The sequence below is a fragment of the Chelonia mydas genome, chromosome 22 (assembly GCF_015237465.2).
Source record: "Chelonia mydas isolate rCheMyd1 chromosome 22, rCheMyd1.pri.v2, whole genome shotgun sequence".
NCBI classification, from domain to species: Eukaryota; Metazoa; Chordata; order Testudines; family Cheloniidae; genus Chelonia; species Chelonia mydas.
In genome coordinates this window covers 6,564,659-6,809,011 of record NC_051262.2, presented here as the reverse complement: position 1 = coordinate 6,809,011, position 244,353 = coordinate 6,564,659, and the positions used below count along the sequence as shown (strand labels likewise).

Sequence of the window (244,353 nt, the reverse complement as noted above, 5' to 3'; positions counted from 1 at the left end):
GTATCTTTACCAAGCTGCAAACTCCATTTCGAATGTGGGGCTAGTCGTTGTCTTCTCTGTTGTGCCGTTGCCTTCTTGTTGTTCTGAAATTCCAACATGTAGTGGCAAAGACCTGATAAGAGTCATTAAACATTGACAATCCTCCATCTAAATGATACGGAGATGGCTGCTGCCCAGAGCAAACTAGTTTTTTTAATCTGAACTCAGGGAGATGGTCACATGGGCAATGAAGTCACTGGCAGGGATCCGATCACCTGAGGGCTGGTCTACACTTGAAACGCTACAGTGGTACACTGCAACTGTGCTTCACTGTAGATGCTACCTACGCCAAGAGACAGGTAATCCTAGCGGGACCAGGTCGATGGAAGAATTCTTTCATCAACCTAATACTGTCTGCACTGGGGGTGTGGATGTTTCACAGCCCTGCGTGATATGGCTGGGTTGACAAAGGGGGGGCTGAAAGTTATAAAAGGGCAGGAGCTGCTCTACTCTGGGGGACTTTTTCCTCCAGCGAAAGAGGAGGGAAAAGCAACCCAGCATGGAGAGCCTGATGAAGCAGGGGTCCCTGCCTACTTTCCTTAACATAGATGGACACCGCGCAAAGGTGAGCTAGCGAGTGGCTTGCATTCAGCATATTTGTTGCTTTCTATATGAGCTGTACTCTGTGTATTTCTCAGACTATTAAAGAGCAACACAGTGTTTGAGTACTATGCAAAGTTGGTATGTGTTGTGTGTCACAACTCCCCTGGACCCATTGGAAAGGTAAACCAGAAGGCTCACCTTGTCAGGTAGAACAGAGAGAGTGTGTTTAATCTACTGGGGTATTCCAGGGATTAGTACTGGTCCTAGGGGCCTACAGCAGGTGGGCGGAGGGGCGCCATTTCCGTGAAGGGGTAGCAGACATAGTCGGCGCCCTGGGATTCCCTTCACAGCAATCTGCTGGGCCGCTAGCAGGGAGAGCCTGACTGTATCTGTGACAAGGTGCAAGTGAATTAGAGACCCAAGTTCTTAACTGCAGAGAAACAAAAGTGCCTCAGCTAGAGCGAAGTACAAAGGTCCAGTTTTAACCAAATGCTATAGATGACCCCAGCATTTCCAGCAAACAGTGAAAAAACATGGAACATTGTCTGGTAGGAAAGACCTCTTCAGAGCAAACCTAAGAGTAAAGCATCAGACTTCTACAAAAGCTCTCTGGGAAGGGGTATCCCCTCTCTTATCCTCAGTGCAGGAAATAGGGTAGGCTTGAAAGGATTAGATGGTTGGTAAATATCAATTTCACTGTTTTCAGTGTTGTAGCCATGCTGGTCCAGGACAGTAGCAAGACAAGGTGAGGGAGGTAATAGCTTTGTTTGGATCAACTTCTGTTGGTGAGAGAGACAAACTTTTGAGCTACACAGAACTCGTCCTCAGGTCTGGGAAAGGTACTCAGTGTCGCAACTAAATAGAAGGTGGAAAAGACCATCATAATTCAAGGGACCATTCAAGGTGAAGTGGCCTGTTAACACCTCTCCAGTCACAGGGAGGAAAGGAAGAAAACAAAACCAAAGAATAGGGGTGAGGGGTTTAAGTGGAAGGATTGTCGGAACAAACCATAAACCCACAATCCCACATGAGTATCAACTTCCTGGAAACCACAATCAGCTTCAGCAATGGAACCCCACAAACAACTATAAGCAAGAAAACTATGGATCACCACATCTACCTTCACAGATCCAGTAAGCACCCCAAAAACACCAAGAAACCAGGCACTCAGCTACCAAAGAATATACTCCAACAAGGAAGTCTGGGATATGTACCATAACACACTTAAAAATGCCTTCACCAATCAAGGACACTGCACCAGAGAAGTACACTGTATCATGGAACAGGCCACCCAAATACCCCAGGAGAACCTGCTTCAATACAGAAATAAAACCCCCTTTGACGCACACTCTTAGTTGTCACCTACCACCCCACACTGGAAATCATCAAACAATTACAACCCACCTTCGACGGGGACCACATCCTGAAAGAAGTCTTTTCTGAATCCCCTCTTCAGGCCTTCAAACCACCCCTCAAGCTCATTATCAGAAGCAAGCTCCCCACAGACCAGGACACACCAATTCAAAGCGGCCCCAGACCCTGCCAGAACAACAGGTGCAAAACCTATAGATGTATCTCCACTACTACGATAATCAACACCCCCCAAAACACAACTTTCAAGATCCATGGGTTCTACATGCGCCTATCACAACATGTGGTGTACCTCATCCAGTACACGAAATGCCCCAACAACAACTATGTGGGTGAAACGAGACTGTCACTATGCTCTCAAAGAGCTCACACCGAAGAATGATAAAAGACAAACACCACATCACCTGTGGGTGAACACTTTTCACGAAGTGATGGCTCTATATTTGACCTCTCAGTCCACATCCTCAAAGGAAACCTGGCACAGCTCCTACAAAAGATGAGCCTGGGAGCTTAAATTAATAACTTTGCTCGATACTAAGAACATGGACTGAACAGAGACACTGGATTTATGGCTTATTACAACAATCCGTAACCCATCTCTCTCTCTCCTGCCCCGCCCCTCCACCTCCCTTCTATGACTGGAAAAATGTTAACAGGCCACTTCACTTTGAATAGTCCCTTGAAATAGGAGTTAACTACCTATGCTATGCACTCTATTCTATTCCGCCTTGTAACACGGAGTTCATTTCCCAGACCTGAACAAGAGTTCTATGTAAGCACGAAAGATTGTCTCTCTCATCAACAGAAGTCGGTCCAAAACTCACCCATCTTGTCTCTCTAACTTCACGGTACGTACACACACACGACAAAAAAAAAATTTCCACTGATAAGAACCAAAGCAGACAGATCGGCAAAGAAAGAAAAGTGCTGCTTGAGAACGTATTGAAGTTTGATTTAAGGATATTTACTTTGTACATTTTGACATATTGACAATTGGTGTTTTATTGGTTATAAAGCTTTAAACTTTTGAATATCAACATCTACGGTCATTAAAATATTGTCCGATCCCCCCCATTACTTCCCATAACTATGAAAATTTAAAATGATAAAAATAAAAAAAAATGCTTAAAGATAAAGGTTGAATTATCCATTGAAATTATTTTTTAAAAAGTGATTTGTGCCAAACCGAGAAATAGGAGAGGAAAACGGAACATTTGTCTAAACTGCTAGAATGGTTTGGCGAAAAAACAAACAAAAAAATTGTTGGAGAACTTGGTTTGGTGAAAATGGCTTTCAAACTCTCCCTGGGCAGGTAGAGCCGATGAATGCTGCATGGATACCCCAAGTACCTTGAGTGGAGGAGTCAGTTTTAAACTGACTGTAAACTGTTCAGGGGAGGGGCCATCTTTCCACTGTGTGTACACAGTGCCCAAAGCAACAGGGCCCCGATCCTTCACATGTAGGTTCTAGGTGCTACCACAACACAGATGATAAATAACTTATCTGTGGCACCAGCTGGTGAAAGGAAAACAAGCTCAAAACCATCAAAAATAATGGGGGCAAGGGTTCAAGAGGGTGGAGTTTAATAGAGCCTGGCTGGCCCTGAGTAAACCCCACCTTCTGCACAGCAGAGGGTATCTCCCACCACAATAATGCATCTGGTTTGATGCTAGGGTACAGCTTTTTTCCCCTGTGTAATGCCATGAGTTCCAGAGTTACAAACCACATCTAATTACCAGTAACAGGCTACACTAAAGCCGCAGGGCTGCACACTCTAAAAAAAGACATTCTGCACGTCTCCAAGGCCTGAGACATAACTCTGTTAAATATGACTAGCAAATGGGGATTACCCTGATTTGGGATAGGATTTATATATAAAAAAAAATTCAGGTGTATTGTGGATAGCACCTCAGTTGAGCTCTATATTTGACTAGCTTTGGTTACCTGACTGAGCTAAACTCAGGTTAAAGAATTCAGCTTCAAAACCAAAAGACTTCCTGTTCTCCATCCTGAAGGAAAAGGGACAAAGACGCAGGAAGTGACTGATATGGGGATGGGGGCGGAAAGGCAGCTTTATCTTTCCAGATCTTGTTAATTGCACAGAAACCATGATTCAAGAGAATATTTTCAAATACTGCATTTAGGTACCTAGCTCTGCTCAAATGCAGCTGCCATCTGCCTCCTGATATATTTTTTCTATCTGATTTTCCCAAGTGGGTTGGCTATCGTTTTTAAAAAAGAGTGCATGACATACAAGGTCTCAATCTAAATTCGATCAAAAGCCTCATGCTGCCTGGATCAACAGTACCTGAGCCAGCAATGACTAGCTACAAGTGAGGCTTTCAAGCAGAATTGAGCCTCAACAATTCAGCTAAACATTGGAAGATGGTGAATAGCAGGGCTTTCCTTTTTAAATAGACTACTTCAATGATGGTATCAATCACAGGCAAAAACAGTGTATTAAAAAAAACAAGAGGAACAACGTTAAAGAAACCCTCTTATAAATGTAGACGAACCGTGTCTATTAGCCCTCAGCAGATCAGATGATCACACTGCTTTTCACAACAGTAGGACAGAACTCTTTCCTTGCCAAAATGAAATGGTCTGTCTAGAATTGAAGGGAGATGGCAAGTTGGATTTAAGTGGGAAGGTAGTTAGATCTCTGGAGCATGGGTTGTAAATAAAACTGCTTTCTGCATTGTTTTTTTTTTGTACCCGGACACTTCTTCTAGACTCATTCAGAGAAAGCATTCCAGTGATGTCAGAGTTCGGAGCAGAAGTCAGTTCATCTCCTGATCTGTAACATGCACAATCCCAACAAATTGTATATCAAGAAAAATCGGAGACAGATAAAAATCAAATAAGGACAGGCCAGCATCAACATAGGTTAAAAGTAAAACACTTCTCCTGCTTGAGTCAGAGTGAATGCAGCGTGGACAAAACTGAAGGCTTGTTCTCTTTTTCTTTTAAACAGGCCGTCGTCTTCTCTGGCTGATGATTGAGTCACTGAGAAATGTAAGAAGGGAAATTCCCTGGCAGACTTTTCTTCCTGTGTCCTTGCTCTGAGCTCATTCACAGCCAGACCCTCAGACATGCAGATTTCCTCCCACCAATAGTTATTAGCTATTTTACAGCAGAGGTTTTCTTCATCAGGCATGCTATGGGACAGGACTCTCCTCTCTGGCCTTTGCAAGGATAACAAAGGGAAAGTTTCTCCAGAAATCTGAGATGGTGGTGGTAGTTGGGAAGTGAAAGCAGAGGTCTTAAAAAGTTATAAAATAAATAAATATATAGAATTTGTATTACGTACAGGTTAAGCTGCAACAATAAAATCAGCCACCAACTACAGCCACCTCTACAGGATATAAAGGGAACTGACAGCTGGACTTCAAGACCAAGAATGAAGCTTGTCCATGACTTCAGAGAGTCACCAAATCCCTCTTCCTTCACCAGTGAAACTTGCTGCTAGGGGAAGAACCCAGGCTGACTGCCTGAGGCTAACCCAGAACATAATGCAATGACAGCAAAGGACACTGCCATTTGCAAAAGGGGCAATTAGAATGAGAAGCGAATAAAAACGCATAGTAAAATTTCCAATTAGTCACTGCTTAGAGCTGGATTTTACAACTCTGGACTGAGATGTTTAGATTCTTAAGTACAGAGTCTTGTGTTGCTGTACTGAGGTTTCCAGTGGATAGCACAGTTCTGCTTCCAGGCAAGCCATGTTTTGCTTTTGGCACAGGTGGGGCTCCAGTCCAATCTCTGGATGGCCTGTGTTGGCACCTAAGAAGCCCTGACTGGTGATGGATAGGGGGAGGATAATAAGGCCAGGGAAGCTCTTGGAAAGTGATTCCTTTTCACAGCTGATGGTCACTGTTGATCCTGTGTCTGTTTCGGAGATGGTGCTGTTGTCACAACAACAGTAGAGACTGCTTTGGTAGAGCCCGACACTGTTCCCTGCTGGAGATGGGAGGCCGATACTGTTTGAATTCGCACCTGTTTGAAATGAAAGAGCATTTAATTCACACCAGAGCACAATAGGATATCACACTGCATGCACAGCATCAATCCCAGTGGGCCAGCAGCATTAATTCAGGGCAAAGACTTCACCTGATTCAGTCTCAGCCAGCATTAAAGTTAGTCCAAAAGTCACCCATACGAGCAATACTGAAAGCCACTGACTGCACAGTTTGTCATCAGCAAGTTCAAAGCATCCAGCGACGGTCTGGGACGGTGCAGTGGAGGAGGGATGGGTGGCGGGGTAAGAGACAGATTCTAGCGAAAAAGGATTCATCACCAGTTGGAATAAAATCCCAAATCTCAGCAGCTTTCAGATTTTCAGAACAAAGGCATTTGATCTGTTGGATACTTTGGACTTCTACAGGCCTCATATCATAGGCTCTCGAAGTACCCTGCAACTTCCCAGTCACTATTATCATACTGAATTTATGGATGGGAAACTGATGCACAAAGACTGATGTGATTTGCCCTAGGAGACAGAGGGAGTTCAAGCTGCAGATCTCTGGCTGGAAGGTGCTAGAGAAGAGCAAAAGTGTAAGATACAATCTTTTTAGCCCTAAGCCACCACAGAGGGAGAAAAGCTGGCTGACATTAATATTGTTCTTTTTCTTCATCCTTACTATCCAGCAGCCCATTTTGTTAAAATTTAAAACATAAATCCAGATGCTATATAAATAGAAGTGGGGCGATGAACTAAATATGCTCAATGCAAACACCAAAGACATACATTTGCAGATTGGGTACCAATGTCCATGGAACCTTGTCTCTTCAAGGGCAAGACCTTTATGGAGATGTTACTGCAGTGAAGACCAGAAGGGCAGACCTATAGTTCTTACCTGCGTGGCCTGGCCTTGTTGCTGCAGCTGTTGTAGCTGTTGAGCTGTCAGGAAGCTCACTGGTTTATTCCCAGCAATCAGTTTTGTCCCAGCTGGCATGGTAGTCAGGATGATATTCCGACCCAGTCCACTGATGCTAAAGACAGAAACCAATTGTGAAGTCAATAGTGATGCAGAGGGCTGAATCAACTGGACTCAGTGACACAACCTAGGACTCCCCATATAGCCCTGCATGCAGCTCCCGACTTAGCTCTGAGCGAGACAGTGGGACCACCCTGGCATTTAAGAGTAACTATCAAATTCTGGTTATTTTCAAAAGTAGCTGGAAATGCAAATGATAATATGGTTCTGTTGTAGCGTACCTGTACTTAGCTAAATGCAGTAACTGCTGATTTTGTAAGAAAGTATATGTGTTTCTGTGACTAAACTGCTCTTCAGCTGCTAAGAGATGAAAGCCACGGACTCATTTAGCACTGGTTTTAAGTTTGTCATTTGACTATATTGACAGAGGTTAGAACAAATCAGCTATGCTAACATTCACCATGCTGCATGGCAGAAGGAACGGCATGCTAGTCATCTGACTGCAACACCAGCAGCTCTGAGGGTCACCCCTGCTTCTTGTCCGTGGGTTAGTCTAACCAGATGGTGGGTAATGAAACACCCTCCTAGATAACGCAGAATGCAATCAGCATGTGGAATTTCCTGCCCTGGATGTGCTGGCTAGAGTAACGTGACAAGGAATCTAGAAATGAAAATGGACCATTACTTGCATGCTGATGGGATCTATGTTGATGCAGTTACACTTGTGACCTAGTTTCTCTCATGTTGACTGGGCCTCAGATCATGAATAGGATTAGATACTTCATCAGGGTGATTCTCGCTCATGTGCGCAGAGCTGAGCTGATAGCTAAGTTCAGAGTAGGGAACAAATTCTCCTCCAGGACAAAGACCTTGGAGCTGTGGTGGGCAACCTGCGGCCCATCAGGGTATTCTGACTGCAGGCCACGAGACATTTTACTGACATTGACCGTCCACAGGCAGGGCCCCACACAGCTCCCAGTGGCTGCGGTTCGCCGTTCCTGGCCAACGGGAGCTGCGGGAAGTGGCGGCCAGCATGTCTCTGCAACCTCCTACTGTCCGCAGATCCCATTGTCCAGGAATGGCGAACCGTTGCCAGAGAGCTTTGCGGGGCGGTGCCTGCAGACGGTCAAGGTCAACAAAATCAGGGTCAACGATCAGATTATCCTCCTGGGCCACATGTGGCCCGCAGGTTGCCCACCATGGCCTTGGAGGAATTATCTGGAAGTGCCTTCCTCTGGAGCACTGAGCAGGAATCGTGTTCAGATCATGCAAGATGGGCATATCCCCTCAAATTTCCTGTGATTGTGGTGTGTCCAGTCTCTATTTCTAGATCTCCATGAACCCAACTGCTCTCTATGCGAGAAGGAGAGATCCAACAAATGGAGATGCTGCTCACTGGAAGGATGCACATTACTCACTTGGCCCCGAGGTTGCCTTTGATGATGGGGGCTGTCACCACATTCTTGCCTTTCACCGGCTGGCTGATCACTGACAGCGGCACCGTGATTCGAGCTGGCAGTTTACCCTAGGGAAGTGGAAGAACATTAGACAATATTGGGAGTTCAGTGAAGAGCCTGGCAACATACAGGTGCCACTTGCAGTCCTGGTGTAGAAAGCGACAGCAGTTCTCAGCTTTGCTAATGAAATCTGTCTCTCGTTTCTGGCTCTTTAAAATGCACCCTACCCACCCCACCTCACAGCTTGCTCACCCTTATGTCTCTACAGCAGCATTTCTCAGGGAAGGGTTGTTTGGTTAACATTTGGGAGCCTAAAGTTGTCATCAGACCACTTATTTAGCTGCCTTTACGGAGATGTTGTTTCAGGTGCTTATCTTTGGGCATTACAACTCAAAAAGGGCTGGCGTCAACTTTTCCTGAACTCCCAGCTCCACACAGGCAGCACCTCATGAATTTCCAAAGCGGACGCCATTCTAGGAGGTACATGTTCCAGAGATCTTATTAGGCGCAAAAGAGGCTTGTGTGGCTAAGTGACAAGATAGAGGATTTTAGGCCACTACTGCAGTAAGGACAAACTTGTCACAGAGAAAACTTACCGTAACATGAGAAGGAAGACCCTCTCCAACAGTGTTTTGAAGGCAGCTTTTAGCCAAGACCAAGCATATTTCAAGGTTCTGCAGCCATGGTATTAGCTGCACAATCACATTTTATACTATAAGCCTCCATTAAAAAACAAACAACAAAAAATGCATCCGACGAAGTGGGGATTCACCCACAAAAGCTCATGCTCCAACAGGTCTGTTAGTCTATAAGGGTGCCACAGGACTCTGCCGCTTTTACAGATCCAGACTAACACGGCGACCCCTCTGATGCTTAGCAACAAAAAAGGTTTCTAGCCTTTATGGTTGCAAAAAAAGCTTTCCAAACATGAACCAAGAATACGCCAATGCAGTTATGTCTGCCAGAGTCTGCTGAGAGCCTGAGCAATGGGATCTGAGAGCTCTAAACTGCCCCCATTCACCTCAGTAAAGTATTGATGTTGAATTTAAAGGTGGAAATGTTATTGTCAAATCTACTTATTATTTCACTGCTGATTATTTTAACATCCAGGTAACAGGGACTGTCACACTGACTGCCTCTCATACTACCTCTGATGCCCACAACCCCATCCGTACCCTACCTTACCCAGCTTCCCAACCTTCAGCTTCTGCAACAGCTTCAATAATAGTTATGCAACTTTTATATAAAATTCTTTAGCATATAAAAAAATCAACTTTGTTGGGCAGCATAAAATAATACTGAATTGAATATTAAATTAAACAGGATGGAAAACTGCAGTGACTGGATTATTTCTTTTCATATTGATTTCAGTGAAAACTTCAAATTTTTCAGTTTATCCAAAGCTGACACAGCATCTTCAGCCTACTGCCCTGGTAGACTGCAGAATCCAGGGATCTTGCCACATAATTTCCACCCAGCTTGCAGAGTACATGGGGCCTTGCTTGCCATCTTGCTGAGGATATTTTGCTGGGGCTGAGAATCAAGTTGGAATAATGTGCTGACAGTTTGGAAAAATCAGCATCAAGTCTTCTCCCTGCAGCCCACCTTGGCTCTGGATTTTGTCCAGACTAAGGAGGCCTATCTGGGACAGGGTGGGGTGGGGAAAAAAAGCGACTATAAACTGCAGCCAGAGATGGGTTATCATTAGAACTAGTTTAGCAGATTCATCCTTAGTCTCTTAACTCCCTTTTGTACCTTTTCCCATCAACATTGGTTACTGATGACTGGCACGCTTTATAAACTTGTATCCACTTTTCTACAGTTGAGCTCCCAGGTAGGGTAGACCTGTGAGACCCTATCTTTAAATCAGTTCTTTGTTGAAATGGGAGGAGGAAAGTAAATTCAGCTCCCATCTCCCTCCCCTTGACTCAGGAGCTCTGCCAACCTTCTGACCACTGGTATGGGACTGGGATGGGTAAGACCCCTCCCACCCCTCTAAATCTTACTCCATAACCTACACACTTACAAGCGAGGGCGCCTTCCTGCTTCTCACCCAATTCTAACCTGCAGGCTCCTGGCCTGAGGGGAGAGTTGGGAACCAGCAGCGGGGGCAAATGACCTAACTGAACCTGCCTCCTAGTGACCAGAAGCCATCCCACTTCCTGGCACAATGCTTCTTAGCAGTCACTGTGTAACTCTTATGAGCTGGTTAGTCCTTAAATGCTCTATGCTTTAAGTTCAGCTAGTGCCCTAGTTAAGAGGGATCTGGGATGTTTCAGCAGAAAGAGGGAATGAGACTATCCCCTCTCACCCCAACCACAAGGGACAGCATGAGCTACTTACGGCCTGGGATGTGGATACGACTGTGGTGCTCACTGGTACCTGCCGCACAGCAGTGGCTCCTGTTCCTATGGTTATTGGAGTGCCAGCTGCCCCGGAGGCCACAGCAACTGCCTTGGACACCCCAGCACTCATGGTTGGTAAAGAAACAGCTGATGTATGAACTGTGCCAGGTATGCTCACTGAAGAAGAAGAGGGCACTTGCTTGGCATGAGTGGCCATAGTAATCGTCTGCCCTGCTTTCGGTGGCATAACCCCCAGTCCTTGCACAATTCTTATGGTGGCAGCTGGCTTAGCCTCAGTGGATGCCACTGTAGTAATGGCTTTGCCCTTCTGATCTGCCATAGTCATGCCCAGAGCGGGCATCAGTCTGAAAGCTGAACTGGTCGACTCCGCAGTCTTTAAGTCAGGTGTCACTTTAACCACCGTGGTCCCAGCAGGGCTGGGAGAAGCAGAAGTGGCTGTGCTAGTCTTGGCTGGGGAATCAGCAGACTGGACAGGATTGGATGTCACATGCAACGTTGCAGAGATGCCCTTCCCACTAGTGCTGCTTCCAGCGGCTGCTGTGAAGAGGTCCTGAGTCAATTTGACTGTGGTGACTTGGGACTTGGCAAGGGTGGCCATCATGTCTGGGGTGATGCGCAGTACAGTCTGTCCCTTGGCATCCGTGGTGATGGAAGAGGGAGGCAGGCGCAGCACATCCTTGCCTTGGATCCGGAAGTTAGCAGCTGTGAGTGGGATGCCACTTCCAGCCTGGGTCTTCATGCCAAGTTGCCCTGTAATAGCCACCTGGAAAACCAAAAAGAGGTACAATCCTGTTATATCCAGTGAAGAAATGGCCCGAGACGCAGCCGGACACAAACAAAACTTCCCAACAGGTGGATATTACTCAGCAAATGCTGCTCTTTTTACCTCTTCCCCCATCAGAATTGAGCCAATTCTCCAACAAAGGTTCTAGAGAGCACTGTGCTGCTGGAAATGGTGTAGAAGACTCATTAGCTGGCACCTCTTTCCTCCCCTCACATGCCATACAAGAGATTGAGGGACGATAGATACTAGTTCCCTTCAGTCAAGCTCAGGAAGAAACATCCAAGCCTATCCGTCTGGTTACCAAAGGGGTCAAAAACGTCCATTTGGCGTCTGCATGTTCCACACACGCACACCCCACATCTACACTTGCAGTGTGACCAAGTGCATACACTGGAATTTGAAAACATGGTCCAAACACAGCAAGCCTTCAACTGCTTGAACCTGCACAGGCAACAAAACCTTCCAGCGGTAATGGACTTGCTGTAGTTTTCCACTAGCCTTTTACATCTGGATACCTAAGCCCTCTGTTAAGCTAAAAGGAATAGAAGAATGAGTCACAGTCCAGCTCCCCATTTGTGCCTCTCACCTGCTTAAGGATATTCTGGCCAGCTACGTTCTGGATGACAGTAGCGGAAGAGGAGGAGGTTGGTGCAGAGCTGCCTGGAGAGCTGGTTGCTGGCTTTGCAGTGGGGCTGGATGCTGCAGAGAGTGCTGTCACAGCGATACCTGCCTGCCCTGTCACAGATGCACCTGGCCGTTGCACCTGCACTGGGCTGGTTTGGGCTTTCACTGGTACGGTCATAACAGCCTAACGTAAAAAGTGAAAGCAAAAGACGCATGGTCACGGGCAAGATATTCACTTCCCCATTGTGCCCTTCTGCCACTCACCGGCACACTGTCCAAGAGACCTGGGACCCTTCTCCCTGCCCTGACCCATATGCCTCCATTCATCACATTCCCTCTTGAAAACTGTTCCACCTCAGATGAGATGGCTTGTTAGCAGCTAGTGAGTGATTCGTATATATCATCTCCAGAGTGCTATGGGATCTATCAGAATGAAAAGTACTCGAGAGCTGGCTCACCATTTCTACATGGCTATTCTCACCTGAGGTGGTACTTTTGTTTGTGTGGCTGTCGCACGGATCTGAGGCACTGATGCAGGTTGCTGCTGCTGTGTTACCACTGGGGTTTGCTGAGACACAGGTGGGAGGCTGGACTGCGCAGTGACCACACGGACCTGCGGGAGTCCTGAGGAGGAGGCGGTATGGCTTACCACCCTGGTTGGAGGCGGCTGTGGCCCAGCCTGCGTCTGTGCACTCTGACCTGTGGAGAGCAGCGTCCCAAGCTGGGGCATGGGAGGAGATGACACCAAGAGAACGCTATGGAGAAATGGAAAGTCAGTTGGTTAAAGAAAGACAACAAGAGAGACCAACAGTGCCCACAGTTCATGCATTGAACTTGTTCTCTGCTAACACTGGAACACCAAGGAGCACAGGGAAAGCATTACCTTTGGCTTGGCTTAGCTGGCTCCGGTCCAACACTTGGAACAGTCTTGCTAACCACAGAGACTGGAGGAGGTGAAATGGGTGTCGCTGGCAATGCCGGTGTGGTGGGCGTCACTGGAGTCACAGGGGTTGGTGGCATGCTGGAGTCACTGAGGCTCAGCTGGCTTGGCTCTGAAGTGCTGCTGGGGAACACTTTCACTGAACTCTCCTTGCTACTAGACTTCTGCAACAAAAGTACAACTGGAGTGAGGGTCCCTATGGAAACAAGCGCAGTAGTTCATTGCACAGGGATATTGTGGGTGAGCCCTTAAAAATGGAGGTACGCTTCTTTTTGCGGACGTAAATGAGCCCTTAAAGCACCTTCCATAAAAGCAGAACCTTGAGGTTAGAGGCAAATGATTCTCCTCCCTTTCCAATGTGGCACAGGGTGACTGCAGCTGTTTGGCTGCTGATGCTTTTAGGGATGACTACATTTCAGTAGCAGTGGATGTATGCAGATTTCTTAGGTCTTCTATTTCCACTATGTCAGACAGACCTAAAAATCTCATATCTCCTGCTGCCAACTGGCTAGTTTGCTAACTAGAAATTATTTTGCTCAAAAATTAATTTTGTGCTAGTAAAAAAATGCTGGTGTGACAGCCCTAGAGAACGAAGTCCTCTATTTAACCATAGCTTAAGTACAGCAAGGGTAATGGCAGGACAAGCGTTACACACACACACCATCCTGCCAATGAGCCTCAACCTAGGGAAGGATGCATAATTCCATTTCATTGGCTTCTCTGCTGAGCCCACCACCACCACCGATGAGTATTAGTGCCAACTGTGGTGTGGATTTTGTAGCATGGATAATTGTCCACTGGGAACTGGACTGAGACTCACCAATTCATTCTGTGTGTGTGTGTGAATGTAACTCCAAACAGATGGTAATGATTTGAAGCCCCATGAACAAGAACTGAATTTGAACCAATAGCCTCAACCTGAAAAGTTCGGTGTCTCAAAGCCATCCTATCCCTTGTATTCTTTGTGCCACATACTTGCACAAAGCAACTTACTGTCTTGGCTGGAGGTTTCGGTTTCTGCTGGAGGGCTTTCTTGGCCTTTGCTGCAGCAGCTTGAGCTTGGTGAATCCGTTCTGCAGACAGGAACAATTGGGGGACAATCCCCGGATAAAGAAAAGCTGAAATAGCATACTTGAATGGCTATTCACCAACTTTAGATTCGTCTTGAGAGACACCACATCAAAAGCTGTCAGTTGCCAATCAACAAAAAATAAATCTGACTGAAAGACCTGAAAGTTTGGCCAAGATGATGGAAATCCATGTGAAAAAAATGTGCACAGAAACACACAGACAATTGCACATGCATCTACCACAGCTGTATGTACACCTGAACACTTTTCTTGCACATGGATCATCCCTTTTCTGGACAAACATTCAAATCTTTCAACTTAATATATTATTCTGTTGATCAGTGCTCAACAGCAAATGGAGTGGTGTCAAAGACCAGAAAGTGACTAGAAAGGGAAGTGAAACAGACTATACTCATTTCATTACACAAGATGAGCAACAGCACCAAAGATGAAAATAAGATTTTTAGCATTTTCTAATTCCTAATCATAGAAGAGGTATTTCATAGATTCCAAGGCCAGAAGGGATCACGGTGATCAACTAATCTGACCTTTTGTACAACACAGGCCATAGAACGGTCCCAAAATAATACCTGGAGCCGATCTTTTAGAAAAACATCTGATCTTTGATTTAAAAATTGTCAGGGATGGAGAATCCACCAAGACCCTGGGTAAAATGTTCCAATTATTCCACTGTTAAAAATCTGTGCCATATTTCCAGTCTGAATTTGTCAAGCTTCAACTATCAGCCGTTGGTTTGCCTTAAACGTTTCTTTGCTAAATAGAAGAGCCTATTATTAAATATTTGTTCCTTTGCTTTGTTATGTTAAATAGATTGAGCTTCTTGAGACTTATCAGACATATTTTCTAACCCTTTAATCATTCTCATGGCTCTCCTTTGAACCCTCTCCAAATCATCAACATCCTTTTTGAATTGCGGATACCAGAACTGGCCACAGTATTCCAGAAGTGCTCACACCAGTGACCAATACAGAGGTAAAATAACCTCTCTGCTCCTACTTGCGATTCCCCTGTTTATGCACCCCAGGATCCCATTAGCTCTTTTGGCCGGGGCATGACACTGGGAAGCTCATGTTCAGCTGATTATCCACCACAACCCACAAATCATTTTCAGAGCCACTGCTTCCCTACTGCTGTAATAAGCCAGGACATTTTTAACCTCACACCAACCCTTGCAAATATTCATCTAGAGATTTTAAAGTATCACAAACAAGTCCACTCCAAATGCTATATGGCTCCCTACAGCAAGCACCTACCAAACTCCTCTTCACTCCTGTCCCGGTGCAGGTATATCCACAGTTTGCGTCCGATATCGTACTTCACACAGGGATCCTTCTCATAGTGTAGCCGGTCCAGGGCACCGCTCACAACTGTATTAACCTGAAAAACAGAACTCTCAGTAAGCTAAACGTGCCCAAACTTTACCCAACCAATGGTCATGTTCGCAAATGGCCAGGAATTTAAAGGCTGAACCTATTTAGCATAAAAATGGAAGCGACTATTAGCGAACCTCATTTGAGCAAGGAGGTGCAGCCTTTGGAGAAGACGGGTTCCAGCCTATGCTGCTGTTTGTCTACCCAGATCAAGAGACCTTCAGCTCTGTAGCAAAGATGAGAGCAGTATGAACTCTGTGGGCCACATTTGACATGCTAGCTGTATTTTGGCCATCAAAAGCTCGGAGGGTGCATGGGTGCTGTAGTAGCCCAATAAAATGTATACAGCTCCCATTTCCACCTCCATGAGCCACAAGGTACTGGGCCTTACGTCAGTCACCAAATAGTGCCTATCTTCCCAGTGGATTTTTTAGGAGGGGATGGTGGTTTCTGGGGCTTAGGAATGGCAACTATCCCTACATGGACTTTTGTCATCCAACTTACTTGGGCACTGGTGACATCGGGAGCCAGGAACTGGGAATCTTTAAGCAGCTCACAGATTTCAGCACGTGTACCCTCTCCATTCGGAAGGCGGGCCGCAGCATCGCGAACTGAGATGACAGGAAAACAAGGCTTAGTCAGGGCTCCAGCTGCAAATCTAGGCAGCTGTCTTCAAGCCCTTCAATTTATATTTTCCTTTTTTGTTTCTCCATCTCATTCACAGGCTCCCCATCATGGGCTCTTTCCTTTGACTGAGGAGAGCCTCCCACGGATACCTTCCCAGAATCCACCATACTGAGACTGGCATAGATGGCAAAGGGCAGCTCCAGTGCAATATGCAGCATCTTCAACCCCTGGGGGCCTGTGGGCTGGAGGGACTAACTCAGGGGTGCAAATTCTGGCTCTGCCACTCAACTTCAGCATCCAAACTTTGCAATACAGAGGACCAATCTGGCAACTAGGTCAGAGCCCAAGGGTTGTACCTAATCTGCATGTACTCTTCTATAATGGTTTAAAGCAAAATACCTTCTGCACTAACATTTGCGCCTGGTTGAAACTTCCCTCGTAAATCAGTAGAGGTTGTTTCAGCAATAGAAACCTGCAACTGCTAAAGACTGTCTTGAAACTGTAGGTACAGGGAAGGGGCAGCTCTGAGTCATGGCTATCTCTGCCTGTACTGTGGACTAAGCCTTCGGGCCTTCTGCCAGAAGACTTAACACTCCGCGTCGTGAAGAGGCAGTACCATAGCGCATTCAGGCATGAGTTAAATCCCCATGGCTAATAGTTCCTAACAGGCTCCTTCCAAAACTAAGGGCTGATCTGTAACGGATCCATATCCCTTTCTTCGTGAGGCATAAACATGCAGAACAGAAACACTGTCAAAAATGTTATCCATGGGAGCATAAGACAAGAGCCAGCTTTCTAGAACGAAGCTGGATTCACCTCCACTCTACATCTTTCCATCAACTTCTCTCACTTCGGCTACTGCAGCCCCCCTTCTGTAATGCCTGAGTCCAGCATGTGCAGAATGCCGACACCCACCTTCTCACTCCACACTGCCCAACAATTCCCCTGGGGTCTCTTTATATCAGGATCCAGCCCAAAATACCTCTCCCGATTTCCAACCAGCCTCAAGGACCTCATCTCTCCTTCTCTGCTTTCCTCCCCATTTCCTCTGTCTCTCTCAAATGAAAAAAAAAATCTTCTCTTCTGCTGTTCCTGACACCTGGAACAGCCTCCCTGAATCTCTCCAGCTCCTTATCAGCTCCTCATTTGAAATTTTTTTTTACCCTTGCATAGGTCACCCAATTCCCCCCTCCTCCTGCTAAGATTTCACTGTGTAAAGCCCCGAGGCAAGTTGGTAGGAAAGATTTTAAAAAAGCTTGTATTGCAGTGCACACTGCCACCTTACCAAGAGACAAGATGGTGACATATGCCGGCCTGTCGGATCGCAGGAGAGAATGCTCCCGAGCTTTGTTCAGCGAGGTCTCCTTGTCAAACACTCCCTTCACGGGACCAACCACTGACTCAAAGCCATGCATGCGGAAGGTGAAGGCCCTGTGGGGCTGGCTGTAACGGTAGCGCTCCTGGATGTGGGGAGATGGGAGAGAACACAGCTCAGCAGGAGGTATATGGTGAAGGAAAAGGTCTTAGCACATTTGACGATTAGCCGTGTATCTAGAGAGCAGAGCATCTGCACTATAACTTGAGTGAAATGACTATCATGCTTCAGGGTGTGAGGCAGTACCAGTCAGGTCACAAAGGAATAACTTCCGTGATTCAATACCATGCACTATGAAGTGCAATAGTGGATTTGAAGCCTCTCCCTGAATCATCTGCCAACTGGTGCCCTTGGGTCCTAATTTAATATAACATCTCTTACACAAAGGATTATTTTTAATACAAATGAAATGTATTGTGTTTGAATTGGCTAATCTAACCACCCATTAGAGTCAAGGGGGCGGGGGGAGGAATGTGAAGTGTGGCAGAAATTAAGCAACTATCACAAGTGTCAAATCCTTTAGAGATTCCAAACATGAAAGGTGAATTCCACCAGTTTATTTCCTGTTTAGTGAATGGAGTCAGTACAGGTGACAGAAACCATAGTACATCCAGGTGGCGAGGATTCTCATGCAAATGTATACCCCACCATGCCATAAGTGGAAAGCAAAGGACTCAGTCCACCCCTTTCATAGACCTGCTGCATACAGGTCACACTGCTGAACGCAAAATAAATATGAAGCATACATATGGAAGAGGTGAAGAGAAATTCTCCTCGTTCACAGGCCCTTACATGGACTGCCAGCCTGTAAGATACGTTGAAACCAACAACATCTTCTACACTGAATACTTCCTGGTGTGGGCAACCATGATCCATGGCCTGCAGGTGGCCAGAATCACACCTGTTCGAGAGTATTGATTAGGCAATGCTCAAGAGGCAGGAAGCTGCAACATGGATGCAAGCCTTAATATTACTGATTTGAATAGATTCTCTCCTTTATCCCACGTGGGAAGCACTAGTGTATGCAGAGCTGAAAGTGCTGGGCTCTATTCTCAATGAAACATGCTTTAAGCCAGCAGGCGTGAAGGCAGCACAGATTTATTACAATGGTTCTCGTTTTCACTGTAAGTGGTTTGCAGAAGATATTTGTCTCCTGTTCTAAATTATCCTACGTGCCAGCTGACTTTTAAGCACATGCATGTTGAAACAAAAATGGATTCTCCCCTCACCTGCTCCTGGAAAACGCGTTTCTCCTCCCCCGTGCTGGGACGGACCACGTAGTCAGTCCTTCTGAAACAAAGATTAGTGTCAGCCCTCAGTGACTGCAGTCAAACTGCAGGTCCAAAGGATATCGAGCAGGACTAGCTACACACAGCCTAGCTGCAAATGTATCTCGAACAGGAGGAATAGATTCTGAATGAATCTACATTAATACAGAGCCTTTCATCTTTAAGGATCTCAAAGCATTCTCCAGATTGTATCCATGGAAAAGCAGTATCATTTAAAGGCTAGAGCAGGATTCTGGGAGTCAGGAGACTTGGGTCCTAACCCCAGCTCTGCCAGTGAAATCCTATCTGGACTGAGGGAAAGGTCACTTCACCTCTCTGCACCCCCATTTATGCGACAGTATTTGTACATGGCTCACAACCCCCCTGCGAGGTAGATTTCTTAAAATACAAAGAGCTCCGAGACAAAGAGGGAAAAGGTGCTACGGAAATGCACATGGTCTGTAATACAGGGACCATCAAAACGCTGCTACGGCTAGAACGGAATGTAGCGTCTGTCTAACAAAGCACAGTCAGACGACACAGAGTCTACGACAGGAAGCAAAGAAGAATTCCCCCATCTAACTTAAATGGTAGGGGGAATTTAAGGAGGAAGAGACTAAATTGCCAGAGTAGGAATTTGGCCAGGACAACAAACTACACCTGAGATCTGGAAACCGAGCTGTGGTCCGTAGTGAAGATTCTATGGTCAGAAATGCACAAAGGAGCACAGAATCCAGCTCATGCTCCTGGTGCCGTACTGGCTCTGCAAGACTTACTGATAAAGGTTTGTTTACGTCATTATTAGAGTCATCAGCAAAGATTTTGAGTAAGTGGCCCTTACAGAAGCTTTACCAAGAGAAAGGACAGCATGTGGTGATGGCTGCTCCAGAAGCAGGGGTTCAGTCCCAGAGGCCTGGTGACTGAACCCCACAGCTTTAGCAGGCATCACAGGCCCGGACTTTCAGGCTCTCTCATTGCCCAATACTTACACCCGGGGAATCGGTGTGGTGGCGTCTGAGCTGTCTTCATTTTCCTGTCAAGAAACAAAGAGAAATGTCAGCCTGTGGTATCTGCTCGTACCTGAGCTACAACCCCGCAGGTAACCGTGCTACGAAAGGAGAGACTGCCTCACCTTGAAAAAAGTCTGGTCTTTGGTCTCCAGCCAGAGCTGGAAGAGTGCTACCAGTTCCTTCTCGTGGTCTTGGGAAGAGCCTGGTACAAGAAGTCCAAGAAGAAAAAATGGTTCAGAGAAGTTCTTTATTCTTTATGGAGCCAGCACCCTCCTACCTGTATACCCTGATCAGTTCCCACCACCTCCCCCCACTCTGCATTCATTCAGCTCCAGAGCAACTTCCACTTACAGATAAGTCACTCTCCATACATACCATGATAATGCCAGAGTTAAATACACACAGACTGTTCAGGAAGCCCTAGGTATCCCATAGGTGGGTACAGCAGTACAGGGAAGGAAGACAACAGTCAAGATCCAACTCCCCAAACTTCAGCAATGGCAGGAAAGATTGTGTGGGATAAGTGCATCTGATACTGACAGATGACCCTCACTCAGTGCTTCAAGTGAATTCCAGAAAAGTGAACCCCAGTACCCCAATCCCCGAGCAGAAAATTCCCACGCCAAAATTCTGAAGTGAGTGCAGGAGTACCTTCCTGAGTCCAAAGCTCACAATCGGTTTAAGCCTGTGAATATGAGCAAGAATCACTGTGGTTAAGGACAGGAAGTTTTGCCTGGTGGCTAGAGCACAGAACTAGAAGTCGAGAGATCTGGACCCTCTTCCTGGCTCTGCCATTTACTTACTGACACCCTGGGTAAGCATCTATCAAGCTATGCCTCAGTTCCCCCATCTGTAACAACACAGACCTGCCTCACAGAGGTCTGCGGAGCATAATTAACGTCTACAGAATACGTTGAGATCTTTGGGAGGAAGGCACTATAGAAGTGCAAACATGAAAAATGTTTTAGTCACGCTTGAAGGATGGAAGTGAAGGTCAGCAACACAAAGAAAGATGCTCCATCCCCTCTGGCCACTTACTCTACATAGCTGTCCCGTGTGTATCATTGAGACTTTACTGATGGCACAAACAAGACTTCCCTCTTGTAAGTCTTGCAGGGTAGAGATACCTTGCCATAGCTAACAGTAGCGAGAGTAGCCGACTACTGAAAGAGCTGCTCTTCTCATTTCTCCAAGCTGCAGCAAATTGGGAAGGAAACACCTGGAGAAAACATCTGATCTTAACTATTTAGAAAACATGGTATGAAACAAGTTACCTACCAAGCAATTTCCACTGCTGAGTTTTTTCCTTGAATTCAACAAAGGGAGAAAAGCTGGAAGGAACATCTGCAATGGAAAAGACAAAGGCGTTTCATGCCCATGTTCCAAGGATATCTTACAAAGGCACACATGCAAACTTTTACTACTGTCTTTCACGCTGCAGTTAGTCTCATGATGAAAAATAAAGCACTCTAACAGATTAAGTCACTACATCTCTAAATATGGAGTTGATGAAGGGTATTTTAGCAGGTCAGGGTGGCAGTGGAAACCTCAATAGATCAGAACAGAACACCGAGCCTTTCACTTATAGGTTGCCAGTTTGAATCCTGTTCAGAATGAAAGAGACCAGAAGTGACCATATGATGGCTGCTTTTTGGCCAACATGAAATGAATTTGGGAAACATCAGCCCAGTTCCCAGTGAAGAATCCACATTGCAAAGACTATCCTCACAAATGATACTACCTGCTCCCCTTTTGGAAGCCTCAGCTAAGGAGCCAGGGACCAAATGGGCGATGGAGACCGAACTCTCTTTGTGCCCCGAGCGTTGGAGTCTTAATGGAAGAAGCCTGCACCGCCACTACCCAGGTCGTACCTGTTCTGTGGATAATCAGAGAACTTCAGTTCCCTGGGCTCTTTCAGGCACCTTTCACCAGCACTCAGCTCAACATACAAAGTTTATACAGAGATCAGGAACCAAGCTGGACCCCAGGCACTGTGGTAACAGGATACAAAACAACTGCAACACCACTCAACCATGCTGCAGAACCCCTATCAAATGTGCAAGCAACACTGGCAATGACTCAGTGCTTTTGTGAATTAATTGCTGACTGGGGTTAAAATACAGACCAGCACAGATTAAAAATAGTAATGTTGTTTGTACTGGCATTTGAGTATGAGATTTTTACCTCTGCTGTCACCTGTCAGATATTGCAGAGCAGGCAAAACCAGTTCTGACCAGTTAGGGGCAAAGGAGAACCAGCTGTTCAGAGTGCTCGCAGGGGAAGACTGCCAATCCAGAACTTTATCCTCAAGCTTAAAAAGAAAACAAGATGCATTTATAGTGTCTTTCATACAAGCGCTAAAGGTTTAATATGTAAGATAATAGAATATACAGCAGAGAGAAAGAAAGGGCAATCAAAAAAGAAAAAGATGTGACCACCTGTCATAAATATAAAGGGAAGGGTAAACCCCTTTAAAATCCCTCCTGGCCAGAGGAAAAATCCTCTCACCTGTAAAGGGTTAAGAAGCTAAAGGTAACCTCGCTGGCACCTGACCAAAATGACCAATGAGGAGACGAGATACTTTCAAAAGCTGGGAGGAGGGAGAAAAACAAAGGGTCTGTGTCTTTCTGTGTGATGCTTTTGCTGGGGACAGAACAGGAATGGAGTCTTAGAACTTAGTAAGTAATCTAGCTAGGTATGTGTTAGATTATGATTTCTTTAAATGGCTGAGAAAATAGCTGTGCTGAATAGAATGAATATTCCTGTGTGTCTTTTTTGTAACTTAAGGTTTTGCCTAGAGGGAGAGTCTATGTTTTGAATCTAATTACCCTGTAAGGTATCTACCATCCTGATTTTACAGAGGTGATTCCTTTTTACTATTATTAAAAGTCTTGTAAGAAAACTGAATGCTTTTTCATTGTTTTAAGATCCAAGGGTTTGGGTCTGTGGTCACCTATGCAAATTGGTGAGGATTTTTACCAAACCTTCCCCAGGAAGTGGGGTGCAAGGGTTGGGAGGATTTTGGGGGGAAAGACATGTCCAAACTACGTTTTTTCAGGAATCCAGATAAAAGTTTGGTGGTGGCAGTGGAAGTCCAAGGGTAAAATAGGTTAAAACTTCCCCAAGGTACAAACTAAGCTGGTAAAAGTAAGCTTAGGAGGTTTTCATGCAGGTCCCCACATCTGTACCCTAGGGTTCAGAGTGGGGAAGGAACCTTGACACCAGCTAAATTGTGAAGAGACACACATAGGAAAAGGATATGTCAGACAACAGAAGCTGCAGAGGAGAAAGCTCTTGCACCAATGTGAATGAAGGCTGCACATGTGAAAAACAAGTTGCTCCCCCCTCATCTATCGTTAATATATGAACAGGAAGAAAGGGAGAGACAAGTTCTACAGTCAGATGGCTTCAAGTTTATTATGAATGGTGCAAAAGTTCACTTTCCCAGAGTTTATGAAACACACATTTAAAACCAAGAAGGGTATCTAAAGGCTTGTTCACTTGATTCAGGAGAATCACTGACATGTTTAACTAGCACAAAATTCCACAATTTTGCTGAGTATACAAAGACTTCTACAAGACCTATAAATTAGTAGATCCTTACCACAGAGAGACTAGCAGGTCCTTCTAGAAGGAGGATCTCCAGAAGAAGAGAGAAGAAGCTGGAAGAGATTTCATTTACTCCAAGACATGGCTTGATCTCTTCAAGAGGTCTTTGAATGAAGAAAACAAACAAACAAACAAACAAAAAAAACCACAAAATATTAAATAATTTGGGTTTAAAAACATTTTACCAGCATACTCAACACGGCTTAGCCATGCCACTGCTTCCGCTGCTCTTGCCATCGTGGCTATACTACTATTGATACCCACGCTACCTCTCAGTGAGATAATGCGAGTGTGTGTTTGTGAGCTGGGAATCATGTCCTTCGCTTGTAGAATAGCTATAGCCTGTCTCTCACTCTCTCTCTATCACACTCACCCGTCTATTCACTTTTTTGGAAGCCACTTACTCTTCTTTAACAGCTGACAGAGCAATGGGGGATGGGTCCTGTGGTATTGGTGGGATTCCATCAGCATTGCTAAACGAGTCGGCCAAATCTTCCACCTCAGATTTAATCACCTTCAACTTTTTTTTCTTCTTTTCTTCCTTTTCTTTCACCTTCTTCTTCAGGATGGCAAGGTCAAACAAGGCTTTGGATAAGAGGAGACAGAACAAATCTCAATGAAACACTTCAGTTTATAACAGTAGGGATCAGAAATGAACTAGATACTCAATTATGTATTTGGAAATGTATGCTACCACCAAATTATTCCACTGGAATATGGACTAACTTCTTGGAGTGACTATTTTTATATCTTTATGGGTGTTTGAATAAGTGCCCTGTGGCACTAACTGCTTATTTTGCAGCAGTTTTGGGCGAGATGCTGTTGTATGGGGATATGTGTAATGTTATACAATCTTCTACATTATTTGTAGGGAGATTCTGCGGGAAATCCCCTCCTCTTCCTCAATGTACTGGTCTTGACTAGAGAAACTCTTTAGCTGGGGAAAGGGGTGCTTAAAAAAAATAGGTGACATCAGAGATTGGGAGGACTGGCATATTTACCTAGATATCTAACATGCCACAGATTGCATTTAGCCTCAGCTTTTCTTGTGCACATAATCTCCTGCGTCTACATTATTTATATCCACTAGCTTACCAAGTAATCATTAAATTAGGGTTATTTTCACGAAGGAAATTTTTTCCAGACCCAAATCTATAGCTATGTTTATTTTTGTTAATATTTTGAGCTGTTTATTGCTAACAGACAAACTGTACTGTAAGTTGATGGACAACCACTCTACTTCCCTCTGGAGAGCTGCAGCAACAGAAAGCCAAAGGGGCACATTCCCATGACAACACTGACCTGCCAAGGAGCCCTTCCGGCCAGCATTCACACGGGTCATGATGTCATCAAGAGTCAGGTCCCCTGTCACTAGATCAGGGTGGTCCTACACAGGACAAAGAGGGATAGGGGAAAGAGGCACAGGAGAAAAAGGGCAGTGTGTTAAAATAACGAAGAGGCCATGGCAAAGACCTAGAATGTATCTGTGGATTGCCTACAGAAACTCAACTTCCTGAAGGTGAACCTAGGAAACTACTTAGCCCTTGGGGCACTCTGTACCTCAGAGCATCCCCCTAGAACCTCCACATTCACCCCGACATATAATTATGATATAGTTCATACAAAGCATGGCATACAGTCCACAAACATTTAATCTCCCCATAACACATCACTGGTGAGTTCTAGGAGACCTCTGTAGATGTCAGAATAAAAGACAAAAGGTACATATCTATGTAGACTTAACTGTAGAGCATGATAAAGGTTAAACTGGTTATGCTTTGACAAGTGACAAAGCCCTCATGAGTCCAGATGTATTCTCTCCCAGGGATCCCAAATCAAACTGCAGTTTAAAACTCAAACATTTAACTCCTGGCATCTCAATGCTGGCACTTTCAGGGACCATGCCTGCAAAGCCATAACTCCCCAACATTCTGGGATTTGGAAACCAAGATGAATTCTACCTCTTCCATCCTCAAAGATTCCAAAGCCACAACCTAGCTGACAATTTTGCTGAGGATGCATGAGGAAGAATAGAAGCCAACTTGGGTCTCCCATAGCCGTTTTGACTTTGAGGGCTGAAAGTCTCTCTCATTGTGGGGGGCGGGGGAGGGAGACAGATATGACAGATGGAAAGTAGAGGGGCTGTATGAGAAGGGCCCATAAGAAATTACAATAATTTTACCAGCCATAACTGCACTATACCTTACAGCTGACAGACAAGCTAAAAAACAAACAGAGGTAATTCCCAGCCCCGTGTCTCCTAGGTGTCTTACAGGCTGACGTTTCCGTTTCTCATGATGCTTCTTCAGCATCATCTTCAGGTCATTCTCCCCAAAATCAAGTTTATCTGTAATGAAATAAATCCAAGAAAAACTATTACCAGAATTCCCCGTCAGTCTGTTATTACAGTAATTTAACATACCTTTTCCTTATCCATCCCCGCCTTCAACAATCTTCAAGTTTTAATAGCTAAGCGCAACTTGACAGCTTGAAATTCAGCCTGTGACCCAACTAGAGCAGGTCATGAAAAGCCACCACAACACTTTCTTAACCAGCTTTTCTTGGTGGTTTTCTTGGGAGTCGTGTGTAAGAGTAGTGTGCAGATTTGACTAGACAGCCCTAGGATTAGCTCTCTTGATATACAATACCGTTCAACTTGCATTATGGGGTGCTGCTTTATCCACTAGAGAGTGAACAATGATGAACCTACACAACACAGCAACAGAGAGGAAGGAAGGCTGTGTGTTAACATACTAGCTTGCCTCAACAGAAATTCAGCCTTGAAACAAACCGGAAGGAGTATATCTAGAGACCTCACGGATCAAGAATAAAGTGAAGCATTACAAAAGATCATGTCCATGATGTCATTAACTTTCAGTACTTGACTTTTCACAAGGGACTGGAAGGAATCACCCTTTCTGAATAAAGCTATGTCTATACTAGAGAGCATACAACAGCACAGCTGTACCGATAAAGCTGCACCGCTGTAAGATCTAGTGTCGCCGCTTTATGACGACGGGAGAGAGTGTGTGTCACTCGGGGGAAGGCGTGGAGGGGACCATGTTTCACACCCTTGAGTGACATAAGTTTTGCCAACACACATGGTAGAGTAGACATGGCCTAAGTAGTTCCAAGCACCTTCTGACTACTTCACTTGTGCCTTCGCTCAGTTCTCACCTGCTGTTTTCATATCCAGAGTTGACAATGTGGGAATCACTCTCAGGGGAAGAGCTGGACTTGGGCAATGTGCTGGAGAATTTGGAAGCCAGGAACTTAGATCTGAGAAAACAAAAAGCTGTAAAGTTAATTTTTTTCCCCGACAGGGAATGCTGCCCAAATAGCCAATTAACTCTATCCCCAGGGTTCAAAGGAGCCAAGCCAATGAAACATGAATCCAATAGCTACCTTCCTGTCAAAAAGACACTCTCCACATCCCCTCACTTCCCTGGCAGCTTCCCTTCCACCAACTGGACTGGTTATTTAAACAGCCATTAAAAGCAGACCTGAATTAGAGGAACAGTGTTTTAATAGTCTGGTAGTTGAGTCTCCGGGCTAATCCCAACACCGACACGGATGCGGTGCATGGTTTTGGCCAAGTCACTTCATCTTTGCATGAATATTTCAATTTCCCTTTCTTATCTCTTTAACAGCAATATTGCGAGGCATTACTACTAAAATTTTGTCTAGAGCTCTGAAAAAAAATAAGATGTTATTGATTCCCCCAGAAAACAAACAGTCTGAGTATGCACCCCAGTACAAGCAGGAGAACCATGGTCCACCCGTTTCCCAACCTGCACAAACACAAAAGACTGTCAGGGAAAGAAAACATATGAACTTTAAAAGTAAATAAAGGTGATTGTTTCCATGACGTGCACGCCTATCCACTAGGAACCTGACTCGCAACTCCCACCTAAGCATAATTTCTGTCAGAAGGTGGTACACCATTGATTACTACCACCTTGGGCACCCCTGGAACCAGGAACCCAGAGCTGGAAGTCTGTATTATCAGTTATCCATCAGTTCCCTGAGCCATCCGTTGCCCCGTGTAAGGCAAGTTTATGTCAGAAACGTATTGAGGAAGGATTTATTATTCTCCAATAAAAAGTAAAACTCCTAGGAAATAGTGACTTTTCCAATGTCCAGTTCTGGCATCAAGGCCAAAGAAGGCTTTCAACTGTGCCAGTATCTGCAGAGAGCTTTTCAGACCAGCCCACACCCCTATCTCTCTCATGCTATTCCTGGAACACATTGGCTACATTACCTTCTTCATCAGAGGATAAAGTGGTGTCTCCACATTCCTCCTTCACCTCCCTCAGAACCTTCAGGTAGCGCTGATGTGTCCGTCTATCCCGTTCTTCTGGGCCACATGGAGGGGATGGATATTTTTTCTTAAGGGTCAGATCAGGGCCACCTTTCCTAGCCAGATCCAGCAGGTGCTGTAGTAAAGAGACAGACATCTACAACAGATGGAAGACTCTGGGATGCAGAGTCCAGCTTTGAGGGGAATGAGTAACTTATACCCACCTACAGGTCAATTTAATTAGTTAAAAAAATTATAACATATACCATCATTACATGGTTGCTGGTATTACCTACCCAGTTCTTTATAAGCTAACTAACAGCATTCTAGTATTTAGTATGTAGGGAATCCCAAAAAGTATGCCAGTACTTAATAAAGGGGAAGTCTAATAACTGATGGTATTCCTGCATCGCTTTCCATTCTCATTATCCCTTCCTATTCTCGTTCTGTATGATCCATTTTGTCAAGTACAGGCTTTTCATTGTTCGAAAGAGCACCTGAAGAGGTTTGCACCCCATGAAGTTTAGCACTTCAAAAGAAAAAAGTAGTTTAACCCTTAGGATAACAAAGAAGAGATATTTGATCCACATGCAAACTCCACCTCCCAGCTCCCATTCCCATCCCCAGTGTAAGAGCTCCCGTCCCACTCAACAGGTAGAACAATTCAGTCCCCCTGACTATCTAACCTTAGCCAGAAGCCACCATCATGGCACGGAGCCCAGTAATCATATGCTTCCAGCCTACATTGCTGTTGTGACATCTCTTCTCTCTGATTCCTGGCCTGAGGGAAAGGCAAGATGCTTCAGGAGCACAGACTGAGCGATCTTCCCAGTAGAGGGGGGTAGGAGTGGCCCTTCCACGAGTCCAGACCTGCTCTACCTACCAGCAGCCAGAAACTCTCCCTACTCCTTACCTCAGTACTTCCACTGCACTGTCTAGTTTCCCTCAAACTAGAGCTTCCAAGGACTGCTTCTTCAAGAGACAGTGAAGTTTAATTGGTGTCTGTAAAATGCTTTGAGATCCTCAGATTAAAGATCCAGGAATCATGTACTTAATTAAGGACTGCCTAAGAAAGGTGAGACTACTGACTGACAGCAGAAGTGGCGACGTTGGTACAAATAAATGGTTTATTTGGAAGATAGTTCCTCTTTCCTTATCTACCAAGAGACTCAAGTTCGGGTTCTGGGTTTCCCCTGCTAAAGGGTATGGCATCAGTAACATCCAAGTGGATAAGCTTAGGTTTTTGTGACCACTTACAAAAGAAACTGGACACTGAACTCAATCTCAGCAGGAGAAAAACTGTCCAATTAGCCTTCAAACAACACATGCAACCAGCTTTAATACAAGGCGAAAGATATATACAATCTGAAGAGAAACTGTATCTAATGTTTAATACAGTAGTATTTTTTCATGACTATTAACAACTTAATGAAAACATTGTTATATTAAAAAATAACCTCAAACAATACTTCACTGCACTTCCAGTCAGATACATTTAGAAGCCAAGATACCAATGCCTTAACGAAAATGGAATGCACACTAATGGTTAGAGAAAAATAGTTGGAGTCAGTACTAGTGGTTTGCTATCACAGGTGACAAGAAGTCAGCATTGGGAATGGACTAGCCCAGGGAGTCCGAACTATCTGGTTCTATTCCCAATGTTGACACTGAACAACATGATGTTGGGGGAAGTCACTTGACCCTCACTTTGCCAGCCCATAAAATGACAATATTTATTTTGCTGGGATGGAAGGGGGTGAGGGAGAAAGGCTGAGAGCTAAATATAATTGGTCTCTATATTTGGCCTTGGTGCAACTGCTGCTGGAATACTAGGTCCAGTTCTGGGGCCCATAATCCAAGAAGGAGGTTGATAAATTGGAGAAGGTTCAGAGAAGAGTCAAGAGAACAATTAAAGGATTAGAAAACACCTCTCTCGTGACAGACTCAAAGCTCAATCTATTCAGTTTAACAAAGGGAAGGTTAAAGGGTGACTTGATTACACTCTATACATATCTGCATGGGGAACAAATATTTAACAATGGGCTCTTCAGTCTAACAGAGAAGGTATAACTGGCTGGAGGTTGAACCTAAACCAGTTCAGACTGGAAATAAGCTGAAAATGTATACCAGTGGGTAACTACCTTGTCATAAATATAAAGGGAAGGGTAACCACCTTTCTGTATACAGTGCTATAAAATCCCTCCTGGCCAGAGGCAACATCCTGTTACCTGTAAAGGGTTAAGAAGCTCAGCTAACCAGGCTGGCACCTGACCCAAAGGACCAATAAGGGGACAAGATACTTTCAAATCTTGGGTGGGGAATCGCTTTTGTTTGTGCTCTTTGTTTACTTGGTTGTTCTCTCTTGGGACTGAGAGAGGCCAGACAGAAATCCATCTTCTCCAACCCATCCTAATCCAAGTCTCCAATATTGCAACCAGTATAGGTAAGACAGGCAAGGCGGATTAGTTTATATTTCGTTTTATGTGAATTTTCCCTGTGTTAAGAGGGAGGTTTATTCCTGTTTTCTGTAAATTTAAGGTTTTGCCCAGATGGGGAACCTCTGTGTTTTGAATCTGAATACCCTGTAAAGTATTTTCCATCCTGATTTTACAGAGATGATTTTTACCTCCCCCCCCCCCCCCCCCCTTTTTTTTTTTTTTTTAAATAAAACCCTTCTTTTAAGAACCTGACTGATTTTTCCATTGTTCCAAGATCCAGGGGTTTGGGTCTTTGATGATTTTGTAACCAATTGGTTAGGATATTATTCTCAAGCCTCCCGAGGAAAGGGGGTGTGTAGGGCTTGGGGGGATATTTTGGGGGAAGACATCTCCAAGTGGTCTCTGTCCCTGTTTCGTTTAAAACGCTTGGTGGTGGCAGCATACGGTTCAAGGACAAGGCAAAGTTTGTACCTTGGGGAAGTTTTTAACCTAAGCTGATAAGAATAAGCCTAGGGGATCTTTCATGAGGGTCCCCACATCTGTACCCTAGAGTTCAGAGTGGGGAAGGAACCCTGACATACCTCTTGAAGAATCTACCAAGGGTCATGCTGCATCACCGGCAATTTTAAAATCAAGACTGGATGTTTTCCAAAAGCTCTGCCCTAGGTATTATTTTGGGGATAGTTCTATGGCCTGTGTTTTACAGGAGATCAGACTAGATGATCACAATGGTCCCTTCTGACCGTGGAATCTATACATTATTTATAAAACAATGAGGTTCTCATGGGGGAAGGAAAAAAAGGGTGGGGGGGGAGGGTGCTGCATAGAAGAGTAAGGCATCTGTGCAGGTTCAGGGTAAGATAGATACTTGTCAAATATCTGCGTGAGCATCCAGAATCCTTTCAGCAACTTTACATTTAGGGACCAACCAAGCCTCAAATCAAAACAACTGCAGTATTTAATAAAACATTCCAGCAGGGAATAGTGGCTACATGACCACCACCAAATCCTTCAACAGACAAACTTAAACCATGTTTTTCCATGTAATGCATCAAGTAACTCACTGCACCTTGCAAGAACTTACGTTGCGGGAAGCAAGGATCTGCTTGAGCAGTCGGTAGAAGTACTGCTGCTGGGAGTTCAGGTAGCGTTTGTATTGGGACTTGAAACAGAGCTGTCGGTATTTCACAACTTCAGGATTAAAGTGCCCATCTGTAGAAAAGAATAAAAACTGTTTTGACTTCCCTTAGCTACAAGCTGAAAGGAAACCTTTTTAAAAAGTTTTTAGTTTATTTTCTCTACATAAATAATCCAGATGCCACAGCAGCCACGACCTGTTGAAAAATCAAGTATAATATCAAAGAGATTACATTTCTCAGAGGTGACACAAGATCTGGAGCTTTGCTGTTCTAGGTCAGATGACCAAGAGTTCTTGTCACATTACAGTGGCCTCTGAGAAATAAGTCTGGAGGTCTCAGCAGACAAGTGTACACATCACAAAAAAGGCACTAGTTGATGCCTTGTTGACAGTCTCAGCAAACAGGTCTGTGTTGTACCAAGCCCATGAATAAACAGAGCTCCAGTCTCCTTCTCGATCAACCTGGCACCTTTCACCAGATATACATTCAATAAAAAAAAATTAAAAGCAGAATGAGCTGACACTGACCTCGAAAGAGTTTCTGGGCAATGTGCAGTGGGTTTCCAAAGCGGAAGTTCTCTCCGCTGAACAGCGCTGGGATGAGCTTGTTCTGGTGCTCAGTGTTGTTTTCCGGGAAATGGGGCAAGAACTTTTTTAGGTGGTCTCGCTGTGAGTCTGTCAGCACCTCCTGCCACGTAGACAGGCTGACAACTTCAAAAAAGATCTCAGGCTGAAGGAGACAAAGACAAGAATGAAGCAAAATACCTTTCAGCATCTTTAACAAATCTTTATCCCTCAAGGGTTTCCAGAGTTAAATATAAGTCACAAGACACTGTCTGGTGCAGACTGTGGAAAGTGGTAGTGTAAAACACTGAAAGGCCAACGTATTAAAGGATTCCAGTCATGAGGACCCATAACAGATGGAGAGAGAGATCAGGAGGTATAAAAGTAACAGAAAGATGTTTTAATATTAGATCTGAGAAGACAGTGAGAGTCACTACGTTTACTAGATAAAGAACAGACTAGGAAAAAAGGGGGCTTTTAAAATAGATTTGGCTAACATGACTTGAAACACCACTCAGCACCTTTAAAATCATGTTTAGCTAGCTATGCTGTAATCTAGGAAGGAGCCCAGGCTACAAGATAACAAGCTGTCAACCACTAGCTGTTAAAATGTCTCTATACAGGTGTCAGGGGAAGGGGGAGTTCCAATTGTGTTAAACTAACCAGACTGAGTCAAGTTGATTTCAAAACCCACCTTTTTTCAGCAGGGCCTGGGACGCCTGGGGATGTTACCCCTCTTTTCCCCCACCTCACAACTGCTCTGACATTCCTCTGTGAAACAGTGAGAATAATATCCACAACCTCCTTGCGAGGTGAGTAAGTAGTTACGTTTGACAAACACTCTGGAAATGGAAAGTGCTCTCATTATTACTTACATCCTCTAAGAGGTCCTCTGGCAGGCTAACTCTTGTTGTTCCCAGCATGCAGTCCTCCATGATCCGTGTGCCATTTCCCTCCCCGCATGGTCCCAGCTCCAATGGGTCTGTCAGCATGTGGTCCAGAGAATCCATTCTGCACTGTACTCTCAGTCCCTGAACAAAAGAAACTATCATCTACTGGCATAAACTTGCCAACAACGAAGTCCAAAATTCTCAGATACAACTGAAGATGTCAGTTTTTTAGAAGGTTTGATGAAGAAATTATTTTAACAGAATCCATTCAAGTTCCACAGAATTGTGTAACTGCCATGTGAATTTACTAAATAGTGAAATAGACAATGCAGATCTGATAGACGTACTCGGGACTATCACTCTTTCAGGTGACATGCCAGCACACAAACATACACAGAGTATATATAAACACCACTAGGGAAACAGAAATGGACATTAGCTGATTAATAGCCATAGTTTTACATTTTTCTTACCTGTTCCACTTACTACACTAATAATTTACTTTTTACTATATATGCAATTTATATTTTGCCTGTCACTAAACTTTAATAATAAAGACTGGCCTGGTCAGCTTCACTTTGAGTCTTATGCACTACATCATTCCTGCAATATTTGGGATGAAACACTGTTGAGGAATGTTTAAATACACATAAAAAAAAGTGTTTTTATATACAAACTAATTTGGAGGCCTAAATTTAAATCACTTTTACATTAAATTCACTCTTACAACATGGTTTATGGTTCATGCTCAGAAGCCTCACAACCCAAGATTCTGAAGAGGGTGAAACCTATAAGTAGAATAATGCAAACTACGAGAAATAGAAAAACCCAAGACATGGGGATAGATGACAAGTGTAAAAAGAATGATGAAGTAAGAGCTACTGGAATTAGAGGGTGTTGCCTGCTGAGCAAACCAGACCTCAGGCTACAGGTCTGCAAAGATACTTCAAGGCTCTGACCAGATGCGAGATCTGTAAATATTTTCCCTTTATTTTCCATAGCAGCCTGAAGCTTTCTTACAAGTGAGTTAAACATTACTCTCATGCCTCCACTCTTGAGCTCTCTGCCACCATGCAAAATATGCCACAATAAGATGATGTAGACATGAAAGAATTCAAGACTTTGCTTCTGTGGTTGTGACTTCAATACACCATCTACAAAGGGCCAACTACTCAGCAGCATCAGGCTTGTCCAAACAGCAAACATTAAGCCATTCATTAGTTTGCCCTACATGTGAATCTCGATTCATGTTCAGCCACTGGAACACTGAACGTAATTAATTTTGAAATCTCATTTCTATTCCAAGCCATAGTGCAGTTTGATTCAATATATCACAGGGGATGAGTTCCTTTTCAGAACTAAATTGGTTCAGAGGAGGAATTACCTCTTGCCTGCAGAAAGTGTGGACACTCTAGCCAAGGATTAAGAACATTAGAGAAGCCGGATTAAAGTATGTGAACTGAAGTCATCTCAAATGTACCTGATCTGTAAATAAACAGGAGATTGAACTTTAATCAATAAGAGTAGAAAAATGGGAATACGTTTACTTTTTTAAAATTAAAACGCAAGTTCTAGGACTTTTAGCTTCATAAATAATCTGGTTAAACCATGTGAATTCATCATAAATTGGAGAAACAGACAACTACACTGCCAATAAAGACAATTATAATCCAACATGGTCAACTAGCATTTCAATGGGGTTTACAAAATATACTCTATAAGCTTTGTGAGGTATGGGAAGTCATACTAGTTCTACTATACAGGGAGAAACTGAGGCACAGAAATTAAGGGACTTTCTTAAGAGCCAGTGGCAGTCAGGAATAAATCTCAGCAGTCCTTGCTCCCACTGCCCAAAAGACCGTCTACACAGCAAATTCAATGCTTGACCTACCATTCCCTATTAAAAATATTACAATCATGATACTCTACACTAGCTACTATAAGACACAGAGTTACCTAATTCTTCCAGATCACCCTCATTTATTTTTAAAAGGGCTTACCAAATTTATTTAGATCTTGCGGCCTATACCAGGCTCAAAGCACTTACAAAATATAACATCAACCATTGATAAAATGAAAACAAAACAAATACTCAAACGCAAACCACATAGACTATAACAACATACACCCACTAACAGGGGTGGGCAATCTACGGCCTGCTAGCCATTTTAAGCCAGCCCTCGAGCTCCCGCTGGGGAGTGGGGTCTGGGGCTTGCCTTGCTCTGGCGCTCCAGCCAGGGCAAAGGGTCTGGAGCCACTCCACACGGGAGCCGTGGCATGGCCTGGCTCTGGTGCTTCAGCAGGAGAGCAGGGTTGGGGGCCGATCCACGCAGCTCCCGGAAGCTGCAGCGTGGCCCCACTCCGGCTCCTACACGCTCCAATGGTCCCCTCCGGCGCTCCAATGGGAGCTGCAGGGGCAGTGCCTGCGGACAGGGCAGCATGCAGAGCCACCTGGCTGCGCCTCCCAATAGGAGCCAGAGAAGCGACATGCCGCTGCTTCCGGGAGCCACTTGAGATAAGCGCCGCCCGGAGCCTGCACCCCTGAGCCTTGCCCCAAGCCCCAACCCCCTTCCCTGATCCCCCTCCCGCCCTCCAAACCCCTTGATCCCAGCCCGGAGCACCCTCCTGCACCCCAAGCCCCTCATCCCAAGCCCCACCCCACATCCCCCTTCCCCTCCCCAGCCTGGAGCCCCCTCCCGCACCCTAAACTCCTCATTTTTGGCCCCACACCGGAGCCCTCACCCCCTCCTGCACCCCAACGCCAATTTTTGAGCCTTCATAGCCTGCTATACAATTTCTATTCCCAGATGTGGCCTTTGGGCCAAAAAGTTTGCCCACCCCCGTGCTAACATATCACATAACAAAACAAACTCCTCAAATGGCACCCATCATCACCCTCTAACCATCCCTTCCAAAGAGCCCTGGGAAAGAAGGATGGACATAGACAGATCTGTTTGCAATGGCTAGGTATTTCTTCAGGGAGTGCTCATCCCCCAAAATAATTCAATGCTTTTTCTGCTAACAACAAAAGTTGATAACCAAAGTCAGCAGCAACACTACAAACAAACAAACAGTAAGTGCACAGGATGGAGGAAAAAATAGCCTGGCTGAGGACACATGTCCACTTAAGGGATCAGAAGCCGCTGGAAAGGAATACGGTTACCCGGGTCACAAACAGTGGCTTGGAGGACGTTGCCAAGCACCCCCAACAAAAAGCCCCACTCTCTGCACGGATCACCCCGCCCCCCAGGAACCCTCACACCATGCTAGTAGCTCATCCCTGGGAACCCAACCACCCCGCCCCATGGGCCACCCAGCTCCCCCCTGCCAGGAGCCCCCCCCCCCCAAGGAGCCCCATGGACCACCCAGCTCCCCCCTGCCAGGAGTCCCCCCCCACCAGGAGCCCCATGGGCCACCCAAGGAGCCCCATGGACCACCCTGCTCCCCCCCCAGGAGCCCCCCCCCCAAGGAGCCCCATAGACCACCCTGCTCCCCCCCCAGGAGCCTCATGGACCACCCAGCTCCCCCCCCCCGGACCACCCAGCTCCCCCCCACCAGGAGCCCCATGGGCCACCCAAGGAGCCCCATGGGCCACCCAGCTCCCCACCCCGGCTACTGTCCCCCCTTCACCACCCCCCCGCAGGCCCCTGTCCCCCCGTTCCCCACCCCCAGGAGCCCCCCTCACCTGTCCCGCGCAGCCGGCTCCAGGCCGCACGCGGCTCACCCAGCTCCCAGATTTCGGGAGGGGCGCAGCAGCCAGGGAGTTCGCGGGGTCACGGGGAGGGGAGGGGAGGGGCAGGGGCGCGTGCGCGCGCACCCTCTCCCCAGAGCGCGAGCACGGTGCCCGGAAGGCGGAGCCCCCAGCTCAGCCTGGCGAACCCTTCTCACGCATGCGCACCTGCCCTTCCCGGCGGCCTCAGCGTGATGTCACGTAGTGGGCGTGGCTCTGGGTGGGTGGGGTTAGCGCAGCGCGGGGGGCGGTACCGGAAGAAATAGGGAGCAAGGTTTGTTGCGAGGAAGTGGGTGCCCAGGGGGGTGTAGCTGCGGGTGCCAAGGTGAGGGGGAGGGGCGCTGGTGTGGAGGGGGCGGATAGACGTGGGGGGGCGGGGCACTGGTGTGGGGGGGGGGCGGATAGACCGGGGGGGAGGGGCACTGGTGTGGGGGGGGATAGACGTGGGGGGGCGGGGCACTGGTGTGGGGGGGGGATAGACGTGGGGGGGCGGGGCACTGGTGTGGGGGGGCGGATAGACGTGAGGGGCGGGGCACTGGTGTGGGGGGGGCGGATAGACCGGGGGGGAGGGGCACTGGTGTGTGTGGGGGGGATAGACGGGGGGGCGGGGCACTGGTGTGTGGGGGGGCGGATAGACGTGGGGGGGCGGGGCACTGGTGTGGAGGGGGGCGGATAGACGTGTGAGGGGAGGGGCACTGGTGTGGAGGGGGGCGGATAGACGTGTGAGGGGAGGGGCACTGGTGTGGAGGGGGGCGGATAGACGTGTGAGGGGCGGGGCACTGGTGTGGAGGGGGGCGGATAGACGTGTGAGGGGAGGGGCACTGGTGTGGAGGGGGGTGGATAGACGTGTGAGGGGAGGAGCACTGGTGTGGAGGGGGGCGGATAGACGTGTGAGGGGCGGGGCACTGGTGTGGAGGGGGGCGGATAGATAAGTGTATGTGCGGGTCTGATAGCTTCTGAGCTTTTCTCAGTATTCTCCTTGTAGGGGTGACTTTGCACTTGCTAGTTCCAAGGTCTCTAAACATGCTTGATGCGTTTCTGCAGCCCAAACTGGTTTATCACATGCTGTGGTTGAGCCGTCTGGACAGCTGCCAGATCAGGTTAAACCTGGCTTTAAAACCACATATGAGGCTCTTTAATGAGCGCAGCTCTTTGTGGGGAATCAGTTTGGCTGCAAATGCAAATAGAAAACAGTTATGTAGGTGGTCCCTCAATCTTCTCTTCTGGAATCCATTTAATTCCGTTTTCCCCACCTTAGTTCCCACTTACACCCTTTAAGAACAGAGGAGTTGCCACGCTAGCTCAGATCCATTTAATCCAGTATCCTTTCTTTTATAATTAAGGCTATGATTTTGGCACTGGTATTATTATCAAACGTCACTGACGGGATGCCGACAATAAACAGTAAATCATGGATTTATTGAAGCCAAAGCCTGAGCCCTGCCACCCAGGGCTGAATTACTGGAATTTTCAAGAAATCACAGAGGTTTCATAAAATCACAGAATCCATGACAGATGTGTAGCCTTACTTACAATGTCTGTTGCCAAGTGCTTTGGAGGAAGGAATTGTCTCTATAGTAGACAATTATGCAATAGCATGACCTTAGGGAAAGTTCTTTACTAGCTCCCATCATTAAAACACACAATCAGACCACTTTTTACAGTGTGCAAGTTTTCATTTTATTTCCCTTCCTCACTGCTCAGTCCTCTGAGTCCCCCAAGACCCTTCTTCTCCCCTGCTCCTCTTGTCCTCCTCGACCCTGGGTCTGCATTTCTCATGCAGCCAGCTCTGTTCCTCAAATACTGTTCTGAAAGATCATTGCCTAAAATGTCAAAATGGAACTGCATCAAGAATACATGGAGGTAAGTCATGTGGTGCTGATGTGATGCTAAATCACTAAGTAACACTTCTCTCTCCTTGGAATTAACCACTGTTTGCATGGCCAGTTCATACATTCACAGCAGTGATGGGATTAAAGCCCCTCTGATTTTTCAGATATGAAGTCCTTTCTATTATATTTCTGAAGGACTACATTAACAATTTCATCATTGGATCTGTACATCCTTCTGCAGAAAAGATATCAAGAGGCTAGTATGCCCCGTGCGACTGTGAGTGAGATACAGGGATCCTTCCATTTCTTTTTAGCTCACTGAGTGTAATCTTCAGTTATACCAGCATCGTCTGTATTTCATTTTTTTTGTCTAGGCCTCAAAGTTTTGTAAACACTTCAGTTATGGGGTTCCCATCTCCAGCATCTCTTACAGAACCATGAGGACCTCTTTCCCGGTCCCCATCCCCACTCATCATACCCTGTATCATAGCTACCATCTCTCCAGTCCCAAAGGCCCAATTGTACCTTCAGAATCTGCCCGATCCTTGCTGGCAGGGCTGCTGATGAGGAGTATGTAGTGCTCACGGCCCCTGCCAGGCTGTGGAGCAAGAAAAAACAAAGTAACTTATTTTCTTTCCTATCACTTAATTTAGTTTTGGTGAAAAGGTGCCAGATTGACAGTGCAGGAACCTCATGTCTTCAGATTCTCCACAGCACAGATGCAACTGCAGCTGTACAAGCTTTTCCACACTGTGTGGTCAATGTGCTTGAACCCTAACTTAGAGGGATCTGAGGAGGAGTGGGTCGGTGTCTCCATGGCCCATTCCATTCATACTGCTGAGACTGCCAACGAGGGTTGAATATGTTTTTTCCCCATGTGTTGGAGACATCTGTCATGAAGAACTGGACTGACACCCATATTCACAAAGGCCACCAAACAATCATCACATGGTATCAGCCATTAGCCACTAGAGACATAGGATGGATTTGAACGGCTCCTCTACTGATTTCCGATAGCCACCACGCTATGCTATGGCTATTACTGCTTGTTGGGGGTGGTTTAATTACGTCAACGGGAGAGCTCTCTCCCATCCGCATAGAGCGGCTACACGGGAGATCTTACAGCGGTGCAGCTGCGCCGCTATATAACGTCTGTAGTGTAGGCATGGTCTAGCTGTATGATCAGGATGCCGCCAAAAATGTAATGACACAGTGGCTATCTATAGAATAAAGAATCCCAAATTACGCTGCTAGCATGATGGTAAATTGGGTCCTGAGGAAGGATTTGATCAAGGCAAAGACAGTGGCCTTGCATGTGAACTTAGGGTAGACATTCCATGCAGAGCAGGCAGCATGGAAGAAGATGAGAAGGTGTTTATTGGAGAATTATATGATCAGTATATTGCAAAGTGGAGGGTAATACAAAAAGTCCCAAGGGCAGAAGTATGGAGGGGCAGAATTATGCAGCACCTTGGAAGTTAGGGGACCTGGAAGCTTAAGACAAGTAACTTACTGGTGTAAGCTGAATCATATTTGACTACAACAGCTGCTGCTGCAATCATCATGAATGCACAAATCATGTTCAGTATTTAAAAAAGAAGAAAAATTTATTAATTTTGTTTTTACACCTGCCAGAAATCACAATACTATTAACACTATAACGGTCACTGAATGTACAATAAACAGACACATTTAAATAACAGAACAGGGTCAGAATGATGCAACTAGTATGTCAGCTTCAGTGTCTCACGAAACATCCAGATTTAGTTCCAGGTTTTTTAATAGTTCTTGGAAAGAAGCAAGTAAGATTCTTTTGGAGAGTACAGAGTCAGGGCCAACTTCTGCGCTCAGATGCAGCATGAGCAGGGGGCCCCAATGGAAGCCAAAGGGAGCACCGTAGCTCTCAGTGACAATGAAGGGTACTCCAGAATTAAGCTCTGATGGGACATTATTTAGGAGACAGAGATCTTTGGGCTGGCTCCAGCAAAAGAAAAGAAATTCATATGTTTTCTGCACTGCAGGTCTGCACACAGCCATAGAAACAGATTTTCTTTTTTAAGAGGGGCCCTGCACTACAGACCCAACTGTAGGACTATTTTTCACTACCAAATTTCTGTTCTCTCCCCAAATCTGTATAATCATTATAATTCATTACCTTGGAATGAATATGCATGATGTTTAATTCCCAGGGAAGATTATGTCTCTCTTTGTATATACTGTATTGTATTCTCATCCATCCATTAATTTGGGACACAAAGTGAACCACCACTTTGGTTTATGGCTGGTGGTTTTGTGCGTGGTGCCTCTGTGAGACACAGGACAAAAATCCTTGATAAACAAGATACAAGTTCAAAAAGGCCATTTTCAAACTGCATTCCATAACAACTGGCTTGTTTTCAACTTGAAACAACTGGTACAAGAACAAGTGTCCCCATTTAGCAATGTTTTCTAAACAGAGTTGAAGAAAACATTACTTTTTAAAGCCTACATTTGCAATGCTTTAAAGGCTTATTCTTCATATCTGGAAACTGGACCTTGAAAGACTTTAAAAGACTCCTGTAAAACGGTAACTATTTACCATGTGACATTTTCTGATCTCCTACTTCTCATTATCTGTAGTACCACATATCTGATTTTAAATTTGTAGAATTGTGTAGAGGAATGTGTATACCTACATTTTTAGTCAGTAGATCGTCTGGCAATCTAAGAAAAGCCCCCCTTTTTTGAATAAGAAGCTGTGAGGCAAAGTCAGGGCAGTTAGCTTCCTTCTTTTCGCCGACACAACAACATACCAAAGGCCTGATTTTCAGAAGTGCTCAGCATGTACAACTCCAGTTGAAATCAACAAGGATGACCGTTGTTCAGCACCTCTGCAAAGAAAGGGCCTGATCCAAAGCCCAATGAAGTCAATGGAAAGATGCTCATTCACTTCAGTGGGCTTTGGATCAGGACCCAAGCCCCTCACTTGTTAATGCCCCAGCATTTCGGAACAGTCAAAGCAGGAAGATCCCAGGTACAAATTTAGTCTACATTTTGGCCAATCACTTCAAAACTACCCTAAAGCAATGCTGAGCTGGCCAATATTTAAACAGGGTTTACCTCCTCGTGCACGGTCATTATTTCCACTCCATATGAACGGATATGTTATTTATCACAGCAATATGTGTCACCAGGCTTCGCCATCAAGTAGTCGTCCAGTTACGGTTTTAAATTGTGATTTCAGTTTAAGGTTTGGCATCATCGGGAACTCCTACACACACTCGCAAGTAGCCCCACCAAAACCAGTGGGGACATGTGTATAAGCCAGGGATCTTCAGTGCAGCACGAAAGAAAAGTTATTCAGAATAGAGATCTCATCTGTTAATTATTATGTCACAAAAGGCCATTAAGACCAAAGTTTACAATGTATCCTATTAGACACTGACACTTTGGGGTAGCTTTTCAAGTACAGTCACTAGAGATTTAGGCATATTTAGTATCTCCCATCAACAATCAGTGGAGCTGTGGTGATATTCTCCTAAGTACCAGAGTAAAAATTACCCCTTCCCCTTAGTTTAAAAACAAACAAACAGACCTTTAAAGGGGAGCAATGTAAGAAAAAATAAACTGCTTCAAAGACACAGCTTCCCTTTCTCCTGGTCCCAAACCATAACACAAGGTCTATAAAAGACCAGGTCTGCCGGATCAAGCAATCCTTTGAGATGGCTTTCATTGTCCTATAATAGTGGTCCACTAGCATTCTTTTTTTTATGTTTCCTGAGTCCAAGGCTGGTCATTTTATGAAACAGTCCATACGAATTGCAGCACAAGGTACGTGGAAAATCAGAGCAACCAACTTTATCAGCGCAACCAACTTTCCATTCAACCTTCATGGGGAAAAGAAATTAAATTTTGAGGCAGCCCTAGAGATAAGTATACCACATTTGCAAAAAGTGTGTACACAGGGAGCAGATTACAAAGGTTCTCTTTTGACATTGCAGGTTAAAGTGAGTTTCAAACAGCAATTGTAAGGCACAGAGTTCGGAGTGCCTTTTTACTTTAAAACTACCAAAGAAAAGGTTTTTTTTTAAAAAAAATCAATTTCTTTAAACTCCCTCCCCCCATTCTCATTAGGGGTCACAGCACAAAGCTACTATTCAGGTTTAAGCATTACTGAGCCTTTTATTGGTTTACAAGGGAAAAGAAGAGTTCCCTGTGAGTGCAGGGGAAACACAGTATAGGCTCAGTGTTACCGTCATGTGCTATTAGGGTTTCAATTCCAAACATTGAGGTTTCAAGACTGCATCTTTCATTCTCCCCAGAACTTCTTGGCAGGGCAGCGCAGAGAACATGTAAACAGTTCTAAAAGGTTGCTAAAATAATAATTTAATTGACTGCTTGTGCACAGTTTCACAGCTTCATTGTTACATCTGTCTCTCTCACACTCACGCACACACAAGGAGTCACCGATTTGCTGCTTCTTTCCAGGCGGTCTGCTCTTTATCTAGCTGGTATGTTCCCTTCTTCCTTGGCCATTTAAAAATAAAGACACAGGGAGCAGTTCTGACATACAGCGAATACCACAGGCAGTTTATATGATGTCTTTTTGTTTACCTGTAGATGGTGGAAATGTACATGGGGCATAATCTGCCATTAGCTAATTGTTTGGCAAGTATTTTCTCCCATCTTTATAATAAATGTTGTATACTGTGATACTTCCACAAAGGGAAAATAAGGGTCATCAGACATGCCAAAAAGCAAAGTTCTGGGCAAGCAGTTTCCGCTTCTCACTTTTTCCTTTTCCTTAAAGATTTGCATAAGATGGCACCATTCCCAAAGGGTTTTGAGGGTATTTTTTAGTTGTTGCTGTGACTTAAACCCCCTTATAAAGCATCAACAAGAGCGCCAAGATTCTAGCTGAAGTTATGTGAATGAATACTTTAAAACATAATGAGCTCCAGGACACCCAGATGTTTTGGGGGAGAGATTGTCCTTAAAGTCAGGGGACACAATGGGATTTTTTCATTCGTGCTCTGCGGAGAAAGTTCTTGGTTTAGTGATGTGCACTTCACTGCCCCCATTCCCGTCGGTGGTTGTAGTGATGATGTACTGCGTGGTTTGCTGTTGATTGGTTGGTTGTGATTCCAAGGGGTCACAGTGCGCTGATGGCTGAGACACACCCACCTGCACCCCACTGGAGAGTGAAGAGTTCTGTTTTACATCCAGATCGGGTTGACCTTCAGATATCACATAATGGGTCTGCACAGAGAGTAGAAGCACAAGTTACGGTTGTGTTTCAGACCCGCTGAATAGCCATCTTTCTCTCACACCTTCTTATTACAACTTTTCTGTCTCAGCACTGGGGGATATTGTCTATATGAATGGGCGATTATAAAACTAAACTGTATTGCATTTAAACTTTGACAGAAAAAAAACACAAACAGGATACTTTCAAAGTTGTACGGCTCATTTAACTACTATTAAAAAAAAGGGGTTAATTTAACATTGGCTAAAACCAACTGTATAGTTAACCCACCCATGCAAAAAATTAAAATAACTAACTCACTTTACAATAACTCTGAAAATCTCCTATTTTGCCATACATTCCAGTGGGAGCTGTATTTTCTGTATTCTATATCAGTATGTTGGATCTCCTGCTAGACAATATGAGTATCATGGCAGCTTTTACTGAGTCCATTCATACCATTCAGTTATGCAAAGAGTTTAAAAGTTTCTAAAACTGTTTTGAAAATTAATTTCTGTCTGTAGCCAGCTTTAATAAATATTTACTTATCTGAAGTATTATAACTAATCAATACTACTAATTTGGGCCCTGATCCTGCAATCATTAATGCAAGGGAATAGTCCTGGACTCAGTTTGATGAGCTAAATGAAACTATTTGCTCATGTAAAGCCACTCACACAACTAAATGTCTGCCACACGGTGGCATCAGACTGTAAATGCATTGGTACAGGGTTCTTCATTTTCACTTGTGTGTAGCAGGGTGATCAGCATATCCAACTAAGCAGCAGCTAATGATTGGCTTTGATTCCCAGCTCCTACCTGCTGGGCTTCTCCTTAGGCCAGGGCTTGCTGCTCCCTAGCTCTGCAGCCCCTTAAAGGGGCAGATCACCTTGCCACCCCACCTCATAGGGATTGTGGTACGACATAAAAAATTAACTATGTTTTCCCTTGAAGTAGATGACTGACACTTTCCCACCAAATAGATCATTTCTTGCCTCCTGGAGCCTAAAGAACAACGCCACACTGCTCCTCAGCTTTGGGCCTCCTGAGTCCCAGCATGTAACGTAACTACGGGTTGCAAGCGTAGCTACGGACACTGCCCCAATATGGTACTTGGTACAAGTGTTGCAGAAGGCCTGTGACCTTTTAGATCATACAATTCTATCTCTCTGTCACTTACACACACACACACACACACACATTCAGTTTTCATCAGTTGTAAGGCACATTAGCTCCTAACTTCAGAAAACACCTTTACATGTACCCTTGGTATGACACCACCATGTTTCCTACTTTGGCCCCCCTGACATTTCTTTTGGTGTTTCTTTAATGTGTTCAGACCGAGCGCTTTATGTCTAATTCATCCTCCCAGAACAAAGACTGCCATCCTTCTGCTTACCTGGGTGACTGCTTTTACTTGCCCTGTGTTCACTGTGGTGACAGGAGTGCCTACAGAGGTCTCTGCGATCACATACTGACCCTGTGGGATGGCCATCATCTGAATTTCAGATGCTAGAAAAGAGGATGAAGAATTATAGTTAAAACACTCTCAGAGGTTAGTATGGAAGACAATAATAAGGGTGGCCTGAGGGTCAAATAAAGCCTGGGAGTGCTACAATAGGGCCTGAGACTATCCCCATTTTAACGCAGAGGTAAGGCTGACTGGCCAAGAGTACAAGTTTCAGCATGAAGTGCAGTGCGGCTGCTTAAATCAAGATGGAAGTTTCATGCTGGCACCCAGTCTCCAAGGGCTGCAAGATTAGGCAGCAACTGATGCCGGATCATGCAATTTAAGTGTTGGGCTTCTGGTGAGTTCTCAACACAGCCTTCATCTGGGCAAAATTTGAGCTCCCGTGGAAAAAAGAATCAGACACTTAGGGCCGGATCCTCAGGTGGTGAAAATCTGCATAGCCCTATTGACTTCAGTGGAGTTACACCAACTGACATCATCTCAGGATCTGGCCTTTAGTTCATAGCCATCATATCCCATCGTTGCCACATATGGAAGTATTCCTCAAGGATGTGTTGCTCCAGGATTCATAGAGGGTTGCTGGCCAGAGTTGCACAGGAAGGTACTTGACATCAGGTGTGAAAAGTCCATTTTGTGTCACCCTCTCCTAAATGAGCCTTTTCGGAATGCGTTCGGGCTTTCCTCTGAATTTAAACAATCCATTCTCCAAGTCAGACTTATTCGTGCCAAATGCACTCCCCTTGGAAAAGAGAAGCCAGCCTGCTAAAACAGACCACTTAAAACACAAGGGTGTGACTCCAGCCTGGAAAGGGGAAAGTCCAATAATAATAGTTTGTATTTATATAGCCCTGTTCCTCTTCAAAGAGCTTAATGAACATTAACTAATGAATCCTCCCAATCCTCTGTGAAGTAGGGAAGTATTACACTTCCCATTTTACATCTGGGGAAATGGAGGAAAAGGGCCTAAGAGACTTGAATCTAGTCCCAAAAGGAGTTAGTGTGATTGCTGACCTCCTCGCATTTCTGATACTTACGGTAGCTACGAAACGAGTTCCATGTGCTGGGTAGATACGTGTGCTGGACCGAGGATCCTTGCTGTTGCTGGAGAGTTTGGCTTGGTGCTGATGTGGTTGTTTGCATTTGGGAGGGGCTGAGTTCCTGCTGAGACTGTTGTGATGAGGGACTCAATGGCTGAGCTCCCACCTAGAACAACACCATGAAAACAGACATAATTATTTATCTGCCAGCACGGTAAGGCTTACACGCATTTGTACTGCTGGAGATACATTACTCTTAGTATTAGGATACTGTCGGACTAATCCTTTAGTTGACAGTGCAAGCCTCAGCCCAGATCGGCAGCGATCAATAGTTATTGCACATTTGCAGCTGTCTTTTGGTACAGGAATCAGTGGGTTCCCTGCGTCATTCCTAGTTGAAAAAATGTCCGTATCACAACCACTCCCACAACCGGCAGTCTCAGAAGAGGCCGAACTCTGAATGAATGCGCGTGGAGCATGAACTCCTTTCTCATCCTCAGGTCTCTTTCATACCAGGGCAAGGGTGGCAGAACAGTATGGGAACATCTTCCGCTGCTGCCACCCATGCTGCCCCTGTTCTGTGGACAACTATAAACTTCGTTGCATGTTTACAATTAAGTCCTGCTCTACCACTGGTCACTGTAATAATAACAGGCAAAGAGTCACCCACGAAAGCTCATGCTCGAATACATCTGTTAGTCTTTAAGGTGCCACAGGACTCTTTGCCGCTTTTACAGATCCAGACTAACACGGCGACCCTTCTGATGCTGTAATAATAACAGTGCTTTGACCTTCTATAGCACCTTCCACCCAAAGAGCCTCACAACCTCTTTGTGTGCTCAGTCAGTACTATCAGACCCAGTTCCGAGATAGGTAAACGGAGGTAGAGAGATGTGATTTGCCCAACGTCACGCAGCAAGTCTGGGGCAGGGAGCCGGGATCAGAACCAGAAACAGTACAAGTCTTTTAACTGCTCAGAAACTGAACACTCTCTGGGGCAACAAGAGTTGAATTTTGAACTTTCTGATGCTTAGGAAAAGGGCTTTAATTCTTCTTCAGATAGTTTCAATGTGTAACAGAAATAATTCATTATTGGTCTCAGAGCCTGGGAATTAACTGCCTGGGAATACCTCTGCCATTAGTCATCACTGCTTTAAAACAAGTAGCCAGAGAGTAATGTGGGGGCTGTACCTACCTTCAAGGCTGCCTCTCTACATGATCCCCTGGCTTACATCAGAGAGGGCTGCTGGCAGAGCATTTTCAGTGAAGGGCCTTGGAGTTTACCTCACTCCTGTGTCTGCCACAGCCTGATTTGATGACTGCAAGGCCTATATTTTACCTCAAGCTTTTCTGAGGGAGGGATGAAGTCAAATACGGTTTTAGGACAGATGACTGGGAGACTCCTGAGAATCCTTTATTGGCACCAAGCCAGCGTGTAAATGCTTTTGTTTAAATACTATGTTAATCTTGTACATACAGCAAGAGACTTGCATTTTTAAAAAGAAACTGCCCATTTAAACAATCTAAATAAATAAATAAATCATTATCCATATCTCTCATAAGCTATCTCTGCATTTCTAAAATACCCACCACCATTGTACGTGGGCACTTTATATTTTCAAATATGCACTCTAAGTATCATTAGCCCTATTATACGGATGGGAAAACTGAGGCACAGAGAGCTGGTTAATGGCAGACCAGGATTAGAACTCAGGATTTGCTAGCCTCATGCCGAGTCCATAACGTCTCTCTAAAACGCACATCTTCCCATGAGCTCCCTTGAGGATGGCCAGTATTCGCAGATCTGTGAACTTCTTTCATCCCTTTAACCATATGGAGTCATAAATATGTCCACCTAAGTGTCTTTACACCCCTACCTTGCATATGCTGCGATAAATGGGAATATCTGGGAACTATTAAATAATATCAAGGTCCTAATGCTGCAACGGCTCCACGTGCAGTACTCTAAAGGATTTAAAGGGGAGTCCTACGGACAGAGCATCAGCTGCATAGGGCTGTATAAAACTCCAGCTTGAGCATCCTGGCACGGAGAATGCTCTTTGCATGGAGAGCGTGGGATACCTGTGATGACGACTGCGTTGCTGGGGCTGGCTCTGTGACCTGGATATGCTGCACCTGGATGGCGTGCTGGGTGTACGTCTGGGGGTCATGCAGCTGTCCAACGTCCACCGTGGAATGCTGGGACTGGTGAGGTGAGGTAGCCTGGGAAAATCAAAGCAGAGTTGTGGACTGTAAACTCTCTGGGGCACGGACTGTGTCTGTTTGCATAGTACCCAGAGCAATGGGGCCATGATCCTAATGTTGGGCACTATCATAATACAAATATTAAACAATAAGCAACACTTGGATTGATCAGTAGCCTGCATTACAACAGGGTTGTTGCTAACTTGTAAACAGGGCTAAAAAATTGAGTCATAATGGAAGGTAAATGATAAATTTAGTGGCGCAAAGAGACAGTTCTCTAATTATTAAATCTATCCATTTATATGGTGCCAATTACCATAGCATCTGAGTGCCTCACGATCTTTAATGTATTTATTCTCACAACACCCCTGGGAGGTAGAGAAGTACACTGTACAGATGGGGATCCCAGGCACAGAGAGACTAAGGGCAAATCAACATTTCAAAATTAAGTCGACCTAAGTTTGGTCGACGTACAGCCACTACAGTAATTCAATCGCTTTTGCATGTCTACACTACGCTCCTTATGCTGGCGGTGCACATCCTCACCAGGAGCACTTGCACAGATTTAGCTGTCAGTGTGGGCATTGTGGGACGGCTTCTCACAGGCAGCGCCAGACAGTGTAAGCAATGCAGTTTCTACACCGACACTGTGTCGATCTAACTACATCAACCTAAGCGCTAAACCTCTCGCAGAGGTGGAGTTATCCATCCAGTCGGTGTAGTGGGCGAGTTACATTGGTGGGAGCTACGTTTTAGTGTAGATGCTTACAGAGTTAGGTCGACATAAGCTGCCTTACGTCGACCTAGCTCTGTAGTGTAGACCAGGAGTAAGTGATCCGCCCAAAATTACACAGGAATCCGTGGCAGATCAGGGACTTGAACTCCCAAGTCCTAGATTAGTGCCCTAACTACTGGACCATCCTTCCTCTCTGTAAATGTATGTGTTCATACATTCCAGAACTGCATATCCATGCTCTGATTAGATACAGATCTATGTTAGGGGAAAGAAAAGTGAAATTTCCAGTGTCTTACCTATTAAAGACCCTTAGAGGCACCAATTTCTACTTAATTATAGTAATTTAATTAGAGACATCACACCTTGTTAAAATCAATGCAAAGCTGCAGGCACCAGAATCTCAGCAGCTAAATCATTAAAACTTCATAAATTCATGTCAAACGGTGCCAGTATTTAGGCCACCGTTAACAAGGGGTGCAGCATTGCTAAAAATGAGCGACAAAAGGACAGGAAACAGCTCCCCATTTCAGGCTCAAATATAAGCTGTTTGACACTTTCAGATCCACCCAAGCAATCAGAGGCTGAAGGATGTAAAGGAGCTGATCTGGCTGTGCAAAGCTGTCTGAAATCCATTTCCCCAGCTCCATTAATCCAGTTATCCTCTCTATTTATTTTTAAGGGGGTTACTGAATGTCACAGAGGACGAACACCCTAAGAGTTAATACATGGAGAAAGCAAACACTTGCCAAGCTTTCAGATTTTGGCTCCAGGTCTCCGGGAGAAAAAAGAAGTTCAAACTGCTCCTCCCAAGTGCAGAAGTGGGTCACTCTCTGACTCACTTTGTCAATTCCCGAGGGGCAGCCCCTGGAGCAGCACCGGAAATTTAGCTTGAGCTTCCGTCTCCAGGTGAGACCTCCCCAAACCTTTCACCATCATAACATTTTGTTTAAAGTCTTCAAAACCATGGCGTCACTTAGGCTCGGGGAGAGATCTAAGATACATCCTCAGTAGATTACCTACCTGGGCCACTTGCACAACCTGCAGCTGTATGTGCTGGGGCTGCTGCAGGCCAGCTGTGGATTGTGACACAGGGATGTACTGGATGCGCTGATAATCTCCCTGTGGGGTTCGATAGTCTGTCGTCAGGGTCTGGGACAGTTCTGTCATTGCTTGCGTCAGCAGATCTGTTGTCTGAGGAAAAGAGGCACAGTGCATCGTGCAATGTTATCTCTTGGGCTGAACACTTTGCACGTTTGTACTTAACCTAACCTAAACCACTGAAGCCTGGTCAGTAATTTAGAAGAGCTTACTGTGTATGGAGCTCCGCTTAATGAGATTCTGTCAGCAGTCAGGCCAGTGGGAGTGCTCTGCTCTACATCGTGGGGGACCCATATTTTCATGCTCACTCTCTTTCCTTATCACTGGCAGGGACAAGGCATACAGGAAGGAACATCACACTCTCCCACGTTAAGATTTACTCTCCTGTTACTCAGTACAGCTGTACTCAGCTTTTAATTGCTGTGGGCCACCTTCCCAAAGACTGACATTTCAGACAACCACAAAATAATCACATCTTGTGATGGGGCTGCAATGGGTGTGTCATGCTGGCGAATAATTGTGAGAGAACAGTTCATACGTTCGTAGAGTCTAAGGCCATAAGGGACCACTGGGATCATCTAGTCTGACCTCCCGTCTAGCACAGGCCAGAGACCTGCCCCAGAATAATTCTTAGAGCAGCTCTCTTAGAAAAACATCCACTGTTGATTTAAAAATGTCCTGTGATGGAGAATCCACCACGACCCTTGGTAAATTGTTCAAATGGTTAATTATTCTCACTATTTATGCCTTATTTCCAGTCTGAATTTGTCTAGCTTCAACCTCCAGCCACTGGATTGTGTTATGTCTTTCCCCGCTAGATTGAACAGCCCGTTATTAAATATTTGTTCCCCATGCAGCTACTTACAGACTGTGATCAAGTCACCCCTTAACCTTCTCTTTGTTAAGCTAAATAGAACTCTTTGAGAGACAAGATGGGTGAGGTAATGTCTTTTATTGGGCCAACTTCTATTGGTGAGAGAGACAAGCTTTCAAGCTTACACAGACCTGAAGAAGAGCTCTGTGTAACTCAAAAGCTTGTCTCTCTGAGCAACAGAAGTGTCCAATTAAAGATATTACCTCACTCACCTTGTCTCTCATATCTTGGGACTGACACGGCTACAATAACACTGCATACGAGCTCTTGGAGTCTATCATGATAATGCATATTTCCCATTCTCTTGGCTCTCCTCTGAACCCTTTCCAATTTATCAACATCGTTCTTCAATTTGGGCACCAGAACCGGCCACAGGATTCCAGCAGCAGTCATACAGAGGTAAAGTAACTTCTCTACTCCTACTCAAGAGTCCCCTGTTTATGCATCCCAGGATTGCATTAGCTCTTTTGGCCACAGCGTCACACTGGGAGCTCATTTTCAGCTAATTTATCCACTGTGACCCTCAAATCTTTTTAGAGGCACTGCTTCCCAGGACAGAGTCCCACATCCCGTTAGTACGGCCTGCAATCTATTCTTTGTTCCCAGATGTATACATTTACACTTCGCCACATTAAAACACATATTGCAGTGGTTCTCAAACTTTTGTACTGGTGACCCCTTTCACATAGAAAGCCTCTGAGTGTGACCCCTCCTTATAAATTAAAAACACTTTATATATATTTAACACCATTATAAATGCTGGAGGAAAAGCGGGGTTTGGGGTGGAGGCTGACAGCTCGTGACCCCCCATGTAAAACCTTGTGACCCCCTGAGGGATCCTGACCCCCAGTTTGAGACCCCTGACATATTGTTTGCTTGCACCCCGTTTACCAAGCATCTAGGTCACGCTGAAACATTGACCTATCCTCTTCATTATTTACCACTGCTTCAATTTTAGTGTCATCTGCAAACTTTATCAGTGATGATTTTATGTTTTCTTGCAGGTTATCGATAAAGATGTTAAATAGTGTAGGGCCAAGAACCGATCCCTGTGGGACACCACTGGAAACAGACCTGATAGATGATAATTCTTCATTTACAGTTACATGTTCAGACCTATCCGTTAGCCAGTTTTCAATCGATTTAGTGTTTGCCAATAGTCTTGCTATTTTGTACAGCTGGAGTTTCATAAGATTGTTATCACATCTCTACTCCCTTTCCACCCCCAGCTCCTGGGAACAAGGGTTCCACCTCCCTTCGCCTTCCCTAGCTGTTGGAGAGCAGGGATTTAATTCTTGCCTCGCAATAGGCTGAGGGACCCAATAGTTTCCTTCTTCCCACTGCATGGAAGGGAAGCAGGGGAATTCAGCAGCTTCCAAAGCGGTGGTCAATATTCCTCATGCTGCCTGGCACTGTGGAGAGTGCCTCTGTGATTGGCATTGTGCCCACTCTGCCCATTTAGATTGGCTCAGGAATCAAAGGCTGAAGCTCTACAGTAACTCCTCACTTAAAGTCATCCCGGTTAACGTTGTTACATTGCTGATCAATTACGGAACAATGTCGTTTAAAGTTGTACAATGCTCCCTTGTAACGTCGTTTGGCAGCTGCCTGCTTTGTCCACTGCTTGCAGGAAGAGCAGCCCGTTGCAGCGAGCTGTGGGGGCTTGGAACCAGGGTGGACCGGCAGCCCCCGTATCAGCTCCCTGCTCCCCTAAGCTCCCTGTGCAGCAGCCGCCCAGCAGGCTACGATTGCCGGCAGTTCAGCTGTCCCTCCCCCCACTGCCATGTGCTGCTCCTGCCCTCTGCCTTGGAGCATCTCTCCAGAGCCTCCTGCTTGCTGTGTGTGTGTGGGGGGGCCCTAATGTCAGGGTGTCCCCCTCCCCCCTGCTCCTGCACCCCGCTTACCCCATCTTCCATAGAGCAGGGGGGACACACGACAGGGCTCAGGATGGAGGGAGCTTCCTGGCAGCAGCTGCTGTCTCAGCTTGCTGATTAAGGCAGTGTATTTAAGAGTGGGGTAAGCTTACTTAAAGGAGCAATTCTCTCACACACAGGGTGTGTGTCTTGGTCTCTCTCTGCCATGCTGTCTCCCCTCCCTCCACTCATGCTGCCTTGTAGAGTGTGGGGCTACATTAACAACGAGTTAACCCTTGAGGGCTCAGCCAAGTGCTAGTTCATCATTTAGCAGTAAGGCATTCCCAGGGAAATATCCCACCCTCTGAATTCACCACCTCAACCAAGCTTCACAACCATCATCGCTGTGTACCGGTATTAAATTGTTTGTTTAAAACTTATACTGTGTGTGTATATATATATAACATAACTACAACATTAAGTGAGGAGTTACTATACACTGACTCTTGCTACCTATGCTAGTGGGTTCCAAACTTAGTTCCATCCATTCCCAGCTACAGAACCTATGTTGGTGATCCTCAGCGCCCCGCTTAATTCAGCCTTAGCCTCACTCAGCCATGTGCAGAGAAACCCCACATGCCAACATCACACTGTTACTATCTTCATTCACAAGCCAAAAGAGATCTGGATTTGCAGCTGGGAAATGTAACCGTTCGTCTTTGGAACATTCTGAAAACCTTCCTGTTGGTATAACTGAACTGAATGGTAAGTGCCATCCTTATGATTTACAGGACTGCGAAGCAAGAGAGGGTCCTAGGCAGCCAGAGATGAGTTTATTCCCCATCTGTTCCAGCTGCTGAAGAAGCAGATAAGGCAGCTTTATGAGTTACAGATCTTCCTGAGATTCATATTTCCCCAAAGAGCAGGATGCAAAGTGGCTGTTTGTTTTTCTCTGCTTGCACCAGCCCTGTCAACCAGAAAATGATTTCTACAATAATATTTTAAGGTTACACAAAAATAAAGAGGAAGTTCTGCTCCTTGCAATTGTAGCATTTTTATTCAAGTATTGGAGCAAACGCGTGCATCAAAAGCCCGATCGAGAAAGTCCTATTCTAGCATAAGGCACTTAAAGTGGCAGTTAGGCACATAAATGCACAATTTACACATCTTAATGCAGATTTAAGTGCCCAGATACTAGAATGTGATATTGTAATGAAGCTGAGACCTGCTCTTTGCTCTGTGTTTATACAGCCATTAAGCACAACAGGCCCAGATCCTGTTTGGTATTCTTAGGTGTCATCATAATAGAATGAACAAATAATAAATATATAAACAAAAAATTGTATCCACAAGCTCTGAATTATTCTTTATAGAAGCAGAAATGTTGTCCTTCCAGGAGCCTGGTCTGCGTTTCCAGGTTGACTAATCATTTCTGCAAATATATTCCAGCTATCCTACCTACCTAAGTGAAGCAGTGCTGCTCTGTGCTATTGTATTTACTAAACCTGAAGAAACAATTAACACTTGGCTAATCTGATGTATCAAGCCAGAAGCATCAGGAACATTTTCTGCTAGTACAGTGCCGAGCACAATAGGGTTCTGGTCTGCCACTGGTGCTACGGTAATATAAATAATAATAGTAATTATGGACGAGTTTGCCCTCTCTCAAGCACACACTGGTCACTGTTATTTACAGTTTCAGTGAACAGTCTTGAAATAAAGTTTAAAGTGTGGATGACATTTTTTTTAAATTTTGCAGGTGGTTGGTCCTTTGCCATTCAGGGGAGACCAGAACAATTTTCTGGTCTCTGCTATTCGCTGACTTGGCAGCTGGGAGTGTTGTGAAGGCAGTACGCTTCACCAGTGGTGATGGAGGGAGCTGAGATCACTCAAATAACACCCCACCCAAATGATTAAGGGGTGGCTTTGATTAGCTCTAAAGGGAGTATAATCCCGTCCTCGGCCATTAGGATGGAACAGGAGATTTTCCAAAGCGCTAAAGTGATTTAGGAGCACAAGTTCCATCGACTATCACTGGAACTTGTGCTCCTAAATCACTTAGGTGTTTTTGAAAATACCATCTGGAGTCCATAACATATGAGTAGTGAGGACAGGAGAGGGTGGGGTAAGGCTAGTGGGCAAATCTTTAGATCTTTAAACAGGGAAATACAGACCCTCTAGAGGAACAACAGTAAATTGCATAGATTCATATACAGAAGTGATCTATGGGAATGTCTCAACATAAGCCTTGTAATACCAAAGTGATGGGAGCCAAGCAAATGCTAATAATCATTATAATCTAGGATATCTGACTGTTTCACTCAGATGGCCTGATTTACCATCCTTCGCATTCTTACCACAACGGTCTCTCCAGTAGTGCTGTCAGTGGTTAAAACGGCAGGGGTGGAACTGATGACGGCTGCTGCCAAGGGCGTGTGTATCGTGTTAGGGAGCTGAGCAAACTCAGGGTGCTTCTTGCGAATGTGTTGTACCATCTTGGTCTGTGGAGGGGTGCAGACAAGAGGGTTAGGGAGATGGCCAGCGAGATTCCTCAGACCATGCGATGCTCCGGTCACCAGTGAGAAAACACAAAGACCATGGAGTTCATATGAATTAGACTTGCCTGATGATGAGCTTTTGCTTCTCAAACTCCATGGCCCCATGGACCAATCTCCCCCACACCGTCAATGTTTTGAGTACTTGTTCAGAAGAGAGCAGAAAGTCTCTTCTGTCTCTGACTCCTTCCTTCCTCTCTGTACTACCCATCTCATAAAAAAAGACCCATCAAAAGAAACCTAAGGGGACAGTTTTGAAAAACCCACAAACAACATTCGCAAAAGTGGCCCTGATTCTGGGTGCCTCAGAGTTTGGGTGTCCAACCTGGGACACGCTGTGCCTGATTTTAACAGGTGCTGAGCACCTGCAACAACCGTTGTCTTCAAGTGGAGCTGTGAATGCTCAGCACCTCTGAAAGTCAGGCCCAAGATGTCGCAAGTGACCATCCCAAAATGGAGGCGTGCAAAATGAGAGGCCACTTTGGAAAACCTGGCTGCCAGTGTTTAAAAAGCAGGAAATACTGTGAGCAAAAGCTCTGCGTGTACCATGCGAGGCCCACTCCTAGAAAACCAGGAATTCATCAGGACTCAACCCTGGAAAAGGAAAAAAAAAACACTCTTTTAAACTCATGTACCCAGGAGGGGCGTAAGTATTATCTCCTTTGGCTAAGGGATGTTTTTCCGGAATATGGTAGGGTCTGAATGTAAAGTGCTATAGCTATCTGGAATAACACTCTGTGTAAACAATTTTATTCTGTCATAGAAGTGTCTACATGGGAAGGTATTCTGTACGAGCTTATTCCACAATAGCTATTCTGGTCAATTTCCACATATAGACAAGCCCTGACACCCAGGCAGATAAAGCAATTTATCCAGCATCACACAGCAAATCAATGACAGGGCTTGGAATAGAACCTAGGAATCCTGACAACCAGTTCCCTAATCTAACCACTTAACACTTCCTTTCTTTGTAAATCAAATAAACAGTGTTCACATTGTTAGCACTCAGTTAGCTTGAAATCAGCTGTCTGATTCATGATGAAAGGGCTGAACCCCTGGATTGACCAATGCAAGATCTGTGGTGGAACAACCTCACAAGGGAGGGGCTCTGTTCTGAGGCAAGGAGACACTCACAGTACCTTACTGCTGTACTGTTTGGAACAGTGAGGACAACAGACTGGTGGAGTGGCTATAGTGCCCGTGAGCTGGGTGTGAGTACTCAGCATGGGGTCTGGCTCTCCCGGTCCTGCTGGGCGCAGTTTCCGGATACTTGGAGGTAGCTCAGCACCAGGATGGTTCTTCAGAATATGGGCTTTGCGTTTGCTGGCACTCTTGTACACCTGTGGGTCAAAAATTTGGAATGAGAGCAGCATAACACCAATGGCAGTGCCCAAAACAGATGGAGTTTGTGTGTCTCCACCCAGAAAATTCACATGCCTCTTTTAAGAGGGATTTGTAGAACAATTTTATATAATCGTTGTTTCTCTCTGTCTCACACACACACGTATCACTTTACCAGCCGGTGAGACAAGTATCTCCAGGATGGAATGTAATAACTGCTTGACACTGCACAGAAACCCAGCGCTACACAACTACTTAGGTCAGGAATTGAGAAGGAAAACCCTATTCAACTGACAATGGGAGGCAGAATGTAATCACCTGAACTGGAATTTGCCTAGGCTACTAGGATTAACATCTCCACTCTTGCTCAAGCATCACTGGGTCTTTAATAACTACAAGAGATCAGCAAGTCTGTTTTAAGTCTAGTTTCTTTAGACACATCTTAGGAGCTCCAGTTAGAGAAAAACAGCAAAGTAACCCTGTATACTAATGTTAAAAGAAGAAGAAAGCTAAACAAAACTAAAGAAACCGTCAGCAAGGAGCGGGATGCTCTTCTCAACCTCAGATAGGAGGCATCAGTGAACCACATTATGAAGGCAACTTTTCCAGAATAAATAAAAGTCCGTGTCAGGGAGAGAGGCCAATGAGCAGGTCGTACTCAGGGAAAGCAGAGGCACCCACCAAAGGCAAAGGAGAAGAAGCTGCAGGCTACAGAACACTGGGAATCACTGGAATGTGGCTGAGAAGTGGATAGCTCACAATAAAAGGCCAGATCCTTCAAGATAAATAGGTGCCTAACTCCCTTTTACGAGTGCTGAGCACCCACAGCTCCTGCTGAAGTCAAAAGCAACGGCGGGTTCATGGCACCCCTGAAAATCAGACCTTTAGCCACGTGGGCTCCGACAGTGCAAGGAGCTCATGGTGTGTGAAAAATAGCTGAGCCTACACACGCTACGAAGTTCGCAACCCCCTAATTGGACTGGCAATCTTCAACAACGAGATCAGACACGGAGTCCTTAGAACAGGCTCCAAAACAAAGTGGAGAAAAACAGAACTGAAATGTCTGGTTTGCATTTAGTTGCCTTAGCTTCAGTGCATTTCTGCATGGACAGAGCTGGTACGAATGCTGCTGGCCAGCTCAGCAAGGTATTATCTCAAGAAAATCACAAGTCCTGCCACATGTTCATACACACAAATTGGTTGCAAGAAGGTAGAGGGTTGTGCTCTCATTGGTGACTTCCTCACATACCTTATCACAGTACTGGCAGAAGTAATCTCTGTTGGGTTTGATGATGGGCAATGTTAGCTCTGGCACCTCCTCTATTTTCATGTCTGGATGTCTCTTTGATAAATGATTCACCTGAGAGAAAGAAGCAAATCAGAAGAAGAAAATACGTTACAGCTGGAAGCTAAACAATGGACTCTTCTCTTGGTCACGGGAAGTATGGATTCCCCAGCGCACTGCCCCACCAAAACATTGCTAACCAGCCACGCCATGCCCACCTGAGGGCACTGGGCTTCACGTCCATTTGTGGTCAGTTGCTGAAGGTGAACCTAGTCACCCTGCATCCCACTTCCAGTTTGTTGAGCTGAAAGACTTGCTGTTGGAAAAAGCAAAAATGTACTCACATGAATTTCCTTTGGTGAACGTTCCTGATACATGCTAGTTTAATTTTGTTTGAGCCAGTGCCATGGAAAATCCGGGGGGGTGGGAAGTGTCTGATTCAGACTGATTTTTCGCATTGCTCCAGAATTTGCTGGCTCCAGGCAGCAGTACAGTTTGTGTGTGTAACAAGGTTCCCAATGCACTGAGCATCCTTCCCCACTAATCTCACAGGGACGGTTTCCCGAAGAGGCATTTTATTTCTTGTGGGGCAGATACTAGAATGTGCATGCCTGATCCACATAAGAGGAGAAGAGGGTCAAACTCTCCAGGGCTGGGAGCAAGGTTTTATCACCAGAAGCCCCCTGGCTATGTAACTCTTTATTAGCAGAGATCGCAACCACCCTGAGCCAATGTGGCGTACAATACAGATGTGTTTGCACAAGCTTTCCCTCAGTGACAAAGGCTGGTGAGGTCCCACACAGGAAGGAGAAAAAAAAGAGAAAAGAGAGAGAAATAGTAATGGGGACAGAGGAACAAAACAAACTTCCTACTAAATAATAAAGGAACATCTGGAAACTGAGCGGTGGAGCCTCCCTGTCCCATCTGGACCATGCAATTGTATTACTGATCTCAAACTTGGTGCCCAGACAGCAGGATGATGGATGTATTATACATCACAATGCTTATACACCATGGGGACAGGCCAAAAAAAAGAAAAAAGGAAAGAAACAAAAAGAGGACCCTTTGGAAGAACTACAATTCCTGCAGTTCTTTCTCAACATTCCTCTGTTCTTATCACCTGAAATTTGCAGGCATTTGTTTTCCTATTCACTAAAGCTAAATACAAAAACTATCTTATGTAGTAAATCATGCCTAATCGACAAAAGTTCACTGGCAGAGATCTCAAGAGCATCAGGACACTAACCAACATGCCTCTCCTCCGGAAGCCCATCATGCACAGTCGGCACTTGAACATGAAGCTCTCGTAGTCGGTGGAAGCTATCCGAGGCTTGAAGGTTTTGGAGCGGCTGATTCGATCAGCTTTCTTAGCTTCTCTTTCTGGATTATGCATCCTTTGCATGTGCTCTCGGAGCTTGTCTTTCCTCTGTTTAGGACAACAGTCAGAGAGGAAGAAAAATCAATTTTACAGCATTTGTTTGTTAAAGGGGTGGACAAAATGCATACCACAGAGAGGTCCATTCTTGGAACTGTCATCTCCAATAATGGAGCAGGCAGCTAAGATATGGATGGAGCATGACATGCTGGGAACTTTTGCTTCTGTGGGCTGCACTTCATTATTAAAGAAGCTGACTGGAGAACTGGATCAATAAGAAGCTATAGAACCTTTCATTTCTAAGTTTATGGTTGGCAGGCACTGAAAGCTGTTACCTGGCTAACGCTAATTCACTGGTCTCTGAGAGATGAGCTGGTGGGTCTCAGTCCAGTTCCCAGTGGCAAAGGGTTCCCATGACTACAAGTTGGCACGAAATGTAACCCTTGATGACAGAGCCCAACTGCTGACTAAGCTGTAGAGGCCAAGTTCCCCCCTCCCTCCCTAGAAATAGTTCCTCAAAGGCAGAGACAAGGCTTGTACCTCCACTGGCTATATCTGGGTAGAGGTCTCAGGGCTGAATTATGGGACTTTTCACAAACACATGCAAAACATAAGGGGAAAATACAGAGGGCAGCTGCAGTTTGCTCTGTTCAATGCAAAGACGCACATGTATCCATTTCTAGTTATCTTCCTGACTTCAGTGGGAGTCCTACTTAAAAATGATCTCACTAGGTGGCCCACTGTTGTTGTACATTTTTTCCACCCAACCCTTTCCATTTATGCACCTCTGTCCTGCACTCTGCATAATGGTAACAATAGCTACTAGGGCTGATGTTATCCATGCTGTGAAAGGCTTTATAATAATAACAATGTTGTAATATTTTGCACTTTTGCAGCAGCTGTCATCTCAAAATGCTTTACAGGCATTGTTATCCTTCTGAGGTATCATAGGCTCTATACTATTACACCCATTTTACAGATGGGGAAACTGAGGCCTAGAGAGATTAAAGTGACCTGCCCAAAGCCACACAATAAACCAAGATCACAGCTGGTAATGGAAGCCTTGAGTCTCGACTCTTGGGCACAGCCCATTACACAATACTTCCTCTCATAAACAGAGCATTTCCGTCACTTTTCCTCTAAAATAACCCTTTCCCTAGGCAGCATGAATGCCATTATTTTATTTGTCCTTCTAGTTTGATGCTATGATCACATTTTGCTACACTTCTTAACTTTTCAGAGGCTGAAGCAACTTACAGTTTTATGCAGTGGTGACCAAACTCACAACATTATTGTAGTTTGGATCTTACCAGAAAACTCTCACACGTGTTTATTAGATTTCTGCTCCCCTTTGGTCCAGTTCAGTTTCATACTGTCCCTTTAAAAATCTCTACACCAGTTTAATTCCATCTGTTCTATACTTAAAGTTCTAATTTTAAGATCAGATGTCCATTGCCACTTATTATAACTTATTTCTTGTGGCTTGTGTGGAATATTAGTCCATTGGTGTAAATGGATTTCCAATAAAAAAGATTTCCGAAACCAAGTAATGGGAAGCACAATGTTGGTGGCACTTTGCACTAACGCTGTGCAACAAAGTGACTCTACAAGAGGATGGAAGGAGGATGGACCTGCCCGTTGGTGTTAACAAGCTGATTACAAGCAAGAGCTCAATAGTTTGCTCAGGCCAGAGAGAGTAATTCAAAAATGTATGCTGCAGCACGCACACTGCATAGATTGGTGCATGCAATCTGCATGCAAACCTAGCATGTCTACAGGTGCTGATTGCTTCTGTTTCTGGGAAGACAATCTTGCTGACAAAGGAGGGAGAAAAAGCTGTCCCGGTATCACTTTGGGAACACCACAGCCTAGTAGATACGTTACCTTGAACTGCTTGCCACAGGTGGAGCACAGGAAGTCCTTGCGGTCCGAGTGTCGCAGCATGTGGAGCCGCAGCTTGTCGGGACGGCAGAAAGCCTTGTCGCACTCCGTACACTGGTAAATCTTCTCCGAATGGAAGCTGCGCACGTGCTTCTTCACCTGGCAGTGAAGACCACAGAGAAAACTCAGGGCACTCAAGATGTGGAGCAAACAGACCACGGAACCGTCGCAGCAGCTCTTAGCAACGCCAGGGGGAGACTTGGTTACTGCTGAAGCTCTGTTCTTTGGATAGAATCCATCAGCACAAGAAACTGAACAGCCTTGAATAACAGTTTCCAAGAAAACGTTAGACAAAGCAGTTCCCTAGTGGTACTTTGGAATCCTATTCTCTTGCACACCTGGGAGATGTGGAGATGGGCCAAAAGAGTGTTTAAGAGTTCTCTAGTCTGTCCTAGGGAAACCTCAATTCTTCAGTGGTTTACCAGAATACTTGGGGTCCTGATAATAGCTTAACAGATGCTAACAGCATAATGAATGAATCCTCATAATCTTTGTTACAGATCTGCATGGACACTCTGATCTCCCGAGGAATGATTCTCGAAGGCACCTGCAACTGCATGACTTGGTATTCTAAAGACGATAAAAAAGGATGGCTGACGTAGTGGCAACTTTTACCAGACCAACATCTTCGAGTTACACAGTCAGCTGATGCTCATTCCCTCTATTTCTTTCATTTGAAGGAAATTTGAGAACACAGATTAATTCCTTTTGATCAGAAAGAATTAGGTGGCGGTTACAATACGCATGGGACTTAGGGAGCAATTCATTTTGAACACCTTCCGGCGTGCAGTTTCCTTTGCATGTTTTAGGAATGTCCTTTGCCTGGTCAGGTGCACAGCAAGATCTGTAATAAAACAGCTAGTAAGGCTTGGAATTCCAAATCCCAGCATGAAGAGAACAGGATCTTTGATGCAATCCTTATTTTCCTCCTGCACCATGGAGCCACTTGGTCTTTATATCTGCTCAACAATAATTACTCAGGGACGTAGACCATGATTTCTGATTATTAATTCCCAGAGTGACTGGACTTAATTATTCATACAACAGCATATGAAAAAAGTGGAAAGAATTTGGTAACCTTTCTCTTACTAGATCAGTTTAACTGGAAAATTGATGGGGGAGATGGTCATAGCTTAGGTAACTAGCTTGTTATTTTCTTTCTGCTCCATGTTAACAGAGGCTGGATTATTTTGGGGATGGAGGGTTGTATTAATAACCCCCCCCACACCATCTTTTCTTCTTTGAACTTTTGGATAATGCCTATCAGTTCCTGGATTTATCACTTGACTTGAAACTGGATTTCCATGTTTAGTCTCGGGTCACGGTACCTTTGTGAGATATATGTCATCTTCTTTATTCCTGTTAAGTGTAATGAATGTATGTAAGGTAGGTTTACGTTTTTCTCACCAAGCAAGAAAACAGTACTCTAAAATGTCTATAATGTCTTTCATCTTGAAGGACTCCACAAATTGCACAAACGGGTTACATCACCCACCACTCAAACGCAGCTACTTCTTGCATGGAATGTGGAATTGAAGAGGAATATACTCAACTGAACCTACAGGAGGAAGTTAGGGAAGCAGAACATACTGAAATGCTCTGGAATTACTGCCCTGGACTCAACAGCATTACTCTTGCAAAAAAGGCCATGGGATTTTAAACATATAATGCATTTTAATATACAAGTTCAGCAGTTAGGGACTGTCATAAATATAAAGGGAAGGGTAAACACCTTTAAAATCCCTCCTGGCCAGAGGAAAAATCCTTTCACCTGTAAAGGGTTAAGAAGCTAGGATAACCTCGCTGGCACCTGACCACAATGACCAATGAGGAGACAAGATACTTTCAAAGCTGGAGGGGGGGAGAAACAAAGGGTCTGGGTCTGTCTGGGCGATGCTTTTTGCTGGGGACAGAACAGGAATGGAGTCTTAGAACTTAGTAAGTAATCTAGCTAGATATGTGTTAGATTATGATTTCTTTAAATGGCTGAGAAAATAAGATGTGCTGAATGGAATGGATATTCCTGTTTTTGTGTCTTTTTGTAACTTAAGGTTTTGCCTAGAGGGATTCTCTATGTTTTGAATCTAATTACCCTGTAAGGTATTTACCATCCTGATTTTACAGAAATGATTCTGTTTACTTTTCTTCTATTAAAATTCTTCTTTTAAGAAACTGAATGCTTTTTCATTGTTCTTAAGATCCAAGGATTTGGGTCTGTGGTCACCTATACAAATTGGTGAGGATTTTTATCAAACCTTCCGCAGAAAAAGGGGGGTAAGGTTTGGGAGGATTTTGGGGGGAAAGACGTTTCCAAACGAACTCTTTCCCAGTAACCGGTGTTAGACGTTTGGTGGTGGCAGCGAAAGTCCAAGGGCAAAGGGCAAAATAGTTTGTACCTTGGGGAAGTTTTAACCTAAGCTGGTAAAAGTAAGCTTAGGAGGTTTTCATGCAGGTCCCCACATCTGTACCCTAGCGTTCAGAGTGGGGAAGGAACCTTGACAGGGACAAGTGTACATTCTGATGTCTGCTGCATCCAGCAAGAGGGAAGAACCTGTTGTGCCATGCATCTCAAACAACCATGTGCGATCAAGAATTCTGTTTCACGTTGTCCAAAAGACTGCACCAACACCACTACACCATGCTGGGGTATTGGGTCACTACTGACTGAGAGGGAAAAGTGCCATCTACAGAATGAACATTACCACTTCCTGCAATGCTGTCAGTTTTCCCATCCATAAACTGATCCTTGTAAGAGCATAGAGACTTATAGCATAAGCTGGCCTGAATGGAATCAGTACTGAGAAGCATTACACGTGCCCAAGGTCTGGAAGCCATTGCTTGTGGTCAGCATGGCACTCACCTGGATAAAATCGGGAAAGCGCTTTTTACAGGTAGGGCAGGTGAAATAGCCATCATTGACATGGATTGCCACGTGATCTTTAAGCAGGTCCAAGCGGTCAAAAGATTCAGGACAGAAAATACAGGAATATGTTTTCTGGTCCAAGTGGAACTTCATGTGACTCTCCAGAGCGCTGCTGTTGATAAAACCCTTATTGCAAATGTCGCAGGTCAGAGGGCAGTTCCCCTCCCGCCCATGAAATCGCAGGTGCTGATCCAGCTTGTCCTTCTCCCGGAACGCCTTCCCACACTGCAGGCATTTGAAGGGACGGAAGGACTTTCGGATGAATAGATGCTGAAGAGCTGCATTCTGAAAGACACACCCAAGAAAGAACATCAGTGTTTATTATCACATACAGACTTTACATACAAGTATTGTCAAATTTAAGTGAGCCAAGATGTTGAGCAGTTAAATCTCAAAAGACTCCTTTTGAGGTAGAAATGTATTATCTCCATTCTACAGATGGAGAAACTGAGGCAGAGAGTGATTCCCAGACTTGCCTGAGGTCACACAGAGAGACAGTAGCAGAGCCAGGAACAGAACTCAGGAGTCCTGAGTCCCCATGCCCTGCTCTAAACACATTTTGACACACAATTTTTCTGTAACATAAACTCACTCTTTCCTCTCCAGGGTGGGCTTGAGCCTGAGAGGTGTTGGGCACCTGCAACTGATCTCTCAGGACGAGGCTCTGTGTATTTATATTTGTAGATGAGCCACCACATCGAGGCATCTCCCAATTACTCATATGCGTTGTCTGTTAGCAGAGCCTCTGGGAATCTGCAGCCTTTTGGGGGGTCAGTTTCTGCACCACGGAGCATCAGAGAGATCTGCAGCAGTGGTTTAGCATGGCCCCAAACTAATAATGCTGGATCAAGTGGATCTCTGTGCTAACCTAAACCTTCTCAGTATTATTAAAAAAGAGGAATGGGAGTTTCAAAACCATTACAGCAGGGCCAGATAGGCAGCTTCAAGAGCAACACGTAATATCTTGTGAGGAACCCACACAATTCTACCCTTAAACGCACACTGTGTGTGTGTGTTTGTGAGTGAAGTAGAGAAGTGAACACACTCACAGAGAAACACATATAGAGTTCTGGTAAGAGCTTTGGTAGAATTTTGTGGGCCAATCAAAGGTATTTGATTATATCTAATCAAGCATTAATTGCATTTTTATTCATTACAATGTTTAGACATTAAACTCTATTAAATACATATTTTAAATTAACTTTCTAATGTATCTCCTGCTATTGTTCTTCCTTCTCTTTCCCTTTTCCTTCATTCCATTTTTCTTTCTTTCATTCTCTTTCTATCGTATATCTTTTCTTCTCTCTCCCTCGCCCCCTCTTTCAGTGTCTGTTTTCCTTTGATCTAGTTTTCCTATAACATTTAACAACTGCTGTTTCTTTCCTTCTCCTGCCTGCTAGATTAGACAAATCCAGCGAAGCCCTGCTCAGCTCCTGATCTCTGCTCTGGCTGCTGTAGAAGCAGTCACAGCTGGACTTGCAACCTGTGGAAATAGTTGGTTGCCCAGTGGGCCTGCATTTCAGTAGTGGCCAGGAACTTTTTATGCTGGCTGGCAGTGCATATGGAAGCAGACTACACTGACAAATATGAAATCTCATATTACAGTGCAGAAGACTGAAATGGCCTCGGGATTCTGCCATTTCTCTCGCGGTGCTATTAACATCTAAGGAATTTTACACTCCTTCAAGACAGGATCTCCCGTCCAGTGTTTACTGTTGTCTCCTTTCCACTCAGCTTCTCTAATTTTTTTTTTAATCCACATCCATGCTAGTCAGGGAAACAAGGCTAGAATGCTGCTAGTTACTGTGTTTGAACATGCTGGTTGTTATTAGCATGCTTTAAAGTAAACGGAGTCTTAAAGAACAAAATTCCCTGGTTAAAACCATCTCCACTCTCCTTTTTTTATGGGACTTCTTGGCTGGCATGCGCTGCTACTCTTGAGTCAGTGTCAAAAGCAGATACTGATGAAGCAGGGTTCAAAGCTGCTCTGTCAGAATTAGAAGACACCTCGGCAGTTATTCTGGAGTACTGGGCTACAGACACATGAAGAGAATCTGAATGGTTCTCTCCACTGTCTAAACTGTAAAAGGAGGAAACCATGCACTCTTTCCAGTAAAAGAGAAACATAAGAGCAACTGTTTATAGAAAACTAAAAAACACTATATATATATATACACACACACACACATTTCCCTTTTCCCAGGTAATCTCAGACACCATCCCATGGCATAAGGAAAATTTCTAGTCACAATCAGATGATTTGGAATGTTCAGCGACACCAGTGATTAATTTAGCTGAAATCCCGAGTGCCTTATAATGGACTTCACTGGAGTTGGGAGTCACTCTTATACTGGAGGCATGTTGCTCTGTTACTGAGTCAAATTTTGGAGTGGTTGGTCTTTATTTTAAGACACAATAATACCTCAAATTCCTATAGCACTTTTCATAGAATCATTGACATATGGGGCTGGAAGGGACCTCAAGAAGTCATCAAGTCCAGCCCCCTACAGTGAGGCAGGACCAAGTAAACCTAGACCATCTCTGACAGCTGATTGTCCAAACTGTCCTTAAAATCCTCCAGTGATAGGGATTCCACAACCTCCTTTGGAAGCCTATTCCAGAGCTTAACTACCCTTCTAGTTTGAAAGTTTTTCCTAATATCTAACCTAAATCTTCCTCGCTGCAGATTAAGCCCATTACCTCTTGTCCTACCTTCAGTGGGCATGGAGAACAAGTGATCACCGTTCTCTTTATAACAGCCCTTAACATATTTGAAGACTGTTACGAGGTCCCCCCTCAGTCTTCTTTTCGCAAGACTAAACACGCCCCCTTTTTTTTTTAACTTTCCTCAGAGGTCAGGTTTTCTAAACCTTTTTATCATTTTTGTTGCTCTCCTCTGGACTCTCTCCAATTTGTCCACATCCGTCCTAGTGTTGCACCCAGAGCTGGACACAATACTACCAGGGGAGGCCTCACCAGTGCTGAGTACAGCAGGACAATTACCTTCAGTGCCTTACATGCAACACTCATAAAAAACACACCCCAGAATGATAATAGCCTTTTTCGCAACTGCATCACATTGTTAATTCATATTCAATTTGTGATCCACTATAACTCCCAGATACAACAGTACAACCACCTAGCCAGTTTCCCCCCATTTTGTCATTATGCATTTGATTTTTCCTTTCTAAGTGAAGTACTTTGCACTTGTTTTTACTGAATTTCATCTCGTTGATCAATTCTGCAATTTGTGAAGGTCATTTTGAATTCTGATCCTGTCCTCCAAAGTGCTTGTAACCCCTCCCAGCTTGGTGTCATCCGCAAATTTTATAAGACACTCTCAACTCCTTTATCCAAGTCATTCCTGAAAATATTAAACAGTACCAGACCCAGGACTGACCTCTGAGGGACCAAATTGGACACACCCTCTCAGTTTGTAAGCGAACCGTTGATAACTACTCTTTGAGTATGATCTTTCAACCACTTGTGCACCTACCTTCTAGTAATTTCATATAGACCACATTTCCCTAGTTTGCTTATGAGAACGTTCTGTGCAACTGTGTCAAAAGCCTTACTAAAATCAAGATATATCACTGCTTCCACTTGGCCAGTAACCCTGTCAAAGAAGGAACTTAGGTTGGTTTGGAATTTGTTCTTGACAAATCCATGCCGGCTCTTCCTTATAATCCTCTTAACTTCCAGGTGGTTAGACACTGATTGTTTACTAATTTGTTCCAGTATCTTTCCAGGTATCAAAGTTAGGCTGACTGGTCTGTAATTCCCCGGGTCCTCTTTGTTCCCCTTTTTAGCCAAGGATCTCAAGGCACTTTGCAAATATGAGAAATTACACCTCACAGTGTCCCTGGGAGGTGTTGTTATCTCCCCTTTACAGATGGAGGAACAGAGGGAAAGGAAAGTGAGGTGATTTGCCCAAAGTCACACAGAGGCAGAAACAGAACCCAGAAGTGCTGACTCACCGTCCCTACTTCTAACAACTAAAACCATTTCTCTTAAGAAACACTGGGCCAAATTCAGTCCTAGAGTAAGCCGGTGTAACTCCCTATGTGCACTTACACAGTGATTCAATTTGTCCCATAATCTTGGGTTTACATGTTTCTATTGTTTGTATAACAATTTACTTGTGCTTTGAAATAAAAAATGCATAATTTTCTGCTAGTTACAGGGATTTACCAGGAAGTCAAACAGTCTGGACAGATGCAATTCAAATTTCTATCTCCTCTAATACTGTTTCTTAATGTATTTAACCCAAATACTTTATCAGAATGGCAAAACAGAGGCCAGACCCTCATCCAGAATAAACTGCCAAAGCTCCATTGATGTCAAAGACGCTATGCTCATTACCCCAGAGGAAGCTCTATAAACAGGCTTTTGCGTACTTTTATACTCTCCTCCGTTTATCTCTTAGAAGTTTAAAAATCGTATTTCTTTTCTTATCACTTCTGTCCTTTCCCTTTTTCACCTCTAAGTGTAATGAACTGCAGAATTTGAAACAATGAAGTCACACTCTACATGGTTGTACGCAAGTGTTACAAAAGATCTACCCTCAGTTAAAGAAAACCATAGACAGCTACAAGGTGGGGGAAGTAACATATTTTGTTGGATTTTATTTTATAGATAGCTATATCATTCAGATTCCTCACCCACTGCCAATGAGGCTCTTCCTTGATGGGGTAATATGTAAGATGTGACTGAGAACTGAAATGAACAAAGTCTTTTAGAAAAGCAGTCAGGATTGGCTTTAATTTCAGAGCAAAATTCCACTCTCAGAGCAGCCCACTGCATCTTGATTCAGATTTTGCTGCCCTTATATTCATGAATGTCGTAGCAGAGGCGATCAATGTGGGCCAATAGTGATGTAAACACCTGTTCACTGGGAACTGGACTGAGACCCATTTCATGCAGGCCAAAAAACATGTATAAGATGGCAACAAGTCCCTTCTCCAGTTTCTTCTGATCAGGTTTGATGACCGAGAAGGTCATCAAATTTGGAATAGATGACCAAGAAGGGGGAAAGGTTCTGATTCCCAGCTACCAATTCCATGATCCATCCCGTTTCCTTTTCATATGGTTTAATGGAGCTGGGTGTAAGCCAATCTTTAATTATTAGAAATCAGGATGAGACCTAATGTGGGGGGAGCAGATTGCCGCACATCTGTGGGATTTTTACACCTTCTTCTGGTACTCATATTGTATTTGAGACAGAATATTGGACTATCTGGACCCTGGGACTGATCCTGCATGGCACTTCCTGTATACTACTCTGTACGTACAATTATATCATGACGATGCCAGATCTGCTCTGGAGATAGTTTGTTAATTAAAGAACTATTGTCAAGTAGTTATAAACCCACACTTTAGATTTTGAAAAAGGTAAGGGGATTTACAAAACCTATGATCAGCACATATGTTTCTCTAGTTGGTGGTGGTGGTTTTGTGGTTCTTTGGGGCTGGAGAGGGGACTGCTTGTTTGTTTTCCATTTAGTTTTGAATTTCAACGTTCCCCTTTCACTATGTTATAAACACAAACACTGCCCTAAGGTGCTAGTGCCATGAGAACCAGAAAGTGAAACTGACTGGAAACTTAAGTGATATTGACCAGACTAGTCTCAGCCAAAACTGAGTGATGTGCACAATTTTTGTATGTTATTTTGTTATTTAATGAATGTGTTATTTCTGTAAGTATGCTTAAAGATATTTGATAAGCATATTTTAAAATATAAATAAATACATAATATTTTGCATTTACATTCAAAGTAAGTAAACAGCAAATAGTAAAAGTATACCTGATTTTTTAAATTCTCAAGGTTGTAATATCTGTAGTTGTTATTAGTAACATAGATAAGGGATTTTTTTTTTATAAATTAGTTTTATGTTGACCAGTGTCTCTTTAATTATTGCTAAAGAACCCAGGGTGAAATCTTGGCTCTATTGAAATCAATGACAAAACTCCCATTTGACTTGAATAGGTCCAGGATTTTACCCCCAAAAGTTTCAACAATGAACGTTTGGGAGTAGTTGTTGAAATATATTTATCAACAACCAAGTGATGCCTTTTTAAAAGCTATTTATTTAGAGGCATTACTATGGAGCTTATCACCACAATACCTGTTAATAGTCATTACAAGAAATGCTAATTCACTAGAAAACTAGATATTTAGATGAATCTATATGACTGAACACCAAATTTAAGGAAGTTTTAAGGTGGGTAAAATTTGGGACCCAAGGTACTTGAAAATGTTTCTTTCAAATTGCATGCAACTCCATATTAGGTATTTCCTAAGTGGGAACTGTTAAAAGCACTAGACAGAAAGGTTTAAAATATATTGTTATGGTGCCCATTCTGCCAGACTATTAAAGCCACCGAAGACTAACATAAACTACCAAAATCAGGTACACAGAGGTGCACCAGACAGACTTGAATCAGGTTCTGAGGCCACAAAGGAACAGCCCATTAAATACCCAGCTTAAAGTTTTGGATGATCCATTTAAACATCTTTTAAAGAGCTAATTATTATTAAGTCCTTGCAGTGGATCAGTCTGAAGGGGACTAAGAGAAACTATGCAAACAATAGTTATTGGGATGAGACTCAGTTTTGTGCATGATCTGTATACAAAAGAACAAACACAAGACAATCAACAACGCAGATTCCATCTGGAGACATTAAGCAGAGGTTGCACAAAATGACATGGAAGGCAATTTTGTTTCGTTCCATTAGGTTAGACACAGGATAAAAACCAAACCTACCTGCAGCTCCAACTGAGCAGGCAGCATTGGGGGAGAGAAAAATATTTATGTTATGAAATGGACCGTAAAACAGAAGACTTGACTTCGGCAGTCTCCTGTGGGTCATTCTCAGTCAGGGCCAGATCTGGAAGTCCTAGCTCAGTCTTCACTCAGGCAAAACTCCCAATGAGAGTTTTGCCTCAGTAAGGACTAAGCAGGGAGTTCAGGATTTGCCCTTCCGTTAATAACTGCCTAGAAGGAGTTAAAGGGTGAAGATGAAAATCACAGATAACCTTTAAGACACAGTGTCTTTCTGCCTTTCATGTTTTGTCAGATATTGTGTTTATTAAAAATTATATGAATATAAATTATAAATTTATAAATTAAATTTATAATTTATAAATTAAATTAAAATTAAATTTATAAATTATATAAATTATATAAATTAATGAACCCTGCAGAGTCTCAGTGAGAATGAAATGTGCCTGGCAAGAGGTGGTAGCTATGGGAAGATAAAGAGGTTATGGATGCCAGGATCAGATTGCTGGGAAGTAACGGGTAGTGATTTATTTAAGTGCTGTCCTACTGGTCGATACTCGTCAGAATTTAATAATGTCTTACATTTCTATTGTGCCTTTCCGCCTGAAGGATCCCATTGTGCTTTACAAACTGCACCTCTGCCCTGCAAGCTGTTCTGCAGGAGTGCAGGGCATCATCCACACGGAGCAACTTTCAGGACCAAGCCTCGGTAAGTACAGCCATTTCTGAACTGCATCCAGAGAGTGGCAACTAACGAACACATTGGATGGTGCACAACAGTGGGCAGGAAACATTTATTTTGGCCAAGGACAATGATGTAATCCCCCATGTCACAGTTCAGGGCAACTGCACCTGTATTCTCCCCCTATGTTTCAGCAAGAGCACCCACTGGCTCCCCTGGGCATCACCTCTCTTGAAGGGAGATGTGCATCTCATGTCCTTCTGAGAGGGCTATTTCCAGGCTGAACAGTTCCCTGCCTTCACCATGTTACTCCCAGCAGAGACAGGCGGCTCAAGCTGGCCTGCTGGCTTTCTCTTCAGAGATGGCTAACAGTGTGACTGCCCATAGGTATAGTTACCACAACGCTCTTTTTATGCAAGCCTCTTTTATTCTTTAGGTAATAGCACTACAGACAAAACATATTACAAACAATAAAAGAACCTACGCACATGCTAACAGGCTATCAGAGATCACCCCAACTCTAAAATGGGCTCCGGCAGGAGCAGTCCTTCAGCACCCCACCAAGGTTTCAAGTTCATCACAGCTTCATCTCAGAACAAGCACCCGGTGTTATGGTGTCTCATTAGGCCCAGTTCTTCCAGCCCTTCCCTGAGGATTGGGACCCGCCATGGGCCAGGGGTCCTGTCTAGTTATGGTATCAGGAAGAAAGCCCTGGGCCTGTGTAAAACCAGGCTAATTATCCAAAAGTTGTTTCTTTGTCTGTTGGTCCCTGAAGAATCCAATTTGAACTAGTATATCTGAACCTTTCCAGGGGGGAGCTTCAAAGAGCTGATAACCAGAGGAATTACATTTGCATCCCCTTCCTCCTCGAGGAGTTATATGTGATTCCACAGTAACACATTTTTAATACAATGGACCCCAAAGGTATTAAACCTAATTCAATAAGGTTTAAATTCATTCAGTAAAGTTTATCTTAATTCCATAAGGTTTGTCCAGGATATTGTCAGGCTGTCACACCCTACTCTTACAAAAAGTGTCCCACAGGATCTTTAGTGTCCGCACAAAACAAGGCAGGACCTCAGTGTTTAAGCTCTGATCTCAAGTCTCCCACAGAGTAAACTCCATGAACTCTACAGAAGAAGGCATGTGTTGACCCTACCAGGATTTGAACCTACAGTTCCAGTGAATCTCAGTGTTTCAAACTAGAAATTTAAACCATTAAGCCATTCCCTCTGACTTATAGCCTAAAAATTGTAGCCTTCTTGGTAAGTAGATTTGTACCTTCCCAAAACATGCAGGATGGTCCTGATTTTGACAGGTGCTTTCCAAATGCAAGCCTTATATTTATATTGATTGTTGTAACACTGTGTTATGACAGCTTTGTATCTTTGCCATGTGATGTTGCACAAGTAAATGAAACAGAAAATGTCTCAAGAGAATTATTTACTTCATGGAATACATTCAAAAAGGTGATGTCCCTCCACATGTCTACTTCAGGCAACAGGTTCTAGAATTGCAAAGGCAAATCAATGCCAGAGCTGTAAATAAGAAATCCAAGAGAGGACAGACAGACAAATCTATGTACTTCCTTCAGTGTGGACCTGATCCAGCAACCATTGAAGCCAATGGAAATCTTTCCATTGACTAATGTGGGGGCTGGATCAAGCCCTACATGCATAGTGCTCTCTTCTGGACCCACTGCCAGCCTTGCAGATGCATAGGTTTATTTTACTATGTTTTTCTCAAGAGACTGCATCCTACAGGATGATCTAAACGCTAATGCAATGGTACAAGTGTGAATAGCCATTAAGAGCTAGTTTATTATTGCTGTGTATTGTAATTCAGAAGTCATTTTTTGTTATTTAAAATACAAGAATATTGCTCCCCTTTGTTGCAGATATAAAAGAATCGTGTGTCATTTCTAAAGAATGTCAATTCACTGAACAAGGCGCCTTCAGTTACATCTAGGATGCAAATGTCTCAACATATGTAAAAGCTTTATTATTTTTTTAATATTACTCATGCTCCAGGATACCGTTTTATGTTTAATTTCAGAGTGCAACAGAAGGAGACATAGTAAAACTGAGGTTTGTGCCTAATAAAGGCTTGGAAAAAATCACACAAGGCCTCTTCATGACAATTATTTCTTTTAAATCTTTGACTGGAATTGTTTGCCTGAAGAGGGGCAGTCCTACCATCACCTCATGCTTTATTCCTTTCTTAGAAAGGTAGAAGAGGTTCACAAAGCTTGATTTATAAAAATAAAATTACTTTCATGTCTCTTATACAGTTTCTCAACTGTCAGGTCAAGACAAGCGCCAAGTTATTGCTGTTGAGTAAGAAATACTATCTAAGTAATCAGCGTGACTTACAGCTACCTAGGTCCAGGTCCCAGTGGGTAGCCACAAATTTTGTACCCGTTCTTTAAAAATAAATGACATTTTACATATTTGAAACCATAACTTTGGCTTCCCTTTGCTGGTTTATGACATTTCCTAGCCACACGCTGTGATAACAGGGTGTAGTGAATTGCACGCACACATTGGAAGAGTAAGTTCTGACAAACTGTCACAGTATGGTGTGAATTTTCATGGTTAAAATCCAAGGTTGAATGACAGAACTGCTCACAGTCTAACATAACCTAGGCAGCCTCTATGCAACCATCCCACATGCAATGCCCACATCCCTTCCAATGCCCTTTGAGTTGAAGAACCTCTGCTTTTAAGAACCATACATCTCTAGGGCTCTGCTAATCAAGGGTTGCCAAATGTGCCAATCTGAAAGGGGAGCTGAGGGAGGAGATCTGTGATACAAACATGTCACTGAGGAATAAATAACCACCACACTCATCTCACTTGTGACCCAAATTCAGGTTTCCAGGAAACAGGCTAATGCATGAGACAAACCAACTCCATCTCTTCCCCGTTACCTCCAAACCAAGAGTGAGACCTTCAGACCTTGTTAAATCCAGTAATTAAAGAAATCCAATGAAACCACCTCTCCCCATCACACCCACAGCTGTACCTTTTAGGACAGAAGTTGTACTACTGTATCTTATGCAAAATGAATCAAGACCCACTTGGGAACTGGTCCAATCCTATTTATTGTCAGAGCTTCAGCAGCTGGCTCCTTACTCTATAATAGTTTGACCACCACTGTCTGCTCCTACCAGCCATGTTCCCAGTGTTCTTGGGTTACAGCTGTCTGGTGCCTTACATAAACACACCATTTCAAGTCTAGTGTTTTCAACAGAGAGGAAGATCGAAAGAAAGACCACTTCACAGAACAGTGACTCCTAGATGCCAAGCATTTTATAAGTTTCACACACATGCATTTTTAGTGTGACTCGGCCAAATTCTACTCTTAGTTAAGTCACTGTATCTGTTAAGTAACACCATCAATGCAGTCACATATACATTGGTGTACAGAGAGTAAAATCTGGCTCAGTGTCCCCCTATAAGAATCATGCATTGTCTCCTTTTTTAATCCTCTCTCTCTATTTCGCTCATCCCCTAAAAATGAAGTCTCAACTTGTTTGCAGCTGTTTCCTTCTGTAATCAAAATTTTACACATGGAGGAGGGGAAAAAAAGATTTTAAGCTACATAAACCAATCTCACAATTACATTGCTTGGAGGATTATTTGCCTGAATCATTTCCCTCCCACACATGGTGGAAAAAGCAGCTCTCTCAGCTGCCACAAAGCACAGGTTCAAAGTGTTTGCGGTTGGTATGTAAAGTTCTCAGCATAGCTTTTACCCTCATAAAAGGAGGAGGTTTCCTACTCCAAGAAATAATTTTATAATTAAAAATCTTCATCTTCATCATCATAGGAATGAATGGACACAATGCTTCTTTGGCAATGACTTCTAAAGCCAACACATCTGCGAGACACGCAGATGGTGCTCTGAACAGGCCATTAGTCCATGCCACAGCACTATGATTCGGCCGGCTGTTCAGAGCGCTCCTGCCTGCCAACTTGGATGGACTATGTTTCTATGAAAGAATTACTGTGCTGGAATTGAACCAGCTCCAACTGGTGACCAAATCTCACTAGCATCTCATGACACACTAACTCTTTGTATTAGGTTTGTCTTACTTTCTGAGTGAGGGAGTTTTCTGAGCTTGAGACGCTGTGTTTGGGATTTGAAGACGGACACCACACTGGAGAAAAAGACCAGCTGTTGCCTAACTGGCTAACCAAGCCTTCCACTGGCTAAAGCAAAGTCAGAGGGCGGAAGAGGGCATGGGCCACCATCATCTTCACTTACCCGAATGCGCTTTGCTCGCCGCATATCATCTGCTGTCATGGTGCTCTGCGTAGGCACCGGGCTCTCATCATGCTGCTGCTGGAGTTGCAGTGGATGGCCTTCTGGCTGTTGACCCAGTGCCGACTGCGTCTCTGGTGGCACTGGGGTCTGCTCCTGCTGTTCCAGCCCATTCAGTGTAGCCTGTCCAACCTCATCAAACTGCCCCTTGCTGGAAAAATCCAGCAAGTCCTGAAATTGCAAATCACACAGCCAGTGATTATTTCCCTCACCCAGCGAGAAAGGCTCTAATAATACTCAATTGGCAGGTGGTTGGCTTTCTGCATATTGTAAAATGATCACACTCATTACACTGGTCTGTACGAGTCTTTTTCCGCTAAAATTTCCCATTGCTAACAGCAGCTCAGCTCCACCAGTGGTAGCAACATTGGGAGCAGTGGTGTAGCTGGTGCTGCTGGTGGAAGCCCGTGTTCTAACCATCATGTTGTCCAAGCCTGCTCGTGACACAGGGGTTAAACCACAGGGGGCCTAGCTACATTAGTGCCCTACCATTCCTATCACCAAGGGAGATGAACCTGTTAGCCATAGTGGGAAATTTTAAGGAGAAGTCCTAGTTTAGATGAGGCCTCAGGGGAAATACAGAGGGTCTCTCTCTTGTGCAAGTTAATTGTCAAGTGAATTGAAATATTATCATGTTGTCATGTGCACAGTTTGCCCTATCCAGCAAACGAACAGGAGTGGTGAAGCTAGGCGTAAGACACTAGGACATAAAACTGTGCCCTGTTTATTTTCATCTCTGACTCTCAGTCTCCACCTCTCCAGGCAGCAGCAAAACCAAACTGTGTGTTGAGTTTACATCTGTTACACAGCAGAGCTGCTTTTCTGTTTCTCAGAACCAGTTCAGAAGAGGAGGGGATGTTGGGAATGAGAAGCAGAATGCCCCAATCCCCACATTCTCTTCCCTGACAAATTTCAATAAATATTCTGGGATGGAAGATTCCAATAGCTTTAGAAAAATAATTAATTGTTATATTAACTGCTTACAAAACAACTAAAGAAATTTGAGTAAGATGAAAGCCATGAAATGGGGAGCCAAGGGCATCTAAGCTCAAGAGGTGTCCTCGCAAAGCTCAGCAGTAGGGGGAGGAGAAAGAGAGCACTGCAAGGAGCAATGCATCCAGTTACAAGCCCTGAATGCTCAGTCAGGGGAGACTTTTAATTTGAGGATCCAAGGTTCAAATCCAGGTTTGGTTGATAAATTCCCACAAATTGCTGAACTTGATGAGGAATTCCTGGTTGAAGTTCTGCGCAGGAAGTCAGACTAGATGATGACGATTGTCCTTTCTGACTTTAAAATCTATGAAAGGCTGGGCAAGACAATTCGTTTGAGCAATGGATAACACGCAGCACTGAGTTGAGTCAATGTGAGTCAGGAGGGCATCAGGTCTCTTTCACTGTGCTCCTCAGGGTCATGGCAACTCTCCAACTCTACCACAGCTATAGTGGCTGCAGAGTTTGAGAGCCTCCTATATAAGATGCTGTATTACACCACGTCCACCTCTCCTCCCTAGCAGCGCTGTACACAGCAGGCTCCTATGGCACTCAGAGTTGACATGGCGCAGTGTTCACAGGGTGCCAGTTGTAGAGTGTAGTAGCATTTCCACCCTTTGGACCTACTTAATGATATTTATCAGTGGCCATACCACCTTGAGCCTTGCCTGCTACGACAAGTAGGGTTGTGCCAGGTCAGTACTTGGATGGGAGACTTAGACTCATTTACTTTAAGGCGAGAAGGGACCATCATGATCATCTCATTTTCCCTCCTGAGTATCGCAGGCGACAGAACCTCACCCAGTGACTCCTGCAATAGGCCCATAACCTCTAGCTGAGCTACTGAAGTCCTCAAATCATGATTTAAAGACTTCAGGTTACAGAGCGTCCACCATGTATTCTACTGCAAAACAGCAAGTGACCCGTGCCTCATGCTGCAGAGGAAAGCAAAAAGCCCCCAGGGTCTCTGCCAATCTGACCGAGGGGAAAATTTCTTTCCGACCCCAAATACTGTAATCAGTTAGACCTAGAGCATGTGGGCAAGACCCACCAGCCAGACACCTGGGGAAGAATTCTCTGTAGTAACTCAGAGCCCTCCTTTTCTAGTGTCCCATGTCCAGCTGTTGGAGATACAGCAGAATCCCGTTTATCCGATCTAACTGGAACTAGGGCCAGATCGGATAATCAAAAATTCAGATAATCTGGACAAAGGGAAATTGCAAGGCTGCAGTGCCATCTTGTGGCCACAGGAGAGATTGCCCGCTTCTGGACCTGTGTGCGCTGGTTGTTCGGTTAATACGGAGAGCTGGATAATGGAGGGTCGGACAAAGAGGGTTCTACTCTAATAGCTAATAGCGCCCGTGGATTGGCCATACGCCATTGTAGGCAACCTCATCGTACCATTCCCTCCATAAATTTATCACACTCGGTCTGACAAAAGTTAAGTTTTTTGCCTCTCCCCTTTGAAGGCTCTTCCAAAATTTCATTCCGCTGAGGGTCAGAAACCTTTGCTTAATTTCAAACCTAAACTTGTTGATGGCCAGTTTATACCCATTTGTTCTTGTGCCAACGCTGACCCTTAACTTAAATAACTACTTTCCCTCCCTGGTGTTTATCCCTCTGATGTATTTATAGAGAGCAATCATCTCTCCCCTCAGCCTTCACTTTGTTAGGCTAAACAAGCTAAGCTCCTTACGTCTTCTCCTGTAAGGCAGGTTCTCCATTTTTCTGATCGTCTTCCAGTAGCCCTTCTCTGTACCTGTTCCAATTTGAATTCATCTTTCTTAAATACAGGAGACCAGAACTGCACACAGTATTCCAGTCTCAACAGTGCCTTGTATAATGGTAATAACACTTTCCTGTCTCTAATGGAAATACCTCGCCTCATGCATCCTAGGATTGCATTAGCCTTTTTCATGGCTACAGCACATTGACAGCTCATAGTCATCTTGTGATTGACCAATATACCCTGATCTTTTTTCTCCTCTGCCACGTCCAACTGGTAAATTCCCAGCTTATAGCAAAAATTCTTGTTGTTATTCCATAAACTCATGACCTTTCACTTTGACTTATTATTATTCCATTTTTAAAGGTCATCCAAATCTTCTTGTATGATATTCCGGCCCTCCTCCTCATTGGCAATACCTCCCTACTTTGTGTCATCCACAAATTTTATAAGCAGACTCCTGCTTTCTGTGCCAAGGTCACTAATGAAAACATTAAATAAGATTGGTCCCAAAACCGATCCCTGAGGAACTCCACTAATAACCTCCATCCAGGCTGACAGTTCATCTTTCAGTATGACCCATTGTAGATTCCCCTTTAACCAGTTCCTTACTAACCTTTCCATTCTCATATTAATCCCCATCTTCTCCAATTTAACTAATAGTTTCCACTGTACAAACTGCTTTACTGAAATCCAGGCAGATTGGATCTGCATTTCCTTTGTCTAGAAAATCAGTTCTCTTCTCAGAGAAAAAGATCAGGTTGGTCTAGCACAATCTACCTTTTTAAAAGCGAAGACGTACTTTATCCCAATTGCCATTTACTGCTACCTTTAATGACTCTATCTTTCACAATATGTTCTAACATCTGGCATGCCACGGGGCTCAAACAAACAGGCCTGTAGTTTCCAAGATGACTTTTTTTTTCCTTTCGTAAATATAGATACTTTATTTGCAGTTCTCCAGCCATAGAGTACAACCCCTGAGATTATGGATTCATTAAAAATCCTTACTATTGGGTTTGCCATTTCGTATGCCAGTTCCTTAAATGTTCTTGGATGGAGATTATCTGGGACCCGGATTTGGTCCCACTAAATTCTTGAGTGTGGCTTCCATTTCTGATGTGGTCGTTTCTACTTCCATATCCTTGCTCCCACTAGCCACCCTGCCACTACCCACAAGCTCCTCATTACCCTTATTAAAAACTGAGGCAAAGTATCCATTTAGGTGTGGGCCCATGCCTAGATTATCTTTAGTCTCTACCCTATCCTCAATGCTCAGCTGTCCACTTCTTTCTTCCTTGTTTTCTTCAGATAGAGTTCATCCCATGAGAACAGTCCTCTGTTTGAGAATGCCTCCCAGTGGATGAACATCCCAAAGCCCCCTTTATAGCACCATTGCCTGAGCCATCTGTTGGTCATCTTAATCTTGTCTCGCCTTTGCTCTCCTCCTCTAGGGATAGGTAGAATCCCACTAAAGATCACCTGAGCCTCCATTTCTTTAAGCATCTTCTCCAGCCTGGCATAGTCTTCCTTAACACATCCCAGTGAGAATCTAGCAGTATCATTTGTTCCCACATGAATGACAATCAGTGGATTCTTTCCTGCTTTCATTAGGATCCTCTTCAGCCTCAGGTTCACATCCCATACCTTAGCTCCCTTCTGTTCTCCAGATCAGCTCTGGTGACATGCCTATCTGTTCTTCGTAGTTAGGGAGTCCCCAATTAGGCAGACCTGCCTCTTCCTCAGTGTGGCTTTAAAAGATGCAATAGAGTCATTTGTAGTCAACGTATGCAATCTTCCCTCTGAGTCAGTACTGAACCAATGCCCCAGCATCACGCCAAAGGGCAGATCGTTGCTCCAGATGTCGGTTTTCATCTGAGACAGAAAACTGAACCACTGATCACTTTTGACACTTTTCGTAAAAGAAAGGGCATTAACTCTAGGCCTGATCTGCACTAGGAAGAGTTTGCTGGCATAGCTATACCAGCAACACTCCCCACCTCCCAGGTGAGGTGCACCTTCTCCTGGCAAAAGAGAGGGTCTTTTGCAGGGATAGCTTATATCAGTTCCCCAAATGAAACAACCTGTACCAGAAAAAGGACCTTTTATGCTGGTATAACTGGATCTAAGGCTTTTGGCTGGTACAAAAATATTGTAAAGAATCACACCCCTAACCAACATTATTATATAGCAAGTTTCTCACGTAGATCTGGCCCTAGTGTCCCAGCCAAATTCCACTGCTGACCTAAATTCCCCCTGCAGTTTCAATTGGAGCTGACCTTTTCCATTGTCCACCCTACACAGCTGTGTAATGCCGTCACTACTGTTGTATTGTTAAACAGCTGCCAGGTTCCATCCCATAGCTGTTTTCCAGTAAGGGGTGAATTGCTTTGGGATAAAAAGTGCTGTAGAAATGCAAGTTAGAAATAAATTTCTGTGCTTTCCCCAGGCTGAGGTGCCACTGCCAGAACAATAAAAACTAGTGGCTGAATTCTGCCCTCAGTAACACAGGCATAAATCAAGAGATTACATCGTAGATGACATTTTTCTCCCCCGCTCCCCCAAATATACCTGTGTTCCTTCTTCACACTTTTCCCCATTTTCACTGGTTACTTCCAAGCGCATGAATTTCGGCGGGCGCCCTGGCCGTCTGCCTGGCCCAAACCTCCGCTTTCCTCGCCCGCGACCTCTGCCTCTTGCTCTGCAGAACACACAGCGCTCCGAGTTAGAGAAAGAGGACATGGATTTGGATTCCACTCTTTTCCTGCACCTTTTCTAAGCAATCACCCCTGACCTACCCAGACGGTTCAGTAATAATGGCCTCCAGTATATTATAAAATGTGAAGAAACCTTGGGAGCAAAAACTGAGTCTCTGGTTGGTGCATATTTCTACCACCCCTCTAATGGAAATAAAACCCCATGCCAAACAAACATATGTCACTTGATGTGGGACTGTAGGGACAAGCAGCGGAGCTACTGGCTCTTATCAAGTCCTCTACAGTGACAGCCAGTCGCAGCCCTCTTGGCATCCTGGAAAACATTAAAACCTGAAAGCATAACATCTGTCCCAAGAAAGACGCTGCTCTACTGATATCAGACGGCAATCGGAGGGGGTCCATTTTTTACATGGATGTTTTAGCTCCCACTTGCTAATGAGACACAGGCAATCAGGTTCGGAAAAAATAAGAGATATTTTCCCTCTTTCCTGCTGACCTGCCATCCATTTCTAGATTCAAACCTTTCGAGGTTTAAAATGTTTGTGGATATCTTTCTCACTTGTAATTTTTGGACATTTCTGTACTTTCGATTTCTGACCCAACAGGGAGCTGATGCACCAGAAATATCATTAGAAAGTTGGTTCTCTTGAGATTTCTAGCCCAATTCTGTAGACTCAAGAGGTCAGGGTAATTTCAATAAGCATTCAAACGGCTAAAATCCTGGCCCTGTTGAGGTTAACGGCAAAACTTGCACTGACTTCAATAGGACAGGATTGTACCGCTACTTCCCACATAATAAGTGCCCTTCCCTTCCTTCATATCACTTCTTATACAAAGCCACCTATGCCAATCACTTCCCCAGTGATATCTCCCTATATTCTTTTGCCTGAACCATTGTCCCATGTTTGTCTGCGTGGGACTGTAAATTCCTGGGCGTCAGAGGCCCTTTCTTTTACCAGTTCTGTAAAACACCTCGTATATCTACAGTGCTATATAATTGATAATAAAGCCAGATCTTTTGAGATTGACCTATCATTAGTGCTATCAATATACAGGACGTAAAGTGCTGGGAGTTGGGAAACTCAGTTTCTGCAAAATCATAAATACCTGCTAAAGAAGTCCAGCTTCTCATCATGGGAGTTGAGGTGCTGTTGGAGCTGTTCTGAGCTCATGAAGCGACGATTGCATTCATAACATGGCCAGTTCTTCTCTTGGTCTCGGAGAACTATATTAAGTTGGAAATATCAATGACAGCATCTCAGTCATCAACAGTTAAATGTCCCAAGTTTTCTCCAAGCCCTTTTGTCCCCAGTAGTCTCTGTGGGACACATTTCCATACTGAAGATTGTGTCTTGCAATCACTCTACCATATAGCTCTATGTGGCTTGCAAGCTTCTCTCTCAGCACCCCTGATCTACAGGCTGACATCAGCTGATTGCAGAAAAATGCAGAGGGTAGTGAATGGGATTGAGGAACATTTATATTGAAGGCCAGAGACAGATTAAATATTTACACTGCTCTCCTAACAAACTCCCTATATTAAGTTGCATTTCTAAATAACAGATAAGTCTTTCAAATAAATAATTACAAAAATACAGTCCAACATACCCAGAAACTTAAGCTTGGCTTATTGGACCAGCAAAAATCAATTCCTTTGGAGATGTGGTTAAACCTCCTTGAGACTCTGAAGGAGTTATTTAAGACAGGAGGTTGCCTACTGAGGATGTTCTCCTTAGTTTAGGTTAGGTTTTGTTGTATTTTACACTGTCCAACAAAACTTCCCAGAAAAACAACTGCAACACAGGTATATCATACCATTGGTACTTCGAGTACAGGACTCCACCGCCATCAGTGACCTGACGTTTCAGAGAAAAGCAACCCCCAGTAATATACCCATATACATGGGGGGAAATTCCTTGCCCACCCTCTGGTAATAATCTGAAGCCCTTAAGCATGAGGCTGAATTATCCTGATTTCAGCATGTATAACAGCAAACGGAGGGCCCCATACTGGAGCTCTGGCATAGGTAAGATTCCTATTTGAATTTTTGCCTGAAGGATTGGGACCACCATAATGGGTTATAAAGTTAGCTGCCTCTTTTTAAAACAAAGGCCACAGAGAAGGAGGAAAGAGAAAAGAACCAACTACCTTTCCTTTCCTCCTCGGATATGTCATGGATCTTCTGGTTCACAAACTCTGCATAGGAGGCTGCATACCACACCTGGAGCAGACACACAAGGCAAAAAGGCATCTTCTTAGATGAACCCCGAAGTGAGGGGAATTCATTGGAGACTCTCTTAAGCACTGCATTTAGTCCTCTCATCTGACCCAATAACTTGTATTTCTCCTCTCACCCTCGATAAAGCCTGCTGAGTTCATTGTGCCCCCGCTGAGGAATAAAACAGCATTGCTCACAAAGTGTATCCATTTAATTTTCAGGTACCGTTTCCTAATACGAATCTTCATCTCACACATGGTAACCACTACTTGGAAAGGAAATGAGATTAATCTTAAACTTAAAAGATGGAATAAATATTTAGCAGGGATTCTTCCAGAAGAGATGGTCGCTTTTCTCTTTACAGACAATATGCAGCATGGCATGCAGAGATTCATTTAAAATGTGTCTAAGGTAATAATGGATTGGAGCATCATGCTCCTCCTTCCTAAAGAAAAACCTGGACTCCCTGTAATTTAGAGACTAGGGATTTAGGAAGCCTAATGAAGAGGGAAGAGCCCTAAGAAAGACAGAAAATTACTACAGCTTGGATAAGGATTTCAGTAGAGGCAGGGTCAAGGTCAGGATTCAGAGGTTACCAACCCATCTCATTAAAAAGACTGAATTTACAAATGGCTTGTTTAGATGAGCCTTAAACAGGATTTTAGGCTATGTCTACACTAGAGAGCTTACAGCAGCGCAGCTGTACCGATGCAGCTGCGCCACTGTAAGATCTCTGGTGTAGCTGCTCTATGCTGAAAGGAGAGCGCTCTCCCATCGACATAATTAATCCACCCCCAATGAGCGGCGGTAGCTATGTTGGTGGGAGAAGCTCTCCTGCCGACATAGCGCTGTCCATACCGGCGCTTATGTCGGTGTAACTTATGTCTCTCGGGCAGGGGGTGGGGTGGTTATTCACACCCCTCAGTGTCATAAGTTCTGCAACATAAGCTGTAGTGTAGACAAAGCCTTTAGAGTGAAAGACTTGGGACACGTTTGTGTATTTCACTTCTGGGAGGACCGAGTACCTTTCTATAACAGAAGCCAAGCCTAAATGACGCTCTTGTTGGAGTCATGAGCAGGTATTTGTTATTTCCCAGGCACCTCACTGAGAGGACAAATATTTCTGGAAAAGGGAAACTAACAGTTTTAACGACCCTCCTGGCTCCATTCTTACACCCAACTTATTGTTTCATGAATGCCTAATTGGGGAAAGGAAAATATACTATGGAGATGTTTTAACTCTCTGTTATCAGCCTGATTTTTACCCCCAAATGGCACGACTAAACCATGAAACACAATTAAGGGCTTGTCAACACGCAGATCTGTGCTGGTTTATCCACAGTGTGATTTCACTTTGATTTAGGGCTTGTCTACACTTACATTTTATAGTGCTCTCACTTGCTGGCTCAGGGGTGTGAAAAATCCCAGTGCTCGGAGCTATTCCCCTGGTGAAGGTGGATTACCAGGAGCACTGGGAGACCTCTCTCCCAGCACTTGGGTGTGACCACACTCATACTTCAAAGCACTGCCATGGGAGCGCTCCCGCGGCAGAACTATGAAGTTTCTAGTGTAGAGGTAGCCTCAGTTAAACGGGAACAAAAGGCCACATTGACACTCTTAAACTGATATAAACCAGGCTTATATTGATTCAGCTTAAAATGATTTGGAACAGATTTAAAACAAAAAATGTCACTCTTACATCAAAATAAAAGTGTCTCAACACAGGGTTTTGCACTGATTTCAGTACTTGGGTTTAAAACAGATTTATGTTAAACTATTGAAACTTCTGCGTGTAGACAAGGCAGGCAATTGGGGGGTGGGGGGGGGAGAAGGACACAGACAAAAGCAAGAAAATTCCTGACAGCAGCAATCAGCCTTCTAATTAGTTCTCAGAATAGATGTTTGAAATTAAAGCAGCCTCTCCCAACCATCCCGCACTAAGCTCAATTGAATTAAAATGTTTTCAGTCTGGGACAAAAAGTAACTTCAACATATTCTTAACCAGAAACCTAAAAATTAGATTCCATGTGCGGAGTGTAAGTTTAAAAAGTCACAGGAAAGTTGAGTGAAGTAAGAGACCTCATTAGTTTACAGAGCACTAGTACACCAGCAGCCAATGATGTTCATGTGCGGGTGGGACGAAGGGGAAGAGGAAAACAGAGCATAAAGCTGCTGCAGTACTAGTTAGGTTATAATCAGAGGAGTACAAGTCAAGATGGCTGCTAGGAGTACACTATGAGAGAGAGAGAGAGATCATTTGTATACATTTATTTTAAGCTTCCTCACTTAGGGTCTGATCCAAAACCCATTGAAATCAATGACAGTCTTTCTCCTGACTTCGCAAAAAGAAAAGGAGTACTTGTGGCACCTTAGAGACTAACAAATTTATTTGAGCATAAGCTTTTGTGAGCTCAAATAAATTTGTTAGTCTCTAAGGTGCCACAAGTACTCCTTTTCTTTTTGCGAATACAGACTAACACGGCTGCTACTCTGAAATCTGTCTCCTGACTTCAGTGGACTGTGGATCAGGTCCCATATGCTTTAGCAAGCTAAAAAGGTTAAGAAATTGCTCAGACTATTTTAGAGCAATAAATGCTAATGCTTAAGGCTTTGTCTACACTAAAGTAACAACCAAGTCCAGGGATAACAGGGTTTCAATTTGTAGCATAGGTGGGATTTTAACTGCATTGGGTATTTGGGTTATTTTCTACAATTCAATTTACATTCTTTCCCACTATGAAGGGGAATCATGATGGGTGAGCACTGAAGTCTCTTACCTTCAGTTCCTGTTTGGGCTCCACATTCTTAATTGTTGTATAATAAATATGGTGGCCATACTGGTATGCCACCAGGTTCTGCTCCAGGTGGTTCTGGGCTGGACGCACAAACATCATCCAATTACAAAGCGCCTCACTGGACAGCTCAAACCACAGATCCTCTTGTAAATCCCTGTCTTTTCTGTCACCTTTCTCAAGAGACACCTAAGGCAAAAACCAAAATACACAGAGTAGTCGACATTCCACAGTGGTCACATAAAACAAAGGAACCTGAGCCCTTAAAAATCTGTTCTGACAATGACAGCTTCTCCATGAGAAAGGTAATGCAGCTAGAGCTGAGATTTTCACTTTCCCCACAGGACTCCGGCAACAGATGGAACTTAGGAAGGAGCTTAAAAATAGACACAGATGGGATCCATGATTATAAGGGACATGCAAAGACAGTGGTCCCTTCCTCAGATGGTGAGTGAAAGAAGTATGTTCATTCATCTATACCTGATGTACCTCTGCAAATGGGCCATGGAAGCTGGAGATGGCAAAGACCTAATGTATTAGGTTATATGGACTAGTGGTCGTCAGTCGGTGCCTCTACAGAGTCTCAAAGCTCTTTGTGGCCTCACCTCCACTGAATACAGGAGTACTCCCTGCATCCAAATCAGTGAGCAAATAGATCAGAGCCATTCAAATCCCTCCTCTTTTATCCAAACAGACTTGAAAAAGGGAGAAAATCCCCCTTCTGTCTAGAAGTCAGGGGAGGAAGAGGCAGAAAGGAGAAATTTTGCCAACTGAAGTCACAGCATGCCACAAAGCAATGGCTGCAAAATGTCCTGAGACGGAGTTGCAACGTTTGTGTTGACACTCTGCTTTCAGTCTACTCACAGTGAATCATGTGTGTCACAGCACAATAGAATCAGGATGTGGACCTTGACTATTTTGTGGCTCCCTGCAACTACCTTGGATGACTAAGTAGCTCTCTGGCTGTACATGGTTGGGAACAGTTGCATTGCAGTAAGCTGAAGGTGTCAGGAGAACACCTCTGATAAAGTCAGAACAACAGATTCTAGGGCACGAAAAACAAGTAGGTGTAAGGTGTCTCTCTTTCTCTCTCTCTCTCTCTTTCACACACACACACACACACACTCTCAGAGTGTTACCTTTAAATGGATGTAGCAGTCTTTCAGTTCAGTTTGTCTGACCAGAGGTCCCTCCACGGGGCCAAACTGTGTGCGTTTGGGAATGCGTCTTTTGGAGAACACTCCCCCCAGGAACCTGTCTATATAGAGCACCAGGGGGAGGCTGGCTCTTGCTCTGGTCAGCACTGGCCGGTTTGGGATTGGGTGCAAGGGTCCATGTTTCGGACACACCGAGGGATGTGAGTTATTACACTCTTCACACCCTGCAACACAGTCAGAGAGGAAATCAATAACTGACATGAATTCCCATGCACTGGCATAAAGAAAGGCCCTTACACATAAGATATGATCTCCCTTTAACCACCTCTGACCTGAATATTTGCCAGAAACTGATGCAGGTACCACAGCACTCAGGCCAATGGTCTCTTTATGCTTTAAGAAGGTTGTCATCTTAAAGTGAAACATAGAAGAGAAGCCTCCCATTTTACTTATAAGCAAACAGTGCACTCACTCCTTGAAAGCTTCTCAGAGGCCCCAGCTCATGGAGAATGCAGCTGCCCACCATCAAAGTCAGATAGGCTGGTGTGGGTATATATGCTTCTAGGTGCAACCTGAGGTGTTGGCTATGACCTCTAAAGCCCTGCATGGTCTTCGACTCCACTTACCAAATGGTTGAGAAAGGTAAGATTCCTATTTGAATTTTTGCCCGAAGGATTGGAACCACTATAATGGGTTATAAAGTTAGCTGCCTCTTTTTAAAACAACAGCCACAGAGAAGGAGGAAAGAGAAAAGAACCAACTACCTTTGGGGGAAGAGGGCAATAAACTAAATGCTTCCTTTTACGCTTACACAGATCATGGGGGTCAAAGGGTCGAGGTGGATCTGGGTCCCATTCATCCAAGTCGGTGTCTTCCCCGTCTTCGTCTTCATCTTCATCATCCTCGTCATCGTCATCATCTTCCTCTTTCGTTTCCATCCTCCCCATTGGGTTCTGGAGAGGTGCTAAAGGATCAGAACTATCCACTGCCTCCATAGGAGGTAATACCTGGTTATGCACTGGTAATGATGCCTGAGGAAAGAATTCACAACACAGAGTTAGATGGCTCTCCTATCCAGAGGGGATCAAAGCTCACAATTAGATCATCACCTCTATCACAAAGGCAAGAAAACAAGATTACTGACAATCTATTCTTCACCTGTTTGTTTCCTTTGGTAACAAACAGAGAAGGAGAGAAAGTGAAATCATGTGTATATCACTGCTGAGGCTATGTGCCCTGTAATGCTTCACTGTTCATAGTACTGTGAACCTTGCCCAGTAGGCGCATTGTGAAAATATCTACCTAACCCCATAAAAGAGTGACATGTGGGGAGGATGCACCAAATGAGAGGAATTTTGAATCTTCACAGAGGGTCTTAGCAACTAAACAAATCCCACTCCCTATCCGTGCTTGAAGAAAGTAACTTGGGTCTCCACGGTCTAGTTTAATTTATTTTGATTTATAAAATGCAATTATTCAATGCTCTGGCACATGATCTTCTCCCTCCTCCCACGAAAGCAAATGAAAACAACCCCTTACATACACACAGAGGCAATGTTCACACACTCTCTCTCTCTCTCACACACACACACACACACTTTATCTCACATGCACATGTGTACACACACAGAGGCAGAGCTCAATAAGGCAGTAGATAATTAAGATCTAAAACCCTAACAATATAAGATAATGAGGCTGATTCTTAATAGCTAAAGGGTATTTGGTTTTAGCTCTGATTTTAATGAAGATTTACTTTCTCTTCACCCACACAAAAAAGCAGAGGTAAATTCTACACAATGTACAAAAATATCCAACCTCCAAAACAGGTATCTCAGACAGAGAACAAGAAAGATTATATATTGTAAAACCTGTCTTAACAGACTACCAAAAGAGACCAACAGACACTGGTCACATATAATAGCAGGGATTATTAAATTTGATACTCAAAGCCTTTGGAGAATACTTTAAAGCAGGGGTTCTCAAACTTTATTGCAACGCAACCCACTTCTGACAACAAAAATTACTTCCTGACCCCAGGAAGTGGGACTGAAGCCTAAGCCTGCCCGAGTCCCACCGCTCCGGGCAGGGGGGCCGAAGCTGAAGCTCAAGGGCTTCAGTCCCAGGCAGGGGGCCTGCAGTCTGAGTCCTGCCGCCCAGGGCTGAAGCCCTCAGGCTTTGGCTTCAACCCTGAGCAGTGGGGCTTGGGCTTCAGCCAAAGTTTAACCCAGCCCTGGTGACCCCATTCAAAGGGGGTCCCGACCCAATTTGGGGTCCCGACCCACAGTTTGAGAACCGCTGCTTTAAAGTGATTGCTTCAGATAGAACAGTCCCTAGAACATGTTTCACTATACATTAAACAAATATCCCCCACCCCCTCAAAAAAGTCCCACATTGCATGACAAGACAGTGGAATGCTGTAGAAGCCTTCACTAAAACTCTTTTTGCATCGCTTCCTGCATCAGGACATATTTAATCATCTGTTTCCATGGAGCAGTGAAATCAGAGTACCTTTACATTTAAAAGAAATGGGGTCCTGGCAACTTACTCTGTCTGCTTGTGGACCCTGCTCCAGAGCCATTTGCTGCGGGGATTCGGCAACGTTGCCGAGCACGGAGAGGTTGGTGGAATTCATGCTCTGAGCAGCAGCAGGCAAGAGCACAGTTACCTAAAATCATAGGCACTCATTTTAGCACTGCAGCATTTCCATCAGTCACTTACATATGGGCAGTGCCCTGCGTACAAAGCTTCTTGGAGCTCTTCACAAGATGAAAAAAATGCAGAGTTCTAAAGGTGTTTTTGGTGGCGATGATGGGCCTGAACAAAGCACCTGGACCCAAGCATTCCTGAATTTGAGGGAAAGGGTTTTGAATCCAGATCTGAATTTTGCAGCTTCGGAATAGTCCATCTCCAGCTTTCAGCTTTAATGTAAGGTCCTTTCCAGTCTGGGATTAAAACCACGCTAGCTGCAAGTGTGCCTAAATGCCCTTTAGCTAGCTGGTTCCTGCTAGAACTAGTGCACCAGGGACTTTATTTTTTCTTTTGTTCTTCCCATATACACACTTTTCCCTCCCTTTTCCTTTCCCTTGCAACAAAGACTATAGCTCCCTAATTTCTATTCTGTTTCTTTTCCTTTAACAAGCCAAGGGACAATACGTTAAAGAAACTAGTAATAATGAGATTAAGTTGAGAGATGAAGCCCTCAAAACTCGGGATTCCAGAAGTTAGCATTATCTACTGCCCCCCTTAGTTGGCCACATGGCATGTGCAGTATTTTTCTATTCTTTTTTCCTTGTTATAGTAACGCACATCTTAATTTACAGTATTATTGAGTGTATTAATTTTCCTCTCCCATAGAACAATTTAGCTGTGTAAAACTGCTGAATTAACATTACAGGAATGACCTTTCCTGACTTCTGAGTGCTGCTTTCTACTTATCTGTGCAGGTATTTTACATGATCTTCATCACTGTCCTGTCTGAACTTTCACCTTTCTTAACCATTAACACTGCACTGGAGCTAGTGTTGTATATAATTATATAAGCAGTCTTTCAACTGAGACACAAACCCTTGTCCATCTATAGAGAGGCCTTGAGAGAACTAAATGATGATCAAAAACCAGATTAAAGGTGTGCAGTCAAGAGCAGAGAGGGAGAAAGTCCCTCTTATAGATATATACATGGAGGTGGTATATGTTTTCTAATTCTAGTTCTGCTCTAAAAGAGAGAATATTAGAACAGCCCAGGCTTCCCTATGGGCTAGAGTGGGCACAACAGAATGGATGCATTGGCTAGTATATTAGGGCTTGTCTACATTACACGCAGGATCGACAGGCAGCGATCGATCCAGCTGGGTCGATTTATCGCATCTAGTCTAGATGCAATAAATCAACCGCTGTGCACTCTCCCGTCAACTCCGGTACTTCACCGGAGCGAGAGGCGCAGGCAGAGTTGACGGGGAGCATCAGCTGTCAACTCAACGCAGTGAAGACACTGCGGTGAGTAGGTCTAAGTTCGTCGACTTCAGCTACGTTATTCACGTAGCTGAAGTTGCATAACTTAGATCGATCTCCCCCCCTCAGTGTAGACCAGCTTTAGAGAGCTGTAAATTAGTGCAATTCCCCAAAAGGCTAAAAAGTATTCTCTCAGGGAACAGACAAAAAAAAAAAAAAACAACCCCAAAATACATGGATACTCAAGTTCCTAGTTCCTTTGAGTTTGTTGTTGTTTTAATTGGTCTAATTTATAAAATTGCTTTCAAATTAGGGCTGCAGAGAACAGTGTGAAAATGACCAGGATTCAGCCAAGAAGACAGCTGAAATTAACTGTCGGGTATTGACATTTCCTGATGCCAAATGGCAATGCAATAGGCATCATTATTCAGTGACATGCCTCCAGACCTGCCAGCAATGAGGCGTTCACACAAAGCTTGTGTCTGTGCATATATCATATTAGCACCTCCATATATATCACACTTCAAACACATTGTTACTCTCATCTTCATTACACGCATTGTAAGGAATCAACATTACTTTTAAAAAAAGCCTTGGAATGGCCCTTTCATACCAAGTTCTTTTGAAAGACAGGAGGAGCCTTCACTATCATTTTAACTGCTATGATTAGTTCAGATTTCACACAGGAAATGTGTATGTATAACACTCGCAGAAGCAGCAGCTGCTCTAATGATATGATAATGGTTCACAAAAAACATGGAAGTCCTATCCTGGGAAAATTATGATATTAAAAGATGTTGGTGTAGGGACGGGAACTTGGTGGGAGGGTTGGGGATATAGAGATAAAGTGCTTAGTGCTCACGTGGCATATCCTGTCATTATCAGGAGATACCGTATGTGTGGGGATGGGAGCCAGTATCTTTGCTGTGTTTTAAGTGTATAACTTGCATTGTGTACATAAGGTTTCTGATTTTAAGTTTGATCATACATTTACAGCTAAAAGCCTGCTGAAAAAACACAGATTAAACAGACAATAATAAGGGTGGGGGATGTTTGTTATTTTTAAATCTGAATCCAATCTAATAAAAAATGCCAGACTGGCAACTATGGACTGCAATCCTCTATTCACAGAATAGGTGGAGCACAGACAACAGCACTGAAAGCTTTCTTCACATTCTACCAATGTGCCTCAACCCTGATTTGGAGGGTCTCCTTCTAGCAGTGAGAAAGGACCTTGTTCTCTGTCTCCGTTCATTCCTTCGAGTCTCTGCTGAGGCTGTCAACAAGGTTGCAGGATAGAATCAATTGTAGTGGTAGCTTTTATACTGTGGAACTGATTGAGATCTACCATTTCACTTCATATAGGTCACGAAACAGCTATCAAATGGTAATGATTTTTAAATCAGTAATGACTAGGGCTGACTTTGAACCAATAACTTAGAAGTGAAAGTATCCATATCTTATTACCATTTCCTTGAACTATCCAGTCCCTAGATACATATTAGATACAATGAAAAACAATCCTTCCCCACCCACCCAGAAAAAAAATCTTACATCATCCAGCCTTCACAATCACAGTTCTCAATTTCATGCTGCTCCCAGTCAATTTCAAACTGGTGAGCACATCAAGCAGAAAGTCTGGAATACACATATCAGACATGGACCAAGTAATTTAACTATTTAGCCCTTACAATTATTTTCCTAAGAAATACCTGAGAAATGTTTGGCAAATTAAGAACTGGATCCATACTCCACTGACATCAGTAGAAAGACTCCATTGACTTCAATGGTCTTTGGATCAGACCCTGTATGAGGAAACTTAGAAGCCCTGGCTACCTGTGACTACACTAAAAACCAAAAGAAGTAACAAAACAAAACAAAAAAATCACACAGATCGATTCTCCCATTTAAAGGGACACTGTCGAGGGATTTTTCATAATATTAAGGAGAAACAAATCAGAGTAGTAGTAATATAACTCATTTAAAGCTTAAAATTGAATTCTGCTAAAATTTTTCTACTCATTTACACACACATTGGTCAAGATAGCACTGGCTTGTTATTGTAAGGTTGGTTGCTCGTGATCACCAAGAAGCTGGTACTGAATGACTGAAAGAGAACACGATTTGTTTTGGACATAACTCAAAGTACCACAGTCTAATAGACAATCCACAGTAGAATACACAGTGCCCCTTTGCATTCCCTGAGAATTCCCTCACTGTAGTATTCAGGATCCAATAGAAAAAAGTGCTTCTCACCTGCTGTGTTGTGGCATCCTGCTGGACATAAGCCACTTGGGACGGGTCTGTAAACAGAGTCTAAACAAAGCGAAAAAGGCTTATCAATCAGGCCTCAATTTACTACCAAATCACACAAGGAGAATTACTGTCCTGTTAAGACGCAACCTATGTAAGAATTATTTATTTTATTGAAGTTCTAAAGTGCATATTACTGTGGCAGCTGTATTCAATTTATACCAGTAACCCTATGTATGTAGAAATTAAACTGAAACTAGTGGCCTCCATATAGACTAGTGGCAGCTCCATAAAAGGATAATAATTTTACATTAATATAGCACCTTTCATTCAGATACCCAACAGGTGTTTACAGACTTTGCTGATCGTATATATGGAATAATATTTTTCTCCATTGCTAAAGGGTAACAACCTCTAGGATGAAATACAACAGCTGTTTAACAGTACACAGCAACACTACAGAACAATTTAGGGCAAGAATTTAGACATAGTGGATTCAACTGAAATTACAGGGGGATTTAGAGAGGTAAAATGGAATTGAGCCAGGATCAAAGAAGTTGGAGACTACTAATTCCATCATTCTGCAAGCGTGGGAGAAGATGTATCAAATAGCTCCTATATTTAAACAATCTTTAATGGCGACAAGTGGTCAGGAAGTTGGGTTTTAGTCTCATGTGAGAAATGACACCTCCAGCATTGTTTTGATAACTAGAAGGAGTGTTACCTAGTGAACCACGATCACTGCTTCTCACAGCATCTGGGAAGAGAAAACCCTAGGAAAACTAAGTACTGACCAAGGTCAACTCTGCTTGGCTTCTGAGATTTAAAAATATCACAGCTTGAAGGGGCCTGGCTGCAGGTTGAATAAACACAATACTGTAAAAACTCAACCCGTGCTTTATAATGCACGGTGCTCAAATTTAAGTTACTGACTTATTTGCAAACTACAGCATCTAAGTCTGAGGGCCTTTTGAGATCCATGATTAGTAACTTTCTAGGCAATTTCCACTCGTGAGCCATCTCCTCTCAACACCTCAGTCCCTCACTACTTTGTTCTCAAACTGGATGGGACTTGAAGATGCTGGCAGCCTATGCACCATAGTATGAGAAACTCTGTATATACTAGCTCTGAGCTGTATGACATAGGTGGAAAATGGGGAAAAAGGCAACGCTGGTGTTGCCCCATATACCAAATACAGTTCCTTTACAATGCTAATATGAATGCTGCCATAGCAGCAAAGGCATTAAATGCTCTTGACAAGGACTCTCTCCCTTTAAATATATTATATATACACATGGAGATTTAGATACATACATATATATATCACATAAAATATATACTATCAGGAACAGCAGTTATTAGATATTTATTTAATCTAATAATTATGCAGGACAAAAATCAGGCCTCTGAAATCAATTCTTTTGCCTAAATAAGTATTACTGGGTTAGAGCCAATGCTTTCAGATCCTATGACAAGAAGTGCTGTGCAAGTGCAGACTCTATTATTATTAATTACCAGAACTGTGCTGTGCAAAATAAGGAGACTGTTTCCAAGAAAAGCATGGATTAAGCAGCACCTCTTTCCTCTCCTAAGTATTCACAGCCTACAGCTTTTAGCATTTTATACATATATCATGCAGACAGAATTTCTACAGCGATTAAAAACACCTTTGATTTAATTACAGTCCAGTCTAACTGAAGTGCAATAGCCAGTACGTTGTGGTTAATAGCCCCGACATCCCTTGATTACCACATATGCAGAGTTGACTGGAATGAACAGTACATACTCCCTCTTCACCAATGGTTAGAGAGAGGTGGCTATGCACAGCTGATGGCCATTAATACAAACCACATAACTTTGCAGGTAGCTGGCTTTAATCCTGAATTAAATTATTACTCTGTACAGCCCACAGGGGGCAGAAAGGGGACGGATGTGGAACAACACGTGCCTGCGTAGCCTCTACAGGATGGATGTAAACCAACGTGTGCTCCGAGGTGTCCACTGAGGTGTAAGAGGTGCCATCTGCTGTGTAGACCACCTGCTGCGGGGGACGGTCCTGATCATCACTGTACACAATTTGTGCCACTGTTCCACCTTCAGGGACAAAGTGCACCTGGAGAAGAAATGCAGATGATATCCTTAAATAAATGTCTCTGTGAAAGTGTCCACAAACACACTCAGAATAGCCAAATTCATCATGTAAAGGCCTCCTGAGTCCATTCTACATAGCCAATTGTTATGGACATAACACAAAAATCATTGTATAATTTGAACTGAGAAGCCTAATCTAAATGCCAGTGAGGTAGAAACCTGGACATAAAAGTCACTACAACTTTTCCTTTTTACTCTGCATTTTAACTAGAGACATAAATATTTATACACAGCCATCCCTAACACTTAGTTCTTGGATCATTCTTCTCCCTTCTGCTTTTTGCAAAAAGAAGTAGATATGATACAGGACAAGCCTTGTTAATTGTTTATATACTTCTTCAATTTATTTTAATACAATCTTGTGGATTTACATTATTTCATTCACTCAGTTTTGTATTTGGATGGTAATTATTTAGTTCTTATTTGAACAGCTAAAATAGTTCATTAACTTACTAATGCTGCTGCAAATGATACTACTATATCTGTGATTTTGGAATGTGATATGTGGGACTGTTTCCCTGTAAGATGTACATGCATAAAGCTATTTGAATGGGAAAAAAATATAATCGCAAAAAACTATTTGATAGCTCCTAAAGCTGCTAATGGGATATAGAGACTGCACCTCCAGGCCAGCAGTTCATATCTACCCAGCTAGTGACTGGAAATTGTTGTCCACGGTGGCCCGTCTGAAATGAGCTGTTCTCATTCTTGTTGCCAGTAGGCAAGTGTTCTCTTCTTGACAACTTTGAGCTGAAGTGCTCAGCATTTTTGAAAACTGGGCCATTTATTTAGGTACCTGAATATGGAGTGAGGAACCTAACTTTAGGTCTCCATTTCCAAAGTATCTTAGCCAGAGTATACGCAGGTACTGCACTTTCACAGAGTTTGAAATAAAATTCATCTTATTTTAATAAAACTTGTTATAAAATAATTGATTTTGTTTGATCTTTTGGGATATTTTTTCTAAGAAAAAACATAAGCATCTTAGTTTAGGCACTACTGTAGATCTTGTAAAATAAAATGCCATTTCAAAACTAATAACAATGATGAGACTAATACATAGTATGCATACAGAGCCTTTCATTTCCAGGATGCTGTGAAAATACTAATGAACCCTCACAACACCCCTTTGCAGTAGCCAGAGGTAGTAAGTATTGTTATTTCTATTTTACAGCTGGAGGAGCTGAGGTACAGAGAAATGCAGTTTCTTGCGAAGTCCAGAGAGCAAGTTATTGGGACAGCCAGGATTCCAAGGCCTTACTCACAATCCTGTGCAAATTTAGCTCAACAAAAATTGAATAATTGTTTTTAATGTATATTTTAAAGCATTCCTTTGCACTGCTGAGACTCTGAGCAACAGTATCTTACTAATATTTGAGAAGTAAACATGAAACTGATTTGAAACTAATGTGAAACTAATCAATCTCAGTTTTGCTGTCCAAACTGAGTGGAATGCAAAGAGTGAAACAGAAGCAATGTAAAGTAAATGAGATTTTTATAAATCTAAGGCCCCAAAGTAACCATGGTTTAAAAAAAATCTGTATATACGATATTACTCTTGACAGTGATGCTTTGAACTGATCCACATTGGTGCTAGAAAATTAAAGAAAAGAGGATGTGTGATGTGACTTTCTGTTATGCTTACAACGAAAAAATGGCAGTAGGAATCCACTACATATGTATTATGGTCTTGTCTTAGTCATGTGACTAATCCTACTGACATCAGTTGGACTAATTTAATGAATCCTTACACATAAAAGAAGGATTTGGTTGTAGCGGTCACTAGAAATTACATATTTCCTTTTGGCATCAACCCCTCCTGCACTACCACAAAACTTTAACCATAGGTCCAATTAGAAAGAAAGAAATTGTGGTTCTTTTCCAAGCTTCCACGCATGCTTCCAAGCCCAGCTATGTCCACTTCTGATGCCTCTACCAGCAGATTGCGCAAAGCTTCTTATGATTGTCGTCCCCCTGCCCTGTGTGCTTATACTAGCAGTGAAATTGTGAACAATGTTGACATTTAAATGACCATTGGTAGGCTCCAGAGATCACACCCCTCAAAATGAATAGAGATAGTTAATATCTCTCAGAGCTATTGTTTCAGGCTGTCTGCAAACTCAGACAGACTTCACAGCATTGGCTTACACTCAGTTCAATTGCTAAAGCTTTACTTTGCAAACATAGGGGCTAGGCTTCGATTTCTTTTCAAGCTTAGCTTCTGGAGCACAAGATGGCAGGCTCCGGAAAAAAAGTACGAGCTTGTTGACCTGCTGCAAGCAAGCCCAACTCAATCCCTCACTCTAAGAAATAATTAGAGAAATTTCTAGGAGCCACTAGTCACCTGAGCAGTATTCTGTTCCTGCTCAGTAGATTCAGACCACACCTGTGGACTTTCCTCTTTTGAGTCCATCTCGTCCCTGCTGTGGTGCTCCATGGTGACAGCTAATTACAGGAGCAGTGTTTGGCTGAATAGATTCATCTGTTCGCTATGTCTCTACTCACACAAGACAAGGTGATCTTCTGTAACATGGCTATAACGAGAGAAAAGAGACTCAAGATATTAAACAGCCGAGTACATTGCAATCAATTTCAACTGTAACAGAAAGGCAGCTGAAAGGTGTTACTATCTACCACATGCAGGGATGTGCTTCTATGACAGAAGAAGTCTTAATTTTATGAACATATTCTTTCTCAGTTCTCTTTCCCAAATCCTGCTGTACAGTATTTTCTATCTACAGTAGATGAGGAAACAGGCCAACAACTGCAAACGGCAGAGCTTCTGAGGAGGCCTGGGAGAAACAGATACATATGGAGCAACCCTCCCATCCTGCAGCACTGAATGTGATAATCATTGCAGAGCAGAGAGAGGAGTTTAAAAAAGATCCATTTCCCTTTCCTCAAGGTCATCACATTACAGAGACCATCCATCAGCTTAGGGTTAGACTGGATTCCCTTTGAATCCCATCACTACTGCTCCCGCACTGGTTAGAAGGGGTTTGTTTCTTCCTGGCAACAAGGTGTCCGTCTACAACTTTCGCAGCCTCTAATGGCCTACGGATCAAGAGACAGTGCTGGGAATTGAACCTCAGTCTTTCACAAAAATAATCATTATGTTCAGAGGCAGCCATTGTTTTCTTAATGTATTTGTTTAATTTTTAGTGCAACTGATCCTGCGTTTAGAGGCAACTCTCCACGTGCACAGGTCTGCAATCCCAGCTGGCATTTCACATACTATTAAATTAGACATTTTTTTTAAACAGAGAAAGAGAAGAACAATGAAGCTTAAATTCTAATCGATGTAAGCCTGGAAATCCTGACAAATTGCTTCCATGCTCGGTTTTATTCACCCCTTGCGATTTTATCGGAGCCTCTCAAGCTGCCATTGGGAATCTCAGAAGTGTAATTTACAGCTCTGCTGATTGGTTTAGTCAGTCCTTTAGCACCTTCCCAGTCCTTCGTCTCCAATGTCATATTAAATCATAGACTGAGGAATTAGCATGAGGCTGAGCCCATTTGATTTTTCAGCAAGTCCAATTAACTTTATTTTATACTGGCTGTCTAGTTGGGCTGATCTGATGCCAGCACCTGCCTGTGCAACAGGAAGAAAGCAGAAGGTCCCTGTCATAAATATAAAGGGAAGGGTAACCACCTTTCTGTATACAGTGCTATAAAATCCCTCCTGGCCAGAGGCAAAATCCTTTCAACGGAAAAGGGTTAAGAAACTAAGGTAACCTAGCTGGCACCTGATCCAAATGGCCAATGAGAGGACAAGATACTTTCAAATCTGGAGGGGGAGGGAATAAAGGGTTGGTCTGTCTGTGTGATGCTTTTGCGGGAACAGATCAGGAATGCAGACTTACAACTCCTGTTAAGTTAGTAAGTAATCTAGCTAGAAATGCGTTAGATTTCCTTTTGTTTAATGGCTGGTAAAATAAGCTGTGCTGGATGGAATGTATATTCCTGTTTTTGTGTCTTTTTGTAACTTAAGGTTTTGCCTAGAGGGGATTCTCTATGTTTTGAATCTGATTACCCTGAATTTACCATCCTGATTTTACAGAGGTGATTCTTTTACCTTTTCTTTAATTAAAATTCTTCTTTTAAGAACCCGATTGATTTTTCATTGTTCTTAAGATCCAAGGGCTTGGGTCTGTGTTCACCTGTACAAATTGGTGAGGATTCTTAACAAGCCTTCTCCATGGTGTAGGGCTTGGGGGGATATTTTGGGGGAAGACATCTCCAAGTGGGCTCTTTCCCTGTTCTTTGTTTAAAACACTTTTTTGGTGGCAGCATACGGTTCAAGGACAAGGCAAAGTTTGTACCTTGGGGAAGTTTTTAACCTAAGCTGGTAAGAATAAGCTTAGGGGGTCTTTCATGCAGGTCCCCACATCTGTACCCTAGAGTTCAGAGTGGAGAAGGAACCTTGACAGTCCCCCACTGATGCTATCCTTGATTTACATTTTAAAGGCAAATTATTATAGTCATAATTCATTCCCATAAATTCTGACATTCGGTTTGTCACTGACAAGCTAGAAAAAGAAAAGGGAAAAAAAAGCAGGCATTTTCTGCCTTCTGTTAATCTCACAAACAATGAAGGAGCCTTGCAGGACCTGAGCACATACATCCTACACAGGCCTTCCCTACAATGCACAAAGCAATAATTCAGGAAAGCTTTACTATAACGTCACTCCATGGAGTGATGGAAAAATTAACACCATCGCCACACTGAAAAACAACAAACGGAGGAAAGAGGCTTTTGTGCTTTATTAGACAGTATGTCATGCTATCATCACTGGTAACAGCCTCCCACTGACTCCCTCATGCTAAGAAACACATCGCATGCATGTTTTGCTCAACCCAAGGGGTGACGGAAGAAAGTAGGATATGTCATGTGACTTCATAAACACTCATGCCGTTAGACTCTGGGGAAAAGAAAACAGAAATGTTACATTCATGAGTGATGGTATATATATCCTAAAATATAACCCTAAAATCTGGGCAAAGAGCTGAAGAGGTAAGAAAAAATGCAATGCCAAATCAATGAGTGACACTTTAGCCAGGGATCTTACTAGTAAGAAAAAAACACTATTAGCTGCATTGAACAATGGTCAGTGCTGAGAATCATCTAACACTGCTGTCCAAGAGGCTACATTATAAGGTGTTAAAGAAAGAGTTTACTATAATAAATAATAATACAGAGTATTTTGACCTTCTATAGCATCTTTCATCCAAACACCTCAAAGTGCTTTGTAATGTAGGTAAGTATTATAAGACTTTCTTCTTATTCTTATCAAATCCTTCCTTTAACTGAAATAATTCACTGATTTTCTTAGCCCTATGATCACCAGGGTGTATATAATGGATAGTGTAGCGCATGACAGTGTTCAGAATATTAATAACAAAGTCTGAACAAGACAGCGTTTAGCTGAATTTATCTTAATATCATAACAATCTTTCTTGCACTCCTTTTCTATCAATTTATTCTAAGTTTTTGGCCGTCAGTATTAACTGAATTAATTAATTGCATACCCAGTATTTTAATCAATTATCCAATAACTACCTGCCTAAAACAATCAAAATGGATCAAAATAAATGCTGAAGTTTTATTGTTTGGTTTATTTATTCTATTTACACCCATACACGAGAGAGACAGAGACAGAGAGAGATTTGGTTACTAAGAATCTGATCAAGTAAACCAAGCATTGAATTAAGTGGAAGGCATGAATATAACCAATTAACAGATGGTGTAACAGGGTGGCAGAGTTTTTTGACTGACTCCCCCTTTAAACAGGTGTTGGAATCTTGAAGGCAGATGCTGATTCATTCCTGCTGGCTCATGGTGGTAGGAATAGCTCTTCTATGTTGAATATAAGGGAGGCTGGGTGACTCTTTGGCCCCAAACTGAACTTTACAATATAATCACAGCAGGAAAACACCAGGAACAACCAAGCTTAGGGAGAAAGCATAGAGTGTAGTTTAAATTTTTGCTGTGGCTCTGAGTTACTGATAAAACCAAATCTCAGGAAGAGAGGAAGTTTGTTCTACATTCAGTGGGTCACAGACTCAGCTTCTATCGACTGGCATAGTTCCATTATAGCTCCAGTTCAATGGAGCTATGCGGTTATACGGTGGCTGAAGATCTGGCCTGATGTATTTAGATTCTGTTCAGAGAACAGTGAAGATTTCACTGCTTACAGATGAAGAAATTTTGCTTACACCATAGCTGAACTGAGGCAGAGAAGTTAAGTGATTTGTCCAAGGCCACATATAGAATCCAGGAATACTCAATCCCAGTTACTTGTTGTAACTGCTAGCCCACGTTGGTTCTGAAAACCACCTTCTTTTGAGAATCTGCAGAACTTGTTCGTGCCTTTGATTCAACTAGTGTAAAAGAAATCTGGTAAGTTATTGTTCGATTTGAATGGCTATATAGCTGCAATACATGGCTATCAAAAATTGGTTCTTCATTAGTCTTTTTATCCTTCCATTGTAATAATCAGAATATATAGCAGAACACCTTTCCCTGGAACAAGGCACAAGTGAATTTGCAAGTCTCTTTGTAACCACTGCAGTGCATTTGCGCCAGTGCTGCTAAATTGGAGCAAAAGACTTCTAGTGGAGACAAGGCCTTTGAGAAAGAGTCCACGACTTCAGAAAGTTTGAAAATGGTTTAGTTAGAAGTCACTTTCCACCCTGAGACATTGAAGGCGAGAATGCCAGGAAATGTAAATACCTGAGGGTGTCTACACTACAGCAGCACAGCTATGGCACTGTAGCTTTGCCATTATAGCGCCATCGTGTAGACACTTCCTACATCAACAAAAGGGGTTTTTCCATTGATGTAGGTAATCCACCTTTCTGAGAGGTGATAGCTAGGTAAACAGAAGAATCCTTCTGTCAGCCTAGCTGTGTCTACCCTGGGAGTTAGGTCAACCTAACTATAGACTGCAATTGCATGGGCATGCAAGTTTTCAAAGCCCTGAGCAATGTACCTAGGTCAACTTAAGTTTGAGGTGCAGACCAGACCTGAATAAGTTTTATAACTGAGCTCATAGAAGGATGCTAAGGGGACAGGCTGAAAGAAGTTTCCTTGCTGATCCTTATGCATAGGTGACCCTCCTTGAATTAATCTGGGAGGTTGCTATTCTTCCCTCCAAATGCATCCTCAAGATCCACTCCAGCTTTCTGACCTATAAGAAATAAGTGCTAACGTCTCTGCACTTCAGGGCTCCCCTATGATCTTTTCTCAGTTCTCCCAGCAGTACTGGCTCAGTGCACAGTGGACTAACAGATATCCAACTAACAGATACCCATAGCATGTGGCTATGGAACTTTTAAAAGGCAGTGACAGTTGGGTCAAGTCATCTACCAAGGAAAATTCTTGACATGTGTCCAGTCTCCCTCTGACTCATTACACCCAACAGAAATGTTGCGTTTAGATTAGCTGTTGAGAAAGGGTGGTAACTGAGTGAGTTGACAGTGACTTCACAATGGCCCAACTTAAGGGTTACATGAACTGTTTACTTTACTGTCTGTAGCCTATATAACAGGGGTGGCCAAATTGTGGCTCGCGGGCCACATGCGGCTCTTTTACCATTAAAGTGTGGCACGCAGAGCACCCCAGTCCCATCCCATCCGCCCCCACCCCACCCCACCATTCTCCACCTACCAGACTTGGGTGGGGGAAGCTCAGGACCTCTGCCTTGCAGCAGCATGGTGTGGTAGGGGCTTCTGCCCAGCGAGGAGGGGGGGTCTTGGGGCTTCAGCCCTGAGGGGCGCTCCTGCCAGGGCTCAGGGCTTCAGCAGGAGCGGGGCTAAAGCTCCAACCCCCAGCTCCCGGCAGGTGTGCCCTGGCTCTCGAACTTCTGAAGATTGTCATATGTAGCTCAGAGGGCCAATAAGTTTGGCCACCCCTGCTATAAAACCATAAAAACAAGACACAATTCTCCTAGTTTCTTCAAATATAGCCTATGCACAAGATTGCAATTAATTTTAATTATATGGAAAGTTTGTCGAATCTGTGCTAGTCCATCATTCTGACTGGTGCCTCCATTAAATTATAGATGAAAGATCTTTTCTTGGGCTTCTGCATATTTTAGACGGTGACTTGCATGGGCCTTGTCCTTTGCCTGGGATACCCAAACATCTGGCATAATGAGGGAATACTCTCTTCTATCCATGCTACCTGTCTACGGATCATTCTCTACATGTATACATTTCTCTTTCCAAATATTTTGGGGGCTTTTCCACACCACGTGTAGAAGTTTGACACCTTAGGAATACAGGAATATCCGTGCAAATATGCCAATGGGAGATTTTGCTGAGTCAGAAGGGATGCATGCAGATGCAGTGTGAACCTGATGTAACTCAATTACTTGCATTTCTATAGCATCCCTGAGACCTATATAGAGCATAAGCAGCATGTTAAGCAGTATGCCAATGTGCAATATGCTAAACCATTTACAGCACCCCTGAAGAGAGCATTTTCCTCCTCAAAATAGCAGCCATGCCTCACTCAGTATGGAATCAGGTGATGACACAAGGGCTGCAATGCTAATGGGTAGAAATACATCATATCATCATCCTTGAGTGTGAAAGAAACAGGATACCAATAGAATGCAGCATAAACAACACAGCAGGATATGGTGTGAGGTGAAACCCACACATTTCCCTTTATTAGGTCCCGCCCTCCAGATGCCAGCACATGTAGAATGCAGTTGCCTGTCTTCTCAAATCTATAAAGTGCAACCCCATCAGCAAACTCCTCAGACGATTCCACTGGCTCCTCATTCATTTCAGGATACAGTTTAAAATTGCCCTACTTTTGTTAAAATCCTCTGGGGACACCTGCAAACCTCACAGACTCTGTCCCTCTTCTCTTCCAGCACTTGCTTCCTCTTTGACCTTTCCAAAATCTCAATGTTGCTCCAGTCTCTTGCCTCTACAATTCTCCATCTCTTTCCAAGCCTCATGTGTAAACCTGCCTTTATTCCTTTGATACCTTCTCATGTCTCACTTCTTCCCCTTGTCATATATTGTCCGTAACTGCAACGCTATTATTAATTCTTCAACTTCTTTTAAACAATCATACACAAAATAATATATTATTCCATTGAGATTCCCCAAAATTGGAGGGAAGATTGGGGCAAGACAAAATGCAGGTGTGCACCTCAGCAGCAACTTGGAAAACTGGAAATGTACAAAATAATGAGCTTAATTCAGGGATTCTCAAGTGAAGGGGCTTGACCCACACCACAGGGTGGTTAAAACTCACCAATTACATGGAAAAAAGAAACTAGGGGTAACTGGACTCAGCAGGGGTAAGGACAAAGAAGGGAAGGAGCAATTCCCTCCCCCTTCCTCCTCCCCTCACCTTCTGTGGCTGCCCCCACCTCCTCCCTGTTCTGCCCCCTCCCCTAACCAATTTGTATTCAGCTCTCACATTCACAGCATGCAGCTCTGGGGGAAACAGAAGTGGCATGGCCCAGAGCTAAGCACTGGGCATAGACAGACGCACCTCATTCACAACTCTGCACCCAGCATCAACCCCATCATGGGCCCTGCTATCCCCAGCATATGAGCTACCCTCACCCAGACTTCTTAGTCAGTTCCCCATCCAAACACTATCCTCCCTAACAGCACCAATCACCCTCAATCTCATCCCAACCCATACCACCACCCAACACCATCAATTAATACCCTCATAATAAAGCACTTGTTCCACGCATACTACCCAGCAATAGCCCACCTGCATCAGGACCCATATACCAGTCATAGTTTCTTGTCATGAACCCAAGGACAGGTACACAAAAAACTGTAGGATTTGGTTTCAGAGTGGTAGCCGTGTTAGTCTGTATCAGCAAAAAGAAGGAGGAATGCTTGTGGCACCTTAGAGACTAACAAATTTATTTGGGCATAAGATTTTGTGGGCTAAAACCCACTTAGATTGGTTACAGCAAGATGCCGTGGCTAGTTTCTGGGTTCCAAGTGGTAAAAGGTTGAGATTTGCTGGCTTAAATTGTTTATTTGACATTACTTTACATTGTAAAAGGCAGAGAAGGAAGAATTTTAGGATAGCACATTTGAAAGACTAAAAATATTAGCATGAAGGGAACTTTTAGTGGTTGGACGGAAAATCCTGGATCACAATGAAACCAAAAAGTGTTCCTTTTTTTGATACAATAAACAAAGATCCCTCAGTGTCCACTGTGTAGAAAATACAGAAAGAGGAGAGCAAGCAGTATCTCCTTTACAGACCCTGCGCTAAGCAGACAGTTTTAAGGAGCTCCTGATGCACAAGCAGCTGCACTTACATTGATTCAGTCATGCCCTTAGTCTGAGAAATGTTCACTAGAAAATAAAGCTGCTCAACCATTTACTGATATGATGGATTTTGAATTAGAGAATGACAAATAATCTGTCACTTGGTATTTCTGTTACTGCAGTGTCAGGGCCAGGAGCTGTTTCGTATACTGGTTACTAAATTTTACAAATGTAAAATTCTTAATTTGTCTCAATTTATTCTCTGAATAACAGGGGTCTAACCTTTTACTTGCAGAAAATAACCGTTCAGCTAAGAAAGTCATTTGCACAGGGACAGTGGCACCTTTATAACAAATACAGAATAATAAATACCCTCTAGTTTTGTACACCAGTGTAACCTCACCTCAGAGTGAATTCCAGCAGCAATGTCTGTCATTTATATGAAAATTGATGTTTCTATTTGGTAAATATCTTCCATAACACAAAATGTCTTTAACCAAATTAATAATTAAAAAACAAACAAACACACAAACCTTTTTAAACACTTGGAAGGCTTCAGATGCGGACAGAAGAGAACAGTGTTCTCCATTTCTAGACCACCAGTTTGAATCCAGTTTACAACAGTAGCGACTAACTTATTAGCACCTCAGGGCAGCTCTAGTCGAGGTCCACGGGTGCAACTGCACTCACAGAAATCAGGCCCAGACCAACCAATATGCACTCAGTGCACTTGCACAGGACCCCTATCTCAAGCTTGGCCTAGCTGTCCCCCCATCACGATGCAGGCGCTGCCAGGCCAAATTTGAGAGAGTGGCACTGTGAGCCCTTGTGCCAGGTTGCAATGCCATTTACTCAAATTCAGCCTGGCCACCCCTCCAACGAAGGGTCGGTTTGTCCTGGTCTGATGGAGGGACAACCAGGCCAAATTTGAGTGAACGGAGTTGCAAACTGGCGTATGCAGTTTCAGCACCAATCAGGCTTGGCACCTGCCATAGGTAGTGCAGGGAGCAACTTGCTTGTCCCAGATCCCACTATCACCACCACTGGCATCATCATGCTGGGCCCAAGTCAACCTGCCAGGGCAAGAGCTCGGCGGTAGGCGCAGATTCGGGGATACCGCTCCCATCAGCAGTGGGTCTGGAGCTCAGGGAGAGATAGAACTGGAAGCAGACCCCCAGCTGCACGCAGGGCAGAGCCCCCCATCTCCACAGGGAAGACAGCAACCCCAAAGGCCTGGGCCCTCTCTTACCCCCCCAGTTCCCCACCCTCCAGTACTCATTGAATCAGAAGTCTACATCAGCCCCTGTATCATCAGATCACTGTGAAGTGAGTTGCGGATGGGAGGTGAAATCCAGCCCCACCAAAGTCAATGTGAGTTTTGCTATTGGCTTTAATGGGATTCTCAGTTCAAGTTCCGGTGGACAAGTATCCATATCACCAAAACTGCAGCTTGCATTCTTGCTGGCAGCCTCAGAACATACATGAACTACGGGTCTAGCCAAAGCACTGGTTTTCCCTGCATGATGTTATTACTGGGGTTTCCTAACTTTTTGAGAAGGAAGGTTTGAAAACTCCATTATGATGAATCCACTCACTTCCAACTGAGCTAGAAGACAGTGGTAAAGAGTTCCCTTTCAGTATCAAAGACTTTCAGAGAGGCTGTATTTATTTCTGAATACCTGAGAAAGTACATCACTTTCTTGTACAAAGAATGAGGTTTGGTGTCCCCCAGCTGGCAAGCGAAGGCCATGGTCATAGTATTGGCTATAATGAAGACATGCTGATAATTTTACCTTATGAGAGCTAATGACATACCTTAGTTCTGGAAAGCTGATGCTGCAAGAGTTGGCCCCTGCATTAACTGATTGTTTGAATGGTCTCCCCAGTTGAAAAGACTGGTATCCACTGATGTGGATCTGGTCAATTCGATTTAGGATGAACTGCTTTGACCCTGTGCTTCTCAGTCCAGTAAACTAAGCAGATTATTGATTGGGGAACAGTGATATTGAACTGGGGATGACTCAGAAATTCTGGAGAAAGAGATTTAAATCCAGAATTCCCAACTCCACCAAACTGTTTGAAAACCAAGAAGGAAGAGTTGACTTCCTGGTACCTCTCTTTCCTTAGAACAACTTCTATTTCTCCAGTCTGAACTAACCTCCTGAATCTGGAGTTCTTGGGGAAAATGGACAAACTGAGAGGAGGGAAGAATTGATTATGAAGAGGTTGAAGGGAGGGAGGGTGCTAAGAGATTCTGTTGCATACTCCTTACTACCTGTTCAAAGCAGAAGCCCCAGGAGTTGCAAAGTTGAGGAGTCTTCCCCATGGGACACAGATCTTTAGGCAGGCAAGGTGGTGAATCATGCTGAGGTCATGTTACAGCAAAGTGCTCTGAAATAAGTTGATTCTGAGTCAGTTCCGAGGTCATCTTATGGTAAGTACTTGTTTTCTGGTCCAATGAATATGGAGGCAGAGAAGCCCCACAAGTAGGGCTTATTTCTATGAAATGACGTATATATTTCCATCTGCTTAGAGGAAAAAGATATCTGCTCCTTGTCCACTGCCTATATTACTGCTTTCTTGAGAGGCTCTCCTCCTCTCATATGATTCCATTTCTTTTCTCTTCTATTTAGGTTCTTACATTACAATAATTGCTATGGTGTTTGAGCACAGGACATTCGCTTCACATTTTTTGGGGCACAGATAGTGTTGCTTGTTTGGTCTGGATGGTTAGCCAATACATAGGGCCTTGCAGTGTTGTTTCCATTAGGCAGAGAAACTGATGAAACACTCAGCTACATTCTTTGGTTCAATCCTATTTATTTACAAAGAATATACATAAAGTCTTGCATCCCTGAATACAGTAGAAACAAAAAAACAGCAGGCAGTTTCCTTGCTCACTATTTCCAAGTCTGCTCCTCCAGTCAGTTCTGTGCTCAAGGAGCTGTCACTCTGATCGTTTTCTGGGTCACGCTCATGACTGCTTCGCTGGTTGTCTGCTGGCTCTCTGCCTCTCACAAAGAGCCTGTCAAAACAATCTTCTAGCCCCTGCATTTACAACCAGTACCAGGGAAACCCTCTTACTCTCCCAGGGTTAGTTTTTTCTCAAGCCTTGTCATGTAGCCCACTGCCTTGGCCGGAAGCTTCTATAGTTTTCAGTTATCTCGCTTCATAAAGGAACATTTAATTGCTCCTTCCAGCCAGCCAGAAAGAAGGATGTTTAGCACACCCATGACTTTAACCAGGTCTGTGATTGTCTATAGCAGCGGTTCTCAACTGGTGGTCTGTGAGCCCTTTCGGGGGGGCTGTGGAGCCTCATTACTGAAACCCAATTTCCCCGAGCCCTAGCACTGAAGCCAGGAGCGGCGCAGGGCTGAAGCCGGCACCCCCTCCCCCTCCCAGCCCAGGAGTGGTGCAGGGCTGAAACTGATGCCCCCCCCAAGCCAGGAACAGTGGATGGCTGAAGCAGGGAACCCCAGCGCCTCCCTCCCCGCTGAAGCTGGGAGCCACACTGGGAGCCCCCCAACCCGTACACAGGCCCAACCTGCCCCCTGAGCTACCCCCAGCTTGCAAACACCCCCTAGCTACCCCCTGCCTGCACACAGCCCATAGCTACCCCCCGCCCGCACACAGCCTCTAGCTATCCCCCTCCCTGCACCCTGAGCTACTCCCCTCACTTCACACAGCCCCTAGCTACCCTCTGCCTGCACCCTGAGCTATTTTCAAACTTTTTGAACTGAAACCCCCCAGCCCCCCGGAGTTATATTTTTGGTTGCATCCCCGTACAGCCCAGATAGGCTGGGTGGCCTCCTGAGTGAGTCAAGGGATGGAGGTGGCGCTCCCTCCCTACACCCTGCTGTGTGGAGTTGGCTCAAGCCTCACCAGCCCTTGCCCTCTTCTCCCCCCCCCCCCCCCGCATAGAAGTAAAATTATGCCCAAGGGTCCCCCTGGCCCAGAGGCTCACGCTCTCCCCCCCACCCTCTGCCAGGCCCTGGCATTTTTATAGCATATTGGGGGGGGGCCTCTGCAAGAAAAAGGTTGAGAACCCCTGGTCTATAGATCAAAGACCTGCCTGATGGCATCCATTAACAGCTTCCACCATACCAATATCTTCTGGCCACCACAGTAATTCTTTCTTCACCTTTTTTTCAGGGAAGCAAAGAAGGAGAGTGATTTCTTTCATCTCCTTATGAGGAGACTCAGGGCATGGCTACACTAGAGAATTTACAGTGGTGCAGCACCCCTGTAAGCTCTCTAATGTCACCACGCTAAGCTCTCCCGTCGACTTAATTACTCCAGCCCCCGTGAGCAACAGAAGCTATGTCGGTGGGAGAAGGTCTCCCACAGGTCTCCCACTGACAGTGTTGTCCACATTGGCGCTTATGTTGGTGTAACTTATGTTGCTTGGGGGGTGATTTATTTACCCCCCTGAATGACATAAGTTATACCGACATAAGCTGTAGCGTAGACATTCTCAGATCAGAGTCGCTGAGCTGGAAACCGTGGCTGGAGGTAGCATTTTTCTCCTGGGAACAGCTGGGCTCAATATATTTTGGTTCTTCTTCCACAGGGATTTTTGATATGGGGGTTCCTGAAGTGGACACACATACAAAATACTTAACAGTGTATGTATTTCAAGGGTGTTGCCCTTTTATATTCCTGCTGTTGGGGAAAGGGCACCTTTCCTCAATGGTGAGAATATGCAGAAGACTCTGATAAATGGAGAGGACAGATTCTGCAGCAGGACCCTTGGAGTTAAAGCAGTGCCCCCGCTGAGCCCAGCTAGGGAGATCCCACAGAGAAACCAACATCAAGGGGTTTCCAAACATTCTTTGTTGCCCCTGATCTGACAGGATAAAGATGGAAGAAGACTGGAGCTATGCAAGTGTAATGGTCCACCTCGCAGCTCAGAGAATCACAAAACCATGGCAATATCTCAAACGAGAATCCCTTTATAATATTGGCTGCATAAAAGGGTTGCTTTGATTTACTCAAGGGTACAGAAGAAGTTTGCATGCTGAGGTTCCTTACAGCAAAAACAGGAACGGCTATTAGCTGAATGCTATTGGTGCTGAGCATTGAATACTCTCTATCACCACTAATCATATACAAGGACAGCAAGATCATCATGCAAGGTGGGTTTTATACTAAATTATGCTGTGAATTGTCATCCAGCTTTTAATATCAAAATGGTTTATTATGCTCAAAAGTAGGAACCCATGTGTCTGTAACAAGCTGTATCCTACACTTAATTATCCCAGCACACATGGGAGGTAAGTCAGTAAATTTTCTGAGAACCTTTGGAAGAATTTGCTCGCATGGCAGCAGGAAGGCTGGAAGGTGCAATATGTTTAACCTCACTGACTACTGAGTCATGACTGCTGTCTTTTTTCTGAATTTTCATTCATCAAAAACGTAGTTATTTCAAGGAACTCTGGCTCTAGTGCATTCTGGTTGGATGTTAGTAATCAGGTAAAGTAGGACCACAAGATTTATATTTCACTGGTGGAATAGAGATGGAAATCACACTTACAGCTAGGACACAAAAGTCTATTTATTTCCAGGACAGGAGTAATGGTTGCAATTTATTTAACCATATAATAGAGAGAATAATTTGGCCAAACACAAACAAATCTTTACTCAAATTGTGTGGAATAGATCTATCTAGGTTCTTATATCACATCCATCATCATATTATCTGATCATCTAAAATCTCATTATGATGTTCCTAAATCGTTTCCCACAGTTTATTAGATTGAGCTGCTAAAAATCTATTTATTTTAACCATGGAGTATAACAGGGAATCAACCATTCTGAATGAATCCCAGGACAGCGTAACATTCTGATGCTTGAATTTTCTCAAAACGCAATCATACCAACTGACCATGGGTTGCAAATTATAACAGGAATCTTCTACTAAGAGAAATGTGATTCCTTTTACAAACTCCCGACTGTAATTTGCACCCAGATCTGTCTATCAAAGAAACAGTCCTAGTCTTTTTGACTGGACTACAATGACTTCATCAAACTCCTACCTAAATCTGTGTCCTCATTTCATCCTCCACCTCCTCTTGTCAACTAAGCTGCTACACATCAGCTTCTCTAACTACTCCCTTTGTCTTTCTCCCATTCTTGGCCTTCTAGTCTTTATGCTGCCCACTAAATTTGGCACAGTCTCCTTCAAACTTCCTTCTTTCACAAAGATTTCTTGCTCTAATCTTATTAAGATACTGCTTTGCCTTCTGGTACTAAGACTGATCTCCCACACATCAAACTACTCAGACTTAGGGCATGTCTACCTGTACTGTGCTTCAACAGTGCGTCTGGTGAACACGCTCTATGCTGACAGAAAGGAGCTTTCCTGGTGGCATAATTAAATCACCTCAGCAAGCAGCAGAAGCTACGTGGGCAGGAGAAGCACTCCTGACAACATAGCGCTATCCACACTGGCGCTTATGTAGGTGTAACTTACATCGCTCAGGGGGTTCACACCCCTCGGTGACTTAAGTTCTGCCGACATAAGCTGTAGTGTAGACACAGCCTATTAGATTCTAAACAATTTGAGTCAGGGCCCTTGCCTGTTAAATTGTTCGGGAAACAGCAACATACCCTTACAGTGTTATGTAAGCAATATGTGTAGTAGTAAAATAAAGCTACCTAACAAAAAAAAAAATCCAGAGGCCTCAGAAACTGAAAAAGATAAAAGCAAAATAAGGGCCTTTATCAAAGTACATGTGCCACAAGCTGACATGTACAGAACATCCAGGTACAAAGCATTCTTAGATTTCCATAAAGGGAGGTGACAGAAACATATCAACACTATAATACTGCTTGGGTTCGCCCCAGCCTACATCTGTCATTTTGTTGTATTCCTCCTCTTGCTCACCACACTCATCCCAAAGTTTTATCTCCTAATTGCTCCAATTCTGTATTTCTTTCTCCTTTCCTCTACTAGTGTTTCTATCTTTTTGCTAAATCTCTAGATTAAAGTATCATGCCATTTTAAACTTCTCAAAAGATTTGGGAGACAAAAGCTGGCTCTATGACAGAGATCCCAAATTGTCAGCGTATCTCAATATAGTCCCATTTCAACAGCCCTCCCCGGTGATTTAAGGCCACAGTCGTGTCCCATGAGCTAGGGAGGAAGGATCACCCCCAACAAAAAACCGCACAGTGCCAAAAATGCTGGGCTCGGTAGTCACGGTAAGGTAGCCCTGCCATAGTATTTCGAGGACAGCGGTCGCTTAAATGGAGAAATCCTGAAACGTTCCTGTCCCCCGAAGTCAAATCTGGGTCCCGCACAGGTTGCTGCATGGCAACTCCTTCGCATTTCGATCGGGAGAGGCCCCGCGTGCTGCGCTGGCACCTCCCAAGCACCCACAAGATACCTGCCACGCCCCGGCTTCTTCCCTCAACCTGCATGCCGGGCAACCCTCCAGGCTCCTGCGGGGCGTGGGGAGGAACCCAGTGGGCCTCAGTCCCCAGCAGACCAGGAGCGGGCACCAGCCAAGCCCGCCCTTGACAGCCAATCACGGGGGCGGAGGCCAGGGCAGAAAAACAGCCCCACCAATAGAACTGGGCTCTTGCAGCCCCATGGGCTCCCCCACTCCCCAATCGGAGAAGGGGGACAAGACACACCCCAGCCAATCAGAGTGGGGGGCAGAATCTCTCCCCCGCCCCAGAGCCTAACGGTCTCCCCAACATGCACACAAAGACACCCCTGGCACCAGCCAATCAGAGGAGGGGGCGCGACCCCCCGTCCCCCCCAGGGTCCAAGGGAGACAGGGGTGCGAAGCCTCTGGCCAATCAGAACAAGGACCTCTCCACCGCACAGACTCCTCTCCCCTCGACAAAGCGTGCGGCGCAACAGCCCCCAGGGCTGGCCTGGCACCCAACGGTCACTCAGCCCCAACCACTCTGGGACTGGGAGGGGGGAAGAGGCAGAGAGGTTGCGCCGCATGGGCTGGAGAGGAAGAAGACCGAAGCCGAGGGGAGGGGGAATGATCCAACCACGGGGGCAGGGGAAGATGAACGGGCCACACAGGGGCAAAATGCCCAGCGTGTTGGGGGGGGGGGGGTAAAATGGCTCCGACACCCACCCCCCCCCCGTTAATGAGGTGCCCGGGTCCGGACTGTACCATCCAGGAGGGGGGGAAGTCGGGTGGGGGCAGCCCCTTACCCCCCTGTTCGGGGCGGGTGGGGGATCCCGATCGGGGAGGGGGGGAAGAAGCGGACTGTACCTCTCCTGCAAGTGGGGGGGAAATGACAGCGCCCTACTCCCCCCCACCCGCGGGAGCGAACGGTTTGTCCCGGCCCCAGCGCTAAGGAGCCGCCGGCTCCGGCGCCATCTTGGGTGCGACTAAAACAACAAGCCCAAATCCCTGGCATGTCTCCGCGGTGCCCCTGGGCCGGACTCCCCTCCCGGACCGTCCCATCGCGTTACCTGAAGGGGTCCCATGCGGATGCCGCGCCCCGGCCGCCGCCGCAGGCGCCGCCGCTGCCCCAAACCCCCCCACCTGTCCTCACCTCACAATGGTAGCTGCAGACCAGGAGGGGGGGCGGCCGCCCGGACCTCATTACCATAATCTGCCTGGCAACAGCCATCAGTGCCGCATGCTGATTGGCCAGGAATCCCTGGCCCGGGGAGACCGGGCAAACGCACCCCCCTCCCACAAAAGCACAAAGCGGCCGGGTCCCCAGGGGGAAGGTGAAGCAAAGCCCCCCCTCCCCCCAGTCCACAGGAAAGGGGGAACCCTTGCCAGGGCTTCCACCCCAGCCCAGCACCACCCACCAATCACAGCGCCGCTCTCATCCAACCGCAGCTCCGCCGGGGGCCTGCTCGCCAATCACAGTGTTCCTCTCAGCGTGGTGCTCCGCCCTCTTGCTGTGGGTGTGGGGAGGTGAGGGGAGTAGAGCAGTGCCCCCTGTTGGCTAGATGGGGAGAGGCGAAGCCCAGCAGCGCCCCCTGCTGGTGGGGGGAATGACCCAAGGGGTAAGGGGAGCAAATAGATGAGTACAGGGAGAGTTGGGCTGGCAAGCTCGGCAGTGACAGAGCAGGGCGTGGAACTCAGGAGTCCTGACACCCAGCCCCTCAGCCTATTCTCTCTTCTCTAGGCCCCCCACTCCAGGACTCAGCCAGCCCTTCATCCTCCAGGTAAACTGAGTTCAGTATCACTTGCTGTGTGTGCGTGCGCGCGTTTCAGGGATGGGACCTTCCATCCTGTGTCTCCATCTGCTCTGCCCATGGGGCATTTCTTGTAAGAGGGGGCTTCTGCCTGGTACTCTTGGTCTACATTTCCCCGCCCTCCCCACTGCGCACTGGGGTGCAGCCCCCTGCCATGGAGAGGTGGCTGCACTTTTGAGTCAAAGGCATTCTTGTGCCTGCATCATATGTAATGGGTTGTTAGACTCTTTGAGATGAAGGGTGCTGTATAAGTGTAAGGAATTATTATAGACATAATAAAGCACATGTGCACATGCTGTAGGGATGCTTTATGGAGGGAGGAACTAGATGACGTAATTGATCCTTTCATCTTCACTGTATTATTCTGTAGGGGAAAAAATAAATTTAAAATCTAACCTAAACTCACTTTTTGTTTGAGAATGTTGGTTTTCTTTTTGTTGTTGTTTTTTGTGGGGGTGGTCAGTTGGCTTCTGTTGTATAATAAGGACATTGATCCTAGTCCATTGACACTTTATATTTTTGTATAGCATCTTTAGCACAGATGTGAACACAAAATGCTCCACAGGTGTTTATAAAAAAACATGTAAATACAAAATTATTAATCTAATGCACATTTTACTCTGAGTTTTGTCTAGCCTGGCTGAAAAAGGTGGTTTTTTTAAAACATTACCACTATCTGCACTCTCTCAAGATTCTTTGGGAAAGGATATTTGCAAATTATAAAAGAAACAGCAATGTTTGGTTTGTTTCTTCATAGACACACTTAGAATTGGTATTCTAAAGTGAAAACTATAAAATGTTATTGGGTAACTTCAGTACACAAGGAAATGCATGTTCAATTGGGGGTGATCCTACCTGACTATTAGATAATGCCCTGATATACTCTGGAAACTCCTGCATTGTTTGTCTCATTTACTGCTACTTTCTGTTCATGTGTTATATAAGAAATTTGAGTTTTAAATATCATTTAAAAGAAATCAAGGATAATAATTGACATCGTTCAGAAACTTGACCTAGCCATTTGATATTCCAGTTTCTTTTGGGGTTACCACTGTTCTTTCTAAGGGGGGAAAAAGACTTTGTATTGGTTATGGGACAGAAAAATACTCTTTTTGCTAATTATCTTAGTGTTTATTTACCACATACCCAGAAAGTTTTTTATTTGGCAAGTTCTTTTTTTAAAAAGAATACTTCCTAGCAGCTTTCATTCTCATAATCTTCCAAATTGCTTTACAAATGATATATTTACAGCGCCACTGAAATGCAGCCGCCTTGTGAGCAGTTATATCTTCAGTGGAGTATGGCAGCCAACTGACAGAGCAGGGCAGTGGGGGAAGGGGAAATTTTGATCAAGGATGCAAAGGCAAAGCATTACTCTTACAAAAAGTGCCACAGAAACGCAATATCTTAGGAGAGCACAGAGAGGACTGGATCCTCATCAGACATAAATTGATGTAGCATTATTGACTCAATAGAACTGATTTTCAGGTGTGGATCTAGTCCAGAACCTCTATTTTTAAGATGTATGATACTCAGTTTTTCTATGCGGGAAGGGCTAATGGGTATATACTGAAGTAGTCTCCTCAAATGTTGAATGTTCACTAGATTATTTAAAGTTAAAACCAACAGGGACACTGTCAATTTAAAAATCATATATGCACATTGCCTACCCTGTATCAATAATTTCACCTGAGATTATTAAAACTAAAATAGTTTTAAAAATTGAAGACAGTAGGATTACTTGCATGAGTAAAGGGAGCAAGATTTGGTCTGTTTTGCTTTTCTCCACTTATACTGTGTGCTTGCTTAGACAATTAAAAAGGTCATCTTTTTTTCCTTTATTATTATTATTATTATAGTCAGTTTCATACTTTCACACTGACATGATGCTGAAATGTTTGAGTGGCAAACACAGGAAGGGAATGTTTAAGAACAAAGAAAAACAGGTTCATTTTTCATTTTATTTTAACTTCATGAAAACATTTTAATCATACTAGTTTTGTAAAGAAAACAAATATTTTAAGCAAATCTGCATTTTAGGCCTATGGTTCCTGATAGTGCCTTTTTAGTGTTCTGGACTGGAGAATAGGAAAGTTGTTACTTAAATACACATATGCTACTGTGTTATATTTTCATGCAGACATGTCTTGGGTTATAACTTGGCACATAAGAATATGCAGCATTGGCTCCATTCTTTCCCTTCCTCCTGCACTGGCCACAATCCAAGGGTTATTTATGGGTATTTGCTTCCCTTTTTAGCGGAAGAGAACTATTGGGCCTAAGCATACAGTACATCATATGATATAATGGGCTGCCAAATGCAGAAAACCATGAGTCATCAACTCTTGTGTTTGAAATCAGAGGTAAAGCCTACATTTCCTTTCTTTTAATCCTTTTTGTTTCTGGTGTTTTGATGGAGAGCCCATTTATCTAGTGTCCTCATGTTCACACACAGATCCCAGAAAGAAAGGCCTTCATTGTCAAACCAATGTATTTTTCTAGGCACCCAGAATAAACTACATTAATTAATTCCCCATTTTCCTTAATTGTGTGGAATATTGGTGTAATCCTTGATCCTGCACTTTTCCCCACATCTCTGCATTATCACCTTGGTATACTGCTGCCTCAATAGTACTTCAGCTGAATTTCTTATCCATTCCTTCATCTTCTCCTGTCTGATCTATTGCAATTCCCTTCCCTGTGGCCTCTGCAAGTCTCTCAGATGCCTGGAGAGTGGTGCTCTCTGCCTTCTCAGATGTACAATACACCCACATCCTCCTAGCAATTCTGCTTTCTTCTTTTTCATTTCAAAATCCAGTTAGAAAGTGATCTTGTGGCTTCTTTTTGGCCCATTGCCGTGTATCAGCCTACTTCAAAAAACTTGTGTGGCTGAACCCCGCTTGCTTATTGGCATACCGCTCACACAAAGCCGCTGTCAGTACAAGAACCTTCTCCTCTGCAACTCCAGCCATCTGGAGCAGCCTTTTCCTAATGCCTCCAGCTCATCAACTCTCCACCTCATTTCAAATCTAATCTAAAGATACCTCTATTCTCCCCTGCCTATATCTCTGAATTCCCTTCTTTGCTATTATGTATTTGATTCTTTTTTGTGATACTGTCTAATTCTGTAAAGTATTGTGGGTTACAGATTATATAATTTGTATGGAGAACATTGATCTAATCTTGTAAATCCTTGTGATTTGTTACGTAAGTAGTCTTTACATTAGTAGCTTCATTGACGTCACTGGGACTACTCATATGCATGATGATTACTTACATGAGTCAGGGTTTGCAAATTGAACCATAAATCGGATTGTATATTCCATCACTAGTTTGTCTGTACTAGTACTCCCCTGCTGCCCCTCTGTGTCTGTCTGTAACCTAAATAATTGGATGATGGGAAAATTTCAACTCTATCTGAATTATTTACATATGACTGACCACCTCTGAACTGTTTGAATACACTGCACTGTTTTATACCGTAAGGGTAGAAGACTAGATATAGTGGAGGTGTTGGTATAAGATTAATAATTTAGAAAGAAGCCATCATAAATTTAGATTAAGGGGATCATCGCATCAAAAGACCATACAAATAAACAAAGCTTTTCTCCTTTATTGGTTCTTCGTTTTTTCCAAACCAGTTCAATCTCTCATCGTCACAAACCAACTTAGTCATATTTGTCATTCTCTAATAGAAAACTTAGAGTTATGCAGATGTGTGATATAATAGTGTCCACTTAACGCCCACAAAACTTCTACACTTTGTTTTACAGAAGACCTGTACCTTTTTTTTAAAAAACCTGCACATCTAGACAGTTTTCAGATGAGCAAGCCAATTCCCCACTCCCATCTTTATTACTGCTGATGGCCACTTCACCTGGTGTACTCCACATACAGCCATAATTTTGCCCTCTAATATTTGCAAAAATGTGTGCAAAGGTCAAAATAAGAAATGAGCAAGAAAGTCCAATTCCCATTCAAGGGATCCATTTTCAGTACAAAAGTTGCAACATTACTTACGCAAAAAATGCAGGTTAATTTCTAGACAGTGTCAAACTAATACAAGCTTGGAGACTCCACGCTTATAGACATCATCATATAATCAGCACACTTCAGAACATCAGACAGATCATTCACAAAAAATATTCCAGTCAAGCACATCACCCTATGAGAATGTATAGAACTCTGACATAAATTAATACGCTCTAAGGCAATGGGCCAGATCTTCAGCTCATGGAAATCACTTCAGTGGAGCTATGCTGATTTACGCCAGCTGCGGATCTGGCTACATAATCCTTTCAAAAATCTCCATTGCATGCTTAATAAACAATATATCAAAGGTGTAGGGAAAAAGGTGAGTTTTACAGTTTCCCCTGAAGGTCTGCATTAACAACGGCAAGCTCTGGTGTACCAACTGGAGGAATGTGTTCAGTCAAGCATCCCCTCATGGAAAATGCCTTGCCACTAGCCTGCCAATATTTCTGTGGCTCCAATATAAAATTATAAAGCCTGCTGCCTAAGGTGGCATTTACGAAGTCTGCCAGGGGCTCAGGACCAGACAAAATTGCCAAGTGGGTTTTGTGTGTTATCTTGCTTTGATACTTCTGATAGACCCCATCTTAAATTGTAAGCTCTTGCATGGCAGGGACCATTTTTTTGTTTAGAGTCTGTACAGCGCCCAATACAGTGGGTCCTAGTCCATGATTGGGGTTCCTGGGTGCTACCCCAATTTAAATAATAATACATTACATGGAGGGCACACAGGGTAGAGTGCATAAAAGAGTAGTGAAGTATTGGCATTTGTATTTCAAGATTTTTTAATAACTGGAGCTTTTTCCAGAAAACTACAGTGAACAATTCAGCTTTAATTCCAATTTAACTAAATTCTTTTGTCTGGGATTATTTATCAGTTTAGAGCATTGTTGTCCCTTGCCTAGGAAACTCTTCTATTTAAAATGTTTGGAACCCTGTTGGCCGATTTTTATATCAGCAGATCTGATTACATTCCTTCAATGTTGATAGTGGCTATCTTTGTAGGAGCCACAAAAATCTGTTGTGATCTTGGTTCTGCAGAAGCAGTAGATTAATATTGTTCCCAATGAGAGCAGTTGTGTACAAACGACGAAGGAAATAAAAGTCATGTTACTTTCAGCTCCATTAGAAAGACAGGGCTGGGTGAATCAAAACCTCAGCAATGAAACATTTTGAAGTTTCTGAATATGTTACAAATAAACAAGTTGAATTAACAAGGAAAACCTTAGTATTATACTACCTTAGTTAAATATTTACTATATTGAAGTACTTTTAGTGTGTCCATCATTGTAGTATTTAGATTTATTCTATAAGAATATCTGTTAAATTAATTTTCTGCCAACTTTTTAGAAGTCCCTCTGACTGTTTTGGTATTTCCATGATTGTGAACAGTCTTGTCGATGAGAAATGTCAATTTTTAAGTTCTTCCCAGAATAACAGTAGGGAAAACTCCCACATTTTGACATTTGTTTTCATCCTGAATCAAACAAGTAGAAATATTGAAAAAAATTGCAGAATGATAAGTTCTGAAAAATTTCAATTCAGAAATGAAAAATATGACATTTCTCAATTGAAATGTAATATTTTTATATTGGAAACTGAAATGTTGATTCAAAATGAAATGTTTTGTTTTGGAGTGGTGCTTCAGAATTTTTTTTCCTTTTCCTCTTCTTTTCAAGAATTGATGATTTCCCGTGGAAATTTTTTGGCCAGTTCTAGTTTTTAGCCACCAAGGAGCTGATCCTCTGAGAAGCATAGCACCTTTAATGCCCATTAACTTGAGTGGGAGCTGCAGGTGCTTGGCACCTCACCAGGTCAGACCTTAATATGGTTGTATCAGTGCGTTTGCACTGGTGCAAACCCTAGTATAGATATAATTTGTACTGCTGCAACATATCCCAGCTTCAGACCAGTGTAAACCATGCACCAGTGTAGCTACATTGATGGCTAAAAAAACACTGTAGACAAGGCTTTATTCACACAAAAGTCCCATTTTGAGGCAATGGTTGTCCGTGTAAAAGATCTCAGAATTTGACCACGGGTGTTACTGCCATCACCAAGCATTCAAACATCATGAGTCAGGCCCCTAAAAATCATGAGGTTGATTTAAAGATCATGAGACAAAAAATAAAAATGGGGTTCCCTTTATTTACCTTTTGGCTTCTGAGGCTTTAGGGATCAAGTTTTCATGATTTTCTCCACATTGATGAGGGCTCGAAATGTATTATTTTTAAATGAAAGCTGAGATTCTCAACCTAGGTGCTGGGGTTTTAAGAAAACAAACTAATTATTGCAAAAGTTGGCAGCACTGCATATGTCATCTACATCTTACAGTATCCAGACTGCAGCTTCCTGTGTGAATTAACTGATCCTGCAATGAACTCAACAGCAGCAAACACCTGCATCCACACAGAGCCCTACTGATTTAGGCCGCCTTATGGATTATTGTCAAAACACTTTTACTGATTTATTCTTTGCACTTAAATGTGTTTGGATATATCCTCTAAAAGATACTTGTCTTAGTAGAAGAGAATCTGATCTTGGTGAGTAGTTTAAGGGAATGAGATATTTTGCAACAAAACTGAGTTTGGGAAATGAATATATTCCACCCTACGTACAGACAGACACCGAAATGTGTTCAAAAGCAAATGCCTTAAAAAAATAGTAGGTATTAAATGGAATGAATTTATGACAAATGCCAAGATCCGTCTGAGTTCAGCAACCCCATGTCTCTGAAGATGTCCAGGAAAGAAGATGGGAATATTTGGGGCATGTGTTAAGAATGAAGCAAAAGTGTCTGCCATGACAGGTGTGCAACCAGAAGAACGTGGAGAAGTGTCTGACTGAAAGACTCCCTCCTTCGAACACTACTTGGAGAGGAAGAATGTATGGGATTTAACACAGAGGAGATGCAAAGAGCAGCCCAGGATAGACAGGGCTGGTGGACCCTTGTTCGAAGCAATGTTTGATGGCAGAGGAACGTTTCAAATTCAGACCCTAGCAGCTAATTATACTAAAGATTAAAATGTGTTAATCTGGTTCCTGATCTCATCCTTCCCTTTTTTTCTTTGCTTTTTGGATTAGTTTATATTCAATAATTATATTTTTAGAAAATGTGGACATTCTGTTGTCATCAGAGTTCATTTCATATCACTCAGATGCATCCAAGCGCTATATGATGTAGGCATGCCCAGAGTTCAGGCCAGTCTTGCACTGGAGGCTGGAGACCCTAAGGTCAGATGTTGTCTTCAAGGACGCAGATTTAGAATGCAAGTAATTATCCCTTCTTGCAACCTCAAGTGTGCTAGAGCTCAGCATTTCTCCACAATTATGGAATTGTAAATTGTTGCTTTGAACTTTTGTAATCCCAGTTTGCAATCACTGGAACAATTCAGGATTTATTAGATAAGTGCATGGAGGATAGGTCCATCAATGGCTGTTAGCCAAGACGGTCAGGAACGCAATCCCATGCTCTGGGTGTCCGTAAGCCTCTCACTGCCAGAAGCTGGGACTGGATGACAGGGGATGGATCACTCAATAATTGCCCTGTTCTGTTTATTCCCTCTAAAGCATCTCGCACCGGCCACTGTCGGAAGACAGGATACTGTGCTAGCTGGACCACTGGTCTGACCCAGTATGGCTGTTCTTATTAGGATTTGCTTATACAAGCCTGAGTTTGTAGTTCACGGATGTTCAAACTTACAACCAACAATGTGCTGCAGTTCCAGCTGAAAGTGCTTGTGTATCCTGCAGCACAGAACATGGAATACATCATGGATTTTATGAATATTTTTGACATCTCAATGGAGCCGATTGCCCCTATCTCTAACTATGACACAAAGGCCTATTGGTGCCAGTTGGCAAAGGGTTCACTGCTCTATGTCAGCAACTCCTAACAGTCCTGACAAAGTCACTACATCTACCACACCATTTTCATAGTATCTATCCATAAAGAAAATCACATAAGGTATCTAATCAAAGCTTATGTCAGATTGATCCTCATAATCATTGCAAGATATACGTATGGATGAAATTTAAGGAGTTGTGTATATGTACTGAAAGCTGGGTCGACAAACAGGTTTTGCCAGACAAAGGGAAGTAGATTCACATCTGCCTAGGTTCATATGTAGATTAAGCATTGGAACCCCATTTACATGCAGGGAGATGGGAAGTCAACAGGAAGAGAACAGCAGCAGGGGTGAAGAAAAGAGCTTTGTCTAGAGGTGCACTTCAGAGGTTTATTAGACTATAACTGGAGGACAGGGAATTGGGAAAGCACCCTGTTGTCCAACACTGAGGGAGGAAAAAGAACAGCACTTTATGCATCCATGAACGGTAGTTCCTGGGCATGTAGATTGAGGACACTGGGAGATTGTTTTAGGTGAGAAACTACTTTAGACAAGGATTGTAGCCTGTTACAGTTAAGTTTAAACTCTAAGGAGCATGTTATACTTTTTGTTTTCTATGTAGCCATTTCTGTTTCCATTATCCTTAGTATCTCTTATAGCTGAATCTTTGATCATAAACTTATGATTGTTTCACTGTAAATATATCTCTGTGCTGTTATGTTATAAAGGACCTGATTCTGAATTGTACCAGTCAAGATGTGTGTACACTGTTCTCTTAGGAACAGTAAACCTGGTAATTACAGGAGCTTTCAGAGGGGCTCAGGGATTGGGTTGCACCTATTATTACCCTGTAAAGTAAAGTAAGGGCTGGCAGAGATCCGAGAAGATTGTCTGGGTGGCTGACAGATAGACTGGTGGTGGCGGGGAGCTTGACACCCACACCAGAAAAAGTGTCCTCTCTCGCTGAAGCAGGGGGAGTAACAGGGTGATTCACATTTTTGGGCATACCGAAAGGAACCATCACCCTAACCCATTTTATAGTTTCTGTCAAATGAATCCAGATGCTTTACACTTTGGATCATGCATAACAATTAATCCTCCAATAAGTTCCTAATTACATTCCTAATACTGTATTGCTTAGACTTTTCTTACGTATAGTTGGGCAATAGCAACACTGAATTCAAGGTTAAGACTCACTTACTGTTTAACAACCAGTTTTTCTAAGTGCTCTAAAATCCACATGCCTAGTCAGATTGTTTTAAAAATTGCTGTTCCTCACGCAGATCTGGGGTAGGGTTAGTGGTCTTAATTTCAGGTAATTTGAGCAAGGGGTTCTTGAGAGATAGCACTCCCCCTAAAATCATATGACATCAACATTTTATGGTTCTTATAACTTTTTCTCTGCACAGCTGAAGCTTAAACTATGGCTCTAACCCTCCCCAAACTTATGCCACCTGTTTGGGATGGATTTCAGCTAATATCTGGAACCTAATATTAAAAAAAATATTCAGGTTAAAAGTTGGATCTACTAGGGGTCTTGAGTCAAGTTAACAGGCCAGAGAAGTTTCAGAGTGGTAACCGTGTTAGTCTGTATCAGCAAAAACAACGAGGAATCCTTGTGGCACCTTTGAGACTAACAAATTTATTTGGGCACAAGCTTTCATGGGCTAGAACCCACTTCATCAGATGTCTGGAGTGAAAATACAGGCGCAGGTATAAATACATGAAAGGATGGGGGTTGCTTTACCAAGTGTGAGGTCAGTCTAACAAGATAAATCGGTTAACAGCAGGATAGCAAGGGAGGAAAAATAACTTTTGAAATGGTAAGAGAATGACCCCTTACAGACAGTTGACAAGAAGGTGTGAGTAACAGGAGGGAGAAATTAGTATTGGGGAAATTAAGTTTAGGTTTTGTAATGACCCAACCGCTCCCAGTCTCTATTCAGGCCTAATCTGATGGTATCCAGTTTGCAAATTAATTCCAGTTCTGCAGCTTCACGTTGGAGTCTGGTTTTGAAGTTTTTTTGTTGAAGAATTGCCACTTGTAGGTCTGTTATTGAGTGACCAGAGAGATTGAAGTGTTCTCCTACTGGTTTTCTTGCAAGTCAGAGGGTTTGCAGGCAGCCTGATGTCAGAGTGAGTGAGTGTCTGTATGGGATATACTGTGTCCATTGAACCTAAGCAGCACCTATATACTATGAACTTGAGTCCTTTCCTAGGTAGCTTCTGAGAATATGTGTCACGCAGATTAGGTGCTCTCTGCCTGTATTCAGCATGGCTCCTGGAAGTTTTGCCCTGAACCCAAAGCTGCTGGTTTAATATCTGGCATTTCAAAGTGCTCTATAATCCACATGCATTGGGACGTTATCTTGAAAACTGCTGTGTTACAACAGGTGCTGGTGTTGAGTTTGGGGTGCAAATTTGGGGTCACTTGATCTTTCGCTTCCCAATATTCATCCCCTGATACTATGTGCTCTTTTAAGTGTTTAAAATCTATCTGATGTGTATAATGAATTTATCTTGAATATTGGTATGCCACAACAGGTGCAGGACTGGGGTTTTTTGGACATTTGGAGTCCTGTGGTCAAGAGTTTGGGGTGCATGTAGATGAATGAGAAAGTACAGTTCTGTGGGACACAACACTTCATATAAAATGGCACGCTTACCTGTCTCTGCCTATTGTAGGGCAGCCCTGACTGAAACATACCCTCAGTGGATCTCGCCAGCTCCAGGGACAGAGTTAAGGTTGTGTACTGTGACTCTGTATTTCCTGGTTTGCAGTGGTTTAAGTATTGGTGTATTCAATGTTTTGGAAGGACAGGAGGCACACACCATTAACTCTTAAAGAAATTTTTGGGAAGTGAATTATGTTATATTTAGTAATGTCAGTTCAGTCCCTGGGTTGGGAATAAGGATGAGGCAATCTGGAGGTTCTAAACAAAAGCCATTTCTCTGCCTGTCTGCAATTTTGCTGATTGATTTTTTTTTATTTCTCTGTGCCACTGACTTGTCAGGTGGAAGGTAAATATTTCATAACTAATAATAAAAGAAATGCATTATAAGTAGTCATAAAATATTCTGATATCTACTTTTTAAAAGGCCCTGACTGATTCATTTGTCTGCATCGTCTCTGCACTGCAGCTATACAATTCATTGCTTTGGAAAGCTTGTAAAATAAAAAGCTTATGGCAAAAGGGTTTAGGGGCAAATGAGGATTTAGTAACAGATTATTCTAAGACAGGTGCTCTGTGGATAGTGCCATAAAAGAAGCTGCTCCAGGAACAAATGGGCTTTGAACCCAAGACTGCAGGTCTAGGGTAGAAATCCTGAACTAGAGAATGTTTTGGTAATTCTTATTCTTTGCTTGATGTATACAATTGTTCCTGAGAAGGGAACATGGCAAACTGGCCCTGTGTTTTTGTTTGTTTGGCTTATTGGTTTGTCAACCTACAGTGTTATATATCTGAAAGGCGGAGACAAAATATAGTCTTAATAGCTGTATTACCTAGCCAGATTTTGAAAAACAATTTCTATTTTCCTGTAGTCCTATATATACTGTGTAACATGGCAAGCAGTGCACTCTTTAGGTTCTAATTCCATTTAAACAAGAAATGTTGAGCTTCCATCCTACACAAGAATTAAAATTGGGCCTGATGGTCACATTGTATAGGATCATATTGGAAAATATCACAGAGAATGTGTCTTCAATGCAAACTTAGCCAGGATGTTGCCCATAAGCATCCCTCCCATCTATATACGCAAATCTCTCACTTGAGTTTGGTGGTGCCTTCAATCCAGGCTAGCTGGCATGGCAGGGGTGGGTGGGTTAGAGCCCAGGTTCCACTTTCACTCGGCTATATATATATTTAAAATGCTTTTACCATTGTTACTAATAATTCATGATTATTAAAACTGAAATTTTTTTTTTTTAAGAATTTGATTTACTTTTCATCCTTTGGGGTTTTTCTTTGATGTTTACATTTTACTTAGCTTTGAAAAATAAAAATAAGCATGAGTTTTGTTTCTAGTTAATTTTCCGATTCTCTGGCACTTTGTGCTACCATGTCTAGCTTGCATACACTGCAGGGAAATTTAATACCTCAACAAAATGCTCTTTTCATTGAAATAAAAAAACTCCACCATGGTATAAAAGCATATCAACAGCATAATTTAGGCCTAAACAACTTTACAGCACTCCTTTAACATACACTAAATGGCTTTATTCACCTTGAAGTTATTATAGTTTCATGCTCTTTTATCAGGTTTTTCAACATCTGGCTGCTTGATTGATCTGCAATAAAAGAACCCTCTACCACACAGAAGGTGAGGTGCTGTGACTATGCATTACCAACCAGTGAATCATATAATTATTGAAAAACCATAGGCAAATATTTGAGACACAGTAAATAGGACAATTTAGTGTGCATGTCTGATTTCTTCATCTGTATTAAAAGAAGAAATTTCAGACTGGAACAAACTTGAATGAAAGAGAAACCATTTATACAAAAAATAAACTAACTTGGTCATTATGCCATGTCCACACTAGTGACCTTAGAGCAGCACAGCTGTAGTGATGCAGCTGCGCCGCTGTAAGATCTCCCACGTAGCCATTCTTTGCAGACGTCGACATTATTAAACCACCCACAACAAGTGGCGGTAGCTGTGTTGGCAAGAGATTGTCTCCTGCCGACATAGTGTTGTCCACACCAGCGCTTCTGTCGGTGTAACTTATTCCCTCGGGGCTGGGTTTTTTCTCCACACCCCTGAACGATGCCGACAAAAGTGCTAGTGTAGACATAGCCAAGGGACAACCTGTGAGGAGATGGATGGATGGTTTGCGGCAGATCACTGGGAAGTCAGCTACTGAGTGCTCGAAGTTAGCGATGGATCAAGAAGGCTTCCAAGAATTCTGCTTTGAGGTCACTGATATTCAGCCAATGGATAAATGGATTTACTTACTTATTATGACTTCTCAAATTCACCATTATGAGCTGAAACCTTCTCTGTAAGCATATGCCTGAAAAGCCACAGCCAGAAGAGGTGCAAGTGTCATGTCCTGGTTCTGGAACCCCAGAAACCTGCAGAGAGGATGCTCTGGGGGGCCCTCAGCAAGAATTAGGAGGGCAGGATGCACAGATCTTAGCATGTATATGCCCTGACTCAGACCCATTCAGCCTGTGTTCCATGTCAATTATTCCCACTCCTGGCAGGAATAATCTGACTGGGAATAGGGGATGCTCGATGCATTAGACAAACCTACTTCAGGCTTCACTGCAAAAATTAGATACGAGGGGATTGGCTGGAAGAGAGCAAGATTTTGCAGCTCATTGTCAGTGGGAGTTAAACACATAGAAACTAGAGATGCACTCAAACTATAAATTTTAGATCCAAGTGTGGATTTCAAATACCTCAGAGTTGGGGCTTTTTTAAGATTTAATGCTTTGATTCAAGCCAGTCTCTAGCGCTAAAGAGAGAAGAGAACCTCAATAGCTTAGATACTAAAATAGAATGTAAGAACCTCTTTGGGGAATACTTTCACTATTAACTAATTGTTCAGGTTTTGGGATTGCAGGTATTATTTAGTCTGTGACTCTGCCAAGGGATCTGTTATGGGATTTAACTTTTTGCCCATTGAAGTGAACGGCGCCCTGCATGTGCACAAGGGTCCATGCTAGCCGAACCCATTGCCAGATGAGGGCCTTAGATACGAGCGGCAACTTTGGCCCAGATCCTGCCCTGCTTTAGGGTGTTTTTGAGTCAGTGTCTTATACAAATTAGTCTTAAAACTGGCTTCCCTTGCTACCCTCCAGTACAGTGGAATCCTTGGGTGGAGCGTTACTGCAGTAGCTCTTATGCTACCACCCACCACTCAAAGATGCCAGTGTGGGGATAGCCAGAAAAGGAGACATGGCAAGGGCATCCTGGCAACCCCCAGCTGCCACAGTGGCCCCTTGCCCATTGGCAGCAGCCACCATGATTAAAATAGCCTATAGACTCCTCTGGTTTATGCTACAGAGCAGCCTGATGTCCTTCCTGAGCTGTGCAAATGTTCTCCAGCCACAGCTCAGGATCTGTGCCCTGTCTATAAAGCACCATCTTGGGGCTATCCAAATACTGTATACTTTTGTAACTTGATATTGTTTGTTAATATTAGACTGCAATGGACATTTAGCTTTGTCATATCTTTTTAGAAAAAAATTTCATTCACCTTATGCCAAATAAATCCATTTTTGGAGTCATGAATGGGATTAAAACTGTTGTATGTGTACAAATGTATCTTTTTGGAAGGGGTTATATTAAAATGTGAGAATCAAATATATTTTCCAGGAGATGGAACAAATAGCAGATACAAGGACTCTAGTTTAACTACTTAGAGACCGATCCTGTGAACATTCTGAAGGCCCAATGACTTCAGTAGAAGACAGTGTCATTTAGCACGCAGAGAACTGGACCCAAATTGTCTTTACAAGGGTGCAGATTTTTTTTTAAACATAATCTGGTTCAAGGGCATAAGTGTTTTCTGGCTTATTATTATTGAGTTCTCTTATGTTTTATACTTGAAAAGATGGCAATTACTGAAAGTGAAATGGAAGAATAAGATGGCAACTTTCCCTTCAGAAAAAATTAAGGAAATCTCACTGTCACTTCATTGTTGGATAGATGCCTGTTTTGGAGAGCCTGTCGTCTTTGAAGCTGAGATTGAGTGTGTGTATAGTAGGTAAAGGAGGCAAACAACTCTGTTAGCTGGTCTTATTTTCAGGATATACATGCTGAATTTTTAAGTTCTCAAAAAAAGCAGAATATTTAAGTATGACTTCTTTTAATGAGAGGAATACTTGTGGCACCTTAGAGACTAACCAATTTATTTGAGCTGTAGCTCACGAAAGCTTATGCTCAAATAAATTGGTTAGTCTCTAAGGTGCCACAAGTCCTCCTTTTCTTTTTGCGAATACAGACTAACACGGCTGTTACTCTGAAACCTGTCTTTAAGGAGAGGGAAATTATTGCACTAATATATTTAAATGTGCTGATGTATAATTTTTACAGAGTAGACAACAGGGTCAAATTTCACCTTCATACAGACGTCATGTGTATGTCTACACGTCAGTGAGGTTTCACCAAGGTGGATGTTGGGGCAGAATTTGGACTAAAGCAATGAGTTATGAGTAACCGTGTTTCAGTGTACTTCCACCTGTTGGTGAAGGTGCTTAAAATCCAGCTGAATAAAGATAACTAACTAGAAGTATCTGTACTCATGTAACCATGTTTCTTCATCCACGCTACAGGGCTTTCTGAAATCTATTTTAAATTCAGCTGTTAGATCCCAAATGGGGAATTAACTACCAGCTATTTGCATTTTAAAGGGAAAACCAAACCCCCGTAGGGCTCTACTTAAGACATCCTTTGTGTAACTTACCAGATAGCTACATCTCAGCGTAGTCCGTAAGGATTCAAACTAATGACTGAGACAAGTGAGGAAAATTTAGAATCAGAATAATCCTTGTAAGTCTGTTTTAAAACTGCAGGTGTTATTGATATCTGTGTTAAAAATGCCAGCTTCCACTATAGCTTGTCTTTGTGCAATGGTATTCCTTTACTGCTCAGAAAACAGTGCCCCCAATCTCAAGTGAATTGAGGATGTTGGAGGCATAGGGCTGCTGTATCTCATACACAGAGGAACACGGTAATAAGAAATTGTAAAACACTTCAGCAAAGAACCTAGCCACCCAAACTAGATACATTTTAAATTCAGTTCATTTCAAGGCAGGTGCAATAATAAGCAAGCTATCGGAGAAGTGGCTTGGGCTTTGGAGAAGCAGAGACCTCCATGGGGGCGACCTCTCTTCTGCGACATCAGAATACTTCAGGAAAGAAATGAAGTCATCTGATTTCCCTTTAAGGCTCTAAGTTTGTGGACGTAAGCTGCAGGAGAACCACTTCTTCTGATGGAGATGCCAGGGTCCATTTCCTGGCCAGCTGTCTCAGTCTCTCCTGGGCGGCCTTACTTCGTCAGCATGAAGCACCTTCTCATTGGGCGTCATATTCAACTGAAACTCAGAACACCTGCATTTCATGTGATTACTAAGAGCATTTGTTCTTCTTTTCAGCCTTTAGGGCCTAAAGAATGCTAAAGTGCAGCTACTTTTAGGTTGTCATTTGGAAAGCCACTGTACAACAGGTGGAAGAAACCCACACAGGAGAGTCATATTTTCTAGGAAGTGACTATATTAACAGGGGCTCTATGCTAGTGGTCCAGTTGCAAGACTGGGGCCTAACGCAGTACAAAACTGCTTGGCTCCTGCCAGAAATGTGATACCATTGCTAGCACAAAGGACTGAAAGCCAGGACTTGTGGGTTCTGTTCTTTGCACTGCCACTAACTCACGATATACCTTGTGCAAATCACGTAACAGTGCAGATTCCCCATGAGAGGAATTGTGAGAAGTATTAATATGGCTACAGTATGAATGAATTTGAATTGGGAAGCTCCATACTCCCATCAAGGCTGCCAATTTAATGATTTTAACAGGATAAACAGCTTGATGATGACTATCAAAATGGGACAGTCAGAGATGTAGTCACCGATTCAGATCTCAAACCAGTGTAAATCAGGAATAATTCCATTGATGGGGGTACATTGGTGTAAAAACAGAATGAGAGAAAAATTAGCCCTAAGTATCAGGTATAGGTGCAACTGATGCAGAGAACAAGACCTGTTAACAGAAAAGCTTTACAGTATCATGATGTAATGTCTGCTGGACTTTACTTGTTCTTGTGTGTCATATTACCACTTAACACACCCTGCTGCTTATGAACCGAGTAACCACACCAACAAATGATGAAGAATGAAAGGGCAACCTCAGGGTGCTGTAAAAGAGCTTGTTAGCGTAAGTTAGTTCCATAATGGCTGACTGAATATGCACTGAATCACACCTGATTCCCCCCGCCCCTCCCTCTCCCCGCCAAAAAAAAAAAAAAAAGGTAGGGTGGGGGGAGAAAAACCACTTCGTTTTTATTGTGCTGCAGATGATCTGACATATTTACCAACAGGACAAGTTGAGGTTTTTCACATTCCATGTTGCTTATTTGCCATGTCATTTGTTTAGGTGATTTCAGTTTTAATCTATGAGTGAAAACTGAACTCTATTATGAATCAGATCACTGCCTTTGCTTGTAAGTAGTCCAAGCCATTTTTTATTTTCATTTTCACGTTTATTTTACTGCAGAAGGCAAATAAATGTACATTAATAAAGTTCAAATCTCTCCCATAAAGTAACTTCTACATCAGTGCTCACCTTCCCATCATGTGTGAAGTCATTAACAATCCAACTGTAATATTTTACATTTATATAGAATATTTGGGCCAAATTCTGATCTGGGATAAATAGGTGCAATTTCACAGACTTCTGTGGAGTTACCCCCGCTTATACCAAGTCTGAATTTAGCCCTTTCATGCCGAATACAGTAATGGCATTCTTCACTACTGAAATACCATCTTCTTTTGGGTGAAAACTGACAGGCAGAAGTGCAAAGAGGATGAGCAATTATGTCCAAGGACACCAGGGAAAATGCTTTCTGTGGAAGTGTCCATGAGATCTTTAATGTCCATAGAAAATAGACTGGACTTGGTTTTTAAAGTCTCATAGGAAAGACCCCTATACAATAAACTTCTTGCTATTCAATTTATCTAGCTTGGAAAGACAAACAGTTCAATTGACCCTTCTGATATCGAGACCCTTTGTTCCAAGTAGTCTAGGGGCTAATGATGCCTGCTCTTCACAGGTGAACTAGAAGAGAAAGGGTCCAACAGTCATTGTTGTTAGTTCTCGGATAACAGCCACAGCCGCTTATCATGCAGCTGCAGTTTGAAAAGTTAATAGAATGTTAGGAACCATTAGGAAAGGGATAGATAATAAGACCGAAAATATCACAATGCTGCTATATAAATCCATGGTACACCCGCCCCTGGAATACTGTGTGCAGTTCTGGTCACCCACATCTCAGAAAAGATATGTTTCAGAGTAACAGCTGGAATTGGAGGAGGGTAACAAAAGCAATTTGGGGTATGGAACAGCTTCCATCGGAGGAGAGATTAAAAAAGCCTGGGACTCTTCAGCTTCTAAAAAAGACAGTTAAGCCCGGATATGAGAGAGACCTATGAAGTTATGAATGGTGTGGAGAAAAAAGTTAATAGGGAAGCGTTGCCCTTTCACGCAAGATGAACCGGAGTCACCCAATGAAGTTAATAGGCAGCAGGTTTAAAAAAAACCCAAACAAAAGGAAGTATTGCGTCACACAACACAGTCATCCAGTGGAATTCATTGCCAAGGGATGTTGTGAAGGCAAGAAGAATAACTGGGTTCAGAAAATTAGATAAGTTCATGGAGGATAGGTCCATCAGTGGCTCTAAGCCAGAATGGGCAGGGATGCAGCCCCATACTCTCGATGTCTCTAAACCTCCAACTGCCAGAAGCTGGGACTGGATGTCAGCAGATGGCTCACTCAATAATTGCCCTGTTCTGCTCATTCCCTCTGAAGTATCCAGTATGGCCACTATCGGAAGACAGGATACTGGGCTAGATGGACCACTGATCTGACCCAGTGTGGCCGTTCATATGTTCACAGTGCATCTGCACAGCAGGCAGGCATAATCTGTTCCTCCATGCTCTGATCAACAAGGGAGGATGGGAGGCTAATACAACCTGCAGTGCAGACTGATCCCAGAGGCACCATTTCTAGGTCAGGCTATGTCCCCTGTGTGCCAGGAAGAGTACTTTGTATAGCTTTTTGAAAGCGTGTCAAGATTCATCCTGCACTGTGATCCCCCCAGTGCCCAGAAAGCACAATTCCTTTCAGGCTTTCTTCACTACTTTTGCAGCAGGGAGCTCTGGGCCTCCAAGCATGGAATCATCTTCACTCAAGTGATGTGCAGGGGCCATCTCCATCCCTGGGTAGGGTACCATAGAGCAGTGTGATTTAGTCCAAGTGGGGAATCCTTGTATCTTTTCAGTCACCTCTTTGTCTTGGGATGCCTTCTTCCCTAAACAAGTACATTGTCCCATCAAGGTCTCCAGGATCCCTGTTCTTGTTCTGCAATTAGGAGATGATTGGGGAACCCTAGTCCTTCCACATTTCCAGGATGTTAAATAAGTATATCCATACTATTGAAAAGGGCAGCACCTTTCTTCATATTGAAATGGTTGCCAGGCTCCTGCTAATTAAAGGATGCTTAAGCATGAGACACAATCCAGCTTCCGTTTGCCAGGGCCAATGTGGTCATGCTTCAGCTAATCCAAGACACAAACTTCCCAACTTGCTTTAGTTTATTCTGGAGTCTACTTATGAAAGGATCAGAACAACATGATGGTCTCTTTATAAGAGTGTTCTACTATGTGAGACAGGATCTGACTAGAATCCATCAATAAAGCAGACAAGATTTACATTGTGGCTTATGTTAAAAAATTGTTTAATTAAAATACCTGCCTAACATTATGTGAAAGCCAAATTAACGGTACATGTTTATGTGCAGAATACAGAGCAGTAGAACTCAAATGCTAGGGATCCTGGAGATAACTCAAGATAGACTCCATGCCCCGTAAAGATTTGCAGGCCAGTGGCCTGCATCACCAGCTCAGGGGAAAAACTCAGTGCCACATCCAAGTCTTTCAGGTCCTCCCCACAGGGCACCGTTTATTAATGCCAGTACAAAACAGGCAAGACATTAAAACGAAGCAGTTCCTCTGCCCATCCTGGGCTACATCTCCCAGAGGCTTTTCTCTCTTGCTTCTCTTAGGATTAATAGGAAGATATACCCTTCCCATCAATCCCCCTCCTTTGGAGTCTGCTGCAGGAGCCCATCTCCCTCCTGCATGGTACCTTTCAACTGTACTCTCAGCCCTTTGTACCTGACCCTTTCCCAGCTGGGTTTTCATACTAAAACAAGGCTGGCTGGTCCCAGATTGCTGGCACGGAAAAGGGCTGTTACAATAGCCACGTGTGGAGGGACAGAAGGAGTTGTCACTACCCACAAATACAGCACTCTCTCCATTCTACCACATTACTTCCCCTCCTCAGACCGCTGCATTGGCTTCCCTCTTCTCAGCAGCAGCATCTTTCATGTCTTTATCCTTGTCTTCGAAGCACAGCTCCACCCCACTTACAATATGTATTTATTAGTGTTTCCTCCCTCATTCCCTAGGCTTCTTAAGAGTTCTTGTCCTTTTTACTCTAGTAGAATTATGCCATTTTTCATAGTTTAAGGCCTCGTCCTTCATACTGCCCCTCAGTCCTTGGAGCAGCCCCTTGTTCCCCAAACACCAGGAGCCCTCTCCTTCAACCATGATTTAAAACCCACTTCCTCAGCAAAGCTCACTTCATTGCTGTCCTTACCAATGAAGTCTTTGCACCTTTTGTCGCATGTATTGTCTTTGTGATTTAGAATGTAATCACCTCAAGGGCAAGTTTGAGTTCTGACTCAATACGAGCCTTAGACCTTTTCTGAGCAAGTTCCATTGCCAAATTCAAGTGACCAGTGTCAAGTATGAGTGGTGACTTTCTACTGGAGTCTACTGTTTTTCAGTTAACTACCCACCCAAAGGCTATTGTGTAGCTAGACTTTGGATCAAGCTGTAGGGCCCAGATCCTCAAAGACATTTAGGCACCTAACTCCCAGTGATTTAAAAATGGGAGATAGGCGACTAAATACCTGCGAGCACTTGGGCTTAGCTGACTTGTAAAGGCTATGTCTACACCACATCTCTTCACCAACCTTGTAATCTGGGTGACCCTAGGTATGGCTGCTGCCCATGTACAACATAGTTAATAAATTGTGGTAGCTAAGGCCCAGATTTTAAAAGTAATTTAAATGTTGCTTCACTCAGCATTGCAATGCCTAATTGATTAGTAGCCTAAATCTCATTTTCAACAGTAATTTAGACACTTAATCTGAATCCCACCTACTGTCAATGGAATTTTGGCTTCTAAGTGCCTAAATCCCTTCTGAAAATGAAATTTAGGCATTGCAATGCTGAGCACAGCAGATGCATACCTTTAAAAATCTGGACCTAAGTGTATTTGACCCTTGTCAGATGGTTCGGGTGGCACATGGTTTCCTCTGAAAGCAAGTTGTAAGGTTATAATTGCCACATGGTAGGACCCCCACTGTGTGCCTGTATAACCAGTTTGGCCAGTCCTTCCTCCCAGAGTGCGTTACCCCACATGCTTCTGGTGCTGCTCTGCTTTCATGTCCTCAAAACACTTTATCCCCTGCTGAGGCATTAAGCGATAGCTGCCCAGATTTTCCAGAAACAAACACAAGCAGCAGAATAGGTATGCCCAGAGGCATCCATTTGACTGGTAGTTGCCTTTTGAAAAAAAGCTGCTGTGTTTGAACACAACTTGGCCATGTTTCTTGTAATTGGATCAGCTGAGCATCATGAACTCTGTTAACAGAGTTTGAAGCCTGGATGGGACCAAAGGTGAAAGGCAAAAAGGCTTTTCACTCATTCTAACATCTACTGTAGTTGCCTTTGTTGGAAGAAAGTTATGTACAAAGTATTTTTACATGGTGTCTTTGCAAAGCTGCTTAGAGGACTGACAGCTGCAAGCATCTTTACACCTGCTAATTTTCCTTGTTCGGGTGGTATTTTAGCTCCTAAAAATCAGATTTGGCTCAGTTCTACCTCTGCAATTTCTAGCTTGCATGGAACTATCATTCACCACTATTACAAATGACATAATCCCATTTAAATCTTCCATCAAGATTTTAATTAAAATCCCCATATAATACTACTATTTGAAGGCTAGTTCAATTACAACCTTTCAGTTGCAGAGTTGAGGAGAGCAGAGGGAATATTCAAGGGCTTTCCGATTCTCAGACTCATTCTGCAAGGATGAGTCTGATTCTGACAAATGCTCTTGGCACAGCTTGCTGCTGCCAGTGCCTCTACTGGAACAAACCACAGGCCCCTCAACCTCTTCTGTTCTGCCCCCAAGGCATGTTAAGTCAATTGGTAAGGAAGGAGATCTTTTCAGCCAGGAGTAGCCTCTTTCCTTTAAACAGCTGTGCAGACTCACAAGTTGTAAATAACAGAGACGGTTCCACTAGAACATTATTTACAGGAAAAACACAAACAAGGATTTTTTCCTTTAAAATAGAAGCTAACTAAAGACACAGGGTGAGAGCGGCTGCTCTGACACAAGTACACTGGGTAAAATGCCCAGAGCAGCAAAAAAGTGGATTCTGAAAGCCCTGGATCCAATTGGAGAAAATTCCCCTGGCACAGAAACTAATCAATACAATAGCAGGCTGTTTTCCAACCCTGGCTCTCTTCCCCTCCCCCTCCACAAAGGCCTGTGGTAGGTGACTGTGCTGGGGATAGGAGAGGTATATGAGGGTTGGGCCGCAGCACATAGCTGGGGTGACCAGATGGCCTATTTTTAAAGGTACAGTCCTGTTTTTTGGGACTTTTTCTTATATAGGCATGTGATGGGGTTGGGACTCACCACCACAGCACCTCCTGTTGTGGATTCTTGGAATTAGCTCAGTCCATGTAGAGCATCATCCACTGGTGGTGTCCCATCCATCTCTTGCCCTCTGTTAGCATCTGGACCTGCACTGCTCCCTTCTCGCAGGGTCCTCTTCAGGACACTGCTCTGTGGCAGTGCCCCCTAGTCCACACTCACCCCTTTCTGGGGGGGGGGGGGGGGGGAGGAGGAGAGGGAGGGCAGGGGGGTGTTATCAGTAATTCTTCCCCTTCACCCCAGCCACAATGGCCAACCACACCCCAAAATCTAACCCCTTTTGGCAGGGGTCTGGTGCAGTCTGTAACAGCACCTCCTAACAGCCAGGTGTAAGTGCAAGGGGGGGAACCTAGGTCCACCTGCTTCTCTGGGTCCCAAACCAGGGATCCTTTGGCAGCAGCCTTCCTGCCTACCCTCCTTCTCTCCCTTTGTCCATCTCTCTCCTTGGGCCATTCCCCCTGCAGCCCCTTTGCACCAGCTAAGCCCTTTGCTCAGGACCTGCAGCCTGGCAAGTAACAGGTTGGAGTTTCCATCTACTCTCCCCAGGTGCTGGTCTCCTCACACAGAAGACACACCTTCACCCTCTAAAGACCTAGTAGAGACTACCTGCTGCTTGCCTGGGCAGCCTTTATATAGAGCCTAGCCTGGCCCTGATTGGCTGCCTCTTGCTCAGCCCTGATTGGCTCTCCGCAGGCCCTATCTGATTAGCTGGCTGTCCGTGAAGTCACTCTGGCCTGCTGTTGCCCAATCTGGCCTGGGGGTGGGGCACCGCACCACCACACAGCACCTATAACCCCCCACCCCCTGCCCAGTTTTTTCACAGTTGCTATCTGGTCACCCTACATATAGCAGTGCTTTGGTTCTGGGTGGCTGTGCTGTCCATAGGTACTATAGGCAGCCCAGCCCCCAAGGCTGTCTGCGTTACAATAGAGATCACTCTGACCCCTGGAACAATCCGGAATAGCAGGGCACAAAGGTGGCTTTCCCCCACCGGTCCATGGGCTATGAGTTCTGTGGTGTACCCCTATGTACAGCACAGAATCTCACCTCTGATCTACAGAGAGTTTCTGCTACTATCATGACTAGACTAAAACAAAGTAGAGTTAAGAACTCTGTAGAACTGTAGGCAATAACATAGATGATAATTAATATTTTCACTTACAGAGAATCTTTCATCGGAGGTTTGGAAACATTAATTAAAGCTTCACTCACTCCTTTGAGGTAGACAGATATTACCTCCATATTACTCATGGGCAAAATGAAGTAGAATTTGAGTGATTATCTCAAGGTCACACAGTGACAGGGCCAAGAATTAGAACTTAAGTGTCTTGCCTCTCAGACCCTTGTTCTTACCATACAGTCATATGGTTGTCAATATAACAAACAGTTGGCCGGAATCTCATGCCGCCTCACTCATCTGCTTTCCACAGAACTCCCTTTCACTTCCTGTTTTTACCCACTTCCCCGCCCATTTCACAACCTTGACTTTATAAAGTAAAGGGGACATTTTGCATGGATGGGTCATGGTGATAGCAACTGTCCCTCCTTGAATTCTGGGCTTGCCGAGAGCACTGTAATACTGAGCTATAAATAATCATCCTCTTCACACTTACATTTCTTGATAAACTCAGCAAAGGCAATCATCGAAATCTGCACCTAACTGAGCTTTAGCAAAGTAACCCCAGAAGATGATAATGTCGTCAGACTATTTTTATAGAGAGCATCTATTAATTTTATCACAAGCGATTTGGAAACTCTGTCCCCAAACTACTTCAGCTGGGTGGGTTTTTAAGCAAAAGCTTTATTTTAAAAATTCCTTCTCTCCTAGGAGTTCCAAACACCGCTTTCTGCACCACATGTCATTTGCAAACTGTTACACTCCATTCCTTTTTAATTAGGCTGCCAGATGGATATCTGGTCTTGTGATACTGAAATATCAGTTTATCATACCTACTGTCAAACCACCATGCTATACTTTTTAATGCATTTTGGGCTAATATTCTCCCCCTTCTAGGTAGGCTTGGTGCAAAGAGATTCTGCAGCTGCTGAAGGGAAATTAATCCTCTGCACCGGGCGTTAGACAGGTAGTCAAATGGAAAACACTATTATGGCCCTTTCTAGACCTCCCCACTTATACCCCCCCAATTCCACAAGAGGCAGTGGCTGATGGATCGTTGTAGTAGCAGATGTGTTGGCCCTGCGGCTGCTCCTTCCCTGAACTACTCGTGTCCTGGACATGTAAAAAGGTCCTACACCTGTTGGCCCTTAAATCTAGTCCCTGTGCAGCAGAACTGCACCAGTTCTGTTGCTTCTGGAGTCCTCTGTGCCTGCCTGGGAAAAGCAAGATTTGCCTGTTACAGCACATTTTGTTTTTGTTGTATCTCTGTTTCAATGGGAAATATGTCATGGGTCAGAAGCCCCAAAATGTGACTTATCTTTTGTTTCCCTGTGTAAATGTGACAATATGGCCATCTGGCTACTTTGGTTTCTGAGCTAGGGGATTGAGAGTTCAAATCCCACACCAGGACTTCACCTGATACCTACTGCTAACTCTGCAGCTCAGTGGTAGGAGGATGCTGTACTAGAAGAGGTAAGAAGCTAAAATACAGTCCCTTTGCTCCCCTCTGGTGACCTTCCTGGTGTAAATTATAGAACTAAGGTGCTTTCCGGAAGGGTAGGATAACCTCACTGTCCTAGCTAAGAGTCCCTCTCTCAATAACCATATTCAAGATGTATAAGATTGTGGGTGAGTTACAACTGGATGAACAGATGCTGCCGTCTTTACGTGTACAGCTGCTACACTGCTATAATTTTGTAGCAGCAGTGTGGATGATCCAATGGATAGAGTATGGGCCTGGGAAATAGAAATACCTGAGTTCTGTTCTCATCTCTGATACTGACTCCATGTGACCTGCACAAGTCCCTTAAGCCTAAATTTTCAGAAGGGTCCACAAATTTTAGGCCCCTCAGCCTTTGAATGCCTAGCTGGAAACACCCGCAGGGTGATTTTCAAAGGTGCCGAGTACCCACACTCCAGTTGACTTAAATCTCTGCAGCAGCTCTGAAAATCAAGCTCTAACAGATCCCAAGTTGGGGACCCAAAATTAGTGGACACTTGAAAACTGACACCTGAATTTCTCCTTGCCTTCTTTTCATCATCTGCAAAATTACTTACCTCAAAGGGGAGTGGTGAGGATTAATTAATGCTCATAAAGTGTTATATAAATATAAATGCTAAGTATTACTAGTTTGTTAATTTATATAGCACTTCAAGATAGCTTTGCTATGAGAGGCTGTACCCAATGATATATAAACAATGTGTTCTTGTGGAGCTGGGGAGAATGAAAAATATCTGAATGATAACTTTGTAAAAGGGAAAAATGGAACTCAAAATATATTCAATTGAATCAAATACACCCACATTGTACATTAAAATGTATATACATTAAAATGTATTATTTTAAAGGAGTCAATTAATATTCCAGCTGGGTTTGGGTAAGTTTAAAAGAAGATTACAGATGCCAGAGGACTGCAGTAAAAGAGATTTAAAGGTTTTCAAGTACTGTAAAAAAAATGAGACTGTAATAAGTGACTAGTGGACCAGCTGGCCATTTTAATTAAAACTGGGCTGCTTATTGATCTGTATTACAGATTGTCCCCATTTACAACACTTCAGCAATCTTCCTTGCATCCATTTCAGAAAAAAAAAATCACTTGTGATTGTATGTAAAGAATGTAAAAGTTAAAGAATATAAACAGTTTGTAATTTTATCTAATTGTCCAAAAGTCTCAGGATTTTTCTGTTTGCTTTGTTTTCTGATGTAAGCACTCTTGCACATCTGGCTATGAAAATTATGGAGAATAAAATGTGTAAATTATAGCAGATGTTTCCTAATTTATTCCATGAAATAATTCTGATGGGTTTTTATACATGTTTTAAATAATGTTTGTTCTTTCAAATGTAGAAATTGCTTCTGAAGGTATTCTGATGTATATTAAATTACATCTGTTTTTTAATTACATTACAGAAAATATTTCAGCTTTAGGTAGTGGCATCTTTTAGATTTTGGGGGTGAAATCTTAGCCCTATTGAAATTAATGACTAACCATTGACTTCAATGAGGCTAGGATTTCACCCACTACATTTTGTTTAACTATCTTCTCCATCATTGTGAAAGCCAAACAACAAATAATAAATAAATAATAAATGGCTTACATCTATTCTATACAGTGTTTTTCTTTCTGAAGGACTCAAGTGTTTTACAAATTATATACATAATGGAATCACGTCAACTCCAATTTGCTACAACTGATTTTAAACATTTCCTGAAATGTTGCAACTCAAACATAACACCACAGAAGCTCTAAAAGTGAAACGATCAACAGCAATACAACTGATTTGATTTTTTTTTAAACTGAGAAAAGCAAAAATTTAAAAAGTGCTACAAATGTGACAAGTAAATAGGATTTTTAAAATTTGTTCAGTTTTAATCATCTGTATTAAGTGGCATAGGTAGAGAAATATGTCTGTTTACACTGATTATTTTTGAGTTGACAGTGTGCTCTTTTGTCATTTGCAATCAAACCATTTCCTGGGTGAAGTGCAAAAAAAAAAAAAAAAAAAAAACGGGTCTGCAGCATACTACACAAAAGTGGGGGTAGGTGACATCTGAGGGGAAAATATATTATTTTACAAAAATTGCTCTGAGATCTTTAATGTAGATATTATTCCCTTAAAAACAAAGACACAAAAACAAACAGACCCCCAAAGCAGTTTATTATATTGTCATCTTTTCCACTCACAGTTAGACCCAGATCCTCAGTGGTATTTAGGCACCTAACTCTCATCGATTTCAATGAGCGTTTGCTGCCTAAATACTTTTGAGGATTTGGAGCTTAGTGCTTTCATTTTGTTTACACAGCACCTAACACGACGGAGCTCGGATTTGGAGTAGGGCTTTACTGCAATCCTGTTACTATTACTATTCAATTTTTGTCTCTCAAAAACATGGAGAGCTGATTTCACCATGCTGGGATTTGAATCTGTAATTGCAGAGTGTAGCATTCCAAACCTGCTGTTAATGTAAAACTGTATAGAGCAGTGTTGTAGCAAACATTTCAGAGTTATGCAACATTTAGTCTCTAAAAATAAATAACATGGTCCAAAAGGGTCTGAGTGGATTTTGTGGCCCTCTCCTTCCTTACAGGGGCATTGCAATAAGGCAGACCAATTGTTCCAATTTATGAAATTTACTAATTAACAAATGGATTGTGGGATTGCTGTTTGGTTGTTTTATTTGCAAACCAGTGTAGCTTCCTTCTGTCTCTTCCAGAGAGAGGTTCCTTTTTATGCTTTTTGTTCTATCTTTTTGTTCTTCATTTTTAAAAAACCCTAGGAAATCCAATCCAAAAACGTTGAAAACAGAAAACTAAGGTTGCAAAAGCATTCTGAGGCCAGGAAGGCTGCCCATCCAGCCTTAACTCTGCCCCTCTGATGCTCTTGAGTAATGCATTACCACAGGTGGCAATTTCTTGCAGGGCTTAGGAAAGCGGTTGCTCACCGGACATCGTGCTTGGGCCTGGAAGTCACAGACTAGTGGAGCCCTTCTGCCATCTCCCGAGTCCCCGCCCCAAGCCCAGCCCACGCCTGGGTAGCAGCGCGTGCTGGCAGCTGGTGGGGCCGGCAGCCTGGGGCCACGCCCCGTGATTGGCTGCCGCTTGGGGGCGTGGTCACGCTTGCTCTGATTGGCGGCGACTCGGAGTGATGGGCGTGGCTCCCTCCCTCGCAGGGTCTTTGGTCGCGGCTGGACCTGGGGCGTGTCCGTGTCGTCGGTACGTCGCTGTGATTGGCCGGAGCGGGGACAGAGGCGTGGTTTCCCGGCTCCTCTCTCTGTGATTGGCGTGAGCGTGGGCGTGGCTTTGTGAGGCGGCTCCCCGCCGTCGCCGGAGTCCGGGCGCTGAGGCCGCAGAAGCTGCTGGGCGGCGGCGGAGACGGGCGGGATGGCGGCGGGCGCAGGGCTGGGGCTGCGGCTGCTCCTGCTGCTGGCGCTCACGGGCCCCGCGGCCACGCTGGCCGGCTACATCGAGGTGCGGCCCGGCGCGGTGGGGGGTTTCTGCGTGGGTGGGCCGGGGGTGCTCCCGCCGCAGAGCCCCCTCCCGCCTTGGCGCAGTGGCGGAGCCCGGCCGCCGCAGAGGCCGCGTGAAAGGCACCGAGGGCGGGGTGGGAAGGGGGATTTACCAGCCCACCGCCTGCTCCCCTCAGGTTACCTGTTCTGAGCCCCACTTTCCGACCCCGCGGGAGGGGGGTCCTTTCCCAGGGCGGCGGGGGGGGGGAGAGCCCCCCACTTTCCGACCCCGGGGGAGGGGGGTCCTTTCCCAGGGCGGCGGGGGGGGGAGAGCCCCCCACTTTCCGACCCCGGGGGAGGGGGGGCCTTTCCCAGGGCGGCGGGGGGGGAGAGCCCCCCATTTTCCGACCCTGGGGGCGGGGGGCCTTTCTCAGGGCGGCGGGGGGGGAGAACCCCCCACTTTCCGACCCCGGGAGGGGGGGGCCTTTCTCAGGGCGGCGGGGGGGGGAGAACCCCCCACTTTCCGACCCTGGGGGCGGGGGGCCTTTCTCAGGGCGGCGGGGGGGGGAGAACCCCCCATTTTCCGACCCCGGGGGAGGGGGGGCCTTTCCCAGGGCGGCGGGGGGGGAGAGCCCCCCATTTTCCGACCCCGGGGAGGGGGCGGGGCCTTTCCCAGGGCGGCGGGGGGGGGAGAGCCCCCCATTTTCCGACCCCGGGGAGGGGGCGGGGCCTTTCCCAGGGCGGCGGGGGGGGAGAGCCCCCCATTTTCCGACCCCGGGGAGGGGGCGGGGCCTTTCCCAGGGCGGCGGGGGGGGAGAGCCCCCCATTTTCCGACCCCGGGGAGGGGGCGGGGCCTTTCCCAGGGCGGCGGGGGGGGAGAGCCCCCCCACTTTCTGACCCCGGCGGGGGGGGGGGCCTTTCCCAGGGCGGCGGGGGGGGAGAGCCCCCCCACTTTCTGACCCCGGCGGGGGGGCGCCTTTCCCAGGGCGGCGGGGGGGGAGAGCCCCCCCACTTTCCGACCCCGGCGGGGGGGGCGCCTTTCCCAGGGCGGCGGGGGGGGAGAGCCCCCCCACTTTCCGACCCCGGCGGGGGGGGCGCCTTTCCCAGGGCGGCGGGGGGGGAGAGCCCCCCCCACTTTCCGACCCCGGGGGAGGGGGGGGGGTTTGCTCTCTGGATCCAAACACTGTCACTGGTTTCTCAGCATGTTTTCCCTCTTGACTCCATATCTAGAGCTTTGGGTGACTTTGCCCCCACCCACCAATGCCCAGCTCCTGGATAACAGCTCAGGCTAAAACGAGACTGGGAAAGGAAGCTAACCCATCGCCCTCTTGGTGATAAAAGCCCTCTGGGGGTGGGATGGGGGGGGGGCAGCTGGTGTCATGTTCCTCATACATAGGAGCGGAACTTGCCATTTCCAGTCTCGCAACCTGATTTGCTTCTGATAATTTTGTTCGCCTGGATTGTGTTACGTTTTTAGTGTCTCAGGCCATAGCATAGAAATGCTGGCATACCAGCAGGCATGTTTGGCTTGTGTTTACCCATTTGTTACAGCTGTCCAGTATCAACTGGGTGTAATTGCCTTCCTAATTCGGTGGTCTGCAAATTGAGCTTAAGGAAAAGGTGTTACCCGTGTCCTTTTGTTTCTTAATGTACCAAAAGGATCTAATGCTATCCAAGGGCAGCACTTTTGTAAAAGAAAGCAATGAAATATTCATTGTCCGGCAGCTTTAGATCCGAGATAGTTCAGCAAAGGTGGTCTCGGCTCTGTAGAATAAGAGGACGTTTCGCCATCTTACCATATTGTTACTAAAGCAGCAACAGAAATTTCTGATTTGAAAGCATAAGTGTGGCCGGAATTTCCCTTTGCCTGTGAAGACAATTTAGGATTTCTGGAATATATAAAGCTTCTTCTTGCTGCATCAAAAGAATTGATGCTGTGATCTTGAGTTGGACGGGTATTGATGCAAAACTGTGCTAAGGAAACAAATTCTTATTTTCAGTTTGTTTCAACAATCGTGCTGCAGCATTAGGCTGGGAATGTCTTTTCTGTCCAGTTGCAGATTTCAGGGTTAACTAGCTGAATCCCTCTGTGGTACCTTTTTCCTCTACTCCACCTCTCCCTTCTCCCCTCTCCCCCCTCCATGAGAACTGACCTTTGCATTCTTGGCACTGTAACAAGTAATGTGAGTTTCTCAGATTGGTCTAGAAGCTTAGACTATTAGAGGGCAACTTCATAGGGAAAAGCCTCAGTTAAATGCATCCATTTGGTCAAGGCTTCATTATCCTCTTAATAGATTCTGAATAAATCTAAAATTTTCAACTACCCATTGCATTGTCTTTCAGATTAAAGCTTTATGCAAGTGCAGTGGGTTTGCATCTGATGACTAGGAAATATTTAAATGTCTTTTTTTTCCCCCAAATAGAGTAGAATACGAAGTGTTGGGGTTTTTTTAAGGCTTCCTTCCTTCTCCTTAAACACCAAACTTCTCTAATCTAACTAAGATCTCATGGTAGTTTAGGACTCTGTTTTCGACATAATCTGTCTACCAGGGTGAACTCTCAAAATAGGTAGTTAAGCACATGCTGATCATCACAAAGGTTCTAATTTAGTAATACATACATTAAATTGCTACATCCATCTTGCACTGATAGTGTTTCAGAGAGGGACAGACATGTTATGGATATTTATGAATGGCCTGATTTGACACACTTAGTTTACTGTAAGACTGTAGCAGCCTTGATTAAGCAGAACGGCCACAGGAGCACTGTACAAAAATCTGAAGCCCTGAGCTTTCTGTAATTACCAACTGACAATAACATTTCTTTAAATGTTCCTCCTAGATGTTCTGCAGAACTAATGTCGTCAGTGATTTTTTCCCCCCTTCCTGCACAGCTATAACTTAAAGAATGGCATTTCACCTATTTATTTTGCATGAGTTATAGTTCTCTGTTAAAAATTACTACAGGTCTGATGTGACAAGGTGGTAGTCTGATGACAGGACATGATCCTGAAATATCTGCCTCGGTGTTGTTTTGCCAGGGAGATAACTAAGACTGGCCTGAGGAATTTCAGCTAAAGCCCAGATGAGATTACTTGGCACTGACTTGCCAGTGAAGAACCTTTAGTATTTCTCTGAGATAGTTGGATTAATATCCTGTATCCTGCACCTGTTAAAACCTCTGCCAACTTTGTAGGCCACTTCCTCCGTCATATCCTAGACTAGCTCAGCTGCTTATATGCATCCCTGGTGAAAGATTTGTTTATGAGCTTGCACTACATGTGGTAAATGCCAGCTGCTTTGTTGGAAAGCAAAAATAGCTTCAATTTTATTTCAAGGCCTTATTTACACTAGAAAAATTAGGATATGGAATTAGGGGTATGAATGGTGGAGGCTGTAGCTTGTGCATTTTTACCACTGTTATTTAAATGTACTCCGAGTAGGGTTAAACAACTCAGTTTGAATCCAGTTGATACTCCCGTGTCTACTGTTGTGATTACCTGTGGAGAATTGGAGCTGTGAAATGTTAGTGTAGACGAGAATTAAAACTGTTGTTTTTGAGACCCTGGTGGTGAACTCAACACCAGTCTGCATTTTTATATTGTTCTCAATGCTGTAGTATGGGTGCCAGGTCATTTCCCAGAATTTGCAGAACATCATGGTTTTGATAGTGTATAATTTTAAGTTTAAAATTGGTTACTTGCAGTAGGAAAATGCATGATAGTGTGTGTGCTTATTAGTTTAGGTGCTTTGGCATGTTCCCATTTAGTTGAATTTTCTATCACTTCAATATCTCAGTGCCATTCCCTGTCTGTTGTATGTCCAATAATCTGCAAACAAATTACTTTTCTTTCCTTATTTCAGTGTGTGTGTTTTGTTGGGAAGTATCTGTATATGCAACTTCATACTGGACGGTGCATTCTGCAAAGACCTGTCAACTGGTGACAGTCAAACGTTCTCTCCTGCGCCCTATCATGTGTTGATGAAAGGTCCAGCTTGTGCAAGGTCCCTTCCAAATAAATTGGAATATGAACACACAACAGAAATGCTGATCCATTGGTGGTGGCAACTATCTAATGGTGGCAACTATCTAATGGTGGTTTCTCTTGCATAGTGATGTGTTTCCAGATGACTTAAATTACTTGAAAAAAGAAAAGGAGGACTTGTGGCATCTTAGAGACTAGCAAATGTGTTAGTCTCTAAGGTGCCACAAGTCCTCCTTTTCTTTTTGCGGATACAGACTAACATGGCTGCTACTCAGAAACCTTAAATTACTTGAACTCTCATGCTTCCTGCCTCTTGTTTGCAAAGTTTGCTCGGAGAGCTTCAAAAAGACACTGGACGTCAAGCTTAAAAATCATTCTAACTTAATCTTTAGTCCAGCTATCAACTCCTTCATTTCTCTTCTCAAGCTCTTTAAAGACATGAAGTTTCTGCTTTATTCACTTGACCTTTTATGTAACTGAGTCTGAAGTAATACAAATGTAATAAGATTTGAAAAATGAGGTTTATTTTTAATGGCCTTTTTAGATAGCTATTGTGGATGGTATGGCCCCTAGATAAGCAGTCTTGAACAACTACTAGGATTTTGGGTGAGGTATAAACCAGATCAGCTTGAGGCAAAATTGTTTAGTCAATGTCATTATTTTTTGGTACACTTCGGCATTTTCAAATATAGCTGTCTTGTACCATTGCTGCCAGCCTCAGTGACTTGTTCTTTTGACTCAAAATTACCACCCCCACATTACAGTTCCAAGAAATGTCAGTTCTGTGAAATAACAGTTGTAACCATGTGTCTGTTAAATTTTGGGAACTGAAAGCAAGCTAGTTTTGTAGTTAAGTTTCATGCTGCATTTTATCAATCTCCATATGTAAAAAATATGAGCATATCTAAAGACTTTCCCAGGTCTTAAAGGTAAAGTCCCTCTGATAGGTATTTTACATATAAGGAAGAAAGACCAATAGAAAACATGCATAAGATACTGCAGGGAGGTACTGTTACTCTTATTGCAAGTTAAAATGCTGGAGAGAGGTAAACCCCATTCTTTGGAGAATGTTTTCAGCTTTCCTGGAATTTAAGGTGTAGTTTTGAAACCTTATTTTCTGTGTGCGTTGTGTAAAGAATTCTGAATCAGTGTCTTCACACATTTGGTCATTGATTGTTGTGTAATTTTGTAGGACATGGATTTATTCACTTTTTAAAAATACAGATTGTAATAGTAATGCTTAATTCCTTGCTTCTAAACATACGTGATAGGGCCAAAGCGTCTATTGCTGTATATTGCCTCTGTCACGCTCAACACCCAGTAGTCCAAGGAAAGTTTGGTGTCTTAATCTTTTACTTTTGTAAACCTGTCTAATGTAATGTATATGCAGAGTTCTGTAAGGTTTATGGGCGAAATATCTTACAGGCAGAACTTATTTTGCCTGCAGCATCTTCAACAAATGTTTTATTAAAGGTTCAGACTTTGATCCTAGATACATGTAACTTGAAAATGCAAAAGGAGCATAACACTTTCCAGTTTCACATCAATTCTAAACTCTCTGAACATTAAAGTAGTCTTCGGCCTGTTCACCTTTATTCTTTTGTGAAGGAAAACTAACTTTTACTAAAGATTTCAATTAATACTCTCTAGAAGAAGGCATGGCATGTAATCTATAATGATATATAGCTCGTAGTTGGGATGCTTCATACACCTGTAGTGTTCTATAAATGATTCTGGTAAAATTTCACATCTAGTTCTGTAGCTGAAGGATCCTGAGTTGTTTCCTCCTGAAATATATATTGTTGAATTTCCATGTATGTATGTGATGACTCATTTATCAGCTAGTAGTGACAAATTGATCATAGGCAAAGCATGAATGTTATAATTGGATTATCTTCAAGGGATACTGCGAACTTGATATCTAGTTGTGGCATAGTCCCAGATAATCTGGGAAAATAACCAAAAGTAAAAATTGATGAAGTAAAACTGAAAATGAGAAATTATTTTCACTGACAGTGATTGCGATGGTTATCAAATAGTAAGGGGGGAAGAAACAAGAGGGTGTCGGTTCGGAATGTCCCTTTAATAATGGACTAAAGCAGGCTTGTAGTGGGACTGGACACTTGCAGTTCTTCCTACAGTGCAAGGGACCTGAATGTTCTTCATTGAATTAGGACTTGTCTAAACTAGGATATAAGGAGTGTTTTTAGAAAGATTTCTACTTTCTCACAAAGGTAGAGGTGAACTCAAAGTGTCTTAATAGACTTTAAACCTAACAAATTTTAAAAATACTTTTTGAGTCTAATCAAGCTGTTAGAGGTGGAAAAGATTTTAAGCTCAGTCATTCTCTCCTTGGATTGTTTTGTAGGGGGGTAACTATTGTGCCTCTGTCTTAAGTGAAAGGGTTTTCATGACTTCCAAGGCAATCTGGATCTGTTAGACAGTTTTCTGGTCTTTTGCCCTTTTTTAAAATTTTGGTTGATCCCACATTGCCACTCCTACAAGCTTTAAAAATTTAATCTTTTTAATTTACTACTCCATGAAAGTATAACATGTAACATGAAACCTAAGTACTTGATATCCTCCAAGCATTTACATGTGTAAGTATCGCTTATGCAGTGAGTATTTGTAGGATCTGGCACTAAATGACTAATTCCTGTTGTGAGACTTAATAGTGTCTGCCATGGGACTGCACATCAGGCTGTTTCGCTATTGATTGAATATGGTTTATATACCTAACTATTCAAGTGCTTCAGCTGTAGTCCAACCTCACACAGGTACATGGTGAAAATCAATCTTTTTTTCAAAAGAAACTAGGCTGGAGTCATTTTAACTTCACATTGTCTGGCTTCCTGTAGTTGATATAAAATGGCAGCTTAGCTAGTTGAGCTAATGTTTGAGTTCAAAGAATTCAAATCTTCAGAACTGCATTCCAAAAGAAAGTGTTAAGTTTTGACTTTAGATGGGTGACCAAAATACTAAAGCTTCTGTAAATGAAGCTAAACTAACGTTAGTAGCAGCAAAAAATACTCTAGAGAGTTTTATGTAATCAGGTATCCACCTGATAAGAAACTCATGCAACTTAACAGGTTTCAGAGTAGCAGCCATGTTAGTCTGTATTCGCAAAAAGAAAAGGAGGACTTGTGGCACCTTAGAGACTAACCAATTTATTTTGAGCATAAGCTTTCATGAGCTACGAAAGCTTGTGCTCAAATAAATTGGTTAGTCTCTAAGGTGCCACAAGTACTCCTTTTCTTCATACAACTAAGCTGCTTACCAGCACTTCAGTTTCAAGCATTACATTGGACCTTTTAGATCTATTTAGTTGGAGGAAAAATAAACACCCATTTGGAGATGTGGACCTGTATATGCTTTCCGTGTAAAAAGGCATAGTTGCACCCTTTGCCTGTCAAGAGCACGTTTACTTGCAATCAATTTTCATGCTGTCAGTGGTAAAATATCTTTGTTTAAAGTAACTCAAACAGGAGTTCTCTCCTTTTGGTTTACTCATCTGTACGCTGCTTGTTTATATTTAGGTGCAAATGTTAAAATGTTATGCAATACAGCACCTGAACACTGGGGCAACATATTTCTCTTTTCACCTCTGGTGATAAAGGAAATCCAACAGCATTGTGTGACTCTAACTTAAGTACCTTGAGGAAGGCAAGTGACCTTGAAACTTCTCTTGTAGTTGAACCTACTCCTAGGTATTGCGTGTAAGACCGAAGCCAAGCCTAGTACCTGAAGATGAATTTCTTCTGCCCATCCCAGGAGTGAGATCAGATACTGATCTCTGCTGGCAAAGTAGCAAAAATAGACTACTTAGAATTTTTTTTGTTCAGCTACCAGGAACTGGGTGTGTTGACGACAGAGTATAACTGCCTTACGATTTGAATAAAATTTTTCCTCATAAAATCCTCTTCTATTAGAAGCCAGAAAGTTTTGAGAGAGCATCTTTTGGGTGGGAACAGGAAAAAAGAAATATTCACATTTGTAGTCTTAGTTTTGGAGACTGCTGCAAAATGTAATATATAGATGAAAAATGAAAGCAAACTAAACTTGTTTGAACAACTAGTGTAACTTGCAAAGGTTCAAAGACTGGATAGGAAATTATCTCCAAACTGCTGTTGCAGCATGTTAGTGATTCAGTGTTAAACAAGTGATGTGATAAGATTTTGTTTGGTAAAATGCTTTAGCTTGTGGAGGGCAGTTCTGGAGTAGATAATTGTGCAGTGTATGAACTGAGCATAAAACAGGAGGTAAGTGTACAAAATATTTGATAACTCTACATTTCATAACTTGTGGTCAGATGGTCTCTTCCTTGTTTGGTTCTAGTTTGAAAAGTGACTGTAGAAAGGCAGTTCAATACAACTCCCTGCCCTGTGTGTTAATGGCTGGAAATAAGGAACTGAAAAAACCAATCTGAGTAAACAAAATGCAATACCACAATAGCAATAAAAAAAATTAGACGGATGGGGGGGTTTCACGTGATCAGCTTCCTCAGTCATAAAAGTGCTTATTTCTTATGAATAAAGCTACATTTATGTCATGGAAGTCACAGAATCTGTGACTTGCAGAGACCTCAGACATTTTCTGCTTCAGCCCCAGGGGCTGCGGGACTTTGGAGCTGGCAGCCAGCAGGGCTGTGGCAGGGTTCTGGCGACAGGCGACAACCTCTCGTGGAGGGGTGGAGAGGGGAGTGCCTCGGGTGAGTGGCTGGGGATGTCCCGTTTTCTCTTTGGGGGGAAATAGCTGCCCCTGCAGCTCCCAGCTGCTGTGGGCGGAGGGGGAACCATGGAGCTGCAGCAGCAAATGTCACAGACAGGTCATGCCTTCCGTGAATTTTTGTTCATTGCCCGTGACCTATCCATGTCTTTCACTAAAAATAACCATGATACAATCTTAGCCTGCCTTGTGAATAAGGGGACACTTATGAGACACCTTCACTTTGAGTTTTCATTTTATAGTCTGATACAAACTTACTTATTCCTATCGACCTCTGGAGTAAAGAAGTTGGGATTCTGATAGATCCTTGCTGACGGGAGCTTTAGGATTCATCTGTGCCCAGTTACAATGCTACGGGTATGTCTACACTGGCAGTGATAGCGCTGCTCAGAGTGCTGAAGGGAAACCACTGTTGTGTGTTCACACTGTCAACTGCCTGCACAATAGAGTGTTCACACTTGCGACACTTGCAGCAGTATTTGGAGCGGTGTACTCTAAGCAGCTATCCCACAGATCATCTCTTCCTCTTCTGCTGCTAAGAGTTACAGGAAGGCAGAGGGGGCCGTGGGGCATCCTGGGTCCTGTCCCAATGCCCCATGATGCATTGGGACAGGATAGGGATCCTAGCAATCCCTATGCTTCCATCAGCATTAGGCACCATCTTTCAACAGTTTGTGTACTGCACGCTCTGCTCTGCCTCTTTGGTCTGCAGGAATGGATCCCGCACTGTTGACCAATATGCTGCTCACTCTTACTAATGCATCACGAGTGGCAGTGGAGTTATTCCTTAAACTACAAAGGCAAGAGTAGTTGAACATTGATCTCGCCACGTGTAGTAACTACGACATGAGATTGCTTGTGACGTTCACGGAGGTGCTGACCACAGTGGAACACCACTTCTGGGCTCAGGAAACATCCACGGAGTGGTGGGATCACATCATGATGCACGTCTGGGATCATGAGCGGTGGCTGCAGAACTTCTGGATGAGGAAACCCGCATACAGGGGACTGTGTGGTGAGCTCACGCCAGCCCTGTGGCGCAAGGACACGAGAATGAGAGCTGCTCCGCTGTTGGAGAAGCGCTTGGCGATTACACTGTAGAAGCTGACCACTCCAGACTGCTACCAATCTGTTGCTAACCAGTTCAGAGTGGAAAAGTCAATTGTTGGACTCGAGTTGATGGAAGCGTGCAGGGCCATTAATCGCATCCTGCTCGGAAAGACTGACTCTGTACAACATGCATGATGTTGTGGATGGCTTTGCACTAATGGGCTTCCCTAACTGCGGGGGGCAATAGATGGCATGCATATTCCAATTCTGGCACCAGACCACCTAACCACCCAGTATGTTAATCGGAAGGGGTATTTCTGTATGCTTCTCAGGCTGGTCTGGAAAGGTGCATGAGACACGCATCGTTAGGGAAAACTGGCCTGTTCAGGAAGCTGCAAGCAGGGATTTTCTTCCCAGTCTAGAAGATCACCATAGGGGAAGTCAAAATGCCCATTGTGATCCTGGGGGATCCTGCCTACTCCTTAATTCTGTGGCTTATGAAGCCATACACAGGGCACCTTGACCACATCAAGGAGTGGTTCAACAACAGACTGAGCAAGTGCAGAATGACTGTGTGCTTTTGGCTGTTTAAAAAGCCCGCTGGTGCTGCCTACATGGGAGGCTGGACCTGGTGGGTGGCAATCTTCCTATGCTTATAGCCGCATGCTGTACGCTCAAGAATATTTGTGAAGGGAAGGGTGAAAGCTTCACTCGGGGCTGGACCGCTGAGGCTCAGTGCCTGGAGGCTGAATTGGAACAGCCAGAGACCAGGGCTATTAGGGGGGCACAGCGCAGGGCCATAAGGAACAGGGATCCCTTGATAGAGCAATTTGAAGCTGAAAGCCGCTAATATTTGTTTCTATGCTCGGGAGTGCAGTGCTTGCAATGCTAGGAGGTGATTGTGATTGGTGCAGATGACGCACTGTGAAGGTTGAAGAAAATTGCCTGGTGCTTTGCAGGGTTTTTTGCTTTCAGTTAATGGAATAAAGATTGTTTTCAAACCAAACCATTCTTGTTAAACCAATAATGGGAGGAGAGAGACAAACAAAACACATCAGCACTGAGGTGGATGGCGGAAGGGAGGGTCCTAGGAGGAGGTGGGGTCCTGGGACGGTTAAAGATTGTGTATGTCCAGGTATCCTATCCAACCTTCTCCTTTGGAGTACAGTGCAGTGGGTACTGTACTTCAGCAGGGCTAAACTGCAAAGGGACAGGTGTTGAGTGCAGTGGGTACTAGGAGTCTGCAGTGCTGGACTGTGACGGGGAAGGAGTGGAATGCAGCAGGTACAGACTGGAGCCAGGAGGTTGATAAGAGTGTGCTGGCAGTGTCTGGGGGGTGCATGGGAAAGGGTTGAAGTGAGCTGTAGCTCACGAAAGCTTATGCTCAAATAAATTGGTTAGTCTCTAAGGTGCCACAAGTCCTCCTTTTCAGTTTTGTGACAGCAGCTGCAGGGGAGTGTGGGCGTGGAGCTGCTCAGTTGGCAGTGCTAGTAACACCTGGCGCCTGTCCGCTTGGCACTCCATAATGTTTAAGAGCCACTCCATGGCTCCGTTCTGGCGCGCCACGTTCTCCTTTTGGGTCTGTCTCCTTGCTGTCCCACTACTCCTTCAGTTCTTGTTTTTTGGCCATGGAGTGCATCATGACGTGACGCAGAAAGTCATCCTTAATTCTGTATGGCCACTTTCTAATTCTGCACCACTGTACAGCCAGCGATAACAAAGGGGGAGGCTGGGCTCCCAAGGTCATATCTGTGAAGCCAAAATGCAACATTTTACAGAAGCAGTATTGTTGGCAACACAGAGACCACTGATTTGAGTGATTTAAAACACAGCCACTGTTCACATACCTGTCACTAACTGGTTGACCCCAGGCGAGCACAAGAGCCACAAGACTCCCAAAATGGTCAGTAATCACAGGGGCACAGGAAATCAGTGTTCCAGGACCGTACTGGACACATGGCTCTTTGGGAGAGCCAGCACTGTATGAGGGGGGCCTTATTATAATCATTCCTGTCCCCACATTTTCCATAGGCTATCTTCATTATGGAAGATATCTCACTGCTGAGGGTGAGCAGGGAATCAAGAGAAGGTCTTCTCTAAGACTGCAGCTTCCACCTGGTCCTTATGCAGCTCCCCTGTGTGCAGCATGGTCCATCGCATCCCCCAACTCTCCGTGACAGAGTGGTGTGGGAAAGTTATCTTTAATGGGCCAAGCAACAAAGCAGCTCTGCCAAAGAACTGGTGGCAGCTGATTTGCTCAGTAAATCCATGAGTTTCTTGGAGATCTGAGGCAGATTCCTGTGAAGTGAGGGAGTCAATCAGTGCTCTGCTCTGCTGCTCAAACTAAGCATGTGGTGGTATGAGCATCATAGACACACGCCTGCTTTCTGCAACCTTCCTGCCCCCAACAACTTGCTTCAGCGATTCCCAAAATCAAAGCCACTTACCAGAGGCGGCCTCTCCTGTTTGTGCTTCACCAAGCTCTGACAGCTGTGACTAGCTAGCCTCCTCCGGGGTAGAAAAGAGCTCCTGGCTGCATGCATCTCTGACCTCCAGGTCGTCCTCTGCCTCTGGGTCCCCTTCTCCCTCCATATCCTCGTCCAAGATTTTCTCCCCTGGCTCCGTCCACTCTCAGCTGGCATGCGAGCAACCGAAGTATCCGCAGTGGAGGTGGGGTCACCACCAAGTATCCCATCCAGCTCTTCGTAGAATCGGCAGCTTCTGGGCACAGCACTGGAGCGGGGGTTTGCCTCGCACGCCTTGTGGTAGGCATTCCGCAGCTCCTTCACTTTGACCCTGTACTACAGTGTGTCCCAGTCATGGCCTCTTTGTCATCATGAAATCTGTCCGTAGGTATCATGATTCCTATGGCTGAAGCGCAGCTGGGACTGGACAGCCTCCTCTCCCTAAATGCTGATGAGGTCCAGCAGCTCGGCATTGCTCTAAGCAGGGGATCCCCTGGTGCATTGAGCAGTCATGGTCACCTGGAAAGATGCGCTGAGACCACTGCAGAGCAAACAGGAAGGGGACTTCAAAATTCCCAAGGAATTTAAGGGGTGGGGCTCATGGTCGGTCACCTGAGGGCAGGGCAGTAGAGTTCAAACGAATGACCAGAGAGGCGAGAACTTGCATTGTGGGACACCTCCCGGAGGCCAATTGCAGCACTGTAATCGACCACGGTGTCTCTACTGGCAACGCAGTGCTGTAGCCCCAGCACAGAAAGCTGTACCCCTCTTGTCAGGGTGGGTGGTGTTTTGTTTTGTTTTTTTTTTAAACAGCGCTGCAACTGTGCAGTTTCTGCACACTAAGTGGCTTGGCTTAGTGTGTACACCTCAGGAGTTACAACGCAGAAAGCTGCTTTACTGCGCAGAAAGTTGCTGGTGTCGACAAGGCCTAACACGCTTACAGTACAGTTAAAATGTATAGTGTGGATGGGACCCAACCAGTCTTCAGTGTTGGTCTGCCCTAGGCATTGGCTCAGTTACAGTGACACATGTAAGTCCCTCCCATGCTACCAACTTTGAGGGGGAAACATTTTGTGACTCTGCTGCCTTGGTTACACTTTCTGACAAGGCCAGAGTCATTGTTCCTCTTCTTTATTCTTGTAGCAGTTGATTTCCACCATGGCTGATTTCCACCATGGCAATTGTAGGAGTCTTTTTTTGCAAGCAACTGGCCATCTTGTCCAGTACAGTAAGGTCACTGGCCTGTAGCTTAGGCAGGGTAGGTGAAAAGGGGCAACCGTACAAGGAAGTTTTTATACAAAACCTCTGATTAAGTCAGAATATCTCTTCCCCCTCTTTCCCTCCCACCAAAAAAAGTGACTACTTCTGTTTCTGTAGTTTTCTGTTTCTGACTTATGATTGAGCCTACTTTTTCCTTCAGTTACCGTATTGTACAATAGAGCAAGATCTGAAATTCAAGAAGTTGCTTATTGAGCACACTAATACCTAAATAGCTACTCCATTGCTGGTATTTAACTTGTTACTTTATCATGAGTATAGCTAGGGCATGAAACCTATAAAACTACGTTCTGTAACAATTTTTGCTACACCATTCAGAAAATATCTACTCTTACATTGAAGTGAGTTAGATGTAAAACATTTTAAGGATCTGTCCTACATTAAATTCAGAACCTTGATGCCTAAATCAAAGAAGCCAGATTTGTGCCTTTTAAAATAGTCTTTAAGCTCTTCCTTACGTTCTCTTGCATTATTTTTTAGATCCAGCTCCCTGTCAAAGCTTTGTCCCATTTCTGTTTCAGCGCTCTAGTGGATGAATCCCACTAATTGTCACTTCACACTATATACAGTGACAGCAGCAAAAAGAAAAACCTTAACGATACTATCTGTTACAATAAACATTATGCATTCATCTGAGATTTCAAGTGGATTTGAATTGCATATTTCGCAACAGAAGCTAGTCTCTGCTTTGATGTATTGCAGCATCTAGGAAAGCCCTTAATCACCAAATTCTGTTTTGGTTTTGAACTCAGCATGCTTTGTTGCCAGATCTGAATTAAAGAATAAGCTTTTTATCTGGACTTATTAGCACCAATGTGAATGGGAAAAGATCACTTTAGGAGTACTTTTTTGGCACATTAATTTGTGCAGATTAATTTAACCGACTATAACTGGAGGTTGATTGCTAGCTGGTTACTAGTGCTGCATTGAGGGTATGATTCATAAAGAATTGGCTCTGGAATGGACACCCTCTTCTTCTCCTCCCCCCATCCCCACCCCAATGTAAATAACTGGAATAATTAAGGGCCATCTTAGTCTGAACAGGCTGCTAACAAGCTGCATTTTGTGTCAATAGTGGTGAGTAGAAAACATTCCCTTGAGATTAGAGGGACTTCAGTTCTGGGAAACTGATGGCTTAGGCTTTTATTTAAAAGTAATGAGTTCCTAGCCCTCATTGTGAAGACAATCTCACACATGTATTCCCAATGCTGTCTTTCCAAGTCTGCAAATGGAGTTCTATCCTCCAGTAATGGAACTGTCAACCACTAGCAAGTCATGGAGGCTGTTTTCTCAGAAGATGACCCACCACTGTGGAACCTGCTCCTGGAAGACATCAATGTGACCAAGATCCTTGCTGCCTTCAGCACAAAATGTGCAGCCCTCTAGATGGATAGGGTAGCAAGAGGGACTAAGACTCTGGTCAATTTCATTATTTCAAATCTGAAGGGCAGGCATCAGCAAAGCTGGCCAAAACCTCATCCATTTCACTGGGGGGGGTGGGGTGCAGATGCTGTGAAAGCGGAGTCAGGATGGATTTGAGGGGAAGGGCATAGAGTATCAAACTCAGCTGTTACAATGGAAGTAAGAGGCAAGTGGTAGTAACAAGAAGCAATGAATGGGATGTGTATATGACTGCTTCTCTTTTCCAGCAGTGAGGGGGGTTTGGAGGAGTCCTTTGCAGGTATATCATCTCCTTGCCATAGCATATGACAGATGGGTGTCCTGAGTGTGATCCAGCAACAGCACCCTGCTTGGAATGAGCAGCTGAGCTTCTTACCAGAGCCCCACCTTTTGTGTTAACCTCTGTCTTAGGTGTTCAGCTTTTCAAGCCCTGAAAGTTACGGGCTTTGTGTTTGTACCTTAGTGGCTATGTGGATGAATGACCCTCTCCTACTGCCGATCTGTACCTAGAGGTAAGTTATTCTAACCTTTTTGCTGCTGCTAGTGTGACTTGATGTTCTCTCTTCCCTCCCCCCCGATCCCTGTTGCTTTGTTCAAATGGCATCAGTCCTTGCTCAGTACCAAAGCTAGTCAGTAAGCGACTCTTCTGCTTAGGGTGACAGCCACCTTCTCGCATGCAATCTACAGATAGGCAAGGCAGAAGGTGGATGTGCTGCTGGTGCATAGCCCTGATGCAGTATTGCATCCTGCATAGCTCTAGCTCAGAGAGCCATATCTGACCTTAGAGAGTTCTAGCTTTCTAAATCTCAGCCTAGTTTGCTTGAGACCTCCAGCCTTCGGCTACATGCTCTCGCCTAGCATTTATCCAGCTCTTCCATTATACATAGCCGATTGTACTCCATAGTTCAGAATATACTCCAGGCAGTAAGTAATAACTTCACACTTGGATTCTTCTGAGCAGCTGCTATCTGCAATGCTTGGTTTCGTTCGTGCTATTTCCTTGTGTGCATTAACTTTAGATTCCTTATATCTTTACCAAGTTCCCTTAAACATCTGTCTTGCCTCGCAAAAAGAAAAGGAGTACTTGTGGCACCTTAGAGACTAACCAATTTATTTGAGCATGAGCTTTCGTGAGCTACAGCTCACTTCATCGAATACAGACTAACACGGCTGTTACTCTGAAACCTGTCTTGCCTCGGAACATTTTCTCAGGTTAAGAGAAACAGAATAGGCCCCGAGCAGCTCAAACCCCCACCCCATACCTTCCATATGGCAGTTACATCCTGTTAATTCACTTGCTCATTTCAGATAAGGAGTATAGGACACTACATTAATGCATGTCCACACAGCACAAATTGTTCATGTATATTGCTTGCAGTGTTTGTATAATTGACCTCAACGGCACTGGAATACAGATTTGGAGAACATGATTTTGGTTAGCAGAGAGAATGCAAACAGCAACTAAATCACTTGCTTTAGAGAGAGGTTGTGAAAACAACCCCTAAATCTTTGGTCCTTGGATTGCATCTATTTCAATAAACAGAGGTAGCGGAAGACCAGTTGTTACAAAGCTACTTAGTGGCTTTTACTGTTTGATAGGCCTGGTCCTGACTGCAGCTGGATTTTTCACCTTGCCTGTAACTAATTTTGAGGAATCTCTTGGAGTTTAACTCCCATTTTTAAAAAAAAGTGGCTTATTTTATTCATGCTTTTCTGCTATTGGGTGTAATAGTAGACTTGTGATTATTAAATCTTACTTGATCACATAACAGTGAGGACATAGCTGCCAGCTGGAGCTAACTGTATATTTAACCGTGAGACAAGTTCAATGCATGCAGCTGTTTGTAGCTAAAGTTTGAACACCCATTGACTGTATGCACTTAGGCAAGCCTTGCTTAATAACATTCATAGCTACAACTTGAACTTGTAGGTATTGATTTGCCTATGGGCTGATATTCCTCCTGAACACTGTCCTCCTCTCCCCCGCCCCCCAAACTCCTGAATTTGGGCCCTTCACTTTTGGTGGGTGTTGAAAACTTCTCTAGTGGGCTGGTAGCTCAGTGTTCTAAGTACTTCGTGCTTTTACTGTATTGGAGCATTTCAGGCTTTTTCAGAGGTTTGCCTTGTGATAGTTGCTTTGGAATGAGATGAGGATTTCTGTGCTTTGGGAAAATATTTGTCATCAATAAGGTTAGACTGGCATCCCTCCAATAATGTACTTCTCTCATTGCAAAGTACATCCTCATATGTGAGGCAGAGGATAAAAATAGCATTTATTAAGACGCTTTTTAAGAGGCAAATCACACAACATGGGATGCATGAAATAACGAAATACATAGTGACTGGACGACTACTACAGTATATTCAGTCTACTGGAAAACTTCAGTTATAGGAAAACAAGTGCATGGACACAGCATCTTTCATCCTAAAGAATCCTAAATGACTTCAAAGCTACCTACACCACTGAAATATGATCAACTGATGCAGAGCACACCAGACAACAATTGTGGGAGGAAAAGCTCTTGTTCAGGGTCCATTGGGACCAACTCCTATTCTAAGCAGATACTTTGAAGTGGAGGATTATGTGCTATGTATGTACACTAAGGTCACCTCCAAAACACCTATACAAAGTAAAAAGGAGGGAAAGATGAAGGGCTGAATTGATCTTGCCGTGATTTGGACTTGTGGTTCCAGACTATAGGTATTGATCTTCAGGCTACTTGACCATTCCTATTGACTAGAGATCTTACTCTGACTACTTGAAGGAGCTTCCCGCCTCAACACAAGTTGTGGGGGTGGGGATGGATAGGGGGCTGTATAACCTCAAAACTGTCAGCAATTCAGTATGTAGGAGATCTGGGTCAGAATTTTCTCATGGGTGTTTTTTTGGGGTGTTTTTTAAGCAACTCCTACATGAAGGCAGCTGATTTATAGAAAACTTATGTGTACAGATACTTCTGTTGAGTGCAACACTGGTATCTAGACTTGAGATCCTATCTAGAATTGCAGTGTAGGTTAACCTCTGAAGGACCCTGTTCTCTTCTGCCTATTCAGCAGCTGGTACTTGATTAGTTTAAGTTACTTTCCTCTCCATCTCCATGCTACTTTGTAATTTGAGTCTCCTTTGTGTGGGGAGGTCAGCATGTTTACATGGTGATCTTAAGATAGTTTTGGTATGGACTCAGTCTAACATGTTATGGATTTCTATAATCTTGGGCCCTCTGAACATTCCCTGCCTCCAGTCCCATATAGTTCAGACAAATGTAAATCTGTGTCCCTATCGAGCATATCAGTTTGGGGCCATGAATGGAGCTACTCCAAAAGTAGCTGAACTGTGGTCTGTTAAGGGCTTTAAAGGTTGGGCATAGGACCTTGCTTTTGCCTGCCTTAAATAGAAGGCTATTGAAGCATGCAGGGCACCAGTGTGGTGATATCTATCTTGTGGGCTGCTGTAATTTGTGTGGGATCATCTTGAGTGGCAGATCGGTTGCCTGTGAAAAGCATCTTATGTTTCATGGGGCTAATCCACTGCAGTATTGCACTTGATTTCAGTGAGATTAATTTCTATGGCTGAGACACAGACACATTCATAAATGTGTCTGAAACATAAAAGGCCTCAGTGGACCATGTCTAGAGGCAGCTGATCAAAAAAGCCTCCCTTGGAGGCATAATTAGAAATTGACTTGTGCAATGTTTCCATACTTTGACTTAGAAAAAAAACTCTGAAATTGCTCACCGGTTTCCTACCCACAGGCTGAAATGACCTATTGAATCAATCTATCCTCAAATCGGCACGGTATTGATGGGATTTGCGTGTTAAGTCAGCACTTCTGGGATCTGAGTTTTTTAAATGCAAGGAAGTTCAAGCTTGTTCAGTTGTCCAGGACCCAGCTTGTTTTGCCACTTCTTGATCAAGGCAAGCTCATTCAAGTGCACACTTTTTACAAGAAGTGCCCCGATTGTTTTCTCAGCAACCTCATACCCACATTACCTCTAGCAAGAAGCATCTGAGCACCCAGAAAAATCTACACAGGAAAACCACACCCTATGTTGGCCTTTTTTAGGAGAAGGTGATTCCACAAAACTATTGGAGGCAGTTACCCACAATCCTCTCATTCAAAAGAGTGAATAAACTCCACCAGTATCTTCATCTTGAGACTTGTGTTTCTGTGGCTTGCTGGTACCTGAGCCTTGGGTTTAAAAGCAGCTGAGCAACTTCAAAAGGAAGTTCTGTCTAGGGATAAAAGTTCTTTGGGGTTTAGATACTTTGGACCGGGTTCTAGAGGTCACTCTGGATTAGCCTGAAACAAGCTAGTTGCATACAGACTTGGAAAGTGCTCATGCTTGCATTACTTCAACCACTTTTTGCAAAAACTAGCTGACTTCCTGCTTTATACTAAAACTTCAGACCAATAATAGTCCAACTCTAAAGCTTTAAGGGCTTTACAAAGCTTCGTGTTTATTAGAAACCCTTTACCAAAGACTTGGACTACCAGCCATAAGGAGCTGAAGTAACTAACCACTAACCTAGTAGTAAAGACTGAGTTAGAACCTGGGGGGAAATCTTTCAAAGGAACCTTGAGGCTATTGTGTATCTGTACATATTGGTTTCCTTCCTCTTGAAACAAGAAGTTGAATGCAAGAGTTGAAAACTGCTAGAAAGCTCATTGACAAAGATAAAAGGCAATTCTCCCATTTAGTTTTCGCGAAAAGAAAAGGAGTACTTGTGGCACCTTAGAGACTAACCAATTTATTTGAGCGTAAGCTTTCGTGAGCTACAGCTCACTTCATGCATCCGATGAAGTGAGCTGTAGCTCACGAAAGCTTACGCTCAAATAAATTGGTTAGTCTCTAAGGTGCCACAAGTACTCCTTTTCTTTTTGCGAATACAGACTAACACGGCTGTTACTCTGAAACCTGTCATTTAGTTTTTGATTTCACTTGGCAATACCACAGTCCAACCTAGTTCAATACACTTGAGCTATAAAACCCCAGTGCGTTTAAAAAGCAGATGTGCATGTACAAAGTGCAAAAGTTGAATAATTTACTTAGATCAGATTTACACTTTAGCAAGTGCTCTCGTAATTATTGCGGCGCTACTGAGGTCACTTCAGGTAATTTGACTTTTTGGACCTAGCAAAACCAGTTAAACTGGCTAGGATCCAATCCCCTTTACTTAAATGCTATAAATTACTTAATTTTCTAATAGCATTAAACTGTTCTAAATAGAGATCTGCAGCTCCTTTTAGAGAAACTATTCACAGCAATCAACAAAAATTTTAGAATGCTTGTCTAACCACAACATGGCAATTTAATAACTGAACAAAAATACAGACAAATTAGTGTTTCAGAAGTAAGCTGTTGCTAAATTAGTCCCCATTGCTTAGTGAAAGTTTGAGCTACCTAAATTGTAAGTTTTTGTGGGTTTGTTTTTGTTTTGTTTTTTTTCCCTCAACGAAAATGGAGAGGGTGGGAGAGACTTCAGTTATTGTGGTGTTTGGCTATATAATCTTGTCTTATCTGTTTACATTTAGCGACAAACTAGTAGGTCTTCATGATTTAGTTCTCCCTTCAATTCGTAGATCACTTAGTGTTTTATATTACAGCAAGGCCAGAGGCTCCAAACTAGACATTGTATGTACATATGCAAAGATGAAATCCTTGCCTCAGAGAGCTTACAGTCTGAGAATGTAATCGTTTTAAGACTAGTTTAACTAGGTCTGAACATGTCTGTTTTTCACTAGCAAGTTCCAGTCAACATACTAGACTGGATAGTTAAATACTAGGATAGATTACTAGGGGAGGTTGTGGAATTTCCCTGTAATTGGAGACTTCTAAGAACAAGTTAGACAAACAACTGTTGGCAATGGTATAGGTATACGTCGTCCTGCCTCAGTGTGGGGGGCTGGACCAGTTGACCTCTTGAGGTTCCTTCCAGCCCTACATTACTGATTCTATATTTAATCTTTACAGAATAATACTAACCTGTGTCAAAAGAAGCGTTACTGTTGCTTTTCTCTCCTCCCATGCTCCATGCGCACACTTACTTGCCGTAAGAAGCACATTATTGTGCAGTAGGACTGGCAAATGAAAGGCAGCCAATTAGATATCACAACTCTGGAAAAATGTTAATGAACACATCCAAATTAGATGGAAATATAAGTAACTTTCGTGTGTGTGCACACAATCTGATAGGGAATAATCTGACTTGGAGCTGTTTACTCACTAAAAAAATTAATGGATCACCGCCTGCTGATCTTAGGTTAATAACTGGCACACCACTAAATAGTGTTGCTGTGCTAAATAACTTCTAAAGCCCAAGTCAATTACAGTTCTTTAGGAATTCAGTTCTCCAGTGATGGGGAGGCAATATTGGCTACAAACACTGAACTGTCTCCCAGGTGGCTCAACAGACAGTGGGTCTTGAAGACTTGCATAAAAGGTATGTGCCCCTTTCATATTGACATAGCACCGGCCAAGTACAAGATGTCATTCTTACTGAGTGTTGACAACATAATCGCAGATCACCGCTCAGTGTTCAATTAGAAAGCAAGCCTTAGTTCAGCGTTCGTCTGCCTCTCCTGAGCTGTGCAAGTCAAACTGAAGCGGTGAATTTTTGCACCAAGATGAGATTTAGTAGCTGTCTCCCTTCAGGGGGAAAAGCAAACAGTCTTGTGATTTATACGTTTCTAAGCACACCTGAAACAGCTCTAGTGGTAGTGCTTCACATCTGTGTGAACCTGTTGGTCTTACTCCTCTAGCCATTCATTACATGTGGTGGAAGCATCATGTTTGTCTCCAGTGCCTGAGATACCAGAGTGCCTCCTATTGTAATGCTAATGCTTATCTGATTAAGAGGAACGTGTCCAGTTGTCTGTGACGATGGCGGAATTGACATTCCTTGGGCACCTCTAGGGGTCTCAGAGCATGCAGAAGCATTTCAGAAACTGGTTTAAATCTGGGCTTGAAAATCTTACCAGACACCTAGAGGCTGATGCAAAAGATGGACGGGAAAGGGCACCCTGGCCAGCAGAAAGGCGCTGGTTAGAACCTGTCTGAGGGAAGGGAGGAAGTGCTTGGATTCCATTTCCGGTGCTGTACTTCGACTCTGCTGACGATTCTTTCTTTCACACTAAATTGTCTTCTAGACATCTGAAATGTCAAACATTGCACCACTGCGTTTACTGGAAAGGATGACAAACATTGTTTCAATTCTCCCACACCATACTTCCTGAATACTTAAATAAGGAGTGTTAGTCTTTCCGTTCCCTCAGCCTGTGGCTTCTGCTTGGTAGGAGAATAAAATTGTTACTCCCCAGCCCTATAAGACCATCTTCACCCTTGAATCCTTCCTCTTGCTCATAGGTCTTCTGAATGACGGTGGAGGGAAATTACGTGTCTGCTTCACTGCAGCCTAGTGTGTTGAAAATAGCTATTTTCACTCTGTTGCAGATTGCTAAAACTCTGAGCAGCAACAAAGGCACTGGAGTTGTCTGAGGATTTAGGAAGGCTGCACTGAATGGGGTCCTATTTGTAATGTCACCATAGCAACCGAAGTGCTAGGAACCTTTTTTATTGAAACACTAGCTTTGAATGAAGCTGCTGGCCCCCGATCCTCAACTTACAAGAGGAAAGTCTGTCCTGATTTGTCACTGGAATAGGTCAAGTGGGTTTTCCCCCAAGCCCTGTTTCACAATGAGAAATAAAAATCGTTACTTGCTGTGGCTTAATAAATTCAGGCATGAATCACACTGAATCCTTTATTGTGGCAACCTAGAAATAGCAGATGCATGCATTTCTAAAGCTCTTATCATGATAGCATCTACTCAGGGTGCCTGAAGTCAAAAGTTTTTCTGTGTAAACAACATGAGGTGCTGTCTAAAATGACAATTTACATCAACATTAGACACTGGCTGGAATAAATAGCAGGGGTGGGGTTCTGCATTTAGATTTAATTCTAATTAGCACCATCTCCAAACTTGGTAGAGAATAAGCACTATAAAAGACTATCACTCTCAGTGACATCTACCAGCTGCTGGCTATTTTCATAGGCCTGTAATTTATACAATTAACCTATGCTTTTAATAGCCTTTTAAAGATTGCAGTATAAATGCAGCAGTAGTTTGGAGACTAGAAGACAGCCTTGCTTTTTCAGTCTTTTTTTTTGGGGGGGGGGGGTAACATGTTTAATTTTAGTCTGGATCAGGTACACGCTTGGCAGAGCCTAAGGGCTGAGAGCAAAGAATAAAGTATCCCTGTTCTTAAGCAGTGGGCCTTTCTACATCAGGAGAATGTCATTAGCATAGTATGAAAAGCTGATGCTTTAAAAACCTATTGCTGCCTGTTTGATACCTCCACATTCTGATGCTTTAGGTTTGGGTATTTCAAGGGGTTTACACTTCCAAAGGATTTGAATGTTTATTGCAAGGATTAGCTTGTTTAAAAACCTGTCTGAGAACATTGTCAATGGTGGGAGAGGGTTTGGAGGAGGGAAGGGGTCAACATGACCTGGAAGCAAAAAGCTTTAATATGTTGTAACATACCAAAGCATCTCTGCACACTGGAGGAAAATTGATGCTTCACCTGGCCTTCCATCTTAAAATAGTTGCAGAACTTGAGGGTGTCAAACCCATACTGACAAGTTCTGAAACAATTGCAGTATGCACACACAGCTATCCAGCCTAAGTACCGAATAAGTTCTTCATAGGAGGTTAGCTTGAACTTCCAAATGGTCGGAATCAGTGTGCTGAACTTGGTTCTGCCTTCCTTCCTTCTCCTGTAAACCTCTGTACCTTCTTCCAAGCATCAAGGGCAGCAAGACAGAACACACCCTAAAAAGCTCCTCAGTTTCATGCTTGCCGCCTTCAGATCTTTTTAGAGGTTAAAAACTCATCTGCAGCACCACCCAACCCACAATACTTGAACTGATAAGGCATGTGGCTAAACTGAGTAACCACAAGTTCATACATTGGTAAACCCTATCCTTCCAGCCACTACGCTTTGTCACATATTATCCCCTCACTTGTCTGTCAAGACCATCAGTTAGACTTTTAGCATTTTGAAGCATAGACATGTTTTTGTATTTCCTGTAAAGCACCTAACATGCTCATTAGCTCTCTAAAATAAACATTATTTTGGGCTGACTGTTCAGAGGGGCACTAATTACTTTAGCATTGGTAAAACGGGTATCCCCTTTCAGTTTTACCAGATGACTTGAACAAATCTGAGTGTTACCAAAGTCTCTTGTTGGTTTACATTGATATCCAAGTTACATTGACTAGTAAAAGGTGTGAAGACTTTCCCACAAATATCTTTTGAGGTTTGTATTGGTGTGTGGTTTTGGGGAGTAGTTTTTTGCTTTGGAATAAGATTTATACATTATGGTTTATTTTATATTTGTTCCTGAGGCGGTAGAGAGCTCTCATTTTAGAACAGGGAGGGTAAGTTATGCACCAATGAACACATTCAATGCAGCCTTATCTAGCAGAGACATTTTAAGCTAGTGAATCATCACTTAATCCATAAGAGAGCTTCAGCAGGTGGTTTAGCAGCCATTAATGCTATTCCCAGATTTGTGCTGCTATCAGTGAAGCCTGTACCCTAAGGAAATCGTAAGTCATCTTAACTTTCAGCTTGGTTAGTAATGGAAAAGCAAATGGCTTCACCTTTCAGAAGCTGCTTTACCCCAGAACACACTTGCTAAATGTAATAAGATGGCATTAAGTCAGTTGTGCGCCAGGGACCTTCTAGATTTTGTGGGGCATCTGTAGTCACTGAGTAAGATGAACGTCCAAAGACCTAAAACTGCTCTAGATCACTTTCCTTTTCAAGATAAAATTATACATAAAGTGATGATGATTCTGCTATCTCCATCTCCTTCTGCAGTGTTACAGAAGAAAAGGGATACTGCTAAAAGGTTTGAACACACACACCACCCTTTCCTTGGAGTAGTCTCTGATTCCTGCTTTAATAGGGCTTTGGTTTATAAAATAAATGTAACCTATTCTCTTCAAGTAAGTGCACCGGTCAGAATAAGACAACATGGTTGGCTTCTCTCTGTATCAGATAATTCCTGTGGGAAAGCAATAATAGACTAATTACACAGATTGGTGAGATGAGGGGCTGGGGACTAATCCAGGCTGAGCCATTGGTTGTGACCTTGGGCAGGTCACTTGACTTTTTACTGTAGTTCAGCAGTAAAATAGGTGCTTTTTATGTACGTGCTGCATATGACTTTGCTTTCTTGTAGGTAAAAAGCACTTCAACAGCACAAGCCAGCAAGGTTATTTAAAAAGGGAGATGGTTCGCTGCTTGCTTCTATTGTGGCAGTACAATATGAAGAAAACTTCAGCAGTTGTGAGTGTGAGGAAGATGGTGGCCTTATCAGTAAGTTGCATATGATCTCCCAGGGTTGGAGTAGTTTGCTACTTCTCCACACAGCGCACTTCACACTCTGTCCTTTAGGGTAGATCTGATGTAATCTTCACTGTCTTCCTGGTTACTCTTCAGCTCTGAAAGCCTGCAATTTTTGCCACTGAATCGAGTTACAGACAGCAGTTCTGAGTTGGGCAATATTTGTTCCGGGAATCTGGACTCTGCCTCTTAGGGGAATTCTGGGGATGCTGAACGAACTTCGTTGTGCAACCTTCAGCATGCAGCAAAGGCTATGCTCAGCCATGGGTGCGGCTCAGTCGCCACTGGCCGAGACCAATTTACTCGGCCACTTACAGTACCAGTTTGCTTATCTGCACTTTGCAGTTCATCTGCCCAATGACTCATAGATGCTTTAGTTTATTATGCTCCATAAATCGAGTAGGTGGGGAAATAGTTTTCCACAGCCTCCAATTAACCCTCTAAATTAGAGTGAAAGGTCACAGGCTGACAAATCTCTGCCTCTCTAGAAAGGCAAAGCAGGATGCAGAAGCAGCAAAGAATGTGGCAAGTCCTGAGTACTCCTCATATATTATGCACTATAACTGCAGCATATGAAAATATAAAGCGAGTTAGTGTCTTCAGACACTGTATCAAGCCTGTATATTGATGATAAAGCTGAGAGGGAATTTTAGTTTCAACTGCAGCTCCTGCATTCAGCTCCAATTAGCTGTTTGTACTGTATTCCCTATCACAAAAGTCAGTAAAGGGACAAGCAGATGAAAATCTCCACCTCTTCCAGCAAGTTAAAGTAAGCCAAAGACTACTTTGCTACCATCTAAATTCACAAGCGAACACAGGCCAGTATTATCAGCTCACACCAGATCTGCCTGCAGACAGTAATTCTTCCTGTCTTGGACCCCTGCCCATGTGCATTATTGTAATTATCAGTAATTCAAAAAAAAATAAAGCAATAAAGCTAGGATGAGCTGCTAGCCCGTAGATTTACTGCCTGCTGCTTCAGGCATTGGTCTTCCTTGGTTCCAGCCACGAAGCCTGCTAAATAAAGGCAGGAAGAGCAACTAGGAAAAACAAAGCACAAAACAAGTTCGCTGTTAACGAGAATAAATCCCACTAAAATTGGTGCAATTCAAGTATTATATTCACACAGTCAAGTATAAAATCCCTCTGCTTTCTCCAGCTTTCCCATTACAAAGTCGGCTTACTGAATGCTAGCCTGCCCTAAACCATCATTTCACAGGTGACATTAAATGCAGTTGCATTTTGCAGCCATGTTGAATGCTCAAGGGCTCTTTTGGACCCTGCTGTATACATTGTGCTCTGGAAGGGTTCAATCCTACATCATCAACCCTAGTGTTACGTTTTTTTCCTAAAAGCTTCAGATTAAAGCCTCAAATCGGACTGAAACAGTTGAAGCTGTACCCAATAGAGGCATCTGTCCAATTTTGTTTATAATCTTATCAAGGACCATCCTCCTGGAGAGCAGGGAATCACATGCACTCCAGCCATATGGGTGGCAGAAACATGCCAGTTGTAACTGTGTGCCAAAAATCAGATGAATCCATGTTGATATATTGGTGCTACCAAGGAAGGGGGTAAAATATTTGGTATAAAAAGAGATGAATACATGAACCTTAAATTTTTTTTGTTAAGAAAGCAATGTTTTCAGTTCTGCTGAGCAGTGAATTTCATCTTTGCTTCAAAGGAATTGCTGGAATTCCCCAGTGCATTTAAGTGAGTTCATCTTGTATCCTCCCAATTCATGGGTATTACATCACCATAGGAAGGGCTGCAGTTGTGACAACTCCCTTGTTAGACTCTAGACTAGAATAGGAAATACAATTTAAAAAAACTACTAAAATGTGGGATTTGTGGCTTACTTAATATAAGGTCTGTTGTATTTTGATGGAATAAATAGGCCCCAACAGTCAAAGATGTTAACATAACCCAGTCACTATCCAGTGTTCATTTTAAACAAGGTTTGGGGTGTTGTCATGCTGCTGGGGAAAGATTGTGAGCCAATCTCAAGGCAGACTGTCAGAAAACAAGGGCAGATACCCCAAACTGGTGGCATATTCTTTTATTAGATTTCACCAAGCGAGTAACAAATGTTAACTCCTGGATCACTATACCAGTCTTATCATGGAGTCACAGACTGCCCTTTAGACCCTCCAGCCTACCTTGCCACCTAGACAAACTGAGCTTTGTGATAAATAAAAGGATATTAAAACCAAAATTCACACCACATCAGGTTTCTTCAATCCCAAAGGATCAGTCACTTATCCAGATCAGTTGGTACTTTGGATCTCACACAAAAGACAATACTGACAAACCTTTTAGTTAGTTTTTACTAGAGAACTATTAGTTAAGAAAAATAAACGAGTTATTGAGGGGTTAAAGCAGGTAAAGATAACAGGTGAGTCAGTTTGTAGGTCCAAAATTATAGCAGAGATGTAATAGTCTGTTTTCCCAAAAGTCTTTTCAGGAGCCCAGATGTTTCTGGTGATCTCCACTTTACATTTGGTACCTTCCTTGTAAGAGTCCAAACTATCAGATAAAGGATCTTCCTTTGAATCATTACTTTAGTTGCTTCTCCAGACAACAGTCTGAACAGATTTCACCCACGTGGGCCAGTGAATTTCCATTGTCAAACACAATGGCCCTTGCTTTGAAGTTAGCGCTCTTCTTTTTTTACTTTTCCAAGCCTCCAATTGCGTTTGGGCAATTAAACTACAGGGATATACACAATATGAAAGATAATATAGTAGCAAACAACCACCCTTCCTTAGTTTTCATGAAGCTCACACATCAAGTATGTTCTCATCTTAACACTAACACACCCTTTTGATCTAGGGTTAACTAATTACAGGGATATACATAAGTGAAGGCAATAGCAATCAACAGGTTATAGATAAGTGAAGGCAATAGCGATCAACAGGTTATAGATAAGTGAAGGCAATGCCACTAACATTTCCTTTGAACGAAACTAACGCACTAATGAATTGGTCTGATTATGCTACAATACCTTTTGACATTCCTTTTGATCTCTATTGGCATATGAGTGAATTAACCTGCAGCCTGGCCTGAGCTGGCACCAGGGTAGAGAGCATCACAGCGGTAAACAGAGCTCAGCCTGTTGAGTACCATGGCGCAAACACCACTACAAATCCTTATCTCTTATTAAAGATGCAGAAAAGAAGTAAAAACAAAGCATTTTAAATGTTAAGTATTCTGTAAGGCTTTCACTTTAACAGCAGTCCTTGTTCACTTTCCTTTGGCTGGAGAAAAGTTTTAGAAGGAAAAGTTTTCTTGTTTGACATTCTTTTGGATGGTATCAGACATGGTGATAACTGTCCTTTCTAGGGAAAAGAGAAGTTAATTGAGATGGGCTGGAGCTGTTTCATCTTTTAGAAAACATCAGACAAACACAAGGAAGAAAAAAGAACAGTAAAGATAGAAAATGCCACTTCTCTGATGCTGACTTTCACTTGCAGCATCATTGCTGGGGAAAACACAGGCCCAACACAGACTAATCAGTCACTCTGAGACCTGGCAAACTTGTACCAGCCTCCAGCTGTTTTAGGGCATTGCTTTTAACTGCTTCTCAAGTAACAGGCTGACAGCAGTGTTGCATAATAAGTAGTCTTGTCTGGCCGAGCCAAACTCTTAGAAGGAAAAAATGGGAGAGAGGAAAGAAGAAATAAGATGGGGAAGGAAAAGAATACATAGTGGCTAGACAGTCTCACGTCCCAGGTGGTGGTTGGGATTTAGCTGGAGTCAGCAGAGGTGGGCGATGTCCTCCGGCTTCCTCTTTCTGGCCTGGTCTGATCAGGACACTTTTCATGATTAGGATGAAGAAGGTCCCAGGGGAATGATGGAGGTCACAGTCATGATACTGAAGCTTGCTCCAGTAGCTAATTTTTTTTCTCCCCAGCCTTTCTCTAAGGGAGTGATGATGGGTGGAATAGCTCGTTCTCCTCACTATTTTGTCCACCAGTTAGGCCTAGTTTCTGATAGTCTTTCTTTTCTCACTGTCCTGTTTACCAGGCATGAAATTAGTTATTGATTATAGTCCTTGACTTATATCTATAGTTTTTGTTTGTACTAATTCACTGTCTCCCTTTTGCAGTTTTTCGGTCAACACTTACCTTGTAGTTTATTGTGACACTTTATAAACTTTCACTTTTACCTTGTGTGCTTACCTGTAAAAAAAAATTTGTAGGCCCAATTATACCAGATCTAGGCAGCAACATGGTGGAGAAGTTACCACGCTGTGCCGCATACTCTGAAGTATGAGTCAAGCTCCATTGAGTGTACACCCTGACTTATCAGCAGTGTTACTGCCTTTGGGCTACGCTCTAGCTTGATTAAAGAGAAACTACAGTGATGGATTCCAGTACCCTGAAGCTAAATGAAGATGTATCACACGTAAGCTGAAATTTCCAGACTCTTAATATCTGATGCTGTTTTGTATCACCGTAACAGTAATTGGTTCTGGTGCCTCAATGCTGCCATTCCCTGTAGGAAACCCAGTCTGTTGACCATGCAAGCCAGGGCTATACACTTCCCTCTGAGGTGCTGAGTACCCTCTGTAGCCGTTAGTCTGTATATGATCTGTGGCCACTCAAGCCCTCATTATTAGGACCCTACCAATTTGTGGTCCATTTTGGTCAATTTCACGATCATAGGATTTTTTTAAAATTGTAAATTTTATGATTTTAGCTATTTAAATGTGAAATTTCATGGTGTTGTAGTTGTAGGGATCCTGACCCAAAAAGGGAGGGGCTGTGGGGTGGGGGTGCAGTATTGCTACCCTTCCTTCTGCATGGCTGTGGCCAGCGATGCACCCTTACTTCTGTGCTGCTCCCTGCAGAACTGGGCCCCCAGTCAGCAGCCGCTACTCTCTGGCCATCCACTTCTGAAGGCAGCAACGCAGAAGTAAGGATGGCATGGCATGGCATGGTATTGCCACGCTTCCATGCTGCTGCTAGCAAGTCACTGTCTTCAGAGCTGGGCACCTGGCCAGCAGCCACCACTGTCCGTCCGCCCAGCTCTGAAGGCAGTACAGAAGTAAGGGTGGCAATACTGTGACTCCCCCCCCGCCCAACTCCCTTTTGGGTTAGGATACACAGTTTGAGAAATGCTGGTCTCCCCTGTGAAATCTGTATAGTATAGGGTAAAAGCACACAAAAGACCAGATTTCACAAGGGGAGGAGAGACTGGGTTTCATGGTCCGTGACACGTTTTTCATAGCTTTGAATTTGGTATGGCCCTAGTCCTAATTTATGACCAGGGCTTTCCTTAGTAGTATACAAATGTTAGAGGCTGGAGTTTTTAGAGCAATTTCCTTCGACTAGAAAAATCTCCAGTGGTCTGATCCAATATGGCAAAATCTGTGCTCATCTAATGAGAGAGGGTGTTGCTCAGTTAATAGGTAAACTTGAAACAAACAAAGCTGTACTTTAGTTTTCCTACTCGCTGTACATTTAAAAGGGGTGGATAAATTTGAACAGTAGTGTAGTTCAGTTCTAAGATATGAGGTAACGGGATCTTTTGCCTTGGGGTGTCAGCTGATCATCTGTCAACTAGGAAAGAATCTTTCCTCCATGTACAGAACTGCAAAATCAGCTGTGTGGAGGTGTTTCTTCCCTTTGAAGTGTTGGTTATTGGCCACCTAAAGGACTAATATTGGGCTGGATGGAGCAGTGGACTACTCTGGTATACCAAATTGGAGGTTTCTACTGTGAAATCAGTTTTTCTTGGTACTAAAATCTTCATGAAACTAAATTTGTCACCTTATTCATTCAAATGCTAAACCGTCTCAAAGTACGGCAACTTACTGTTACATTAAAAATTAATTAGAAATTTAAACCATTTTCCAACTTACTGGTTCAAGTAGTAATTGTAAAATAAAGTTAATTTACCCTAATGAGAGCCTATGCATGCAGATCTTGTCCACTATATAATAGACCTGACAATAGGTCTGACTTCCAGTTGGGGCACACTGGAAATACAGAATGTAACACTTGATGTAACTTTAGTATCTTGATGCTGAATTTGAATCCAAGTGCTGTTTGAAAAGTGTAATCAAGAGCCAACAGTTTTCAAGAACAAATGCTCCAGATAAACTCTTTGAAAGCAGTATGCTGAATCAATAGATCTTGTTCAAGTCAAAAAAATCGAAGAGCTCCTTTTTGCTCTGGTTTTGTGGGACTATAGTCTGGGATCTGCTGACTAATCTATCAGATGAGGATGATTGGACAACCACCTGTAACATTAATCTTTGAAAAGTCAGAATGGAGTTGAATTTGACTTTCTGTAGAAATCTCGCTGCTGGTAGAGAAACTCGCAGTTCCTATTTCAACAAACAAGGCATAATGACTTTCCTTTCGCAAAGGGGAAACTCAGCCACACTTCTACTTTGATTAAAAAAATCCCCTGGTCTGCCCATAGGTTTCTACATTTGCGAAGTAAAAGATAATTCCTCTGCTTTCCCCACTTTCTCAAAAGAAAAGAAGTTGAAGCCTGCTGAAGAATTGAGACAGAAACCAGTTTGTAGTTCCCACTGACAAAATTATCTGAATTGAGGGTATGTTTACACTACAGAAAATAATCTTGTGTTTTACATGCTGCCTAAACTACACTGACAAAAGGGGTTTTCCGTCTGAACGCCATCTCCCCAAATGACAATAGCTGCCGTTACGCTGGAGACTAGGTTGGCATAGCTGTGTCAGTCCCAGGTATGGATTTTTTTTTTACACCCCTGATGGACAGAGCTGTGTCAACCTAAATTAAGTGTAGACCAGACCGTAGTTTCTGAAATGGCTGAGAGCTCCTTCAGAACTGGCAAGAACAGAGGTTTGCATTCCACATGCTGAGTCCCCTTGTTTGGGATCCAAACTGCAATTTTGCAGGTGTAGGATTTTACCAGCTTTATCAAAACCAGTGTATTATTCTAATTACACGTGGACTCTGTCCACCCCTCACTTTCTCAGAAATCAGGAGGTGTCTGGAGAATGAAGGATTTCAGTGGCCTAAGTATGTGTATATAAATTGACTTTTACTAGTATGCTAATGCTAGTGAGACTGTGAATGCCTTGTTAATTTCTGGCCAGTACATCACAAGTGTTGGCAGAAATGGAAAGGGCCCAAAGAACAACAAATTACTCTACTCTCAGAAGCTTTTCTGTGCCTATAACAATTAAGACCATTCCACCTGGAGGTTGGTTGGGCACTCGTATACACCATTGCTCTACCATACCTATCTGACCATAATAGCATTATGTAATAGCCCTTTAAAGAACATGCTTTGGGGCCTGTTGCACGCTACCAACAGAGGCAGTGTTCGCACAGAAGTGATATCCATGATGAGTTTAGAATCTCACTAGTCCCAGGTTGGACAGCTAACCAACTCTGTGCTTTATTGCCATGAAACTCAATATCTACCAAGCTCCAGGAAAATAGATTCTGTACCAAAATAAATCTGTGCACTTCCTGTTTACTTCCCTTAAATGCACACGATATCTGTGCAAATGGCACCTTACGGCATTATTTAGCTAGTAGGATCGGTCCAGTCTGATGTTGAATTACTACCACCTCAGCAAGTGACTTCAAACCAGTGGAGACACTACACGCAGAATAGGCTGAAATGAGTAAAGGAAAAGCTTTCAGGGGGAGTCCTGTCAGGTCTGCTCGACTCTGCAGTGGAACACATTACTAGATATTTCAGTCCTTGAGTGGTGTCTGGAATTGGAACTTCGTGCCCCATTTTGCACGTGGTACAGTTGGAGAAAGGACTTGGTAGTTGTCTGCACCAGGCGGGGTGGTGCATATTGGAGCTCTGGTGTTGCATTTGCTGTTAGAGGCTGGAATTGATCCAGTGAGGGTATTTAAAAAAAAAAAAAAATCCACAAGTTAGAGCTCACTGAAATGGGCATCAGGCCCACCTGGAGTTCTCTCCCTAAGCCGTTGCTTCTCCCACCATTTTCTGGCTCTGTCAATCAAAATTACTTCCTGTAGCTAAGCACTGTTGGCAAGGCTAACTTCAATCTGTAAAATCTTTCCCTTCCTGCCGGCATGCTGCCTGTGAATATTAATGGTGAAATCTGGCCACGCCAGCTTTGAAATCACCATTTAGGTCTCAGTGGTATATTATAAGCCTCAATTTAATTTTATTAAATAATGCTATTTGAAGATTGATTATAATTGTCCCTTTAAAGAACAGGATGCTCAGAGGGAAGGGTATGACACTCTTTTGAAGCTGAACACCAAAAAGCTCTACTTAGTCACCTGAGCCGTGCTGCATATGCAGTAATAACTACCTGCTCAGTCTTGCTACAGTACTGTATAGCCAAGGGAGAGGAAGTGGCGTCTGCTGAAACATTTAGTAATTGATAAGGCTTGGAAATGACGTGGAGAATGTCAACAATTATTTTGAAAAGATAAAGTTCAGGGGTCTCGCTCCAATCCTTCGGAAGAGCTCACATCACCTGAGTTGATGTCTGCTCCGTCCCACCTATCTGTGTATGCTTTACTAGGTAAGGGGTAGTTCTAGTACCACTCTGAATCCAAAGTACAGGTTCCAAGGGCCTTCCATTTTAGGGCTAAAACAGAAGCTGTTGGAAAGTAGGCCTTCAGGTTTCTGGAACCTAAGCAAGTTTGACCGTTGTACAGCAGCATTACCCAGCTCAATGGTAATGAAGATGAGAGTTTTTAACTAAAAAGCAATATAGTTATTTAAATTGCTTGTCCCTGTGAGTGAGACTGTGAATGCCTTGTTAATTTCTGGCCAGTACATCACAAGTGTTGGCAGAAATGGAAAGGGCCCAAAGAACAACAGATGACTCTACTCTCAGAAGCTTTTCTATGCCTATAACAATTAAGACCATTCCACCTGGAGGTTGGTTGGGCACTCGTATACACCATTGCTCTACCAGTTTCCCAAGCTTAACTCATAGGCAGGTCGAGGAACTTAGTTAGCTAATTGAACCCAAATCCTCTAATCCATAAACTTTTTTTTCCTCTAAAAAAACATCTCCGGTCAAACACTTACAACCTTGGAAAGTGCACTAGAAACCTTTCTAAAACTGGGTTACAGATTTACACAGAAAGGGGAGGAGGGAGGGAAATCAGTCATCTAGTAACCTAGAGAGCAAGCTGAGGATGCCTTCATAGCTATTACACAAACACCCCCAAATAACCTGGGGTTAAGGATCCTGTTATGGATGTTTATCCTATCTTGCAAATGGGAGAATAGCATTTAATGGCTTTTTTTACAATGGATGTGCAAGACTGGCCCATCTCCAGTGTGCCTGGTTGCCTCTTCATTTTGAAGGTTGGCTTCCTACTTTGTAATGATCCTCTCTGTGGCTGGAGTCCCACAGCTGAATATCTGTACTACTTCCCTGTCCCAGAGTCAACTCAAATGCATCTAAAAGGTCTACCCAGTCGGGACCACCACTAATAAAAACGGATGTTGCTGTTAACAGAGGAGAACAAAACCTATGAGAAAAATGCGTGCTTTCAACTTGCTGTCCACTATGCAACATGGAACTGGTAATTCTCCTACACAAGTGCCAAAGCGTATGGCTAGGGAAGAAGTTACTCCCCTCAGCTCCCTCCCTCCCACAAGCTCCTCTTTTGTAAAATAGATCCCAGGAAGTGTTGACCTGAATTTTATGGGTTAGTTGTATGGCTCGCCACTGATCGCATACCTAAGTGTTATAGGTTCTTGTCCGTTTTCAGACTGCAGGGTCTGAGAACTCAAGCTTTCTATATCGGGCGAGGACTCTTGGGGTGCTTGGCAAAAACACACTGAAGACAATACCAAATTGATAAAAGCTTCATTGAGATGAACAAAAGACAAATAAATGCTATGAAACTTATGACTGCAAAACAGTAAAAATTCCAAAACTCCTGGTGGTAACATTCATATTATAAGTACCTTAACCTGACATACTCGCACCCTTTCTTGAGGACCTGGTAATAAGAGGTGAAGGACCAGCCTTACTCCTGGCTTGCCCGATAAGACGATGGTTCTTGCTTCCCCAATAGCTAGGAATGATGAGTAGTTGTACTATACTACACAAGCTGAGCTGATAGCATGACAGAAAATAGGAGAACAAGAAAAAGAAAAATCTAAAGCTCCCTCAGATATCCTTACAAGGTGTTTTATAGGATTCTGATGCTATGGAATTCAGGCCCAACCTACTATATACCCAAATACTATTTCCATACCGTAAGAAATGTATGGGTACCCTTATTGTATAGGTTAGTGGATTGTGACACTTGCTCTCTACATATTATCTCACTGCAAAAACTGCCAACCTAGGCTCTCTTGGCAACTTCCAGGATTGTGGTGTACCCTGCGGTTGCAACCGGTTGCAGACACCAGATAAACCTGTTCAGTGTTGTGTGTAGTTCCTCCCTTTTGGTTCCCCAAAGTTCAGGGACCATTCCTATCTGTGCCAAAGGTTGCCAGCTCTTATGCTGGTTTACTCTTAACTGATTATACGTTTAGCTATTCAGCGGATCTTACTGGATAGAGGCCAGTAGGCTTCTTGCATTTCAGCAAAACTTACTCTATAATTAGGAAGCACACATATATTCTATGCTTCAACACATCCTAATTTTATAGGAATTAATACTGATAAAATATAAGAATCTTGTATGAAATGGATTAATTCAGAAAGAGAAACATTATTTGATATAGCTGGCTGGATTAGTAGGATATAATAGCTAACAAAATAATCCTTTGGGCTACAGAAGCTACCTGGCCTTATAACCTAGCTGAACTCCCTTCAGACTATCTTCAAAACTTTCCATGAAATGGAGAGCTCACTGCTGGCAGGCTCTAGTGGATTGTAATAAAGCTACCTGAGGCCAAATAACAGTGTGGAGATGGTTCTTTTGTGTTTGTGTTTTTTTTTTTTTTATTTTTGCTCAGTTTTGTCAACAGAGTGCTTTCAAATGTGTGGCCTCTACTTCAGTACATGCTGTGTTCTCTCATCAGAAGTAGGACAAGATACAAATGTGAAATTTAGTTAAACTTCTGCGATTGCTGGGAGTGGAGGGTGGTTGGTTGACTCTCATCTCTAAATCTTATCCACAGAGATTCTGCATGGGATTGAAGACTGTTGAAGACAACTTCTTGTGTACCATACAAGTTCATTAACTTATTGGAGCAACTGTGCAATCCATGAAAGTCTTCCATATAGTTAAAAGTGATGCAATCAGCGTCTTGAGCAAGTGACTAGTGTATTTGGCTGTGAATTAAGGTTTAGAATATTCCAAGTAACTATGGTAACAGCACTCCACTGATAAGCAAGCTATTTAAACAATCTGAGGAGGAAAGATCTTTGCCATAGTACCAAGGTGGTAATCTGGAAAGATAGCAAATATAAATGCATAGCATCAGTGTTCGAAGACAGGGTGGTCTTGATTTGTAGATATCTGTATTTGAGCAAGGTGTATTTGCATACAGAAATTAGTGTGGATGGATTTAGTCTCCTACATCTTTCTGCCTATCAGGGTGGTATCAGGGCATCCCCTCACATACAGGTGCCTACTCGCATTTGCTATACGTGTTCTGAGGAAACCTCTTTCAAATACAGTATCCTGATACTGATCCGTATGACTTCCAGTTCCGTCAAACGTATCTAGTCCATGCACAACTTAAATACTACATTCTATTCTGGTGCTATGGTGTTAGCACTATGGTTAAAATTCCAGACACACCCCATCTCTAATGTCTGTTGGCTATATATGCTATTGTTTATCTTTTTGTGAATTGTTGGATCCGTTGGCTAGCATGGTCACCAAATAACGAGCTTTAATTAGGCACCTATGGAAAGCCAAACATAAATTTCAGTTCCTGCAACACAGTAAGTCTTGTGCACTAAAGAAAGCATTCGAGCCAGGATGGGAGCAGGTGGGGTCACGTCATGCGCTTATAAACCAGAAGGCAGTGCATCTTGTTGCATAGTATGGTGTCTCAGACATAAGCTGTGAGAGTCTTAACTGTAAGCGGGGTCCAATAAATCATTGGTTGCTTGTGGTAAACATGATACGTCAGGGCATGGAGTAGATTTGCTGGTTTTATTTTAGATTTTTGTACTTTGCCAGAACCGTGTGCGAGAGGAACCAGTCATGTCGTAAGTTGACTAAATAGTATTTTCCCCTGCTAAGTGGTTTATCCTACAGTATGCCACTGTGGAACTGATGGGATCTGACAGGCTAGCCCCATGAGCAGATTGACCTTTGCCTGAGCAGATAGGGGATTCATACATATAGAATTTTGTATCCAAGCCTCTCGGTTCATACAAATGCATAGCAACAATAGTGCCAGGGAGTGGGAGAGGAGAGAGGTATAGGAACAGTCATACAGCTGCCTTGGACTTCTGCCACATCTCCCTTTTCAACCCAAAAGAAGCTTAGAGCTTGTATCAGACTTCTTTTTATATGGATAAGGGACACTCTCTTCACTTTATATCTCATTATTGAATTCCTCATTCACTGGTCAACAATGGTCTTGTCAGCAGGGGAACCTAATTGGTGTATTCCCGTAGGATAATAAGCCATTCCCTCTTTTTGCGATCGTTTGTTCGTCTTGGTGTTCCTAAGTGTTTTCCTGGATATGTAGTTGGGATGTAGTAAGTCATTACAGCTGTGTTTTTTGTCAGTTCAATGGGATTTGGGTACCTAAGTCCCTTTATGCTTGTCTTGAAAATGCCAGCCGTCACCTCTCTAAAACAGAGATCATACCAGTGAGGTAGATGGGAGGGAGGATCAGTTCATGGCTTTGTTTTGTTTGACCATGTATTTTGTACAATAAAGGAGCCCAGAGGAAAGGCTAAATCCAAGTGTAGAAGTGCCCTGGTTTAAATGGAAGAGGATGCTACCATAGTAAGGAAGGCCAGGACTTTCCAGAGTTTGCTTAGTAGTAGCAGAAATTCCCATGCTGGTCTTTGGACTCAGCACTCTGATATTCCATTTTTTTGAGTGATGTATGGTGTTTTGGCCATTGTGTTCAAATGCTCCATACAATCAGATGAAATATCCACTCTGGTACACACAGTGGGAGTCCCTTCTGGGATAACCTTGATTACACTGAACTCATTAGCACTACAACTGTTTTTTTTTCTCTCCCTTCTTGTCAACTGTTGAGAATAGCTCACTTCCACCTTAATTTAATTGGCTCGTTAGCACTGACCCCCCCCCCCCCCCACTTGGTAAGGCAGCTCCTATCTTTTCATATGCTGTGTATTTATACCTCTCTACTGTATTTTCCACTCCATGCATCTGATGAAGTGGGTTTTAGTCCATGAAAGCTTATGCCCAGATAAATTTGTTAGTCTCTAAGGTGCCACGAGGACTCCTTGTTTTTGCTGATACAGACTGCCACTCTGAAACATGGAGGAGGAGCTGATCTTGGGTCCGACCAACTGAAGGCTAAGTGCTGTGCCTTGTCCTGGAAAGACAGATGCTCAGGCATTGCAGTGACGAGTGCAGTAGAAAAGCAGAGCTCTTGCGGTCATGCATCATTTAGCAGTAACCTGATAAGCGAGCTAGACTGGAGCTTTGCTCCCTGGGAAGGCTGACTTTCCTAGGCCAGCTTCTGTCCTGCCTATGTGTCATTTGGCGAAGTCATAACTCCTAGGCTTGTGGTTCTTACCTACCTACTCCCCATTGGGATGTGAGGAAAAATCTGCTGTTCAGTACCTAAGAGCACATATGCTACTGGCCAGAGGCAGAGCCAAGTTTTGTGGGGCTCTGCCCCCCCCCTTCCCCCTGAGCTTTCAAGACCAGAGAAGCTCAGTCCCCCAGGGCTGCAGTGGGGAGTGAGCTCCTCCAGCCCTGAGGCTGTGGCAGGGAGCCAGACAGAGCTCCCCCAGTCCCAGGCCACAGCCAGGGTCCAGGTGCTGCTGTGTGCCCCGCCCCACCTAGTGCTTGTGTGCTGGGGGTGGAGCACCCATTTTTCTGGGGGCCCCAATTGGCTAATCCGCCACGGCTACTGGCCCTGTCAACCAGTCGTTGTAACTGCCCCTGTGGAGTGCTTGGCAGGTATTGCTAGGCCCCTGTCCCTCTGGAGGAGGTTGCATTTTCTAGGGTGGTTACTTAATGCTCTGGAATGTGACACCAGAGTAGAATAGCAATTGAAGCTTCTCAACTACTGCCTTCCCTTACACCTCTAGGGGTATCAACAGTGCAACAAAACACCTATGGCTGACCCATGTCAGCTGACTCAAGTGTACAGGGCTTGGGCTTTGGGGTTTTAAAATTGCAGTTTAGACATCCAGTCTCAGGAAACTGACAAGCATCTGTTCTGTTGACAAAAGAAGCTGGAACAAACCAATGAATTATATAGAGCAGATCTTATTTGCCATCTGCCACAGCACAGGCCCATAAGGTAACTAACAGGCACAGACATCTACCCTACAATTTTATAGCCCCACAGCCTGATCCCAGAGAGCCTGAGTTGCCTGACACAGGCCAGCTGTAAGTGTTTTATTGCAGTGTAGACGTACGCTAAGTGTACAGGATGGTCCCTGGAGGGGTCATTCTTGGGGCCTTGCTCCATCTCGGCCTTCCATGAAAGAAACACAACCAAGTCATTTAAACCTTCTCCTTTCTTTTGAGACAGTGGCTAAGCTATAATTTTGAGCTCTTTCCCTTCTACATATTTAGTTAAATTTTGGAGGTGTGGTCTCTCTTGTGAGATGGCAAATAAGATCTGCTCTAAATAGCAGTTGATTTGTGCCAGCTTGATTTGTTGATAGAATGGATGCTTATTTGTTGCCAGTATGTAAATTAAAACAGTTTTTAGAGATTGTTGAACAGGGCTAATGTTGAGCTATAGCAAGATCTGAAATGTTTTTGTGTTCGCAGTGTTCTGTTCCTGGAATATGGATATTACAGGGTTTGTATGGAGTGGAACCTGGTGCGGTCTTCCCTCCCATCGCCACTCACCTGGTCTTCTGAAAAGATCTTAGCCAAAACTTGGCTTCCATGTTAGCCTGTTGTGTAGTTGCTGAAGCACGGACTTGGAAACATGGAGTCCACAGATGTGAGTCCCCCAGACCCTTGTCTGTGCTATGCTGCTAAATTAATCTGAGTGATTGGCACCCAATTTAGCCTAGCTCAGGTGCGAGCAGCCCACTGCAAAGGCCTACCTCAATTACTGAGTCTTCAGTGTTTCTGCATTCGCCTGTGTCTGTTTGGGGGGTATATCCCATAGGTTTCTGTGCTGAGGACTGGTCTACACTACAAAGTTAGGTTGAATAAGCTGCCTTGCATTGACTTAGTTGTGCATGTGTCTACACTTAAACTTGTATCCACTGATGTAAGCTCTCCATTACGCTGACACAACACCACCACCTTCCCAAGAGTGTTGAGCCATGATTGATCTCTCGAAGTTGACACAGCGTGAATGTGGAAGCTATTAACTATGTTGACCCTAACAGTCCTCCAGCAGTTGTCCCACAATGCTTGACACTGACGGCTCTGGTTGCGATTAGGAACTCTGCTGCCTGGGGGTAATGGGGACCAGAAGGCTCCCTCCTTCTTAAAGCCCTGCAAAGTCTTTTAATGCCTTTTTCTGATTGCCCAGCTTGGGGAGCACGCCTAGTAGCTCTCCATTGTTGTGCACAACTGCCCAGCCAATCATCCTAGCTACACAATCCAGGCACGCTCTGGCTTGGAGTACACAGATATTAGATCTCCTGGGCCTGTGAGGAGAAGAGGCTGTGCAAGCCCAGCTATAGACCAGCTGTAGAAACGTGCTCATCTATGAGCAGATGGCAAGGGGGATGCAGGAGAGGGGGTACAACAGGGATCAGCTGCAGTGCTGTATGAAAGTAGAGGAACTGTGGCAGACATACCAGAAGGCCAGGGAGGCCAACAGTTGATCCAGTGCTTCTAAATGTGTTGCAGCATGGTTAGTGATATTGAAAGCACCCACTTGCTTGATTATACACTTTGATAAACTCGTAGGATCAGTGACACAGTGTAATGAACATAAATGTGTGGCAGGCACAACAAAATTAATAGGTGCCTTGTTAGTGTTACATTCATAGATGTTCACCAAGCACCACACGATTTGTATCAGGCCCCCAAATTGCAGGAGCACAGTATACCACAAGGCATTACTGTGGCTCGCTGTTAAAGTGCTCTTTCAAAGCCTCTGAGCTGTATAGCTCCACCCTGAGCTCTTCTGATAGCACTTGTATCTGACGGTTACAACTCAGCAGACAGCTGCTCCTCCACCTCCTTCTATCCCATTGACTTTTCTCCCCCCTGTGCATCACAGATACTGTGCAGGGCACAGCAGGCAGCTATAGCCATTGTGATATTTTTTCACTGAGATCCAGTCTTGTGAGTAAACAGCAGTGCCCCTTCCATCTACCAAAAGCACATTCCACTGTCATTCTGCACCTGCTGACCCGGTAGCTAAATCTTTCCGTGCTGCTGCTGAGGTGAACGGTGTACAGTACTGCTGATGAGCAAGAGGTAGGCTGGCTCCCCCGGGATCACTCTTGGCATTTCAGCATCGCCAGTGGTAATCTGCCAGTTAGAATATTTGTTTGTAGCTTTATGAACAGTCCTATGCTCTTAAAGCTGTGAGCGTCACCCACCTTCCCTGACCAGCCAACATTGATGCTGAAGCATCCCCAGTGATCCCCCATCGCTTGAATAACCATACTGAAATAGCCCTTTCTGTTGATGTACTCTGGTAAAGTGGCGCGGTGTCAAAATAGGGATGTGCATGCCAACAGTCTCTCCCCGCTGCCGTTTGGGAACCCATTGCTGCAAATCCATTCCTAACACCTTGCCGAGTCAGTCCTGCAGAGCAGGCACTGATTAATGGCCCTGCACACTTGCATGACAGTAGCGCCCCACAGTGGATTTTTCAACTCCAAAATGACTTCTGTCTGGCCGGTAGCAATAGCGTTGCAAGTTTCCACAATGCGATCGTTTCTCTGCTGTCAGTGCAGCTCTTATTCTGATGTCCATGTGCTGGAGCGCTGGGATGAGCTCAGCATACAGATCAAGGGATGTAGCCTGGCACACCCGAAAGTTTGGCAGCCACTGCTCATCATCTCAAGCCTCCATTACAGTGCAACTCCCACCACTCACTGCTGGCTTCTCCCACCCAGAAGCGGTGCTCCACTGTTTGCAGCTGCTCCATGAACGCCACCAACAATCCTGAATTGTTTCTTGCTATGTCCCACAGCAATCTGACCTCCAGGAAACCATGTTCCTTGCAGCTTTTCTTGTGCATCTGCGAGGACCGGAGGGTCAGACATGCCACACTCATGACAATGGTGCAGAGCTCTGCAGGCTCCCTGCTTCTGTCAGAGATGGCGGACAGTGACCGGTTGAGTGGGTTTGTGGGATTTTGAAAATGTGTGGGAAAATTATGACTTAGAGATGGTATTATGGGCTGGAGAATATGGCATGATGGGAACTTGACCCCGCAGTCTCAGTCACGCCTGCATGATTCATTTCTTCCCTATCATGCATTGCCAAACTTCCCAAAAGACTATGCATTGGATGGTGGGGAGTTGCATGGTACCCAGGGTGCACTGCACTGTCCATCAAAAGATTCACTCCTACTGAATACACACAGCGCTGACGCAAGGAGCGACGTATGCACGTGCACAAGCAATATGGTACCTGTGGCAGTTTTTTTTATAGTAACGTACCCTGTGTTGGCAATAGTTTACAGTGTAGACGTGCCTGGAGACGCTCCAGGGTTCTTTGCCTATCAGTTGTGGAATAATTTGACTGTTCTCTGGGGGGGATTATAGGAAGAACATAGGACTATCAGCACTCAAATGTTTTCTTTCTCTGGCTTGCATCCTCGCTGGGAAGTGGTCAGGTTTCAGACAGTTAAATCAGAGCCCCAGTTTTAACCTGTATCCCAGCTGTATAAGCTAGTGTGGGCTTAAAGCACCTCCGAACCAAGTCAGGGTTATTTGCATGGATGTGGGGTTGTGGTTAGTTGGGGGGAAAAAGTCTGGGTTAACTGTGCAGTGAAGATATACCCCAGTGGGCTAAGTGGTTTGAGTAAATAGCAGCCAGTCCCTTATCTGTCTACTTGAGGGCAGCCTAACTCTCAAGAAATGTGTAAATATTGAGTTGACCTTATCTCCTAAATGCCAACAGTATGCTTGGTGCTATACAATTCTTGCCTCAGGGTGTGTTGCAATATCTTCTCTGGTAGTGATTCAGAAGGGCGGTGTATGTGTGAGGGAGACTAGTCATGCAGGCTAGCTTCTCTAATTTAGTATATAGCAATTGGTGGGTGCCTGCAGCATGATCCAGTTGAATTCTTCACTTGATCATTCAATTGCCTGCTTTAAATTTACTCTTGTTGACACAGGTTAATAGGGACCTGCAGGCAATGGAATGTGAACAGTACAGTGTGTATGTGTATGCTTGGAAGGTTAAACATGCAGGGAAGGTTAGTGGCCTAAAGCCACAGTGTCTGCTACGGAGAAGGAGCCCTGAGGCAATAATGCTTCTTCTCTAATTGCTGCTAGTCCCCTTGACTGAAACACTTACAAATCTCCATGTTCAGTGCTTGAATTGCTTGAGAATTGGGAGTGGATTTTGTGGTCCACCTGCTTTAGCTTCATCGCTTTACAAGGACTATTAAAAAAATACGCAGGATGTTGAATTTCCAGTATAACTCTGGCCTGATCAAAACTCAGTTGCATGATGAGTCTGCCTAATCCCCTTCTCTTGGGCAGCGAGCAAGATTTCAGAAGAAGCAGCCTGAGCTTTCATTTCATTGATACACTTGCTGTGTGCCCAGAAGATGGGTTTGTACTGATTATGTGCTGCAAGTTGCGTATCGTATGACTCCAATCTCAATTGGTGGTGGATGGAGTGGACAATGGAATTGGCATCAAGGTTGTGCCAATACAAATATCCATAGGAATGCACTAAAGGAGGGAGGGGATGGCAGGCTTTGCAGAGTTCAATTTAGCAGCTACTTGGCTCTTGTACCATGTACTTATGGGGGCTGACTCTCTTCAGCTTCAGAAAAAACACTAATTCAGAGTCTAACCCCCCCCCCCCCCATTCCATTTCTCAGCAACATCCATCTTGAGAAACATTCTGTTTAAAACTCAGAGCAGGCCTGAGCCAGTGGGTGGTCTTTCTGTTGGGATACACAGGAATGGTGTTGCTGTTGGGTGGGTTTCAAGGACTCTTGCTGGGTACTTCTAGCTGAGGACTTTCCCATGTTACCGGTTAATGTCACTTTTCCTATGTGTTGGTGTTTGGAGGTGAGCTCTTGAATCTCCCCAGAAGTCCTGTGCCCCAAAGTTTGTTCTGGAGTCTACAAATGACTTGTACTGTACTGGTCTTTAGTAAACTATCTAATGCTGTGAAATGATAGAGGAAGGGTGGCTAGGCTTTAGAGAAGAAAACTTTTACCCCTTTTAAAGATGACTAAAACAATTCTAGTTCTCTGAAGCACGTGAAACTGACTGCTTCATATGGATAAACATATCTTCATCTCTCTCTTCACAGGCACTTGCAGCCAATGCTGGAACAGGGTTTGCTGTGGCTGAGCCTCAGATTGCAATGTTCTGTGGGAAGCTAAATATGCATGTGAATATCCAGACTGGGAAATGGGAGCCTGATACTTCTGGGACCAAGAGCTGCTTTGGAAGAAAGGAAGAAATTCTACAATACTGTGAGGAGGTGAGGAGAGTCTGCTCTGGAGCAGAGCTTTAACTGCTTTCCAGATTATGCATTTCTTCTGGTACACGATCACTTGAATTCCCCACCTAGTATGTTTGCTGGGCGAAAGCTCAAACAGAAGACTTATTGTACCACTGCATGGCACTCTGTTTCCATAATTTGAACTTCAGTGTATAGTTGAAGACCAAAAAAAAATTCTGTTGAGATCCTTTCCTCAGAGACTATCCGGGTATTGATTTAGGCTGGGATTTCCAAAGGAGCTGAAGTGAGCTAGGTAGTTAAGTCTCATTAAAATTCAATGGGACTTGGGTGCCTAATTCCATTGGGCTCCTTTGACATTCTTGCCATAAGCTTTATGACCAAAAACCAATATGTACACTTGAATTGGAATAATATGTGCGAAGTAGTGTCACCACTCTCAGGATTCCAAGACAGCGTTTCATATTGACTCTAAATATTTGAAGTTCATCTTGTTATCCTTGGCATTACATTCAAGCTGACACAAAGCTGCTAAATATCAGGAAAAGTCTTTATGAAAACGTTGTTAGTGTTTGAAAGCTTTTTATTCTTTTTTACAGACTCCCATTCCTTCTCCAGTATGCTCTAGAAACTCAGCCTTGCAAAATCTGTTTATCCACTCATCTGAGATTAAGTGACCAGCAAATAACTCATAATTTTTTTAAATTTTACTTTATTCCTTTTGGGAAGCATGGTGCAGGTAGTAGAACAGACTGTGGCTGGGCTGGCAAACTTTCATGACTATTTAACAAGCCTGATACAACTAGTACTGCATCTCATTTACGTAGCACTAACTAAATATATAAGCAAAGTGTCTAGACCTGTGGAGAACTTCAACAAGACATAGCAATCATATTAATACGTTCTTCACCTTTGGTTTCCTTAACCCAATTAAACTGAATGAGCTTGTTTTAGTTTAGAGAACCAGTTTGCTTCATGTCTCTTCTCCTCTCCTCCCCCCCCCCCCCCCCATATTTCTTATAAAGAGTTCTTTTATTATGCCCCTTTGTGTTTTTGCCAGTGTTTTAGCATGTATGTATCTTGGTCTGTGTTTTTAGCATATGGGTTTTTTGAACAGATCTATCCAGAGCTTCAGATTACAAATGTGGTAGAAGCCAACCAACCAGTCAGCATTGACAACTGGTGTAAGAAAGGCAAGAAGCAGTGCAAGGGCCACACCCACATTGTTGTGCCCTACAAGTGTCTGGGTAAGTACTTAATGTGGAGCAGGCCTCTAATGAGGGAAGTAACTCCTTCAAACATTTTTTCCCTTAGGGATCAGAGGTCACTGACCTGGTTTGCTCAGAGAGGAAACCAACCTTCTAAACTGACCTTTCGCATCAGATCCCTACTTTTGTGTTGAGGTTTCTCTAAAAATTATTTTTTTTATAAGATGAAATTCTACACACTTTTCACCAGATCAACAACTGGATAACTCCTGTGTTGTGATAATAGTGCCTGGCATGGAAAAGAAATCCCCCTCCCCTCCCTTCTCTCTGCCATGGGCATAAAACCCAAAGGCTATTGTATTAGAGTATCACAAATGCTGGGCGCTTATACTCTGATACTATTTCTGTGAAGCTTTTTAATATTTTGTTTCCTTGGAGACTCAAACGCTCAGGTGTGTTCGTATTCCCTGCTTTGGTTTTGGCAAGACATCTTTATTTTTTTAGGCTATTTATGTCTAGCGGTTTCAAATGGTTCCTCTTTATCTAGAATTGCTGTGTAGATATTTGAGCTCAGGCTGGAGCCTGGGCTCTGGAACCCCATGAGGGGAGAGGGTCTCGGAGCCTGGACTCCAGCTCAGGCCCTGATGTCGGCCCAGCAATTTTTAACCCTGCAGCCTGAGCCCCGTGAGCCTAAACCAGCTGACCCAGGCTATCCATGGTCATGCTGCAGGACTTAATCTAGTGCAGATGTACCCTGAAAGAGGAGAGATTTACAAGCACTGGGGCAAATATTCCATAATGTAGACTGGATATGTTCTGTTCTTAAACTGTGCCCATCCTTCAGTAGAGGGGAGAACTTTAAATTTATAAGGGATGGCAGGAGATGGAGACCAGCAACTCTCTAGTTGTTTGAGAAACTGAAGAATGGATGTGGCCTTCATTACTTGGCACCTGTTTTCAGATTGAGTGTTTTGACTTGCACACATCCCTGTGCAGAAGAAATGTTTCTTAGGGGTCTGAAGTTGTTGGTATCATGAGTAGCATAGGTGCTGACTCCATGGGTGCTCCCCGGGAGCACCTACAGGGAAAAAATGGTGGGTGCTTAGCTCCCACCCTCTGTGATGAGCTCTTTTGTGGTATGCAGGAGGAATGGGGAGCAGGGGTGGAAAGGGGCAGGGCAGGGGTGGGGCCTTGTAAGGGGTGGAGTGGGGGTGAGGCCTGGGGCAAAACCAGGAGGAAATACCCCCCTCCCCCCATTAGAAAGGCGGTGCTAATGATGAGTGGTATGGGATTGCTGCAAATTTGTGCATACCCAGCCATCGAGATTCCTTTTGCAAAGGACACGTTCAAGGTTACTTGGCTAAATATTTCAACTGTCTAGATCAAGTTGAAAGACTCTTCCCCTTGGAACTGGTGGACTTGAGTTCAGTTTTTAAACTAATCAGAGCATACTGTTAAGTTTTTGACCACCATGTAAATGTCCGACATGAGCTAATGCAGCCATTTTTGTTAGACTGTAAGTCTCGTGTGTGGGTATTCATTTTATTTCTCATGGGTTTGTTGCTCCCAAACACCTGGGTTTTAAGGGTTTTTTTTCTAAGCAGACTAGGAGATTTGGGCATGTTTGGATAAAATTACTGGAAGATGCATCTAAATTTGTTAGACTGACTAGAATCTCACCTGGAGCCTAGAATGTTAAACCTTCCCAGTCATAAGGTCTGCCAAGGTGAACTTTCTGCCTAATGATCAAGGAAGTGGCCATGCTGGATCTAGTCTGGCATATGATGATTAATTCAAACTGTAGTGGTGGTTTAGGTTTAACTTTCTATAATCCTTGCTAATGCAGAAGTTACAAAAAATACCACGGGGCAAACTGTTCCAAGTTGGAAGTCTGTAGCTAAGGTTTTTGCCAAAAACACCAATACAGAGTTGGTGGTTAGAACACAACATAATCAGTTTGCCCTGAGCTTTACCGGGTTGTGTGGACTTCACGGCTTTTATTTTCCTGCTCTTAGCATTTTGGCTGGAGTATCCAAATTGGAAAATCGTTATAGCTGTGGCTGAGTTGCCCTGAACCTAGTTTCAAATGCATGGTACCGAGCACATAGGTTTTAATCTAAACTCTGAAACTGCTTCAACAAAGCTGACACAGTGGAGTGAGTTCGCGGTCATCTCCTCTGGCATAAGCAGAAAATGGCTAGGGAACCCTGTAATCATGGAAAACGCTCCTGGCTGCAAATAGCCAGGCTTCTGAAGCTTTTGGCAACCAGGAATAGCTTCTTCCATGTGACACTAGCCAGTTTAGGAATTGGTTGATTAAAATGGTTTAAAGACCATCATATATGCAATCCTTTCTTTGTGAGAAACTTGTTCAGTCTACTCCGCAGATTCCATGAGCAGCTGTTCATTGACATGCTTTATAAACGTGCATTCAGCGTAACCTGCAGGTTTTGGCTCGCGTATTTCATTGTTCAGCTTTTCCTACTTTTTGTTCTGAGCGCCAAGAATAGAACTAGAAGCTTTGTATTAGAGCAGGTCTCTTAGCTGTTAGTCTGAACTGGGTCATTAAGATTTGTATAGCAACATAGATTCTTAATGGGGTCAATAATGAAGTTCACTGTTGAAGGTTTTAGTGCTAGTCATCTCTTGAGTTTGAAGGTTAAACATGTATCTGACTGGACAGGAACTGTTGTTTGATAGAAACATCTTGTTTTCCAGTGGGTGAGTTTGTAAGTGATGTCCTGCTGGTTCCAGAGAAGTGCAGATTCTTCCACAAGGAACGGATGGATGTGTGTGAAAGTCATCAGCACTGGCACACTGTGGCCAAAGAGGTAATGGGATTAACATGACTGTCATTGGATCCAGATACAAGATGTACTTATAGGGTCTCCTTTATTGTTAAATCTGAACAATCAGTGTTCTCCTCACAGCAGCTCCTGTGAAGTAGGAAAGTGCTATTATCCTCACTTTATGGATCTGGAACGTAGGCACTCCGTTAAATATTTCAGAACTCAAGACTCTTAAGTCTCCTTGGCTTTCAATGAGACGTAGGCTCCTACATGTCAGGTCACTTGAAGGTTTTTACCCTAAGTCACTTGCCCAAGTTCACAATCCTAGTCTGTGACAGAGCTGGGAATTGAACTCTGGTCTCCCAGTTTAGCACCCTAACTACTGAACTATCCTTCCTCCCAGGGTTGAGGATCAGAGTGATGGTGAGACATTATTTCATAGATGTAGCACTCCATTTCCTTAAATGGAAGGTCAGATTTTACATTATGGTGGTTGGAGCATGGAATTGAGTGCCCATTTTGGAGTAGTGAGAGACAGACTAGCTCCTGTATGAGTCTCCATTTTACAGGCATGTCCCACTTTCCCAGAATGAATAGAGCCCCATCTTTCTCTTTGGCTGATTTGATCTGGCAAGAATTACGTAAATTCCGTGCACACTCAGCTGGTGGTGATTGGATGGAAATATCTAGATTTACAATATAGAGCATGTACTTTTATGAGACTAAACCACTTGGTTTTAGTGAAGATTGAAATGTATCAGCTTTGGAGCAGTAAAGATTATTCCCTTTTTTCAAAGCTTTCAGGAAGCAAAGCTATTTTAAGAAATCTGTACCAGTAGACCACCTATTAAGGGCCATCGTGCCAACTTCTAAGTGGTTGTTTCCAGCGAGTTCAATCATTTGCCTTCAACATGGAGTTGACAGCATCATCCAGTTTACAAGCTTGGGTCGTTCTTTTTTTTCTATACTCTGGAAAGCAAAGGGAAATACAAAAGAGCTCCAATGTACACAATAAAGCTTTCGTTATTTCACTCATTGGTCAGGCCATAAAACCATATACGTACGCAGTTTCAAATAAACGTGCAATTAAAGCATCTGCGTGCTGTTCATATTTGGCTTTGTTCTGAATTGTCCAATTTCCAGCCAGAGCATGTTAAAATAAATTACCATATATACTCGTTCATTAGCCCGTTCATTTATAAGCCAACTCCCCCAGATGGATAGGTAAAAATAGTAAAAACTGTATGACCCTTTCATAAGCCGACCCTATATTTCAGGAGTTGGCAAACTTCTGCTCCTGGCCTGTCGGGTAAGCCGCTGGCAGGTCGGGACTTTTTGTTTACCTGGAGTGTTTGCAGGCATGGCCCCTCAGCTCCCAGTGGCTGTGGTTTGCCATTCCCAGCCAATGGGAGCTGCGGAAAGTGAGTGGTTCCATGCCTGCAGATGCTCCAGGTAAACAAAACGACAGTGTGTTAGGTATTCAATTCAATGATTTCATAGTTTTAAAATCATCAAATTTTGGTGTAGACCCATTTATAAGCCAACCCCTGCTCTTTGATGCATTGCTTTTTTACCAAAAATATTTGGCTTATGAATGTGTATATACGGTAGTCAATTTTTATGCCTTTAACTTCTCTTTAGAATGAGTAATGAAATGGTCAGCAAAAAAGGAGGGGAAAACCCAGCTCTAGCTCTGAAGTGTTGCCTTCCTGACATGAAACTTTCTGTTCTTTGCCACTAAGGGTACATCTAAACTACAAAAACAAACATGGCAGCAAGTCTCAGGGCCCAGGTCAACTGACTTGAGCTTGCACCATGGGGCTAAAAATAGTGTAGATGTCCCTCCTTAAGCTGGAGCCTGGGCTCTGAAACCCAGTGAGAGTGGGTCTGAGCCTGGGCTCCAGTCCAAGTGGGAACATTTGCTCTGCTGTTTCTAGCCCATAGTGCAAGCCTGAGTTAGTTGACCTGGACTCTGCAAAACAAAAAAGCCACAACAGCGAGTCTGTCTCGTTTACCCTAGAGCCTGGTTATTTACCTATAATTGAACACCTTATTGTCAGAAATAAACAGGCATTGGCTGGTCTTATTAGCCACTCTGAGACCTGGCAAACTTGTACCAGCATCAGGCTGCTAAGGGTACTGCTTTTAGTTACATCTCTGGTCAGACTTAGAGCAGTAATATACAGTATTGGCCAGCTAAACCAGGCTCTTATTAGACAGAAAACAAAAGCGGGGAGAGAGGAAAGCGAAGAAATGAAATGGGGAAGGAAAAGGACATAAGGTTGAGCCAAGGGGGGAACAGTGTCTGATTTCCCAGATGGTATTTGGGATTGTGGAGGTGGTGGCGGTGAGGTCTCTTTCTGGCCTGGTCTAGTTGGGAGATGTCTATGGCTCAGAATGATGAAGGTACAAAGGTGTCATGCTGGATCCTGGGGTCCCAGGAGACCCTGGGGGTGGCAGCCATGATGGTGAAGCTTGCTCCTTCCTTTTCTCCAGTCAGCAGTGTTGTGGTAGCCAGCGTTCTTCCCCCCAGTCTTTCTGAGGACCCCAAAAGGGCTTAGTAACCTATCCCTTCATTGTATTGTCCAACAATGCTGCCTAACTTCCAACATACTGAATTTTGATTAATTGATTTCTGGTCCCACACTTCTCTTGTTAAGATCATGCCTGATAAACAGTCCTTGAATTGTATCAGGAAGCCTTTATGTAGGTCTTTGTCCTCCTTTGCACCTTTTCCCCATCAGCATTTAAGTGATTAGTAAATGTTTGTACTCACTGTTTCCACAACTGAGCTCACAATTAAGGTAAATATGTAGGCCCAATTATTATAAGTGCTTTGGATTATCAACAGCAAGGAATATTAGATGCAAAAAAAATAAAAATGCCCGTGGCCTGTCTGCAATACAGCTTACGCCATTGGAATTACCACTGGCGCTGCCTGAGTGGCAAAGGCTATTTAAACCTGCAGCATGAGGGGGCAGCAATTTAATGTGCTGCTTTAAGATACGACTTTTTAACTTCACCCCTGGCTTCCCTCTCAGGCTTGTTTGACAGAGGGGATGATCCTGCACAGTTATGGCATGCTGCTTCCCTGTGGGGTGGACCAGTTCCATGGCACAGAGTATGTATGCTGCCCTCAGACAAAAATTGTGGATGAAGCTCTTTCCAAAGAGGAAGAGGACGAAGATGAGGATGAAGATGACTACGACCTTTATAAAAGGTAGAGCTTCTGATCACTTCGTAGAGTCTGGGTTAATGTCTTTTCTTACGTAGATTGTAAGTCCCTTGGGGCAGGGACAAACCTTTTTTCTGTTTGTACAACGCCTAGCACAATGGGTTCTGGTCTGTGACTAGGGCCACTAGGTGCTACAGTAATGCAAGTAATGATGAGGCCACTGCCTCGTTGTTACCAGTGGCGATTCCCTCATGGGTGGGGATGGCAAAGAATACTTGTTCTGCTCCTGGATTCAGAGAAAGAGAAGTATGATGGAAGTGGAGAGGTCTTGCAGTGCACAGGCGGAAAAACGAATTCACAGCACTTCTCTGAAATGAGTGGAGCACCTCCATCCGTAGCCACTCAAAAATGGCTGGCTGCTCTACCAGATGCTTGACTCCAAATGCTGTAGCCTTTAGTTTAGGTAAGTAAGGGTAATTGAGGGTAACGTTTTTTAAAACCCCTTTGAGCTAGAGGCTTAAAGAAGCTATGGCTCTACTCAGTGTAGCTGTAATGAGAGAACTCCTGTAGCTGCTGCTGATTGGGTGATCACCAGTCAGTATGTTTATACTCCTATCTCTTGTGCTTCTAAGATGAAAAGAGAATCCGTATTCTTATACATCAAAGGCTGGCTGCAAAGTGATTAGCATAAACTTTCCCTTTTATTTGTATCCCTCTAGTGAGTTCCCGACGGAGCCAGATGTGGAAGACTTCACAGGAACAGCTGTGGAAGAGGATGAGGAGGAAGAGGATGAGGAAGAGGAGGAAGTGGTGGAAGATCGGGATTACTATTACGATAACTATAAAGTAGATGATTACAATGAAGAGACCCCAACTGAGTCCAGCAATGACAGGTCTCTGTCTGAAAAGGAAATAATCAGTGATATGAAAGGTAAGTCATACTCCACAGTGTACCTGGCTCCCTCAGGCTAGCTGTCCAGTTGATCTTGTAACCACTGCATCGGTGATAGTGCTTTCGATCCATCCAACAGATTCCACTGCAGAGGCCTTAATTGCCAAATCTATCATCAAAGAAAAGCTGATGCTTATGTTTCGTATGTTGAAGGTGACACTAACTCTCTAGAGCATGGCACATACGTTGCCAGTTGTTAGTTGTCTTGTTGGCAGAAAGCCCAGTGGTTGGCATATAAACAAGTACCTCCACCCAGGTGCAGTGTTGAGTCAGGAAACAGTACTTGCATAGCCTAATTTTAGGAGAGGCTATAGACCAGCTTGGGGCACTCGGCTGACTGGAATATCTCCTTAGGTTTGAGTAGCCCACTTTGATTTGTCTTTTCTCTAACATGGATTCCAGAAAACTCAGACTGTTGGGCCAGGGTCTCACTTGGTGTAAACTTTGAGAATAATGGAGCTACACTGATTTACACCAGCTCAGAATCTGGCCCCTTTACCTTAAACAAGATGTTTCCAGTAGATGCTTCCTTTCCTGCTCTAGTTTAAGCAATCCAGCCGCTGCATGAAATCCTTCTCTTCCTTGAGAAACTGAACCCAGTCCAACCAAGCACACCTCTTTATCTAAATATTTGCTGTAGCTCTTGTCAGGAGCAGGTGCTATTGTAGCAGAGCATCTGCCAACTGTTGATTCCATGCTGTAAATTCCTATATTTTGAGTGTCTATCTGCAGAGGGAGGGGGCAAGAGTGAAATTCAATTAACTACTGATGACTGAGTCCCTGCTACCAGTTCGTGTCTTGTGGGTAAAACTCTTGCTGGTAACGTGCCAGTGTGCTGCAGATAATTTCACTGAAACAGTACTCTGATTGTATATGTGGGATTAGCAGAGATCTGCTGATGTTAAAATAGGCTTGGAACAGGGTGAGCTGTGTAGCTGGCTAGCTTCTGAAAGGTGTCTGTTCCAGGGATGCCCAATTTATTGCCCTCTACAGTGCTTCTAAGAAACAAGGGTGCCTGCTGTAATGGTAGTCCAGTCCTCTTCAGAATGGTTAAATTGTTCCTCACCTATACAGCAGATCTGCAATCCTGCAGCTACACAGAGCCACTTGTGCTGACTGCTTACTGCAGAGATGTCCGTTTCTGTATAAAATGCTGTAGCTGTAATAGTTGTCTTGAATTCTCCTGCTTTAGTCTCCAGGCTTTTTAAAACTCTAAAATCCAGCTGCTGCTATCCTCCAGTGACACGTTCCATGTGTGTAGCCTGCATTTTCCACTTGTTTTTATACCTGTGCAGCTCTGAATTCAAGCTTCCATCCAAATAAACTGCAATGGAATATGTCTTCCTTGTCAAATACCTCACGCAGCACTGAAAGGCTTTCTTTCCGTCATATCTTAAGCATTTTAAACAGTGGCAGCTCTGTCCTTAGGGCCCATGGGGTGTAGCCCCACAACCTCTGAAATTTATCTGTATCCCAATTCAGTGCTCTGCTCCACCTATTTGGCTGAAAGAGAATAGCTCTTGCAGATGAAGGCTCCATGTTGGGACACTGGAGCAGTTGGCCCAGACTGTGCGTTGCTCACGCTCTAAAGCAGTTGCAGTGCTGCTCCGGTAGCCTGCTCTGAGGGGCACTTTCGAAAGTGCCCCTCAAGAGCATGTGGTAGAGTGAGGCAAGGAGCAGTGCCGCAGCAGAATTTCTCACCTCAAGCCAGCAGGGACTTGTAAATCGCTTAGCAAAGCCTGTACTCCTCACTAGCTGATGTTCTAACCCGTCTCCACACAGCTGTCTGCTCCCAGGAGGCGATGACAGGTCCCTGCCGGGCTGTGATGCCTCGTTGGTACTTCGACCTATACAAGAGAAAATGCATTCGCTTTATATATGGAGGCTGCGGAGGCAACAGGAACAATTTTGAGTCAGAGGAATATTGTATGGCTGTGTGTAAAAAGATGAGTAAGTCCTGCCTGCCACTGGCCCTTTTGCAGCAAGCCACTGTCCTGTCTGGCATTTGGTGTTTCCTCCTCCTTGTCTAGGTCAAGTGAGGATACATGTGTAGCCCGTCCTGTTGGTTCTGGTGCTTGCAGCAGTTCTGTCTGTCCTTTAGCAGCAATCTCCTCTTGTCTCTGTGCTTCTCTAGATTTTTAGGTTTAAGTTCTTTCCTACAGCTAGGGAAAACTGGCTTCTCAACATGCAAAGTATCTCTCCAACCTAAGCCCCCACTTGGCCTGCAAACTTAATGAACACAGGGCTCAATTATCCTCTTCTAGATTTGTAGCAGGGACTGGGAAACGTTTTTAATCTCTATTCTTGTTATAAAATTACTCCATTTGTTCATTCACCCAGCTGCCTTCCCCAGTCAGAGTATCGTGTATCTGTTCAACCAATCACTCTGGCAATGTGAACTTAGTCAAAATTCTTCTGGTAGGAAGTTTTTCTTACTGGTGCACTTTGGAAAATCCTCGCTAAAGTAATGCAGAATTCTGGTTCCCACCTTCTGCTCCACTAGAAATATGAAACATGATTTAATCCTTTGCATTTGATAGCTTGAGGTTGTTGGCATCAGTTTCTGCTGGCTTTTATGGCAGATGATAAAACTACCAAAAACATTTTAACCTCCTTATTAATCTTATTGTTGAACTCCTCCAGCACTTCCACTTCAGCTGCTGTGAAAGCCCTTTGAAAGGCTTTTTGTTTTATCTGGGGCTTGGCAGTCCGTCTATACAGCCATAATCCTGTTTACAAAATGAGCTTCATGCAAGTGCATTAGATTGGGCTGATCTGACTGAAGTGGTGACATAAAAGCTGCGGCTGTCAGGAGCTTTTTAGTACAAAAGTTTGTCCTGTCCCAGAGGGATTTGGGAATGGAAATTGAGGTCTCCATTTCGAGATGCTATGAGCAGGCCCAGGATACAACATGTATCTGGCCATGACACTTACGTGCAGAAATAATGTCTGTTTCACAGTCTTGCCAATGTTTCACCTAATAATTTTCCCTATTGGACTGGGAGATGGTGCGTTCAGGTGCACACTGGGACTAAATCACCTGTCCAATACTGATGCTCAAGTGCAGGATGAAATGAGGCCTGTGCTGTTCGAGGTTTGCGGTCTCACATTCGATGTTAAGCAGAGGTCCTGCCTGCCTGTATTTTAAGGCAGGCTAGTTTGATTTGAGATATTCGGTCCCATTTAAAAATAAGGGCTAACCCAGTATTTCTGTCATTCACCCTCTCCACACCCCCGTTTCACCCTGCAAGATCTAATATCCAAGGTTGAACGTGACTGAATATGCAGTAGCTGCCATGCTTGGTATGGTCCATTTGGAAAGGGCTTTGTGGTGTATGACTTCATATCCGGATTCTCCATGTAATTGCTCCTCTTGCCAAATTTGAATGCTTCAAGAAGATGGGAGACTTCCTTGCTTTCCAATTGATTGGACAAGTTGAGGTCGTCTTGTTGAACCTCCTCCTGTTGCTGTCTTGTCTCATTCCATTGCCTGTTAGTCCTGCTTGGTGCATCTGATAGGGCAAGTAGGATTGAGGTGTAAAAGCCCTTGCTCCATGGGAATGGGTTGCTCCTTTAATATTCTGTGGGGGATTCCCTGTTGTGATCATGGAGTTTGCTGATGCTGTGTTGAGCCTGTTTGTCAGTGAGCAGCTAATGCAGAAAATGTCCTATTCGGGCAGAGACAAACTGGCATGGCAAGGAAGAGAAAGTTCTGTGTTCTGCAGTCCTACTGTAGCTCCGTTGCTGGGTAACACTTGCCTCAGAATTAATGTGAAGACTGGACAGATGCTGGTGGCCCCAGTGCATTACTGTGTGTGTTCAGAATGTTGTAACTTACTGATGTTGTCGTGCAGCAAATTGGCAATTTAATTATACCAAAATGAAGTCCTGGTAGGTAGTGGTTCAACACAGTTTGACAGAGGGTGAACTCTGTAGGTGTGAAGGTGCCTCTCCTTCCCCACCCCTTTCAACCATTATCACAATAGGCTAACCCAGGACTGTAGAAATTGTCTGAGCCACTCATTTCTCTTTCCAGTTCCCCCTCCTCCTGTACCCACTGATGATGTGGATGTGTACTTTGAAACCCCAGCTGATGATAACGAGCATGCCCGCTTCCAGAAAGCAAAGGAGCAGCTGGAAGTGCGACACCACAACCGCATGGACCGGGTGAGTGTCTCACGACCTCTCGTTCATCTGAGCTGCACGATTGCTGCCTGTCTGCTACTATACAGATCAGTGGCTAGCCACACTTCCCTTTACAATTACCTTCTGTGTTGCTTTTGTAACATGACCATGCAGCTTTGTGGTTTGCGGGTATTGTTTTGTTTTTAGTATACCTCCTAGGTGTTGGACAGAAGTCAGCAGGAGTAACAAACTGCCTGCCCTTCTGGGGTTAAATGCTAAGATTAGACCCTGAGTTGGTTAGAAACAGCTGTCGGTGATTATGGGTGTTCTGATACAGCTCTCTTGTTAGGCCTCTGATTCTAGTACAGCATTGCTAGGTATTAATCTCACCATGTGTGCATGTAAAAACGAGCTAGTCCAGAAATACGTACATGAAATAAGTTTCTGTGCCTTGCTGAACTGTGCTCCTCTCTGCCTGCTTAGGTGAAAAAGGAATGGGAGGAAGCAGAATATCAAGCCAAGAATCTTCCTAAGGCAGAGAGGCAAACTCTCATTCAGGTAAGAGTTGAGACATCTTAAAAGGGGGAGCTGATTCTGTTCCCAGAGGTTCAGTGCTTGACATCTATCCTCACCTGAGTAAGCTAGATAGCTTGTCAGTGTTCAAAGCCAAAAGCACTGTGAGTGGAAAGCAGTCTGTCCCTTACTTGGATGAACACCTAGTAGAGGACTTGACTCAATTGCATCTTTTGGTCTGAAAACTGGAAATGGTGCTACGTACTCCCAGTTCCCCCCCTCTACTAGCAGGAAAGTAGCAGGACCATCAGGCATGTCAGCAGCCCTGCCAAAAGGGAACTCTAAACCTCCTGCATTTGTTTTGCTCAGCTGAGCTTGCAAATGAACCCACAGCCCTATTCAGTCTGGCTCTGATGTTCTCTGTGGACACAGGCTTCCTATTTGTGCAGATCTAGTGAAAACCCATGAGGCTGAAAATAAATGGCTTCCTTGCAAACTGCTGAACTCCTGCTTTGCAGGAATGAAATCTCAGTGGAGACCTAGGGTTTGTGATGGGTATAGAATCTTCTGACAGTTGGCTGTTGTAAACTCACACTAGGCTAAGGACAGCTGTTACAGTTTCTCTTACAGTAGGCTAAGGCCTCTCTCTCTAGTGTGGTCTGTTCACATGGTTTTGTAAATCCTCTCTGAAGCCTATATCTTCTCTCTACCAATTTTATTCCTAGTTTGGGAAATAGTTTTTCTTGGTTTTTAATGGCGCATACCGAAACCTAACATGGTGTTTCTACTCTGGTCCATCGTGGTGGTAATATGCATAGCGTTGACAACGGTTTACTACTGCCAGGGAGCTCACTCTCTAATACTTTGAGTACCTATAGGTGAACAGATGCTAAATCTAGTGCCTTTCATAAAATTAAATTAATAGCCCTGCGAGGGAAGGAGATGGTATCCCCATTTTATACAAATGAGCGATAGGTGGATTCTTAAATCAAGTCTGTACTAGAGCTGAAATACGATCCGGATCATCTGAGTCCAAACCAGTTGCTCTAGCTGCAAGACTCCCTGCCTTCTCCACGAACAGTTTAAATTGTTGTGAAGTACATTTGAAAGGCATATTGGACTATCATTTTAAACAGCACATTTGAAGTCAAAATCAGTCTTCTGTGTCCTTCTTTCCTTACTGTTAGATGCCTTGGGCAGGGAGTGTGGGATGCGACCATCTCAGTACACTCTAAGGAATTAGATTAGCAAGAGTAGGTGTTCTTGCTAGGTTCATTCCTCTCTGTTGCTACAGTGCTGTAGCAAACTTACACAAGTTCTGTTTCTCTCCTTTCCAGCACTTCCAGGCAATGGTTAAATCTCTAGAGAAAGAGGCAGCCAGTGAGAAGCAGCAGCTTGTGGAGACTCACTTGGCTCGAGTGGAAGCTATGTTGAATGACCGCCGTCGGATTGCCTTGGAGAACTACTTGGCTGCCCTACAAGCTGACCCACCACGAGTGAGTTGTGTTGGAGCATTTGAGAGTGCCATGAACGGTGACCACATGGGCTGAGGTGGGGAAGACTGGAATGAGCCTTGTGGGGGCATGGGTTAGCATGCTGTGAAAGCAGACTCTTAGAAAGCTGTGCCAAATCATGGTAACTGGTACCAAAGACCTATCAGCAGAGCATCTAAACTCATTAAGTGCTCTGCTTATTGTCTAGAAAACTGTACTTAGTTCTCTCTACCTTCATACTTCAGGCATAGCTGTTTGTGTCCAATACATATACTGCAAAAGGAGATTAGATGTTCTGTCCAGTACTAAAACGGAGTAGACAATTTTAGATAGATATTTTTCAGTGTAATTGTTGGATGGGATCCTGTTCTTTGTGCCACCAGTTGAATTTTAACTCTTCTTAAATTCTGCAGCCCCACCGCATCCTCCAAGCCTTGAAGCGTTATGTCCGTGCCGAGAACAAGGACCGTCTGCACACTGTCCGCCATTATCAGCATGTCCTGGCAGTTGACCCAGAAAAGGCTGCACAGATGAAATCTCAGGTACAAAAGAATGTTTCTGTCAAGGGAACATTGTTACTCCAGGAGTGGTTCATGGAGACAGTCTCTAGAAAAGCCTTTCATGGAATCTATCCCACCTCCGTGCTAAATGGCGGAGTACCTTAGGAGCTTGACATCTTTGTGCACTGAAGAGGAACTCTCGTTTCCCATTTTGAATGCATGCTGGTTGTTGCTAAAGACGTTCTCCTTAGCACCTACCTGAATGTTAAATACTTACTGTTCAGATAGTACCCTGGAATAGTCTACAGTTTAGCCATGCATTATGCGCAATATCGGGCCAGTTCAACCATTAAGTAGTTTCAGATGCAATATCTGCCCTTAAGCCCTTAGTTAACTTCTGTGGTTTTACATTCTAAAATTTCTTAGAGTAACACTGAAGGCCCAGCCAAGATCAGAACCCTATTGTGCTAGATCCTGTAAGTGCATATAGTAAGACTGTCCCTGCTTCAAAAGGCTTACACATGCTTAGATGAGACACGTGTGGGAGGGGGAAACCAGCACAGAGAGAAACTGACTTGCCAAAGGTCAGCGGTAGAACTGAAAATGGAATCCAGGCCTCGTGAGCCCCAGTCCTGTGCCCTAGCCACTGGACCATGCTGCTGTTCCTCTTTCTAAAAAAGGCTTCTTCTCCCCGATGCTGTGTGAAACGCCCACACAAATGAAAGGGAGCAGGCTGCATTGGGGAGATGGTGATACTGATGACGCAGTATGCTCTCAAAGGCACAAAATAAAGAAACCAGTATCTTTCATTAGTGTCTCTAATAGTAACCTGAGGCTTTACCTGTAATAATGCAAGGCAAAATTTCAGAGAGAATTGTGGGCTTTGGGAGTGAGACTAGGACAGGGGCTTATCCCTAGATCTCCCTCACTGCAGTGCACAGCACTACTGTTAGTATTCAGAAGTTAATCGAAGTATCCTGTTTCCATTTGCAGGAGTTCTTTGGGTATCTGGTTTCACGAACTTCAGGTTGACTTGAGGTGCTGGTGATGGACTCTGAACTTTTGTCTTTAGAACTTTCTGCGTCAAACTGTTCCCTGTCTGTTGGTTTACACACATTAGACAGGGTTCTGTAGTAAATACAATGCTCAGTGACTGGGAGCTGTCTCCTAATGAAGAATATCCAGTACTCTCGTCGGAGACAGCCCCGTATATCAAATACACCCCCCCCAACTCCTTTGTTCTTGTGCTGCCAAAACCCCACAGTGGGGTATGTGAACTGTAAGCTTAAGCTAAGACCTAAACAGCCCTTAATTCATTCTGAAGGCTTCAGTGTCAACAAATTGACATGTGAGGAATGTGATAGTACAGTTCAATTTGAATTCGCTTTACTTTTCAATGCACTTTAAGCTTCTCAGTCGATTTGCTTGATTGACAGGTGGCCACATGTAAAATTAAATTGCTTTCATCCTAGCTTTTAAAGGTCAGAGTCACTTCTGACTAAAAGCAGGTCCATTCAACTCATTAATTTTCTTCAACATTTGGCCATCCATATTAATGGTCTCTCTAGGCCACGTGATCCCTGATCATGTAGCACCCTCTGTGGGTGAAGTGTGGAGTTAATGTTAAATTTAACATGAGCCTAATGGGTGAATTGAGGCTGTGTACAATGTGACCCAATTTTCAAATGAGGGCAGTGAACTGCTGCATATAGGCATGTGGTGTATTGGGTTGAGAAGTGCATAAAATGCCCTGTGTCCTAATTTAGATGTCCTTGTTTGAAAATTGGGCTTACTGAGCAACATGTGCTGTCTCTTAACTTACACTTACTAATAGATCTATTATGTGGGTGATGAGGGGAGCCCAGAATTCCACTAGAACAAAGTATAAACCATGGTAGTTTTGTGGCTTGTAAAGCAGCAGCGTGACTAAGACCCTGTTCTGCCCAGAAGCTCTGTGTAGACTCAGCATTGTATTGCCAAAACCATGCTTTTTGTTTGGCTTGTAAACATTCTTGCCATCCTTTGGGTCTTCACTCACGTGCAGTCTGTTAGACCAGGGGCCCTGCCCTGTACACCTTGGCACACTTAGAGGTCTCCACTGCCAAAGGGAGGCAGGATTTTCAATTTACTACTTGTCTGCGGTTACATGAAACAGTATTGAATATTGACCATAGTTAATGTCTGTCAGAAGCATCAATTTGTATGCTTCTGAGAAAAAACTGATTGCTGTAGGAAGTAGGATTCCTCCCTGGCCCCTGCTGCAATGTGCAAATGGCTTGTTGCTTTATGTGGAGGCTGCCTTCCTGTGGAGCATGATATAAGCCAGTGCCACAGTTGGGAATCTGACTTGATGATGTACCAGTGGACTGTGATCTTAGGGCAAACTCTGTGCTCCTGTTTCTGTAAGATGATGATACTACAGATGCATTACCTTCTGTGGTTCTTAAACTGGCCCTTTTGTGTTGTCAGGTGATGACACATCTCCATGTGATTGAGGAGAGGATGAATCAAAGCCTATCTCTGCTCTACAAGGTACCGTACGTGGCTGAAGAAATCCAGGATGAGATCGGTTAGTACTTCTCTATGCTGGTGCTGATAAACTAGGACAGCTCAAAAAAAAAACCCCACCAAGGCCACATTTCTCAGGCCAAAGTGAGACTGTCTGAGATTCAAATCACCAGGGCCTGATGAAATGCATCCTAGAATACTCAAGGAGCTGACTGAGGACATATCTGAGCCATTAGCAATTATCTTTGAAAAGTCATGGAAGATGAGAGACATTCCAGAAGACTGGAAAAGGGTAAATATAGTGCCCATCTGTACAAAGGGAAATAAGGACAACGCAGGGAATTACAGACCAGTCAGCTTACCTTCTGTACCCAGAAAGGTAATGGAGCAAATAATTAAGCAATCAATTTGCAAACACCTAGAAGATAAGGTGATAAGTAACAGTCAGCATGGATTTGTCAAAAACAAATCCTGTCAAACCAACCTCATAGCTTTCTTTGACAGGGTAAAAAGCTTTGTGGACATATGGGGGGAAGCAGTAGATGTGGTATATCTTGACTTCAGTAAGGCTTTTCATACGGTCTCACATGACCTCCTCATAAGCAAACTCGGAAATAGAATCTAGAGCTACTATAAGGTTGGGTGCATAACTGGTTGGAAAATCGTTCCCAGAGAGAGAATAGCTATCAGTGGTTCACAGTCATGCAGGAAGGGCATAACAAGTAGGGTCCCGCAGGGATCAGTTCTGGGTCCTGTTCTGTTCAATATCTTCATCAATGATTTAGATAACGGCATAGAGAGTACACTTATAAAGTTTGCGGACGATACCAAGATGGAGGGGTTGCAAGTCCTTTGGAGGATAGGATTAAAATTCAAAATGATCTGGAGAAATAGTCTGAAGTAAATAGGATGAAATTGAATAAGGACAAATGCGAAGTACTCTACTTGGGAAGGAACAAAGTGGGAAATGACCGCCTAGGAAGGAGTACTGCAGAAAGGGGATCTGGGGGTCAGAGTGGATCACAAGCTAAATGAGTCAACAGTGTAACGCTGTTGCAAAAAAAGCAAACCTCATTCTGGGATGTATTAGCAGGAGTATTGTAAGCAAGACACTACAAGGCACTGATTAGGCCTCAACTGGAGTATTGTGTCCAGTGCTGGGCACCACATTTCAGGAAAGATGTAGACAAATTGGAGAAAGTCCGGAGAAGAGCAACAAAAATGATTAAAGGTCTAGAAGACATGACCTATGAGGGAAGATTGAAAAAACTGGGTTTGTTTTTAGTCTGAAGAAGACTGAGAGGGGACATAAGTTTTCAAGTACATAAAAGGTTGTTACAAGGAGGACAGAGAAAAATTGTTAACCTCTGAGGCTAGGACAAGAAGCAATGGACTTAAATGGCAGCAAGGGTGGTTTAGATTGGGCATTAGGAAAAACTTCCTGTCAGGGTGGTTAAGCACTGGAATAAATGTCTAGGGAGGTGGTGGTGGAATCTCCATCACTGGGGATCTTTAAGAGCAGGTTGGACAAACACCTGTCAGGGATGGTCGAGATAATACTTAGCCCTGCCAAGAGTGCAGGGGTCTGGACTAGATGACCTCTCGAGGTCCCTTCCAGTTCCGATTCTAGGCTCTAGTTCAACTACAAATGATTTGGCTAATGCCGGCATTGAATGGTAAAAATTCTCTGTCCTGTGCTATATAGGAGACTAGCTGTTGTAAAGGTCCCTTTTGGCTTTAAACTGTGAAGCTATAAAAGGCTACAACAATTTCACAGTAACTCTCAAGCCTCCTTTCTTCCCTGCCCTGGGGTAAAAAGGAGATTAGTGAGTACAAGCGGATCCCTGCCCTATATTGGAGTGTCAGACTGTCTCATTCACCTCCACCATACACTCCTTGTCACAAATGTCTCTTGGTTCAGATTGTACCACCTCCTCTAGCCAGTGTCTTTATTGACGGCCCAGGATGGAGATCCTCCTTCAGACTTAACACAGGTCTCAAGTCTGACAACCCACAGGAAGACCAGCTTCCCCCGCTGCCCCACACCGACTACATTTAAAGGATCATGCACCCCACTTTCTCCCCCCAGCCGACTGTCTATATTTGATCCCTTTTTATTCGAAGTCTACCACTCTTCCATAAGCACTCGGCTACTACACTGATGGGTACCAATATGAGAATCTAGGTAGACATTGTAGGAGAATTCTAATCCTTAAACAATGCAAGGTCTTGAAACAAAGGGACACAAATTGGCATGGTCTAAAGAACAAATCGTTAGCTGGCTGAGCTATAATCCTAGTTCTGGTGTATTGTAGCTTCAAGGACCAGCTGCATGCTGCTGTTACACAGCACATTACCAAAATAGCAGGAGTTTTCTATAGGGCAAGGAGTAAGTTATTGCCTTTCTAAAACCCTGGCCATACAGAAGATGATGATTTGAACATTCTTTGAGAGAGGCTACGAAGTATTAGTTTCCCACTGCAGACGTTCATGTTGCAGCCTCTTCAAACTAGAGTCTCTGTGTGTCTGTGTCCCTGTCCCTATAAAAGACAACCAGATGGCACTACTGCATTCTGAGGAGCAAAAATTGTTATTCTTGAAGCAATGAGGAGTTCTAGCAACCACATGCAGTATAGGAAACAGTTTCTTCCTCCTCTTACTCTTCTCCCTGGCTGCTTGTTCACCCTTACAGATGAACTGCTTCAGGAGCAGCGTACTGACATGGACCAATTCACATCCTCCATCTCAGAGTCCCAGGTAGATGTCCGAGTCAGCTCTGAGGAAAGTGAAGAGATACCCCTCCAGGAGGGCAAACCTTTCCGTCCATTCCAGGTGAAGACCTTCCCAGCCTTGCCTGGAAACGAAGGTACGTAGAGCCAAAAGTGTGCATTTGTTTTAGGGAACCTGAACACATTCAGCTTAAACGGACATCAAAGCCCATGCAATACAGTGTGCTCTATCCCTCTGTGGACTTTCAGGGCTGAAGCATTTGCTGCAGAATTTCCCATGAGAGCACTACTGTCAAAGCTGCCTGTGTGACATAAAACCTAAGCTGTCCATCTCATCAGAAGATGCTCTACTGGTTTGGGACAGAGCCAGTGCAGCTAGTAATCTGCAATCCCTAATAGCCATCTTAGTTTGTCCTTGATTTTGATGCTGTTGGCCATTTCCGGAATTTTATTTCCCTTTGCAGGGTATGCTAATTTTTTTTGGTGCTGCTTGATTCTGGAATTCTTTCTCTAACCAAAATGCTCCAGTGTAACATTGAACTTTGTTACCAAAAACTGCTGTGGGGGAGTCTTTTTAATCAAAGGGTGTTGACAGCTGGCATTTGTGTGGCTTTTTAATATATTTTTTAAAATGCCTGAACAGACTAAGCTATAACAAAGCTGTAAAATAAAAGCTTTATCCAGGGTCAGTCAGAAATCACGCAGAAGCCTTTTTTCCTTTCTCTCTTAATCTCCTTTTTCTGCTATTTTTGTTTTTGTTTTCCCTCCTGCTAGATCCTCAGCCGGATTTGTACCATCCAATGAAGAAAGGTTGGTTCTAAGCTGCTCCCTCAGTGTCTCCCATCACTCCCCTACCTTTACAGTGTTTGGTAGCTTCATTTTTAGTTTCTCAATCTCACCTTCTTTTCACCTTCCTGCTCTGTGTAGATGACCAGGGCTGACTTAGCCATGCCCTGTTTTGCTAAAGAAACAGGTTAGTTTTATTGCATCAGTGACCTTTTTCCAGCCTATCACAGGAATTCTAGGAATGCATAATTAGTTAGTTTGCCCCCAAAAGCAATTTAGGTTCAGCAGTCCCCTTGGGAATTGTGTAGCAGTTCTCACCATCTTATTTTGAGAGGTGTTTAGCACTGGTTCAGAGAAATTTGACAGCACAGAAGGTAAATCCAAATACAGTTTCATGTACTGTAGTGTCTGTACCTCCTACCTGGTGACCGCACTAACACAGGAGTGAGCAACTCTGGAGAGAGGGTGAGGATTCGCTCTGGCACTCAGACAATACCCAACAGGGCATGTATCTAGTGGGACCTAGTATCATGCAGGCAAATGATTCATTCATTCACTCTGCTTTATAGTATCCTTTACATCTTCCCTTTTTAACATCTAGAATGTCTTTGTACTGTGCTAGTTCTCAGTGTTCATCTATTTCTGCTTTTAGGTGTACCAACATTGCTAGCTCTTGCTTAATTCATGCAGCAAAGGACTCTGGCTGAAGGGGGATTGACTGGGAGGTGGAGAACTGACAGTAAACAAATTGCTTTAATTTGTCAAATCCTTTGTTAAATACTGTAGAATCAGACCTGGCTTGTCTACTAGTCTGAGTGTGCCTTCTCTAGGAGAAGGCAAGTCTTGTAGTAACGTTTGTATATGAAGACCCTTGCTATTTAGTCGTGCTCATGTAGCATGCTGGAAGGGATCCCATTTGCTTCAACCTGCTTTTGATTCTAAATTTGCTCCAAAATTTCCCAAGGTGAGAACTTTTTTTATAACTGTTTAATAACCACACAAGTCACTGTTGTAGTCCAGAGGCTGGATAGCCTGCAACTCGTTGCACTTTTGAATATTTGTTTAACTGCAACTGAAGTGAGCTCCATTCGTGGTCTGGAACAATTGGCAGCTGACTGAATGTGGACATTGTACTTTCACATTGAATTCAAGAAGTGAGGAACAGGCTGATCTTTTCCCATTTAAGTAAACAGCAAAGCTCCCACTGACTTCAGGGGCAGAGGATCAGGCCCTACATTCTCCCTCTTTCAGGATATTCCATAAAAAGCTGCTGTTTTCCAGGGATGTATATAATCTAATCAGCTGTATCTCTGAGCTTCAAGAAGCTTGGGCTATTGAACAGTGCACAGCACTATACCAAATGGCAATACTTGTCACAGCAGCTGAATTCCCAGCTTAGAGACAGCTATGTTGGCTCCTTAAAACTGGGCAAACAGCCACAGGCCAGGGTTGACAAGACAGTTCTCTAGAAACACTTTCAGTTAGTATCTCCAGAAACTCTGAACCATTCACTTTCACAGTAAAGTGACCCACCTATGCAGCGCTGGGAAGTGACAGGCAGCTGTGGTTGTGCCTAGAAACTGAATGTCTCCAAAAAGCATATGGGGAAGGGGAAGCAATAAAACCCCAGCAGCTCCTTCCTGGCGGAGCTGGAGTGAGACATTCGTTTCCTTGGCATTTTCAGGCAATAAAAGCTGTCATGGTGAAGGCTTGCCCTGGAGCCAACTCTCCTTTCCTCCCCCTCATCAGAGAACTTGCAACAACTCCAGCAACAGCTAATATAATGCATTAGCCAGGCTGCAAGCTCAGCAACTGCCCAGAGGTGTGTTCAATCATTTAGAAGTACTGTATTAAGTGCTGTATGTAATATTTTCCCCACATGCCCCGCTCTGAAGCTGGAGGCTCAGCTGAGTTTGGATTGCAGCCCCTTTGTCCCCTTTGCTTTGTCATAGGTGTTGTGAAGGACACTTGTTTTGCATACCCTGATATTTGATGCTTGCCATCTCCTAAGTTGTTAGCTGCAGACCTAAGTTGTGTTGCATCAGCCTTTTCTGTTCTGATCTATTTATAAAAGCTCCAGATCAAACTGTTTATGCAGAGCAGCCTGTTGTTAGTTGATGTTCTCCTTTGCAGCCCACACTAGATTTCAGCCTAGTCATGGATGAGTGATACTCTGATTCAAGGACTAGCTTATTTTCTCCCACCTTTCTCTGGGATTGATTGCTTTTGGGCCTGTGCCAGTGATGGGACAACAGCTCATTACAGAGCTGTGCTGGGTGACCTTGCAACTCCTGTTCCTGAGGCACTTGCTGATGTGCTTGATCTTGACAGAGATGGTGCTGACCATGCTGTTGTGTAAAGTGCTCCCTGTGCACTGTTAATGGAGAGGAGGGGATGTTCTACCGTCCTGGAGTCATGGTGATCCAGCAATGTTCTTCTCCGCTCCCTTTATTTGTTGCCATAACAGGGTTTTTGTAGCAGAATAGTTGTGGATTTACACTCAACACCTTTTTGTGCATCCTCTCCCCTCCAGTCACACCCACTGCATTTGTCTTCATCAACCAGGAAACCCCCAAATCGTTTCACTGTAGCTTAGCACCAGCTCCCCCTCCTGAAGCATAGTATGAAGAGGGGATAGTAATTGGCAGCCTGCTCTCTGAATCTCACTCGCAGTGACAGCACTTCGGAGAGTAGGCAATCTTTCCTAGTTGCTGCTAAGGTCTGATGAATGGTGTCTGCCTACATCTAATGTAACACTTAACCTTTTTGGTGTAGGTTCTGGCATGGCTGATCTGGATGGACTGATTGGGGCTGAAGAGAAAGTGATTAACAGCAAGAACAAAGTGGATGAGAATGTGGTAAGCCCTCTGCCTGTATTTTGTAAAGCACAACCTGACTTGGAGACTAATTAACATTAGTGGCTTATTTCCATGCCTTTTTCCTGCTCATGGAATGTCAGTGTTTTCATTATCCATATGGTGCAGGGGAGTTGGTTTTCTGACTAACATAATTTCCTAATACTGTTTAGTGCTGCAAGTGTGGGAGGACAAGGGAAGGGGGAGATCCAGAGCCCCCAGTTGTAGAATGACTTGTTGAAGTGTCTGGTTTAGAAATGGCTTCCCTAGATAGAAAGCAGAGCTCTTCGATAGGCAATGAAACCTGCTGAAAACCCACCTTTGTTAGGCAGCAGCCTGTCTTCAGACCACATCAAATGCCCTGAGTGCTGTTCTGCTCCACCTCTACAATAAGACCACATCTACTAAGCAGCTGATGGTTTTGGCGAGGTTTTTCAGTGGTTTAACAAGCTTTGCTGACCACATAAACTGAAAGCCAGTGACAGTGACATGGTGCATACACTGTTTACTGTTGGTATTGGTTCTGTCTTCAGTGGCATGAATGAGTTGAATTCTAGTTGCAGCCACCTTGCCCTCCTTCTTGGGTAAAATCAACACTGGGGTTTGACTTCCAAATTCATTTTAAAGCCAAGATGATCGATTTATGTAACACAGCTGAAGTGCCCAAAGCAAATGTCTGCAGTTGAACCAAGGTCCTTGAGATAGTCTCAGCTTGGCCTCAGTCAATTATTCCTGCATGTTGTGATGCTGGCACAGTGGCTGTAAATGGCTGATGGCTATCCCCTTCTTATGAGAGGGTGAGAAGGTGGTGGGCATCTAGCAAAGTTGAGTGGCTGACCCCGCCGAAGCACTCTGCTGCATTGTGCAGGAAAGGTCTCTTCTCCAGCCATGAGATCCTGTGCCTGTTGTTCCTGGCTCCTTGTATAAAATGCCTTCGTGACTGTTTTCAGGTAATTGATGAAACCCTTGATGTGAAGGAAATGATTTTCAATGCAGAGCGAGTCGGTGGACTGGTGGATGAGCCGGTATGTATGTGGCCACCCAAAAAAGGGACTTAGCAGTTAGTGAGTCCTAAAATTAATTTCAGCGTCTGGTGTTTCTGTGTGTCCACTTACTCTGAGCTGTCTCTAAAGTTTTGGGAATGGCGGAACCCTGCTGACACCTTGCAGGGAGTGGCATTGCTCTGATTTCTTCCCTAGAACTACAGTTCTAAGTAGCTACCAATAAAGAGAATGACACTGACTTGCTTAAAAATGCCTTGTGGGACCCGTAAGCAGCATGGGTCAGCATCTTGTGGGAAACCATTTGTTAGATTCCCTTTTTGCCAGGCAGGGACATGTTAAATATTCAGGGTGCCAAGCATAATCGCTCATGTCTTCATATCACAGATGGCTTAAGACCTTATTGGTGGCTACCTCCTAGGGTTGCATTTAAGTATCTCCTTCTCTTCCCCCCTCCTCCCCCCCCTTCTCTGCAGGATAATGATAGTTCCCTTCGTGAGGACTTCAGTTTGAGCAGCAGTGCGCTCATCGGTCTCTTGGTGATTGCAGTTGCCATAGCCACAGTTATAGTAATCAGCTTGGTGATGCTAAGGAAGAGGCAGTATGGGACCATCAGCCATGGGATTGTGGAGGTGAGACACAGCTTCTGCTATACTAACTGAGCAGGGTAATGGTTAGCGTTGAGTGAGTTTATGATGCTGACACCCGTTTGTGCATTATCCTCAGATTTAAGCATCTCGGCTCCTACAGGGTTTTGGCTTATGTATTAGCATGCAGGTAGTTTTTCATTAGTGTCTCATGCTGGGATCTGCCACTTAACAGTGGTCTTCACTAATCACACAGAATTCAGTTAGGCATCCGTGTCTGTCTGAAGATGGGATTTGGCATTAAATGAGCTTTCAAGCCTAAATCTTGAGCAAGGGAATAAGCAGGTCTGATCGATAGTAATTCACCCTCCACATAACGTAGCAGCTATTAGAGTGCATGGAGCTGGGAGGCAGCAGCAACTTGATTTTTATCCAAGCTGTAATGGTGACTTAGTGCAGCTGGGCCGCTTTACCTCTTCCCCCAGCATGTAAAGAGACATGATCTGTTTCACATTCAGTGTGAGGGTCATATTTGTACCATGCTGTTTAAGTGTCCTAAAGAAACATTCTTCTCTATCCACTGCTCAGTCTGATGTGGGGCAGAGGGCAGGCAAGAGAAGGCCTTGGGAGCCAGACAGCTTCTGAATTTTTCAGCTACCACACCACTTGCCAGGGAATAAACAACAAGCTGCCTCCAGTGGCTGATGGTATTTGTTGCATCTTGCCACCTGAGGTTCTAGCACCTTCCCAACAACCATAGTTGCGAAGAAGTTAGACCTGCAAATTGCTGTGGGGACTCCATTGAGTTTGGTAACTGTCCGGTCTCTCTTTAAGGTTGACCCAATGCTTACCCCAGAGGAGCGGCATCTGAACAAGATGCAGAACCATGGCTATGAGAACCCAACTTACAAATACCTGGAGCAGATGCAGATTTAAAGGATCTGAAAATGCAGCAGCCCTGACCGGCAAAGGGGCAGGGCAGGGAGGGCCAAAATGGTCCAGTGTTTTGGATCGACTCCTGACCAACAGTTGCTTCAAGGGGACTTCATCTTACATTCAGAACTCCTGGATCATTAAGACTATAATTACTACTGTAGAGTTGCAATTTCCATTCTTTTAAATGGGTGAAGAAATGATAATATAACAATATATGATATATAAATCTTCTTAAATGGGACAAATGGATCTATTGCAGATATTTGACTGAGATGTAGTTTTTCTTTTTTAAAAAATTAATCTGAAAATCCCAGTTCTGTTGTGTTGTCGTCTGATACAAGCGCTATATATATATAAATGGGAAATGTTGATTTTTATTTCTGATAGACCACTTGTATATTGAAGGTCATTTGTACCAGCCACATTGTATAAAGAAGACACTTGTGGCTCTTTGGTCATTTTGGCTTTTATATATAAAGCAGTATTCTTTTTTTTTAAAGTGAATTTTGCCAGAAGTTGCAAAGAGATTAAATAGGGTTAGGAGCTGTGAGAACATAACTAAGGGTGCAATTCAAAAAGATTAACGAACAGCTTTATAAAAATCCCCTGCTGCCTGCCAGTGATCTGTGCACTTCTGCAGCATAGTGGTGTGGTTTCTAGGAATCTAGACTCCCTGGAGGCAAGGAGTTAAAAGGCTTCTAGCATCTTTGTTTATAGCCATTCTAGTGGAATGTTAGAACATGGTTGTTCTGGAGTCTGCACATTCCCCTGATCTTCTGAATTCAGTCTTGCTCTACAGTTGGAAGTCTTTGATATTGAATTTAAATCCCGCCTTCTGATCCTCTAACCAGCCTCCTTCAGTGCCCATCTGGCATTAGCTGTGCCCTGTTGCTACTACTTTGTAACTTTCTCCAATCCACCCTCCCCCTACCACATGGTAAGTAGTCTCCGAATGGAGGTTTTGGAGCTCTGCATCTCTTTCTAATGAGGCTGGGCTGTTCTGGAGTTGTGTGCATGCTCAGAATGCCCAAGCCTTGCAATAATCGAGCATTTGGGGAGCTGAATAACATGGGATTTTACTTCAAGTTGGGGATGTGGGAGAGAGATAGGAAATGGATACTGCCTATTTTACAGAAAACTGGATGCACAGACCCTGAGGAGAGCAGGGGGAGGGAGGGGTACGGTGTTCCATTCACCATCATGTCTTTGTAATGCTTGTATAGTTGATGTTCATGCTCATGGCTTTTTTAAATCTGGAGGTTCTGGTAACCTGTGGTGTATTTTTTCTATTTTCCTGTGACTTTGTTTTCTTTCCTCCCCCTCCCCTCCCCTCCCCCCCTTCCGTGTCTCTTCCCACTATGCACAGATTTAACTTAACCTGCAAACTCCTTAATGTGGTCTGTGGGGAATGTACAAAATTTAAACACATCAATAAACACTTTAACTTCCAGATCGATTTCTTTCTTTATTCATGGGCGTTCGGGATCTTGTCTTTTCCCTCCTTGCCCTTGTCAAAGCCCAGGGGCGTTTTTCCCTTTTTTGCACACCTACAACTCAGTTCATAGTTAGTCCTTGAATGAAAGGACTGCTGCTCACTGTTACTGAGGGGGAAGTATTCTTCCTGCACTACCACAAAGAACATTCATAGTGCACTCAGCCCTGCTAACCTTTGTAAAGGGAAGGGGACAATAGTGATGTAAACCTACAGTGAGGGCTACTTTATAGCTGTCTCTCTTCAGGCTGCAGCTGTCTAACAAACCAGGTACTCCAATGTCTGAGCCATGGCTTCTGTTCATGTTCAGATTGTTTCCAAAATGCATTCCAAGTTAGCTAGTTCTGAAATGCCAAATTCATTCCCTGGCTACAGGCTGATGCTGGCATGCTCCCTCAGAAGTGTCAGAACTACACTGTTCTTCTGGGAGGGCTTGCTTATGTCCATTCCATATTAGGGGTGTGTGCACCTGGAATCCATGGGGCTTCAGCCTCCTTCCCCACTGTCAGAGTTTCCAGCAAGAAGTAACCGGGGGGGACCAGTGGCACCACTCCAGAGGGTGCCAGAGCTGGTCCCCTAGAGACACTGCTAAGGGGAAAAACTTCCGGCAGCGCTGCATGGGGCAAGCGCACTCACTAATGTGTTGCTCATGTCTATTCCATATCTCAAAGAACAGCAGTTATGGAAAAGATAAGTCTTCTAAAGCAAGCTGGCCAAGCCATTCTGGCTGCCAGCCCTCCACCCACCCCTCTAACTGGCAGTGACAGATACAATCAGGGATTTTTATAGTACAACGATCTAGCTCTAACCTCTGCCCCAGGAGAGCTTAGTTCTAATGTTTGGCTTAAATACAGCAGGTTATACTGTATACAAGAGCTATTGTAGGAAGGCTATTGCATGGAAGTGAAGGGGGCTGGAGCCTCCACTTTCTGAATTCATTCTGGGATACAAAGACTGACAAGCCATTAAACCTCCTCTCTTGGTGTCAAACCTTTGACTTAGCACCTTTTAAATGTCTTCAGAATGCCACGAACAACACCAAGTAAAAGTGCCTTTAAATCTATATAGCAGCCACCCTCTGTTTTAAGAACGTGACAGGCATTTTCTGCATGCCTCTCCCTTCCAAAATGTGTTTAAATGAATGGCCTACAGGGCTCTCAGCTTTCCTTGAGTTTTGTATGTTGCTGCTCTCACCCTTCCCTCTCTGAATTGTGACCTCATGCATGAACTCTACCTCTCCTGCATCATGCTAAAATAGCTTGTGGAGTCATTGCCATTCCCACATCTGGTTCCAAGATAGGATTTTAAGGTTTTAAGGATCTTTCTTGGACTCAGTCTGAGCACACCAGCTTCAATAGGTTTTAGTGGGGGTCAGGGTGAGGGAGAAGAGATGATGCAAAGGTTAAAATACAGGGGGTAATATGAGTGTTCATCTGACACCCCCTTAAAGAGGGGCTAGTCACTCAGAAGTGCCATGTTGTGGATGAATTATTCAGTCTATAGGAAAGAGCAGCTGCTGTCCTAAAACTCCTCCTCTTGGCTTGTCACAACTTATTTAAATAGTGAGTTTCACTTAAATAACATTGTAGCTCCTCATCCAAACCTTGTTTGACAGCTGGACCTTCACTATAATGGTCTGAAACACCCCCAAATGATGGGTGTTGACATCTGGATCCAGAGTTAGGGCTTAGGCTTCACCTCCTACAGGTCATAAAATATTATGCATCAGACTTGAATCCAGGTCTTATGTCTGTCTCATACTCAAAATGACTTGCTTATGATTTGGTTTCAGTGCACTGTCAAAGCTAATACTGTATTTAAACTTTTTCTTTTATTAAGATCATTGGTAAGCCATCCACAACTGACCCAAGCATAAATTATCCTAAGTATGATTTCTGTTTAGGCTATGGCTTAAATTTCCTTATCTCTCAAGTGCAGTTGTGAAAGCTCCATCATCTTGAACTAGACTGCACAAACGACAGAACAACAACTTTGCACTCTCCACTGTAGGAGCAAGGACTACAGCTGGAAGAGAACTTTTGTCCTAACACCGGTCTTGGGTGTTCTGTGATCACTCCTGGCCAACACCATGAGACACAGCAAAGTAGAAGATGGCATCCACCCTGACCTTGCTCTGCTAATCAAATATAGCAGAATCAGAACATATCCAAGAGCCACCTATCACAGCACAATCAAGAATTTGGTATTTAGAAGTAACTTTTTTTTGTAAGACTACATCTAATAGGACAATTGAAGGAGCTTCCCCTTGGGAGTATCAAAGTACTTTACCTTGGCATTTATACCATACTCAGCATGGTCTCTGAGCACTCAAAATGTGGTTCTCTGCAATGTATGAATGAAGTTGGAGGGATATATATATATATATATATATATATTTTTTTTTTTTTTTTTTTTTTACTAGAGTTGGGCAGGAAAGGGTTTTCCAATCCTGTGACTTTCATATCCATTTTCTTGACCCAAATTAGGATGAAAATTCAAATTTTTGCCAACCGAAAATCCCCCAAATTCACTTCAGGTCAAAGGTTTGTTTTAAATTTTGACCATTTTAATTTTTTGCTATAATTAGCTTTAAATTTAAAATTTCAAAGTCATTTTGAATCAAATTTTTCACAATTGATTTAAAGCTCAAGTTGAAAAATTCATCTCCATCAACCCTTTCCTACAACATGGTTTTGTGTTTTTTCTGGGTGAAAAAACAATGTTCTGACTAGCTCTAGTTTTTATGTAGTTGAATGAGCTGCTCTCTGTACATGCCAGAGGCCAATCTGCTCACTTTAGTGACTAATAAATATGTGCTGCCTTATACTTCCCCTTAACCTAACAGTGTTATGGGAGAGTGGGCTGGAATCTAGCCCTTCTCATGCACCTTCAACAGAATCATTAAAGTTCCAGTCAGATAACCAGAGTTGCACAGGGGCCAATGCAGGCAGTACTGGAGCTGCAGAATCTTTCTCCCTGGTGATGCTTAAGAAGGGAAGACCTCAGCATGCTTTAATATAACACAAGCATATTAAATACCTACCCAGATTGATTTCTCTTCACCCTTTTGCATGTTACTTGTGGATTTTTGGGGGAGGGGACTAGCCATAGGTGTAGTTACTGCCCTGCCAGACCACTTTGCTTTATTCTGCTCCCATCTCCACTTCTGGTTTCTGCTACATTGTAAATTCTTTGGGATGGGCACTGTCTTATTGCATGTGTGAACAGTGCCTAAAATGACAGAGGGCCCTTAGCTACAGAGAATTATTTATAATAGTCTCAGATCTCAGCCTAAAAATGAGCAGCTGCCAGCTAGATCTAACTTACCTGTGAAGTGAGCATAGTTGGTGTGGAAATTCAAGAGATGACAGAGCCCTAGCATGCTTTTTATGGAGTCGCATTGCAGAGTAGAACTGCAGCAAATCCCTGTTTAGTCTTTAAGAGGAACCATCTGAGCTGCTTGTTCATACACTCCTCTGATGTGTGGAGGAGGGATGCATAGGAATGTGTGTCCACTCAATGCAGCTGTAAAATGAATATTAAGGCACAGTTAGCACAGCTTGTGTACTAGGTGAACAAGGGACATTCCCTCCCACAAATTCACACACGTCTTGGAATCTTACCACATTTGTACAGGAAAATGTAATATTCTGTCCTGATGCATGAGCTGGAAAGGTATGTCACTGCACAATACCTCCCAAACTAGATTAACCTTTCCAGTGGATTTGGGCTGGCATGGTGCTCCCCTGCCACTTGATTGGTTTAATTGGTGGTTTTGCAACTGGGATGCATTGATATATTGCTGGTAATGTTAAGCGAGTCAGGGCTGTTCTCAGCTCTTATTTAAAGGTTTTCTGCACTCCTAGAACATCAGCCAATAGGAAGCATTTGATCCATTTGTGTACGTCTTCCTCTTTAACTGTTTGCATTAAGCATCTAAAGCACCTGCTTTAAGGTTTTATTCCTCTTTGGACACAGGTGTGTAACTGTGCCTGAAACCAATGGGCATGTAGCAAAGCAAGGCTAGACCCCTCCGGGCTAGATTCACAAACCAACTTCAGCACCATGATGTTAAATGACTGGGATGCACAAAGCCTGAGTTCAGCGCTTAAGGTCCCTGCCCACTGAATGGGAAGAGAGCACCTCAGGTGGGGATTCACAAAAGCCAGCACACCAGATTGCACCTCACCTAAGCTAGCCAATGGCAGGTGCCAGCTAAGGGTGTGCACTAAGCCCCACCCCTATCCGAAATTGGGCTGCTGCAAGGCAAGCCCTTCGCTATTCTGGGCTGCAAACCCTCTCTTGGCATCACACACGTATGCAGTTTTAGCAAGAAGCTTGAGGGGGAAGGAGACCTTCCTTGTAACTGGGTGCAGCGGTCAGGGTACTTACCTGGGATGTGGGACATCCTGCTTCAAGCTTCCCCCTTTCCTGCTGGAGAAAAGGGATTTGTCCTGGGATCTGCCACGTCCCTGGTGAGTTCCCTGAAGCAGGCAGGGGTCTCCCTCAGTCTCCTGTCAAAGCTGTTCCCCTGTTGAGCAATAATGAAATAACAGACTGAGCACGAAACCATGAGTGATGCTTTAGCCTGCTGCTCAGAGCATGCATGCGGGAGGTGGGAGACCCAGGATCTAGAGGAACAGCTTCAGCAGCTCAGACTGCCCCATAGCCCAGGGGCTCTCACTCTTTTCCTTTCTGAACTCCGCCCCTCTCCCTCCAACATGCTCTTAAAAACTCCACAGCCCAGTTGTGCCACAACCATTTTTCTGCATATAAACACCAGGGCCAGTGTTAGAGGGTAGCAAAGAGGGGAATTGCCTGGGGCCCCAAACTAAAGGGGGAACTGCAAAGCTAAGGTGCTCAGGCTTCAGCTTCAGCCCTGGGTGCTGAGACTCGGGGCCCCAGGCTGCAGTTCCATGTGGCAGGGCTTTGGCTCTCTGCCCTGGGGCCTAGCGAGTTTAATGCCAGCCAAGCTTGGCAGACCCCACCCGGAGCCCTGGTTGAGAAGCACTGCCAGAGCCCATTGGTTAGGGCCCGGATCTGAGAGGTGGCAGATCCCAGTTCAAATCCCTGCTGCCCCGCAGGTGGTAGGCGAACTTGAGCCAGGGGGGTCTCACACACCCCTCATGAGTACCCAAACACCTGGGCTACAAGTTATGAGGTAGCAACTCCTCTTCTGTTTTGGGTCATCTCACCGATAGGGGCCCAATCCAGCAGACGAGGTCTGAATGTGCTTACCAGCACAGTCCCCACCAGGAAGAGTCAGAGGAGCAATCTCTCTTTCCCCATCCGTGCTGAGGGGCTGCAGGGTGCTTGCTCAGAAACGGGGGCACCTGCAGGGCCCGGGAGCAGGTGAGCAAGGTTTGGTGAATCCCGGCAGGGCCTAAGTCCTTTTGTGAATCCAGCCCACTGTCTAGGTGTGTGTGTGTGTATTGTGGGTCACTGAGTAGCACCATGGCTAGTTAGTATAATCCGTACACACCACATTATTCTCCCACTTTGCCCCCACTGCCCAGCTCATGCCAGAAAACAATGGCGTCATTGAAGACAACAATGAGGAGAGTAGCCGCATAGTGCCAGCAGACGCACCTGGTGCTGAGCATGATGTTTCCATCATCCGTCTGGTCCCCGTCCAGCCATTCCCATGGTGGGTAGAGCACAAACAAAATCTGTTAAAATAAATTGTTATGTTATTTTCTGGAGAAAAGAACCTAACCTAGCCTCACAGGTATTTAGGCTCCTAACTTCCATTGGTTTCAACGAATGAGCATCTGCGTTTTGGTCTGCAAAGCAGTCACACCTGTGTGTTTGGCATCAGCATCTCACCCATGACCGTTATTGTGTTGGCACAAATTCAGCTTTAGGATTTCACTGTGCAGATCAAATGCTGGAAGCAGCTGGATGGGGAGAGAAGCCCTTGTTTGCAACACACAACAACTGTCAAACCTAGTTGTAAATAGTTACAAAGAGGATGTGAAGGGTAAGTGGAGTTAAATGTGGAAATCCTATATTGGGAAGTGTACAAATCTCACTAACCCCAACCCTTGGAAGCTAATAAATAATGTACTGAAGGGTGGAGACACGGGACTGCCTCCCCCTCCCCCCCCGCCTTTTGGCCCTGGCTCTGCAAGTTGTGGGAATAGGGAAGCTAATGTCTGGGAGGGGTCTGATCAACCACTGGTTTCACATCACTGATTCTGGCCTGGTATAAGTGAAGGGAGCTTCCACAGGGCCTGCTCATCTCTCTGGGCCTGGACTTTGCCCAGAGGCCAGCTGGGAGCTTGGCCTTTGCCTTAGGATCCCTCCAGGCGAGTGTGTGGGGGATGAGCAATGCCCTTTACTGTTGGCATTTCTGAGAGGAGAAGCAAGGGCAGGTGCTGTCTTTCCAACCCACCTCTGAGAGCCAAAAACCAATATTTCGTAAGTGTAGCAGTTTTGAGGAGAAAATCCTTGATCCCAACAAAGAAACTGAGACAAATCTTAAAAAACCCAGGGAAAGCACTATTCCAAAGGGAGACCTGCAGTCTGCCCCATGCACAGCCTGGAGGCAGAGAATACAGAGAGCGTTCTTCCTAAGACGAGCCTGCCTCCTGTTGCCATGGGGATTACCCATTGTGAAGACTGACTGACAAGGAGGGGATTCATCTACCATTAATTATTTTATATACTTTTATCCTGTCATGTCCTCCATCTCCCCCCAGAGTGCTCAACAGGGTCACAACCAGGGTGATGTGACGGGAACAGAATGACTGACCTGCCGGAACCGGGATCCCGCGTGAGGAGAGCATGGGTGCTGAAGAGCTGCAGGACAGGGGTGGCGTGGGATGAACACTTCCAGCCAAAGGCTGAGGGCATCGCCGCCCAGGGCAGCGATCAGCAGCAAGTGGACGTGCTGCTGCAGGGCGGAGCGGCTACAGACGTGCAAGTGGAACAGGAAGTCTGCCAAAATTCAAACCCTATTGTTCAAGTAATAATGTCACTGAGCTGGTGAATCACCAAGGACTGGTCCCCAAGCGTGCATGGAGGTTGGGCTACCATAATGGTGTTGCTGTGTTTCCCCCCCCGTTGCATGTATGTGCAAACTGCTCCTCAGGAAAGGTAAATGAGCACGCCACATGCTCAAGTGTGATGGAACAAATCATAGAGGGGATGGCTTCCCCCCCATAGATAGTCTACTCGAGTTGTAGGGAAAGGGGTAACCCATCCTACATGCTACGAAAAGCACCACCACCACATTATTTACTGTACCTGCAGCCATGTGGTTTGACTGTTTCCCCTCTGTGTGAAAACCCCGTAGTGATACATTGGGTTACTAACCTTCAACAAACGTAGCCTGGGCGAATAGAAAGCGATCCAGCCCCCCGGGGCTACTTGAGATGGAAATAGGTGAGCATGTCCACCTTGCCTGGGAATAGGACGGAGAGGTACATAATCGAATACTGCCAGGTGTTCATGGGAACCCGGGTACGCTCCTTCCCAGGGTACAGATGCAAATGGAGGCCAGTGGGGACAAACTGCTCAGCCAGCATGCCTAGGGATAGAGGCATATGTTTGGCTAGAAAAGAGGCAAACTCAGGGTAGAGCAATAGTCTAGCTTTGGCAACTCCGTGCCAGGACAGGGTGACAGAGGATTAATATCCATTAGCTCAAATGCATGTACCATAGGTAGTGTTTCAAGACACTTCACAGATCGGGTTGGAAAGGAGGAAGGAAAGCATTGGTACTTTCCTCAGGCTCCACCCACTTCAGAGGTTTCTTGCTGTGAATGGTATAGGTCTTTATCATATGGTCATTCCCCATCTGTCTTGCAAGTACTAATATTTAGGACACTTTACATGCCAGCATCCATGCCAGAACTCGCCAGCATTGGCAAAGGATGCTAACAAACATGTGTTTTAAATACTTGTATTTATATGGAATGTAGGAACCTAGGTTCCATTGAACTTCATTGGGATTTAGGCTCCCAAATCATGTAGGGACCCTTTTGAAAAATGTTATCCATAGTCTAAATTTTCAAAAGAGATTAGTGATTTTGGGTGCCTCTGTTTCCAGGTGAGATGAATAGGGCGCAGTTTTCAGAAAACAATGAGCCGTCTGAAAGAACAGGCCCCTTTAAGAGGCATTTTGAATCCATAGTTAGGCACTTAATGGGATGATTTTTGGAAGTGGCTGAAAATTATACTTAGGAAAATTATACTTAGGAAAATTATTCTCAACATGCATCTAAGATTTACCATGACTCAGTTTCCACACAAGCATTCCTCTATTAATGTTGGTTGCATCCAAAATATCAATATAAGCGTATACACCCTTATAGTGTATATCCTTGTAACAATACAGTTATAAGCATTGGCCAAATACTCATAACTGCATCGGGTCTGGGAGACACCTTCCCACCATGGCGTGACTCCAGAGGAGTAAGGAAAAGCTCTGACAAAGAATCCCTAGAAAGAATTGTTTTTATATACACTATAATGAACAAATGATGTCGTTACTGGACTTGAGCTAAAGTCAGCTGAAGCAGTTTTAGGGTTGCACTCTGCTATCTTCAAGGTTTTCCCCTTTTCTCACTTTGCCATATTTTTTCCAGCTACTGGACTAAGCATTTCTAATCAATAATTTACTGTACCAGTTGCCCAATTAACCATGTTTTTTTATTTCCCAAACCTTAAATAAGATAACACTGGTATTCCAAAGGGTCGCTACAAAGTTTAACACACACAATCCTGCTTTCTTGTGAGTCCATTTCTTTTGGTCACATGCTTTGGGCCTATTTCTCCTGGTCATAGCCAAAGTCAATTTAAAACCATAGTTCACTCAGGCCAAATATGGACCATGTTCCTACAGTGCACACAAATCCCATTGAAACTTCTTTTTGCTATCAATGAGATTTGTGCTCCATAAATCACTTTAGGAGCTTTTGAAAATTGCACTGTAATTATGGAGTGATGGGCCTCTTTTTGAAAATTCTGGCCATGTGTTAGGTTGGGCACCCAAAAGCGGAGGCACCAAAAATGGCTACTCACTTTGAAAATGAATTATTATTATTATTATGGGTAAAATTTTCAACAGGACTTAAATAACTTAGCAGCCAAAGTCCCATTTTCAGAAAGGACTTAGGCACTGAGGAGCCGAAACTCAGTGCTCCTGTCATTTAGATGCTTTTGAAAATATTACGCTATATTTTATGCGCACACACAAAATATCAATAGAATTAAAGTACTCCGACGTATGGCATTTTTTTAAGCAGGCCATGCTTGGGGAGTTTGAAGAGTTAGCAACAAGCCATTTTTAAGATATAGGGATCCAGAGCCATACTGGACACCTTGAATCCAATATTTTACAGCACCTTTATAACATTATACCTAACACACAGGTTAAACAGTTTACTTCATACTTTCAGAAACACAATTTTCCATATAGCCTGAGAAGCACTATGAACACAGAGGCCCAACGCATTTTTTGCTACGCCAAGTCATAAGGGAAGGTGTAAATAAGACATTTAATGGAACCTTGACCACAACATTGACGAATGGAGACACTAATTGTCCCTCTATAATACTAATACATACACAGGTGCCCTCTCCTGGTAAACTGTGGGGCGTTATGGGTCAGTTTTGTATATTGCTGTGTCTCGGCATGTTTTTTGGTAGTAAACGTTATGTTAGATTAACATGAATTCGCTTACTGGCAGCAGGCAAGAATTTAAGAAACTTACCCACAAAGGAGAAAATAAGTTTGCCAGCAGCGTCAACAAACTCCAGACTCTGGTAACACCTGTTTGTGCAGCAGGTTTTATTCAGTCTCATCAGCGGGTAGTTCAGAGACCACCACAATCCAAGCATAAGGATTAAAGCATCAGGAAGGGCGTGGCCACCAAAAATTCCCCAGCTCTACGCCAGCTCACTGGAAACCTGGACCTAAAAGGCAAAAACAGGCATTTCAATAGTTCCATGTACAGTAGCGCTGAGCAAATAATGGATTGATTTTTTTTTTTTGATTGAAGCTGACCCTGGGAATCCAGGGGAAAATAAAAATCCAGGGAAATTTGAACAAAAACCAGGTTTTTTTTGCTATTCTTTGTCAAATCAAAAATCTTGAAAACATTTGATTTTGAATCAACTAAATCATTTCAAGTAGATTTTAACAGAATTTTGGAGAGTTTTCTGTTTGTTTCCAGTTAATCAAAACGTTTTGAAATTAATCAAAATGAATTTGACAAAAATGCTCTTGATTTTTTTGGTCCCAAAAAAAAAAAAAAGTCGTCAAAAAAAGGTCATCCAGGTCGACTGTTCAGAAGCCTTGATTTCTTGATTTCCAACGTTTGGCTTCTGACAGATAAAACCTTCAGAGCAAAAGAAAGGAAAATGCCTGAATAAGGTTAATTCTGCCCTTTGAAAACAAATCCTTTAGGAATAGGCGGGGCAGCATCACTAGGATTATAGACATTGTGAAAGGACAATGGGAATATGTTCTTGTGAGCTCTGTAATTAATGTTCTCCTTTATGATGTTCCCATGACTCTTACCGGAATCAGCAAAGTGATAAACACTGGATGGAAACATGCCCATTCCCTGTGGTAGCGCAAAGACTCAGGTAGGGTCCACTCTAAGGAAATCCATCATGTCATTTAGGGTGAGAAAGGAACCATCTTTTTGTTGTGTGTTTGTACAGCGCCTAGCACAATGAGGTCCTGGTCCGTAACTGAGACTCCTAAATGCTACAGTAATACAAATCATAAATAGCTTTATTCAAGTTGACCCCTCTTTAGGGGGCAGTTCTGGGAGAAGACAATACTCAAATGACAAGTGTCTGATTTTCTAATGTGATTGACATCATTAGCTGTGTTTTCTTCAGTTTATTGCTCTGTTGACATTTTTAACCAGGCGGAAACACGGGCCCAAAGTCAGGGATTGCTGTAGGCAGCATTGTTTTGGCAAGTCAATTTTTCTCCTTTCAATTCTTCTTCTGTCCACCAAAAGGGAAAGGATGGGAGGGGCCTGGGTAGCATAACCAATACATCTGATCAAAACCAGGCAGAGAGACCCTGGGTAGTCCCTGTGCCCATCACGAGAGGCTGGAAGAGGCTGCCTGCCTCAGCTACACTGTTTAGATGGCAAGGCAAGCACCCGGTGCGTGAATGGGGTGTATGTGTGGGGTGGTCAGCCCCCTCACCCCAGTCTCTGAGAACTCCTCTTGAGTACTTATTTGGATAAACAGCATATCCAAAGTTACAGCAGTTAGTACTAGGAAGAAGAGCATGGGAGTAGAGCTAAAACTTCATGTTTCTATATACCCCCCTCTTACAGAATCTCTCGACCTCAAACCCCACACACTTTGGCTGAGGGCTATGTGCATATGAGTGAATTTTGAAATCAGGTGACTCTGCATAGGCATCACTGGCCTAATTAAATGGACTTCCCCAGGGATGTCTCCCCACCCAGGCTCTTCACTCCAGATCCATCCTAAGGGCAAACAGTCCTGTCAAACAAACCTGATTCTTCAGAAAGTCTCCAGCACATCATTCGTAGCTATTAGTGCCAACTCCCTGGCCCTTCCCGTTCCCTTACAGGGCTTTCAGAACCAGCCCAGGACTTAGAGTCCCTTTTATATGGGAAGAGATTTACCAGTGCTGCCTTTGCCACTCTGGACGCTTTTTCTCCAATGCAGAGACCTAGGCTGTCATAAATATAAAGGGAAGGGTGAACACCTTTAAATCCCTCCTGGCCAGAGGAAAAACCCTTTCACCTGTAAAGGGTTAAGAAGCTAGGATAACCTCGCTGGCACCTGACCACAATGACCAATGAGGAGACAAGATACTTTCAAAGCTGGAGCGGGGGAGAAACAAAGGTTCTCCCTGTCTGTGTGATCCTTTTGCCGGGAACAGAAAAGGAATGGAGTCTTAGAACTTAGTAAGTAATCTAGCTAGATATGCGTTAGATTCTGTTTTGTTTAAATGACTGATAAAATAAGCTGTGCTGAGGGGAATGTATATTCCTGTTTTTGTGTCTTTTTGTAACTTAAGGTTTTGCCTAGAGGGACTCTCTATGTTTTGAATCTGATTATCCTGTAAGGTATTTACCATCCTGATTTTACAGAGGTGATTCTTTTACTTTTTCTTCAATTAAAATTCTTCTTTTAAGAACCTGATTGCTTTTTCATTGTTCTTAAGATCCAAGGGTTTGGGTCTGTGTTCACCGATGCAAATTGGTGAGGATTTTTATCAAGCCTTCCCCAGGAAAGGGGGTGTAGGGTTTGGGAGGATTTTTTGGGGAAAGACATTTCCAAGCGGGCTCTTTCCCTGTTATATATTTGTTAGATGCTTGGTGGTGGCAGCAATAAAGTCCAAGGGCAAAAGGTAAAATAGTTTGTACTTTGGGAAAGTTTTAACCTAAGCGGGTAAAAATAAGCTTAGGGGGTTTTTCATGCAGGTCCCCACATCTGTACCCTAGAGTTCAGAGTGGGGAAGGAACCTTGACAGTGGGGAAAATAACTGAAATAATTTAAGTTATTTTCAGTTTTTCACTGGTGTCTGTGAAAGACCAGCATGTGCGCTGTGAAGTTAGGCCATTCTGGATACCACAGCATCAGTTCAGTCCCTGTTTATGCATGTTTCATCTTTTCATCCTAGTTTCCATGCTCAGTCCAGATAACAATAAATCTTGGTGTCCTTTAAGCAATATTTTTGGTATCTTTCTGCGGTTTTCATTGTCTTGATATCTTAGAAATATATCACTGTTTGCTTTTGAAGTTTCTTTTGGGTTAGCCTTTGATTTGATTGTGCTCTTTTGACTTCAGGATTTGGGACATCAGCTTCTCCGCTAACACAGTTTTCAACATGTTGTGGATAAAGATAAACATTAGGCTCCCCTTCCTCTTTCTAGAAGGTGGAAGTTAAAACTTCTGCTCCAGTCTTCCAGCTCATTGGATTCTAGCTTCAAAAAGTTGCCACCTTCCTTGGGCCTTTGAATATCTATTTCATTTCCTACTTCTGCTGTCTAAGCCACGGATTCCGCTTTAAGCTTTCTGTGCATTTGGGTTTGTATTAAATCTAATTTGTTATGGGGTTACAGAGACAGAAGATTTTTATCTCTGCAATACAGTTAGTCTTGATTCTGCCTCAAATTCTGGAGCATACTAATTATGTTGTGTATGTCTGCTCAGCCTGGTGCTTCTCCTGGTGCAATACTGGGGATCAGCTCAGAACCAGGCAGAGGTTGCTTTATGAATTGTGTTTTTATGAAAGATACTTAATGGTGCCGCCTAATTTGCAGGTGTTTGCTTTTCCTGATGGTTCATCCACCTCTTTGGGTTTGCCAGAGGATGTTCTTTTTGTTTAAAAGTATTTGGGGCAGCTCATGTTTTGAGTGAATGCAGAGGCATGGTAGTATGTGTTTGCCCTAGTGCCTTCAGATATTATCCATAATTAGAACTGTAAAATATACATGATTAGATCTTAATTCAAAACACTGCTATACATAAGGCTTCAGATCTTGCCTACCTTACTCAGACAAACTGTGCCACTGAAGAGATTGAAATTTGGCCCAAATATTTTGAATAAATGGCCAAGTATTCAAACAGCAGTTGCTCGTGCTAGAGTTAAATTGTAGGTTTTGGCTATCCATTCTTTTATTTTAATGATCTTTTATTATGCAATTTACAGAGAAACCCTCTGTAAGCAGCACTTGCACCACAGTTACACGAACAAATTCCCATCTCTACATACCTACTAGCGAACAAATAGAATAAACTCACCTGAGGAACATTTCTCAGGCCTGATCTACAGCAATTATAGCCACTCAAGGGAGCTGGTTACAACACAATTCTTAATTTGTTGGGTAGCCAAAAGTTTATACACGTTCCCTAGCCTTGGACAGGCCCAAGTGTAGCCCTGTTAAGGAACACAACTAAGATCCCGTCTACTTAGCATTGAAACTACATTATAATCGGGTCAGCGGATAACTGGGTTCTTGACTCGACTTTAGCTGTAGCATTGACAGCTTGGACACAAACAGTTACAGCTCTCAAGCCTGAATCACATGCCTGCAAGCTGAACTTTGAAATGCCACCTTATAAAGCATATTGTATCATCTCCTGAATAAATGAATATTTAATAAACCAGTCTTGTACTCTGTATAGGTAAACTCCACTGAATTAAGCTCCCTGTGGTCTGAATCACACACATGCCCCTCCATGAGTACAATTGGTCTTGGAAAGAAGGTGAGTGTATCTGTGCTTTTAGAGTGAAATTCACCCTTGTGCAGAGGGCCTGCACAAGGCCTATGCACCGTGCAAACTCTCAAAATGGGACTTAAGTGGGGCATAGGCCTTCTACTATTATTTATATTAAAGTAACGCCTACAGGCCCTAACTGAGATTGGGGCTCCACTGTGCTAGGTGCTGTACATACATCTAGGGACAGAATCCCTGCCCCAAAGAGCTGTCAATCAAGGCAAGATAGATAAATGGTGGGAGAAAGGAAGTATCCACATTTACAGCTGGGGAATAGAGAGGCATAGAGAGACTTGCCCAAAGGCATGCAGGAAGGCAAGGTCAGGAACTGAACCCACATCTTCTGAGTTCCAAACTAGTATTTTATCTACAAGGTCCCTTTCTGCCTATTCATTGTTTAGGGGTATCTGGAATCCATAAAGTATGTGTGAAAATATTTGCAAATCCTGAGCATTTTAATGAATTTTAGCATGAATAATCATATGTCTGAAAAACTCATAACAAAAAGTGGATTATTTGCTATTCACTTATTTGTCTTCTGATTAAAAGTTTCAGTCTTCAATTCAGAGAGCAGAAGCAATAGCCAATAACTTAGATACCCACCCCAGACACATACAATAGCAAACAGTTACTTTCAGAAACCAAGTATGTCCCCAGAAATCAGGAAGGATCCATTTGTAAATGATTTGGGAAAGGAGAGGGCATTCAAACATGCTTACAATTTGCAGGAACACCTGTACGTTGTCTTTTTACTTGAAAAATATCTTGCACTTAAAATTCCTCAAGATCTTTAGGAAAAAAAGAAAGTTGCTTGGATTTGTTGTCCTTACTCTTCATCTGATCCATCGGGAAGGACAGTGTAGGAGCAGGTGTCTAACTTCAATTTCTCGATTCCATTCTCTGTGCTTCTAGAGTTTCTCGTGCATCTCTTAAGGCAGCTGTAACAAACAAATGTTGACCAGGTGCAATTAAAAAACAAATGCTGATGCACACCAGAAAGCATGAAATTCACTTCCCTTCCTAGGACTGGCACAACAAACGGTGAGTCCTACTTTAGACTTCTTTCAAAGGGTAAAGTGGGTTTAGAATGGCGTATACGTTTTGCACTGACCCTCTTGCAGGGGGTTGAATTTCACCCACCATGGATAAATTCACCAAGGATTTACCTAGGGGCTCAAAATTCCCTTCTGCATTTTAAAGTAGTTTTTGGACTCTCACCACATTTGTCTAGGTAAACGTAATGTAATACGAAACGTGGGGCTCTTTGCTAGTATTTCCCCCATACGTCCCAAAATGACCATAGTCCAAAAGCTGTGACTTTTTGGTTAACTGCTTCAGTTCACAATTCCTCACCAGAGATTTTTTTTTTTTTTTTTCAGTGCAGCTGGCGCCAACCCTCCCAATATTCCATATAATCACACATATAAGACTGAACCTGGGATGCATTGAAGTATTGGCCACAGTGAAGAGGGTTAAGCAATTCAATGGTCTTCTCTGCTCTTATTATAAAGTATGTTTTCCTCATTGCCTTGTGTGATTGGCCTCAGAATTTCTATAAAAGCAGCAAACACTCAAAGCAAAACATAAGCCCCTCAGTGTATCATGGAACTGAAACCGCTCAGTACCGATTGTGTGTCAGTAACACAAGCCCTGGCTAGTTACTGTATAATACACAAAATATTCTGCCACCCTTGCCCAGCAGCACCACCTACCAGTAAATGATGTGTAGTTATAGACAGTGAAGAGAAGAGCCACTGCATCGTGCCAGAAGCAGCACACGGTGATAAACATGATGTTATCATGGTCAGTCTGGTCCCAGCCTGGCCCTCCCCATGGTGGGTACAGCACAAACCCAATCTGGTTAGAATAAAATGATATATTATCTTTCATATACAGAACCCTTGTCAGCCCACCCAATGCCTATCATCCTTCCACCTCTTCCTCCTCTCATTACAATTAAAGGTGATGGATACTGCAGAAAGGCATTTTCACAAATATGCCATCAAGCTTTTAAATTGATTTTCTTCAACCGTGCCCTTTCCTTTCCATAAATGTTCTGTGACCAAGATTTTCCTGGCATGCGTGAACAAAGCCCACATGCACGAGTGTTTCAGCAAAACAGAATTTAAAATTTGCATGGGCAAGTGTTCGTGTCGGGTGCGTTTGTGTCAGAGATTGAACCACCTCCACGTCAGTGGCTACTTTTGAACACTTGAGTGTCAGCTCTGCACCAGGATGTGGCATCACTGATGGTCCCATTCCAAGTGCCCAAGGCACAACCACTACACAAATGGCTTTTCAGTTCCATTGGGGGGCCGGGGGAGGGAAAATAATTTACAGTGTTTCATTGCCCTCCACCTTAAAAGGAAAGGGAGGGGAATAAAAACACGAGCTGAGAAAAGGGATTTAGAAGAAAAAGGAATTAAATTGATACATTAAACCTGTTTTTTGAGAAAGCTGCTTTTACTCCATTGTCATTTCTGCCCTGGCTTCACCAGTTACTGCTTCCAGTTAATAACAACAGAAAAAACTATACAGATGTCCCAAATGTTCTCTGACTGACTATCTCAAAGCACTTGCGGTTTTACAGATCAGGGGTCTTCCCAGGACCTGAAGTACATTTATAATCAGTCGTAGCTATTTATCTAGATAGCTATGTGACTCGTACAGTGCTTGGCTCCTTAAAATAAGAAGTGTCAGAACAAAGTGCTGGAACAAAAGTATTGGAAATACACCATTCTGGCTCCCCAAAAGAGAGTGCTACCCCAGTGTTCCAGCGACAACCTGAGCGCTGGGCCCATGTCACTATAGCATCTGAGTGCCTGGTGAAAATTATATGCTATGAGACATTCATGATATTCCCCAGGACAATAACATGGTGATCAGACATTGCGATCACAGAATTAACCTTTTTATGATAGCTAATTACCACACAAATGCTTATTTGACTGCCCATTCATTCAATATCACAACATACAGATAAGCATGAGCATTCTCAGCTGGAACAGCACTTATTCAGTAATACAAATACTGTACGTGATTATTGCTTTCTGCTAAACCTGAAGGTAAATATATGAGAAATCTGCTATGGCCTAGAGAAGGAAGAATTACTACAGTCATGCAATTTAAGTAAACCTGATAATGCTCCCTGAAATTTATACCCTGAATGGAGGGAAGGGATAGCAATCTCCAAAAGCTTGATATAGACAGCTTGATATAGACATAAGCCAAAAGTTCTTGGTCAGGACAATTGACCTGCCAGAACCAGGATCCCTGGGTGAGGACCATGCTAACGCTGAAGAGCTCCAGGATGGGGTGATCTCCTATGAACACTTCCAGCAGACAGCAGATGGCAGTGCTAAATATACTGATGAGCAGTAGAAAGTGGATGTGTTGATCCAGTGCAGAGCGGTGCAGGACATGAAAGTAGAAGAGACAACCTGCCAAAATTCAAACTATGTAATTCTGCTTCATTGTTCCTCTTCTAGCCAATTAGCCACCACAGGCCCCTGGAACTCGGGCTGCAATTAACGAAGTATACTTGTCATAATTCTGTGATCTGTGGATTTGGAACTCTTCATGGATGGGACTACTTTACATGTCTGTAGAGCATCTTCGAGTTAGATAGGTCTGATTAATGTAGTTACACCAGAGGGGTGCTCTTCTGAGATTCTTCTCCTTGATTTCTGGGGGTGGGAGGGGAAGAAAGAGAACTACCCCTCTCCCCACAGTATCAACAAAAGAGCCCATATAGTTGGACCTGTTCTGCACTATGTAACAGCTGCTCTATTTCAGCCCAGAGGCGGATTTGTTTCACTCGTGGGTGAAGTGATTCTTGTAACTATAATGGGTCAAATTCTGAAGTCTTTATATCAACAAAACTCCATTTTCCTTGACCCCAATAAGAACTCAGTAAAAACTGAGGAAGGACTTCAGGATTTGGCACAAAGTGTGGGAAGTTGTGTGACTTTTGAAGTGGGTGAAATACTTTTCTAAACAATGAATTATTTAATTACCCTGAATAAAATTTACCAACTTGAATGGAGTCATTCCAGGAAGGATCACTGTGTGTGTTCCAGTTCTAGGAAAGGCGATTCCTATCTGTAATGACTATTTTAAAACTAGACAGATTATTGTGGTTTTGGGTGGCAGAAGATCCATGGTGTTTCATCCCGTTAGTGCATACATGGATGTAATTTTTACTCAATTTTCATCGGGGCGGAGGAAATTGTTCCCCCTACTCTTCCCCCAACCTTCAGCCCACACCTGGGAGGAGGAAGGGAGGCAGAATGGAATCTGAGGCTGTTTATCCATCCCTCATCGCTGGCTGGCTCTTTAGCAGATCAGCTAGGCAGAGGGGAGGCCACTGAAGTTGAAACTTGCTGCCCCTAGGACCACTCTATTCCCTCCTACTGGGCAGCCAGGAGGCTGCTTTCTGGTGCTGGATCAGCTGTTCACCTCCCAGCCCTAGCTCTGAGCAGAGAGCAGGGGCATCCCAGCCAGCTTGGGGGGTGGTGGTGGGGCCCTGAGCTAGCTGCAGCAATCCCCTCCTCCTTCATGAAGTAGGGTGCGGTATGGGAGAGGTGAGTCCGTCCCTGAAAAATCATGAGGTTTTTTTTTAAATCACTATTTTTAAGACAAAGTAATAAACTTGGGATTCTTTTTACTTGTGTTCTGAGCCTTTAGGGTTCATTCCCTTCATGTTTTCAAAAACTTTTTTCTGAAAGCACAAGAGGTAGAAAATTAATTAATTAGTAGCAGTAGTTAAATGAAAGCTTGGAGTCTCTTGCAATAGCACGATGGCAACGCCTGGAGCTTTAAGAAGAAAAGAGGAGACACTTGATAAAATCACAAGAGAGTTGGCCAGGCTGGAGTTGCTGGGCGTGGGACAAAGAGGCTCAGGGAGATTTGGGGAGGAGATGTGTCTGAGCCGGGGGGGAAGGGGAAAAGAGAGCTTGGCATTGGGGAGGATGAGGTGTGGGGCAAGAGGGACTGGAAATCTGGAAGGCAGAGTGAGGGAGGGGATGTTTGGGGAGAGCACTATTCAGAGCCAGAGGAGGAGTCACTAGGGACTTTGTTATTGTGATGTGTTTCAAGTGGGAGGTGCTCAGATACTGCCCCGAGGGCTGATCGTACAACATGCCAAGAGAGATCATCACACTGCCAAGGGCTTCTGTGGAGCTTTGGGGGACTGCGATTCCAGAGCTTAAAGAGATCTGAAAAAAGTGTGTGTGTGGGGGGGTCTGTCATAACCTGGGAGCAGCTACTTTGGTAAGACAGCACTTAAAAGGTGAAAGTGAGCCCCTCAGGGAATGGCTACAGTGCAGCTGGGAGCGAGCCTCCCAACCCAGGGAGACAGACTCCTATTAGCTTGAGAGCCCGAGCTCCAGCTTGCGCTGGCAACATCCACGCTGTTCTAGTCAGCGCCCTAGCTCAAGCCCCCCGTAGCGAACTGTGTGTACCCAGGCTGGGAGGCTCGCTTCCTGCTGCAGTGTAGACATACCTCAGTGACCCCGGTCATTTTAATTTATTGGGAGGGGGGTGTCAGAGACTCCCTGCCACACACACACACAAAGTACCATGGGTCTCCCCACCCACAACTTTGATGACAAAATGTCTCCACTGGGTTAGTGCCTTTCCAGATAGATCTGGCAGGGCTGGAGTGTCAGGCTTTGGGGAACACCGCACTTGGCGAGGTTTGCATCCTCCTCCTCCTCCTCACCTCACTCCTAAGATTACAAACGGGAGCAGAGGTTAACTTAGTTCTACCAACAAATCTCCTTTAGAGGTAACCCGTCCCTCTGCTCTATGGGTATGTCTACACTGGAGGTGTAGGTGTAATTTCCAGCTCAGATAGACATACCCATGTTTTTAATAGCAGTGTCGCTGTGACTCCATGGGCAGTGGGACTGCTTAGCCGTCTGATTATAATCCTGTCCGAGACCCTAAGTATGCACTCAGGGCAGCTAGCCCATCCTGCTGCCTATGAAGCCATGGCTACACTGCTATTTTTAGCATGCTTGCTTGATCAGAGCTAGCATGGATATGTCTACCCAAGCTGAAAATTACACCTTCAACTCCAGTGGAGACACACTCCAAGTACTTTACTAACTGCCACCTTGCAAAGCGATGGACCAGCACAGCATTCCACCTCGAGGAACCTCCAGCCGGCAATCAAACCATCTGGACCGAGAAACTGACCTAAGTGTTTACCCTCCTTGAGAATACATAGAGTGCAGCAGGAATGGCAAAAGGTCTCAGGGAAGCAGTGATCGGAGTACTTTGCATACTTACATTAAGTGGTATGGTTAGCGTAAACAGAGCAAAGGGACATGATGATATAAAAATAGCATGGACATCAAAAGTTATGTAAACTGAAGCCCGGGCTTGCATATTGTACAGGTTATGTCAGACACGATGCTTACTCTTAGTTAGATGGTTAGTTAATGTGCAAAGGAATAAATATGCTAGAGTATAAGGACACAGTTGGAGACTCTCAGGAGAAATCCACCATGACCTGCCTATGCCTCAGGGAAAAGTAACTGATCAATGCCTCTTTCTGTGTGTCTGCCATTCATTGCCTTTATCATAATTGGGAGAAGAAGAAAAATAATCAAGCCAGCAGCCTGCGCCTTATTTGAGAGAGTGCACAGATGCTGTGGAGTTGGCCAAGACAGTGCATCCTGCTCTCGGGCAAAGGAGGACGACAGAGAATAACAACTAGTAGTTGTGGCAGATCTAAGCTGAAATGAAGGTAAAATGCAGAGGGGGAAGCACTACCTGCACATTACAAGGTTGACACCGAACAAGATCAGGCAAGTGCTAATGATGGCAGATTTGCGGGGGTTAATGTAGTAGACAAAGCATATTATCTGAATCTGTTTCATTGACCCAAACTTCAAGAGTACACATCAGGGTCTTTCTTCTCATGTCTCTGGAACCACTCCCAGGGCTGGGGAAATCCCTTGCTGAATCCAAGAGTCAGTAAGGGCACATACTATGTTACAGGAAGAGAATCTTTACTCCGTTGGAAAAATATCACAGATGCTGCTTTGACCTAAAAAGTTACCAAACCTGAAACCCAGCCCTCTTACAGAGCAGCTATTAGTGAAATATGATCTCTTCCGTAAACTGAGTAAACTCACATTTTTAAGGTAGGATTCTTCTAGACCCCCTTGCCCGGCTAGTAGGATTCCCTCACTGTACAGAGCTGGAAGAACAATTTGATAACACAGGTCTGCTGACCACAGAACCATACCTAATCCACTAGCCCACAGTGGTTTTGAAGCAAGAATTTTTACACCCCCTATTCTTTGTCTCCCCCCCCTGTAAAATAGAGATAATGGTATTTTCCATAGGCATTATCTAAAAATATGCAAGATTTTAGCTGCCCATGCTCCTGCTTGCCCTCCCTTGTGCTCGCCCCGATGATGAGTATCTTAAAGAAACACTTCAATTAAATAGGATGTTGCCCCCAGATAATTATGGTATAATATTACCTTAAGGTAGGAACCTGAGAGGCTTTTGCCTATGCCCCTGACAACACATGGGCAATCACAGTGTGCTAGGAGGAAGATACTACAAGCATGCCTATATGGTATCTGAGAGACAAGGTGGATGAGGTAATATATTTGATTGGACCAACTTCTACTGGTGGGCGAGACAAGCTTTCAAGCTTACACAGAGCTTCAGCTGAGTGATATCTGCAAACTTACCATTACCACAAACCCCCTCCATCCCCCCACAAAGAATTAATCAGACACTCAGTGAACTGGATTTGAAGATCCCCTTCTATTGACTTGTTTCCTCATCACTGTGACAGATATTTGACAGCCCAGCTATCGTGCAAACAGCTCAGCCTTATATCGGTGTTACTAACCTTCAATAAACAGCGCCATGAAGCGATCCAGCCCCCGGGGTACCCAGAACTGGAAACAGGTGAGCACATCCACTATGCCGGAGATCCCGAAGAACAGCTACATGGTTGTGTGCTGCCAGGTGGTTAGCATCACCCATTTGTGGGCCTCCTTCTCATAGAGATGTAGGTAAGGGCCACTGGGTGCAAACATCTCACCGAGCATTCCTTAACAACAGAGGCAAACAATGAGTTGGGCCTTCTTCCAAGTGAGGGCATGTTGGAAGGGAGAACGTTTTCAAGGTTAGAGCGACTTTAACAATGCATTGAGAAATCTATTTAGTATCATCAGTCAGTGTTTGCAGGGCTGCCCAGGGGAGGGGGAGGAGCAAAGGGAGCACTTTTTGCCCCAGGACCCCCATTTGAGAGGCCCCCAAACTGCAATGCCATGCATCAGATCATAATGCCTGCAGCAAGGAGCAGGCCCTAGTCCCACAGGACAGGAGCTGCCACTGTGAGGTGAGTGCAGGGCAGACTCGCTTTCCAACCCTGCCCCCACCCCTCCTCAGTGGTCATTTTTTGGAAGGGTAGGAGGCTTCAGTTTCAGATTTTGCCCTGGCCCTCCTTCCTCCCCCCAAAACCCCTCTGTTGTTTTATTGTTTGAGCTGATGCTTCTGAATGTGAAAGACAAATAGCAGTGGCAAAAGCCAGGCATAGTGCAGCCAGATGCTGTGTAAGCTTCCCTCCCACCCCAGCTCTGCCTACACCCTGCCATCTCAAACTGCGGCAAAATCCTACAATTCCAGTCTTGGGTTTCCACACATAGGGGCGAGAATGCATCTTAGTTATAATTTGCTACTCCAGCCATGGGCCTTTTCAAAAGGCCCAGAAAGGATGGTCATGTATCTATGGAATTGGATTGGGGGAAAAAAAGAGAATTTGTACAGAGTCTAGCACACTATGGCTCTGATCCATGACTGAGGCTTCTAGGCACTGCCATAACACAAATGAATAACAGATACAAATTCAACTCCTGGCACTGCCACAGACTTCCTATGTGACCTTGGGCAAGTCACTCAACCTCTCTGAGCCTCAACTGCCCTGTCTGTATAATGGGAAACTACTTCAAATTGATGCTGTGAGGGTAAATCCATCCAAATAAATCCAGATATTATTGTGATGGGTGAGATATACATCTGCTAGATAGACAGACTGCTACTTGTGCCAGGTTTTGTTATATGCTCAACAACAGCTCACTATAGACTGGAATGAGACCAAACTTGTTTGAACACGACTCAGGATTCTAGAGGTGACAGATTTCACGCTAAACCATCTCTAAGCCAGCCAGTCTCCTACCTGTACTCCCCACTCACTCTGTTTTGTTTTGGATCATGCCCCTGTTCATTGGGTATTTAAAGAGTATTGATTTCTGGCTACTTCACAGTTGACTCACTCCTCTGCCCCTTCTTGAGCCCCACATAATCCTGCCATTTTCCTGCCCCACGCAAGGGATAAGGAAACAAGTTAAATTAAGAACACTCCTGCCTGGGTTGGCGAGGATGTGCTATGGTTTTATTCTGAGAATGACAAACTATATCACTGGAATTACAGCCTCAGAAATTAAAGGTTTCAGAGTAGCAGCCGTGTTAGTCTGTATTCGCAGAAAGAAAAAGGAGTACTTGTGGCACCTTAGAGACTAAATTTGTTAGTCTCTAAGGTGCCACAAGTACTCCTTTTCTTTTTTCAGAAATTAAAGTATTTATATTCAGTGGTCACACAAAGATCAAGGTCACAGCAGGACCAAAACCTTGCATGATGTAGAAATTTTAGGACACCTGCATTCCCTAAAAGTGTTACTTCTCTGGACGCAACTCCCATGCAGGGGAAAAGGGGAAAACCACAGAGAAGAATCTTGCTGAAATCACTCATGCGCCAGCGACAGCCGGGTCTGAGTCCAAGCATGTGTGTGTGTCTGCATGATTTATATAATAACTGACTCTTGTCAGCAATTATTGTTGGATTTGTGAGCGGGTGCTGTGTGTGTGTTGGTGGACTCTGATAAACAGGAGGTCAGATTAGATGATACTGTGGTTTCTTCTGGCTTTAAACTGTATGACACATGGATTCGTTTGAATTATTCATTGAGAGCGAGGTAATCCCAGAAGCTGAAAGCGAGATGATAATTGTCCTTACCCAGCAGAGCCCAGAAAGCTTTGGCCATCCCTCTAGGATCTCCAGTCTCTGGAAGCGCAGGTTTGTGCGGACAGAGGGCTTCATCTTCTGATTGAGGTATTTCAGTGGGCATTTCACAGCCCACCAGAGCCCAAAGAGCAGGAAGAAAGTTCCTGGAAGGGTGTGTCCTTGGAAAGTTCCCATCACAGAGACAACTCGCAGGACACCTGGATCTATGAGGCAAACAGCTTATGTAAGAACGCTAGAAGCATGAAGTGACTATTTATATTTGGGTTTTATACTACTGCCCATTGCCATAGTCGTCTGAGGTCCTAATGGTAAAATGTTTTATGAGGCATCTTGTTAAAACATTGGCAGCCCCTCACTCCTCTTCCACCATTTTTCCAGGGTGAAATGATTCACATCCTCCCATCCTTAAAAAAATCTCTATGTAATCTATCAAAAGTCATGAGTCAGACTGCCCAAAAATTAGGAGATTATCTTAAACAAGAATGAGATTTTTTTTTTTAAAAGAAGTGATAAATGGGGGTTATTTTTATTTGCCTTTTGGTATCCAAATCCTTTAGGGTGCATTCAGTTCACATTTTCATGCTTTTTTCTGCAACCATAAGGACTAGAAACTTATTTTGTTTTTTAAATGAAAGCTGAGATTCTTCCATAGTCACATACTTCCCAGAGCTGGAACCTTAAGAAAAACATGAAATATCACAAGATTCATGATAAAATTGCAAGAGATAGCAAGACTACATTCATAAACCCACCACACTCTTGTTCTTTAACTGATACATGTGATCATGGCTTGACTTTTAACAAAAATGTACCAATCCAAGGCAGCAGGCACGGATGAAATTTAGTTAAAAATAATTAAATTCAAATGTAGCAAGCGTCCATAATTAAAGCCTTCCCAAAGCCACCAAAACAGGAAAGCAGAAAGACAAGAGTATTGTAATTAAATACCTTTGATCAAAACGAGGAATGGGTGAACTTGTTCCATCTAATTTCACACACACCTTGAATGGCGTGAGTTCAAGAGGTCAGCTCCATCTCAAATCCACTCTAGAAGCGAAGGGATGAGTTAAGAGAGAAAGATACAGTGAAGGAGAAGGTGGGAAAAGAGCAGATTGCGGACCACATTAAAGAAATGCAAACAACAAATGCATGAGAAAACAGAGCAAACGGGGAGAAAGACAAAATCCTAATGGAAACGACACATTATCTAAAAAGCACCCACTTGTGGCAGCTGATGGGGGGACGGTCCACTTTTCCACACAGCCCAAGTTTTCCTTCAGCTAGAAAGCCATGAAAAATTGAATCAGCTTTGGAATAAAGGTGGGATTTTCCCATTTGTTTTTTAATAGTAGAAGGTAGGGGAAAGGAAAGGTTTGCGAACTCAAACTAGCTTTACAAGCCTAAAATAACATCCTGAGTTGGGACCAAACAAGGACTGAAATTTCCTAGGGGAGTGGGGGGATTTAATTATTGGGTTCACTGTACCTAATTACCACCACTTCATGCCGACTTACCTAGGGGTCTCCTTTTCTCCAGATCCTTTCCTGGCAAGAAATAATCCTGACAACAGCACAAACCCTGATTCTTCTGAGAGGTCTCCAGTCTCCTTAAAGAAAGCGTATGTTTCCTTGCTCTTGTGAGTACTTCTAGGCTGATAGCCCTTTAAATAGACACAGACATTCCCCTTTCGAGTTGGAGGTTAATGGCGGGGAAATTTCTCCTATGCTTTCTGCACCAGATGCTCACTTCCTAGCCTAGCTCTTACAGCGATCAAGGTGCCGCCGTGTCTGTAACAATCTGGATTTGAGCAACAGCAGCAGAAGCACATGCAGGTGAGGCTGTGAAAGAACACCGCAAAAAAAAGACTCCATACCGCATCCAACCTCACCCACGCCATTCAACCCACACAGTTGTTGGTGTCTGTTGCTTGGGGCTCATTTTACTAACCTCTTTCCCAGTTTAAAAAAAGGTAGTCCTCTGCTGCCAGTTTCACAGAGGCCTCCAACTGCTCTTCCACACTGGCCTAAACCATACCAAAGAGTGGGACTATTTATCACAACATTTCCCAAAGTGTGGGGTGTCTCCCCCTGGGGGTGGGACATAAAGGAGTACCCGGGTGGGGTGGGGTACAGAAGATGTATAAAGTGTTATGCCCAAACCTTTAACACCATAAGGTGTAGGGAGAGAGGTGCAATTCATTTCATTTTTCCAATGGCACTCAGGGTTCACACGTTTGGGAAATGCTGCTTTGTGGTAATTTTTTTTTTTAAGCTTCCAGATAAACGTAAACGTGGTGCTGCAAAGAAAATTAACGAGCATGAGGCATGAGAAACAACAATGGAGAGTCTTCAGTATCCAGGAATGTAGCAGTTTAAAGTGATTGGTTGTTTTGTTTATATTAAAAGAGAAACGATGACAATGAGAGAATCACACCAGAGGTAGGCCTGGTTCTGGAAAGACCAAACAATTAAAGAATCAAGACAAAGCCAGAAACACATGTTCACTGGACATGGGCACAGCAGTGACAATGGAATTTGCCAAACTCAGGAAGTTCTGATTGTTACACTTCACGGTAAAGAGATAGGTTAGGTAAAAACATAAAATACTCTTGCTAGAAGGTTACAATATAACATGACTTTATTTCTTAGAATTCAGAACAACTCACAAGAACCCAAAACACAGAGAGAGAGAGAGAGAGAGAGAGAGAGAGAGACCTCCCAACAGTCTTGGGTTTCATGGCACAGACCTACTTTGACCTCCAAAACCCGCCGTCCCAGTTGAAGCAGAACATTTCCTGCATACAGGGCTGCCTGGTGGGGAGGAGCAGTTTGTCTCAGACAATCCCTTTAGAGAGGGCCCCCAAAATGAGTGGCATTGCAACCTGATGCATGGGGTCTCAGTGCCACTCATGTTTGGCCTGACCTCCATTCTGTCTATGGAGGGACAGCTTGGCCAAATCTGAGTGGTGGTCACAATCTCCATGTGCTAGGTCGCAATGCCAATCGAATTTGGTCAGTCCATCCCTCCATCTCCATCTACGGAGGGGCGGATGTTCCAAGCCCGAGTGGTACTGCATCTCACTTTAGCCTCTTGAAACAATGGGAGATATGGAGAAAGCAGGCTGCTCCTTAAAACAGAGAGGCACAACCCACCTCACCTTAATCTATGATAGCTGGCTGCAAACTGTCGGTCTCTGATTTCATGCTTCTGTACAGAGCCCCCTGCCTACAAGCAGGACCAGGAAAATGCTTGAGAATATAAAATGAAAGATCACAATTTTAACATGGTTTTCAATACACCATATTGATGTATCTTGATTTTTAGTAAGGTTTTTGACACAGTTCCACATGACATTCTTATAAGCAAACTAAGGAAATGTTGTTTAGATGAAATTACTAGAAGGTAGGTGCACAACTGGTTGAAAGACCGTGCTCAAAAAATAGTTATCAATGGTTCGCTGTCAAACTGGGAGAGCGTATCTAGTGGGGTCTCACAGAGGACTGTCCTGGGTCTGGTACTATTCAATATTTTCATTAATGGACTTGGAT

The 244,353-nt window shown here is 43.8% G+C and overlaps 3 protein-coding genes, 1 long non-coding RNA gene and 1 pseudogene across 28 annotated transcripts; 2 read left to right on the top strand and 3 right to left on the bottom strand.

Annotated features, from left to right (window-relative positions):
- Positions 1-2,895: 2,895 nt before the first annotated feature.
- Positions 2,896-36,673, bottom strand: NFRKB (nuclear factor related to kappaB binding protein). 7 transcript variants are annotated; one of them, XM_037882092.2, is made up of 27 exons: positions 36,427-36,645; positions 34,126-34,226; positions 32,727-32,882; positions 31,816-32,017; positions 31,234-31,361; positions 27,673-27,847; positions 26,589-26,690; positions 25,685-25,758; positions 24,714-24,798; positions 23,816-23,996; positions 23,407-23,515; positions 21,987-22,113; positions 21,081-21,146; positions 19,925-20,004; positions 19,782-19,825; positions 18,754-18,811; positions 17,435-17,609; positions 16,027-16,133; positions 15,406-15,529; positions 14,055-14,134; positions 13,005-13,225; positions 12,603-12,876; positions 12,084-12,305; positions 10,691-11,476; positions 8,309-8,415; positions 6,810-6,945; positions 2,896-5,949 (listed from the first exon to the last, which is right to left on the bottom strand). In XM_037882092.2, exons 3-27 carry the CDS (start codon positions 32,859-32,861, stop codon positions 5,824-5,826), a joined length of 3,924 nt encoding a protein of 1,307 aa, XP_037738020.1. In that variant the 5' UTR covers positions 32,862-32,882; positions 34,126-34,226; positions 36,427-36,645; the 3' UTR covers positions 2,896-5,823. The 7 variants fall into 7 exon arrangements, with proteins under 7 accessions (XP_037738020.1, XP_037738018.1, XP_037738022.1 ...); XM_037882090.2 differs by having other exon boundaries at positions 18,754-18,814; positions 36,427-36,640; XM_037882094.2 differs by having other exon boundaries at positions 18,754-18,814; positions 21,999-22,113; positions 36,427-36,640.
- Positions 36,674-39,891: 3,218 nt separating this feature from the next.
- PRDM10 (PR/SET domain 10) lies at positions 39,892-114,909 on the bottom strand. 9 transcript variants are annotated; one of them, XM_027830726.3, is made up of 23 exons: positions 114,756-114,909; positions 98,311-98,500; positions 95,764-95,928; positions 93,818-93,877; positions 90,159-90,278; positions 88,425-88,644; positions 87,596-87,837; positions 86,442-86,645; positions 83,595-83,667; positions 82,554-82,671; positions 81,301-81,430; positions 75,957-76,184; positions 64,159-64,506; positions 61,242-61,397; positions 59,229-59,408; positions 57,947-58,057; positions 56,496-56,696; positions 55,159-55,302; positions 49,997-50,167; positions 48,118-48,258; positions 46,033-46,201; positions 44,927-45,039; positions 39,892-43,541 (listed from the first exon to the last, which is right to left on the bottom strand). In XM_027830726.3, the coding sequence occupies exons 2-23, from the start codon at positions 98,401-98,403 to the stop codon at positions 43,305-43,307; spliced, it is 3,624 nt and encodes a 1,207-aa protein (XP_027686527.2). In that variant the 5' UTR covers positions 98,404-98,500; positions 114,756-114,909; the 3' UTR covers positions 39,892-43,304. The 9 variants fall into 9 exon arrangements, with proteins under 9 accessions (XP_027686527.2, XP_037738023.1, XP_037738026.1 ...); XM_037882095.2 differs by having other exon boundaries at positions 114,673-114,817; XM_037882098.2 differs by having other exon boundaries at positions 98,353-98,500; positions 114,673-114,817.
- Positions 114,910-115,348: 439 nt separating this feature from the next.
- On the top strand, positions 115,349-216,475 carry APLP2 (amyloid beta precursor like protein 2). Of its 10 annotated transcripts, none has more exons than XM_037882102.2 (18): positions 143,737-143,902; positions 188,716-188,889; positions 189,986-190,115; positions 192,795-192,907; positions 195,907-196,085; positions 196,760-196,971; positions 198,775-198,942; positions 201,029-201,159; positions 201,601-201,675; positions 202,968-203,126; positions 203,537-203,665; positions 206,093-206,192; positions 208,824-208,997; positions 209,635-209,670; positions 212,422-212,504; positions 213,452-213,526; positions 213,979-214,134; positions 214,924-216,475. In XM_037882102.2, exons 1-18 carry the CDS (start codon positions 143,816-143,818, stop codon positions 215,023-215,025), a joined length of 2,283 nt encoding a protein of 760 aa, XP_037738030.1. In that variant the 5' UTR covers positions 143,737-143,815; the 3' UTR covers positions 215,026-216,475. The 10 variants fall into 10 exon arrangements, with proteins under 10 accessions (XP_043389968.1, XP_037738031.1, XP_037738033.1 ...); XM_043534028.1 differs by having other exon boundaries at positions 143,753-143,902; positions 213,452-213,527; positions 213,983-214,134; XM_043534033.1 differs by lacking the exons at positions 143,737-143,902; positions 198,775-198,942 and adding an exon at positions 115,349-115,383.
- Positions 216,476-220,949: 4,474 nt separating this feature from the next.
- On the top strand, positions 220,950-226,763 carry LOC122463540. Of its 2 annotated transcripts, none has more exons than XR_006286996.1 (2): positions 220,950-222,164; positions 223,219-226,763. It is a non-coding gene; the product is annotated as an uncharacterized LOC122463540 (long non-coding RNA). The 2 variants fall into 2 exon arrangements; XR_006286997.1 differs by lacking the exon at positions 220,950-222,164 and adding an exon at positions 222,179-222,497.
- A 4,864-nt stretch (positions 226,764-231,627) lies between these two features.
- Positions 231,628-240,979, bottom strand: LOC102929941 (annotated as a pseudogene).
- Between the last annotated feature and the right edge of the window lie 3,374 nt (positions 240,980-244,353).

Bases quoted from the DNA above. Each gene is read 5' to 3' on its own strand.
- NFRKB (XM_037882091.2), bottom strand. From the start codon at position 32,861: ATGGATTCTCTGGACCACATGCTGACAGACCCATTGGAGCTGGGACCA. The intron at 13,226-14,054 runs GTAAGTTGCTTT...CTTTTGTTGCAG, and splicing joins CGAAACCTCCAGCCAAGACA to AAGTCTAGTAGCAAGGAGAG. The intron at 12,306-12,602 runs GTGAGAATAGCC...TTTTTACGTTAG, and splicing joins AAACAAAAGTACCACCTCAG to GCTGTTATGACCGTACCAGT.
- PRDM10 (XM_027830726.3), bottom strand. From the start codon at position 98,403: ATGGAGCACCACAGCAGGGACGAGATGGACTCAAAAGAGGAAAGTCCA. The intron at 88,645-90,158 runs GTAAGTTGCCAG...TTCTTTCCTCAG, and splicing joins AGGGTCCACAAGCAGACAGA to GCATCATTACCAGTGCATAA. The intron at 86,646-87,595 runs GTAACACTCTGA...TTTTTGCCTTAG, and splicing joins ACTGCTACATCCATTTAAAG to GTGTCTCTTGAGAAAGGTGA.
- APLP2 (XM_037882102.2), top strand. From the start codon at position 143,816: ATGGCGGCGGGCGCAGGGCTGGGGCTGCGGCTGCTCCTGCTGCTGGCG. The intron at 192,908-195,906 runs GTAATGGGATTA...CTTCCCTCTCAG, and splicing joins GGCACACTGTGGCCAAAGAG to GCTTGTTTGACAGAGGGGAT. The intron at 198,943-201,028 runs GTAAGTCCTGCC...TTCTCTTTCCAG, and splicing joins GGCTGTGTGTAAAAAGATGA to TTCCCCCTCCTCCTGTACCC.